A 247947-nucleotide genomic window follows, 5' to 3' on the forward strand; every position below is an offset into this window, starting at 1 on the left:
ATTTTGCGAGTCGATGTGAAAGCAAATGACACGTGTACTGAAAGATGTCCCGCTGTCTTTCATCGTTCGGCAAGAGAGGAAGTTCAGTTATTGCTTGTACCGTTTTATTCAATTAAATTAATTTAGCAAGATTAAGGCAACGATGGTTGCTTTTTATATTTATTCTTACTGGCCGGGCAACATTGATGGAAATTGAAGAGGAAATCAGTAGATTTTCTTAAGAAAACAATAATTTGATTTTTGTGTGTAATTTGGGAGAAAAAAAAATTGCGAAACAGAAATTAGCGATTATGCCTATGTCCTATAATGAGATGAGTGTGACTAAACCACTTTTAACTGTGTGAATATTTACGGCCATTGAACAGACACGCATTACGCACCACACTGGAAACACCACACCATAAGTTATTACCCATAAGTTATTACCTTGACATACGTTTTTTGCCAGAAAAAACATTGTAGGGAGACATTTTGATAACTAAATTCTCCTCTTTAACGTAGTGATAAGGATGAAATTATACTGCTGGGAATTCTACACGTCAAAATGGCAGAAAATTTGTTGCATTTGTCATCCTGTTATGAGAGTATGGAATGAAATTACAATGGGTAGGTCTATATGCAGGTGGGGTTGCTGTTGCTATAAACTTCGCCGAGTATTTCCCCCGCTCTCTCGATTGGTCTGTTTTTAGCTTCAAGCTGTTTAATGTTTAGTTAGAGTGACATTAAAATGGAAAGTCATGCTTATTTTTTCCTGAAACTGTGGCTGTGATCTTATTTATAAAAAATGACCTGATTTTTAGTTAAGGTTCAATGTCTGCATGGAAGACCTTGAGAGAATGTCTTGTGGTTGTGGTTTATAAACCGTCTTATCACGCGCCAACAACTGCTTGTGATTATGGCTCGACAATGCATTGGGAATATTGGAAAAGATTGATTGTGCAATTTGTTATTGACGGTGTTCGTTTATAATAAATGATTATTAATTGATGTGACTACCCACCGCTGTTAAAGTATTGAAGCTTGAGGCACAAATACGTCGATTTTCACGAGGCCGTCGAAATTTAAAGTTGGTTGTCTTGGGTTTATTGAAAACTTTGGGATGGAAATTGATTTACTCCTTCCGGAAACTCAGGAGGTCCCCTATGGAATTATGCTTTCTCTCAAAAAGTGCCTGTATAAACGTTTGGTAATGACTCTTGAAATTAGTGGCAATAAAAACTTAAGCGGTAAGAAGTACATCATATTTGGATATAATGCATTTTAAGGAACATTTCACCTCGTTATACAACGGTTACGGAAAAATATATTAAAGGACTCCACGTTGCCTTGGATCGGTCGAGTTGGTCTTTGAAAAGCGTTCTGTAACCAGTTGTTATAACATCGATATGGTTAGAAAGATGTTGTAAATGTAGAATACAATGATCTACACAAATATGCCTCGAAATTGCGTGGTTTTCGTTTAACCTCGTAGACAAACGCGGTCGGCCATTTATGGGAGTCAAAACTTTGACTCCCATTAATGGCCGACCGTGTTAGTAAGTAAAATGAAAACAGTGTACTTTTGAGTGATACTTGTAATGTGTAGATCATTATACTCTACTTAAAACATCTTTCTAACCATTTGCATTTCATAACAAACTGTTTCAAACGCTTTTCATAGACCAACTCGTCCGATCCAAGGCAACGTGTTCCTTTAATTTGTATCCCAAAATGTGACTAACCAGAAGCTGTAATGTTTCTCGGTATTCCTCTTGACTATTCTCCCTGCCCGGACATACGTGTGTTATATACTTAACACATCCAACATTTCCCAAAACCAAAGAATAAACAATGCCTTTAAATAAGAACATTATTCTTTCGATGCTACCCGTACACAGAGTCTGTGCAGTCACTCTGTGGACATTTCATTGTTCGCGTACACCTAAGGGAAACCCCATTCTTCCATTCTGTAATTTATAATGTCACTGTGTGGACGTGTGTAAGTCCACATAGTGTTTCAAGTCCCTGCCTTATGGACCTTTTTTGTTGGTTATCATGTCCAGACTTCGTGTAGCGTTAAAATATATATAGCTCTATGGTTAAAACACAGATTGGGTGTAGACATCTTCAATTACTTCCGAACCCTGCGGGAAAACACAACAAGTCAACTCGGACGGGGTTCGAACCAACGACCCATCAACCTGACCACCGTACCACGTTGGCAGAGACCAGTTCGAATCGTGCAGTGCATGCTGTGGGCAATGTAATACATGTCATAAATGCATTGGGGATATCCTGGTGTTAATATTTCGTTGTTAAACTACAATGCATCATATATATGCCGAGCCCATGGTTTAAAATAATTGTCTGAAGAAGATGTAGGGCCTATTGAACTAAAAAAAACAGCGCATTGATAAAAATTCTTGCGTTTCATTTAAAGGTATAACTAGGTGTTTTTCTGTGACTATATTTAGCTCCATCTATAAAAGGGGGTTACCACATCACCTGATGGTCTTGTTTGTTACCTACTCATTCTATGCAGATGGCGGCGCTTATGTTTTAAGGTAAAGGCATGTGATTTGATCACACATAATCCCTCGGGCAATAGCTCTTGTTGCTTGGTGCGGTGTAACACACCTAAGGCGTTAACTTTTCCTGTCAGCAGTCTGGCATGAAGGTACAACCTGTAATGGCGCCAGGTAGGCTGGGGGTATAATACCCCCGTCCCTCATACTCCTCGTATGATTGCCCATGCCCCGTCATCCATGCGACTTGCGTTTTGATTTAACCGGAGGCTATACGTGGGGTTTACTATATCAAGTCGGGACATACTTTCAGAACCCTTGTAAAACTAGCGTTCATCCTTATGCTATTAACCCAACCCGCCGGCTTCTTGTGAAAAACAAGCATCTTACACCTAAGTGGTACATGTACAGCACATGCAGATGTATGCATAGGTACATGCACGTTGTACATGCACCCCCGTTCGTTGTCTCAGTTTCTAAAATGTAATTTGACTTCTGTGACCAGTAATTGTGGAAGTGGGTGTCTGAGTGGGAGGAGATTTGAAGGAGTGCACTTGCCAAACTAAATAGTGTGTTTCGTTCAGTGGAAGAACTATTAGCAAGTTTGACTTATGCGAATGACGTTTCTCAAGGGTAGGTGGGGTGGTGGGGGTGGGGGGCGCCCCCTTCTACAGCTGGATTACCGGTCCTTTTGGGGGGAAAGTGTAATATACAAAAAAGAAGTAATTATGTGACTGTTAATACTATTTCACAGTAAGTCTACTCTGTCAACACGTTCTTTTCGTGTATCCGGAGAAAAAAGGACACTGTGTAGGGACTACCCGGTATCATACCAAGGGTGTCATAATAGTTAAAAACAATCCGAATATTAAAATCAATTTTAATTGTGCGGAAATTCTGAGATCCCCCCCCCCAAAAAAAAGAAAAACACACACAAAAAAAACACCCCGCAATTGGTAAAGACACCAAATTCCGTAAGGGGGGGGGGGGGGGGGGCTAGAGGTCCTATATTTCCGAAAAGTTGCTGGAAAATCACTACCCGTTGCTTGTTTTTTCTGCAACTCTCTATCACTGTCTCCAAATCGCAAATACATCCCGCAAGACTCGTGCGTAAATTTTCGCTGTGTATATATAGCGAAGAACATTGTCTCGTGCACACATTAAAGACACTGGGGTGGATTTCACAAAGAGTTAGGACTAGTCTTATCTCGACTAACTTAAGACTAGCTATGCGTTTTTGATATCTTTTAGGACTAGTCAAAAGTTAGGACTAGTCCTAACTCTTTGTGAAATCGACCCCTGGACACCTTTGGTAATATCGTCAAAGACCAGTCTTCTCACTTGGTGTATCTCACCATATGCACAAAATAACAAACCTGTGAAAATTTGAACTCGATTGGTCGTCGAAGTTGCGAGATAACAATGGAAGGAAAAAACACCCGTGTCACACGAAGTTGTGTGCTTTCAGACGCTAGATTTTGAGACCTTACGCGTGAGGTCTCGAAATCAATTCAAATATTTTACTGAGAAATTACTTCTTTCTCAAAAACTACGTTGCTTCAGAGGGAGCCGTTTCTCATAATTTGTTTTACTACCAACAGCGCTGCATTGGTCGTTACCAACTAAGTTTTTATGCTAACAATTAGTTTGAGTAATTGACAATATTGTCCAGTATCTTTAAGTATATTTTAAAGTTGAACAACCTGCATTGTTTTTGTTAAAGTCACTTAAAGCCATTGTACACTTTCGGAACAGAAAGCAAATAAAAATTCACAGATTTACAAATAATTCACAGGGTTAATAGAAGGTAATGGTGGAAGACTTCTCTTGAAATATTATTCCATGAAATGCTTTACTTTTTGAGAAAACATAACAACAATTTTCAATTCTCGCTGTCGAGAATTACGGATTTGTTTTAAACACATGTCATGACACGGCGAAACGTGCGGAAACAAGGGTGTGGATTTTCCCGTTATTTTCTCCCAACTCCGATGACCGATTGAGCCTAAATTTTCACAGGTTTGTTTTTTTATATATAAGTATACACGAAGTGTGGGCCTTTGAACAACACTGTTACCGAAAGTGTTTTGTTTTCCACTTCCCAAAAGGTAAGACTATAGGTTTAAGGATTGAGACATCTCCTGTAACTCGAGGCTTGTGTGGATGTATTTATGTAATCCAGCCTTGAAAGCCAAAGGAAAAGACAATAAATTCAAGATTTACAACGAATCATAAATAATTACCCGGACAAACACCAGAGGTAGGTGGCAAGTTCATAAAATACTTGGCAAAAGAATCACGCAGGCTCCATAGCGACCTTGACCAAACTTTAGAGGGGGGCTTAAGTGCCGCAACTCCCCGCGTCACATCCCACCTTGCCCGTTGAGATTTGAGATGGTGTGATATACAAGCCTCTCGTGGGATGGGAAAAGACAGTTTTCTCGCCTCAAATGAAGGCACTGCTGAATCAACCAAGGTCATGGACCGAGTATGAATCATTTAGGGTATCTGTTATGATAACAACAACATGACCGTCCTTAAAGGCAGTGGACACTATTGGTAATTACTCAAAATAATTATAAGCATAAAACCTAACGGTTGCCTCTGAAGTGGAGTAGTTTTCGAGAAAGAAGTTATTTTCCAAGAACTTGATTTCGAGACCTCAAGTTTAGAATTTGAGGTCTCGAAATCAAGCATCTGAAAGCACACAACTTTGTGTGACAAGGGTTTTTTTTCCTTTCATAGTTTCTCGCAACTCCAACGACCAATCGAGCTCAAATTTTCACAGGTTTGTTATGTTATGCATATGTTGAGATACAGCAAGTGAGAAGACTGGTCTTTGACAAATACCAATAGTGTCCACTGGCTTTAAATGCACTGGACGTTTTGCAATTTGTCCAAAGACCAGTATTCTAACTTGGTGTAAAACATATGCATACAACAAAAAATCTGTAAAAATTGGTCGCCCAAGTTGCGAGAATATAGAAGAAAATAAATACACACTTGTTGCACAAAAGGTGTGTGCTCTCATATACCTGAAAAAGGCTTCAGGCCTGATTAGACGTCTTTTTCAGATTCAAATATAAAGTGAGAAATTACATCTTTCTCAAAAATTGCGTTACTCCAAAATCACAACCAAAGTCATTGACTCAATATGAATCATTGTTTTTAGGTATCTGTTATGGTTTAACAACAACATGACCGCCCTCAAACGCACGCTTGATGTTGGGTGTTTATACCACAGCGCCAATCCAAGAGATTATTCCAAATTCCTTGTTGTTTTTCCTGTTTTTAAAGGAACACGTTGCCTTGGATCGGACGAGTTGGTCTATAAAAAGCGTTTGTAACCGGTTTTTTATAAAATGCATATGGTTGGAAAGATGTTTCAAAAGTAGAATACAATGATCCACACAAGTTTGCCTCGAAATTGCGTGGTTTTCTTTTTACTGTGCGAACTAACACGGTCGGCCATTTATGGGAGTCAAAAATTTGACTCCCATAAATGGCCGACCGTGTTAGTCGACGAGGTAAAAGGAAAACCGTGCAATTTCGAGGCATGTTTGTGTGGATCATTGTATTCTACTTTTACAGCATCTTTCTACCCATATGCATTTTATAAAAAATTGTTACAAACGCTTTTCAAAGACCAACTCGACAGATCCAAGGCAACGTGTTCCTTTAAGGGGGGGGGGGGCTTTAGTATAATTTACGACGAGAAACTTTCAAGTAGTGAAACTACTGTTGGTAGGCACTACAAACTATTCCTCTACAGCGGTTTGGAACTTTTCGTGTGCTCTCGGAACATTCCGGCACGGTTCGCGACGATCCCCCATGCAGCAGGTTTGGGGAGTTGTTACATAAGAGTGGACTAACCACTAGGACCTGCGGTTGTTAATGATTTCATGTCTAAAAGATGCAAGTACTGCTTCAGACCTCTTTATTCAAGTACATTTGTAGCAGCAGGTTTGGGAAGTTGTTACATAAGAGTGGACTAACCACTGGGACCTGGTTGTTTATATTTTCATGTTTAAAAGATGCAAGCACTGCTTCAGACCTCTTTATTCAAGTACATTTGTAGCAGCAGGTTTGGGTAGTTGTTACATAAGAGTGGACTAACCACTGGGACCTGGTTGTTTATATTTTCATGTGCAAAAGATGCAAGTACTGCTTCAGACCTCTATATTAAAGTACATTTGTAGCAGCAGGTTTGGGAAGTTGTTACATAAGAGTGGACTAACCACTGGGACCTGGTTGTTTATATTTTCATGTTTAAAAGATGCAAGCACCGCTTCAGACTTCTTTATTCAAGTACATTTGTAGCAGCAGGTTTGGGGAGTTGTTACATAAGAGTGGACTAACCACTGGGACCTGGTTGTTTATATTTTCATGTTTAAAAGATTCAAGTACTGCTTCAGACCTCTATATTAAAGTACATTTGTAGCAGCAGGTTTGGGAAGTTGTTACATGAGAGTGGACTAACCACTGGGACCAGGGGTCGATTTCACAAAGAGTTAGGACTAGTCCTAACTTAGGACTAGTCCTAGGAGATATACAAATTGCATGGATAGTCCTTAGTTAGGACGAGTAACTGGTCCTAACTCGAGATAAGACTAGTCCTAACTCTTTGTGAAATCCACCACTGGTTGTTTATATTTTCACTTTTAAAAGATGCAAGCACTGCTTCAGACCTCTTTATTCATGTACATTTGTAGCAGCAGGTTTGGGGAGTTGTTACATAAGAGTGGACTAACCACTGGGACCTGGTTGTTTATATTTTCATGTTTAAAAGATGCAAGCACTGGCCACTGCTTCAGACCTCTTTATTCAAGTACATTTGTAGCAGCAGGTTTGGGAGTTGTTACATAAGAGCGGACTAACCACTGGGACCTGATTGTTATTTTCATGTTTAAAAGATGCAAGCACTGCTTCAGACCTCTTTATTCAAGTACATTTGTAGCAGCAGGTTTGGGGAGTTGTTACATAAGAGTGGACTAACCACTAGGACCTGGTTGTTACGCTCGGGTATTCTCCGATGGGCCGAACCGCTGTGGAGTTTAGTATGTAGTGCCTTCCCCTACGTTTAGTTGGTGTACTGTTATAGGTTTAACAACATAAATTAAATCTTATTTTTGATGGTGTTGAAACACCCCCCCCCCCCCCCCCATGGTTATGCCACAAAATAACATCGCCTTTCTGGGAGTTGGCATTGCCTATAAACAATGGGATCACATATCATAATGGGATGCACTTTGGCCGTGTTCGATGGGATGTTCAAATACCAACCAGGCCAGCTGGAGATAAGGGGATTGTGGGGGTTTCCCCCTTAGAATCTTCCAGGCTCTATGGGCTGGTAAGGAATTCCCCCAAATCGAACAAATCCTCACCACAGTTCGCTTTGCCAAACCTTCCTCCATGGACAAACCAAATTATGCAATCTGACACATAAGGGTGACCCCCTTTTGTGCATAGTTGTTTGATGGGTGCACAATCAACTAAGCTCCCCATAGCACTCATGATGCTAAATATTACATTTATTAAAAAATGATATTGATGATGATATTCAAATACAAAAAGAAAATCAAACGTCTCTCAGTCTTTTGAAATTAAATCAGATAAATTATTTCGTAGCAACTTTGACTCATTTCCTTGTTCATGTCAATGAAATCATAGTGTCTGACTTATAAATTCTCGGCCTTTGATAATGTCATGAGACAACAAAACCCTCTCTGTGCTATTGAGGCCCCTGTGGCGTTCACTTGTTTTTGAAAACCCATAAAGCTTGGGGAAACCCCTTCCGGGTTTTGTTTTATTGTGGAATCGGTGAATCAAAAGTTAATGATCATTATCAGTGACAGAGTTTAACCATAAACAATACCTCCTTTAAATCAACTCCTTCGGAAACCTTTCTGTTGAATTGACCCCTTGCACGCGCGTCACACGCGGCGACTGATGCCACGCTCACCCATAGATATAGAATTAAATAACTAGATCGGCCGCGCGTACATACGCGCCATTAACTGTGTAGAAAATAAAATTGTTTGCCATGAACGCGGTAAAAATTTTACGTTCGAAAGGCGACGCGCAAAAATGAACACGAGAGATAGGCCTTTGACGCGCTAAATGTCACGTGCTGACGGCAAAAAGTCACGTGCTGACGGCAACGCACAGAAAATGTACACGGGAGATAGGTAATGGCAGCCCCCATGCCAGAACCCGCGTATGTACGCGCGGCCGATCTAGTTATTCTATTCTATATCTATGCGCTCACCATGTTGGTGGGCAAGTTAGGTTTACGTGTATTAACGCCGCGTCGCCTAGAACGCGCACTTTCATTGCATAACGCACATCATAGAGTTATATATAAAAACGTAATACAGTGAAATTGCCCACCAGTATGGCGCATTCAAGATTTTTTTGATGATGACGTCAGGTGAAATGGGTCAATAGGCCCTACTGGTGAAAAGGATGAGGTCATCAGGACTAGCCTACTTGTGAAATCACGTTTTCGATTTTACGTGCAAACACATTTAAATATAATTTCATACAAAAGTATGAACAATATTGATAGTTCTTTGGACACCTTTGGCAAATGTCAAAGACCAGTATTCTCACTTGATGTATCCCAACATATGCATCAAATAACAAATCTGTGAAAATTTGGACTAAATTGGTCCTCGAAGTTGCAAGAGAATAACAGTAGAAAGAACACCTTTGTTGCACAAATCTGTCGATATTGTAATGATTAATTTTAAGCGTAGTCACTGCTCCAAATTTGAGAACTGACCGTTCGGCCTGCCTTCCTAAACTTAAAGAATTTGTTCCTAATTAAGTATGACACCCACTAACGTCATCAGTGCTTAATGTGTGGTCAACGAATCCTTTATTCCAAGAAACACACTGTAAAGCGAAACAATGTCCACTCCCACTGTGACGTTAAAAAGAAAAAGTGAGTAGGAGTTATGCGGGAGTATATGCCCCTAATGGCTTATCCGTTTAATGCGCCAAGCTTCATTGACATTTTCAGACACCCTAAGTAAAACAAAACAAAGCAAAATAATTGTTTGTATCCCCGATGCAAAAGTTAGTGGGTGCGTTCGTTTAGCCTCCCTGGGTCGACCCCGGTGTGTGGCGTTTTCTTTTTCCGGGGCGAACGTGTGCAGATATAATTACCCACGTTCGTCCTGGAAAAAACCCGCCACACACCGGGGTCGATCCAGGGAAGCTAAACGAACGCACTAAATATATAAATCGTTACACGCTGCTTAAACATAGGATTCGGACTGCCTCTATAGCCACCGGGTAATCTCGGTGCTCTAGTTGGCATGATACCTGCTCTAGATTGGCAAAGGTCGTGGGTTCGAATTCCACCCGAATTATGCATATGTTGAGATACACCAAGCGGTGTCTTTTGACAATTACCAAAGGTGTCCAGTGTCTTTAAATCTAAAAACATATAACGATAGAGATCAGATTAATTTATGCCTTCGCGTGTCTTCTTACAATCGTCCTTTATCTTGAATACCATATACCCAATTGGTAATTCGTCTTATTTACCAGTGTGTCAAATCCAATGTATACATGATTGATCCGATTTCTTTCAGCACGTTGAAAACAAAATAGTGTAGGGTATAATTAAATTGCTTAGAAACTCTCTGGTTAGCAGAAAAGAGCAGGACACCAGTCACAAATTGTACGCGTGACATTGAAGTTTGGCTGGTAACCCTAATCTGGTAAGCATAATTTTGATTTGCTTAGCATCTTTTTGTGCTTAAGCAGCTCTATAAAATTGGGCCCAGTAGTGTAGGCCACGAAACATAAGAGTTTGCAGAAAGAAAAAAAAAAAAAATTGGCATAACGTGACCTCATACTTGCAGAGTTCTGCTGCATTCTGTTTTGCTCAATTGTTTGAAGGTTACTTTTGTTTTAAAAGCCTTTGGACAAATGTTCTGTTTGTATACGCTTCACCCTTGTTTGCAAGTTTCCATTTTGCTTAAAATCAGAACGCAACATTTCTTGAAGCAGAAAACAGGTGTAGACCTTTTAAGCTATAGGACCCTGGAAAAGGAAGTATTCCATCTTTTTCAACCTAATAAATTATTGACAGCCCTAACTTGATCAGATAGTGAGGGAATCTTCACTAAGGTCGTACTATGTATGTCTTTGGTTCTTTTGCAGGTCTCAAATGCCATTCACAAAGTTTCGTGTTTTTGCCACTTTCTGTTTTCGTTTAAATATTGTTCTTAATTTATTTGATTTTAAGAATTAAGTTGTGTAGTTTTGAATATCATTGAATATTGAATAAGATTTCTCCTCTAGGCAAAACAATTCTCAAAAAAATTAACACTTAGGAAAAAACCACACGAGTACTCCTCGATATAACCAAATTATTTGCTTTTCACCTGGGCCCAATTTCATGGCTCTGCTAACCGCCGAATTCTGCGTTTATCACAATCCTCCGCTTGCAAGCGCCGAATTTCTGCGCTAGACTTGTAAGCGAAGAATGCCTATCACGAGTACGCAAGCACACACGCAATTATTGTGTGGCTAACTCGTGAAATACGCATGCCGCAAGCCCAGATATCCCTGCTACCATAAGCGCTGAATATTTGCTTACGGAAAAGCAGAGCCACGAAAGTGGGCCAAGACTTTATAAGCTTCAGAAAATTAATAGATTCACCATAACAATGAAAACACCAAGGTGACCAACTTGACCCTACACTGACATCTATGCTATAGTATACAAATATTGACTGCTTCGAGTGCTATGGTTAAAACTATGACTCCCGAGGTGATCCCCGGAGCGTTCTATTTTCCCTCGGCTTCGCTCCGGGGATCACCTCGGGAGTCATAGATTAAACCATTGCACGAGTAAAAGCACCAAATATTTGTTTTATAACACCCCAAACATTTCTAAATACTGTACAGACTTTACAGACCTGAATGCTACAATCCACGGACGACGCGAATACAGATTGCGAAAACTTTTACTGTGCTCTGCATGTAGTGTCATGTAATCCGAAATGGTTACAGACTATTAATTTATCATCCTCGTACACGCAACGGACGTCTGGGTACTGCACGCCGTGTGCTAGTCTTTCGGACTAGCGCACGGCAAACCGATGCACTATCACACGACCGTCGTCTAGTAAAACTAAGACATATCATGTGACGCGCTCTAAACCAATGAAAAGGCAGAATATTGGTAAGGGGTGTTATAATACAACATAGGTTGTATGCTCTATCGAATACTACGCACATGGAACTCAGCTGTATAGGTGGGACTCGAACCCGCAACCTTTAAAATACCTTTACGAGTCGGGTATACCAATTGCGGTAAAGCCAGCTCGACCTGATCATGACCTGGTACAGCCGTGGGTACTTTACAAACCAAATGAATGTCAACCTTGTCAATGACGTATACATTATTGCTTATAGATTCAAGTTGCACTGCGTATGACCTATTAAATAGGCACACTTGCGGGGGGTCCAGACTTCAAACCACAGTAAAACTGACTGACCTGGGCATAAAGACGAAACGGGACGTAACCCTCATTTCAAACGGATATGACCTTAAGACGCAACTGTCGAAATGCCAAAGTGTAACTGAACCTATCTAGCACGTAATGTGCATGCAGCTGAATTCTTGGCTATAGATCTAGAATGATGTGATAAGCTGTAGAGAGTTGAAGGGGGGTTCTCCCTTAATCCTTCCATGTTGATTGAAAGTTGCAATTATGGTACTGTTATAAAGGCAATGGCACGGTTTAATAGTTTAATACTGGTCTGTTTCTAATTTTAGCACGGGGGTCTTTCCTTGGTGTGTCTTTAGAGGCGGTGGGGGCACTTCATAGCCGGGGTCAAATAGAGGGGGATGGGGGGGGGGGGGGGGGGGGTAACTGGGATGAAGTCCCGACAACAGGTGTGGAGGGTATCTGACTGTTTCATCCTAAGCTGGTATGCCGTGATGTAGCATAACGCTAATGTGCAACCCTCTATGATGCAACCATGGAGGTAGCCTCAATGGTGCAATACACAATGGTCAGGTTAACAGAGTAAGAACTAATTTCACGAAAAGTAGCCAAGAAAAACAACAATTATGATTACTAGAATAAGGTTACCAGCCAAAGTACTATGCCACATGCACAATTTGTGACTGGTATCCTGCCTAAGTCAATTGGTAAATATTGTGTATCGTTTCTTAAGCAAATACTTCCTTCCCCATGATGTATAATAAATAATAAAAAATAAAAAAAATGTGTCGTTCACAAATTATTATTTTTTGAAAAATTTAAGTTTTAACCCCCGGTTTGAACAAGAAGCCAATATATATTTGCTTAGCGGAAAGATGTCAGCTCTTTGAAACTTGGCCCAGATTAGCCCAACCTGAAAATGGTAATAATGTCAACGGGGAAATTAATCTACAGTGCATTTCGTTTCCCTTTGCGGCATAAAAATGACACCCTCACGAAAAGATTGTGAATTAGGTGGAAAAAACCTGAGAAATTGTAAAGTTTATTTCTAGATTCTGTGTGTCTCTTAAGAGCAGTCCGTTGGTCGATAACCTTTATTATAACATGCCTGCACGTTGATAACCGCTGTGTTTCCATCTTATCTTGTTCAATTGTCTGGTAGAGAATTGGGTCCAAAAACAATGCCCGGAGACAGGGACTGTACACATGGGAGCGGCTCTGGGGACGAGCCCGGTAGGAGCGCGCGTGCCTGTGAGGTCTCACAGCTACTTATTTTGCTCATGGTTAATTTACTCGACGAGGAGAAGTGTAATTTCACGCTAGTTTAATATGCAAAGTGCCACATTTAGGGGCATACGTCAATGAATAATGATTAATAATTGAGAAGATTAAAGGGTTTTGTTACCTTTTGTATCCCTACTCACTGTGCATGAGATATGTAATATATAATTTACCTGTAGAAGTTTCAGCTTCATAGCATAGTGAAGTTTTTGAGAAAAATTTCAGAGCAATGTTTCCAGGAGAGTCTCGTATTAAATACGTTGATGCTAAAGTAATAGACGAAAATTACTTTTGTTTTACCCATTCCTCAGAAATTACAGCACCTCAGCAAGTAATATTTTATCACTAGGAACCAGGAACTTACTACCACCCATTATCTTCAAACCGTGTAAGTTTAATGTAAACCTGTGAACATTATTTTGTGTCGTACAAATGAGTACCCAAACCCCTTTAAAGGTCTTCGGCTCTTGGGTAAAATAAACGAACAAGAGTTATTTATTACCTTATTTTGTTTACACCGCCTCAAATAATGGTTCTTTCAGATTGTTTTCGTTAAAGCCATTGGACACTTTTGGTAAACAGTATTGTCCAAGGCCCACACTTCGTGTATCACAACTTATATATAAAATAACAAACCTGTGAATATTTAGGCTCAATCGGTCATCGGAGTCGGGGGAAAATTAATGAGAAAACCCACCCTTGTTTCCGCACGTTTCTCCGTTTAAAAATAAATCCGTAACTCTCGATATCGAGAATTGATAATGTTTTAATGTCTTCTCAAAAAGTAAAGCATTTCATGGAATAATATTTAAAGAGAAGTCTTTTACCATTACTTTCTGTAAACCCTGTAAATTATTTGTAAATCTGTGAACTTAAAAAAAATAATTATGTTCCGAAAGTGTCCAATGGCTTTAATGCAACACATACTGTAGTCACTATGATAAAAGTTAATTCTAATAAGATGGCTTCTTCTACATCACTCCTCATAGTATTCACTCAAGGCGCTTCAACGTTCAGATTTTTCCTGCGAGGTATTGTGGAGCTACGTACGAGACAAATTTCTTTGCATTATTATCACCAGGTGATGGTTTACAAGGTGCCTGCGGCGTAACATGTAGACTTGATTCAAGTCCCATTCTCGTGTGAGAGGTCCCTAAGCTATCACACCCCAACTTACTATGAAACAAACCGTAGCTTACAGTACAGTGCGCGCTCGCCGTCAAAATGTGGTCCCGAGAATGTCGAGGATCATAAAACAGTAGTTTCCTGGGGATGGCACAGGATTGGGACTTGAGTCAAGATATCACTGTTGTACCAAACCGGGGCTGGAAGATTAAAATAGTGTGGTTCCCCAATTGCAAAATAATAAATAGCACTCAGTGTTGTTATCCGATACGAGGTACGATGGAGGCAGCATGATAAAGGTCTAGGCCCCTAGTGTCCACCGTTTCTTTGAAATTGAATTATTATGATAATCAAAATCAGCATAAGAAACAAGTCCAGTGACTCTTTCAAGTAGTTCCATTAGGTGTAGAAATTGTGGGCGTGTCCAGCTGATCAACGCAAGTTCATAGGGTATAATATAAAGTGTATTATTCAAATAGGGGGGTTATCCGAAGAGGACAATGACTCCCGATTTGGCATAGGTTCTTATTAGTTGTTGAGCGTGTACAAAACCAATGGGAGTTGTGGCTAAAAAAGTAGTACAAAGGCGGGGCAATGTAGGAGGTCCTCCATCACAGGTGTTCACGCACGTTATGTGTGTGTGTGATGTGCCTCTCGTGTCACTAGTTTAGCTTGTTGTGAAGTCGCACACGCACGTACGTGTCGTTTATTTCATCTTACAAAAATACATATCAAATACACTGATAAGTTTCTAAAGACAACAACAAGTGAAAAGGGCAAAGTCTTCACCAGCCTCACGATCAAAAACGTGTAATTTGATGAAGAAAGTGCCCTTGAAGTGTCACGACCGTGTCTTCCCCCTTTGCCTACTTTTCTTCCCGGACCCATAGCAGGAAGGGGGCCTCACGATATCGCTAAGAACTATAGGGTTCTTGAGTCCCCTTAACCCCCCTACTCCTTACACCTGACACCTGTTGTTGGGTGATTGACATATCATAGAATTAATGCAATAATCCCCTAGTATTTAATCAAGCGTAACTTTCAGCACACTTCGTGGGCTGACATTTAGCGCGTGAGCCCTGGTTTAGTCCTCGGGAGACTCGGTGTTATTAGACGGCGGAAGATTCTTGGCGCTCTCGGTGTCTCGCTGCGTGGATTAACTCCGGGTTAACATCCCATTTAAACAGATCCTCTTTTTACGGGCAACAAACAAACTCGGGGAATTGTGACAAATAACAGACCTCTTTGGATATTGACATCCTTACTCAATCAACTTTCACCTTTAAGTGCAGTATATCATCATATCAAACACGTAACAGTATTTAATGATGGAAAGAAAACAAACAAATAAATATTTCAACAAGATAACAAACCATGAGCCTATTCCACATTTTTATGTACCTTTATTTGTTTATTTTTTTTTCATGGAAACGAACTCAAGACCAGAGGAAACAAGATGAGAATGAAACACAGGCCTACTCCCTGTACATCACGACAGAAAAAAAGAAGAAAACAATCCGTTGAAGCCACTGGACCCTTTCGGTACAGAAAAAAAAAAGTTCACAGATTTACAAATACGTTGCAGGGTTTACAGAAGGTAATGGTGAAAGACTTCTCTTGAACTATTATTCTATTAAATGCTTTACTTTTCGAGAAAACATTAAAACAATTATCAATTCTCGTTGTCGAGAATTACGGATTTATTTTAAACACATGTCATGACACGGCGAAACGTGCGGAAACAAGGGTGGGTTTTTTTCCCCGTTATTTTTTCCCGACTCCGATGACCGATTGAGCCTTAATTTTCACAGGTTTGTTATTTTGTTATATCAGTTGTGATACACGAAGTGTGGGCGTTTGGATAATCCTGTTTACCGAAAGTGTCCAATGGCGTTAACAAATAGCAACTGTTTCAGCTTGTTGTCAGAATAATCTAGCGTCACTTTGTAATCTTTGTTGCACATTCTAATAGATGATCTTAATAACCCAAAACTCTAAATTTACTTCAATCGTCATTTTACTTATCGGGAGGGGGGGGGGGGTGGTGCTGGGTTGAGGTTGACATAAACAGCTGAAAAGTTTGATTTGTGTATTAATTTATTCATTATTTCTATTTTCATTTTTTTTTTTTTTTTTTTTTTTGGGGGGGGACGTCTTATTGTGTTCTTATTAAAACATTTAACTATTAATTTGTTGTTCTACTAACACAACAATAATATTGTTTTTGTCCCGAACGTCACCTTGACGGAGTGATAGGACATTGCCATCCACACAACTGTACGTCAATAATGACGTAAATAATCACGACCTAGGCATAGTTGCACCAACATCGTCATGCAGATAACGTGAACGTGTAGACGTCAAATCTCGTCTAAATCCCAAAACATAATTCTCGAATCCTTTCCCATAATCCTAATAAGTAATCAGTTATTACCAATAGTGTCCACTGCCTTTAAATTTAAGCAAAATACCAGTGTTATGGTTGTCCGACAAGCAGATACAATGAATTCTGGATCTCCTTAATTAGTGTTAATTTTAAAACCTTAAATAACGAAAAACTAATTTTTAGCAGAAATAATATCAGCAACGACTTCTGAGCACCCCCCCCCCTCCAAAAAAAGGTAACAAATAAACCAAGAAAAAACCCACCTATAATTAAAAACATGTTTGCATAGTATACACATAAACCCCCAGTAAAAACAACACTTAAATTTTTTTCATATGGGTACATTTACAAATGGTTTCAACCAGTGATGTCTGAATCTCATGTGCGGCGACATCTTGGGGCAGGCGGAAAGGGAGGAGCGTCCGGTGACAGACATATACCAACCCGGCACCAGACTTTTTCACAAAAAAAAACTGAAAATAAAAATACTGGCCTTTAAAACGTATGATACGAATTGCGTGCTTTATCCCAGGAAAGGAGTTATTAGAAAAAGGTTATGTTGCTTATTATTGACATGATGTCGCCATATGGTACGCAGTTACATGATGGATCGGTTATTTTGTTAAACACTGTGTTTTTAGTCAAACAGTTAACAAGGGAGAAGTGGGATGTCAGTGCAAACGGGTGACACAGATTTAGATGAAAAAACCTGCGTGAATATAGTTCAAGTGCAAGGGAGTTTGGTAATCCACATGGGTAATGTGAGAATCTTCATCACATAACATGCCCCTTGTCTTTGTTAAAATAATGCCCTGCCCCCTTCGTTCCTCAGTTTATCTGGTCTTTATCTTCAGTATATGAAGATGCCAGATGCACCGTAACGACTGCAGCGTCCATTGGTATGACTGGTGGTAGTAAATTTAGCTTTAATGGTTTCCGCAATATACCTTGATTTGGTACTCGCTTATAAAACACAGATACTTTGTCTGACATGTTATATACTCTGCGTTTAATCAAATCAAATTCAGGAGGTTTTAATAAAAACCAAAAAACTCAGAAAACAACACCAACGAAGGCTGTGCGCTCAACAATATAAAAAAATCCTTTGCTCCCTCTGAAGCAACATAGTTTCTGGAGAAATGGGTAATTTCTCACTAATTTTTTTGTAAAAGACTTCAGGCCAAAAGCTTTATATTTGTCATTTTGAAAGCACACAATTTTGTGCAAGAAGGGTGTTTTTCTTTCATTATTCTCTTGCAACTTTGATGAACAACTTTTCACAGATTTATTTTTGTATGCATTATGTTTTCGCCAAACGCTTTCCTAACTTAGGATTAATCTAAGGACTAAGGATGAGTTAAGTTCCGTAACCATAGATGTTAAGACGCATTGAACCCAAATGCAGCCGATTTCACGAAACGCTTGGATTAATCCTATCTCGAATTAGGAGTAGGACGAGTAGTACTCACAGTACGCAGTGGACAATATTGGTAATTACTCAAAATAATTATTGGCATAAAACCTTTCTTGGTGACGAGTAATTTAGGAGAGGTTGATGGTATAAAACACTGTGAGAAACGGTTCCCTCTGAAGTGCCATAGTTTTAGAGAAAGACGTAATTTTCCACGAATTTGATTTCAAGACCTCAGATTTAGAACTTGAGGTCTCGAAATCAACCATCTAAACGCACACAACATCGTGTGACAAGGGTGTTTTTTCTTTCATTATTATCTCGCAAGTTCGATGACCGATTGAGCTCAAATTTTCACAGGTTTGTTATTTTATGCATATGTTAAGACACACCAAATGTGAAGGCTAGTCTTTGACAATTACCAATAGTGTCCACTGCCTTTAATACGGGTCCAATGCGTCCTTACGACTATGGATACGGAAATTAGCTCGTCTAAATCCTAATATTATCCTAAGTTAGGAAGAGTTTGGTGAAATCTTACGGATGGGGTCCTAAATCTAGATAGTATTAAACCATAGCGTTTCGTGAAATCTGATGTTATAAAATTCCTTTACAAACATGGATGTTGCTGAGAATGCTAAGGTTATGTACTAATGCGGGGTTGTTGATTGTACGTACATGTTCGTTCAACCATGGTTCAACTTATACTCTAGTTTCTTCTCTGACCTCTAGCAGGTGTACAGTTTAATTACTTACAGCAGATTTGGGACAACATAATTATCGGTAAACCGCTTTCTAGACCCCTGGATTTGGATACGAGACGGGCAGGAGTAAATAAATCTAAAAATAATGTTTGCGTTACAAGCTGTGCTGACAACTTATTATCGGCAACAATCTCCTGCTTCCGAGTTATAAAATGAATACTTTTAAAATGAATAAAACAAATTATGAAATAAATAAGAAATGAACCTGTCAAAATCCCCCATCCTGTTCTGATTTACTTGATAATTGTCAGAATGGTCGTGAAGTATAAAATAAGACCTGAGACTTCGCGGAGGCCTGGAAGGCGATTGCCTCCATGCCCCTTTGTCATTGCCTTGGTGCCCTTGAATTGAAATGCCCAAGTCGAAAGTTACAATCTCCTCATGTCATAGGGTGTGCCCTTAAAATTGTAAAATGCATCGGTGCCCTTGCCCTTTCAAAAACGAAGCATGAGGTAGCAGGCCTGACAATAGCAGGCCTGACCATTTACAGAGGCAACAAAGGCGATTTCCTCCAACGCCCTTTGGTCATTGCCTTGGTGCCCTTAAAATGCTACAGTAGAAATGTGTAACTTCCTCGTGGCATAGGGTGTTCTTTACCAATGATAATATGCCTTGGTGCCCTAGCCCTTTAAAAAACGAAGCATGAGATAAGGTGATTGAATTCACCATGGCCCACTTCAAAGAGCTGCTTAATCAGAGAATACTATTTAAAAAATCCCTGCTTAGCAATGATGAGCAGGATACCAGTCACAAATTATGCATTGGACATCTTATTTTAGCTGGTAACCTTACTCAGGTAGGCATAATTTTGTTTTTGCTTAGCTTAGGTTATTTTTGTACTGAAGCAGCTCTATGAAATTGGGCCCAGGCCAGTTCATGGCATGGCGACCTGTCATTCCCCGAGGACGACCCATCATTATGTGGAGATAGTTCATAGGGAACTAGGTTGAGGGACTTTGACAAGCTAAGCCTAATGGATTGCCTGACATTGATGCGGTTTTATTGGTCTGGTGATCTCTGCAGCACTGACCCCAAACTACTTCAGAAAAGAGACCTGGGCCCAATTTCATAGAGCTGCTTAAGTAAAAAATATTGTTAAAAAATTTCTGCTTAGCAAAGATATGCAGGGAACCGGTCACAAACTGTGCACAGAACATGGTATTTTGACTGGTAACCCTTTTCCAGTAAGCAAAATCGTTTGGCGCTTAGTAAATGTCGGGTGCCATGAAAGTCGTAGTAATTATTACCGATTTAATTTTGTAAGACTCAACACACAAACGTCCACAGACTTACGTTAAACTTATACAGTTTAAAGATGATGATGGTATAAAGCTTCCTTAAAGTGTTACTTGCTTAGGTGCTGTAGTTTTTTTTAAATGAGTAAAACAATTTTACGAACATTTATTTTTTCGCATGTATAGGCCTACAACGAATTTACGCGAAACCCCTGAAAAAGTTGCTCTGTGATTTTAACTTTTTCTCTCAAAAACTTGACCTAAATGAAGCTGAATCTTCTACAGGTAAATTACAGTGATTAATAGGGGTTTATGTTATGGCTCCAAACTTGATCTACAAAATGTATCAAAACCCAACAAAAGATCGGACATAATAGGCCTATACTACATACAGTATCAGACCAATCGGGCGTTAAAGACACTGGACACTATTGGTAATTGCCAAAGACCAGTATTCTCACTTGGTTTATCTCAACTATGGTAGAATAACAAACCTGTGAACATTTGGGCTCAATCTGTCGTCGAAGCTTTCAGATGCTTGATTTCGAGACATCAAGTTCTAAATCTGAGGTCTCGAAATCAGATTCGCGGAAAATTACTTTTTCTCGAAAACTACTCCACTTCAGAGGGAGCTGTTTCTCATAATGTTTCATAAAACCAACCTCTCCCCATTACTCATACAAATAAGGTTTTATGATAATAACTATTTTGAGTAATTACCAATAATGTCCACTGCCTTTAATACCCAGTAAGTTTGTTTTATATATTGCTAATTATTTTGAGTAATTGCCAATAGTGTCCAGTGCCTTTAAGTTGCCATACATGTCATGAATGAATAGGAGTTTGATAGAGTGGGGAAGGATTCTAATAAATCACCCTTATCTAGGGAGTATACGGGTGCACCCAATAATATTCTAAATTAGACCGATTTGAGAGCCAGATAAATGGGATACAGTGTACAAATTTGTGCCCAAAATGTGACCTTTGGGTTGTTGACTTCCAACTTGATGTATTTAAGATGCATATAAAGGGCCCTGAAAACAATCGTCGTATTTGCTGAGAGGTGTAGGGAAATTTTTCAAGACGGTTGCTCGGACGTTTGCGAATTCACACCATGGTAGTGTTTTATATGGTGGCCCTGAAGGGACATTGAACATATATATTTACGTGAATATTTACATAAATATTTATGGATTTTGCCCTAAATCGCAAATATTCACGTCAATATTTACGTAAATATTTGCGATTTGTGCCCGAAATCGTGAATATTCACATAAATATTTTCGTAAATATTCACGGTTTGTGCCCCAATTCGCAAATATTCACGTAAATATTCACGTAAATATATGTGTTCAATGTCCCTTCAGGGCCACCATAGTTTTATTTGGAGAAGGGAGAATAACCTGACGGGCACAGACACTCCCAATATCGAATTGAGCAGAGAATAAAAGTTCACGAGCTAATGAATAGTTTTCCATCTTACTGGTAAAAAGCTGCCAGACTTCTAATTAGGCCTATTATAAAATTATTTGTTTAAACCATTTTGATTTGTACGCTGTGGGAGTCAAGTTGGGCTTAGGGTTAAGAATTTCCATAATAACAAACATCATGTAAATAACAACAACAATAGACAAGGCGGCAGACATGGAAACTCAATTCTGTATTCTGAACAACGTCAAGCATGGCATCCCCGTAAAAAAAGTGGTGACACTAAACCATAATCAAGAATTAGCTGTAATATGGCACTATAAACAGAGAAATACATTACAATATATATTTAGTGCATTTGTGGATATCATTATTAGTATATGCTTATGGGGGCGGGGCGGTAAGAGTTCTGAGTGGTCGCTAGTTCCGCCTGTGTTTTGTTTTTGTTTTTTTACCTCTGGTGCAATCGTGATTGTTTTTACAGAGGGGGTCGGTCATCAATAAGGTTTCCGATTAAAGCTTTGTGAGAGGATCCGGGTTTGCGAGAAGGGGGGGGGGGGGGGTCACGAAGAGTCATGGTAAAGCTTGCATTTCCTGGTATCCTCCTTTTACAGTGTAGCCTTTACCATTGACAATTCAGGTAATGAGTTTGGGCTCCAGCCCTGAGCCTGCTTTCTCGTCAGCTCGCTAAAGATCTTTTGTACCATTCTACCATAAAATTTACAAAGTTTATGCAGACTTTACACGTAAATTATATAAATCATGTAGCCTATTTGTTGCATTCGCATAGGTAGATCTACCTGCTTGTTTACTCCCAACTCTACCCTGTAAGGATGGTTTTTTTTCAGCATAGGAAAGCAACCTAATAAAATGGATGACTGGCTTAAGACCCCTGGAAATTACTGTAACAGCGAAACATATCTTAAAGGCGATGCGGCCAGGCATTCAGATCCCGCGAAATGTTATGTATAAATGCAATGTGCTGCTGCAATAAGCGCTCTCGGACATTAAAGGAACACGTTGCCTTGGATCGGACGAGTTGGTCTATAAAAAGCATTTGTAACCGTTTGTTATAAAATGCATATGGTTAGAAAAGTGTTTTAAAAGTAGAATACAATGATACACACAACATTGCCTCGAAATTTCGTGGTTTTCCTTTTACTTTGCGAACTAACACGGTCGGCCATTTATGGGAGTCAAAAAGTTGACTCCCAAAATGGCCGACCGTGTTAGTCGACTAGGTAAAAGGAAAACCGCGCAATTTCAAGGCACGTTGATGTGGACCATTGTATTCTACTTTTACAACATCTTTCCACCCATATGCATTTTATAAAAAACGGTTACAAATGCTTTTCAAAGACCAACTCGACCGATCCAAGGCAACGTGTTCCTTTAACACCATATACTAACTCGAATGTTAAGACCAGGGAAGTTTTGTAATCAGCCTGGTCTGAAAATGCGCGTGCCTACATTTGTCCTACAAAAACTGTGTATCAACAATTGAATATTGAATGCAATCGGCAATGAGTTATTTCTTAAAATAATATCAGAGAAGACGCAACGAGAGCTCCGTATAGAGTTCCACGAGAGCAGTTTGGCTCTTCAAGACAATTGAAGTTCTAAAAAAAAACTCACGCGCTATCACGTATACACAACACACGGTTATTTGGACCACTCTTCCCCAGAATCCCCCCATTGTCTTGGGAACAATAGCTGCAGGCAAGAGGAAGTGAAATGTCACGGAGCGATCCCTTGACGATGTTTCTCGGTTTCGCATAGAGATGGCTCCCATCAGTACCTTCCTGTTGTTAATTTTAAACTGAAAATGTCAAAAGTATCGGTGACTTGGTGAAGAACCATTGTATTACAGACACCATAGTATCACCGTATGACTTATAATATATGCAGACTTTGATTACGTCTTTTACTCATTGACTTCTGAACTAAAATAGCTTCACGTTTATGAGTATCAACTGGTGGAGTAACATAATCAACAATGCTGAAGACTGCCTCGTGTATATACAGGAAGGCGATTTCCTGACCTTTGTTCCAATTTGATGCGACATGATGGGAAGATCATGGTATCGCGTTGAACAATTTTTAAATTGTTCAACTGCCGCGATACCAGGATTGCGAATTTCAACAAGCCGTTAAACTTCAAAATTCAAACAGTAGTAAACATCGAATACATTTCATATTACAACGGGCTTCGTTCACTATAAAAAAGCTTTTATACCAGCCTCTTTTTGAAACATAGCTATTTGTTTTACTAAAAAATGTACACGGCGTACATATTTCGCCACATCAGGGTGGTTGCTTAACCCTTATTAACACACCCGTCTGTGACGTTTGCCAATGACATAAATGTCCAAACACAGTCGCAACACTTGTGTCAATGAAAAAGGCACTGTCTCATAATTGCTTCTCTCCACCCAGGAAGACAAATAGGTACCAGTGAGAGTTGGGGAGTAAGCTGCGATGGACTGGCATTCTGTCCGGGGGTGGGGGGTGGAAATAGTATATTCTCAGTCGTTTAACTGGATATAAACACAGGCCTGGTGAGCCGTATTGGCTTAGGACAGACTCTACTTCTTGTGGCACAAAATGTAAATCAGGGGTGGATTTCACAAAGGTAGTCCTAACTTAGGACTAGTCCTAGGTAATGCTAAGAGATAGGACCAGTCCTAAGTTAGGACCAGTAACTCATCCTAACTTAGGAATGGTCCTATCTCTTAGCATTGCCTAAGACTAGTCCTAAGTTAGGACTACCTTTGTGAAATCCACCCCAGGGGTCGATTTCACAAAGAGTTAGGACTAGTCCTAACTTAGGACTAGTCCTAAGAGATATCAAAAATGTACAGCTAGTCCTAAGTTAGGACTGTAACTCGAGATAAGACTAGTCCTAACTCTTTGTGAAATCCACCACAGGACACTTTAATGCCATCACACTTTGAGGCAAACGGTCTATGCTAGATTCCTGATGGTTACACCAACATGTTCGTGTGGAAGTAATTAGAAGAAAATAATAAGCAGTACTTCCAAAAACCTACCAAACCGATTGTTAAACTATTTTTTTAGCAAGGGGTGGTGCTCACTTTAATAGTGCGCACTGCTTGTATCCTACCACACAAAAGGTTGTTCATACTGCCGTATTATTGACTTTGATGCAATGTGAAGGCAGGTAATTATCATACGACACAATGGGTTTAACCACGTCATACCTGTTCATACCTATTAGATTGGTTCCACTTGTTACCATGATTGTGTTCTACACAAGGACCTGTATGTACCGCGGATACAAGCCGAGGTACCAGATGTTAATCTGAAATCATGCACTTGGCGTACACGCTAAACGATAACGACGTTTCAGAACATGTCCACTTCCTTCAAAGGATATCATTCAAAAAAAATCTACGTGCCTTTTGGTTCTGGATATTTCCCTTTGTAAAACACTACGACAGTTGTGTGTGTCATTTGTCAAACTAATCTATTTTAATATGCAATGAGTTGATGAGATACTCTATCACAGTCAATTCAAATATTGGGTGAAATGGTTGGGTGCAGCGTTACACCCTGCACGTGCACCTCAGACCCCCTTGGTCATTTCCTTAAAATTAGATTTGTGGTCTAGGCTCAACTTTATTCAGACGGCACTTTAATCTTAACAATGACCTTTGTGTTTGTTTAGGCCCACACTGCAGTTGAAACAGTTTGGCTCATTTTTTTATACCTTTTCCCTGTTGATAATGATGATGATAAAAGTTGTTGCTGATCAATTTTGTTTTTACAATGTTCTCAAAAATAATGTAATAATAAATTAGTCGACTGTGATCTTTGTGGGCAACAAAGCATGGTCATGACCGTGTAAAGAAACACCGAGATACTTCAATACACTTTGAGGGAGGAGAAGACTTGATCAAGATCTTAACCCAATGTACTCTCTCTATCTCTAAATAAAGTTTGTGAACAACATTGATCAGATTGAAGTGTTTGTGAAATTAGTAAAACACGATAGGCTTTGAGTGATGAGTACAAAAACGGCGTTCGAAAACGGTCAAAATATACAAAATTTGTGCACTCTTTCTCGACACTATTGGTAATTGTCAAAGACTAGCCTTCACAGTTGGTGTATCTCAACATATGCATAAAATAACAAACCTGTGAAGATTTGAGCTCAATCGGTCATCGAACTTGAAAGATAATAATGAAAGAAAAAAACACCCTTGTCACACGAAATTGTGTGCGTTTAGATGGTTGATTTCGAGACCTCAAGTTCTAAATTTGAGGTCTCGAAATCAAATTCGTGGAAAATTACTTCTTTCTCGAAACTACGTTACTTCAGAGGGAGCCGTTTCTATGTTTTATACTATCAACAGCTCCCCATTACTTATGACCAAGTAAGGTTTTATGATAATAATTATTTTGGGTAGTTACCAATAGTGTTCACTACCTTTAAGATGGAATATTCCATGCTTGGATGAGTAAGTGCAAGATGATAACCATGTAATCAAATCCAGACAATGTGACATAATTGTTCATTTAGAGTAGGTATCTCTCAAGAGTTTGACTGATGAAAGTGCCTCAGGCCAGGGGGCATGACAAACTGACCACATCTCAATCTGCACTTACCGGTCAAAGGCAATAATTTTATAACTATGACAGAAAATTACTTGATTCAATAGTTCCCGAATGAAGTTGCATGGGTTGAGAATACAAATAGCGATTGTGAATGAGCATTGCACTGTTTTAAACTAGGCTTTCTAATGGTTTACACTTCCATGTAATTCATACATTTTGAATGATAATGAGATGTATGCATATTATAAAATATTATTATTTAAACAATTTTTTTCTACGAGATATTGCCACTTCAAGGAGAGGACTACATTTACCTAATTTGGGCTGTCGACCCAAATAAACTGCCACCAGGATGTGTTGCCACATACTCCTGGGGCTGGCACAGGGTTATCCCCTTCACAGTCTGTAAGGATGTAGGCATGGGTATCATCCACTAGGAGCCACCTACTCCTGGGGCTGATTCAGGGTTACCCACTTTATAGTCTGTAAGGATGTAGGTATGGGTATCATCCACTAGGAGCCACCTACTCATGGGGGAGAAACAGGGTTACCCCCTTCACAGTCTGTAAGGATGTAGGCATGGGTATCATCCACTATGAGCCACCTACTCCTGGGGCTGAAACAGGGTTACCCCCTTTACAGTCTGTAAGGATGTAGTCATGGGTATCATCCACTAGGAACCACCTACTCATGGGGCTGAACAGGGTTACCCCCTTCACAGTCCATAAGGATGTAAGCATGGGTATCATCCACTAGGAGCCACCTACTCCTGGGGCAGAAACAGGGTTACCCCCTTCACAGTCCATAAGGATGTAGGCATGGGTATCATCCACTAGGAGCCACCTACTCATGGGGCTGAACAGGGTTACCCCCTTTACAGTCTGTAAGGATGTAGGGATGGGTATCATCCACTAGGAGCCACATACTCCTGGGGCTGACACAGGGTTACCCCCTTCACAGTCCGTAAGGATGTAGGCTTGGGTATCGTCCACTAGGAGCCACCTACTCCTGGGGCTGAACAGGGTTACCCCCTTTACAGTCTGTAAGGATGTAGGTATGGCTATCATCCAATTAAGAAGCCTGGCTGGTAGAGCAGAAAGCACCACCTTCTAAACTTTGTACGAAGCAATTATGGTTACTGCTTTGCTCAAGGGCACACGTGTCATGACTGGGAATCGAACCCACTGCTGCTGAAAACATCAGAGCTTGGCTCCAGTGAACTGGTCTCTGCTTAATGGTGGGATAAACATTCTGTCAGAATGTTGCCAGACTCTCGACAGTTCCTGCTTCATCAACATTTGCAAATTTCTTGCAAAGGAGGAAAGTAACAGGATCACAAGGCAAAGAAAAGCATGCCTTCGTGCATCACCAAGCTAATCCGCCGCCCAGTACTTAAGCAGCGTGCAGCATCAGAGTCCAGCAATCTTCAGAAGACGATCAGAGCATACTGATCGAAACGTCGAGTTAAACCAACGGTTCTTTTCAGAACCACCCCAACTCATTTAGAGATAGTTATTACGTGGTGTTACCGCAAACTCTTCTATATCTATATAAGAAAAGCATGCACAAAAAGGCTCATGAGCTGTATGAATACATGTTGTAATCTATTCCTTACAGTCACATAAACAATGAAATACAAAAAAAAGATGTCATGAGCAACTCCGAGGAATTGTGATAGTTTTGTTTGATTCATAAAGCAACTGCAGCCTACAAGTGAGTCTGCTAGTTGGGTTTAGTCATACAGACTGTGATCTATATATCAAAAATGTTTGTTCAAGGAAACAATGAAACACAAAGAATATTTCATGAAAAACTCTGATTAACTGTTCTTTTATTAAACTGCCAGGCTTATGAAGCAAACCTACAGGTGAGTCTGCTAGGTGAGTCATGTCCAATTCTGGGCTAAAATCACATAAATAAGCTAAAGCAATATAAATGATTACTACTAGCTGCTTGGCCCATTAAAGGCAGTGGACACTATTGGTAATTGTCAAAGACTAGCCTTCACAGTTGGTGTATCTCAACATATGCATAAAATAACAAACCTGTGAAAATTTGAGCTTAGTCGGTCATCGAACTTGCGAGATAATAATGAAAGAAAAAACACCCTTGTCACACGAAGTTGTGTGCGTTTAGATGGTTGATTTCGAGACCTCAAGTTCTAAACCTGAGGTCTTGAAATCAAATTCGTGGAAAACTACTTCTCTCTCGAAAACTATGGCACTTCAGAGGGAGCAGTTTCTCACAATGTTTTATACCATCAACCTCACCCCATTACTCGTCACCAAGAAAGGTGTTATGCTAATAATTATTTTGAGTAATTACCAATAGTGTCCACTGCCTTTAAAGAACTAATATATCTATGAACCTAATATATCTAAGAATCTTCTACACTAGAAGATGTTCTTATGTGTTTTTGGTTGAATTCGGCAGTAAAACTGTGCCATTTCAACTAGTAATCCTAACAACACATCAGACCAAAAGGGGGTGTCCATTCAATAACTCATTCTTAAATTAAAGAGTCACTAACACCTCAATGTTTTTTTTTTATTATATCAAAAGGATTCTATAAATATTATTTACAATTAGTGGACATTCAAGACTACTTCATAGTTCTCATTTCATTTTGAATAAAATGAAGCATCATCAATTAAAAGGTACAACTATTCCTGGGCCAAACGTCATAGAGCTGCTTCAGCAGATTCGCTGGACACCAGTCACAAACTGTACGCGTGACATGGTAGTATGGCAGGTAACCTTGTCCTGGTAAGCATAACTTTGTTGTGCTTAGCTAATTTGTATGCTTAAGCAGCTCTGTTAAATTGTCTTTCAAATCAAGATACTTCTTGAGTACTCCAAGACCTAGACTTAACCCAATCCTTTGCCATCACCAGAAAACTATTGTTTTGAAATGTTCTGGATTCCCCAACCTGCTCCGCAAGCGGCAATTTTGATGGCGAGCGTGCACTGCTATAAGGGTTTGTTTGCTAGTAGTGTAGTTGGCGCGATATGCTTAGGGACCTCTCACACGAGAACAGGACTTGAATCAAGTCTATCTAAGACCTTAAGTAAGACACCTGATTTCCTCAGGAAAATCCCCCAAAATGTAGATGTTCCAACCGTGGACAGAAATTTCCTTCCTCCCAGTTCCAACTGAGGAGAATATTTACCACTATCCATCTAGACAAGAAAACCCAGTGGCATGTGTGGTGCTGTAGGTAGTACCTACCACAGAAGAAGCTATTATTAGACTAATTTGCAGCACCTGGGGTGTCTTCAAGAATCTTATAGGACACTAGACAGGTCACTTGGGAGGTATAAGATGTACATGTACATCGAAGAGAAGAATCAAGTGCGGTTAGACTGATGCAACAGAGAGCACTGAAACGGTTTGTGGCTACCAAAAAACATCTAGGGGCAATAACAACTCCTTAAGACCAATAGATGGCGATAACTTTGTCATCAACACTCAAGTTGCATTTCTGCAGTGGCTACAAGGCCGAGTGTAACCCCTGCTCTTAATTATACACAGCACCAGTACCAGAGGCTGCTATTGATGCAGACATTGTTGATGAGACAAAATGCCTTTAAAGGGACACAATGCCTTCAAGTTTTTGCTGGTTGGAATTGCTATCCTTTTCAAGAGTTGTTCACAGGATTTTGAAGCGTTGCATGGTGAGGTATCAATATATATATTTGGTTTGCAGTAACACCATGTGTGTATCTACTTGCCAGGTAGAGTTTTTTCTTAGAGAACTGTCTTTCTTTATTCTACTACCGCAGAGTAGATTTATCGGATATTGGGGAGACTTCTCAGTTCTGAAAAGAACTGTCTTACTTTTTATCTACTACCTGGGCGGATGGTAAAGACAATTGGCTGGGACTACTACTTAAGCTTATAGGATCGTAATTAACTGCACTACCGCGAAGTCAGTTCTTGAATTGGTCTCAACATTTCGACTAGCTTGCTCTAGTCATCGCCAGGAGACTGAAGATTTGTTCACTCGAACAATCTGGTCGTGTTTTAAGATCTTCCACTTCATATTTATGTTAGCTTAACCAATATTTCAAAGCTCTCGCTACGGTCAGCGTGCCTTTGCCAATTATGCACCTGCCATTTGGAACAAGCTCACCGCCACAATACGCCAAAAAACTTCTTTAAATATCTTAAAGAGAGATTTGAAATCCCAGTTGTTTTGCTAGTTTTTCTCTTCACATGTTCTGAACATAACTTTTGTGCCACACTTGTTGTTTTTTGTATGCGCCTTGACTGGTTTTCCGGAGATGTGCGCATAATAAGTTCATACTATTATTATGCACAACACTTACAGTGCAGAGGTCGTTGGCTCGAACCCCGCTCTAGTAAACTTTTCTTTGTTCAACACTAAATCATTTAAACTTTACCCAGTGAGTTTTTGTGTGTGTGGTTTTTTTATAAAAAAAAAAAAAACCGTTCCAAACATCTCATCTCACGTTCCACTGTCAATTTATTACTTTTGGTTAGCTGCAGAACCAGTAATATAAATGACTGAACTTCAACTTGGCTTCAATAATTTCAGACATACATGGGTTTTAAGGGAAGAATTAGCTGCATCCATTTGCTGGTGGGCTGGGCTCTAAATCCAATTTAGTCCACCAAGGAAGGGCGAGCAGTTCAACACAATTTTTCCTGTTTAGATATGGGGCTATCACTGCTGAGGTGCAATCTGGGGGAAATCTGTACTGGGCAGCACAGTGTATTTTGCTCAGAGTGCTGGGCCAAATTGGTTAGTTCTTGTTGGCAGGCCCGCCAGGCACCGCCCACCACCACCGTAGCTACAACAATGGCAACAAGGTTTATAGTGTAAACATTAAATACAAAGCATAAAATGAAAACCACAATATTGCATCCTTCACTTCTTGTCCCTGTTGCGTTTCTTTCCTTCATCTCGCCTTCGTTTGTTGATTGGATTCCTTGGGTCGAAGATGCTATACGTATCTGCATCTTTAATATTGGCATCCTTGACGAGATTTGCATGCGTCTCAAACTGCAGAGTATGGGCCATCCTGTGGAATGACAGACAGTTATTCGGATTCATTTAAGGTTTGCCTTCCTTTCACTTTCAACTTTAACATGTTTTGAAACAATTAATTGTCCATTGCCATGTTGCGTTACACAAACCAAATCAGACAGTCTCCTTAAAGGCTAGACTTGTGGACAAGTCGTTAAGTGGCTGCTGCCTTGATAGCGACTCCCGAGACACTGGTGATATTCTCGCGAGACTGCTGTGCCGATGCGAGACTACTGCTCTTGTGTTGTGCAGTCTAAGTTTAATTAAGCCCAGTGTGGCGGTTTCAACTTTCCGCCGTGTTCAGTTTTCCGAATGACCAAATACGATAACATTACGTCATGCGATGCCTGCGCACAGCAAGCGAAAGTAGTCCATTTTAGTACCGTACTGAGTCATCCGTGTTACTCTCTGGTAGCTGTCATTGCGGCGTGAAATCTTTTTGATGGGAATACTTAAAGGAACACGTTGCCTTGGATCGGACGAGTTGGTCTATAAAAAGTGTTTGAAACCGTTTTTTATAAAATGCATATGGTTAGAAAGATGTTTTAAAAGTAGAATACAATGATCCACACAAATTTGCCTCGAAATTGCGGGGTTCTCCTTTTACTTTGCGAACTAACACGGTCGGCCATTTATGGGAGTCAAAAATTTGACTCCCATAAATGGCCGACTGTGTTAGTCGATGAGGTAAAAGGAAAACCGTGCAATTTCAAGGCATGTTTGTATGGATCATTGTACTCTACTTTTAAAACATCTTTCCAACCATATGCATTTTATAACAAACGGTTACAAACGCTTTTCAAAGACCAACGCAACGTGTTCCTTTAAGTGCAACTTTTATGAAATATTTTTTACTATATTGCAAGCTTTCAGATGAAAGCTAATTTATTGAGTGTGATTATCTTTCAAAGTGTACCACACCTTTGTAAGTCCTCAGATTAACATTAATCTCACACCGTTTAAAGATAAGGATGGTAGAAAGCTTCCCTTAAAATATTACTTGCTTAGGTGGTGTAGTTTATGAAAAATTAGTAAATTAATTCCATGAAAATAGTAAACGGATTGACTCCCCTGAAAACACTCCTTTTTGATTTCCCACTTTTTTTTCTAAAAAACTTGACAACTAATGAAGCTGAAACTTCTACATGTACATCATATTACACACCTTTATACACAGTGAGTAGGGATTTAAAAAGCCTTCCAACAAAAAGTTTCAAAACCTTAAAGGCAATTATTACTCAAAATAATTAATATCATAAAACCTCACTTGGTAACGAGTAATGGGGAGAGGTTGATAGTATAAAACATTGTGAGAAACGACTCCCTCTGAAGTGACGTAGTTTTCGAGAAAGAAGTATTTTTCCACAAATATGATTTCGAGACCTAAAGTTTAGAATTTGAGGTCTTGAAATCGATGACCAATCAATCTCAAATTTTCACAGGTTTGTTATTCTATGCATATATGTTGAGATACACCAAGTGAGAAGACTGGTCTTTGACAATTACCAATAGTGTACACTGTCTTTAAAGAAAGTGAAACAGCTTTTAAGAGAATGATATCTTACCAACTTGTTCCGATAACATCTGCTGTTTCATCTTCCACTTTATTTTCACCTTCTTGACCATTATTTGATTCTTTGGTGTCGCCTTCCTCTTCAATAGCTTGATGGAGACGGTTTTGAAACTTAGCAAGGATTGCCAGTGTCTGAAAAATAATAATAATAATAATAATAATATATTTATTCACTTTGGTTTTTACCCATATACACCAATGTGTGTTAGCACACAATAATATATTTGATTTATGTTAGCGCCTAATATAAAGTTATCTGTAGGCACTTTACAAAGAATGTATCAAATAAATAACATGATATATTATTTACAATTGACTGATTGTTCTTATTCTAAGATTAACACACAAGTTGGGTAATGAATGCTGTATACTAAAGAGGTGGGGGTTTCAGGGCACTTTTGTATGATTTAATGAAGGTGATAGAATAAATGTGATGGAGGAGATTGTTCCAGAGAGTGGGTGCAGTAACACTGAATGACGGATTCCGTAGTGCCTGTACCTAACCAAACCAATAACAGTATCACTAAGTACCGTGAGAGATTAAAACACAAAGTGTCCAGTGGAAGAAAATGTTAATACCCAGTCACACATAGACGCCACTTTTACTGCGATGGAAAAGTGGCAGAGATCGTGGCCAATCGCGAGCCAAACGTGGGAGGATCTCCTAGGTCAGGACGCTGCGTTCTCTCCCCACGCTTATTTTAAACATGCAGAAAATAAGACTAGCCTCTTTGCTGATAGTGTTTTATTTCACTTTCTTTGTTTTGTATGTTGCTCTCTGGTTCAACGTTGTCCAATTTCCACTTCCTGGTGTTGGCCTTGTTTTTATTTGTGAACTTGTTTTCCTCTTTGCCTTGTTAAATTAATTGTTATCATAGGTTTTATCATTCATTAGAGTTCATGCTGTGTAATGGGGGGGGGGGGGGTATTTGGATTTTTATAAAAATTTTTACTTAGTGTATTAAAACTTATATATTGTTGTATGCATATAATAGCTAGCCTTACATTCATCTTTGGGAGGGCAAGGCCATTTTCATTAAAAAAAAAAAAAGCACTTCAATTGAAAAAATCTTAACGTCTGTGGGAAACATTCAAAGGGGCACCAATGCCAAGACCAGGGCAAAAGAGGCAATGGCCCTTGTGAAATTACAGGCCTGAAGTGCATACATCTACCGATATTATTATGTGAATACTGTCTTTTAAAGAAGCATCCTGTGTTCACATTTTGTTGTTGTTTCCAACTGAACTGTCGCATGACAGAGATCAGACTGCCTTGATACAAGCTGTCCGTTGATATTTGTCAAAACGGCAGATCTCAACTATTCACACATTACAACATGTATTAACGCACATTAAAGGCGCTGGGGTCGATTTCATAAAGAGTTAGGACTAGTCCTAACTTAGGACTAGTCCTAAGAGATATCAAAAACATACAGCTAGTCCTTTAGGACTAGTAACTCGTCTTAACTCAAGATAAGACTAGTCCTAACTCTTTGTGAAATCCACCCCTGGACACTTGGTAATTACTCAAAATAGTTTTTAGCATAAACGCTTCCTTGCTAATAAGCGATAAGCCTTATTGATGTTTGGCGAACACTATAGGAGAGCTCTGTTTGGTTTGGGTGTATCCAGGCAAATTTACAGGCAAACCTAACAGTGTCACATTGAGTGTGTCCACTATATCTCAAAATGGCTTATTTTTAGAGCTGTTGTTGGTATATAACGTTGTGAGAATCGACTCCCGAAAGAGGTAATTTCTCACTCGAATAATAAAATACCTCAGCTGAAGCCTTTTATTATGCATCTGAAAGCACACAAAGTAATGCAACAAGGGTGTTTTTCTTTAAATAAATAATTATAATTTATTCATTTATATTGCGCCCATTCCATAAAATGTACACAAGCTCATAACAAAATCATATTCTCTTGCAACTTCGATGACCAATCGAGTCCAAATTTTCACTGGTTTAATATTTTATGTTGGCAATTACTAAAGGTGTCCAGTGCCTTTAATCCCATGCTGACTGCAAGCACGTTTTGACCCTGATGTGAATGCGGCAAATTACTGCATTGTTCTTGAACTAATCCTCAGAGAGGGGTTTTATAATGCAGGAATACAAAGCTGCAATTATGAAGGATTCTCATGTCACTCATGTTATACACTTTCAACATGTGGTCTTGATGAATATCGGACAGCCAACAACCACCCCTCACATTCTAATGTAATAAGGAAAACCTCTTTATTGGCACTAAATCAAAAACACACATAAAATGTACACTGTACCTATTGAGAAATAAAATGCCTTAAATTCAGGTATGTGCAGTCCTTGGAAAAAAACATTCTGAATATTTTATGAATACAAAGGCTGACCTACATGAACATATGGTGTAGGCTTTAAGAGACATTTCAGGCTAATTAATACAATTTTTCAGATTTTTCCAAAGAGCAAAAAATCTGAAATCAGACTTAAAGGAACACGTTGCCTCGGATCGGTCGAGTTGGTCTTTGAAAAGCGTGTGTAACCGTTTGTTATGAAATGCACATGGGTAAAAAGATGTTGCAAAAGTAGAATACAATGATCCACACAAACATGGCTCGAAATTGCACGGTTTTCCTTTTACCTCGTCGACTAACACGGTCGGCCATTTATGGGAGTCAAAATTTTGACTCCCATAAATGGCCGACCGTGTTGGTTCGCACAGTAAAAGGCAAACCTCGCAATTTCAAGGCAAACTTGTGTGGATCATTGTATTCTACTTTTAAAACATCTATCTAGACCAACTCGTCCGACCCAAGGCAACGTGTTCCTTTAAGTATTAATTTGGAGGTCTCCATATTAGACAGAAATAGTACTGAGAGAACTACTGGGGTGAAAAGTGTAACAAGGAAATGTGTAAAAAAAAGGAGAAAAAAAAAGAAGAAGAAAAAACAAACAAAACCAAAACAGACTCACTAAAATTGAGACAAACATTCCACATGAAGGTTAAATTTACGACATGATCAACAAGTTGCACTTAGGCAGGTTGGCGTCTCTCCATATCTGTAGATTCTTATCTCTTAAAAGTAACAGCAGAATGAATGCTACACACACTTCATCATGCTTGTAGCAACGACACCTCAAAGCTAGGGTTGCTCTTTTACCTATATTACACAAAGTGGGAGCAACCTACACTGTGATTTTTTTGTTACAGAACTCGAGAAAGTATGAGTATACAGTGCTTTCACACATCGGTGTAAGGGGTAAACCAAAATTAATGTTCTTTATCCCGATGCAAATTCAACATCTATTAAATCTAGACTTGATCAAGACAGTCCTTAGTGCTTCCTGTTACACTCGCAACCTTAGAATTGATCAAAACAAGTGAAAACTACTTATATGAAAGAGTCATGAGGTTTTATATGCAAGTTCGCCCCAAACAAGACAAAAGCCACTTCTGGTAAGGGGCTACAAGAAGAAAAATATTAAAGATGAAAATAACTCAGGGTAGATGCAGTATGTGGAATGGCTCTTTGTTCTACATCTCACCAAAGCAAGAGTGTGTGGATGACAAGAAGCAGAAAGCCTGGCTTCACGCTCAAACATTCTGATAGGAGGAACTAGGTCAGACACACTGATAGCACATTTACCATGAAATTATCCACAGAAGAGACAGAGGCTGGCTACAGACCTACGTCCGGGAAAGAGGTTGCAATGTTGATCCAAATCTTCACCAACTAGGGGGTGTGTTCTGGGGGTCGTAACCAATAACTATTTCGGTCATTGGCCAGTGATTAACCACGGATTAACCAATGGCCAATTTAAACGAAACAGTTACTGGTTATGCCGCCAAAACGCACCAAAGATTAACAAAAAGCTTCTGCACTCTATCTAACAAACATAACCAACATTGCACGACTAAAGAATCACATTCATTCATATCTACCTTTAACCAATCCATTATTTTTGTTCCAGAGAGGGATTTATCACCAAGGGGATTGGAGTCAAGGAGGTAGTCATGTTAAACTAAATGAAAGGAAACATAAATGCAGCATTGAATTCTTCTGCTGACTGCTTCAATCTATATCAGTCTATTCTCAGGTCGTCCCTCTGATGAATACCATGTGTAGAACAGGTTGAAACAATCAATTAAACCCCCATAGGTACAAAATGAAGTATTTATCTAGTATGGCATTGTAGAAACACTGCTCAATCATTGTTTGAAACCATCCCAACCATTCCATTTGTACATGCACTGAAAACTGAAGAAGTAATAATAATATTAATCGATTTTAATATTGCACTTTATACACCATGTCTCAAAGCGCTTCAAAACATTATTACCCCTGATCACTGAGCCCTTTCATTCCATAAACCATCTCAGCTCCCTGGGGAGTATACATTCTGTGCTGCCAAATATGTAGCGCACTAAGCTGATCAATCACACGAACCATCTCTGCCCTAGACTTTTACATTTACCCCTAGACTTGACTCAAGTCCCAATCCCGTGCCATCCCCAGGTAACTACTGTTTTGTGATGTTCTGCATTCCAAAACCTGTTCCGCATTCTTGGGATCACATTTTGACGGCGAGTGCGCACTGTACTGTGTATGCTATGTGTTGGTTCATAGTAAGTTGGGGTATATGCTTAGGGACCTCTCACACGAGAATGGGACTTGAATCAAGTCTAATTTACCCCTAGGTGGAGAGAAGCAATTATAGTTAAGTGTCTTGCGAACCCAAACTCTGCTGAACAGAAACACCAGAGCTTGAGTTAGGTGCTCTTGTCCGCTCGGTCACGACACCCCACCAGTACAATGGCAGAGCCGTGCATATAATGAAAATGAGATTAATAACTAGTTCTTACATACAAAATTTTACAATAACGCCTCGAAATAATCCATGGCACCCGCAGCATTTGCTGCCCTGAGCAAATTGCCGTGGTGCCCTGAGCAAACTGCTGTGGTGCCCTGAGCAAATTGCTGTGGTGCCCTTTGCAAAGTTCAAATACATTACATTTTTTTTTTCTCATAGAAGTGGCCCTCACCAGGGGACAATCGATGTGCCCCTTCAAGAACAAAGTTCAAGGCCTGCAATATTATATTACTAGATGGCATTTATATGGCGCCTACAAAAACACAGCTCCTCACAATCAACTCAGAATGAAATACTAAAGGAATGAAGGAAATGCTGGGAAATAGGTGACTTTTGAGTTGGCGCTTGAAAGTCCCAGTAGTTGCCAATTTCCTGAAAGCTTGTTCCACAATTTAGGGGCAACATCAAAGATTGATTTGTCTCCAGCCTTCCTTTTGCAGCGCGCAACAATCAGCCTGTGACATCAGAAGAGAAGCGAAGCCCCCTGCGACCTCTAAACCACTGTATTATATAAAGTGAGACTGTCAGAAATGCAACTGGGAGGTTGCCATTCGAAGGATTTATAAACAAACAGGAGAATTTTGAAAATAGGTATTTTCTTGATGGGAATCAATGAGCTTTACATTATGCCCTGGTCATCAGGCAAACAACATTCCTTCAATCTCTCTTAGCTCCCTAGGGAGTTCACAGTCCCTGTGCTGCCGTGGTGCTCCTTAGGCTATTTCAAACACAATATCGACCTCTACCCTTACAGGTACCTATTTTTACCCCTGGGTGAAGAGAAGCAATGATGGTGAAGTGTCTGGCTTAAGGACACAAGTGTCATGAGTACTCTCTTAATGTAAAAGAGTGAAAAGCACTCTTTGAAGAGCCATATGAGGGACAACTCTTTTTTGAGTGGTCTTCCACTCTTTTAATTTGAAGTTTGCAACTTTTGTGAGGGATTTTTCCACTCTGTCCTGGAGTGAAACCCCTCTAAAAGAGCGAAATAACCAACACTCTTTTTAAAGAGCCATATGAGGGACAACTCCAAATGTAAAGAGTGGTGTTTTTCACTGTGTTATTTGACACAATGTGCAGTGATTTGGTTCAACATACCTTGCACATAAATTGAAAAAATATCCAATTCTTTAATAAGCTTTTTCCTTTCCAGAAACCGACAAAAAATATAATAACTGTTTCCTGAACTATTATCGGCCATTATTATCAAGCAATGTATGATAGTACATCCTTTAAAATTATCGAAGTATGTGGGTTGAATGTTGTGTCAAGCAAGTATCCTTTGCAGTGTCTGGTGTGTATCACAGCCAGTCAATGTCAAGTGTAAGAGGCAACCAGTATCTACACTACCGTAAATGATGGGTTGTGACATCATGTTGGAGTCAGTATGACCAGCCATACAGAGCCCATTCCCTTGAGGTAGGCTTATCACTCATTACTGGACTAAATGCAACAATCTGAAGTTTCCCCTTGCAATTTGCCACTGATTCAAGGGTGCTGGATGATGCTTGAACTCAACCACCCCCCCCTCCTCCTATGGGAGACAAGGGGGTAATCCCTTTTTCAGAGTCGCTGGATAGTAGCCAGGGCTCCCTTTAAAGGGAGTTGAGAGCACTTTTCGAGTTTAACCACAATTTGTGGCCAGCCGTGGGATCATTGACATTCAACTGTGGCTTTGCAGTTGTGTTTTGCCTTCAGTAGAACTGAATCTTCAGTAATGACGACTGTCACATGAATTACCTCAGAGTTAATGCATGGATAGCTTCAGCAAGGTACTTGGGAATAACAAACTAATCTTTCGATATCTCAAACATGAAAGGGGGTATAACTCCAGTAAAGACAAACTAATACTTTTTCTCTATAGTAATTCCTTGAAACAAAAAATTGTTTCAAGCAGAAGATACATGGACAAAATAATCCAGCCCAATGGGAGACTTTTGAAATGTTGGCAGACATAGGTCCCTTTTTTGCAGCTCTGAGAGTTTGCGCACACGCTCAGTATTGCCACATCTGAGCATGCGCACAACTGGCGAGAACTTTGAAAAAGGGCCGTCCAAAAGTCTCCATCTGTGAAGTATAATTTACCACTTTGTGTTGAACAAATTATTTTTACATGAGCAGGATTTGAACCTATGACCTTACATATTAGCATAATCTACCAACTGGGAGATCTAGAACTAATGTTGGCAGCTCCTTACTTTGTCAACATGTTTGTGCAGGGGTGCCAGTCAGAAGCCATTAAACCTGTAACTGCTACATGTATGTAGCCAGGGATCACACCCAAGTGTACTTGGAAAGCGGCAGCAAAGGGATAATTTTAAGGGGATGTAAATTCAAGGAATAATTATCACAAATCAAGGAATAAACCACACAAGTGAAACTGACTGGGTAAATTTTAAAGGAACACGTTGCCTTGGATCGGACGAGTTGGTCTATAAAAAGCATTTGTAACCGTTTGTTATAAAAAGCATATGGTTAGAAAGATGTTTTAAAAGTAGAATACAATGATCCACACAACATTGCCTCGAAATTGCGTGGTTTTCCTTTTCCTTTGCGAACTAACACAGTCGGCCATTTAAGGGAGTCAAAAAGTTGACTCCCATAAATGGCCGACCGTGTTAGTCGACAAATAAAAAGGAAAACCGCGCAATTTCGAGGCATGTTTGTGTGGATCATTGTATTCTACTTTTACAACATCTATCCACCCATGCATTTTATAACAAACGGTTACAAATGCTTTTCAAAGACCAACTCGTCCGATCCAAGGCAACGTGTTCCTTTAACTATTTTGTGGTTGAACAAAGAAAAATTGACTCGAGCGGGATTGGAACCTGCAATCTCTGGATTAAAGTGCCCCGGCGCTCTCCTAACAAAGCCACCTAGCCCTCGTGTCGGCAGTCTTCCTATTTTATTCATTTGGTTCGAGGGTGCCAGTCGGAAGCCATTTAACCTGTAACTGTCGTGTAGCCAGGGATTGCCCAAGTTTACGATACAACCTAGGAAGCGGCAGGAAGTCCCAATTCCCTTAAGGTGATTCCTCTCCTGCCGCTTCCCCCAGTATCGTAAACTTGGTTGTGATCCCTGTCTCCACAGCAGTAAAGGTTGAACGGCTTCTGAAAAATGAATTAATTACAATTTAACCTGTCAGTTTCCATTGAGGTTTATTACTTGATGAGTACTTACATACATGTATGTAACATATTTAGTAACTTGGCTAAAATCTTCTGGAAAACTATTGCAAACGCAACCTTATCTGGTTATCTTGTCTGCTTCGCAAAACCTTTCTGCACTTACTGTTTCGAGAAATTGAGCAAAGGGAACCTTGTGTAAACAATTTTTAAACTAATTTCCTATAAACTATTCTACTAAGATTTCTTTATTGCACATAACTAACGAGATTGTAGTACTAATTAATAGGTTGTTTGTGTTTCAACTTTGCTAGAAAAGAGGGGGCATTAACTGTGGAACAGTCTAGGAGAGGTGACTTGTCTGCAGAACCCAATGAGTTAATACGAATAATGAATAGTTTCCTATTCAGACACTGATCCAGTGTATTACTTCCTCTGATGAACCAGACTACTGCAAACAACGGAAATGGAATGATGACGAATGTAATTCCAGATTACTTTGTGTATGTACTTATGGTTAACCAGGAGAGGAATCGGGGAAATCCATGGGACAACCAAGTAGCGGAAATGAAGTAACGAATGGCAGTCGGTAGTGTGTATTCAAAGTGGATGTCAATGGTAAACTCCTTCAATGACTTCTGACTTGATGATAGGTGTATGGCAGCATATTGCGCCACAGAGCACCTTGTAAACCATTACATGAAAAAGGAGAATGTCTCATAAATCAAACGTAGTCCCACATACCTTGAAGGAAAATACTGTATGTTGAAGCGCCTCGAGCGACACTGAGTGACGGATATACATGTACGCGCTATATAAGAAGCCACTGTTAACATTGCTTATAATATTGAGCCACAGCACCTTGTAAACCATTACATGGTGCTATGTAAATGGAGTAGGGCTTATAATTCAAACATAGTCCCATATACCTTGCAGGAAAATACTGTATGTTGAAGCGCCCTGAGCGACACTGAGTTACAGATATAAGCACTATAATTATAAGAAGCCACTATTATTACATGCCTGCTGCCAGTACACCCCAAAGTGAAGTAAAAGTGTAGAGCTAGACATGTACATTCTTCGAGTAACATGTAGCTCTATGCAATTTAGCTCAGGTGGTATGAACTCATTTTCCTCTTTTTCCAGAAGTTCACATTATTGACTTTTTATAACAGAATCAAATCACTTCAAAGTGAAATCCTTCCTCAAAATAGTTGTTACTATTGTCTTCTCTCCAAGTAAGTTTTTATAGTCATTAATTTGTGGAGTATTTACCGATCTATGACTTTACCTAAAAAAGTGACTGACCTGGGTTCCCCTCCATGTTGAGGTAAAAATGCCCTAAGTCAACATGCTTGTTATCTTAAATCTGCCCACAAAGCAGATGTGACATGGGTACCTCAACGATTTTAGAGGTCCAGCGCAAAAGAGGTTCCAGATGGTTAACGTTAAAATAACATCTCATCAAATTTATTTTGTCCTGCCACTTCAGTCCTGCCACTGAAGCCACATTTCCTTCCTCCGTGCTGAAAACAATCAAACATTAATGCTCAAAATCTTCAGTATGTGCTGAAACAGACATTTTTTCCCAGGGTCTAAATAAAAAAAATTAACCTCAAAGATAAAGAGAAAGGGGTTGGGGTGGGGATCAAGCAGCAGCTGGGATTCAAGCTTGAATACTACATGTATTCCCCTGGGGGTCCGAGGATGTAGTAAAGTTGCCTATGGGGAGACAGAATGGCTGGTACATGAGCTAGCAATCCTTTGCAATCATTCTTGTCATTCATTGGGGTTTATCACTGGGTTTATCACTGGGGGTCTAAGCTGTTAAATCCTATATTTAGAGGCATGCCTACTCATCAAACCTCACTCGGCATTAACCCTGATGCAGCAGTATACACACACTGGTATTTATGCGACGCAAGAGGGCGCTATTTCGATTTACTGAACAAGTTTGCATGACTAGTGCTATTTTTGTTATACATTTTTTTTATGAGCACCAACTCAAAAGGACGGACGGCCACCTCAAGGTGAGAGGCTACACTTAATTTTAGTATTTTAATACTAAAATGCGCTATATAAATGTAATCATTATTATCATTATCGTCATTATCGTCGTCGTCGTCGTCGTCGTCGTCGTCGTCGTCGTCGTCGTCATCATCATCATCATCATCATCATCATCATCATCATCATCATCATCATTATCATTATCATTATCATTATCATTATTATTATTATTATTATTATTATTATTATTATTATTATTATTTTATTATTACACTGAACTGATTTGGGCCATCCACCCAAATCAACATGCACAGAATCTACATAATATTTTAGTACAATTAGCAACTTACTTCAATACATTTGAACAGAGGGAAATCAACTTAACACCAATGAAGCTCCCAACTGGATTGTAGAAGGTGGTTCTCAAGAAAATTACCCATGAGATTTCTAACCATGGCAAAACATAACAACACACCTTGCCTTAAAGCCATTGGACACTTTCGGTAAACAGTATTGTCCAAAGGCCCACACTTCGTGTATCACAACTTATATATAAAATAACAACCTGTGAAAATTTCGGCTCAATCGGTCATCGGAGTCGGGAGAAAATAACGGGAAAACCCCACCCTTATTTCCGCACGTATCGCCGTGTCATGACATGGGTTTAAAATAAATCTGTAATTCTCGATAACGAGAATTGATAATTGTTTTAATGTTTTCTCAAAAATGAAAGCATTTCATGGAATAATATTTCAAGAGAAGTCTTTCACCATTACCTTCTGTAAACCCTGTAAAATTATTTGTAAATCTGTGATTTTTTTTTTTTTTTTTTTCCTGTCCCGAAAGTGTATAATGGCTTTAAAGGCACTGTACAAAGTAAGGGTAAGTCCACACAAGTAGCTAACTTCGCTGCTAACTTCGCTGCTAACTTCGCTAATACCTTTTGGAGGTTGCAGTATAAAGTTAGCAGCGAAGTACGCTGCAGTGGTGAAGTTAACTCAAAAAGTTAGCAGCGAAAATTTCCGCTGCTAACTCAGCTTGAACATCCCCTAATAATCATCTTCACTGGTACTTTAATAGCCGGTTCCCTTGGACAAGTGCCTTAATAGGTAATGCTGTCTGTCAATGGAAGGAACACACCATTAATTATTTCAGTAGCGCGTGTGAGTTTGATGTAATTAGGGTTAATTTCCCTGACAGTCATGTCAGTCAAGCATGGGTTGACTACAAGACATGGTGCAACCCCCTTCTTGCAAGAGGGTGCTACTTGGTGAATACTTCTTATGAGTGATGAAGACTTTTAACTTAACATCCAGGGCCTAAGGCTCCGGGGGAGCTGGACGTATTTTTTTCTGAAGTAATGTCCCACTTTACTGCAAGGGCATGGGATGCTGTGAGAAAGTAAAGACATTTAGGTTCCATTAGAAATATCCCAGCAAAAAACAACAATTCAGAAGTCCGGGGAAACAACCAAAGCTAAAGTAAGTTATCAAAACTGCAGTCCAAAATCAGAGTTGAGCTCAAATTGAGTTGTTTCGACACAATTTGTAGGGAAACAGCCACAAATATATGCCCTTTATAAAAATACATTTGGGTGCATGTTTTTTTCCTGTACTTATATGCATGCCCCCCCCTCTTTTGAATACCATAACCAGCTTCATGCAAGATAAAACATCACATCCTCACACTACAATACTCAAGATAAGACGGATACTAAGATGTTAAATTTGCATCGGGAATAAAGAATATTAATTTTAGTTTATTACCCATACACCGATGTGTGTTAGCACTGTATACTCAGTACTTTCCTGAATCCTGTGAAAAAATATCACAGGCATGTTACTCGGGTGGGATTCGAACCCACGACCCTTGCAATTCTAGAGCAGTGTCTTACCAGCTAGACTACCGAGGTTGCCCGGTAGCTAGAGGCAGTTCGAATCCTATGTTTTGGCAGGGGGTACCGCAACGATATAAGATATGTTAAAATTGCATCGGGAATACAGATACTAAAAATACTAAAAAACTTAAAAGTAAGTTCTTTTCAATGCCACAATAAGAACATAACAATATTGTAAGAATGTGTATTTGGTTTGCGGTAACACCATGTGTGTATCTACTTGCCAGGTAGAGTTTGTTCTTAGAAAACTGTCTAGCTTTATTCTACTATCGCACAGTAGATGTTCGGGAGTTCGGGAGACTTCTCAGTTCAGAAAATAACTGTCCTGCTTTTTAACTGTATTACCCGGGTGGATGGTATAGAAAATAGGCTGGGACTACTACTTTAGCTTATAGGATCGTTATTAACTGTACTACCGCGGAGTTAGTTCTTAAATTAGTCTCAACGTTTCGACTAGCTTGCTCTGGTCATCGTCAGGAGAAAGCAGGACAGTTCTTTTCAGAACTGAGAAGTCCCCCGAACATCTACTCCGCGGTAGTAGAATAAAGCAAGATAGTTCTCTAAGAACAAACTCTACCTGGCAAGTAGATACACACATGATGTTACCGCAAACCAAATATACATTGATACTTCACCATGCAATGCCTGAAATCCTATATAATACTGTAAGACTTGCTGATTTCAATTACCGACAGATGAACGGTGAGTTCATCTGCCCAAAACAAGCTGCATTTAAGAGTTTTGGTACCTTTTGTAGATCAAGTTTTAGGCCATGACATGAATCCCTACTCACTGTAAATGAAGATGTATGTAATATTATTTACCTGTAGAAGTTTCATCTTCAACAGTCAAAAAGTTTTAAGAACACAAGTGGAAATAACAGAGCATTGTTTTCAGAGTCGCAAAGTATATCTTTTGAACATGCTAAATTAATTTTCGTAACAATTTCACAACAGTTTTGTGAGTGAAATGTTTTACTCCTTTCTCAAAAACTACAGCAAGTAATATTGGAAATCACAGAGCAATGTTTCGCATATATCTGTTGCATGCTATATTGTTTTTCGTAACAATTTCAAAACAATTTTTGTGTGTGAAATGTTTTACTCATTTCTCAAAACTTACAGCAAGTAATATTTGAGGGGAAGCTTTCTACTATCAATATCTTCAAACTGTGTAAGTGTAATCTAAATCAGTGTCGAAGTTTGTGTTTTGTGTCAAACAAAAAATACCAATACTTTTTTATATGACTGATTTACAACTGGTTCAAAATTCATGGAGTCACATGGCTACTTATTTTAAAAGGCCAAGTCTACTAGACTACTGATCCCAATCCAAGCATCACTAACTATTTGCTTCATTGATATTGTCATCAATATATAGGTTATTATTGTCATGATCATTTTCAGCAAAGTCATTATACCACCAGCTACCCACGTTTCCTATATCCATGGTGGACAGTTCAAAAGTGATTTTTGATTGTATATCAATAGCAGACATCTTTTACAAAGGCTTTCAACAACAATTTCATAGCCTGGGATTGCCTTTACCGGACATCTTAATTCACTTTGTGACCACAGACTGAAACCTTTCAGGTTACCCCAGGATAAACTCTAAAGGGCTAAACATTAATGAATGTTATTTAAGGAGGCAACAGTTAGAACAAAAAGCAAACAAAATAAGCAATTTTCACCCCACTGCTTCTGTTACGAAAAATGTATCACCTTTTTTGCTGATACACAGATAAATTTTCCCATACGAAAAAAAGAAAAAAAGTCAAGATAACACCATAAAGAATGCTCCAGAGTTTGAATTTTAAAACCAAGATAAACACCAAGAAGAAAACAAAAATTAAAAAGACCTTGTTCCAATTCTTCGTCTTCGACCAAACTTCAAAAACGTGGGTCTAGAATGCTCAACATTTTTGAAAAATCCAGGGATTAAGCCCTTACTTATACGGACACATTTTCTGATTTTTGTAAAAGTATAAAAAATAATTCATGCTCAGCTGTTTGCAATATTGACAATTGATATAAACACTTCTCACTCAGCATCTATTCCTGTGAGATCAATGGCCCATGAGAAAGAAGCACAAACATAGGAAAGACCTTATTTGTTCCCGTGTGCATTTTTCCACATCTCCGCTGACGCGAGTCTGTTATCTTGTTAATTATGTTGCTATGCTCAAAGGACTCTGACTTTAAATGCACTTCCTGCTTTTGCCTTAACAATCTGCATGCAAAGAGCTGTAGAGACTTGGGTTCTATTTTAACCAGTAGACTTACTGGAGCCTGTATCGAACTGAATATCTCTATCAATACCACAAGATCTTTTTGCACGAATGACAGTTTTAAAATGATGTTTCCTTTATTATTTTGTTTGTTGAAGAGCTTTCCTGACTGCAACAAATGGTCTTGATTCTTTACAAATACGATCTGGGCAAAATTCCATAAAGCCTGTATACACAAAAAATTGCTGAGCACAACCAACTTTTGCTAAGCAAAAGTAGGTTACCAGCCACAAGACCATACAGTTACCATTGCTGAACTGGTACCCTGATCATTTCTTACTGAGCCAAGAAATTTAGCTCAGAAAAAGTTATCTACTAACCAGCTTTATGAAATTGGGCACAGATCACGAATAGGACGCCCTATTTTCTATACGCCCTATTTCCTATACTTCATGGAGGCAACTAAGGCGATTGCCTCAATGACCCCAGGTCATTGCCTTGGTGCCCTTAAAATGCCCCAGTAGAAATCAAAAATTTCCTCATAGTGTGCCCTTTACCAAGGAGAAAATGCCTTGGTGCCCTTGCCCTTTTAAAAAACAGAGCATACAGCACTGGGAAGCCTAATTTTTCCATCATTTTTAGAGCACCAAAATCTGAAGAAAAAAATACGTTCTTGCTGATGAAAGACAGATATCCTTATAATTTGCCGATTGTTTTATACTACAGACAACATCACCAAAAACTGATTCTAATCATATATGATAGGTTGGAAGAGCAATTAAAGTGATACAATGCAGCCAGCTTGGGCTAACACTGAGCAGACAAAAATCTTTAACCTTCTTCAACTTCCAACATGTACATGTATGTTTTGTATCCAGTCGAATCAAGTCTCTTTCAGGTCTGGACTCTGCCCCTGGTCTTGGCCTTGGTGCCCCATCGAAAGTTTCCAATTGACTTTATAATTTCCCAATGAAAGTGCCCTTTGAAAAAAGAAAATTACCTTGCCCTCTCTAAGATGAAATGCCAGGCCTGCTCTTTGAATAAATATTATTGTTGAAGAGACAAGCAATTTGAAAGGAGTGAATAATTTGAATCCTGAAGCTAAACAATATGAAAACCTACAAAAACACCTTTCCAGCTTTAACAAACTCTGCAGTACTGCTCTATTTTTCCTACAAACAAAGTGTGCTTCTTTGCGCATAAGTGATGAAAGAGGGTAAAGTATTCAAGTAGGCCTACCCCTGCAGATTCTTGATGTATTACAAACATTAACACCCGCTGCTAAAATATAGGATTTAAACTGCCTCTAGGTACCGAGCAATCTTGGTAGTCTAGTTGGTAAGACACTGCTCTAGAATGGTTGTGGGTTCGAATCCCACCCGAATAGTATGCCTTTTTTTCACAGAGCTCAGGCAAGTACACAGTATAGAGTGCTAACACACATCATCGTACATGGGTAAAACAAAAAATAAGGTGTTATAAACAAAAAAGACTGGCTGTTTTAAGTATCTTAGGAGGCTGTTCAATCCAAGTTTATCGGAGGGTCCGATAAAAAAATGGATTATCTAACTACGCCGCAAACACGTACATGTACAAATGTAGACAAACTCTTATAGAATGCATATGGTTGGAAAGATGTTTTAAAAGTGGAATACAATGATCCACACAAGTTTGCCTCGAAATTGTGTGGTTTTCCTTTTACAGTGCGAACTAACACGGTCGGCCATTTATGGGAGTAAAAAATTTGACTCCCGTATAAATGGCCGACCGTGTAAGTCGACAAGGTAAAAGGAAAACGGTGCAATTTAGAGGCATGTTTGTGTGGATCATTGTATTCTACTTTTACAACATCTTTCTACCCATATCCATTTTATAACAAACGGTTTTAAACGCTTTTCAAAGACCAACGCCACCGATCCAAGGCAACGTGTTCTTGTAACTAACTAACAAACAATATCAAAAACAGCACATACTCTTTTTGCAAATTTTTATTTTTTATCTAAAACAGAAATCAGTTCGTGCTCGAAGCTGTTTTCCATCATAATTTGTTGGTGGATTTTTTTTTTTTTACAAATTAAACAACAACCTGGTTTACCTCTTTCATATCTTGACTGGAAACATATTTAGCATGAGAGTGATTCATCGATGTGATAAACAACATTGACAAGGTTCAATAACAAGAAACATGGCACAGAAATTACTTTCAAGTAAGAATAAAATGTTACATAAAACAGAGATATAGTAAAAAAAGGGGACGCTTGCACATGAATGATAAGAAAGTGGCACAGGATGTTCAAAATTTCTGTAAGAATATCCTAAAACTAAGTAAGTTATCAAAACTGCTGTTCAAATCAGAGTTTTGCAGAGAAGTTCACAAATTGAGTTGTTTCGACACAACTTGCAGGGAACTGACCACAAATAATACATCAAATATAGGCTTGGGTGACAAGTGGAAGTTAAAAGTTGACCAGTCGCGCCTCAAATAGTCACGACTCTCGACACTAGTCCCGACTAATTTTTAATTTCCCAAGATGCAGAGGCATATTGTTTGCCGCAGGCACAATACAGTAGAATTCAAGCTGAAAGGATTAAAGGATTGTGTCAATGATGTCCCATTGTAATTCGAAAGTAACTTATGTTGTCATGAATAGTCGTGAGCGACACAAATGGTTCACCTAGCAGGTAGTCGCAACTATTTTTGTAGTAGTCGTGGCGGCACGATTAACTGAGTATTTGACAAAAGTTAGTCGCGACTCGACTAAGCAATCAATAGTCGCGGCTTCCACACTAGTCGCCCAGGCTTAATCAAATGTGCCCTTGGCATGAACCTGCTCCTCCAAAACTTAATATTTTCTTGGCACAGGGGATTTACTTGCTTTACATGGAAACTGTATACAATTTCCCCATTGTACCAAGGAGTAAATCTGATCAATGCTATCCCAGCCAAATTCAACATGAAAAAAAAACATAATATCAATTTCAACTTCCTACTTTTCGTTCTGCTAACAAAAATAATAACAACATTATGACAGGCTTTGTGATAACTTGAGGTTTGACGCTAACTATGTATATTTGTACAATGTAAGTTGCTCATTTTGAAAAAAAGTACAAATTTTAAGTTTTAAATTTGAAAGTAGGTGGATGTGGGGTCTACTATATTAAGTTTGTTTAATGTCATGTTTGAAAAAGATTTTAATATTTCTTCCTTGTTTTCGCTTTCAAAGGCAAAACTCAAAACTAAGCTTACAATGAACAATTCTTCTTTATCGTGATATTGAGAACCATTAATAGTAAATAAAGCAGGTTCAAAATATTCGCCTACATGTAAACAAAAAACCAATGTTGGTCAATAATAAAATAGTGACAAAATAAATTATATATATCCTGAACCAGTGTTGTAGCTAAACCAATATTTTGTGGTGGGCTCTAAATCCAATTTAGTCCACCAAGAGCGAGCAGATCAACAAAATTATTCCTGTTTAGATATGGGGCCATCATTGCTGACGTGCAATCAGGGGGCAATCTGTGCTGAGCAGCACAGTGTATTTTGCTCAGAGTGCTGGGCGAACATTATAAGTTATCACACAAGCGCGAGCGGAGTACGGAAAAATATAGCGCTTCTGCGTCCCATATCCAACAAGGCCGAAGGCCGAGTTGGATATGGGACGCAGACGCGCTATATTTTCCGTATTTCCACGAGCGCGCGTGTGATAACGTATTTATCTTCAAGCAAACTTGGCGCGTGACATAGAACACACAAGACGCATGGTAGTGATATTAGCCGTGCAATATAGGTTTTTATCACCACTCCATTCTGCAAATCTGATTGGAGGTTTAGCGCGTACTTGAAGATAATGTTACTTCTAGGCAGGCCTGTCCCGCACCGCCCACAGTGGCTACAACACTGTCCCTAACCCATGTAACTCATGCACTAGAAAATGGACAGTCACTAGAAATTGGACAAAATTGCAAGTGGGTGTTTCAAGATCTGGATGTTTGTTAGCCGATCACCCATAAACAGGATTGAGTATTAATAGGTCATGACGATGCATAAAGCATGCATCATTAGGATCAGATGGCTTTGCATGGCATGTACAATGTAAGGTGTTAAAAGATGACAGTGTCAACAGTTCAGCGGCCAAAACCTAATAAATCCCACCGATGTCAATACTTACAAGTATTTATAGCAACAACGTATTACAACTCAGAAACTAGTTACCAAGGATCAAACACAGAAAAAAACAAGGAGCAAACGAATGACTGTGCACAAACATGTAACTACGTGTAGGAGAACAAGCTTTGTTTTAAAGCCATTGGACCCTTTCGGTAAACAGTTTTGTCCAAGTCCCACACTTCGTGTATCACAACTTCTATATCAAATAACAAACCTGTGAAAATGTGGTCTCAATCGGTCATCGGAGTGGGGAAAAAATAACGGGAAAACCCACCCTTGTATCCGCGCGTTTCGCCGTGTCATGGCATGTGTTTAAAATAAATCCGTAATTCTCGTTAACGAGAATTTATATTGTTTTACTGTTTTCTCAAAAAGTAAAGCGTTTCATGGAATAATATTTCAAGAGAAGTATTTCACCACTACCTTCTGTAAACCTTGTAAGTTATTTGTAAATATGTGAATTTTTTTTTTTTTTTTCTGTACCGAAAGCGTCCAATGGCTTTAAGTTAAAACCTAAAAGGAAGATTAAATTCATTTCCATCCTCTAGTTTTCAACATACATCAGGGAGTCAGGTTGGCGTCTTGGTGCTTGCCTTCCACCTCTGGGACCTCGGTTCGAATCCTAGCCGGAGTACCATGTGGATTGGATTTTTCAGCATTTAGGGACTTACCATCCTTACTCGCAGCTAAGAGTTGAATTTGCAAAGAACGCGGCTACAACGTGTTTGAGAAGCAGGCATGCCAGCCACATCAACCGAGTATGACCACGAAGCACAACCAGAGATCGAAAGCGTTTTATTTTTTTCCGAGGGAGGAAAACCGGATGGTCTGGAAAACCCTTTTGGCACAGCAGAGAACCAACACACAAGTCAACTCACATATGGCCCTGGCCGGGTATCGAGCCAGGGGCTCCTTGGTCAGAGGCGAGCGCTTTACGCAAAAGCCAACCATGCCCCCTCACGAATCCAGAAGAATCAAAGTAGTCACACCCTGAGTATCGAGCTCTACCACAAATAACGAGCTATTCTTTCATACTCAGGGTATTTTTTTTTTTTTTTTACACGTACACATTTATGAAATATGGTTGGAAATAAAAGCCTCCTTGGAAGGGCTGTTTTTCCGTACTTCACCTGCAGTTGATTTTACGAAACACTGGGATTAATCCTCGAGTTAGGACGAGTAACCCGTCCTAACTTAGGATGGGTTCAATGCGTCCTATGTATTTGGATACGGAACTTACTCGTTCTAAGTCCTAAGATTAAGCCTAAGTTAGGAAGAGTTTGGTGAAATCGATGACTGCACTTGTGTGATACTAATATAGACCGTATCGAATAACCCGTTTGTTGCATTGAAATTAGCTATCTTGTAGGGCAAATTGATGCGCGTCTAAACAAGTTCATCAATTAAGTGCCCAGCGTTCCCGGTTTGATTTCTACGGCACAAGCATGCACACACATCCATAAAAAAGACGCCATGTTGTAAGTTGTTTGAATGGTGTCCTCATATTCAATAGTCAGTTACTATTACACCATGCAATTCAGTTTACTTTCCATATGCAAACACAAGAAGTAGAGTTGATATAAGTTCTAGGGTTCACATCCTTTTCTAGCCATGACTGAAACACTAACCTGTTGCTCTCTGTTGTCACCGAGCACTTGGTTTTTCTTCATCTGTCTGAACTTTTTCTTCTGCTGACGAAACTCTGACAGCATGTCGTTGGTTTGCTCAGTACCTACAACAAAATAAGCACTACTTTATAAATAGTTCAATATTGCCTTCCCATGTACATGTGAATAAGAAAACATTCAGGGAAAATTATTCACTTTTAAACATACTTGCAATATCACTATTACATAAAAACCAATGAATAATTGGCTGGAAAAAAAAATATCATTTACTGTACTTGTTTGAATACTAATATTTTAAAATGATATTTGGGGTTGAACAAAGAATTGACTAGAGTGGGATTCGAACCAACGACCTCCGGATTAACATGCCGGAGGTCAATGGTTCGAATCCCACTTTAGTCAATTCTTTGTTCAACCCCAAAAATCATTTCAAAAATTTACCCAGTCAGTTTCCCTTGTGGTTGATATTAATATACTTATATTTTAGTGAGGGCAAAGAAATTATAAATTGGTGCAATGTTTGTTCGATAGGGGTTGTGTTTATCTGTTTCATTGAATCAATTTCTCAGATGCATATTCAATGTGATGAGTATATTTTTCTTGTAAACTTTGATGACACTGGCAAAAAGAGAATTGTAAACAAAAAGTATTAGCAATATTTCTTTCAAAGAGTAATGAGTGATGAGTTATGAGTAATATATATCATAATAATAGTTTCAATAATATGATACATTTATATGGCGCATAATGCAGAAGACTCTATGCGCAACACAAAACATAAAACAATGACAAAGAAAAAATATACTTTTATAAAATATATACTAAAAGCAGTTGTTACAAAAGAAGGATTCAAACAAATGAGTCTTTAAAAGTCCCTTGAAAATCTGACGAGAGACAGCTTGATGAGTATGAAGGGGAAAGTCGTTCCATATTGAAGGTGCAATGAAGTGGAAGGCTCTTTGAGTATTGAGTAACGAGTAACAAGTAACGAGTAACTCTACTGACCTTTTGATTTCTCCTCCTCTTCCTGGTCACTTCCTGTTGGTTTCTTAATCTCCTCATTACTCGGATCATCATTATTCCTCTTCTTCGACGCCCTTAATTCTTTCTTCAGTTGATCTGATTCTTTGCGTAACTCATCTCTGCACTTCAAAAAAAAACAAAAGCTAGATTTCCTTAGTCTTAGCAGTCATTTGCTAGATTAAAACCCCGTCCATACTTCCTACGAATGCAAATGCAATACAAATTTTGTCACTACAAAATAATTCGCAACGATTATTCGTATCAGTTGACTTGTGCTCAACTCATGTGAAACATTCGCTGCGAAAAAAAAGGCACGTGACATCAACTTCGCATTCGCAGAGAGTGTGAAACGGGCTTTAATCTAGATAATCTCAACATAGACTTAATCTATGGATTTGCAACTAGGCCTCATACCTTCCAAACTCACTAAATTTTTTGAATTCTTTATACCTCTTGGTTTTTCTCAACCCTGACAGGCAAAATAACTTCTCAATTAAACTGATTAAAGACTGTTCTAAAAGATAAATGATTTGATAAAACATGCACACATTGATGCATTCAAATAACAGACCTAATCTATGGATTTGCAACTAGGCCTCATACATACATACCTTCCACACTCAAACTAAATTTTGAGTTTGGATTTTTTAATTCTTTATACAACTTGGAGTTTCTAAAACCCAAAAGCAAAATAACTTCTCAATTGAACTGATTAAGGACTATTCTAAAAGATAAATGATTTGATAAAACATGCACACATTGATGCATTCAAATAATGCATCACATGTACTGATAAAATAACCAAAGCAAAATGTATACGATAATCTGTATTTTTAAGTAATAGTGGTGATAATACGAGTCTGATAATAATAATATTAATAAAATACCTTATAATATAATGCAGAACATGCCTAAAAAGGTGCCCAAAGCACTTCACACAAACAATAAAAGTAAATAGTTAAAAATGCACAATGCGAAAATAAAACTATACTAAAGAAATAAAAAACAAAAGCCAAAAATAGTTAATGGCCCGATGACTAGGGTCGAAAACCCTAGCAGCAGAGTCTTTCCTCGAAGGCTAGAAATAAATTGTTACTTAAAAAGTAAAGTAATAGGTAAAACACAAGCAATGACAAATAAAAATAATAATAACCCATTTTTATATAGTGCTTTTCACACCCGGAGGTCGTCCCAAAGCGCTTCACATTATTACCCCTGGTCACTGGGCCTTAATTCACTCCTTAAACCATCTCAGCTCCCTGGTGGGGAGTATACAGCCTTGTGCAACATTAATATGCGCTACTCGGCTAAATCAATCACAAGAACCAACTCTTCCCTCACAGGTACCCATTTACCCCTGGGTGGAGAGAAGCAATTATAGTTAAGTGTCTTGCTCAGATACACAAGTGTCACAACCGGGATTCGAACCCACACTCTGCTGAACAGAAGCACCAGAGCTTGAGTTTGGTGCTCTTATCCGCTCGGCCACGACATCCTGACAAAAGGATACTATGATCAGTGTATATCATAAATCACAGATTTGTTATTTTATGCATATGTTGGGATACACCACAACTAACAAACGTGTCCAGTACCTTTAACTCTTTTACTGATGGTTAAAGGTCAAGCATGATGATTGACAGAAGCCCCAAGAGCTAATCGATTAGAACTAACCATCAGCCCTTGACATGGCCTCGTCTTGACCACCCATGGGTGGATTACAGGAATTAAAAGACTAAATCAAAGACATGATGTGGCTAGTCTTTATGACTGGGATGGAAAACCCACAATGTAGTTAAAGCCCGGTTTGAACTTCCTGCTACTGCAAATGCGAATTTTGACGACTAACTCGCAACAATGTATATTTGGTTTGTGGTTACACCATGTGTATGTCTACTCTACTTGCCAGGTAGAGTTTGTTCTTTAGAGAACTGTCTACTATCGCGGAGTAGCTTTTTCAGATTTTTCGGGAGACTTCTCAGTTCTGAAAAACACTGTCCTGCTTTTTAACTACTACCTGGGCGGAAGGTAGAAAATAGGCTGGGACTACTACTTTAGCTTACAGGGTCTTTTTAACTGTACTACGGCAGAGTGAGTTCTGAATTGGTTTTAATTCAGAACAGTTGAACTGTGTTCAACTCCCGCGAAACATTCGCTGCAAGAACAGGCATGTGACGTCAAAATTCGTTTGAGCCAGGGGTATGAACCGGGCTTAACTCATCAGACACAAGAGATTAGGACCTCAACGACTCAGCCGCACAAGTCTCATCAGCTCAATTCGAAGTTCAAATTGTCTCTGTGGAGTGCTAAATTAAAGTCATACATTTTCATACTCTGGAAACTGAAACAGGAACAATAGGTTATGCACTGTTCAACTGAACAACAATAACAAGTTCAAATATATAGCATTATTACAATAACTGTATCAATGCGATAACATGTATGATAATGGCACTTTTGGAATAGATGTAAAATAGAACGTACATATGAAAGAATTAAACAGCAGAAGTGCAAGAGTGTGTATCATGTGATTTTTTGAAAACTTGAACAAAAAAAATTGTGTAGACCATGTGAACCTTGTTTACAATAAGTGAGACCCTGTACATTCGTTCAGAGTGTTCTGGCAGGCAAGATACTACACTGGTCCTATGGGAAAGTTGACATTTTGTGTCATAATTTCCATACAAAACCAAAAGTTATGAAGTAAAAGCTGGTCAAGTTTTGAGATGTGCCCCCTTTCATCATATCAAAAGTTGATAAGAATTAGACAGTGCAATCTCCATAAAATATAAAATTTGATGTTTTCTTCCATTAGGCTGTGTACAAATTGTGCCTGCAGGAAGTCCAGGCTCTGGGGCTCTTTTGTAAACATGTGATGTCACAGGTCACATCGTCTATAGGTGATGAGTTTCTGGTTCAATATAACAGACATGCAACTTTCTAATTGCAAACAAAAACAGGAAATGGCCGATCACACTTAACTTTTGTACAGTGTTTTCAGTTTTCTATGGCACTGTTTAAAAAAGAAAAGAAAAAGGAAATCAGCTGATCAGCTGAAAAGTTGCATGCCTGACATAGACATTGACCGCCGCTAGAAATTGACAGTTTTAATCCCAAAATTCTGACCTTCTTGTTTCTTTACTACTGGCGTCTTTTTCTTGTGGACTCTGGAATGGCTTTTCTAATGATTTCTTCATTAGTTTCTTGCGTATTGATTCCTTCATCTCAGCGTCAAATCTGATCTCCTCGGACTTCTCCTCAAGAATATCATCCTCTTCATCTGATGACGACGATGACGATGCAGTTTTACCTTTCCTAAGTAATAGTCAAAAAGTCCAGTGAATAATATGCTTGTGATTTTTTTCACAGAACTTGGGAAAGTACCGAGTTTACAGTGCTAACACACATCAGTGTAAATGGGTAAAACAAAATTAATTTTCTTTATCCCCCGATGCAAATTTCCATCTATTAAATCATTGTGGTACCAGCTGCTAAAATATAGGATTCAAACTGCCTATAGCTTGGCAGTCTCCATTGTCTAGTTGGTAAGACACTGCTCTAGAATGGCTAAGGGCGTGGGTTTGAAACACACCCGAGTAATATGCCTGTGATATTTTCAAAAGCATTTATTAAGCAAGAAGATACAATGTAGTTACCTAAGCATTCTTGATTAAAGGAACACGTTGCCTTGGATCGGACGAATTGGTCTTTGAAAAGCGTTTGTAACTGTTTTTTATAAAATGCATATGGGTAGAAAGATGTTGTAAAAGTAGAATACAATGATCCACACAAACATGCCTCTAAATTTCCTTTTACCATGTCGACTAACACGGTCGGCCATTTATGGGAGTCACATTTTTGACTACCTTGTTAGTTCGCGCAGTAAAAGGAAAACCACACAATTTCGAGGCAAACTTGTGTGGATAATTGTATTCTACTTTTAAAACATCTTTCCAACCATATGCATTTTATAAAAAACGGTTACAAACGCTCAGTTATAGACCAACTCGTCCGATCCAAGGCAACGTGTTCCTTTAAATAAACTTACTCTACATCAACAGCAGCAATAGAGCTAAGGTTTGGGTCAATGCCCCCTGAAACACCAGTCCAGTGTTGTCAAAATAACACCCAGTAAAATGTGGCTCTTTAATACCTCTGGATTCGTTTTTAAATTTTTCAAAAACATAACCATAGAACTGTTCGCAAATATCCATTGCGCAAGCGCTTGACTGTTGAACGAGTTCCAGCTAGCGATCATCGCTAGCTAGGTCAGCATGCACCTCATTCCACGCCTGATGCGTGCTTACCAAGTATTTGGGATAAGGTTTATGAAGACTACATGATTGTTCTTGAATAGAGCTTAGGTTTGGGTCAATGCCCCCTGAAATACTATTCCAGTGTTGGAAAATAATGACATACAGGGGGAGTGGAATGTGGCTCTTTAATACCTCTGGATTTGTTTTTTACATTTTTCAAAAACATAAGCATAGACCTTTACTTCGCAAATCCCAATTGCACAATCGCTTGCTGTTTAATGTGGTCCAGCAAGCATTCATCGCTAGCTAAACCAGCATGCACCTCATTCCACGCCTAACGCGCGCTTACAAAGTAAGCATAAAGACTACATAAGCATTCTTGATTAAATAAACTTACTCTACATCAACAGCAGCAATAGAGCTGAGGTTCGGGTCGTTGCCGAGGTCATGAGCACTCTTGCTCTTATGTTTCATCTTGAGACTTGCTTCATTGACTTCCTCTTCATCTTCTTCAGCTTCCTCACCAAACGATAACAAACTGAAATTCCTACAAGACAAGATGACATAAAAAACTCTTACAAATAGGGTCCAATTTACATGGCTTTGCTCACTGTAGAAATCTGCAATTACTGCCTGGAGAAATACGGCTCTACAGGGCAGTGTTGTAGTCCTTGTTTGTTTGGTTTATTTCCATTTGTACAACTTGAAAATACATTAAATAACAACAATAATAAATAATAGTAATGAATAATGTAATAAATGTACAAATGGAGGTAACATCTAGAGGAGGTATTATCACCCCCCCCCCTTATAGTAGAGTACCCAGACTGCTATAGGGCAAAACAAAATTAATTGCATGTGAAAATGCATGATAAAAATGAAAAAAGGTATAAAAAAATATACTTTCCCGAGGTCAACTAATGATAAGAATAATGTGATACAGACAAAAAAAAGAATATTAATGCCCTGCTGATTTTGAACACGAATGACATGTATTAGGTTAGTACAAAGAAAACCTTTATACCTCTCCAAATAGAACTGGGCAAGGAAAAGCTTCCTAGATTTACCGGGAAGTTCATTTCTCAGGCCAACAAGAAGGGGGAGTGAACAATTTTTGGAAGAAGTTAACGATAATTGGAAGAAACCACAGCATGGTTCTTGTTCTCGAGTACTGAAGTAAATTTTGATTGTACTGTCTTACCTATAGAAATATGGCTCTATATAAGGCATATTACTTGTTCCTAATTCTTGTACTGCCGTCGACTTCACCAAACTCTTCCTAACTTACAGTGCAGGATTAATCTTAGGACTTAGGACGAGTTAAGTTCTGTATCCCTAGACACTAGGACGCATTGAACCAATCCTAAGCGAGGACAAGTTACTCGTCCCAGCTTGAGATAGAATTAATCCTAGTGTTTTGTGAAATCGGCTGCAGGAGCACTACTCCAGAAAAATAGTCTGTTATCGATAATCGACTGAAAATATACTCCGACCCCAATTTTAAAGACCTGCTTGAACGAAAATGTCAAGTCGTGAACTTTGCTGAATTTCATTTGAAATGTTTTGAATGAATAAGGAAATCAAGTCAAATGATTATACCAAATAGATTTTAAACGGTAACAAAACAATCACTTTGAATACCCTTTCGATTTATCCAGCGCTTTTCTGAGAGATTTGCGAAAAGCTCCGTTACCTAATCATTCTCAAAACGTCATAGTTGTGAGCTCCAATTTGTAAAGCCCCTTTGTTGCAGCGTGGAGGTATAACAAAGCAAACTCCCACGAATGACGTCAGCAGCATTGTCCTTTGACGCGCGCTGTCAATGACAGAAGTGTTTTGTTTTGTTCAAAACCCTTAGGTTGGGGCATGATTTTTCATTTGATAATTACGAAAGTGTACACATATCAAAATTACATTAAAATGGTGAACAATTGCATTATAAACAAGTTTAAATACCATTTCCGTTAAAAACACTCCGCTCAGGTAGTTTTTTAAGTACTTCTGTTCATTTTCCTTTCTGTTTTCCTAATGTGCATTAAAAAAGCTTCAGAAAAGAAAAAAAATTTATGATTGAGTTGGATCATGTTTTAAAGACTTACCAAAATAACAAGCACACATTGTCATGTAAAACAAGTAAAGAACAAATAATAAAATAACTGTTTTTACACCTCATTTTGCCGTATTTGTCTATAAAGGACTCATAGGCTACTCATACTTGTACTCGGAGGTTTAAACTTCAGACCTTCCCCTTATGGAGTGTTAGCCAAATCATGTTTGCACTCCTCCACCTATGAAGGTACCTTTATTACCCGAAAATTACCAATTTCCTAAAAGGAATGAATTTATGACTCGGTGTGTCTAAATCATGATGGTGGTACACAATAAATTCATTGAACGATCTGTATGTAATGAACATGTTTATCCTCATGGGATAAGCCTAAATAACAAAATTAAGGAAAATTAACAAACAAATTTAAAGACACTGGACACTATTGGTTCTTGTCAAAGACCAGTCTCCTCACTTGGTGTATCTCAACATGCATAAAATAACAAACCTGTGAAAACTTGAGCTCAATTGGTTGTCAAAGTTGCGAGGTAATAATAAAAGAAAAAACACAGTTGTCACACAAAGTTGTGTGCTCTAAAAACGGTTGATTTTGAGACCTCAAGGCTTAATCTGAGGTCTCAAAATCAAATTTGTGAAAAATTACTTCTTTCTCGAAAACTATGTCACTTCAGAGGGAGCCGTTTCTCACAATGTTTTATACCATCAACCTCTCCCCATTACTCGTCACCAAGTACGGTTTTATTCTAATAATCATTATGAGTAATTACCAATAATGTCCACTGCCTTTAATTCAGAGTCCAAAATAAATAAATATATTTTTTTTAAATGTTAAAAATGGTTTAACAGTTTTTTGTTTTTTTAAACAATTAAATGACCAAATCAGTTAAACATGCTTGTTGAACAATGAGTTGCCATTCTTGACCCTTGAATGAACTTTTGAACTCTTATTCCATATATTCAATGAAACAGTCCCATTTACACTCACAAGTATTATTTATAATAGTTGTTGTTTTAACTCTTGAAGGAATTAAACTTACTTTGTGGCTTTGGATTTACTCTTCTTCTTGACTTCCTTGTCCTTCTCTTTCTTGAGTTCTCGAGGAACGATGTCATCAAATGGATTTGCCAAGACCTTTATTTTTAGAATCACACACACCGATGTTAGTGTTGAAACTATTAGGGCAAACGATTTCTTCAACAATATGCACAAGAGGTAAGATGTAATTTGCGCTTCCCATGAAATACGCTTATGGTAAACTAGTCTTATCGACTAGCCTTAAGTTTTTAATATCTCCTAGGACTAGTTCTAAATTAGGACTAGTCCTAACTGTTTGTGAGATCGACCACAGGGCCTAATTTCATAGAGCTGTTTTTAAGCACAAAAAATAGTCATGAAAGCACAAAAAAATTATGCTCACCAGAAGGAGGTTACCAGCCAAGCTACCTTGTGCAATTTGTGACAGGTATCCTGCTTATTTCTGCTAATCAGACAATATTATGCAGCTCTATGAAAATGGGCCCAGCTAAATATGCTGTTTGAGATTGTATGACTCGCTGTTTGCTCGTATGACATACCTCAGTTGACTTGATTTTGGGAGGATAGACTGGTCTGTCATCTGTGCCGATTTCAACCTCTGAAAGCTTGATCATGTTAAAGATGGTATCACCCACCACCTAAAAAAACGAAATAAACAAATCAATGTTTATAAATGCTGGCGGCAGCAGACATAACGGTAAATTTTTGCGGCTCTGAGCCTTTCGGCTTTATCTAAGATTCATCTGATATAGACACCTTGCATGGGCCTTGCATCACTGAGGTCAAACAATGGAAACGTGCACGCGTGTATAGACGATGTGACCTATGTTTACATTCAAACCGCCCTCTATTGACAAAACGGTTGTTCCAAAGAGTAGGTGTGGCAATTACAATGACAATTGATTAAATATTGGCCGCATTTGAAGCTTATCAGCCTGAGATTTGTGTTTATTGTCCGATACACCAGCTTATGAGGGAACCATAAAAGGGTTTGGTACTTTTTTTGTAGGATCCAAAACACAATGTCCACAGATTTACATTAAACTCACACAGTTTGATAATAATGATGATAGAAAGCTTCCCTGAAAATACTACTTGCTTAGGTGCTCTATTTTTGAGAAATGAGTAAAACAAGTTTAGAGGGGAAAAAAATGCCTCTAAAAGATGTAAAATTATTTTAGCATGTAAAACATGTTTTTATGACATTGTTTTACTCATTTCGCAAAAACTACAGCACCTCAGTTAGTAATATTTTAAGTAAAGCTTCCTACTATCATTATCTTCAAACGGTGTAAGTTTTGTAAATCTGTGGACATTGTGTTTTGTGTTACAAAAAGTACCAAAATCCCTTGACATAAAAACTGTGAACAATTAGCTTGCAATTGGAATTCAACAAAGCTTTCAAAATAATTTGGAAACATGAAAGTAATGAAAAAAAGGTTACCTTGCCAAAGATGGTGTGCTTATTATTCAAATGCTCACATCGTTCAAAGGTGAAGAAGAACTGGCTACTGTTGTCGTTGGGTCCAGCGTTTGCCATGGCAACCAAACCTCGACGCACAAACTTGAGACGTGAATGGAACTCATCCTGGGGATCATTAAAAAGTTATATTATTATTCATATTTTAAAAGCCATTTAACAATACTAAACAAAATACAAGACAATATACCCCAAGATGGGCAAGGGACAACAAAAGCAAATTCATACTACGATTCGTAGATCTGTTGCCCCACATCTGGGATGTATAACACAACAATATAAATATATAGATAAACATTATAGGACACAAAAGAAATTAAAAAGCAGGTAATATTCAAAACCAGAACTATCAAAGAATATCCTTTTAGATTTTAAGTCCAAAACAAAAACAAATTTATCTAAATTTTACAACTCAAATTCTAGGTTAAAGGGAAGATGTACCTTTGGTTACAACTCTTAAAATTTATGGCAATTTAAACTTACTCAAACAAAAGTACAGCAGATTTCGATAGTATCAAGCAGTTTGAGAATAATTTCATTTTGAAGTTACAAGAGTATGAACAAATATATATTACATCCACCCGAGAAACATTACTGTCAGATACCTTTCTCAGATTGTGTGTTTGGATTACGGTTTATTCTACCTGAGTGGACATAACCGCTCCAGACTTTGGGCAATATCTCAAAAATGTGACCTTTTGAAATAATTTTTTTTACAGAAGTAATGTAGTTTTTGAGAAAGAAGTCATTTCTCTCTAAAATATTTGAATTGAATTTGAGACTTCAGCTAAGGTCGGCCGCGACACCCCTAGTAGTAGCCTAGTAGGCCTAGGGCATACATACCTTAAATGGGTGACCATAGCTGGACTCTCCACCTTCCCCCGTTCCTGTAGGGTCACCTCCCTGAGCCATGAACCCTTTGATGATCCGATGAAAGATGGTTCCATCGTAGTAACCCTCCAAACACAACTGGATAAAGTTACGACAGGCTTTGGGAGCCTCTTTTGACCAGAGTTCAATATCAATGTCGCCGCATGTTGTCTTTAATAACACCTGTGTGGGAAAATAGAATTAGCTCAGCCCTGTATGCTTCGTTATAAAAGGGCAAGGGCACCAAGGCATTTTCTCCTTGGTAAAGATCACCCTATGAGGAAACAGTAAATGTCAACTCTAGCATTTCAAGGGCACAAAGGCAATGACAAGGGGGCATGGAGGCAATCGTTGCCTGCATGAAGTATCGGGCCTGTCGGGCCTGTCTACTCTAGCATTTCAAGGGCACAAAGGCAATGACAAGGGGGCATGGAGGCAATTGCATTTGTTGCCTGCATGAAGGATCGGGCTGTTTGCTGTTGCAAAAATCTATAACCGACCAAAAGGACCTATGGTATAAATGCAAAACATAGTTTATGGACTGATGTTTCGACCCTAGCAGAGTCTTTCTTGAAGGCTAGAGGGTAACACAGCAAACATAAACAGGTAACTCAGAGTAATCATAAGTGTCACTGCACTGCTTATTTTACACTTGACTTAGTTACTTGTTCATGTTTTTTGTGTTGTCATCTAGCCTTCGAGAAAGATTCCGCTAGGGTCGAAACATCAGGTCATTAACTCCTGTGTGCAACGGGAAACAAAAGGTCAAAGGAAGAATCTCAAAATGTCTGAAAAATAAAATTAATTTCATGTACAGCAATCAAAATAAAGTACATTAAATGTGATGCGATTCAAGCAAAATGAGTCATTTGTCGACCCTTGTCATTTTTTGTTTTTTTTACTCATCTGAAAAGAGATGATCTACTTAAACCTCAATGTTAACAAAACTTTTGAATTTACACACAATTTGTGTTTGAAAATTTAACCTATGTTGGCTTTGATTTGTTTTCTCACAACATAATATTAATAAAAATAATACTTTAATAGAAGTAAAGTATTGTAAAGAAAACTCAGTATAGCGCCGATATATGACGCTCATCCGCCAGCTGGGCTGAGGCTTCCAACATGCATTTGGTCGCCCCGACGGCCAATGACGTCGTGATTTACTGATCTTGATCAGGATCACTCCAAATTGGGCACGATCATTAAATGGAACAATTTTTACCTAATTTTATAGATACTGTTTTATTTGTAACCAATAAAACAAGAAGTGGTGGCAGGATTGGATAACTTTCCGTATGGCGCCACCACTTTTTCACTCATTTTTACAAAAAGGGATATGTCAATCAGGTAAATTAGATACTATATTATTTTATTTCGAATGAAAAAGTGGTGGCGCCATACGGAAACTTTTCCGCAGGATTGATCACTAAAACTTTTCCGTTCAACGGAAACAGTTATTGGTTACGATCGTAAAAGCGCACCAAAAATAAGAAGATAACTTAATATTATAATATAAGTGAATAACGCGTGCTGACTCTCTCTGCATGAGTGAGTGGCACAATTTTTTTTTTTTTTTTTTTTTTAATGTTTATTTTATTTATTGTATGGCCTACATTATTGTTCATTGTTTATGTTTAATATAAATGATTTTTGGGGGTTAACGGATTAACGTGCCGGAGGTCGTTGGTTCGAATCCCACTCTAGTCAATTCTTTGTTCAACCCCAAAAATCATTAAAACAAAATGTAAATAATTGTTAGGAAGTTAGTACAATCCGATTTTGCAAAATTTTGTGATCTTTGACACATTCGTTTCTTCGTGAAAACGTTGATAAAATATACCTTTCCACTAGATGGTGGTTCATGAATGTAAGTCGAGCTCATCTTGCAAATTGTCGTGTTTTTAGGAACAATTTCAGAGTAAAGCTGTGGCGAAGAAAAGTTTGATGGGCGCTTCCATGTTGGAAATTGGTGTATTGTACCCCGACTTCGATCCCTGAGATTTCTGGTTAAAAACGACACGGCGAGTTACCACATTCAACACGAAATGCACAGGGCGCCGTCTGTTGGTTTGTATCTATAGAGAGAAAGATACAACTCAATGGTCTGATGATGATGTTGGGCGCGATCGGTCAATCTGCGCGATCGGTTGATCGCGCTGCGCTATCGACCGATCGCGCTGCGCTATTGAAATATCTATTGGTCGCGCAGCAATCGGTCGATCGCGCAACAATCGGTCGATCGCGCAACAATCGGTCGATCGCGCAATATTCGGCAACGAACATGCATGGAGGAAGAACATGCAGGAATGGTTATGAGTGATCGGCCGATTATGGCGTGTCAAACGTTGCATTATTCGATAATGTACACTATATGTGCGATGTTTCTCATAATATATGCGATAATTGTCACATATGTGCGATATTCATTTGATGTATGCAATAAATGTAATATATATGCAATAAATGTAATATATATGCAATAAATGTAATATATGTGCAATAAATGTAATATATATGCAATAAATTGTAATATATGTGCGATAAATTGTAATATATGTGCGATAAATTGTAATATATGTGCGATAAATTGTAATATATGTGCGATAAATTGTAATATATGTGCGATAAATTGTAATATATGTGCAATAATTTGCAATATATGTGCGATAATTTGCAATATATATGCGATAATTTTTAATATATGTTTGATAATTTTGTAGTATATTATATGCGATCATTTGTATGCGATGTTTTGTGACGATATACATATGCGATAATTTAATATACATGTGCGATGTTCGTTCTTATATATGTGCGAAAACGGAATTGTGGGATATAGTATGACTTCCTGTCCACTTGATCCCCGTATCCGTAATGTTTTAGATCGGGCCAGACTATACTCTGGACGGTATAGTATGGTTCCTATGGTTCAATGAGATTGGCGTAGGGTTTATAGTGATGGTCAGGGTACGAGACTCGAGCAGCGTATTTCCGAAATAGCCAGCCAGCCGCGTATTCGGATAATAGAACACATACAGTACAGGGAGGTGACAAAATGTTGCATTTTGCTCAAATCTGAAGGTGAAGATCTGTTTTACTCGAACGAATTCTGCAATATTAGCATAATTTAGATATGTTAATTGATAATATGTCAATTTCATAGCTTCACATGATTAAAAAAATAATTTATAAAAAGTGAAAAACATTAACAAAACGTCAAAAAATGACCCGCAAACAAAAAGGCAAAAATTTGTATTTTGTATTTTTTGCATTTTTTAGTATGTCAAAAAATCATCACTGTGAAATACAAAACCATAACTTGAAAAGAATTTATACCCTTCGTTAAAACAAAACATTTAATTTGTAATCCAGAACTTTCAAGACTAATATAGTGGGCGTATCAAATTTTGGAGCTGGGTAAATTTGGTTCACTATCTAGTGGTTAATTAACCACAGTTATTCTGACGCCATTGTCAATGTACATTCCGCCCAATTACATAGACGGTGGACTTAAACACAATTTGAAAAGAATTTGAAGCCGTCGTTAAGACAAAAAGTTGCTTTCTTGTTCCAGAATCTTGAAGGAAGATAGACTAAACGTATCAAATTTTGAGCTGGCTAAATTGGTCAACTATTATTGATTCTGCAATAAAAAGAAAATGTTTGTCTTATCAATTACTAAATAAATTTTTTTATTGTTCGTAAGCATATACTCTTATGTTTGACAGAAAAACACTTCTATTTCCAGGTGACTTTAAATTGTAGAACAGTTAAAGTTAGTAAATTACCGAGCTATATCTGAAACACTCATGATTGATTATTTTTAATTGTTGTCAATAAAATTTAAAAGTTCTTGTGCTATAAAAATTCAACTGTGTCTTGTTTGCAAAATCATTTTTCAAATTTTTGGAATATTAAGCACCACATTTATGGTGTTGTATTTCACAGTGATGTTTTTTGACATATTAAAAAATGCAAAAAACACAAAATACAAATTTTTGCCTTTTTGTTTGTGGGTCATTTTTTGACGTTTTGTTAATGTTTTTCACTTTTTATAAATTATTTTTTTAATCATGTGAAGCTATGAAATTGACATATTATCAATTAATATATCAAAATTATGCTAATATTGCAGAATTCGTTCGAGTAAAACAGATCTTCACCTTCAGATTTGAGCAAAATGCAACATTTTGTCACCTCCCTGTACTGTATGTGTTCTATTATCCGAATACGCGGCTGGCTGGCTATTTCGGAAATACGCTGCTCGAGTCTCGTACCTTGACCATCACTATAAACCCTACGCCAATCTCATTGAACCATAGGAACCATACTATACCGTCCAGAGTATAGTCTGGCCCGATCTAAAACATTACGGATACGGGGATCAAGTGGACAGGAAGCCATACTATATCTCACAATTCCGTTTTCGCACATATATAAGAACGAACATCGCACATGTATATTAAATTATCGCATATGTATACCGTCACAAAACATCGCATACAAATGATCGCATATAATATACTACAAAATTATCAAACATATATTAAAAATTATCGCATATATATTGCAATTTATCGCACATATATTACAATTTATCGCACATATATTACAATTTATCGCACATATATTACAATTTATCGCACATATATTACAATTTATCGCACATATATTACAATTTATCGCACATATATTACAATTTATCGCACATATATTACAATTTATCGCACATATATTACAATTTATCGCACATATATTACAATTTATTGCATATATATTACATTTATTGCATATATATTACATTTATTGCATATATATTACATTTATTGCATACATCAAATGAATATCGCACATATGTGACAATTATCGCATATATATGAGAAACATCGCACATATATTGTACATTATCGAATAATGCAACGTTTGACACGCCATAGCCGATTGTGCAGGAATGGTTTTGCGCGATCGGCCGATTGTGCAGGAATTGTTTGGCGCGATCGGCTGATGTTCAGGGGCCGAATTCACAAAGATGTAACATTGTTTGTAACTGCAAATCAATCGTAGTATGACGTCACTATATAAATCACTATGGTGATACTAAAAATTTGTCCTGCTATGAATTTTATTGCTTTGAGAAATCGCCCCAAGGAATAGTTTACCTGCACGATCGGTCGAACGTGCAAACCCATTCCTGTACGATCGGTAGATCGCGCAAAACTTTTCCTGCACGATCGGTTGATCGCGCAAAACTTTCCCTGCACTATCGGTCGATCGCGCAAACCCATTCCTGCACGATCGGTAGATCGCGCAAAGCCTTTCCTGCGCGATCCGCTGATAACGGGAAAAAATACTCGTAGCGCAATCGGTCATTCGCGCAAAGATGTCATTGCGCGATCGACCGATTGTTGCGCGATCGACCGATTGCTGCGCGACCAATTGATCATAATTTGATCGTTCAATAGCGCAGCGCGATCGGTTGATCGCGCAGATTGACCGATCGCGCCCAACAATGACACCAAACTTCGAACCAATCGGACCGGTGTGGCAAACAATAGATAAATCATCGGTATATACCATGTGACCTTTGTTTACAATAAGTGTGACCTTTTACATTCTTTGGATTTCCTGGCAGGCAAGATACTGCACTGGTCATATATGGGAAAGCTGACATTTTGTGTCATAATTTCCACATAAATCCAAGAGTTATTGAAAGTTAAAGCTGGACAAGTTTTGAGATGTGCCCCCCCCCTTTCATCATAATCAAAAGTTGATAAGAATAAGGAAGTCCAGGCTCTGTGGCTCTTTTGTAAACATGTGATGTCACAGGTCACATCGTCTATAGACCTTATGCATTGACGTCATCCAGCGGCCATCTTAGTGGAAAAACGGTGACGAAACAATCGAAACGCACAGATTTGTACTCGCGGCGCACAGAATTGGCCAATGATTGGCCCTTTTGACCTCTAGGTGAGGGCGCCCTACTGAAATGACGTCATGTGCATAAGGTCTATACACATTGTAGGTTGTTGGCACAAACGATTCCTCATAAAATATCAGATAAAAGCCATAAAACAAATAAATGTTGGTTTTGTATTGGACTAGCTAATTTTTTTATTCTTTGCTGTCATCACAGGAAGAAACATCCATAAACATGACAAAATGGGCATCGTCCCAGGCCCCTAATTAGCTCTTGAAGACACAAACTTACATAAAGGGGTGCTACATGTATGTGGAGGAGAAATTATTCTAAATTTATTACAGACACTTAGCCAGGAAGCATTTTCAATTACTATTCGGTCAGTCTATAGCTGTATATTTTCTTTCAATATCAAAAATAGTTAAAGTGTATAAAGCACAGCCAAATCACAGCCATTGAATTTCTGTAGACTGACAGCGACTCATTACGATTACCAGCTTCCAAGAAGCAGTTTTGAAGAATTTTAAAAAGGACGCATAACTCTCAAATTAAATTGTTCAGCATATAATTTAATTTTGTCTATGTCTGCAAAATTACAATTTTTACTCTTTTTCTTCTGCATCTCTGGGCAAGATAGATGTCTATTAGGCAGTGGAGACTATTGGTAATTACTCAAAATAATAATTAACATAAAACCTTACTTGGTAACGAGTAATGGGGAGAGGTTAAAGGAACACGTTGCCTTGGATCGGACGAGTTGGTCAAAACAAAAGCGTTTGTAACCGTTTTCTATAAAATGCATATGGTTGGAAAGATGTTTTAAAAGTAGAATACAATGATCCACACAAGTTTGCCTCGAAATTGCGTGGTTTTCCTTCTACTGTGCGAACTAACATGGTCGGCCATTTATGGGAGTCAAAATTTTGACCCCCATAAATGGCCGACGTGTTAGTCGACAAGGTAAAAGGAAAACCACGCAATTTCGAGGCATGTTTGTGTGGATCATTGTATTCTACTTTTACAACATCTTTCTACCCATATGCATTTTATAAAAAACGGTTACAAACGCTTTTCAAAGACCAACTCAACCGATCCAAGGCAACGTGTTCCTTTAATAGTATAAAACATTGTGAGAAACAGCTCCCTCTGAAGTGAAGTAGTTTTCGAGATAGAAGAAATTTTCCACGAATTTGATTTCGAGACCTCAGATTTAGAATTTGAGGTCCCAAATCAAGCATCTGTGTGACAAGGGTGTTTTTTCTTTCATTAGTATCTCGCAACTTCGCAAGTTGCGAGATAATAATGAAAGAAAAATAACCCTTGTCACATGTAGTTGTGTGCGTTTAGATGGTTGATTTCGAGACCTCAAGTTCTAAATCTGAGGTCTCGAAATCAAATTCGTGGAAAATGACTTCTTTCTCGAAGACTATGGCACTTCAGAGGGAGCCGTTTCTCACAATGTTTTATACCATCAACCTCTCCCCATTACTCGTCACCAAGAAAGGTTTTATGCCAATTAATTATTTGAGTAAGTACCAATAGTGTCCACTGCCTTTAAGACTAAGGTATTTAAAATACCTCATTTAAGTAAAACATCTTGTTTGAGATTTCACAAAATGTCAACACAGCGGGAACATGAAGTTTGTAAGGAGGCAACATACAGTCCAGAGTTGTTCGACCATATTGGTCGGAATAACATCATTCAATACATGATAATCCTTTATCCTTTGAAAACCTTGTTCAACATGAGTTATAAGACGAAGTCTTCTCTCCGCCTCTTCTGCTTCTTCAGACGAGAGACTTGATGTGCTGTTATTCGCACCAGCTGGAACATGAGCAAGCGTGGCTCCTACATCTGCAAGATCACTTTCAATATGGAAGTCTTTAACCACCATTACTTGATCACCACAGTCTAGCAGTTGAATGATCTGCGACTTGAGGGTAATGTCTCTGTTTGTTATAGGGGCTGGGAATAAAGGACTGACAAAGGACACTCCACCGGCTGGTGTCATCCCAATTAGACCTTTGTATGTTGTTTGTGTCGTTAATGACCGACATTGTGGATCACAAGGGTCCGTGGCCACACTCTCTGTCTTTATCTCCACACAGTCCAATATGACTCTAGCTGTACTATTAACAGCACTGAAACACTCTGGTGCACTTTCTAGAATCTTAGATCGTGACTGCCATATCGGTAAGGAGCTTAAAAAAGTACACAGGTAATTAGCCCAGATGTGAATGATACGACTGATGGAGAAAACACTCAAACCAGCACGGATAGCTAAATCCGTGTTGTGTGAACCCTGCTTCACTTTCACCAAAAACAGGAAAAATTGGTCAATGAGAGGAGTTCTTTCTTCACGAAATTCCTCACAACTGATTGTCTCGCACTCTTTATTGAATCGTAGCTGAAGTAACCGCGTCGAAATGTCTGCCGTCGGCTGGAGGGCTTCAAAGGTGTTGCATAACGACTCATAGCTATCAAATCCTGTGTAGAACAAGATAAGATCCGGGTTCGAAGAGAATCTCTCCAGACAAAACCGCTGGTACTGCAGACCCATTATTTTGGCCTCGAGTTCATCGGCATATTTCTCTGCTGCTTCTAAGCGTTCCTCGATTGTTAGAAAAGCATAATCTTTCCTTGCATAGTCATGGTCCTGATAAAGCTCTTCCAGCGGGATGTTTTTTTCGTCTGCGTCTGAGGGTACATACATATAGGAAGGTGTGGTCTCCATCTCAACACCAGCATTTACTCTGTAAACAAAATAAACACAAACAAATCTTTTAAAAAAAATACTCTCATGCACTGGACACTGATTTTGAGTAAGTATTACAATTTACAAATAAGGAAATGTGGTTTCAATGCTTTTGGCGGTCACTCTATTTTGTCAATCGCTTTCTTCAGAAGTCATACAACCGTTAGTTGCTGTGTATCCGGGGATTACACCCAAGTTTACGATACAACCGTGGAAGCGGTAGCGAGGGGATCACCTTAATATGATTATGAAGGCACTTTTTTTATTGTTTGAATTAAACGAAAACAACTTACTCTGACATTTTGAGAAGTGGAGGTTCCTCGCCCTTGGACCAATCAAAGACTTGTGGAATGGCACCATGTCTTACGAACCGTTTACGTCTTGTGATTGACCAATGCAAATCATTTTCTGCAAAATGTTTACTGCATACAACAGTATTTTTGTCATGAATCTGATGAGCAAAGAAAAAAATAATTGATTACATATCCCGTCATATAACCATGGAGGTAGAAGTAGATTTCTATTTCTACCTTCATGATATATAACAGACATGCAACTTTCTCCCGCAAAAAAAAATTGGTTTCCCTTTAGTGAAATCACATGTAAAGGCACTGGACACCTTTGGTAATTGTCAAAGACCAGTCTTCTCACTTACCGATCTCAACATATGCACAAAATATCAAACCTGTGAGAATTTGAACTCAATTGGTCATCAAAGTTGCTAGATAATATAGCTCTCCTTTGCTTGTTGCCAAGTAAGTTTTTATGCTAACACTTACAATGTATTTTGAGAACTACCAATGGTGTCCAGTGTCTTTAAGACTTCTTTCCCTTGCTCTAAAGTGGGTGTCCTTCAAGAACTCTCTATTTAAAAAAAAAAAAGAGAGAAAACACTTAACTTTTGTACAATTTTTGTTCGGCTGATCAGCTGAAAAGTTGCATACCTGATATAAAAATCAGCTGAAATAAGATCATGGAATTTAATAAAAACACTGTGAAACAATGAAGTTATCAAAACAGTTGGTAACTATATTTTGTTTCCGTACCAGAAACCTCACAAGATGTTTTAAAAACATGGTGAATGTATGTAATGTTTATGTCATTGTAACTATTTTTTTTCAGTTAAGGTTTTCTTAGTGTGGGCGTGGCGATATAAAATAATAATTACCAGTCACTACAGTTGCATGGCTATACAAATACAATAAAGGAAGGTGCTTTGCAGGCCACAATAATATAGAAAATTATTCATAAATAAAACCTGGTAATGTTATAAATACAACACAATAGGCCTACAATCTGACAACATGCTTCGATCGACTCTGATCATGCTCCGACTGAGCTGAGTCAGTGTGTGTGTACCTCAGTGGGAACGAAAACTTTAGACTCTAAAAGAGATTGGGTGGGTGTACATGCACAGCGATAACGCCATTATTATTTGTCCTTTGAACTTGATACTTGATGGATTAATCGGATAACTTTCCGTATGGGGCCACCACTTTTTCACTCATTTTTAGAAAAAGGGATATCTCATTCTACCTCCATATGATTGAGGTAATCTAGTTTTTTAGATACTATATTATTTCATATCGAATGAAAAAGTGGTGGCGCCATACGGAAACTTTTCCAGAAGGAGTATACAACAACTGCATTAAATTTCAAACTGATTAACTCAGCTGTTGTTGTTAAAACAATACATTATAAGAATTAGAAAACAAGTTTCAAGGACTATTTTTTTTCTTGGAATTGGAATATCACTTGCAAAACCAAAACCTTACCTTGAACGACGGAGGAAGGAAATTGAACTGTTTTCCCGCCTTCCCGTGTATTGCTGCTATCCAATCATTTCGAAGTTTCTCTTCCTTAGGAAATGTGTGAAAAGAAACCTTATGGTTTTTATGAATTGTCATTTTACGACCATCTGACGAACAGTGGGGAACACAGCAATGCCTGGACGCCATATTGACCCATTTTTTGTTTACCTACCAGTACCAAACACATGAGGGCGCTATTTAGAAAACGCAGCCGAGACGACGTGTGCGTGGGGGGGGGGGGGATGGTTTGAAAGTTTCAATCAGTGATGAGAGTGCCTACGAGCGGGTTGCACCAGTGAAAGGGTTTTACCTTGGTGTGCTCAAAACAAAGTGTTGTAAACAAAAACTTTGCAAGAATGTGTTAAGCAAAGGTTTTTACAGAAAAACTAGGCATAGTAGAGCCTTTTTGTTTTACTCTATTTGGTAATAACACAACAGGCCTTCACGAAGGCACAAAAGTGTAGCCTAACCAATTACTTTTGTTTGTTAAATATTTAGTATACGCCTATTTTTAAGTGCTAGTTTGAATCGAACCACCAAAAAGTCACAATTGCAATTGTTATGCAGCAGCGTCTGGGCGGACACGATTGCATATGCAAAACCGCCCGGCGGACATTATTGCATATGCAATAATGTCCTCCGGTCAGTATTGCATAGAGGACATAATTGCACGCGACACCGGCCTATCATTATGGTGTGCCGCACACACGAGGTTCAGAGGCCACTAGTTCCAAGCATTGCTGGCGCTGCTGGTTGCCTCCAAGATGCCTGCAAAAGTTAAATCGTGGGGCAAGGCACAACTTTTCATTACAGCAATCAATGGCTTTTGTGTTGGGGGATCACAGTTGAATTTATGTAGGTGCCACATGGGGATGTTGTCCCTTTTTTTTCTACCCCAAATTATGGCGAGTTTTGAAGGAATTTCGTCTACGGGATATAGCGCCCACTTCTTTCGGAATTGTGGGGTTCGATCCACAGCTCAAGCAAGGTAAGCAAAGCCTTTTGTCAAGGACTTTGTGGCTTGGACAGCTGTAGATCTGCGATCCCAAGCGAATGGAAGGGGAGACCAAGCGCGCGAGTCGTCGCCTCTCCCCCGTGGTCTCCCCTCCAGTCGCTTGATGCGTGTTCTCCCCTTACAGTTGATTGTGATTGCAGCTCTATGGGGAGTCTGTTCAAACCACAGAGGCATTGAACAAAACAGGAAGGCACTAAAAACTAACCTCTACAGTGGTTCGGAACTTTTCGTGTGCTTTCGGAACATTCCGGCACGGTTCGCGACGATCCCCCACGCAGCAGGTTTGGGGAGTTTTTACATAATAGTGGACTAACTACTGGGACCATGGAGGAATAATTTAGATTATCTAAATTATTCCTCCATGCTGGGACCTGGTTGTTTATATTTTCGTGTTTAAAAGATGCAAGCACTGCTTCAGACCTCTTTATTCAAGTATATTTGTAGCCGCAGGTTTGGGGAGTTGTTGCATAAGAGTGTACTAACCACTAGGACCTGGTTGTTAATATTTTCATGTCTAAAAGATGCAAGCATATGCAAAATGACGCCATAAGGTCATTCTCGCTCGGGTTCTCCGATGGGCCGAACCGCTGTGGAGTTTAGTGTTTAGTGCCTCCCTTGAAAAAAGGCTAGGTCAGACTATGGACCATGGAGGAAACCTCCATGGTCAGACAGTGGGTGCGTTCGTTTCGCTTCCCTGGGTCGACCCCGGTGTGTGTGTTTTTTTCCAGGACGAACGTGTGCAGATAATTACCCACATTCGTCCTGGAAAAAAAAACCGGGGTCGACCCAGGGAAGCTAAACGAACGCACCCATTGTCCACACCTGTGCGAACATTTAAAAAGTTTTGTAACAAAACCGCCACTTCTAAAATTCAACATAGAAATTTGATAAGGAATAAACCAATCATTGAACGTTTTTAGAATTTCTTATAAAATAGCTTCATTTTATTGTGTACTTGTTTTTGAAATAATTATTGATTTAGAATTCACATTGTTGTTTTTACATCTTCTACAGTGGATAATGCTATTTGGAAAATAAATATGTCTTTTTTAATCTGAAATGGTTCAGTTCATATTTTTGTTCATTATTTGCTACCAATGTTTTTGTTAGTTTGCTGAAATGTATGTGATCAATAAACCCAATTATTATTGACCTCAATGTTAATTATTAATACAAAAGTAATATTTCAAATGAGTTAGCAGTAAATCTCTTCCTGTTTATTAAACAAACAATAATTTTTAGCTGAAATACATACATAAATATTACTTCATTAGACTCTTTATAAATACTGGTATAAATATTTATTTGTTTAAATGATAGAGATAACAATTTTTACATAAAATTTACTTCAAGTATGATCACAAAATTAATACTTTCATCCACAAATGAAAAGTTATGTAGAATCATGACCGAAAAATACTGACAGGGTGAAGGTTTACATTATTTCATCCTCACAGATGTGCCTTTGTGTTAAACAAATAATCCAGACGGATGATTGTTTTCCCTTCTAAAGAGTTTTTTAAAGGCACTGGACACCTTTGGTAATTATTGTCAGAAAAAAAGGTTTTCTCACTTGGTGTATCTCAACATTATGCACAAAATAACCAACCTGTGAAAGTTTGAACTCAATTGATCGTCGAAGGTGCGAGATAATAATGGAAGAAAAAAACACCCTTGTCACACGAAGTTGTGTGCTTTCAGATGCTTGATTTCGAGACCTCAAACTCTAATTCTGAGGTCTTGAAAACAAATTCATCGAAAATTACTTCTTTATCAAACACTCCGTTTGTAAGTTGCATGCCTGAAGAATGTTTAACTTAGTTGAATGTTCACTTTGATTACAACTTGAGCAGAGTAAATACTGAATACAAAACATATGAATTAATAATTTTCCCCCTCTAAAGATGTTGTAGAACCACGTTTCCAAAGAATTTTTGGGGCAATTAAAGGAACTTGCATAATCTTTAGAGCATGAAGTTACAACCATTATACACTCAACAGACCTTTGATGTAATTGGCCTCTGAACTAAATTGTATTGTGTCCCCGATCAAGGAGTCCAAAGCATTTGTATTTTAAGAAAGGGACAATGTTGGTTATTGTTCTTCTAACATTAAACAAAACAAAACTTAGATCTAGTGTTCAAAAGCCAACCCCAATCACAGAGATGATCCAGCAACTTCTCAAATATTCTCTGACCGATACCATCTTGACCGATACCATCTATGATCTTGACCAACAACATCCACTTTCATATAAATTATACGAACACAATCACCAGCTACCTTGACAAAACAAGTAAGGTTTTCCCAGCATGTTAAAACCAATGATCATTATGGAAAATATTTCTGCCCCAAAAAATGCAATCATCAAATAATTTCTGTATTCCACATAACACAGGGTTAATGTCTATAGGAAACAATAGAAATACATGTTAAAAATACTCTATATTGACAATTTGTACATTTCTTTTAGACAAAATCCAAGTCTTTGAATAACTTATACACCCCATGTCCACAAACTAGTACATAAAAGTCCATTTCTGAGGAAATGCTGATTGAATAATCTGCTTATTAACATAATCAATTGTCTCCTGTGTAGCGCTCTTGGAATAGCGTTTCATCTCAAAGTATTTTTTTTCACAATTTGTCACAAAAAAAAACCAGTCAGAATTGTGTTAATGACACAAGTTCTTCAGGTACATTTTGTGTTACTTTTTTAAAGTAATACAAACAGCTCATCTACAAATGTATTAGGAAACCTGTCACTTTAAAAAGGCAAAAAGCACATTTAAGTAATGCATGCATACAACATTGCTATGAAACAAACTTATTTTCACAATATTTGAATACCATACTATTAGGATTGGTTGCTATGGTAAACAGTTTGAGTGACAATAAACGCATTTGATACTGTAGATGGTTCTTGGATGGGTTGTACATGGGGGGGGGGGCATGGCCCTAAGCCGAACCAGACAAGCACCCGATGCTACCAGTACCAGAATCTTTCAAGACATTTTGAGTTTCATCGCGATCCTGTGATGTTAGTAGCAGACACGGGCCCGATACTTCACAGAGGCAACAAAGGCGATTGCCTCCATGCCTCCTGGTCATTGCCTTGGTGCCCTTGAAATGCTCCAGTATCAAGCCTGAAACTTTGCAGACAGGCCTGATTCTTCACAGAGGCAACAAAGGCGATTGCCTCCATGCCCACTGGTCATTGCCTTGGTGCCCTTAAATGCTCTCCAGTAGAAAGTTACAATTTCCTCATAAGGTGCCCTTTGCCAAGGTGAAATGGCCTTGGTGCCCTTGCCCTTTAAAAACAGCGAAGCATACCAGCCTTGGAGCAGATGTACGTTAGAAGTATACAATTGCTGAACACCCTAGAGTGTACAATCCATGCAATCACTGATACCCCCTTCCTGCCGAATGTAAGACGCTAAATGAGAGAGAGTTAGTCCATCTCTACCAAAGAACGTCCACCACATTGCGGCTAATCGGGGCATACAGCCTAGCTGTACATATTCATCAGTTTTTAATCAACCATTCAGAGGGTATGATTGAACACACCGCACTCTGAGGTTGATAAAAGAGTTTTTTGCCTTGCTTCTTTCAAGCCGCCACTGAGATACGTGGAAATGGCATTTCTTGGGCCAAGGTATGGTAGAGTTCCAAGAAACAGTAATCATCGTCATCTAGCTCCTTTGGAAACTGGAAATAGAAGAAAAACATTGAAAAAAATTGTTTTAAATGAGCAATAATGAAGAACAAACAAAGGTCTGACAGACAAAATGTAGAAGATGAAACTAATTTTCCCCAATGTTTTTTAATTGTTTCATGCCTGCCATTGCATGACGGCCACTACCTAAATTGGCCTTGATTTTGGTCGTTAACAATAATGAATTTGTTTAATACTTTCTATAGAAAGTATTACCCTGTTCTCTGGAAAAAATTGACCTTACACCTTAAAAAATAAAGGTTCAAGGCTTATTCATGGCTAAAAATAATTTCAAGCGGCCTGAAACTTTATTGGGTGTTTAGCCTATTTTTACAAAATACACTGTACATGAGAACAGAGTGTTAATCACGCAATAGACTGTTTTAATCATGCACTAATAATTATTCATACAAGTCGCTGTATGTACATGTACATAAAGTATTTCGTATAATACATGTCGGTTAGAACAATTTTGTGCACTCGGACTTAATACATTGGGAGACATATGCCTTTTGGCGACAGCTAAATTTTTATAACTTTTATGCTCTCATAGTAGACATCCCACTGTAGTTTAACGCATGCTTCTGTTTTAAAATACATGTATTTTTTTAATTTATTATATTTGTACATGCGTACACTTGTGAATTTTTTTGCCAATAACTGTTATTATTATTATTATCCATTGTACAAATTCTTGCCACTTGACATACAATGCATTTATGTAGGCCTACAAGTACTGTATACTACCAGCCACTCCGAGGGAGTTCAATAGTTCACAATGCCTATCAGTGCCAGGTACTGCTGCACTGGTTCCAGGAATGAACACAATGTCATTTTGTCCCCAAGGTCAACAAACTGGCAAGGATGATTGGAATTACAGCATGGTTGCACTAACTGTACATTGTACGTGTACATGTACTGATCAGTGTATGGAGTTCACATTGGGGTTACCAGTTCAATCATCAATGGAAATGCCATATGGAGAGTATTTGCTTTGGTTTGATTTCTTGTGATATGAAGTATGAACAGACATATTCGTTACTGAAAATCCGCACTTGTGGAGTTTTTATCAAGAAAGTTTGTCAAGATCAATTCCCATTTTTTTTTTTTTTCAAGTCTGGATTTTCATCATTTAAAGACACAGGACACTATCAGTAATTGTCAAAACCAGTCTTCTCACTCGAAGTATCTCAACATGCATTGCATAAAAAAAATTAAAAAAAACTCTGAAAATTTGAGATCAATTTGTTGTCGAAGATGCAAGATAATGATGAAAGAAAAACACCCTTTTCACACAAAATTGTGTGCTTTCAGATGCTTGATTTCGAGCCCTCAAAATCTAAATCTGAGGTTTTGAAATCAAATTCGTGGAAAATTACTTCTTCCTCGAAAACATTCCTCTATAGAAAACAACAAAAACATGTTCCTAATGTATTGTACTTACATCGACAAGAAGGCAAACAAAGTCCTCAGTGTTGACTCTGGTATGTGCAGGAGGGGTAGGGTTGTTGTCTACAGCTTGGGTGGGGGGAGTGTCCCTGAGTAGCCTAGCCAAACTCTCATGACAATCAACCTGTCAAGAATTCAAACAGTGGTAATATTAATCATCTGATTTTAAAGGGGTTTGATATCTTTTGTGGATCAAGTTTTTAACCCTGAGTCATGGCATGAATCCCTACTCACTGTGATTGAATTTACCTGTAGAAGTACAGCTTCATTATTAGTCAAGTTTTTCAGAAAAAAATCACAGACAAATACGTTTTCAGGAGAGTGGTAATCTGTCGTAAAAATGCTAAAACAACCTTTGGATTTTTTTTTTTTTCATTTCTTAAAAACAACAGCACCTCAGCAAGAAGTATTTTAAGGGAAGCTTTATACCATCATAATCTATTAACTGTGTAAGTTTAACGGAAATCTGTGGACATTTTGTGTTTTGTGCTGTACAAAAACACCCTCTAACATTCACGCCTTCCCTGAAAAATACTCGTCTCATGCTTGAAAATAAAGTAGTATGAAGTTCCAAGAAAACAATCAATAGGCTACACAAGACACCCAAACAGATGTTTCTGTTAACCAGCTTCAGGCATCATGTCTCAGGTTTTCCAAGAAAATGAGTCCCGCTACCCATTTGTAATTTGAATCCAAACTTAGTGATGTGCATTGGTAGCTTGGTAACAGTGAGGCAAACATTTCCGCTTATCCCATGACTATTGTACATTCCTAGAAGTGCTCAAACACAACCATTCATCCTCATGGCCAATGAACCTGTACACACTTAAATTATAAAGCATGGGACATAACTAGGGCCATCTGTATGCCTCAAACAAGTTAGCACGAAGTCTCAGGCTAAGGATTTTTTGGTTAAAATAAACTCTTTATAATCTTTTGGCAAGCTTCTGATCATTGTCTGAGCAAAGAGTAAGGTCTGAAATAGTACATTTTTATGAAAATTAACTGAAATTTAGAAAGTGTATACAAGACTTGAGGACAAGTTGTTGATTGTTTTATTTGCAAGATTGGTAGCAAAAGAGCTTGTAGTATACAGCTGTTTTGTACAAGTTTCTGATTGGTCAACTTTGTAAAATCTATGAACATTTTAAAACAACATGTCCACAGTTAGTCTAAATCAATACATACATTACATGTGGAATCAGAATCTGTTTTTTATTGCACACTAAATGTGCATGTAAAATAAGCTGGGATCAATTTATGTCAACCTCATATATTAGTTACTGCGCAGATCAACTATGGAGGGTACAACAATGGAGTGCTTCTCCAGCTCCATGAATGGTAAAAACACATTTGAATTTCTATTATTCAGAACTCTCCATCCATGCAGGGATGCAAAATGTCTTCTGAGAAATCAAGGGTCCAATTAGGATCTTTTCTTATCAGATCAGGATGTCCACACAGAGGCCTGGGGATTTCCCTAGTACTTCCCTGAGGTACTTTTATCCCAAGGTTTAAGGATTCGGGTACTTTTTTTTAAATGTCCACAGATTTGCATTAAAAGATTCGGGTATTTTTTCAAAATGTCCACAGATTTACATTAAAGGATTTGGGTACTTTTTCAAAATGTCCACAGATTTACATTAAAGGATTCGGGTACTTTTTTTAAATGTCCACAGATTTACATTAAAGGATTCGGGTACTTTTTCAAAATGTCCACAGATCTACATTAAAGGATTCTGGTATTTTTTTTTAAATGTCCACAGATTTACATTAAAGGATTCGGGTACTTTTTCAAAATGTCCACACATTTACATTAAACTTACAGGGTTTGAAGATAATGATAGTGGAAAGTTTCCCTTCAAATATTACTGACTAAGGATGTGTACTAGTCACAAAATAATTTTGGTCTTTAAGGAGACCAAAATTATTTTAGCATGTCATTCCCTTAACCAGTTATGATATTATACCAAAACCATAGCATTGGTTAAAACGTTTTTACATGCTATAACTGAGACGAAAATTATTACTTTTACTGATTTCTCAAAACTACAGCACCTCAGTAAGTAAAATTTCAAGGGAAGCTTTCTACTGTCATAATCTTCAAACTGTGTAAGTTTAATGTAACTCTGTGGACATTGTGTTTTTTGTTGGGAAAAAGTACATCTACCCTTTCACACTATGGACAACCACTGTGATTGTGAAACAAAATAAACAGGATCTGACCAGAGACATTGGGGACTGGTGTTTCTCAAATGCTCCAAACAATTATTATTTGATGAATGAAATGAAATTAAAATCATAACGAACTTCAGAGAAATATGAATGAACTCCATGAATCTGTCTATTTTTTCAAAGTTTGAAATATCTACAACTATCCAATACACAACACCTTGTTATTTGATTAGAGGTTTGTTACCCAACAATGTGTTTGTATCAGCAAAGAAAAGGCCAAGTAAAAAGAAATACCAGTGCATCGTCTGGATTTTTCAAAAAAAAAGGATGATGAGACTGTTTTTCATTTTTTATTTTTCATAAATTCTTTCAATGCCAAGCATTTTAATTCAAACTGACCACCAATTCTTCAGTTTAAAGTCACCACATACTTTATGAAGTTACAATTAGTAAGTTTAATAGGAAATACACAGAAAATTTGTCTTTTTGAAAGAAACAAAAATATGTCAAAAACAACAACATTAAAAAAAGGATGCGACCTCAAAAATGGAAGAGGGAGGGGTACATCAACTAGCATTTTTTTTTACTTGGCCTAAAGGCAGATTGATGTCAAGGCATGGTGTATTCACCAACCATTCGATGATGTCCAGGGCAGCTAATTAATTTTATGCAAAGTGTCTACTGTAAACGGCCACACCCAACCGGCTATCATAATGCCAAAGCCTACCTTGATTAGCCTGATGCTGTTTTCTCTACAGAAAGCTTCCATCAATGTAAAGTGAATATGAAGAGCAACATCCTCATCGGCATTGTCATCTGCATGTAGACATACCATCACTCTCTGTGGATCACTGTCAGTATAAACAACAGATTTTTTAATTTATATTAAATTTGCAGCGGGATTTAAGATTAGTTTGACTTCTTGTTATTTCTCTTTTTTTTTTTTTTTTTTTTTTGGGGGGGGGGGTTAAAATAATTAAAATTAAATAAAATAAAAACAATTCAATTGATTGTTTACCTTCTAATCTCTAATTTAGTAATTAAAGTGAAAGGATTTCCCTTGTATACATAAGATTTCCCTTGCTACATAACATGTACAAAGTTGCTTCTCAAAAAACATGATTTGCTACTCAATATTATTAGCATTCAGTGTTCACAAAATTAGGTCAGCAAAATTGCTCGATGAAATAATTCCTTGCATTATTACACTTGCCAAAAAAAAAAAAAAAATCAATTTTGGATTGCAAAAGATTAACTGATTCTGTAGGGCCACTTTTCATACTAAGGAAATAAAAGACAAATGCCCTTTAAACCTTTTGAAGCAAAACAAATTATGCTTCCACCAAATTTATAACCTTTCTGACAAAATTGCAAATATGAAAATAAAAAAAATTGTAAACAAAAACAACAACAAACACTTTGTAGGTAGGTTATTGAAAAAAAAATATATATAAAAACTTACATGATTCCAAGTTTTCTGACAGACTGGTACACTCCATAGGTGATGCGTCCTTCTAACTTGGCGCTGATTAGAACTCTCTCCAATGCCATTCCAGCATCCATCTTAATCATGTTGCTATAGAAACAAAGACACAACAACATTGGTTCATTCACTAACCATGGACGAAGGAACAGTGCAGGCACTAACTAAGTGTACAGGCATGGAGGTAGGTACAAGCATAGAGCAAGGTACAGGCATGTCAATTTATAATATCAAAATGAAAACAGCATGAGCAAAAACAATTCCCTTTATCTGTACATTGTAGATTGATATTGCAAGATTACAATCACACAACCAGTCTAAATCAGAATGGGTTGAATGAAAATACCTTTACATGTTTCCAAGTTTTATAGGATGGTATAGAATGGTCGATAAATATTGTTCACTTGTGAATCAATTTCCTCGAGGGTGCATTTTAATATTGAAGGGCAGACAGAGTACTCCACCCAACCAGTTCCTGCATGGTCAGCACCTTAAACAAATAACAATGACTTTGATTTGAACACACCCTGGGGATGAGTCATCGCACAGGTGTGTAATAGACGTACATCTACACTGTACATGACATAAACTGTACATTGTACAGTAGGGGGGTGCATGTATAAATACTGACGTGTACTGTATGGACACTTGTTTGTTATGGACACTTGTTTGTATGGACACTTGTTTATCATTTCACAGTACAGATTTTAGGCAAAAAAAAAACACCCCAAAAAACAAAACATGCTGAACGTCCTCCCTTTTTGAAAAAAGGAATGAGGAAACTTTTTTCTCCTCAACCTAGCCGCCTGACACTTTTTTTTAAACCCGCCGAGGCCTGGTCCTTGAAAATTTACCTCGACTCCGTCTCGGTAAAATTATCAAGTCCAGGCCTCGGTGGGGTTTAAACCACTAGTTAAAAACCTCTTCACCACACATTGATTCCCTTAATCAAAAATAGAAACAACAAGGGACTTATATTAGAAATTCGAGATGTGCTCCCTTTCTTCGAATCAAAAGTTGATAACAAATTGAATAGCCCAATGCCCGTAAAATAAAGGTTGTAATTATTATAAATTACGTTTCCATGATGTTTCAAACTACCACCATGCCTGCAGGAAGTCCAGGCCTCACGATGTTATTAATTACAATTACGGTCTATAGTAAAATGTAGACCCAGTAATTGGGGCGCTGTACTCCTTTTTTCGAATTTTGACATTATCGGTCGTACCGATAATGTCAAAATTAAAACAAAGGAGTGCAGCGCCCAGTTACTGGGACTAAGTAAAATGATACACTATTAATCAGTGAGCAGGCAGGACAATCCCCAGGTATTGCTGCTTAGTCACCGATGGTCACGACATTCATTGTGACTCATCAAAATGTCATGCAATAAAAAATGATTCTATCATGTCTATGAAATATCGGATTGTCAAACAACAACAAGCACAATGCAGCAGCGGATCATTATAGACTAATAATGTTAATAGAGAATATGAATTTGTTTATGACAGACACTACTGTCACAATAGTTTCACATCGTAAACTCTACAAATTATGGGTTAATTACAAACCACGCACGTTCTGTAAACGTTTCCCCCAATCCAACCACACTACCGCCGGCCGAGGAAAAACAGAACTGACTGGACTACAACATGGGTAGCTCCATGGTACAGCTAGCTACAGGTAGTGGTGGCTGTAGACTTGTTGTGACATGTCTAAAGTTGTTCAGTTCACTATAGCTAATGCAAGGTATTTTCTATGCATCTCTATTGTCTTTTTTACATGATACAAAGTTAGTACTGAGGGAATGTCGTGGCATTGCTCAATGATGATGCAATCTTTTTATCGCTGAAGTCTACTAAGCGAACTGAGCTGACTCACCCGCCCGTCTTCGTTCAATTAAAAAAACACAAATAATTGTAAAACCTAAATAATTCACGCAAAACTGCAGCGTCAAAAAAGTACTTACTTTATGCAATGTCTTGTAGTAGCCTTGATATTCCAGTCACTTTCTTCATCAAACTTCATGGTAGGTCAACACGTACGTAATCCACTTTCTGTTGCCCAAAATGTCAGAACGAACCTCTAGTGTTGCTGATCCTCATGCATCTGATATGAACATGTGACAATCATGCAATAGCTAGCTAGCTGCTATGCTGACGACACGTTCAGTTATTTTTCTTATCACGCAGCCGCAGCAGTGTAGACTTGATTCAAGTCCCGTTCTGGTGTGAGAGGTCCCAAAGCATATCGCGCCAACTAGTAAATAATACGTATGATTGTGGTTGGCGAGCGATGCACGGGGTTGGGGACTTGAGATAAAGACAAGTCCACAGCATGCAGCTGCAGTGAGATCGACTAGACACACACACACACAGGGTCTGTGTAAACAGGACATGCGTACGACGTGGAATGTGCAACGTGTTCTTTGAAAACACAGGGAAAACCCCCTTTGCCAGGAGGGTAGAGGCCTAGTGGGCGGTGTACAAGCGTCAATAAAGGGTAATGTTGTTCATCAGGTTGCGACGGTCAGGTTGCCATGATTGCAGCCGCAGTTTTGGGTTGTTCACACGATATAGTGACTTCATTATGCTACAATTCTAGTTAAAAAACAAAAACAAAACGATTAGGCTATTTACACAAGTTTTTGGGTATTCTAAATCTAGGGCCTCGGAAAATTTTCCATTCTAGATGCTCTGATCATGGAGGAAGTCCTCCATGTGATGATCTGTGGTGCAATAGAGCGTTGTGAAATCCGCCCACCCCCCATCTAGGGCATTGATGAATGAAGGAAACAAAACAAAAACCCTTCCAAATTTTGGGCCCCTAGAATCATTCGCCCTTGAGACTGGAAAAAATCACTGCACAACAGACATAATCATATCCACCACGGAAAATAAGACTTTAAAAGGAACAGACTTCAAAAGCAACTATGACTTAGACTTGATTTCAAGTCTGCGATTGCGGTTATAATCCGCGGCGATCACAGCCTTGGAACCATAGAGCTATATATATATGCTTGGAACCAAGTCTAACTACATACGGCGCGCAGTCTGAAAAAGTGACGGCAGAATAGACCTTTTCGCAAATACCGGGGCGCGCGCGTAAAGCTTGGAATTAGGTGCATTGTGGTCTTGCTGGTATCCAAATTTGATCCATGTATATCCCACAATGCACCTCATTCAACAGTCTGCGCTTGCGCGTTGGTATTTGCGATAAGGTCTATTAGAACGCCCTGTTATTAAGAGCGCCCTCATGCGGTCAAAAATACGGTAGATCAGAAAAAAAGGGGAAAAAACCTGTCGGTTTGGGCAAACAAAACATTTTTTTTACCTTAAAAATCAGCAAACATGTGTCACCCGTTGGGGTTTTTGCAGTTAATTGGACAGAAAAAAAAAAAACACCTGATGTATTGGAAAAATCTACAGATCAAGTGATCCTTTCAAATCCGCATTATTTATTTTGATGATCAATGTTTGAATTTGGGAAAATTATAAATCAATAAAATAGACGCTTAATGGTAGTTTGTTTTATTTGTCATAACAATACACACAAACAATGAAACGCAGGTTAGTTTTGTGTGCTAAAACTCTTGTAATACACGTTAAAACATATTAATATAACGATAATAATGGGCACTTAATAAAGCGCCGGTATCCGCCGCAAGCGGCGCTCGTGGCGCTGCTCTACAAAGAAACAACAAGCAATGAAAGTAGCAAACAACAAAATAAGACAATAAACTTAACAAAAAGCTTCTCAATGAAAATGAGTTTTTAAACTGTTCTTGAATGTGTTGAGTGATTTGGAGAGTTTCACAGTGTCCGGGAGGGAGTTCCAAAACATTGGTGCTGCGCTCTGAAAACTTCTCTCCCCCTATACATGTTTAGTAGTTTTTTTCCTGGAGGAGTTTGTGTTTTGTAGACCGTATCCACTATTAATGTTGTTATTTATTTATTTATTTACTTATTTATTATGGCAATGAAACCAGGATGTCTCAGGTGAACTTAACAACTGTTTGTAGCCCGTTAGCGTGGTGAATCCTGTAAACATAGGTGCACCACACTAAAATTCCCATTATGAGTAAACAATCTTGAATACTACATAATAATTCAAACTCTAAATTCAAAATCAGATAATTATGTTTTTCAGATCAAAATTCAGATTTTTGTCATAATGTTTTGTGTAGGTCTCAGCCGTTTGGAATTTTTAATGAATACTACATAATTCAAATGCTAAATTAAAAATCATACATAATTTTCAGAACAAAATTCAATTTTTTTTTCATGTTTTGTGTAGGTCTCAGCCGTTTGGAATTTTTAAAGAAAAACCGGCACTTCTCAAAAGTTGAAGCACAGAGCCCCAAGTAGTTACAATTTATTAATTGCATGACCCCGAAACGTTGTTGATTGAGTCCCATTTTTTTTTCATAAATATACCGCCCTCTGGTGACAAGTGATAATGCCACTTTACTGTGACGCACATAGTTCACAAAACTCAATTATCCAAATGTCATTTCCCCCCCCCCCCTGTACTCTCAATATGGTAACTAATAATGGCAAAAACTAGTTTTTCCCAACATTTTATGCACAATAATAACAAATCGGTGAACATTTTTGACCTATATGGTCACCGAAGTTGCAAGAATAGAAAAAAAAAAAAAAAAAAAAACACTAGTTGCCTCATTGCCTGTGTAGGTCTACTTTCAGATGCCCACAAATAATTAAAGGAACACGTTGCCTTGGATCGGACGAGTTGGTCTATAAAAAGCGTGTGTAACCGTTTGTTATAAAATGCACATGGGTTAGGGTTAGAGGTTTTAAAAGTAAAGAGGTTTTAAAAGTAGAATACAATGATCCACACGAACTTGCCTCGAAATTGCGTGGTTTTCCTTTTAATCTGCGAACTAACACGGTCGGCCATTTAAAATTTGACTCCCATAAAAATGGCCAATCGTGTACTGTAAGTCAAGGAAAACTGCGCATTTTCGAGGCATGTTTGCCTGGATCATTGTATTCTACTTTTACAACATCTTTCTACCCGTATGCATTTTATAAACAACGGTTACAAACGCTTTTCAAAGACCAACTCGACCGATCCAAGGCAACGTGTTCCTTGAAGGGCTATCTGCCCGATGAAATCTTTTAATAATGATTTGAGAAAGAAATTACCTCTTTCTAAAAATTATGTTGGAGCCGTTTCTCACAATCTGTTATACTACAATCAACAGCTCGCCATTGCTCCATGTATAAGTAACTTTTATGCAAACATTTATTTCGAGTTACCAAATTAAAGGCACCTGGAAATAGGATTTTTTTTTTTAAACATAAGAGTATTATGTTTATTAACAATAAAACAATTTTTTGAGTAATTGTTTGTCACGATTTATATGTTAAAAAAATTCATTAAGTGACTGGGGGGTTGACTCCGCCTACCCCTTTTGTGACGTAGGAAAAGGAAGACTTTGCCTCGATCAAACATAGACCCCCCTCGATGCGTAGATAAACACACGTGCAAAAGTACATGTAATTCTAAGACGTGAGTTTGTACGCTGCGAAAAAGTTTTTTTCTGACATTTTCCGGCTATGCCGACCAGGTGTATTGCTGCTAGATGCAGCAAAACAATTAAAGATGGGGTCAGTCTTCATCTGTTTCCTGCAGATCCCAAGTAAAGGCGGTTGTGGGCTGCGAAAGTCAGATTAACTAGAGCAAAGTGGTCCGGTCCGACGTCTTTTTCAGCGCTGCAGCGAACACTTAGAGCCGTCGTGCTTCGAATCCTGGATACACAACTCATTTGACATGACGAGAAGAGCCATTCTTAAACACGACGCCGTCCCAACAATTTTTCTAGCTAGTGGGAAGTCGAAGAAGGTATCTGAAAGACGTGACGAACTCAGAGGAGCATTTGCTAAACGTGAAAAAATTCGGGTAAGTTTGAACTTTGAGGGTATGTTTTTAGCTTTTGCCAAGTGACACGATTTTTTGTTGGTACCGCATGCGATTCACCGTGCGTGCAGGTCCTATGTGACCGTCCGCCCATTATACAGCAGCCATAGTGCGTGCGTGCAGTCTGCTCCGTGGCCGTATTTCTATAATAATACGTAGGCAGACCCACATCTTACAACCCATTTGGTCACTAAAAAGTCGCATAGTTAAATAAAAATAGCAGCAATAGCTTTTGTAAAAACCACTAGGCGTTCAACATGTTCAAGTTTCAATGTACGTATGTGTGTAAAATCGTGTCTAAATTTGTTTTGATGTGCCATGTTCCCAGACGTAATGTACGGGGGCCCGACTACAAATTTTCTCTCCAAATATCGCGCCTTGAAATACGTCACGAACAGCGCCCTCTCGGGTCGGGGCCTACTCGTAAATTTGTAAATACAATCAAAACTAAGATTTTTAAACCTTAGTTAATTTTTTATTCACATTCCTCTCATAAAAACACATATTTTAGTGACAAAAGCTTTATTTAACAAAAATACCACTTCCAGGTGACTTTTTAATGGTGTCGATCAGTGCATGCCTCTAATGCGGAACTAAATAAATATCCTGATTTACTTGAACAGCATCACATGAAACCAGCATCATATCTTCAGATCTTGACATCGGATACTTTGCATTTCTGATCAAAACTGTAAATAAATGACAAACACGTCCTGTTTTGCAAAATCTACCAAAAGCATTGTGGGATCGTGTCACTAAAACGAAGTTGTGTGCTCTATAGAAGGCCCTGTAAGCCTTTTTTCGCTAACTCTAACTGGTTGCAGTGTGACGTAAAATTAAATCCCTGCATATAGAAGTTCACCAAGGTAAGCTCATTGTTCATTTTATGTTCCAAGCTTTTCTACAAAAATACAACAAAAAACTACATGAAAAAGACAGGAAGTGAAACAGAATACAAATTAACGGGTTTTTACGTGTTACGACATTGGTTTAATAAAGTGTCTACTAAAGATCCCAGTCGTGACACATGTGTCCTTAATAAAGCCATTGGACACTTTCGGTACAGAGAAAAAAAAAAGTTTACAGATTTACAAATAACTTATAGGGTTTACAGAAGATAGTGGTGAAAGACTTCCCTTAAAATATTATTCCATGAAATGCTTTACTTTTTGAGAAAACAGTAAAACAATATCAATTCTCGTTAGCGAGAATTACGGATTTATTTTAAACCCATGTCATGACACGGCGAAACGCGCGGATACACGGGTGGGTTTTCCCGTTATTTTCTCCAGACTCCGATGACCGATTGAGCCAAATTTTCACAGGTTTGTTATTTGATATAAAAGTTGTGATACACGAAGTGTGGGCCTTGGACAATAGTGTTTACCGAAAGGGTCCAATGGCTTTAAGCAAGACACACATTGCTTCGTCCTTCGGATGGGACGTCAAGCTGTTGGTGCTGTTTGTTGAGTATTGCACAGTAAAAAAAGCCTAGATTGCACTTATTGAAAATTGGCACAGCATTGCGCGATAGCACCTTGTAAAACACTATACATGGTGCTGTTATAATTCAAACGAACGTTGTCCCATATACCTTGCAGGAAATACTGTGTGTTAAAGTGCATTGAGAGTGACTGAGTGACATTATGCGCGCTGTAATTATAAGAAGCCACTATTATATTATCTAACAACTATTGTACAACCATTACATAATAATGTACATCTCTGTCGAGTTGTCTGTTCATATAAATAAACATAGGCCAGTGGTGGTTCCAGAAGGTATGCCATCATGAGGTAGAACGATTCCCAGATTTGAAAAATACTGTTGCCTCGCTGGATATAGCAATAGTATTATTATGTGACCCACTCTGTGAAGTTGAGTCAGATGTCGCCCAATGCATTATATGAGTAATGAATCAAAAAAAAAAAAAATAATAATCATACTTCAGTTTGATTTGTATCCTTTTGCGCGAAATGATAGTTTTAAACATCACTTTACTTGTAATTTGTCTTTAACAAAAACTGATATACTGGCTAATTTCAAATGGGAGTAACTCAGCAACGCGGTACACCCCAAAGCTAGGACATAATATTGTAACGGGCACGTCCGCAACGTTAATGTCGAGCAGTGATGTTTCAGGCTGCTGAGTTCCACAGCGTCAGAGGGCGGGCTGCCGGTCGTCAAACTTCTCTTGGTCTTCGGGGAATATTGAGACTTATTGGGACCAGGGGAGTGGTGGACAATAGTTGCTATTATTTTATCACTTAGTAAAAGGGACGGGAGAATTGATCATAGAAGGGGGGAAGGGGTGGGATGACGACTGGTTCCTACTGAAGATGAAGGCTGCAAAGGCTGACTAAAGGCTGACTAAAGGCTGACTAAAGGCTAAAGTGTTATTGGCCCTAGAACTCTTAAGAGACTGTTCACTCCGAAGCGTAAGGGTTTACTTTCAATTCAACTGAAATATCTGCTCATTTTTTCTCTCTTCTCTTTAATTATTCTTCCATTTCTACAGGGTTTTATACATTGAAGGATCTTTATTCAGTCAAACACAATTAATTAACTAGTAGTATATCTAGGGGATGACGATGAAGAACTACATGTAAAATGTCTTGCTAGCGGCGGTCACATAATATGCGGCGACCGTCCTATTTCTTCACCGGGTCCAAGTCACAAACTAACAACAAACGGCAGCCGTAACACGCTCGCCTTATATAGATTTCTCTCTCTCTCTCTAGTCGACCGGGGTCGGAATCATGCTAAGTTTTGCCCATCCGTGTCGATCTCTCATTAAGTTGGGAAGATCGGCTGGAAGCACCCCGATGTCCCTGGCAACTACATCTGTATAACTGAGCCTTTGTCTTTCCCTGTTTCTCCTTCCATGTTTGGGTGACCAGGTGATAAGCTGAGACACAAGTTATTTTGTGCTTCTGTGTGAATGCCCTGCTAGTCTCAGACGATGATTTTGTATTTTGATGGATAGTTTAGGTTCTTCTGTATTTGTCATGTGTTGACTCCAGTGCACGTTAAAGTATTTCCGCAAAAGTTTTGTATAGCACCCATCCAGTTTCTCTTCAAGTTCCCGGGTGACTGTCCATGTGTCCGAGCCATACAATATAGATTTAGGTATGTCGCAATTAGTAAGTACGCATGAGCTCGCGACCTAAAGTAATTGGTTACTGTAATGCAAATTAGCGCTTGCGACCAAAAGTAAGTGGTTGCAACCAGATATGCTAATTAGCGCTTGCGACCTGCGACCAGAAGTAATTGGTAACTGTAAATGCAAACCTTAAGGATTAAAGTAATAAACATTCATTGGCATTACAGGTAAATATTGTCAAAGACTGTATCGTGAATACTGCTAAAAATGTGCAAGTTTCCAGCACAATAATAATTCGATAAACTCTCAGACACCATTTTATTTGACAGCTCTACTTTTAGCAAAGATCCCTGGGGAAAAGGCACTTTTCGCCACACTATTATACCAAATAACTGCTGCTTGTGTGTTCTTTCCAGCCATGCATAAACTCAATTTTTTAAATGGCCAACAACTGACTCATTTTCACAGAGCGGGTCACATAATTATAAGTTCTATGATAGAACGGTCATCCAGCAGAACAAAAAACTGATATTATACCAATACTCAAGACATTACTCGTGCCATTGATTGATTTCAGGCATTTGGAACCGAGACCATGCTTCATTCATCGTACGGAGCTGCACTTATTTGGACGGCGTTGGTTTATCAACAAGTTGTGCTATCAATTAATGCGCAGAATAACGGTAACCAAATCTCTTTTTAAAGGCTCTGACTGGACACATTTGGTAACTAACACAGACCAGTTTTTTAATTGGTGTATCATAACAAATACATCAAATAACAAACCTGTGAACAATGACTCAATATTGGTGATCGAAATTGAAAGAAAACAATGAACGAAAAACACACACACACACACACACACACACCCTTGTTGCACTAAGAAAAGGCTTCAGCTGAAGCCTTATATATTGTGGCGAAAACTGCCTTGCGTTTTAGAATTAATTATAGAGTTGTTGAGACAACTTAAATGCTATCTCTTTATTTATAATGTCTTGCTAATTCACCATTATTGTAAGTTTAACTTCAGCTAAATTAAGTGTTCACACATTTGGTTGTGCGTATGGGACTGTGCGTTCGCGCGCGCTTTACGCGCACGCTTACAAACTGCTAGCGCGCACGCTACCAAAGGTGTTAACATTAATTTGTTTTCTTAACGCTTATAATTAACCAATCGGTTCTCTGGCTTAGTGCAGCGCGTACGTCTGCTAGGCCATAAAAGGGGGCGAAAACCAGAGCTCGGGGCTCAGTCGCTTCCAGACTAGAGATCGCCACTCAAGACCTCAAGACCTCAAGAACTCAAGACCATTCAAGACCTCAAGAGTTCAAGACCATTCAAAAACACACACACGCAAACGATGCTACTCACTTTATTGGCGAATCTCATTAGATAATTACTACAACACGAGCAGCCACGCTACCACGTACTGCTGCGTGCGAATGAACCAGCGGACTGATTGATTGCAGAATACCTTAAGTTAATACCGTTTAAATCAAGAGAGGGCGCTATGTACATTTTGTGATTGAACATGATTGAATAAAATACACACTGTGAAGTTCCTTGCGGTTAATGTCAACCCTCTGTTTGAAACAGTTGATTTATTTCAATGTGCCCCATCCGTAGAGTTTAAGGACAATCCCCCAATATTATGTTTTATCCTTCCCCTGTGGCTTCTTCAGATTCCAGAGTGGCGGCTTGGTTAAATTCATAAGAACCATACCCCACCCCGGAATCGTTACAATATATTATTAATTGAGTGAGAAACCTCTTTCTCAAAAACTGCTTTACTTCAGAGGGAGCCGTTTCTCACTATGTTTTACACTATCAACAGCTCGTTACCAAGTAAGGTTTTTATGCTAACAATTATTTTGAGTAATTACCAAAAGTGTCCAGTGTCCTTAATGAGTACAGACATTGTTTACCATGTGACCATGCGCGGTAGCTCAGTGTATGTAAAATTAAACGTTTTTGGTTAGTCTCCTTTTGGAATCAGCTATTTTGGTGACTAATTATTATAATTTTTGTTATAAAACTAGACGGCGCTAATTATGCGTTTTGTGTCGTTGTTTCAGGACCTGGATATTTGGGATGCTTTATAGACGTCAACTATATTCTACCTTGGTCTGGAGGTCGGTCACTGAGGGGGTATTCGACAACCTCTGGTAGCTTGTCTGTTGAGCTGTGTTTCGTTTACTGCAGCAGCAGAGGTTATAAATATGCAGGTGTTGAAAGTGCGACAGAATGTTACTGTGGAAACAACGAAGACTATGGAAGGAATGGGAGAGTAGTAGACTCAGAGTGCAGTTATACTTGTGCAGGCACCAGGTACCAATTCTGCGGCGGTTTTTGGCGAATTTCAATCTATCAAAGTAAGTTACACTTAGGCCTACATCATGCTTATAAAAATTATATTATCGATAATGTAGGAAGAAAACCAAATTAATGTAAGAACAAAAAAAAAATCCCTGATAGTTATCTCTTTAAGAAATCGATCTTAAAAAACATATTGTTATAACAAAACAAAGTCCGACTGTGTTCAACCTTTGACAAAAAATCAACCACCGGGAAGTTTCACTAGCGAGCTTTCGCAAGGCAACGGGAGGAGCGAGGAGACGGTAAAAAATTATAAGCGTATTCGTTTTCCCAGGGAAGAGGAGGCCACAAGCATCAAGTGGCGTGTTTTACCTATTTTCTCACGTGGTGCAATTCCGACCAAGCATGTATGCACTCAGTGGTGGTGTGAACAAAGACAGGAGACGGAATATGGAGCTGGCATGGAGGAGACACAGTACATGTACATGTACTTGTATGCAAAATACAATTAGAGGTTACTCTTGACACGCTTGGTGAGTTGCGCCCATGTGAGAAAGTAGGTAAAGCACGCCCATTTATTTTATGCTAAGTGGCCTCATCTTTCCTTGGGGAAAAATACGTTATAAGGGATTACTGATTATAATGGGTGCGTTCGATTAGCTTCCCCGGGTCGACCCCGGTGTGCTCATCCGGGTGGCGTACGTTATTTTATCCAGGACGAACGTGGGCGGATAATTACCCCACGTTCGTCCTGGAAAAGTCGCCTATTTTGTTTCCAGGACGAACGTGTTTAGATATTTACCCACGTTCCACCTGAAAACAAAAAAATACGCATCATCACGTGACCCTTCTCGTGGTGACGTCAGTGCACCTTGGGCCAGCCCCAAACTAAGTGCCCCGCTAGTGGATCGGGTCACGTATCCGTTAAAAACATAATAGAATACGTGAACTTGGTGCCTTTCGCTGTCCTTTTAATACCGGTCTGCCGCCACTAGACTGAAAACATATTTTCGTTAATTACTCGTTCACTTTTAAGCAAAAACAGACCCATTAAGTTCTATCCTCGGGCGCGGCCAAAGTGACACGGCCTATGCAGTATTACTTATGGGCTCGGAATTTCAAATTTCAAACCATGCTATAGACTTGTGCACAAACAATACCGCAGTTTTACAGTGTAAAAAATACGAACTAATTAAAATACCAATAAAATAATTTTGTTTTGTTTTGTTATGCTCAAACTGCCTCTTCAACAAGGGGCGGGGCATCGCACATGCCTCCCATACATGTTTGTTACCAACTCACATGTTTGAATTTCAGTTTCTGAAGGAGTTTGCAATAACTCGATTGGCCCACCACTTCACGGGAGCCACAACGTCACAAATCCAATCCACGTCTCTTATCAGTTAAACTCCAAGTTTTTCGGTACTCGTGTAAGATTCGAGTGCGACTCTGGATACGTCATTCAGGGAGCCGAGACTATCGAATGCATAGAAAGGGGAAACATAGCTGAATGGAGCCACACTGTGCCAACATGTACAGGTAAAAAAAGCCTTAACGGTACTATAGTCACCTTTGGTTGTTGTCAAAGTCCAGTATTCGCACTTGGTGTATATCCCAACATTATATGCATGAAATATCAAATCTGTGAAAATGTTCACTCAATTGGTCATCGAAGTTGCAAGACCTTAATGACAGAAAAACACCATTGGTGCACAACAGCGTTTGCTGTCAGATGCATATATAACAAAGGCTACTAAAAGACACTGGACACTATTGGTCAAAGACCAGTCTTATCACTTGGTGTATCTCAACATATGCATAAAGTAATAAACCTGTGAAAATTTGAGCTTAATTGGTAGTTGAAGTTGCGAGAATATTGAAAAAACACAAAAAAAAACACATGTCACACGAAGTTGTGTGCTTTCAGATGCTTGATTTCGAGACCTCAAATTCTAAACTTGAGGTCTCGAAATCAAATTCGTGGAAAATAGGTTCTTTCTCGAAAACTACGTTACTTCATCGGGAGCCGTCTCTCACGATGTTTTATACTATCAACAGCTCCCCATCACTAGTTACCAAGTAAGGTTTATGCTCATAATTATTTTGAGTAATTACCAATAGTGTCCACTGCCTTTAAATATTAGTTGCTGCCTTTATAAGCTGAAGTCGTTTTATTATTTGAGTGAGGAATTACCTCTTTCTCATTTTACTTAAGTTGGAGCCGTTTCTCACATGTTTTTTTTGTACTATCAACATCTCTATTGCTCGTTAACCATGCTAGTTGCTATCAATATGTCCACTGCTTGAATCGGACATGAAACATTGTTATTTCACAAGAGGAAACTGTCAACGCAGAACTCTGTAAAGTAATGTCTGATTTGTTTTTCTACTAAAAATGGAAGGGAAAACAAAGCGGAAATCCGTTTATCTGCTGAGAAAATGCAATTCATCGCACTTTCACTTTGATCGCCCCCTTTGTTAAGTTGCGCATTTTTGGGATGAGTCGGATAACCTACGTGTTATCATGCAGTAGACGCGCGCATTTTAGGCGACGCGCGGACAAATTAGACGCGCACCACTAACTTTACATTTTGGCCGTTTTCGAAACCACGGTCTGAGCGTAAAGCTCCGTCAGTTATTTACAAAACGATGGGCTTTACGGACTACAAACAGGCATTCATAGAGCCGGTACCTTTTTGTTACGTCATTCGTCCAGTCACACGAAAGCATTTTATTTAATTTCTCAAATTTTTGGTTATTGGCTCTAAACACAACTTGCGCAACATAAATAACATTTTTATATTTGAAACCACTCAGATCCACCATCAACATCATGCAGTCAAGAACATTGGTGTATATTTTGATTGCAATAATATGTCTATGTCTAACCAAATAGACCAGCTTTGCAAGTCTGTTCGATTTCAGTTAAACAAATGTGTCGCAGATGAGGAAGTATGCATCTGAAGTGGCATGTCATCATGTGATTCGCAGCCATGTTCTTTCCCGGTTAGACTATTGTAACGGGTTGCTTACAGAAGTCCCACAGGTGCATATTAAGAGACTTCAAAGTTTGCAGAAGTGAGCTGCTCGTGTTATCTTTAGGTTAGATCGCTGTCATGATGCCATGATCCTTCTAAGATTCATTGGTTACCAATTAAACAGAGGATTGTATTTAATATTCTTTTATTTGTTTACAAATTCTTTCATAATCAGGCACCAGTGTATTTTAATGAATGTATTCAGTTGTATCAACCTTTGCGTACAAATCTTCGCTCCAATGCAGATCCATTTCGCCTTACTTTTCCCATGACTCGTAGTAAGGCGTCACAGATCATACATTCACTGTTACATCACATAAGGAGTGGAATGAACTTCCCAATGTTAAATCTGTTCCATCAGTGGATGTGTAGGTTCTCAAAACATACCTCTTTCCTATTGATATTGTTGTTTGATGTTTTGTTTGTTTAATGTTTAAACGCTGTGATATAGTTTTACTATGAATAGCGTACCTAAATGCATAACATTATGATCAGCATGTGAAGCACTTATTTGAGCATTATGTTATTAATCAAACTGTATGGAAATGAGTTTGAACACTGGGGAAACACCTACAGTGATTTGTATTCTGTTCGGGAAAATACTATTTCAGAACATGTACACGCAAGTGTAAACATTCATTCGGTTGTGCCACTAGCGACTAATAATAGGCCTATTTTCATAAACAGCGCCAAGTCTACCGTCAACGACGATTCGGGGCCCAATGAACGCCATTGGAATAGCTGTTGGAGTAACCGCATCCTTGATGATTCTCCTTGTTATTGCGATTGTCGTCTTTAGAAAGAGGTAAGCGCCTCATCACTGTCTTCAGGGGTCGATTTCACAAAGATAGTCCTAACTTAAGACTAGCTAGGACTCTTTAAGAGTTATTAAAAGTTTGAAGCATAGTCCTATGTTAGAACGAGAAATTCGTCTTAACTCGAGATAAGACTATGTCTTAAGTCTTTACTCTTTGTGATATCCACCCTTAGTACACGAATGCCCCTTTAAAAGGGGTTGGTACCTTTTGTTAAGTTTTTGGCCATGACATGAATCCCTACTCACTGTGAATGAAGATGTATGTTATGTAATTTTCCTGTAGAAGTTTCAGCTTCCTTAGTCGTCACGTTTTTGAGAAAAAACAAACAAACCTCAAAGCAAGTTTTTTTCAGGAGAGTCTTGTATAATCCATTGTACGGGCTTAACGAACATTATTTTCATGAAAATGTTTTTACTAACTTCTCAAAAACTGCAGCACATCAGCTAGTAATATTTAAAGGGAAGCTTTTAATCATTTTGAACCGTCTTTAGTTCAATGTAAAATCTGTGAACTTTTTGTTTTGTGCGGTACATACAACTGGTCTCCCAGTTACAAAGATCGTCAGGAGCAATTAAAGAGTTCATTTACGATTAATTATTGTGGCAGATAACAATTATTGATATTGACCAATAAGAACTCACTCCGTGTGGCAGTGAAGTTGAATTTTTTTTTTATGTACTTTTTGCAGGACAAAAAAACCCAGATGTCCACAGATTTACACTAAACTTACACAGTTTGAAGATAATGATGGTAGAAAGCTTCTCTGAAAATATTACTTGCTGAGGTGCTGTAGTTTTTGAGGAATGAGTAAAGGTTTTATGCTAATAAATATTTTAAGTAATTACCAATAGTGTCCACTGCCTTTAAAGGCACTGGACAAGTTTGGTAGTTGTCAAAGACCAGTCTTCTCACTTGGTGTATCTCAACATAATATGCATAAAATAACAAGTTGTGAGAGAATAATTGAAGAAAAAACATCCTTGTCGCACAAGTTGTGTGCTTTCAGATGCCTTGATTTTGAGAATACAGCTAGCTGAGGTCTCGAATTCCATTCAAATATTTTACTGAGAAATTACTTCTTTCTAAAAAATACGGTACTTCAGAGGAGCCGTTTCTCACAATGTTTTATACTGTCAACAGCTCTCAATTGATCGTTACCCGACGTAGGTTTTTATGCTCACAATTATTTTGAGTAATTAATAATTGTTAATTAACTGTTTTGTCCCAAAACAAAATTACACAGGCAAAAAAGAAGAGAAGAGAGCACAGATGGTATAACCACTGGTACGGTCAACACGCAAACTGACGTCACTCCAGAGTCAGCGTATGAGATTCCCAACCGTCCGGGTGCAGTTAACCCAAATCCGCCTCATTATTATGACGTCATTACAGTCTTCTGACGTCACTACCAGCATGATGTCAGCATATGAGATTCCCAATCCGCCACCAACCAATAAAAACCACAAATTCACCTGAGAGGAGCCACGTAGTGACATTGTTCACGAGTATGCAGATTTCAAATTGTCATCACAGATTTAGAATTAGAGAAATGAACCTGACTGATGACGTTATGATTGAATGCTTTTGACAGCAAGCAATACATGGGCTAGCCTTTTTGTTTAAAGGGTCTATGTACTTTTTCCTAACAAAAACACAATGTCCGCAGATTTACATTAGTAAAAAGCTTCCCTTGAAATTTTACTTACTGAGGTGCTGTAGTTTTTTTTTTGAGAAATGAGTAACACAATTAATTTTCGTCTCATTTTTAGCATGTAAAAACGTATTAACCAGTTATGCTTTCGTTTTGGTATAATATGATAACTGGTTAATGGGATTTTACATGCTAAAATAATTTTCGTCTTCCTAAGACGAAAATTATTTTGTGACTTGTTTCACTCATTTTTCAAAAACTACACAACCTCAGATAGTTATAATTTGAAGGAAAGCTTTCAACTACCATTATCTTAAAACCCTGTAAGTTTAATGTCCTTTAAGGCCTTGGATAGCTTCGCGTAGAGGCACCATCTTAGGCGACTGGAATGGGGAGACAACGCGCGCAAGTAGAGTGGCGAATTGCTAGCCCACCGGGACGTGATCTTCCCCTTTTCAGTCGTATAGCATATTATATATCGGCTCAGCACTGTATACTCAAGCTCTGTGAAAAAATCACAGGCATATTACTCGGGAGGGATTCGAACCCACGACCTTTGCAATTCTAGAGCAGTGTCTTATTACCGACTAGACCATCGAGATTGCCCAGTAGCTGGAGGCAGTTCGAATCCTACTCAGCACCGGGTACCGCAACGATTTAATAGCAGTTGTAAAAAGTAGCTACATAGTTTAAAAGGCAGTGGACACTATTGGTAATTACTCAAAATAGTTTTTAGCTAAAAACTTACTTGGTAATGAGTAATGGGGAGAGGTTGATAGAATAAAACATCAGAAAGCACACAAGTTGGTGTGACAAGGGTCTTTTTCTTTATAATTATTATCTCGCAACTTCGATGACCGATTCAGCTGAAATTTTCACAGGTTTGTTATTTTATGGAGATACCGCAAGTGAGAAGACTGGTCTGTGACAATTACCAATAGTGTCCAGTGTCTTTAATCAACAGTTAGAAAATATCATAATATGCATGTATAATAATGCGCCTTTCTTAGTACAGTATAATTCGCTATGCCATGCAGTTAGAGAGAGAGCGAGCATTAGGGAAAAGACACAACACACTTTGAACTCTGGGGGAATAGGTATACCCAATATACACTGCAAAAAATGGGGTGTTAAAAATTGACAGCATTGGTGTTGTCATATAGACATAAAATCAACCTTATTATTATTGTGTCAAAATAACAGCAATGTTATTGGTTCGGCAGTCATTGGTGTTATTTTGACACCCTGTGATGAAAATTTTGATTCTCTTTCTGTGGGGTGTCGTGGCCGAGCGGATAAGAGCACCGAATTCAAGCTCTGATGCTTCTGTTCAGCAGAGTGTGGGTTCGAATCCCGGTCGTGACACTTGTGTCCCTGAGCAAGACACTTAACTATAATTGCTTCTCTCCACCCAGGGGTAAATGGGTACCTGTGAGGGCAGAGATGGTTCTTGTGATTGATTTAGCCGAGTACCGCATATTAATGTTGCACAGGCTGCATACTCCCCACCAGGGAGCTGAGATGGTATAAGGAGTGAATTAAGGCCCAGTGACCAGGGGTAATAATGTGAAGCGCTTTGGGACGCCCCCGGGTGTGAAAAGCACTATATAAAAACGGGTTATTATTTTTTTTATTATTATTATAATCATTATCGTTATCGCTATCGCTATCGCTATCGCTATCGCTATCGCTATCGCTATCGCTATCGCTATCGCTATCGCTATCACTATCGCTATCGCTATCGCTATCGCTATCGCTATCGCTATCGCTATCGCTATCGCTATCGCTATCGTTTTCGTTATCGTTATCGTTATCGTTATCGTTATCGTTATCGTTATCGTTTTCGTTATCGTTTTCGTTATCGTTATCGTTATCGTTATCGCTATCGCTATCGCTATCGCTATCGTTATCGTTATCGTTATTGTTTTGTTATTGTTATTGTTATTATTATTACTATACCATGTGTCTCAACAAACAAAACTATACGCTTTTGAAATGGCTGCCGAATAACAAATAATATAATTCTGGGGGAAAAGGTTTGTATGTATGGATAGCTTATGGATTAAACTTTCATATGACACCAAAAAGTCCGAAAATAATTCATGCTTGGGTGCACGAGCACTGCTCACTGATGATTAGATAGCCGACATCTTGGAGTGAATTTTGTAAGCTCCATAAGGACTGACCTCTAACAAATTGGAAGGCTAGGTACAGCGAAACCTAATTTTCATACACTTTACAAAAATGAGCAGTGCTCACCCAAGCATGAATTATTTACAGACTGTTTGGTGTCATATTATGAAAGTTGATTTCATAAGCTATCCATACAAACAAACCCTTTCCCCCAGAATCATATATTTTTTATTCGGCAGCCATTTCAAAAGTGTATAATATCTTTTGAGACACACTGTATGTGAGAACACCCATGTTGTCAGTTTTAACACCCCGGTTTTTGCAATGTACAGTTATTTTGTTCACATAACTTCATTTTGATACAATCTGAACCGTTTTAAGTCATGTGCTTTGACCCTTCGCTGCCACGCTGGTAACAGGCCTCGTTAGGTTTAAACCACTAGTTGAAAAACTCTTTGCCACACATTGATTCCCTTATTTGTACATTACTCAGTCCTTATGGAGCTTACAAAATTCACTCCAAGATGTCGGCTATCTATGTTAACTGTATTTTCTAATGGGTGTTTTAATATTGTATGGATTTTAATATGTTTTCTTTTTATTGTTCAGCGCCCAGGAGCATGTTTACATGGATAGGCGCTATATAAATTTCCATTATTATTATTATTATTATTATTATTATTATTATTATTATTATTATTATTATTATTATTATTATTATTATTATTATTATTATTATTATTATTATTATTGTTATTATTATTATTATTATTATTATTATTATTATTATTATTATTATTATTATTATTATTATTATTATTATTATTATTATTATTATTATTATTATTATTATTATTATTATTATTATTATTATTATTATTATTATTATTACTCAGTCGTGCATAACTGCCTGGGTATTTACCATGACGCCATAATAAAGGGCCTATAACTCAACCAAGTTCACATCGACTTCCTCCTACAAAATCATACAACCGTTAAATTTACAGTTACATTGCTGTAGTATGTCCCAATAATCAATTACTGGTTTGATCAGTTTAATCTCGTTTTGGTTACTTTTTTTTATTAATTCGAACTGGAATAACATTGTTAGATCGTGGTGAACTTACACATCAAGGTTAAAATAATAAACAACAGGCTGCTGACTGAAGAAATTCGTGAATTCTTCCTAATTATGGCAATGTCGTGCGTTGTAGTAGCTGTGGTTGCGATCAAAATCAGCTTCTTCGTTTCATTGAGTCTCTGTCAGGATCCAACAGGTAGGATTTGATTGATAAACTAAACTGTGTGAGCTTAAAGGCAGTGGACACTATTGGTAATTACTCAAAATAATTGTTGGCAAAAATAAAAACCCATTACGCCTCTCTTAATACTTATGCATGACGTCATAATTCTTACCCAAAATGGAGCTATGGGCGCACGTCCGACACTTGCAGTGGCTGCGCCTATAGCCTCGTTTTGGGTTAGATTGTGACGTACCTCATTAACAGAGGCGAATGGGGAGCTGTTGATAGTATAACACATGGTGAGGAACGGCTCGAAGTTTTCGAAAAATAAGTTTCCCCCATGATTTCAACCTCAGAACTAGATTTTGAGGTCCCGAAATCAAGCATCTGAAAGCACACGACTTTACAATGACAATGGTGTTTTAATTCCATCATTATCTCGCAACTTCGACGACCGATTGAGCTCAAATGTTCACAGGTTTGTTATTTTATGCATATGTTGAGATACACCAAGTGAGAAGACTGGTCTTTGATAGTTATCAAACGTGTCTAGTGTCCAGTAACAACAATAGAGTCTAAATGTGAGTTGATCACGTGACATTAGCTATAGCCTCTGATTTCAAAGGTAGGCAGGACTTAAACATACATTTTTTTCCAGATATTTACCATGGGTGTTATTTTGACGGCGTGGACAGGGCTCTACAAGATCTCATTACGTGCTCAGATGACATGGGGGTCTGCCAAGAATCATGCGGCGACGAACAAACTTACTGCGAGGGTGAAACGGGCATGACTGTAGACTTCTGTCGAACACTTTGCCGCAACAGAAATCTCCAATACTACGGCTTGCAGGCTGGTTCACAGTGCTTCTGTGGTGGCGCCCTAGCAGACCCCTTTCAGTATACCGAGTATACGGCAGACCAGGTGAACTGCTCGTATCCCTGCTCTGGAGATGCCAGCCAAACATGCGGAGGAGACTTCAGAATGCAGGTTTACGAGTTTAATGGTAAGGGATTAAAACACTACACCCAACACCCCTGGAAACATAACAAAGAAAAACACCTCAACACATCCCCAAAGAAAGCAGACATACAGAGTCCGGATTTAACGGTCTAATGTTAAGGGTTCCCATCTCTTTACTATGGCAATGACTCTTGGTTTTTTTTTACCTTCAAGCCTCGGTTTGACTACTAAGCGTTGGTTGATATCGAATTAAGAATACCCTAAATACTATAAGTAAACGATTCCCATTTTGAGATATGGTCCTCTGGAGACGAGCAGTTGGGTTCACCATCACGGCCCGTTCTTTTCAGAACCACTCTCGCTAAGCAGAGCTAATATAGATTTTCTCGGTCAAATTCGGCAAATAAGCAGTCAATTTCACTTTTATGCGTTCGAATTAAAGATGTTTTGCCTCTCCAGTCGTTACTGCGATTCAAATTCAGAATTCGGCCACTCAATTTCGTTTTGAGTCGAGTCAAATTCCTTTAGCACTCTGTTCAATTTAGCGTAGAGTCATTCGAATGACGCAACATTACATTTGACTAATCCCCAAATGAAATCGAATAGCACATTTTGAGTAGCATTCGATTTTGCGCGAAATAGAATAGCTTGGTGGTTAAATTGGCTGCTCATTTTCCGAAATTGACCAAGAAAACCTATATATAGGCCCAGGGCTACATGTTGTTAATTGAATGTATCTCCAATTGTTCATAGATATTCTTATAAGAGATGTTAAATTTCTTTAGATATTCTACTTTTTACAACGGTTGATATTTCTTTTGCACATTCGCTCAGAACCTGTTCCGGGTGCGGATTGCTTCCATCCGGGGTTTGTCCCTAACTCCTACGTATCTGTCAACCTATCGCCAACAGTTGGAGAAAAAGTGAGTTATATGTGCGAACCTGGTCACATGCTCCTTGGGGAGCCACAGCTGACATGTCAGACAATGAGGGCGTGGTCACCGGATAGTTTACCCACCTGTAATTACACGGGAATATTTCCAGGTAATAACATAACTCGTGCTTGCTGTTTAACTCGTGCTTGTTGTTTATAATAGTCTTCGAGACTAATTTATTATTTGCTCATAATTTTGGTTCACCCCATGATTTGACCAACATCCCCGGTAGCTGATTTATTACCTTTGTTCAAAGTGTCACATTCTAATACAAACGATTTTTGATTATGTCTTATCACCCCCACCCCCTCCTCAATACGAAAGGGGACAAAATAGATTTACCTAACAAAACACTTTGGAGAAGGTGTTTGTAAGAGCTGTTTTCACTGCACGTTTAAATCAAAAATTCAAATTGCGTCATTTTCTGAGCATTTTCACCACCAGAATCACCGACTGACCCGCCAGGGACGACTCATTTAACAACCAGTGACACAGCAACGAAGAACACTGTTAAACCAACTAACACCCCACTACTTACAGCACCGACCAGTAACAGTAAGCTATACGCTTTGTTAGTTCTACCTATGATCAGAACCACCACTGTCTTCTTTAAAGCAGAGATAAATAAACTAGAATAACCACAGTAACTTTGTTTTACCATACTCTACCTTAAAGGGAAGGTACACGTTTGGTAGTTACTCAAAACAAATATTAACTTAAAAACTGACTTGGTAATGAGCATTGGAGAGCTGTTAAAAGTATAAAACATTGTGGGAAACGACTCCCTCTGAAATAACGTAGTTTTTGAGAAAGAGGTAATTTCTCACAAATAATAAAAGACTTCTAGCTAGAAGTTTTTTCTTCCTATCTGAAAGCACACAAATTCGTCCACCAAGGGTGTTTTTTTTTCTTTCATCATTTTCTCGCAACTTCGATGACTGATTGAGCCCAAATTTTCACAGGCTTGTTGGTTTATGCTTATGATGGGAATGGGATACACTAAGTGAGAAGACTGGTCTTTGAGAATTCCCAAACGTGTACCTTGCCTTTAAAGGCACTGGACACTAGTGGTAACTACTAAAAAAAATGGTTAGCATAACAACTTGCTCCCTATACGTGCAATGGAGAGCTGTTGATAGTATAAAACATTGTGAGAAACGGCTCCCTCTGAAGTAACGTAGTTTTTGAGATAGAGGTACTCTCACCAAAATATTCGAATTGAATAAGAGGCCTGCTCAGCTGAAGTCTCGAATTCAAAGCATCTCAAATCACACAACTTGTGCCACAAGGGTGTTTTTTCTTCCATTATTCTCTCGCAATTTCGCCGACCAAATTGAGTCAAATTTTTCACCGGTTTGTTTATGCATGTTGAGATACTGCAGTGAGAATATTGCATGGTCTTTGACCAAAGGTGTTCGGTGCCTTTAGGAAGTCAGTGGTAAGTAAGCACTGTCGGTACTTTTCTGTATACTTTCCTCAAAACCAAATCCACATGCAGGCTCCGGTCTGAGGTGGGATCCGAAAAAGGGCATGAAAAGAAACTGCTGAGCTAACTGCTCACGTTATACCTTCTTTCGTTAAAGGAACACGTTGCCTTGGATCGGACGATTTGGTCTATAAAAAGCGTTTGTAACCGTTCTTTATGAAATGCATATGGTTGGAAAGATGTTTTAAAAGTAGAATACAATGATCCATACAAAGTTGCATTGAAATTGTGCGTGGTTTTCCTTTTACTGAGCGAACTAACACGGTCGGCCATTTATGGGAGTCAAAAATTTGACTCCCATAAATGGTCGACCGTGTTTGTCGACGAGGTAAAAGGAAAACCACGCAATTTAGAGTGATACTTGTGTGGATCATTATGCTCTACTTTTCAAATAGCTTTCTAATCATATGTATTTTATAACAAACAGTTACAAACGCTTTAACAAAGACCAACTCGACCGATCCAAGGCAACGTGTTCCTTTAACAATTAAATAATTATGCCTTAAGTTTGTTTATTCCTGTTTACAGATTCGTTGCTGTACGTTGGTATTTTGATCGGAGTTGCAGTTTCGGTTATTACAGCTGTATTGACGTAAGTACACAGTATACATAGTGAGACTATTAGAACGTGTTGATATACAAACTAGGTGGGATCGCTGATGTGTTAATACACGGAATGCTGGCGAGTGGTGGTAGGCCTCTGAATGGCTCGACGGTCGATCAACATAAAAGTGTTGGGATCGCTGATGTGTTAGTACACGGAATGCTGGTGAGTGGTGGTAGGCCTCTGAATGGCTCGACGGTCGATCAACATAAAAGTGTTGGTGTATTTTATGGCGTACATTCACATTAGTTTGCTCATTTTTGTCACAGTACAAAACGTTTGACAGAAAACATTAATTTTTTTATTACCGTTTCTAAAAATAAACCTATACACTTTTTGAAATGTGTATAGTTTAAATAAAATATATAATTCTGGGGGAAAAGGTTTAGGTTTAGCAATATTGATCAAGAATTTCTCATATCACCCTAAATTTTGTAAGCTCACACATTGGAAGGCTAATTCATACCCTACACAAAAGTGAGCAGTGCTCAGCCAGGCATGAAGTTTTTTTCGGACTTTTTTGATGTCATATGAAAGTTGAGACATTGAGCTATCCATACATATAAACATTTTCCCCAGAATCGTATCTTTCATTATTTGGCAGCCATTTCAAAAGTGTATAAAAAAAAAAAATTTTTTTTTTTTGACACCCGGTATAGCTTTTTAAAATAATATCTATCATCGCATAAAAAAGAGCGGGAATAATGTATTCTTGAAAAATGATGTACTATTAGAACGTGGATACAAATAAATGTCCACTGTTGTGTTGTGTTGTGTGTCAGGAAATAGTGCTTTCACTTTGGTGTTAATAATTTTCACTTTTAGATTATTCATTGCGAAAAGAATTGTTCACAACGGACGAAACACAGTCACCCAGCCACCAGATCCAAACCGGAACTCTTCAATCGATGTGAATCCAGTCTTCTTCACTGGAAATAGTGAAAATAAAGGGCTTTCAGCTGATGGGTATTACAGTACTATTGCAGACCCCTCGTATGAAGTTAATCTTAGAGGATTGTAAAGTAAGGTTTCAAACTGTGAAAAAAAAGTCAGACACACGCTCTATAGTCCAGGATATCGTTGTAAGACTTTGATTTTAAAATTGAATCTTTATTGTCTAAACAATCTAAATCAATACATAGGGCCTACAACTTTAAATACACTATTGGACACTATTGGTAATGTCAAAGACCAGCCTTCTCACTTTGTGTATCTCAACATATGCGCAAAATAACAAACCTGTGAATATTTGAACTCAATTGGTCGCCGAAGTTGCGAGATAATAATGGAAGGAAAAACACCCTTGTCACACAAAGTTGTGTGCTTTCAGATGCTTGATTTCGGGACCTCAAATTCTAAATCTCGAAATCAAATTCGTGGAAAATTACTTCTTCTCGAAAATTACGTTGCTTCAGAGGGAGCCGTTTCTCACAATGTTTTATACCTGTATCAACAGCTCTCCGTTGCTCGTTACCCAAGTAAGTTTTTACAAGTTTTACATGCTAACAAGTTTTACATGCTAACAAGTTTTGTTGAGTGATTACCAAAAGTGTCCATGCCTTTAATTGACAATTTCAATTGAATAAGGAAGCAATAACAAGACAATGCACACACAATTAATACATACACAGACAACACATCGTGAGAGAAGAACACGGGATTGAAATTGAGATGGGGAGGGTAGGGAACCTTAGACGGCAAGGAACAGTGGAACTACCAAGAGACTCACAGGTCGATCAGCAAGGACAGGCAGGAGAAAAAGATGAGGGTAAAACAGGGGAAAGCAAATTGCGACACTTTATACATTCCGTCCCACCAGTCAGCCATTCGAACTTGTGGGGGTCAGCCTGGTGGCGAGTTTTACTTGAGTCGTAAATACGGACCAGGGACCAATTTCATAGAGTTGCTTTTGTTAGCTTTCAAAACTCCCCTTCATTGTCTAGAATACTTTATGTTTGATTTTAATTTAGACAATAGAGTGTCAGGGTTATCATGTTTCTTTATTTACGTGTTAATATCCCTTATACTGTATATTTGATGTAATTTTTATAAATCTTTTTATCTTCTCCATTTTTGGAGGCTTTGAGGAAATAAATAAAATAAATTAATAAATAGGCCCAACCAATCACCGTTTTGTCAGTTTTATTGACATACAATTTACAACAATAACTATTTGAGGACCAAGACTCCCTTGAGCACAAATACTTGTGCTTATAGCTGACAATAAAAGGCTCCAGGTCTGAAGTCTTTCATAATTTGAGTGAGAAATTACCGTCCTCAAAAACTTCGTTACTCCAGAGAGGGAGCCGCTTCTCATATGTTTTATACATGTATTATCAACAGCCTGAATCGCTCGCAAGTAAGTTTTTAGGCCAACAACTATTTTGAGGTAATTACCAATGGTTTCCAGTGCTTTTAATGTATCAATGTTCCCGTTGCATATTGTGAACTCTCTCTCTTTTTTTCGACGAGGAAGATATCATCCTAGCATCCTATTCTGTGAATGGTCATTACAAGAGGTTTTCATACACGACGTCCTGGTTAAGATAAGTCTTCACTGCTTCATATAGAAACGTGTAGTGCGCCTGTACAAAAAACAACAAAAAAACAATGACAATGAAAAGATGACAGTAAGTAAGATTGATATTGGATATTTGACATTCACTCTGTTTTTGTACAGCGAATATTAGTATTGCTTTCTATATTAACGGATATTAGACATTCCCGAAGGTTTGTACAGTGAGGCACCCCTGGGGCCTTATTCATGAAGCCTTCTTAGGCCTTTAGTAAGCACTTACGTGCTACTAGTTCGTTCTTAGCGAGTTGCGTCATATCCACGAAGTACTCGTAACTTCAATCGAGTGCGTAAGTCCTTACTAGTTTAGTAAGTAACGCGGTAGTAAACCGGTAAGAATGCTTCATGAATAACACATAAGGGTTTACTAAAGTCTTACTAAAGTCTTAAGAACCACTTAAGTGACCAATTTACGAGGGCTTCGTGAATACGGCCCCTTGATGTCTAGTTGTTATTCTTATACTTACCAGTGACAATACTAATCTAGGGCAAGTTGCTCTGGTCGTCTTCACTGTCTGGAAAACATCCACCACCTTTTCATCCTCCAGTTTCTCCATAATGTTTAAAAGAGCACAGAATGTACCACTTGCGCCCTCACCGTCACTGAAAACATACCGCAAAACAATCATAACCGGTAAATTTAGCAGTAATACAATTTCTTTTACATGCGGGGGGGGGGGGGGCGCACACAATAATACTCAATAATGTTCAAGTAAACTATGTTTTTTTTTTTAAGGCAGTGGACACTATTGGTAATTACTCAAAGTAATTATTGGCATAAAACCTTACTTGGAAACGAGTGATGGGGAGAGACTGATAGTATAAAACATTGTGAGAAACAGCTCCCTCTGAAGTGACCTAGTTTTGGAGAAAGAAGTAATTTTCCACGAATTTGATTTCGAGACCTCAAGTTTAGAACTTGAGGTCTCGAAATCAAGCATCTGAAATCGCACAACTTCGTGTGACAAGGGTGTTCTTTTCCTTCATAGTTATCCCGCAACTCCGACGACCAATCGAGCTCAAATTTTCACAGGTTGGTTATTTTATGCATATGTTGAGATACAGCAAGTGAGAAGACTGCTCTTTGACAATTACCAATAGTGTACACTGTCTTTAAAGAATTGGGTGTGACATAATTATTTACCACAATAAAATTGAGGCCACACACATCGGGTCGGTTCATACGGGACCCTTTAGCATTTGTGTAGTATGGTGCCCAATATAGGAGCTCACAGTTTCGTTTGTTTACACAAACGTTATAGTGTTATAGTAATGTGTCCACCATATCTCAAAATGGCTCATTAGACACAGGTAATGAAAGTAAGAGGACATATTTTTTATATAATTTTATATATTTTTGTTCCTTTATTCCAAAGATCAAAAGAAATATACAACTATACATTGACGCTGAAACCTTGGACCTTCCTTAATAAGTGCTTTTAAAGAGTTATTTTGTTAAAGGGAGAGAATCCTTGAACAAAATCTTTGTACCACAACTTTCCGAACTGATCATTTATATTTGTGAGGCCCACATTGCGGATCAAAGTTTGTTCAATTGTAGTAAAAGGTCCTGCAGATCCCTGCCATGACAAGCCAGACTTGTTTTTTTTTTTTTTTGGACTAGTTCTCTTACATGCACTGCACAGCTACTCGATGTTTTCCATGTTCTTGCTTCCATTTCTTCACTGCTTTTACTAGCTTCAAGACAGATTTACAAGACGATGGTAAACCTTTATTGGGCCAGTCCAGGAGCTGTAGTTGGCATATCAAACGCGGCTTCTGTTGAAAGTTAATGTATGGAAATTGGCATTTTGACTTCATAGCAGGTTTTAATGTTAGTAGAATGGACGAGAAAAGTGTTGATTCGTGACAAGATTGACGAGCCGAAGGCGTGTGCATTGTATAGTCACGATTCTACACTTTATGAGTCTGTTTCCCCCAAACTTTGTACTTTGTCAAACGACGTTTGGTCACATTTTCTATTTCGAAAAAAGTATAAGCATATTTTAGTTTGTATCGTGCTTGCACTATTATATCTTCGTGGCATTATATTATCGTGACATTGTGTTACTCATTTCTTAAAAACTCAGCTAGTCAAATTTAAAGGTAAGCTTTCAACTATAACATTATCTTCAAACGGTGTAACAAAAAGTACCAAAATCCTTCAAATGAAGGGGTGAATTTAAAAAGGATTGTATTACCTGCTTGCCACACGTTACCAATGTCATGTATTGCACAATTATGTTGTCATCAATCCGTTCGGTATAGTGCAGTTTAATCATGAAACTACCACTTTTTATGGGTGATTGTTCCTCGGGCCAGTATTGTCCACATGACTGAAACAATAAAAATACATTCCAAATAAAACAAAACAACAATACAACCTCCACCCCTAAAAAATATGTTAATAGATATACATAAACATAAAAAAAAGACAAATAAAAATTTATAATAATCAGCATCATCGTTAGAATAATAAAATTAATACAGCATAAAAATACAAAAATAAAACCAGTACGTACGGGGTGTTCTTTCTTCTTTAGTTTTAAAATCGCGTGCTATCAACCTCTTCGGAGGATTACATATACTAGTCTTAAGATCCTTTCGATGACTTGTATTAATGTACAACTTATAAGAAGTGTGTCTTATCTATAATATGGGATAGAATACTCATTTATTGCAACCCCATAGATGTGCAACTTAGCAGTTGAACACATTACTGTACAGATCAACCGTAAAGACACTGGACACCTTTGGTAACATTGTCAAAGACCAGTCTTCTTCGTGTATCGATCAACATAATATGCAAATAATCTCGAATTCAATTCAAACATTTCAGTGAGAAATAACTTCTTTCTCAAAAACTACGTTACTTCAGAGGGAGCCGTTTCTCACAATGTTGTATACTATCAACAGCTCTCCATTGCTCGTTAAAGTTGGTATTCTAACAATTATTTTGAGTAATTACCAATAGTGTCCAGTGCCTTTAACGATGAAGGGATCATCCACCTCCGTCAGGAGTTCTTTAGAATAGAAAACTACTTTTACAAAAAAAATAACTAATATAAGCCTCCATCAGAGAAATACTTACGTGGTTCGTGTCATGTTTAGGGTTCAGCATAACAATGCAACTCACACTGTAGTCATTGACCATCCTCCACATATCATTGACAGTATGAGGCAAAGGCATTTGGGTAACTATATACACCCCCTTACAGCTAGGACTCTGTAAAAATTAAGAATACAGCTATGATGTACAACATGCCAAGACGGTAAGTATAGGGCCGAAGATAACTATGACAAGACTTATTGTCAATTTGTAAATGTTTCCCTAAACACCACAACTGAAGTAAGTTGGAAAAACACTATTGTGTAGAACCATGCCACGGCTAATTAGGCTTTATCGAATGCTGAACAATTATTTAATCTGGAAAGCGTCAATTAAACAAGGGTGATCTTTATTGTGTACCAATGGCTACAGAATGTTTAAGTCATGCATGCCGAGAGCATTTCCCAAATTTCCTAGTAGGTTATAGTCTTCCCCTAGCCAGCAAAAACAGTTAGAGGAAAATAATTGCCCCCTTCTCAAAAGTGTCACCAAACGTAAATATTCTCAAGTGAAATTAAGAGAAATAATGTCCTAAATATTCAGAAGCTTATGATTATTTGCAAATAATTGTGTTCTCTTACGTTTAGGAAACTGGCATTGATGTAATCTGTGCTGCCTTCCCTTCCACCACTCATCAAATGAGGCCTAAATCGATCAACTGTAAAATCACAATTCTTATTAATATTTTAATACTGGGGTTACATATCTATATATGAAAAATACATCAAAGGATATCAACCCAAAGCAAACAGCAAAACAGCAAAAAGAAAGAAAAACAGCAACGGCCATATCAACAATTAATACTTCATAATGTGAAAACAAGAGAAAAATTCGATATGTTAAAACAACAAATCGTGTACACCAAAGTATAAGTGTTATTAAAAAGGTTGAATGTGAATTTGGTTGTGCGTGTCTGTGAGTGGCGTCAACAGGGGGGGGGGGGTATTGAGGCAGGCTGCAACCCCCAACCACTGCTCAGACCGTTTGCAACCATCTTCCCCGAGTTAGATTGAAAGAAAATGGAACAACATTATTGATTCGATATATACACTATTAATCAATCAAGTTAAGGTCTAGTTGCCCCCCCCCCTCCCCAAGAAAAGAAAGTAAACAATAAATTTATGAATTAAACTTTCCCTAACAATCAATAAATGGAACCACTTACCAGGTATTTGATCTGGGTACCTATTCTTATGAGCATTTTCTTGCGTCTGACCCGCCTGGCAATCACCACGGTTGACCGGTTTAGTCACTAAATTGAGTTTCTGCCAAAGTAAAAGGTTTTTACACCACCCAAATTAATGTTAAAAAAACTAACGGCGAAAAGTAAATTTGAAAGGTACAAAGAAAACTAGTGCCTGAATTACTAGGGTGAACTTCCACCATACTTTGAAACTAAAATAATGTTTAGGCCTAACCTGACCTTCTTCAAAATTCATGTTATAAGTGTTTAACTCAAATGTTTTGTTAACTATCATTTTTTTAAGACACTGCACACCTTTGGTAATTGTCAAAGACCAGTCTTCTTACTTGGTGTGGTGTATCTCAACATATGCACAGAATAAATAACAAACCTGTGAAAATTTGAACTCAATAGGTCGTCGAAGTTGCGAGATCAAGAAAAACACCATCGTCACAGGAAGTGGTGCGCTTTCATATGCTTGATAGTGAGGTCTCGAAATCAAATTCAAATGTTTTAAAGGAAAATTCCCTTTTTATCGAAAACTGCATTACTTCAGAGGGAGCCGTTTCTTAGATTGTTTTACACAATCAACATCTCTCCATTGCTTGCTACCAAGTAAGTCTTTATGGGAACAATTATTTTTAGTAATTACCAATAGTGTCCAGTGCCTTTAAAGATGCGTTAATTTAATCAATATACAAAATAATAGAAACATAACAGCACAGCTCACACCCAAAAGTAATATTTGGTTTTCAATTGTTTCAACACAGTTTATGGAATATTAAAGTATGTAACTATTACTATAATATAACCCTGGCAATCCCTGCACACTGACAAGTTTACCAACTGCATTGTGGGTGACTATTATAGTATGCCTATTAACAATTTCCTATTAGTCAGCCATGTTTGCCAACTTATGTGTAACTGCAGAACTCGATGAGTAGTGCTTTGACGCCACATTATTTACCGTGTTTAATTCTTAAAAGTGATCTAATACTTTGTTTAGTACAACTCTACAATACTGCCCAGCCCCGACGGGGAATGCGGGAACTTGTATTATTATTTCAATATAACAATAACATCGAAAACTTATATAGTGAACGTATCTACCAACAAGGTACTCAAGGCGCCGGGTACACACAAACTTTCAGAAAGATAGGTTATTGCAGAGATGAATTCTGAGATCCAATTAGTTAGCACCTTACAAGGGTTTACAAGGTGCCGGTGACTACAGCAGCCACCGGTCATTTTAAGCCTCTGGCGGTATACAGGTCTACAGACTAAAGACCGAACAGTGGGTCATCGGAGGGTTTTAAATAAACAACCAGAAAATAAACACAAAGTCCTCACCTCTAACTGTTGCTGTAATCCAGACTTTCCTGTTGACGTTGTAACCTTCTTCAGGGAAGCTAGGTTAGCTAAGAAGCTATCTTGCCGTATTGCTGTATCTCCACTTAGGATTGTCTCATGAAGAACATCAAAGAGAAACTCATACTGGACCTAAACATAAAACATACCCATGGTCCAATTTCATAGAGATGCTTAAGCATAAAAAGAAGCTCAGCACAACAAAGTGATGCTTACTAGAATAAGGTTACCAGCCACAATACCATTTCTCATGTACAATTTTGACTGGTGTCCTGCTTATTTCTGCTAAGCAAACAATTATTGATGTCTGTTTTAAGCAGCCTACGAAATTTGGTCCTGCATCCACCCAATCAACCATGAAACAATTTTCTGATACCACTCTCAAGCAACATCCACAATCTAATACGCATCAAAATGACTGTCGGTAAACTTTAAAGTAAAGACAGAGAAGTCAGAGTGAAAAAAGAGCCCCACTCAAAATAAATGCGTAGTGAAATACTTATTGACAAGGTAATTAGTTTGCATGATACAGATTAGTACACGATAGACTTATCTCGATATAAACACCCTTCGAGTGCATGGTGCCCACTTGTGGAATGCCATTGAAAAAGAAATCAAAAGCCAACCGCCAGTGAACCGTTTTAAAGGCAGTGGACACTATTGGCAATTAGTCAAAATAAACATAACCATAAAACCTTTCTTGATTGCAAGTTATGGGGAGAGGTTGATGGTATAAAACATTATGAGAAACAGCTCCCTCTGAAGTGACGTAGTTTTCGAGAAAGAAGTAATTTTCCACGGATCTGATTTCGAGACCTCAAGTTTAGAATTTGAGGTCTCAAAATCAAGCATTAGAGAGCACACAACTTCGTGTGACAAGGGTGTTTTTTCCTTTCATTATTATCTCGCAAATTCGACGACCGATTGAGCTCAAATTTTCACAGGTTTGTTATTTTATGCTTATGTTGAGAAACACCAACTGTCTTTGACAATTATATACAGTGTCCACTGTCTTTAAGGCCCCCTTCAAAAGAGTCATCATCTTTCTTTCAGTATGTAACATCGCTTTCTTTCAATATCTACTGCTTTGCTAGACTTGGTATATCACCAAAAGTTGTTCTTTTTTAGATATACATATACAAAATTGTACATCATTATTTTCATTTTAGATAAGGATTGTTGTTGTTTGTTGGTTGTTTTGTTCCTATTCGTACGTCCTCTGTATGTCCTGTCTCTGTCTGTCCACAGGCTGATTACAACAAGTCTCGGCTAATCAATTCGGCCTCCATAATGCTCCGTTTCTTTGAAGTATAGCCTCTCTAGTAGTACATTCTTCAATGCTGTGTTTTTGACAGTATGGAATGACATGTGAATTGAATTGAATGATACGACTCTATAGAATCACCGCAGTTTGAATCATGTGCAGCCTCTGTTCTCGCATTGCACAAACGAAGTTCCAGACGTCCACTCTGGCCTCTATCTTAGCCTTCTCAAACATTGAGTGCAAGACAATGAACACCCCAGTCCGGCCAATTCCTGCACTGTAAAAAAAATGAGGAATAAACCAATGACTTCAGACTCAGATAAAATTCTTCCTTTTTAGTGCAACCTTATGGTTGATTATAAACACCGGGCGAACCCCTTCTCTTTGCGATAAGTGTGTTATTGTACTGGGGTATTTTACGTGTGTTGTCGTTGTTAAAACAACACACGGGACATACAGCTTTACGTCCCACTCGACGGATGAAGCAAATGTGTTTTGCTTAAGGACACAAGTATCACGACCGGGACTCGAACCCACACTCTGCTGATCAGATACACCAGGGTCCAATTTCATAGCACTGCTTAACGGTAAGCGAACTTTCGTGCTTACTGTAGCAGACACAATTTGCTGAGGTGTAAGCGTATTTTACAAGTTAGCAAGAAAATTAGGCGGCCATCTTGCACGTTCGCCATGGATTTGCATTGTGACGTCATTAATTTTCTTGCAGTAAGCACCGAAATGTTAGCATGCCTTTTCATGCGCTTACGATTTAGCATCGCTATTAAATGGAAATCGCACAGTAAGCACAACCTCGGCCGTTAAGCAGCTCTTTGAAATTGGGCCAATCAGAGCTTTGCCACGACACCCCTTCAGGTGGAGGTTGGTCATTGCAAAGTGATCATGAATTCAGTCATTTTTCTAAAAGGGTAGCGACGAGTTCTTAAACTGGTTTAAAATCGCGATGGCCTTTATCGCACGCCCACGACCCTGCAAGGTTTTGAACGGCAGTTTAAGAACTCGTCGCTACCTTCTTTATTCCCATTCATCAATGCCTTTTTGGTTAAAAAACGTAATAAAGTATGAATGAAACTCTGTATACAGCTTATACATTTTCCGACATCCTTGAACTCTGTACGTGTGCTGCATCTTTATAACTGACAGTTTTCGGACATGCATTCGTGCGCGTAGTGTGCATCTAAACGTACCCGAAAACAACAGGCTATAAACGACCATTTTGGTCATTTCCAACCGTTAAAACACCCCCACGTGACGCGCTCTCCACCAATAGGAATAGTGAAACTCTTTTACACACCTGCAGTGTACAATCATTGGTCCAGCCTTCTTGGGGTTGCACTCTTTGATGAGTTGGATGAAATTAACAAATACACTAGGGTCATCAGGCAAACCCATATCTGGCCATGTACAGAAGTGATATTGACGGACATTTCTTGAACATCGTTCCTGAAATAGAAATCAGCGAGTCACAAAGCATCAATATTTGGTTGAAAACTGAACCATTCACTGTAGCAACTCATTGACTGGCCCATTGAGAAGTCAATACTTCTAAACACAAGGACGCATCGGCATATTAAATTTAATAACAGCTTGAAGTGTAAAGATGTAACTAAAACAATAAGTATTTCAATAAGCCTAATAAATTAACCAAATAGTGGGACTTTGGGAATAATTCATTGATCAAGAAACTACATCAGTAAGTCACAAACCTAGAGAATTCATCCTCACGTCACAATCTTGCCTGGAAATATAGAAAATTAACATTGTAACACAGCCTTACCTGTAACTTAGAAGCAACGAGAAAGTCACGAATGACGTAATGATCGTGTTTCTCTTCCATGTTTCCGTTGACTATGATGTTGCCATAAACTGCCGTCTGATCTGGCCAGTACTTCTCACATTTAATCTGATAAAAAAGAAATATTGTACATAGTTTATTCCTAGTTATTTATTTATTATTCACTTTAACAATATATATTAGTTTGTTTTATATACGTGTTTTTCCCCCCTTTTCCCCTTTCTATGTACTGGGTAACTTCTCATATTGAATTATTAAAAACAATAGAGTTTGGAATAATAATCCTAGTGAATTGAATTGAACACTGAACAATAAAAAGCACTCCAGTCAAATACGCCATGAAGTGCCATCGAGGTTTGTGAGACAAACTTAAAGGCACTGAACACTTTTGGTAGTTACTCAAAAAAATCGTTAGGAAAAAAACTTACTTGGTAACGAGTAACGGAGAGCTGTTGATAGTGTGAGAAACGGCCCCCCTTAGAAGTGTCGTATTTCTTAAGAAAGAGTTAGTTTCTCACTCAAATATTTGTTTTATATCAGATTTTATATTGTGATCTTTGGAAATAAACAAACAAAAATCTTATAAAACCGAACAACTTCAAGCCTGAAGCCTTTGTTAGGTAGCTGAAAGCACACCAATTTGTGCAACAAGGGTGTTTCTTTTCTCTCCTTATTTTCTTGTAACTTCGATGACCAGTTGAGTCAAACTTTTTACAGGTATGCTATTTTGTGCATGTTTGAATACAACAAATGTGAATACTGGGCCCAATTTCATAAAGCTGCTTAAGCACAAAATTTTGCTTAAGCAAAAAATTAATTGCTTATGCTTAGTAAAATCAAATTACCGGCCAAGACTCCACTCAATTGTTATGCTAAGTAAACAACAGCTAAATACTAGTCAGAAGCAATGTATATGGCATGAAATTTTGGCCAGTAACATGTGTAAAATAAGCGAGCTATTTTCGTGCTTAAGCAAATTTTTTGCTTAAGCAGCTCTTTGAAATTGGCCCCTGGTCTTTGACAATTATCATAGGTGTCCAGTGCCTTTTACGACGGGTGTTCTCATAATCATCATGTGTATGATAAAATATTTGTAACCAGATAAAAACAGTGAGGGACATCACACAGCCGACATTCTTATCAAGAAACGTCTCAACATCAAAACAAGTTGTAGAATGAACCCCTTAAAGGCAGCGGACACTGTTGGTATTTACTCAAAATAGTTATTAGCATAAAACCTTACTTGGTAACGAGTAATGGGGAGAGGTTGATAGTATAAAGCATTGTGAGAAACGTCTCCCTCTAAAGTGACGTAGTTTTCGAGAAAGAAGTAACTTCCCAAGAATTTGATTTCGAGACCTCACATTTAGAATTTGAGGTCTCGAAATAACGCATCTGAAAGCACACACCTTCGTGTGACAAGGTTTTTTTTCATTCATCACCATCTCGCATCTTCGACGACCAATTGAGCTCAAATTTTCACAGGCTTGTTATTTCATGCATATGTTGAGATACACCAAGTAAGAAGACTGGTCTTTGACAATTACCAATAGTGTCCAAGGTCTTTAAGCTTGAAATGTTTTTTTAATTGCAGGATTACCAAAAAGCATTCAGTCATCCTTCCTGACATTCCCGACAGTGAATAGAAACACTTTTGGGCTGAACAAAGAAATTATTGACTATAAAGAGTGATTTGAATCTGCAACATCTGTGATGGGTTCAAGTGCTACTGGAGCTATCTAGTCCTTATTATTGGCGGTCTCCATATTTTGTCAAAAACTTTCGGGGTGAAATACTTGAGATTAATTTACCTTGTGCCCCTCCTCTAGGTTAGTGAGCATGACTATAGTGGCTGTATTCTGCTGCCACACCATCCGCCACATGTCATCAATAGAGGCATTGGTTGGACCTAAGAATAATCAAGTTAAATTACTATTCTTGAAATAACCATTGATAGTTTGCGATGGTATAGTATACAATTATTGACTGCTTCGAGTGCCACGGTTAAAACTACGACTCCCGAGGTGATCCCCGGAGTGCCTCTATTTTCCCGAGGCACAGCCGAGGGAAAATGGAACGGTCCGGGGATCACCGAGGTAAGTCCCCCGTTTGCTAACCTCGGTTTCCAAAGTGAGTTTCTTTTCTAACGCAAGAAAAAATATACCAACTTTGCGAACATTAACGAAAACTGAATCGAGATGAACGGTCCTTAGGTTTGAACCGCGCCCTTTTAAGATAAAAACCGCAAAGAACGGAGTTTCCTTACCTTGACACGCAATGTATGCATTCGGCTTATTGAAACCCTGCATAGAAAACAAATTATTGAGAAATAAAAACTCAAGAGAAAGGCACACAAGCATGGGAGTCATGTGGTGGGGGTGACATCATGGAGTATTTAAATTGGGTAATTGTGTCTTATCGAAAGACTTTGACCAATTTGAAATGTTTTTTTTTATTAAACCAATTTACATATTATGTTTGTCCCTTTGGGAAATAATATACAGAATAAGACTATGTATACAAACCAACTAAAGAAAAGTATGTGAAATTTCTCTCTGCAAGTGCATTATATTTGTCATTGCAAGTAGGCCTATGTGTTATTTGACATTTTCGAAAAGACACATTCAGCACATTGTTTGTCTCTTCCTTTTATTCCCCAACAATCTCTACCATTTTAAATTGTTCACTTTGCATGTAACAAGTGCAGTTGCTAATTAAAAACTATTCAAGCCAACAATATAGTAACAAAATTCATACACGATGAATCGTGCAAATTTTACAAAAATAAAAAGTATAAATACCTGATAAAGGCAGTGGACACTATTGGTAATTGTTAAAAATCCAGTCTTCTCACTTGGTGTATCTCAACATGTACATAAAATAACGACCTGTGAAAATTTCAGCTTGATTGGTCGTCGGAGTTGCGAGATAACTACGAAAGAAAAAACACCCTTGTCACACGAAGTTGTGTACTTTCAGATGCTTGATTTCGAGACCTCAAGTTCTAAACTTGAGGTCTCGAAATCAAATTCGTGGAAAATTACTTCTTTCTCGAAAACTACATCACTTCAGAAGGAGCCGTTTCTCACGATGTTTTATACTACGAACCTCTCCCTATTACTAGTTACCAATTAAGGTTTTATGCTAATAATTATTTTGAGTTATTACCAATAGTGTCCACTGCCTTTAAATTTACAGCTAGCGTATAAAGAACTCACGTCCATATAACTTGCGTTGATATAATCTGAAAATGGCTCATCCGGAAGCTGCTCCAGTACAACGCGTGAGTAGTCATCTGTGTTATAAATAATTGAACCAAAACATCTTCGTAGCATTTACATTTTGCTAGATTAAATCAAGATAGTGTACAGGCGGTATCGTTGAAGCAAGGAGCGCCTTCTATGCATCTCGATCTTGCAAACAAATTTGAAGAAATAAAACCACCGTTACATATTTTGAAATTACCGGGGAAATTGGTTTCGTAGTTTTTACCTCCTCCCTTTGTTTACTTTTTTTTAATATAACTATATTCAGAGTTTTTGGAATAATAATTGTGTCTTTACTTGAAGAGAACGTTTTAATCCTATTATAAACTAACCTGTGAAAATTTAATTTCAAAAGGTGGTAGCGTTTTGAAATATCGCCGATAATCCGGAGCGGCTTAGTCTACACAGGAAGAATTTATTCGAAACTCAAATAATAATACAATCTAAGAAACAGTCCCAATAATAACATTTCTCAAATTCAAAATTCAGAAATAATTCTGATATCTTTTCCCATAACCATATCACTCCGAAGTGAAATGATTCTCATTTTGCTTTATATTGAAAGGTGCTGCACTTCATTAACTTTAGGAGTGGTTACTATAAACGTATTCTATAATGTTGAACATTTTGGTTATTGATTCTTTTTATCTCTTTTAATCTAAAAAGAGTGAAAAAGCACTCTTTCAAGAGCCATATGAAGGACAAATCTTTTTCGAGTGGTCTTCCACTCTTTTAGATTGAAGTTTGCATCTTTTTGAGTGATTTTTCACTCTGTCCTTGAGTGAAACCCCTCTAAAAGAGTGAAATAACCAACACTCTTTTTAAAGAGCCATAATATGAGGGACAGCTCGAAATGTTATAAAGAGTGGTGTTTTTCACTCTTTTAAATTTAGAGAGACCGTAGCAAACTTACAGGGAAGGACGTTGACATATCGATTCTTCTCTTTGTTTTGTTCATGTTTGGCCACGGTGATTAAATGAAGAGGACCAACTGGCAAACTCTGATAGAAAAGTTCAAGAAAAATAGAGTTATTGAGGCAAAGCTATCACTAAGTATACGTTTTAAAGCTCATTTAAGCTTTTCATTGTGTACGAAAGAAGGAGCTAAATTGCCAGCGGTTGACAAAATCTTAACTAGGATCATAATGTAAATATCTTTAATACAACCTTTTATTTTGCGATTCAAATCCACGAATAATTGCGCAAATGTATTAAGGCGTACAAGTTTAGCAATGTTTGTGGAATTCGGAAAAGTCTCGACTTTACTTAGGCCTGAAGTGAGAATTACGCAAACGAAAGTTAACGTCAATATGAAAGTCTCGATATCACCTAAATCCACGTAAAAGGTTTTCCTTGTTTGCAAAAATCAAGAACCCAGTGGATAACTAAAATAATTATCAGGTGAGGTTTGTGTCTTGCGAGTCTAAGGTGTCTAAGAAGTAGGGGATGTGACCGTGGATATAGGAGATCCCATGGGAGACTTTTGGGCAATCTATGTGGCAGCATACTTACCATAATAATTGCTCCTTGGAAAGTCTGCTGCCACCTATAGCGTTCAAAAGTCTCTCATTAATTATGTCATTGTCAATTACCTCAAAATCACGTAGGAATCCATTGCCGCCATTGTGTGATTCCGATTTCTTCCCGCTGACATAATCCTCAAACTCAGTAAGAGCAATTCCTTGTGGTTGTAGTTGTTCTTGCTGAATGGCTGGCTGTGGTTTTGTTTCAGTTGGTCTTCTTTCTGGACTGTGTTCAACTGCACTGAATGAAGTTTCTACCTCCTCGTCTAAAATATTATGTTCACGTCTTTTACGGTTTATTATTTACATTATTTTCATTATTAAAGCATTAAAGCTGTGTTCATTTTTGTTTTTACCCATATACACTGATGTGTGTTAGCACTGTATACTCAGTACTTACCCGAAGTTTGTGAAAAAAAAATCACAGGCATATTACTTGGGTGGGATTCGAACCCACGATCTTTGCAATTCTATAGCAGTGTCATACCAACTAGACCACCGAGATTGCTAGAGGCAGTTCGAATCCTATGTTTGGCAGCGAAGACTGCAAACGATTTAATATATAAATAATTATGTTAAATTTGCATCGGGGATACAGAATATTCATTGTAGCTGTAATTGGCAATTTTTAACAGTAAGTGGCATGACAATCAACAAGGGTTTTATATCAGCCGTTGTGACTCGTCATCCGTGTTCTTGTAATTTATACGAAAGTGACAGCAATTTCGGGACTACAGTCTTAAACACACACACAATATTGTTTAGGGTCGAATCGACATGCCAGTCCCTTCGTAAGAACTGTGAAGACATGTATTGGAAAATGGAAATTTAACAGCCAATGGTTTCTTATGTGCGTCAAGAGTAAGTATCCAAAACCACAATAATTGTTTAGCAGAGGAGATCAATGACAATGTTGTGAAATGTGGGTTACAAGTTCGTTTATGGCTACTGATGTTTGTAATATTAACTCTTACCAATGTCTCTACTTGTATGACTGATTTCATCTGGCTTGCTATGATGTGTACCTGTATCCTTTTTCCTGTTCAGAGAGAATATTATGGCTTACTGAGTCGATAAAGAACTAAATAATTTTTATTGATCAAGTAAATACTATTTCAGTAGGTTTGGGGCTCTCCCCAAATCAAGGGGGGGGGGTGGGGGTGGGGAGGGAGGGGAGAGGGAGGAGAAGGGTACAAAGGAACGCCAGATAAAGGGTATGGCTGGGTGGAAAACGAAGAGTTATTATAATCTCCTTGAAAACATCACTTTTGTAGTGCACTTTCGGTCAATCTCACGGAGGGGCCGTAGAATTCAAATAACAAAAACGGTCAAAAGGTGCAAGCTTTATTGAGGTTGAGCAATATTACTTTGATGGTGATTAAGACTGATTTTGCCAATACAAATTAATATGTATTTCCTTTTAACCAGCTCTACTTACTTGGCGTATCTCATCATATGCGTAAAATAACAAACCTGTGAACATTTTTAACTCAATTGGACGTCGAAGTTGCGAGAGAAAAATGGAAGAAAAAACACCTTTGTCGCACAAGTTGTGTGCTTTCAGGTGCTTTGAATTCGAGACCTCAGCTCAATTCAATTTTAGTGAGAAATGACTTCAAAAACTATATGTTACTTCAGCGAGCTGTTTCTCACAAAGTTTTAAACTATCAACAGCTCTCGATTGCTTGCTACCAAGCACGTTTTATGCAAACAATTATTTTGAGTAGTTACCAATAGTGTTCAGTGTCTTTAAGCACCTTACTTTGAAGTGAAATGTCACTCAAAACGCTGTATAACTTCCCCTAATGATGTACAGTCTAGTAAACATGATCAAATACCTACCTCCTGTAAATGATAGCAGTAACTACGCAGCCAATGAGGAAAAGAACCGACGTTGGTATTACAACGGGAACCAGCGGAAAACTACCCTCTGGAACTGCAATGGGTTTCTGGGTAGAGTATCCTTGCACCCACATACCTCCTGGCACTGTCAAAGTTGGTTTGAATCAACCTTTTTTAGTAACTTTATAAAAAATAACTATTTCATTACAATATAGGGTTTCTCGCTCAATTTTGGCAAATGGGCAGCCAATTTAACCACCAAACCATTCTATTTCGCGCTAAATTTGGGTACTTTTTCAAAATGTCCATAGATTTACATTAAACTTACAGGGTTTGAAGATAATGGAAGTGGTAAGCTTCCCTTGAAATATTACTTACTGAGGTGCTGTAGTTTTTGAGAAATGAGTAAAACAATGTCATGAAAATATGTTGGTAAGGATTAAAATAGTTTTCGTCTTATGAGACGAATATATTATATTCATGACATTGTTTTACTCATTTCCCAAAAACTACAGCACCTCAGCACGTAATATTTTCAGGGAAGCTTTTTACTATCATTGTCTTCAAACTTCGAAGTTTAGTGTAAATCTGTGGACATTGTGTTTTTTTGTCCTACACAAGTTACATAGACCCTTCAAAGGTCATTCGATTTCGTTTTGAGCCTGGGCAAAAGTAATGTTGCGTCATTCGACTTATCAAAATAAACATCCAACTTAACATTCAACAAAACAACATTTGAATTCGCAGGGCTTTGCTAGTTCAACCAGTTTTGCTAAATTGAATAATAATGCTTAATTGAACACATTGCTATAGGAATTCGAAATTGAATGCACGAATTCTGAATTTGAAACACAGGAAAAACTCGTTTGGCAAATGTAAATTGGCTGTACAAATAAAACATTTTAGTTAATAGCCAGTTTTTAACTGAAAATTGAGTTGTTCTTGTTGGATCTCTGCACCTAAAATATTTTACAAGAGTCTTGATATAAAAAAACCCTCAGGAAAAGCATATCTTGATTTGCCGAATTATTATTTGTACATTTTAATTACCTTTGATTCTCAGTGGTTCTCCCCACACAACGGAAAACTCCTGTTCATAAAGACATTAAAGAAGTATTGAGGTACTTTGTGAATAATCAATCATACCATGCTGAGCATTATTGGCTCAAAATAGTACAATCAGAAATTTCAGGCTCCCAGCCGTCGATTTCCCAACTCTTCCATACTTATGTATACTCCGCTTTGTCCTTTAGAACTGCAGTTATTATTGACAAAATTTAACTTGAATGTAACTTGCCTTTCGACTGACTTACCTTATCTGATGTCCTGCTGACTGATCCAAGGTATATAGCATACGTAGTATTACTCTTCAAAGCTGGGTTATGGAATCCACCATAAGACTTCCCATCACCCACAGTGAAGGTTTCTGGAAGACTGTTTTTACGCAGTTCTGCTGCTATGTATTCGTTTGTCATTGTTGCATTGGATGATCGAAGGCGCCTGGAATTTGTCTCAGTGGTCACAATGGGCTGCACTCGCCGAACACCAATTTGAACTCCCCTGAGGTCAATAAAAATAATGGGATTCCTTTATTCATGGGATTCCTTTATACATGGAACAGTTTATTGCTCCATGCTTTATATAACAACAAGAAAAGCTTAAAGGCACTGGACACCTTTGGTTTATTGTCAAAGACCAGTATTCTTTGTTGGTGTATTACAACATAATGCATAAAGTAATGCTAACAAATCTGTGAAACTTTGGACTCAATTGGTCGTCGAAGTTGCAATAGAATAATGGAAGAAAAAACACCCTAATTGCAAAAAATGTAGTGTGCTTTCAGATGCGCGTTAACAGTTAATTACTCATTAATTAAACATACTGTGATTAAAATAACAACATATTTGCACGGTTTAGAAAACAAAAAATTCAAAATGGTTTAACTTCAAACGCGGTTTTCTCCAAACATGAAAGTTTGGCGGCAGTAGCTAAATTTGCCCTTCAGTGACGATTTGTTGAAACCACTACTAAGAGTAGGCCTACTAAAGCTATACAGATGTTATTCTTTGGGCGTGTAACTGAGAATACTCACGTTATGTAGGGTGATGATATCGGTAGATGTAATGCGATGGTAACTGATGAGGAGGTTATTGTTAAAGAGGAAGCACTGGTTGGTTTGGCAGGAGCACCCAAATCTGTACAAAATAACAAACAATGGCCAGGCTTGAGCTCCAACACTAAATTATTTTTTATTTATTTTTTTAAATCAATGTAGGGTTCGTTTATCAATCGAGTCGACTTGGTATATTTACACCAAAAATTATACATATGTTTAACAATACGCTTCTGGTCTATATAATAAAACATGATAAATAACAGGCACAAAAAGGGCTCCAGGCCTGAAGTCTTTTAATTTTTGAGTGAGAATAAACAAAACGACCCCTTTCTCTTTCTTCCTTACTTCTCACAATGTTTTATATTATCAACAGCTCTCTATTGCTCCTTACCAGGTAAGCTTAAATAATTATTTTGAGCAATTACCAATACTGGCCAGTGCATTTAATGTATAAACAGCTACTATTGACCAAATTCACATGCGCCATTTTGGTGGTCAATGTCACTGTGCGTTATTTAGTAAAGTGCGCATTTTAAGGCGAAGCAGGCGTTACACGTAAACAACCACCAAAAAGGTGGGCGAGGCACAGTCGCCGCGTGCGCACGTGCAAGGGACAATACCTGTTTCTACTGAGGTGAATACATCCATTTTGGCTTCCTTTCCTGGCCCTGCATCATTCACCCCTGCTAATAGAATCTCGTATTTTGTACATGGTTCTAAGCCGGTGATGTCTTGCTGCATTGTAGGATGTGATATGTTAACTGAAGTGTAAGAATTCTGAGGCTTGAAGCTGACGTTATAAGGCTTTTCTGTCGCTCTGAAAAGAATCTGACGAGTTGGATAAGAGAACTCGATCAGCAATCTTTAGTTCATAATAGGGAAAGACGATTAGTTTGAAAATGCTATTAACATTTATTTTTATTAAGACAAAAAAATGTTGAATTTATTTGCGGAAGTGTCAGAACCTTATTGACATCTTCTTCAAATCAAATCAAATCAATCAACATTTGTTTCCATACAAAAACAATATACAAATACAAACAATAGGACTTTACAAAACTGAAAACTGTATGGAGGCATGGCCCATTAAAGCAAAGCTTGTAGGCTGGGATGCCTTTACAAAACAATGGATACTAATAATAATATCAATATAACACAACAGAAAAATCACGTTAAACAGTTTTTTGTGATCGGGGTTGGTTTTGGATCAGGTGTTCGGTACGTTTTAAAATATCAACTTTACTAAAAAAAAAAATTAATTATTAAACTACACGTTCCTGTTTATGAAAACAAACAAAAACCGAAGGAACAACACAACGAAGTAGCCCGAAACACTATGCCTCGGTTTTTCTTCGTTCAGAAACAGTATGTCTTACCTTGATACCTCTATAGGTTTTACACAAATAGGTTTGGCTTGCAAATATTGAAAGGACGTTAAAAATATCTGTTTGAGGTATGCAAATAAAGAAGTTGCTGTGATTACCCCGGTGTTCCTGGCCGTAGCACCTTGTAAACCCTTTCAAGGTGCTACATAGTTGGGTCTCAGAATTCATAACTTCAATAACCTATCTTTGTGTTAACATGTATATAAGCGCCTTGAGTACCTTGTTGATAGGTAGAGCGCTATATGTACGACTTGGATGTGTTATTATATATTCATAAATACCCAATACAGTTTATCCATTCTGATTGGTCGAAAGGGCATCACGAGGGGTTGTTTGGACGGATGATATAACACCAGTAAAAAGTGTTGAAACATGGGCGTGACACGCGAGCTTGCACCTGTGTTTATAGGACAGTTTCATCATTCCTATTGGTCGAGAGCAACGGCTGGAACAGTTGTGCCACATCACGCGATACGCGCGACGCGCACAGCAATCTCCTTATAAGGAGTTGTTTACCCGAGGGCCTTACCATTTCATAGCTGGAGGGGTGTTGTGTTGAAAGAAATCATTGAACAAAAAGTGTTTTGACAAAAACTGATGATGTTTTTTTACCGAAAAGGTATTTATGAATGGGAATCAAAGTGTGTTGAATCGGTTTTCAACTAGTGGCCTGGTTCTTGGTTCTTGATAGTTTACCTCGACTTCGTCTCGGTAAAGTTATCAGGAACCAGGCCTCGTTGGGATTAAACCACTAGTTGAAAACCTCTTCACCACATATTGATTCCCTTATTATTACCCTGTATCCAGTTATTTGACCATTCCTTTTCCCACAAGGTATCTCACTCCATGCAAACGCTAAACTGTGTCTGCCAATTGAAGTCAAGTTGAAACCAGGCGGTGAAACCGATGCCTCTGACGTAGTAAAACAAAAAAGATGTAAATAAATAGATGGATTGCACATCACGTCATTGGCCGCCATCTTTGATGAGTTGTGCACGCGTGATTCCTATAGACCTTTATTATGGTGCTTCCATTTTGAATCCCTCCCATTGATATCAATGTTACCAAACTGAGGCTGGAAGAAAAAAAAAGTAGTCTGGTTCCTAATTGCAAAATGATTATAAGCATCAATTATTGTTATTCGATACGAGGAACATGACCACGATGAGGACAGCATGATAAAGGTCTATTGGCTGACCTTTGCATTGTTTTACATATAATCAGTTTTGCACTGTTCTATATAAATATTAATTAACAATCGCCGTGTCAATGGTGAAAACAATTTTGCATACCAGATCTGCAAAGAGTTTCTCAATACATGTACTTATATGTTGTTCCTTTTGGTGTGTTTTTTTTGTAACAAGAAGCGTACCTATGATTGTGGCTGTGCAGAAATACGTTCTACGCTTGACTTTATCAAACTGATGCCAAATCTCAGATTCTGTATCTCTTCGGGTATGGCATCCTTCCAAAAACTTTGATATAGTTAGCTGCTTTCCGTGAGCGTCATACTACTATCATTGGAGTTGCCCGTCATGTATTTAATACCACAACACAGCCCAAATCAGTAAGTGCATTTTTATTTTATTTTAATATATAGCATGAGAGACATTCAGACCAACATTGCTGTAATGTGGGCCAGCTAAAATAAAATTCGAACTGCCTTTTGGTATCGGACAATTCCGGTTGCTAGACATCTGCTCTTGCAAGGTTCGTGGGTTCAAGTCCGACCCGATGCCTGTGATTTTGTTTAAACTGAACTCTGGAAAGTGCAAATCACACTTTCTTTATCCTGTGCAAATTTAACATCACTTGATACCTTTATAGAGTGTTGTAAAAGACTGACTCCCATCTTCAGGTTCAGAATATCCCGCTTCGTTCCGCGCAAGAACACGAACATTATAGACGGAGTAGGCGTGTAGATACGGTGCTAAATCCAGTGCCGATAACTCGGTGGCTGTTGTATTGAGTGCAGTTTCGTAAACACCGTTCACCATCTGGCAGTGATCTCGCATGACGAGTTGAAACTGGACTTCATAATCAACAACAGGACATTTGTTTTGAGGGGGTTCCCAGAGCACTCTCCGGCGAACAGCTGGTCCTCCAGAGATGGACAAGTTTCTAACTTTAACTGGAACTGAAGAAAATATTTCATAATAGATTTGTGTTACACGAGGGAGAAATATAAACACAAATATTAATTATATTTTTCCTTATGTGACCTCCACATTTTGACTATCAGTAACATTTCGTTCAATAGTAATAGTGCGTAAAAATCTATTTTTTTAAAATAATTATTGTAATGACTCTGTAATTTGACCTTCGGGTCACGGAGTTTGTCAAAATTCAAATTAAATATCAGATTGATGTTTGGCGTGTTGTGTATTGGTCATTACCATGGCAATCACTGCAGTTTGGCCGGAGTCCAATCATGCCATATGGACAGGAATCTGTGAGAAGAATACACAAATCTAAGTTGAATCACAAAAATGACTAACGTGTTGAAGGATAGGAGGCTATGCATGGAAGAGACTAATTTGAGTAACGTAGGGCAACAACATTCGAGAAAGGCTCAGATAAAGGCCAATAATAATGTTCAGTCGTTGGAGCCACGTGCAGGCGATTTTCAGCCGTCTGCTACGGCCTGAATTTCATCTAACCCGGTGGTTTTTTTTCTTAAAGGAACACGTTGCCTTGGATCGGTCGAGTTGGTCTTTGAAAAGCGTTTGTAACCGCTTTTTATAAAATGCATATGGGTAGAAAGATGTTGTAAAAGTGGAATACAATGATCCACACAAACATGCCTCGAAATTGCGTGGTTTTCCTTTTACCTCGTCGACTAACACGTCGGCCATTTATGGGGGGTCAAAATTTTGACTCCCATAAATGGCCGACCGTGTTAGTTCGCACAGTAGAAGGAAAACCACGCAATTTCGAGGCAAACTTGTGTGGATCATTGTATTCTACTTTTAAAACATCTTTCCAACCATATGCATTATATACAAAACGGTTACAAACGCTTTTGTTTTGACCAACTCGTCCGATCCAAGGCAACGTGTTCCTTTAAGTTTAACACAGCCGAAGCGGTCGCGATGGGAGACTTAATTTTTGCGGCATTGGAATTCGAACAAGAGCAAACATTGTTGCAGCAGCCGACACAGGCTAAAAACGGGAACCACCATTGACAAACTATCTTGAAGGAATGCTTTATTAAACCATAAACAAGTAGGTCCGACATAAAAGCTAAAAGAAAATAATCAGCTATGGCAGACATGTTTACTTCTTACACAGATTACCTTTTCTGTACATAAATATACAGATACCCGCGTCACGAACTACCTCGCAGTCGCAGTGGTAGCTCGAATTAACCAATCCTTGCATCATTTGAATCACTGATTGGACGGAAACAATTTCCACTTATCTCATTAAAAGGTGATTGGCACATTATGCCACATCGGCACCGTTTGACGTCGGACGTTTGCCGCAAACTGCACTATCCAAGGAATGATGACAGATCTATGCGTAACACCACTAATCTTATTAAGTATAGGTTTGGTTTCACTGCGTAAGGTAGTGAAAATAAAAGCACGTGTTTTCAGTGTGAACCAACTTTGTTCAAATCACACACCATTCACACCGTTTTCATAGTTTTGGAAAGGTCACAATGTCAAATGGTCACTGTGTGCAAACTGCGTGACCTTAGTGTGTATTTTGTGTGGACCAACTATGTTCAAATCATACACCATTCACACAGTTTCATAGTTTGTGAGTGGTCACAATGTGAAATGGTCACACAGTAAACACAGTGTGATCTCAGTGTGTTTACTGTGTGGACTAACCATGTTCAAATCACACACCATTCACTCAGTTTTCATAGTCTGGGAATGCTCACAATGTGAAATGGTCACACAGTGTGAACACAGTGTGACCATTTCACATTGTGACCTTTCCCGAGACTATGAAAAATATGTAAATGTGTGATTTGAACGGAGTTGGTCCACACAGAAAACACACTAAGATCACGCAGTGTTCACACTCTGACCATTTCACATTGTGACCACTGCCAGACTATGAAAACTGTGTGAACGATGTGTGATTTCAACATAGTTGGTTCACACAGAAAACACACTAAGATCACACAATGTTCACATGGTGATCATTTCACATTGTGACTACTGCCAGACAATGAAAACTGTGTGAACGGTGTGTGATTTGAACATGGTTGGTCCACACAGAAAACACACTAAGATCACACAATGTTCACATGGTGATCATTTCACATTGTGACCTTTCCGAGACTATGAAAACTGTGTGAACGGTGTGTGATTTGAACATGGTTGGTCCACACAGAAAACACACTAAGATCACACAATGTTCACATGGTGCTCATTTCACATTGTGACTACTGCCAGACTATGAAAACTGTGTGAATGATATGTGATTTGAAGGTAGCTGGTCCACACAGAATACACACTGAGATCACACTGTGTTCACACTGTGATCATTTCACATTGTGACCTTTGCGTGACTATGAAAACTGTGTGAACGGTGTGTGATTTGAACATGGTTGGTCCACACAGAAAACACACTAAGATCACACAATGTTCACATGGTGATCATTTCACATTGTGACTACTGCCAGACTATGAAAACTGTGTGAATGATGTGTGATTTGAAGGTAGCTGGTCCACACAGAATACACACTGAGATCACACTGTGTTCACACTGTGATGATTTCACATTGTGACCTTTGCGTGACTAAGAAAACTGTGTGAACGGTGTGTGATTTGAAGGTAGTTGGTCCACACAGAATACACACTGAGATCACACTGTGTTCACACGGTGATCATTTCACATTGTGGCTACTGCCAGACTATGAAAACTGTGTGAACGGTGTGTGATTTGAACATGGTTGGTCCACACAGAATACACACTGAGATCACACTGTGTTCACACTGTGACCATTTCACATTGTGACCTTTCCGTGACTATGAAAACTGTGTGAACGGTGTGTGATTTGAACATGGTTGGTTCACACAGAAAACACACTAAGATCACACAATGTTCACATGGTGATCATTTCACATTTTGACCTGTCCGAGACTATGTAAACTGTGTGAACGGTGTGTGATTTGAACATGGTTGGTCCACACAGAAAACACACTGAGATCACACTGTTTTCACACAGTGACCTTTTCACATTGTGACCTTTCCAAGACTATGAAAACTGTGTGAACGGTGTGTGATTTGAACATGGTTGGTCCACACAGAAAACACACTGAGATCACACTGTTTTCACACAGTGACCTTTTCACATTGGGACCTTTCCAAGACTATGAAAACTGTGTGAAAGGTGTGTGATTTGAACATGGTTGGTCCACACAGAAAACACACTGAGATCACACTGTTTTCACACAGTGACCTTTTCACATTGTGACCTTTCCAAGACTATGAAAACTGTGTAAACGGTGTGTGATTTGAACATGGTTGTCCACACAGAAAACACTCTGAGATCACACTGTTTTCACACAGTGACCTTTTCATATTGTGACCTTTCCGAGACTATGCAAACTGTGTGAACGGTGTGTGATTTGAACATGGTTGGTCCACACAGAAAACACACTAAGATCACACAGTGTTCACATGGTGATCATTTCACATTGTGACCTTTCCGAGACTATGAAAACTGTGTGAACGGTGTGTGATTTGAACATGGTTGGTCCACACAGAAAACACACTGAGATCACACTGTTTTCACACAGTGACCTTTTCACATTGTGACCTTTCCAAGACTATGAAAACTGTGTGAACGGTGTGTGATTTGAACATGGTTGGTCCACACAGAAAACACACTAAGATCACACAATGTTCACATGGTGATCATTCCACATTGTGACCTTTCCGAGACTATGAAAACTGTGTGAACAGTGTGTGATTTAAACATGGTCGGTCCACACAGAAAACACACTGAGATCACACTGTTTTCACACAGTGACCTTTTCACATTGGGACCTTTCCAAGACTATGAAAACTGTGTGAAAGGTGTGTGATTTGAACATGGTTGGTCCACACAGAAAACACACTGAGATCACACTGTTTTCACACAGTGACCTTTTCACATTGTGACCTTTCCAAGACTATGAAAACTGTGTAAACGGTGTGTGATTTGAACATGGTTGGTCCACACAGAAAACACTCTGAGATCACACTGTTTTCACACAGTGACCTTTTCATATTGTGACCTTTCCGAGACTATGAAAACTGTGTGAACGGTGTGTGATTTGAACATGGTTGGTCCACACAGAAAACACACTAAGATCACACAATGTTCACATGGTGATCATTCCACATTGTGACCTTTCCGAGACTATGAAAACTGTGTGAACGGTGTGTGATTTGAACATGGTTGGTCCACACAGAAAACACTCTGAGATCACACTATTTTCACACAGTGACCTTTTCATATTGTGACCTTTCCGAGACTATGAAAACTGTGTGAACGGTGTGTGATTTGAACATGGTTGGTCCACACAGAAAACACACTAAGATCACACAATGTTTACATGGTGATCATTCCACATTGTGACCTTTCCGAGACTATGAAAACTGTGTGAACGGTGTGTGATTTAAACATGGTTGGTCCACACAGAAAACACACTGAGATCACACTGTTTTCACACAGTGACCTTTTCACATTGTGACCTTTCCGAGACTAAGAAAATTGTGTGAACGGTGTGTGATTTGAACATGGTTGGTCCACACAGAAAACACATGGAGATCCCACTGTGTTTACACGGTGACCCTTTCACATTGTGACCTTTCCGAGACTATGAAAACTGTGTGAACGGTGTGTGATTTGAACATGGTTGGTCCACACAGAAAACACATTGAGATCACTGTGTGACCATTTCACATTGTGACCACTCACATACTTAGAAAACTGTGTGAATGGTGTGTGGTTTGTTGAACATCATTGGTTCAAACAGAAAACACACTAAGATCATGCAGTGTTCACACTATGACCATTTGTCATTGTGACCTTTCCAAAACTATGAAAACTGTGTGAATGGTGTATGATTTGATTTATGGACTATATAAAACTTACGTGTTAAGGAGTACAGCAGCTTTGGATAATGCATTTTGAGAAACATTTGACTTCGAAATACTACGGTTATGTAAACAGAAATATCACTTAGAAAATCCCCAGAAAATTTATGATAACAAGCGTTACCACGGTAATGCTTCTCATATTGTGTCTTCCTTCGGGGATATTTTTCCTGCGTGTGTAGGCTACAGGAGTTTCGGCGATATCTCAAAAGTGAGGTTTTCACCGTATGTTCATTCAAAAACGTTTACAACTATATTTGTATAGGATTTACAACAATCGAGCATTATTAAAAAAAGGGTATAATATAATTGCCTTTAATGGTCAAACAGCGGTATACTTACTTTGGCAGTTAATACCTCTGTAGCCTTGTTGACATCCGACACCGTCCGGGCATGTACCGGTAACTTTGTCACAAATCTCCCCATCTTCACAATGACACTCCTTGATGCATGTAGCTCCAAAAAGCCCCTCGGGACATTCTTAGTAAAAAAACATTTACTTTAAATTTATTTTGAACTTCTGTAACAATATAAACATACAAACTGTTCAACAAGCAAAACGGTCATAATACAACAGAAAGGGTAAACATACAACCCTATAGAAGCAAAACAATAAATTAACAAACAAAATGACAAAGAATGTCAAACTCTACGTCTCCGAGAAAGAAACACAAAATCCGCCCCAAAGTTACTGGTTTAACTAGTTTTACTGGATAGTGTCAAATTACCATATAAAACCAACTGGTTTGGACTGTGTTCAACTATGTTAACTATGTTTATTGTATAAACCAACTGTGGGTGGATTTCACAAAGAGTTAAGACTAGTCTTATCTCGAGTAGGGACGAGTTACTCGTTCTAACTTAGGACTAGCCTTAAGTTTTTAATATCTACAAGGTCAAGGTCTCTTTGAGAAATCGATTCCAAGTTTTGCTCAAATTCCGTAAAAAAAATGTTTGAACTGTGTTTAACTAGTTTTCAAATGGTTCCAGTTCAACCCAGTTAAACTATAGGTTCAACTGGTCTGACCTGGGCGAACAGGTTAACATCTACTTAGTTTATAAATGTGTACATGCACAAATGGCTGATGAATTCAGCCTCTGGTCGCGAACATATTTTTTATTGTGAATAAACCATTAAAACTATAACTATCCTCACAAACGAATCAAACAACAAACCCACCTTGACAGTTTTCTCCAGTGTACCCTGATGCACACTTGACATCATCAGGACATCTACCATGACCTTTATCACACACTGCACCATCCTCACAATGACACTTAAGCTTACAATTAGCCCCAAAGTAGCCATCTTGACATTCTATTGCAGAGAAATGAGAAATCAAAATTACATTAAGGCTTAATTAGGTGTTCGGGCCAACAGCCCGGAACACCTCTTATTTTTGTTCGGGTTTTTTTTTTTATTGATACTTCTTCTTCTTCTTCTTCTTCTTCTTCTGTACGTCCCTTGTCCCCCTACAAACACATCTTTCCAAACATGGTATGAACTTGAAACTTCACACATAGTTAGATATTTATTAGGAGAAGAAACCGTGTGAGTTACGTCATGATGACGTCATCAATTCTTGAGTTATGAATATTCAAAGTTTATTAATTCAAAAAATCATAACTTTTGATCTACATGAGGGATTTTTACAATCGAAACATCATCGGAATCGTCATTGAAAACTCCGTAAACGCCCCACAGACATGACCCCATTTTGATGTTGTCTTCCGGCTCAAAAGAGAGGTTGAAAATTTCAAAATTCACGTCTAAAGAACAACGTAAATCCCCTTTGGTATGTGCATAAACATTGCACCTAGGCATACACACAACGTGTAGTGTATTAGCGGTGCAGCAGAGCACGCTCCAGTGATCATCCATTCTGCTTATTAGCGGCGATTGTCCGCTAAAAAAATCACACTTCCCAAGCACATATAAATTTGAAACTTCACACATAGTTAGATATGTATAAGGAGAAGAAACCGTTTGAGTTATGTCACGATGACGTCATCAATTTTTGAGTTATGAATTTTCAAAGTTTATTATTTCAAAAAATCATAACTTTTGATCTACAAGATGGGTTGTTACAATCGACACATCATCGGAAAGTTCGTTAAAAACTCCGTAAATGCCTCGCAGACGTGATCCCATTTTGAGCTCGTCTTCTGGTTCAAAATCGAGTTTGAAAGTTCACAATTTCTTGTATAAAGAACTACGAAATTTCCCAATTGGTTGTGCGTAACACTTGTGGCGTACACGTGTAGTGTATTAGGCATAATTTATTTGGTGGCATGCTGCCAAGTTTGTTGTACTCTGTGCCATAGCGTGATATGCATATAGAGCTATATAGCTATTCAGAACGCTGCGAAAACGGTTTCATTTCAATCTTCAGCGTCAAATTGTTCAAATGTTACCCTTCTGATGGATTAGTGGTCAATGTGGAATTGAAGACGAAGTTTCGCTGAGATGGCCACCTACTTCAGTGATTCATGGGACTTTATTTATGTGAGAAAACAACAGTACAAAATGACGAACATTGGTCATGTTTTGGTTAAACACCGAGAAGAATAGAGACGTTACATCGATCGACCACTCCCCCCGGGTGAAGGGCGTTTTGGGCCCAGGGAATTCACGTCAGTATTACGATATCTATTACTTCTTGAACTTAGCATAATCATCAATTGTTTTGATTATTTGTTAAAACAACTATCCAAGTTATTTTGAGTTAAATATTTTGAAGAAAAACAATATCTGAAATAACATAAGCCCTTTCAAACTTTCTCTAGTAGGAAAGGACGTTACGTAAACTAATCTATTTCCACCTCCATGCACAGACATGGATGTTACAATACAAAACATTCAAAGAAAACAGAATGGTTAAAGCATAAGGCACAAGCAATTAGGAGTGGTCTTGCTAAAATAAACTGCCGGATTAAACAAAACTTTAGTACAAACAAATCAATAAAACAATCCAGATTTTCATCTTCTTCTTCTCTTCGTCCCTTGTCCTCGAACAAAAGCACACTTCCCAAACTCGTATGAACTTGAAACTTCGCACACAGTTAGATATGCATTAGGAGTGGAATAATGTGTTAGTTAGGTCATGATGACGTCATCCATTCTTGAGTAATAAAAATTCAAATTATTATTTCAAAAAATCATTATTTTTGATCCACGTTTTTTTTTTTTACTTCTTTTTTAAAATATTATCAATAGAGCGCGAAAAAGCTTCATGAAGAATAGTCTTCGTTCAAGGCGGTTAAAACATACATGCCCCTTACAGTCTTTTCTTCAGTCGTCAGTTAATATTTCCTAAGTTCATATTTCCTAAACTACATAAGCTATTTTGACAATCTGTACATCATATGAAAGGGCTTTACGTACTTGACAGAAATGGATATGTTGGTGAACTTTCGTTGACCTTTTGACCTGTTTAAACGGGAAGTGACTGTGAAATGATTTGAAAGGACGTGGTTTATTGTCTTTTAGGTCGAAATAAACATCCTTTGATGCTTTACCATCACACCATACAAGTTTGGCAAAGGTCTGGTTTAAAACAAATATTACCGATGACGTCACCAAACATACACTTTTACTAGATGACGTAATCATGTGGTTTTGACAGTTTTTGTAATTTGAATCATTTATTACAAATCTTGGGAACAAAGCAAGGTGTAATATTTGTTTTTTAATCCAGGCTTTTACTCCCGGAAACCGAACACCTTGAGTTTGTTCACAAACTCTCAATCTCTAGTATATGTTAAATTTGCATCGGGGATAAAGAATACTAGTTTTGGTTTTTACCAATACACCGATGTGTGTTAGCACTGTATACTCAATACTTTCCCGAGTCTTGTGAAAACAAACATAATATGCTTGTGATATTGAAAGTACTGAGTATACATTGGTAACACACGTCGGTGCATGGGTAAAAACCAAAATTAATATACATTAAGGCTGAAATATTTGGTTTTAGCCATATACACAGATGTGTGTTAGCACTGTATACTCACTATACTTTCCCGAGCTCTGTCACAAAAAAATCTCAGGCATATTCCTCAGGTGGGATTCGAACCCACAACCTTTGGAATTCCAGAGAAGTGGCTTACCAACTAGACCGCCGAGATTGCCCAGACAGAGAGGCAAATCGCGGAAGCCCGGTTAGCTAGAGGCACGTTATAGAGGGTGCGTTCGTTTACCTTCCCCGGGTCGACCCCGGTGTGTGGCGTTTTTTTTTCCAGGACGAACGTGTGCAGATAATTACCCACGTTCGTCCTGGAAAAAAAACCCCGCCACACACCGGGGTCGACCCAGGGAAGCTAAACGAACGCACCCATTCCTTTCTATTGTTGCTAAACAAACTCATAAACTGCGCTGGTTGGCATGGGCAGCCGAATGTCAGCAAAACATTCAAGCGCGTTTACCAGATAATTGCTCTGAAAAAACCCAACTTGTTTGTTCTTCAAATTTTAAACTTAATACCTTCCATGATTTGTTGCTTTGGTTCCAACAAATTCAACACTATTTTTGAATAGTTGTGTAGCATTGTTACAAACCATTGCCATATGCTTTGTTCTGCTTTAAAGGCACCTGGAAATAGGATTTTTCTTCTTTTAAACATAAGAGTATATGTTTATTAACAATAAAACAATTTTTTGAGTAATTGTTTGTCACGATTTATATGTTAAAAAAATTAATTAAGTGCTTGGGGGTTGACTCCGCCTACCCCTTTTGTGACGTAGGAAAAGGAAGACTTTGCCTCGATGCGTAGATAAACACATGTGCAAAAGTACACGTAATTCTAAGACGTGAGTTTGTACGCTGCGAAAAAGGTTTTTTTCTGTCATTTTTCCGGCAATGCCGACCAGTTGTAATACTGCTGGATGCAGCAAAACAACTAAAGATGGGGTCACTCTTCATCTATGTCCTGCAGATCCCAAGTATAGGCGGTTGTGGGCTGCGAAAGTCAGACTAACTAGAGCAAAGTGGTCCGGTCCGACGTCTTTTTCAGCGCTATGCAGCGAACACTTCGAGCCGTCGTGCTTCGAATCCGGGATACACGACTCATTTGACATGACGAGAAGAGCCATTCTTAAACACGACGCCGTCCCAACAATTTTTCCAGCTAGTGGGAAATCGAAGAAGGTATCTGAAAGGCGTGACGAACCCAGAGGGGAGCATTTGCTTAACGTGAAAAAATTCGGGTAAGTTTGAACTTTGAGGGTATGTTTTTAGCTTTTGCCAAGTGACACGATTTTTTTTTGGTACCGCATGCGATTCACCGTGCGTGCAGGTCCTATGTGACCGTCCGCACATTATACAGCAGCCATAGTGCTTGCGTGCAGTCTGCTCCGTGGCCGTATTTCTATAATAATACGTAGGCAGACCCACATTTTACAACCCATTTGGTCACTAAAAAGTCGCATAGTTAAATAAAAATAGCAGCAATAGCTTTTGTAAAAACCACTAGGCGTTCAACATGTTCAAGTTTCAATGTACGTATGTGTGTAAAATCGTGTCTAAATTTGTTTTGATGTGCCATGATCCCAGACGTAATGTACGGGGGCCTCTGACTACAAATTTTCTCTTCAAATATCGCGCCTTGAAATACGTCACGAACAGCGCCCTCTCGGGTCGGGCCTACTCGTAAATTTGTAAATACAATCAACACTAATATTTTTAAACCTTAGTTAACTTTTTATTCACATTCCTCTCGCAAAAACACATATTTTAGTGACAAAAGCTTTATTTAAAAAAAATATCACTTCCAGGTGACTTTAATGGCTTTCAAGAGTTTTCCAACCTCGGTTAGCAAATACTCGGACTGTGACGTCTTGATAAAAGGTCTAAAGACCTTTATCACGCTGTCACCATCTTGGTCATGTTCCCTGTTTCCAATAACAGTAATGAATGCTAACATTCATTGCACAAACATGGCACCAGACTATTATTTCGTCCAGCCTCAGTTTGGTTACAATGAGTTGGAATGGAGTAAAATCAAGATGACCACACCGTGATAGAATTAAAAAGTCTATTAGGAGCCCTCCGTATCCTACCTTCTGTGCACGTATGGCCTTTGAAGCCAGCTGCGCATGTACATCCAAAGGGATCCGGAGGGCACATCATTACTCCCTTACATCCAACATTGGTGATGGAGCACGTTATACCGCAATCTTGACCAAAACAATTCTTTCCATGTACTGAAATGAAACAAATGTATTTTTTAAACTTGCGTGAGCAATGCAATTTCTTCTTTTGAAGATCAATAAAGTTTTCTTATGTATAGTGTCTAATAAAACCTCGATGAGAGCCACGCCTTTAATTAGTTCATAATTGTATACCTATGCAATTTGCACAGTTTGGCAAACGTGGGACTTGAACCTGTTCTGATATGACACAGCTTATGGTTACGGAACATTACAGAATTGGTAAGAAAAAACTCATTTAAGATGACAGATTTACATCAAACTTACACGGTCAAATGATGATGATAATAGAAAACATCCCTTGAAATATTTCTGTATGAAATGTCATATTTGATGAGAAATAAATACTATAATTTTCGTTTGGAGTCTATCGCTCAGTGAGCGTTTTATTCATTTTGTTTTGAAATGTGTAATCGGTTTTTCACCATTTTCTCATGACCCAGATGGCCGATCAGTTTGTGTATATGGTGGATTACATAAAGTGCTTACACTGCCAGCAACTATTTTGGTTAGCACAAACCAATTATGTAATGTTCCTTTAAACGATTCCTATTATAATATGAAACGTATACAATGCAGAGGATTCGTCGTGAACTTACATGTCTGACATTTTGTACCACTGAATCCTGGTGCACAGATACATTCTCCTGTCTTGTCATCACATACTCCACCATTGTGACACATCGGACATCTTATGTCACATGATGATCCCCATCTTTCTGGTGAACAAGCTGTTTTTACCAAGAAAACAATACAAAGATAATGACAATCTGTTTTCTCAGTCTATATCGGCTTCAATTCGTTTGGTTAGCTTGCCGTGATGGGTAAAGCCCGGTTCATACTTCATGCGAACGCGAATGCGAATTTGACGTGAATTTGACGTCACACCCTCCTTTCGCAGCGATTATTCGCAAGGGAGTAGAACAGGGCAACTGCTGCGAATTGTTCGTTGCGAATTTGTGACGTCAAGATTCGCTTCGCGTTCGCATTCGCAGGAAGTATGAACCGGGCTTAATGCTACTCTCACACTGGGGAGAACATGCTAGCGAATGTGCTTCCTAAATTTCAGCGAATGTTGTGAAGACGGTTATTCGCTATCGATTTTCGTAAGCATTGGTAAGCCATTGGTACTGTCGGTTAAGCGTGCGTATTATGCGTAAGATATTGGTAAGGGGGGGGAGGTTAAGGGACGACCGAGAACATTCATTCTACCAAATCGCAACTTTTGGGCGAATTCATCGCAAATTTCAAAGATTCATATTCGCAAGAATATTCGCCACACTGTGAGAGTATAAGGGGTTTTTTTCCGAGAGAAGGAACGTTCGTTGCGTGCCAGTTTGTTAAGCCATCCCGTGACATAAAACCCATGGCAATTAGTGCAAAATAAGCCCGTTTTGTTGACATGTTCGACACTGTTTCAAAAGTTCAAAAGTTGCAGTCAATAATCATCTTAATATATAGACGAGGGTCAAATATAACCTGGAGGAATGTAAACCTCCTTTGATCAATACAATACTTTAAGAAGTTTATATAAAACCTCTTCAAAATTGTACCGGAATCATGAATGATGTTTGAAACGTTGTGATGAGTCTCGGTTCACAAAATCAATATAAGAAAGGTAACCATCCAATAACCCATAAGTGTGTTTGATTTTAATGTTGTCTGGTACAATGACGTGCTTGATCACAAGTGGCCACTTAAATTTGAGCTTTTCCGTAGTTACATAAGAGACGGTGAACACCCGGACACAGTTCTGAATGGATGTATGTCACAATGGTACCAGGGCTGCTCATCTGGAGGTTGCTATATGCAAAGGCTTGACCCGAACCGTTCGACAGTGCAACTGTCTCTATAGTCTGAGTAATTCAAATACAAGCGGAGTGTGACTAAGCGAGTCATTGTACCATACATTATTCAACTCAAATGGTGTTTGAAGCTTTTGCATGGTGTAGAGAATAAGATTAACTATAAATATAAATATGAATAGTAGACTTGCGGGTACAAACATGAGTAAAATCTCTTTTGAGGGATCAGTTTGGTATCGACGTTTCGAACAGTATACTGCGTTCGTCTTCAGGAGGAATGAGATTTTCAACTCATTAATGAAAGAGTCACCCACAATGAATGGAAATTATACCTCTAACAATGAGTTTCATGAGTGCGTGGTTCTGTAGATTGTATCTGCCCTGTACGTAGCATTCATATATACCAGTGTTACTGGCTTGTACATTAGGAATACTGATGCGTGATTGGCCATTCCACGCAGTGACGTCAACACCATTCTGTCTCCATCGAAGCTCATTGGTTGATCCGTAATGCTGTTCCATTGTCAATGTTACGTCCTCTCCAGCACTCGTAGTCAAAGTGGATGAGGCTGGGGATACATCACCTATACAGTCAATAAAAAGCTTGTTTTTAATTTAGTGTACAAGTCTCGTCTTGATTAACTGTATGTTTAACATTGTAACCTTTTGTCAGTATTCTGTACTACATGTATAAGTTTCTTAATTATTTTACTGTGTACACTTTGCTATGTAAGTTTTTGTCTGGTCCAGACTTTTAGTTTGTTACTTTTCCAGCGCCTTGAGGCGGAGTCGTTCTGCTTTTGTGTTGTGCTTTTTAAAGTGTTCTTTGTTATTATATTATTGTTATAAGCACAGTTGATAGACAGTTATAACTGTGTCATTATTGTCAATGTTACATTCCCTTAAAAAATTGAAAAGAAAAAAAAGTTAATACGACTATCATATATACTTTGCAAATAATAGCATAATACAATTATGAACCAGAATATCTCAGGACTTAAGTTTTTTTGAATCAGACCATTCATTCCTAGCGATCTAAAAGCACTGATAGCAACTGTTTTAATAAACACAGAAACAAATAGATAAACACTTGTTTTTGTTTGTTTTTATTCTCATCAGTGATTGAAAATAAACACTTTATTGGTGATGCTTTTGCAATGGACAACTCGACTTACCATCCTTGCGCATCACAGTTGTTGTTATCCTCACAATATCTTGTTGTCTGGTGAAGATACAGTTATAAACCCCGAATCGTTCTGCACCAATATGTGCAGGCATTTTAAAGAGTAGCGCAGAGGCAGAAATATGTTTGTTAACTTCGCCTCTGGCGGGTAGATTGACACTGCTGCCTGTGTCCAGTACACGGTTGAAGGAGACTGCTGCAAGTGTGTCATTGCCACTCTTGTAACCTCCAATGAAGGTGTTTTCTCCATCAGTGGCAACTGGTCTAAGATTGAAGCAGGTGAAATCCGGTACAGCCGCTAGAAATTTGGAAGGGAAATATTTGTATTTAAATTACTGAATTTTCAGTCAATTTGTGTACATCACTAAAGTGTCCTTTGTACCCTTGAAAGAGGAAGTAAACCACATAATCGGTTCCCCCCCCAAAAAAAAAAAAAATAAAAAAAAAATATATATATATATATATATATATTTCGAGGAAAGGTAAGCTATTCTAAAGGTGCAAGTTATCGATTAGCGCTCTGTCATAAAATTTGCCAATAGTCAACATGGAGCACCATTTTGCAGCCTTACTTTTTTTATAGCATAAAGCAACATAATTAAACTCGAAGAAAAGCTTCAAGGCACTCGAAACCTTCGGTGATAATTATTGTCAAAGACCGGTCTTCTTACTCGGTGTATCTCAACATATGCATACAATAACAAACCTGTGAAAATTTGAGCTCAATTATTGGTTGTAGAAGGTGCGAGATAAAATTGAAGAAAAAACACCACTGTCGCACGAGTTGTGTGCTTTCAGATATGCTTGAATAGTTTCGTGAGAAATGAATTCATTCTCAAAAAGACGTTTTACTTCAGAGGGAGCCGTTTCTCACAATGTTTCATACTATCAACAGCTCTCCATTGATCGCTAACAAGTAAATTTTTTTGAGCAATTACCAATAGTGTCCAGTGCAATTAGCTATCTTGTTATGGAAATTTATAAATACGATTAGATATCAACGATTCGGTTTCTTACCTGAAGATGTACGCAATGTATTGAAAATGATCACAAGCAGCACCCAATAGCTGGCAGCAAGAAAACAACCAGTACTAGTATCAATAAAGCTATGAGCTCGTTTCTTCTTCATGTTCATGGATGAATAAAAGTTATTAAATAAGCATTATTCAAAAATAACAAAGCTGCTACTTAAATGCACCGTAATCTTTTCCGTCAAGAACTAAACAAGAAATCTGTTAAGAATTATTCCCTAGCACGTTGTTTTCACACGGATTAGTTCATTTCCTACTACCGATGACGTTCCTGGAAATAAGCCAATGCTTAAAGGGACTGATGAACACTAATGGTATTACTCAAAATAATTCTTAGCATAAAAACTTAACTTTTGATAACTAGCAATTGAGAGCTGTTGATAATACAAAACATTGTGGGAAACGGCTCCCTCTGAAGAAATGTCGTTTTCAAAAAGAGGTTAATACTCACTCAAATATTAAAAGACTATATACAAGAATTCAGGCCCAATGAAGCCCTTTGTAGGCATCTGAAAAACACACGCAGATTTGTGCAACAAGGGTGTTTTCTTTTTCTTTCTTTCATTATTTTCTTGCCCATTCGATAACCAATCGAGCCCGAATTCACATGTTTGTTATTTTATGCATATTAGATACACCAAGTGAGAATGTTTTTGACAGTTACAAAAAGGCCCCTTTAATGATGTTAATAAAATGCACAGGTATACCATATAGATAAAAACGAAGCCGTGAAATGAGCTCGGTGACTTAATTGAATCATTAATTCTGAGAAAAACAGCTGAACAAATTAAAATGATTCTTGGCACCTTGCAACGCCTGCCTGCTTTGTCAAAGTGCCTTTAGTACAATTTGCTTAATCAACACTGACAGCGCTAACTTATCTATTAACCTTCAATTACTGTAGCATAAAGCAACGTACTTTGCAGATGAAAAAACAATGTAGTTAAGAAAAGCTTAACATAGACCAAAAGTCTGTGTTTATGTACAAATCATAGTTACTGTGCAGTGAACATAAATATTTTACTTTCCTGTTTCCTAGTTTAAGATTCACGTGATTTTCTGCATTGCCGTATATCCGTATTATGGGTTGTTGGTAATCTGTAATGCCGTGCGTCGTTTCACACAACTTATCTCGGCGATTCATACACAGGGATGTTTCTGCTACAGTAAGCACGAAAATGTGCTTGCCGTTTAGCAGCTGAATTTATGATTAATTTATGAAATTGGGCCCACATCTAAAGGCAAGTCATCATTACAGACACAATTAACCTTAATTACCTCAGTTAGCCACGCCCACTTGACAATTTAGATGATAAAGCATTATTGCTATGACGACACTTACTGAGATAGTCCAGCATAGTGCAATTGAGTATAAACAATATGCCAGCAGATGCAAAATCATTGTTTGTTTTACAACAGACTACTGAATATCTTAAATACTTTTTAGTCACGAACCAAACAAAGCTATTTGTCAATCAAACAATGATGTCATTACACAGGAAACATGTATGATGTGTGAATCATTAGCTCTTTTGCTGTTTGTTGTTTTAAGCGAATTCTGCTAATCAGGAATGTAAACAATAGACCGAGACCGGTAAGTCAATATTTTGTAAAATGGATATTATATGTGTGTGTTAATGATTAACTCTGTGTTTTTGTAACTGTGAATGCATTTGTTTTAGGGGGTAATTTATAAAGCATGTGACACTTTGAACAAATATTTCTTGTTAAACAATGATGTGGGACTAGAATGCTCGTAGCAGAAACAGGAATTTTCGAAGAAATCTTGTTGATAAACAACGGGATGTGCTTTGGGTGCCTTAGCAAACGTGTGCAACGACGAGAATCCAAATTTGGTTTAGTTCCTTTAAAGGCAAGTTTGAAGTTCCTTGCAGACATGTACATCTTTAGCTAACGTCTGATAGTTTGGCACCGACGTTTCGGTGCGAATTAAAACAATTTATAATAATATTAATATAGTAATAATGTTTGTGTAGTGCAGCAAGATCCACTTAAAATATGCTCAAGGCAACACGCAGTTAAACATGTATAATATGCCTTTGAACCAAAACCCCCTTTTGAAATCAGCTGTGCATTTTGTTTCCCATTTGTATGCTGGGGGAACACGACCATGAAACATAGAGTTCAAGAAGGGATCAACCAACAGGATCTGCATTCTACGATTGCCTTAAAAGGGATTTCCCCTAAAACTTGCCTAAACCAGTAAAAAATATCGGCACACAGCTATTGATGGTTAACGCCATTTGTGTCAAGTTACCATTGACCCCGCAATATTGTACAACGTTATGATATTAAAGTAATGATCAGTATTAATGTTCACCTACTTCCTGTAAGGCAGACTGTATGTTTGAATGCAGATCCCAAATTAAAGCCTCAAAATAATTACATCAGTTTGTAAATCCGACTACTGTCCTCAAGTACTTTCTAGTTTTCAGTCAAGTACTTCCCCGTTCTGTAAATCAAACCACTGCCACAGTATTGCGTGTACGTTTGTTTTAGGCACAACGTTCAGCTTCCTTGAATGCAAGCCCGTCGTTTTGGTTATGCTTTGGTGTGTCTTACAAATACATGATCGTTGAATGGTGAACACGGTATTGTACAATCCAATACATGTATTGTCCCATTACACGGATGTACAAGTCATGTCAAACACGTAGGCCAAGTGTTGGGTTTTAGATTCGACAACAAATATCAATTTTGTTGCTTCTTGCTTGCAACTTGTGTAAACTACCTATTCATATAATAGACTTGCACTTTGTTCCCTTTGAATACCTGGTCACCAATCAAACCATCCAGATAGTAACTTTATAATCTTAGCTCTTTAACCCCTGTATCAACGATTGCGATAAACTCTGTTATATTTACAATTTCAATCGTTGCTGTTTTATGTTGTACCACAACTAAAAGCACAACTCGTTCGTGTCGTATGTTTTGGGGAAATCCTGCAACAGGAAAATGATTTGGTTCTGCGGTCCTCATTTCAACTGATTTGTTGATTTCAAGGGGACTCTCTACTTCATGAAAAAAAGGAACTATACTATTTGTGTGCAGCTGCTTCCAACTACTGCATTGCCTATAAATCGGCATTACTGTGATCCTGGTAATTTCGTATCCTCTGTCAAACAACAGTGTATGGGTGCACACAACAGGTGAGTTTTTAAAACTGAATTTACAAGACTTATTCCAAGGTTGCTATACATTATAATTATTGACCACATGTGTAAAAACATAAGGTGACAGCTCTTCACAATGTGATTTGTTGAACATATCTAAATTGAGAGATCTCAAAAAGGGCACAACAGATTATTTTGGAAGACCAGTTTTATGATGCCTGTGATCGATATGATGTAACTATGGTGATACTGCTCATCAAAATTAATAAAGTTGCTCACATCAATTCGATCCATATTATCATTTACCAGGACATTCTCAAAGTACGCCAGAATACAAACTACATAATTCTGAAGCATTAATACACAATAAGAATTGCTCTAGAATGCAAGGGTCGTGGGTTCGAATCCCACCCGAGTAACATGCCTGTAATATTTGTTCACATGACTCGGGAGAGTACTGAGCATACAGCGCTAACACACGGCGGTGTATGGGTAAAAACCAAAATTAACATCCTTTCCCCGATGCAAATTTAACATCTCTTATACGAATTGAGATAATGTTGAATGTTATAGACAACCATGGTTCTGTATTAGATTCGAAATGAGACTGAATGAAAAATATCGGAATAGAGAAACAATGGGGACAGTGAAAGTGACATCAGATATAAAAGCAACATACTCCAACAGAAGTGAACGTATTAACACTCAAACTACAAAATAACCGCGTCGCAAAAAGGGGGCTTTACATGTTTTGTGCTCACAGGGAAAAGAGCCCGATGGTGTTATCGGTTTTCTGAGAATGGTGTGCACCGGAGAAAAAACAGTGGCGTAAGTAAACATTTTTATGTGGGTGGGGTGGGAGGTAGAGCTCATAGGCACATGGCTTTGGTCTGAACGACCATAATTGGTACCTTTTTAAAGTTTAATATTGTTTGTTAGGTGAAGAAAGCGGTGTGGCTGCGTGGTCCTTTAAAGGCAGTGGACACTATTGGTAATTACTCAAAATAATTATTGGCATAAAACCTTTCTTGGTGACGAGTAATGGGGAGAGGTTGATGGTATAAAACATTGCTCCCTCTGAAGTGCCATAGTTTTCGAGAAAGAAGTAATTTTCCTCGAATTTGATTTCGAGACCTCAACTTTGGAACTTGAGGTCTCGAAATCAACCATCTAAACGCACACAACTTCGTGTGACAAGGATTATTTTTCTTTCATTATTATCCCGCAACTTAAATGACCAATTGAGCTCAAATTTTCACAGGTTTGTTATTTTATGCATATGTTGAGATACACCAACTGTGAAGGCTAGTCCTTGACAATTACCAACAGTGTCCACTACCTTTATCGGGGGAGGGGATCGTCCAAGTCCCACCGCTGTACACAGTCTATTCATAGCAGTAATTAGATCTTTGCACGTCACACATTGTGGTAACAATAACCAATAGGTAACTATTAAAGCATTCAGATTCTACACAATGCTCATTGGGGTAGAATTTTACCGAGATCGAACTTTACAATCATTACCGCATGGGTTCCGTAACGTGCAAATTACACAATAGAAATTCACAAACCTTAAAATAACTTTGCATTGTCCATTTTTTGTGTTACCTTTGAACAGACTGCCACAGTCCCGTCTCAACAGAAAATGGCAGGACACGGTCAGTTCTTTACCGGACTTTTCCGTAGAAGACGATCCAACACCGTAGCCGGCGAGGCAAGATCCAAGACGACCGCTGCTGAGCAACTGGTCAAGGTACGGCCACAACAAGGAGGAGGGAGTGACAGCAACGGGAGACGGCTGAGCCTCTCGGATCCCACAAGAAGGCGCAACATACCGCCATCCCATACTGGAATGAGTCGTGGGTTGTTAGACAAACTCAAGTAAGTCAACTTACTTTTTGAAGGCACGAATGCTACCATTTTGATACTCCAATTTATAATACATAAGTGCGAGGTCATTATAATGTAATCTCTCTAGAAGCCAAGGGATCCCCAAACGTTATAGCAATGTAATCTTAGACCTCAAGGAACATGTTTAAAGTTAAAGGAAGAAGAATGCCATGTATTATTGATGTAGCTTGGGATTTTTCTTTTTTAATTACCTGTAAACCAAGGGTTCAACAAACGTTCCTAGCACTATAATCCGTAGGTTTGAAGATACAGGTTTAAAGATGACGAAGAAATGCCAGCTTTTGATATGGGAGGAAAACCCCAACGAAAACCCACGTACCCAGTTCAGTCTCCTGAGTTCAGAAAAATCAAGCGACATTCCAGGCTTCGGTCTTGTGTTCGAATCAGGGTCACAGAGGTGACGTTTATATAGGGAATAGATAACCGAGCCAGCCTTAAAGACAGTGGACACTATTGGTAATTGTCAAAGACCAGTCTTCTCACTTGGTGTATCTCAACGTATACATAAAATAACAAACCTGTGAAAATTTGAGCTCAATTGGTCGTCGAAGTTGCGAGATAATAAAGAAAGAAAAGACAACCTTGTCACACGAAGTTGTGTGCTTTCAGATGCAAGTTGATTTCGAGACCTCATCTAAATTTGAGGTCTCGAAATCAAACTCGTGGAAAATTTCTTCTTTCTCGAAAACTACGTTACTTCAGGGAGAGCCGTTTCTCACAGTGTTTTATACCATCAACCTCTCCCCATTACTCGTAATCAACAAAGGTTTGATGATAATAATTATTTTGAGTAATTACCAATAGTGTCCACTGCCTTTAATGGGGTAGACCATTACTATTAAGGTAATCTCTATATCCCAATCAATTGTGATTTTCTTTTTCGGGAAGTAGATTCCAAACATGACACAAATAAGACAGAGGTGCTCTCTCAAGTAGTCTGAGGGCGAGTCTCTTTTATATGGTTTATTTATTTAAAAAAAAAGCCATCGCAGCATACCGCTGAATTGCGACATAATTTACAATCATTAAAAATATTACAATAATTATTAAAAAGCTTTACAATAGAAAATACATAGTGAAAATTTGATAAAAAAATCACAAAAACAAGGGCCTGCCAGAAATGTACAAACAGTTTGACTACATTTACATACATTTAAGACCAGGACATTTAGCAATACATGTGTATATTAAAATGATTTTAGGAGTTCAGGAGCTTGGTGCAAATCTTACGCTGATTTAGAAAGTAAAGTTAAATGAGAGTTGTCGAAGTGAGGAAGGATCAAGTTGGGAGTGAGGCCTTGACTTAGAAATGACGTCACAACTAACATGATTGCTAAGAACATTGTTTACATGTTTACCGATAATGGTCAACATGGGATCTTCTGGCCCGTAGTATGGGGAACCTTCGGGGTAATGGTCAGTAATCAAACACAGGGTAAGCATCAAAATGACAGAGTAGGTACATCGCCTGTTGTGTCCACTGTCTTTAAAGACAGTGGACACTATTGGTAATTGTCAAAGACTGGTCTTCACAGTTGGTGTATCTCAACATATGCCTAAAATAACAAACCTGTGAAAATTTGAGTTCAATCGGTCGTCGAAGTTGCGAGATAATAATGAAAGAAAAAACACCCTTGTTACACGAAGTTGTGTGCTTTCTGATGCTTGATTTCGAGACCTCAGATTCTAAACTTGAGGTGTCGAAATCAAATTCGTGGACAATTACTTCTTTCTCGAAAACTACATTACTTCAGAGGGAGCTGTTTCCCATGTTTTATACTATCAACCTCTCCCCATTACTCATAATCAAGAAAGGTTTAATGATGATAATTATTTTGAGTAATTACCAATAGTGTCCACTGCCTCTAAGTTACCATGATGAGTATCATCATAGTCTGAGTATCCATGATGGTCCTGATGGCTGTGGGAAGAACTTGTGGTGTACATGTATGAAGAAGAAGAAGAACACAATGGCACAGAGCTATTTCACATGCACGAGACTGAATGGTACATGCCCAGTGAGGTAAAAACATACTTTCGCATATATTTACGAGTCATAATAATAATAACAATAATATGAATAATTTTCTGGGTGATGTGATGAACTTCTCACCCACTACTGTGATCTCAGGAGAATGTGTTTACCTGCCGAGGGGGAGATCAATACTGTATATTATTCCAACAAAAATTAAATTGTCAAACAGAAGTCTTGGTGAATCTCAGCATATGACAAGCATTAAATATTAAGTGGCTAGATGGATGGAAGTTGGTAATGTGTTCGAGACGTCCTTCTGACTTCGACTCAATTTATGTCCAAACCCCCAAGTAAATGTATTTTGTTTATATCTGTTTTCTACAAATAAATTCAGTTCGATCAAATCAACAGCATAAACTGAAACAGCTATGCCATTTGTACTGCATGATGTTTCATCAACGATTCAATAACGGCATTAATGAGCATGTTATTGTTGTATGTGCTATAGGCGTTTATAAGAATTATTATTATTATTAGGCCAAAGATCAGCTCGTGGATGGACCAGCCAAAAAAACATAATTTACATTTTTTTTTTTTTTTTTTTTACGTATTTCTCTCTCTCTCTCTGTTTTTCTCTCATTTGTCGCTGTTTGTTTGTTTAATATTTTTTTAAGGGCGAGGGGGGGGGGGGGGGGGGGGGGCTGGCGGTGTCCTGTTAGGCACTAAGGCTCCCTGTTGGCCTCCATTATTAAGTCCATTGGTTTTTTGTTTTCAAGAAACTAGATTTACAAAGATCAAACTGTTAATTTGATGTGAACATTTTCTCGATTTTCTTTTTTAAGTACATTTTTTAAATAACGGTTTGTGTACATTTTTTTTAAAGGGGGAGGGGAGGTATGGAATATAGTCACTCTAATTTAGTTCTGTGAGATCTAGGCAACCAATGGCCTCCTAAAGTAGTAAGGCCTACTCAAGATCGAAAAGATAGAAAAAAAAAAAAAAAAAAAAAAGTTTTTTTTTTTTTTTTTTTTTTTTGAAAAATATGAAAAAATATGGAACGCTTCACGATTTTGCGTGTCATCCTTGCGCCCTGTACCCCCCGATCTTCGCGGTGAAATTGGAACAATAATTGGAACGACGCGACCAATCAGAACCCTGGATTGCGAAATTGGAACGAAATTGGAACATGCAAAAATAGCCCCGATCGGCTGTAAAATGGGCGCTCTATACAACTGCGTGACGTCATCCTTCCTTTCCGATCGTATTATTTTTCTTCAGAAATTCGACTGAATTATCGCCCATAAATCACACATTATAGCCGTAAAGTGAATTTCAACACCCTGAATATTGGTAAGTTTGTGAAATTGTTACATTCAGTAATTTTCGTTGATTTTGGTTGCGTAATTGTGTCTAAAATATGTTATTTTCACGTTCGTAAGCGAGGACGTGTACAAACGAATAGGAAATTTGGGCTGTCATTGGTATAGTTTAACCAGTTTCGTGAAAATATTTGAACACATTTTTTTTGTCAATAAATATCAGTAATTTGTGTAAATTGTATTTTTTTATAACAGTTTATTGTTATTTAGAGCTATTTTGGCACCCTCCTTGCTAAGCCCACTTCAACAATAAATTTATACAGTTGAACAGTGTAAAAATGTGTTGTTAGTGTAAAAATTAATTATTTAATTTTTTTTAAACAAACCAATAAAACAAGTAATTATTTAAACATTTTTTTCTAAAACAATACTGGTACAGTCATGACCAACTATCCTCGTTTTGCCCCCTTCCAACTAGTTGCGATAACAATGAACGTATCGCAATGTTAATGTATAAAATAAACTAAATATTGGCCTAATAATTAACAATACAATGGAGGCATTTATTTGTGGGAGGGCTAGCCTATGTATTATGGTATCTATATGAGAAGGGAGGGGACCAACAAAAAAAAGGTGGCGAGGTACGGTGGAAAAGTAGAAGTGATCTTTCCCCTCCCCGCCCCAATTTTAATTTGTCTGTAAGCCTTCTGCCTTAAAAGTGTCAAGACATAATATTAATAAAAATTAGTGGCAATTCTATTCGCATACGTGGTGCATGGCGCTTCAACATTATTACGTACCCTTGGTCAGTTTACGATTTGCCATTCTTTTCAATGGAAAGACCAAAACAGCTATGTTACATTACTTTTCGTTTGCCCCACACATAAACACAAATTAAACTGAAATTTCTATTTAATTGTCTTTCTTAAATTCTGAATATAGTGTGAAGCAATGTGAACCCGATCCTCAATAGCAGCAGGCTACGCACCATGACCCCACCATGAAGCACGCATGAAGAAGGAGGACGGATTACGTGTGCAGCACCATCAAAGTCTTCAAAATATCAGTTAAGTTTTATGCTAAATTACAGTGGTCAGTTGCTAAGATCAAACTTGTTCTTTATTGATTTTACCACTGTACATGTAGGCAAACTAAATCATGAATTTTTAAAGGTTATAGTTTTGTATAGACGTTATTTCCTAATGCAAGATATAGTTTTTGTCTTTTTCTTTTTAACTATTTTTTGTATAAAGGGGGGGGGGGCTCCTGAGGGACCTAGACAACACCGAATGGTATGTTATATTGTTTTAAACATTTTGGTTTACCCACAATCAATCACTAGGTAAAAAGTAAAAAAGAAATAGTGATCGGTTCAATATGTTTTTCTTTAAGATCTAATGACAACGTGTTGTCATTAATTAATCATTATAGCCTTTGACACAACTTTGCCAGGGTGTAAACATCATTGGCAACTTTTTTTTACTTTAATTTTTGGTTGGTGTGGTAATTAGTTGACAACCACCTAATTTGATGATGACAGTAGACTGGGGCAAAGTTTAATTTGATTTCTTCTCCTGGCACTGAAACAACTTTGTCTTACACTATCCTATTTCTTAACCCGAGCTCGTCCAAATGTACAACCGACTTCTAGTCATTTGAAAATAGTTATCAGAATAGGGCAACAGGATTTGTTTTTCTCTGTAATTTTTCGACTCTGTAATTTAGCCTTGTTGAGATACATAATAAATACTTGAATGCTGCTTTGTAGAAAAGAATGTTTTTGTATAAAGTGTGATTATTTCTAAAGTTTTACATCAAAATGTACTGGTCCCAATTTTATAGCGCAGTTTAACGGTATGAGCAAAGTTTGTGCAAAGGGTGTAAGCGTATTTCACAGGTAGTCCAAGCGAGAAAATTTGGCAGCGATTGTGCGCGTTCACCATGGATTTGCATTGTGACGTAATTGAATTTGGTGCAATAAGTTTTGGAAGATAAACATGCCTTTTTGTTTGCTTACGGTTAGCATCACTTTGAAATGGAATTTGCACAGTTATATAAGCACAGAATCGGCCGTTATGAAGCGCTATGAAATTGGGCCCATGCCAATGTCTCTGAGCTTTAATTTGGTAGATATTTATCAACCATCATGCTTCCAAAGCAGCATATTATAATGAATTTATTTTTATAATGACTTGCTTTAAATAAATTCAAATGTTTCTGAATGACACCTTGAGTTTATGAAATTGTAATGTTTTTAAATTTTTGCTTTTAATCCTTTGATGAGAAAGATAAGACTATTTTTACCTTCATTTACTCTACTCACCTGTTGGGAAAGTTTCCCCTCTGCTTTTTTAACAAGGGCTTGGGACCTTCAAATCCAAGGCATGATTGAAAATAATGTATATTTTAAATTCAGTTTCGAAATGTGTCTGTAAATGTATTCAGACCAAATTTTTTATGAATTTGAGATCTTTTGATCATCTTTTTATAAACACTGAATTTTCAATCATTTTTCCTTGGATTTGGCAGCATTAAAAACTTTTGTTTGTAACACCAGTTACAATGATCCGGCTTGTGGACCCCCAACCAGTTCTGACGTCCTTCGTCCAGCTGTGCCCTGCAACCATCCACATTCGGTCTTTATTTCTTTTTTTCTTGTTTCATGGCCTTCCGCTTGGCCACCATCCTCGCCAGCCATTCCTCAAAGGACTCCTTGGCACTGTTGGCACAGTACCAGCAGCCGTAGTACTGGGTGTGGCTCTCAGATTCACGAGGTTTTTTGCACTGGCCGCAAGTTGTAATTTTTGTGCGTTTAGCATACCTGTTTCTCTTGCGTTGAACACCAGCCTCATCCTCTTGAGCCACACGCCGCCGATAATGCTTTGTGCTGCGTGGTACTGGCTTGGACTCTGACCTTGGATGCTCCTCAGAGGCTGGCTGGACAAGGGGGTGGTCTTCTCGGGTCTGGCCCCCGCCGGCGCCAGGAAATATGACGGTGAACATGGGTGGTGCAGGCTGGTCCGAAGGTGCCGTGTCGGATGTCACTGGTCGGGGCACTGGTCTGGGGGTTGGAACTTGTTTCCGTGGGGCCCGCACGGGTGTTCCCTTTCCAGCAGTGTTTGCCGGATCCTTGAACTGGTGTTGTTGCTCTACACCAGGCACAGTCAATGTGATGGGTCTCTCAAGTGGAGCAGGGAGGGGCTCTGGAGATGTCATCGGGGGCCGTGGAACGCTGATTCCCATCTCCAGTACTCGCCGCTCCCTTGCCTTTGATTTCTCATTGTGCCTGTAATCACAAAAACAGCAGAATAAGAAATTAAGAAATAAGATATAGTTTTAAAAAGCAGACGCTGCATTACAGTATTAATGTAAGTGTAGTCTGAGAATAAAGCTGATACTATAGAATACATACCACTGTATAAGAGTTCGTTGGTTAATCTCCATCAGCTGGATCTGGGTGTGCCTGGTGAGAGTGGCGTTGTCCAGCACCTTGTTTCGGATGTTTCTGTAGGCCAATAATATGAGTGCCCATCGCTGTGTTGTGTGTCCCCTCTCTCGGACCTTCCCCGGAAAGAGGGAACACAGCTTGTCGATGAGGCACTCCATATACCTATTGCTGTCTGGCCAGGTAGCTGGTCCTGTATTTTGGTCCAAGAAACATCTGCAAATAAAAATTTAAGAAAATCAGATATATGTTAGCGTTTAAACCATTTTATTATTTGTCTTTAATGTAAGTTCGTCGTGAGCTGGAGGTAGAAATTGATATTCCTCTATAAACAGTCTAGATTGCAGGCAAGGAGTTCCAAAGAGATGCAGTAGTCCTGTAATTTTTCACGTATTCTGGTTTCTCGCTCATAGATTCTGATCGGAGGAACTAGGTGGGTCAAAGCAACAGCTTTAATAATAATAAATTCCTGACTCTTTTAAGAAAGAAGTATTTAAAATCTCATTCAACTCTTCAGCCAACAAATCAAACAAACAAACAAACAAACAAAACCTGCAATTTTGTTTTAAATTGATACTCCAAGATAGATACCTTGTCTGTCTGACATTCTGGCCATCCCTGGTGCCTGACTGGAAGACGAGCCCTGGTCTCCGCTGGATGGCTGCTGGCTGGATGAGCCCCGGCCTCTGCTGGATGGCTGCTGGCTGGATGAGCCCCGGCCTCCGCTGGATGGCTGTTGGCTGGATGAGCCCCGGCCTCTGCTGGATGGCTGCTGGCTGGATGAGCCCCGGCCTCCGCTGGATGGCTGTTGGCTGGATGAGCCCCGGTCTCCGCTGGATGGCTGCTGGCTGGATGAGCCCCGGTCTCCGCTGGATGGCTGCTGGCCACTGGATGAGCCCCGGCCTCCGCTGGATGGCTGCTGGCTGGATGAGCCCCGGCCTCCGCTGGATGGCTGCTGGCTGGATGAGCCCCGGCCTCCGCTGGATGGCTGCTGGCCACTGGATAGCTGCTGGCTGCCTTGTCTTACAGCGGATGGCTGGTTCTTCTCTGTATTATTAATTATATTGATGTGGCGTTACACCCACAATAAAGTATGGAACAGAAAAATTACTAAAAAGTAGTAGTACATGTACACTTGTAAATAATCAGTCAGGTGAAATGGGAAAAAGTAACATGCAACAATATATTCTAAACATTTTCAATGAGTGCAATTGAAATTGTTTGTAATTTTTTTTCTACAAGATGGTGCTTAAGTGTTAAGGGGTATTGGGCACAGACAAGTTGTTGGTTTGAAGAGACCCATTGACGTTGGTCCATGAAAAGCATTTGGAAATGTTTGTTATGAATGCATATGGTTGGAAAGAGGTTTTTTGAAGTAGAAAACAATGATCCACACAAATATGCCTCAAAATTGTACAGTTTTGCTTTTATTTTGTGAGCTAACATGGTCGGCAATTATGTGGAGTAAAACCCCCACCAAAAATGCTTCAAAAACAATGTCCACAAGTTTTGCAAATCCATCACATACCGAGGGCTCAGTTCGAATGGAGGGCAATTTTGAATGACAATAAAAACAAAGTTTTTTTTTTTCTTGATTTCTTTTTTGTGTGCAGAATTGGTAGGAAAAAAACTTGTCAAAGAGGGCAGAGTTAATACAACAATGCACCCCTCTATTGTGCAGTATGGATGGGGGTTGTAACAATGGAGTCTCACTGGCACCTCCTCTGAATGGGCACCTTCTTTAACAAGTAACACCACTTTTCCTTACCCCAAAATTAACCATTTTCATAGCCTCTCACATTCCAGAAGTATCATAAAACAAATGTATACTAATTTACTGTAAAAGTGAGAATAACCCTTACAAGAAATTCTTAGTATGAAAGGAGAAATAATAAGTTTAAAATGGGATAAAAGTTAAGGCAAAACTTTACCTGTGTGCAGTCAGGGCAGGCAGTAGTTTGAGCTAGCAACACATAGTTTTTGGCCTTATCATACTGCTGTTGCATTATAAAAAGATACATTTAGTTTGACCCAATATATTAACTGTTTCATGATTAATATTACAGTGGAAATGGCTATGCATAACAGTTGATTGTATTTGTGTCAACTTTACCCACCTAGATTCATGGCCCATCATTACTTGATTTTCACTTTGATCTACTAAAGCTACTCCAGAGGCAAGGGCTGCTGCCATGGTCAGATATTTTGTGATTGATATAGCATTCATTAATATAAAATAAAATTAAAATCTGACTTACCCCATCTAATTAAATGGGCAGCTTTTGTGTATGGCAGTGACTCGGTTCGGGCCACACTCCCTGTGTCGGGTTTCTCACACAAGTGAAGTAAAAAACTGGTAGGCTAGGCTCCATAATTTACTCAGGATGGTTTTCATGGAAAAATAAAATATAAAAACATAACATTTAGTCATGGCGATAATGAAGTAAGAACTTAATTTTGCACTTACTTTATCAATTTTATAACTTTAAAACATTATTTTGCAGGCGTTTGGTTATAATGAATGCTTTTTAGTACCCAGGACGTATTAGGTGTGTTAACAAAGAAGGACCACCAGATTTTTTCAATTTTTTACACTTTTTTTTACACTTTTTTACTCTTTCCTAAACAAAATTTAGGAATAAATGTCTATTTATCACTGCTTTACTGTGATTGGCTCAAAGTAAGAGAGGGAAGAAATTTAAATAATTAATGATTAATTCATGAGGTATGCATACATGTCAAAAAAGGGACTAGAAAACTCAATCGGCCATTTCTAAAAACAGTAATATCTTGCCCAAAAATTCACTAAAATGGAAAGAATTGATGTTTTTTCCACTTTTAGCAGCCCAATTATTAATATTTGCGCAAAAAATCCCCAGAGTCTGCGTTTTCGGCTCACAGAGAAGAACGCAATGCAACTTTTGCGCAGGGCCCTGTACCCCCCGATCTTCGCGGTGAAATTGGAACAATAATTGGAACGACGCGACCAATCAGAACCCTGGATTGCGAAATTGGAACGAAATTGGAACATGCAAAAATAGCCCCGATCGGCTGTAAAATGGGCGCTCTATACAACTGCGTGACGTCATCCTTCCTTTCCGATCGTATTATTTTTCTTCAGAAATTCGACTGAATTATCGCCCATAAATCACACATTATAGCCGTAAAGTGAATTTCAACACCCTGAATATTGGTAAGTTTGTGAAATTGTTACATTCAGTAATTTTCGTTGATTTTGGTTGCGTAATTGTGTCTAAAATATGTTATTTTCACGTTCGTAAGCGAGGACGTGTACAAACGAATAGGAAATTTGGGCTGTCATTGGTATAGTTTAACCAGTTTCGTGAAAATATTTGAACACATTTTTTTTGTCAATAAATATCAGTAATTTGTGTAAATTGTATTTTTTTATAACAGTTTATTGTTATTTAGAGCTATTTTGGCACCCTCCTTGCTAAGCCCACTTCAACAATAAATTTATACAGTTGAACAGTGTAAAAATGTGTTGTTAGTGTAAAAATTAATTATTTAATTTTTTTTAAACAAACCAATAAAACAAGTAATTATTTAAACATTTTTTTCTAAAACAATACTGGTACAGTCATGACCAACTATCCTCGTTTTGCCCCCTTCCAACTAGTTGCGATAACAATGAACGTATCGCAATGTTAATGTATAAAATAAACTAAATATTGGCCTAATAATTAACAATACAATGGAGGCATTTATTTGTGGGAGGGCTAGCCTATGTATTATGGTATCTATATGAGAAGGGAGGGGACCAACAAAAAAAAGGTGGCGAGGTACGGTGGAAAAGTAGAAGTGATCTTTCCCCTCCCCGCCCCAATTTTAATTTGTCTGTAAGCCTTCTGCCTTAAAAGTGTCAAGACATAATATTAATAAAAATTAGTGGCAATTCTATTCGCATACGTGGTGCATGGCGCTTCAACATTATTACGTACCCTTGGTCAGTTTACGATTTGCCATTCTTTTCAATGGAAAGACCAAAACAGCTATGTTACATTACTTTTCGTTTGCCCCACACATAAACACAAATTAAACTGAAATTTCTATTTAATTGTCTTTCTTAAATTCTGAATATAGTGTGAAGCAATGTGAACCCGATCCTCAATAGCAGCAGGCTACGCACCATGACCCCACCATGAAGCACGCATGAAGAAGGAGGACGGATTACGTGTGCAGCACCATCAAAGTCTTCAAAATATCAGTTAAGTTTTATGCTAAATTACAGTGGTCAGTTGCTAAGATCAAACTTGTTCTTTATTGATTTTACCACTGTACATGTAGGCAAACTAAATCATGAATTTTTAAAGGTTATAGTTTTGTATAGACGTTATTTCCTAATGCAAGATATAGTTTTTGTCTTTTTCTTTTTAACTATTTTTTGTATAAAGGGGGGGGGGGCTCCTGAGGGACCTAGACAACACCGAATGGTATGTTATATTGTTTTAAACATTTTGGTTTACCCACAATCAATCACTAGGTAAAAAGTAAAAAAGAAATAGTGATCGGTTCAATATGTTTTTCTTTAAGATCTAATGACAACGTGTTGTCATTAATTAATCATTATAGCCTTTGACACAACTTTGCCAGGGTGTAAACATCATTGGCAACTTTTTTTTACTTTAATTTTTGGTTGGTGTGGTAATTAGTTGACAACCACCTAATTTGATGATGACAGTAGACTGGGGCAAAGTTTAATTTGATTTCTTCTCCTGGCACTGAAACAACTTTGTCTTACACTATCCTATTTCTTAACCCGAGCTCGTCCAAATGTACAACCGACTTCTAGTCATTTGAAAATAGTTATCAGAATAGGGCAACAGGATTTGTTTTTCTCTGTAATTTTTCGACTCTGTAATTTAGCCTTGTTGAGATACATAATAAATACTTGAATGCTGCTTTGTAGAAAAGAATGTTTTTGTATAAAGTGTGATTATTTCTAAAGTTTTACATCAAAATGTACTGGTCCCAATTTTATAGCGCAGTTTAACGGTATGAGCAAAGTTTGTGCAAAGGGTGTAAGCGTATTTCACAGGTAGTCCAAGCGAGAAAATTTGGCAGCGATTGTGCGCGTTCACCATGGATTTGCATTGTGACGTAATTGAATTTGGTGCAATAAGTTTTGGAAGATAAACATGCCTTTTTGTTTGCTTACGGTTAGCATCACTTTGAAATGGAATTTGCACAGTTATATAAGCACAGAATCGGCCGTTATGAAGCGCTATGAAATTGGGCCCATGCCAATGTCTCTGAGCTTTAATTTGGTAGATATTTATCAACCATCATGCTTCCAAAGCAGCATATTATAATGAATTTATTTTTATAATGACTTGCTTTAAATAAATTCAAATGTTTCTGAATGACACCTTGAGTTTATGAAATTGTAATGTTTTTAAATTTTTGCTTTTAATCCTTTGATGAGAAAGATAAGACTATTTTTACCTTCATTTACTCTACTCACCTGTTGGGAAAGTTTCCCCTCTGCTTTTTTAACAAGGGCTTGGGACCTTCAAATCCAAGGCATGATTGAAAATAATGTATATTTTAAATTCAGTTTCGAAATGTGTCTGTAAATGTATTCAGACCAAATTTTTTATGAATTTGAGATCTTTTGATCATCTTTTTATAAACACTGAATTTTCAATCATTTTTCCTTGGATTTGGCAGCATTAAAAACTTTTGTTTGTAACACCAGTTACAATGATCCGGCTTGTGGACCCCCAACCAGTTCTGACGTCCTTCGTCCAGCTGTGCCCTGCAACCATCCACATTCGGTCTTTATTTCTTTTTTTCTTGTTTCATGGCCTTCCGCTTGGCCACCATCCTCGCCAGCCATTCCTCAAAGGACTCCTTGGCACTGTTGGCACAGTACCAGCAGCCGTAGTACTGGGTGTGGCTCTCAGATTCACGAGGTTTTTTGCACTGGCCGCAAGTTGTAATTTTTGTGCGTTTAGCATACCTGTTTCTCTTGCGTTGAACACCAGCCTCATCCTCTTGAGCCACACGCCGCCGATAATGCTTTGTGCTGCGTGGTACTGGCTTGGACTCTGACCTTGGATGCTCCTCAGAGGCTGGCTGGACAAGGGGGTGGTCTTCTCGGGTCTGGCCCCCGCCGGCGCCAGGAAATATGACGGTGAACATGGGTGGTGCAGGCTGGTCCGAAGGTGCCGTGTCGGATGTCACTGGTCGGGGCACTGGTCTGGGGGTTGGAACTTGTTTCCGTGGGGCCCGCACGGGTGTTCCCTTTCCAGCAGTGTTTGCCGGATCCTTGAACTGGTGTTGTTGCTCTACACCAGGCACAGTCAATGTGATGGGTCTCTCAAGTGGAGCAGGGAGGGGCTCTGGAGATGTCATCGGGGGCCGTGGAACGCTGATTCCCATCTCCAGTACTCGCCGCTCCCTTGCCTTTGATTTCTCATTGTGCCTGTAATCACAAAAACAGCAGAATAAGAAATTAAGAAATAAGATATAGTTTTAAAAAGCAGACGCTGCATTACAGTATTAATGTAAGTGTAGTCTGAGAATAAAGCTGATACTATAGAATACATACCACTGTATAAGAGTTCGTTGGTTAATCTCCATCAGCTGGATCTGGGTGTGCCTGGTGAGAGTGGCGTTGTCCAGCACCTTGTTTCGGATGTTTCTGTAGGCCAATAATATGAGTGCCCATCGCTGTGTTGTGTGTCCCCTCTCTCGGACCTTCCCCGGAAAGAGGGAACACAGCTTGTCGATGAGGCACTCCATATACCTATTGCTGTCTGGCCAGGTAGCTGGTCCTGTATTTTGGTCCAAGAAACATCTGCAAATAAAAATTTAAGAAAATCAGATATATGTTAGCGTTTAAACCATTTTATTATTTGTCTTTAATGTAAGTTCGTCGTGAGCTGGAGGTAGAAATTGATATTCCTCTATAAACAGTCTAGATTGCAGGCAAGGAGTTCCAAAGAGATGCAGTAGTCCTGTAATTTTTCACGTATTCTGGTTTCTCGCTCATAGATTCTGATCGGAGGAACTAGGTGGGTCAAAGCAACAGCTTTAATAATAATAAATTCCTGACTCTTTTAAGAAAGAAGTATTTAAAATCTCATTCAACTCTTCAGCCAACAAATCAAACAAACAAACAAACAAACAAAACCTGCAATTTTGTTTTAAATTGATACTCCAAGATAGATACCTTGTCTGTCTGACATTCTGGCCATCCCTGGTGCCTGACTGGAAGACGAGCCCTGGTCTCCGCTGGATGGCTGCTGGCTGGATGAGCCCCGGCCTCTGCTGGATGGCTGCTGGCTGGATGAGCCCCGGCCTCCGCTGGATGGCTGTTGGCTGGATGAGCCCCGGCCTCTGCTGGATGGCTGCTGGCTGGATGAGCCCCGGCCTCCGCTGGATGGCTGTTGGCTGGATGAGCCCCGGTCTCCGCTGGATGGCTGCTGGCTGGATGAGCCCCGGTCTCCGCTGGATGGCTGCTGGCCACTGGATGAGCCCCGGCCTCCGCTGGATGGCTGCTGGCTGGATGAGCCCCGGCCTCCGCTGGATGGCTGCTGGCTGGATGAGCCCCGGCCTCCGCTGGATGGCTGCTGGCCACTGGATAGCTGCTGGCTGCCTTGTCTTACAGCGGATGGCTGGTTCTTCTCTGTATTATTAATTATATTGATGTGGCGTTACACCCACAATAAAGTATGGAACAGAAAAATTACTAAAAAGTAGTAGTACATGTACACTTGTAAATAATCAGTCAGGTGAAATGGGAAAAAGTAACATGCAACAATATATTCTAAACATTTTCAATGAGTGCAATTGAAATTGTTTGTAATTTTTTTTCTACAAGATGGTGCTTAAGTGTTAAGGGGTATTGGGCACAGACAAGTTGTTGGTTTGAAGAGACCCATTGACGTTGGTCCATGAAAAGCATTTGGAAATGTTTGTTATGAATGCATATGGTTGGAAAGAGGTTTTTTGAAGTAGAAAACAATGATCCACACAAATATGCCTCAAAATTGTACAGTTTTGCTTTTATTTTGTGAGCTAACATGGTCGGCAATTATGTGGAGTAAAACCCCCACCAAAAATGCTTCAAAAACAATGTCCACAAGTTTTGCAAATCCATCACATACCGAGGGCTCAGTTCGAATGGAGGGCAATTTTGAATGACAATAAAAACAAAGTTTTTTTTTTTCTTGATTTCTTTTTTGTGTGCAGAATTGGTAGGAAAAAAACTTGTCAAAGAGGGCAGAGTTAATACAACAATGCACCCCTCTATTGTGCAGTATGGATGGGGGTTGTAACAATGGAGTCTCACTGGCACCTCCTCTGAATGGGCACCTTCTTTAACAAGTAACACCACTTTTCCTTACCCCAAAATTAACCATTTTCATAGCCTCTCACATTCCAGAAGTATCATAAAACAAATGTATACTAATTTACTGTAAAAGTGAGAATAACCCTTACAAGAAATTCTTAGTATGAAAGGAGAAATAATAAGTTTAAAATGGGATAAAAGTTAAGGCAAAACTTTACCTGTGTGCAGTCAGGGCAGGCAGTAGTTTGAGCTAGCAACACATAGTTTTTGGCCTTATCATACTGCTGTTGCATTATAAAAAGATACATTTAGTTTGACCCAATATATTAACTGTTTCATGATTAATATTACAGTGGAAATGGCTATGCATAACAGTTGATTGTATTTGTGTCAACTTTACCCACCTAGATTCATGGCCCATCATTACTTGATTTTCACTTTGATCTACTAAAGCTACTCCAGAGGCAAGGGCTGCTGCCATGGTCAGATATTTTGTGATTGATATAGCATTCATTAATATAAAATAAAATTAAAATCTGACTTACCCCATCTAATTAAATGGGCAGCTTTTGTGTATGGCAGTGACTCGGTTCGGGCCACACTCCCTGTGTCGGGTTTCTCACACAAGTGAAGTAAAAAACTGGTAGGCTAGGCTCCATAATTTACTCAGGATGGTTTTCATGGAAAAATAAAATATAAAAACATAACATTTAGTCATGGCGATAATGAAGTAAGAACTTAATTTTGCACTTACTTTATCAATTTTATAACTTTAAAACATTATTTTGCAGGCGTTTGGTTATAATGAATGCTTTTTAGTACCCAGGACGTATTAGGTGTGTTAACAAAGAAGGACCACCAGATTTTTTCAATTTTTTACACTTTTTTTTACACTTTTTTACTCTTTCCTAAACAAAATTTAGGAATAAATGTCTATTTATCACTGCTTTACTGTGATTGGCTCAAAGTAAGAGAGGGAAGAAATTTAAATAATTAATGATTAATTCATGAGGTATGCATACATGTCAAAAAAGGGACTAGAAAACTCAATCGGCCATTTCTAAAAACAGTAATATCTTGCCCAAAAATTCACTAAAATGGAAAGAATTGATGTTTTTTCCACTTTTAGCAGCCCAATTATTAATATTTGCGCAAAAAATCCCCAGAGTCTGCGTTTTCGGCTCACAGAGAAGAACGCAATGCAACTTTTGCGCAGGGGCCATGCTAATCTTCTCTGTATCGTTCCAATTTTAGTATATGTGCAGCCGAAGCTAGCACGACTAACTACTTAACACCTCCTAGTTATATAGAGCAGTTAGCTTAGAGTCACCAAATCATTGCTCCGTCTGTACAAAATACACACAACCTTTAAAATAGCCCTAAAAGCTATCCATTAAAACCTTTTTAGTTCAAACTACTCACAGAGATGTACTCTTAACAAATGTTTTTTTAATAATTAATTTATGAGCTTCCTAGGTTGGTAAAATAGTACATTTATGTTACACTATTTGTTGCATTACGTCTAAATCTAACAAACATTCACATTTTGCTTATTACACTGCATGCAGTAGCACAGTCAATGCACACACACACACACACACACACAGCCGGTTGAATGAGGAAACACAAAGGTTATGGCACTAAAGGAAGCTTAACATTATCAATAGCCACCACGCATGCGTTGTGGTTATTCACACATTGTGTGTGTACAGCAGTTTGTGTGCATAATTAAGTACATGCCAACAAACAGCAGTCTGCTGACAGCACGTAGATCTTGCAGAAGCTTGCAGCAGAGTGACTCAGTTGCAGATGAAGGCATCCAGACCACAAAGTCTCTCAATCATGTTAAAGAAAGCATGCATTGAACTCACCTTATGTTGTTGTTAAACTCCTGTCTTACATTTAGGCCAGAGAAGACATTCCTCTTGATTGTAATTCTCTTCTTGAATGCCTTGCCAGGCACTTGTGTATCATTATTGACTGTCAGCCTCTTCTTGATTGCCAGGCACTTGTCTCATCTTGCCTGTCAAGGTGCTTAACATCAGGCATGTTAGCTTTCTGTTGAACTCTGTAGGGTCTCCCATCCAAACCACAACCTCTCTTTGTGCAGATTCACAAGCACAGAGGTATTCTTCTTATCAGTCTCTGCTGAATGGATAGCTGGTGCTTTAACATCAGGCAGGGCTGCTATAATGTTGTCATCACTTCATTTCAGTGTTTAACTGCTTTCTGTTGAACTCTGGGTCTCCCATCCAAACCAAAACCTCGTGTGCAGACTCAAGCACAGAGGTATTCCTCTTAACTCTTCATTTTACACCATGTCTACTTGTTGTCATGTACAAAGAATAAGACAGCAATCATTATTGAAAGTCTGAATTCACAATTCAGACTTATTCTTTACTTACTCTTACCTTAAGAGATGTGAGCTTGTCTGTATCTCTGAAGACTCTGTGTTTGTATCAAATAAGGTGATAAAGACAAAGACGAAGGCTGTTCCAAGAAAGGAAGATTTCTTACATGTTTTTACATGTAAACACTTCTCTTGCTCTGAGTTTTCCAAAAGTTTTCTGAAAGAGATCAGATCAACATGTATAGGAACATTCAAGCATTTGTGATAAGTTAAACTTGCTCTAGCAATTAATGACTGGTTTTAGACAAATTAAAACAAGGATTCAGAAGTGATTTCAATCAATGCTTTCTCCAGAAGACGATCAAAACATATTGATCGAAACGTCGAGTTGAAACCAATGGTTCTTTTCAGAACCACCCCAACTCATTAGAGATAGTCATTACATGGTGTTAACGCAAACCTTTCTAAATCAATTCTGAAATATTCGCTTTAAAACTGACGAAAATACATGTAATGAGTTCAAAACAATGTATGAAGCTATATTGGCTAACATTGTAATATTAACCATAGTTATTATAGAACACTTAAAAAATCACGAAAGTATGGAACAGTCTGCAACAATCTGTAACAGTACAACTCAAGTTGAACCAATCTCCAAATAATCAGAACAGGATTGTCAGCAACATTTCAACTCACCTCTGATTTCCTTTCAGGCCTTAATCTTTTGTGACCAGCTTGAATTCCTGAACTTTCTTCCTTCCCGCCTGATAGATGAACCTTAAAACTCATGGCTTGTTAAACTTTGAAATAAAGTGATCAAAAAGTTATTCCCTACCAAGAGTTTATGTTTTGCCTTGATCAGGGCAAACGTGTTTTAAATCAAAATAAAAACGATTTTCAAAACAAGGTTTTCAACTTACCTGATTCCCTTTGATCCGATACACCAAGCTGCTCCCGCTCTCTAAACATCTTGCTGAAAGAAAAACACAAGGAAAAACAAAGCTGTCAGGTTATTTTGGTTATTTTGGTTTTTATAATATTATCAAAACAATAACTTGTTGGCTTTTCTTACACTCCTCTCACTGGATGAAGAAAATGATGGATGGAATGTGATTTAACCCAAAATCATTATTGAACAGTTCGTATAATTATCTTGTGTTACCTTTTTAAAACTTCTCGGATTATCTCAGCTTGCATTAACTTATAGGTTCATTTTGTCTAAAAACCATCACCAGACATGTGCGACAAAGAAACACCAAACAGGGCAAATTTTCTATTAAAAAAGTTTTTAAAACTAAATGCCTAAAATAATTGTTGAGAATAAATATTGCATAGGCATGATCTTTGTTGTGTACTTAGCAAAACAATAGCCATAGTATTTTGGTGAAACTTAAAGATTTGTCAGGGCGAGATTCCAAAAGATTCGTGAAACTGAACAAAACAGTGAGGGCGCCATCTCAATTGCACGGTGTCCACGATCCGCGGTTTGTCTCCAACGAGGTGTTCACCGCTAAACGTAAATAGCGCCCTCAATGTCCACCACCACAAAATCCTGGCATTGTTAAACCATGTTTATCGGTCCTAAATTAGATTGTTTCGTTGTGAAGGCCTATAGGTTTGAACGAATACAACTCGACTTCCAGAACATTTAGATTGTTAGTTCGATTAGTTTTTAACACCTGTATACCGTCATTAAAGGCACTGGACACAATTGGTAATAATTGTCAAAGACCAGTATTTTCACTTGGTGTATCAACCCAACATTATGCACAAAATAATAAATCTGTGAAGAGTTAGGCTTAATTGGTAACCGATTTTGCAAGAGAATAATGACAGAAAAATACCCTTGTTGCTAGACTTCGTGTGCTTTAAGATGTTCAATAAAAAGGCTTCAGCTGAAGTCTTTTATTGTTATTTTATTTTGAGTGATAAATTACCGCTTTCTCAAAAACTACATACAAGTAGAACGTTACTTCAGAGAGAGCCGTTTCTCATAAAATAATTTGTCAACTAGCTCTACATTGCTCGTGACCATGTAAGTTTTTATGATAAAAATTATATTTTAGAAATAGTGTCCAGTGCCTTGAAATATCCTATTTGCAGTAACGATCATTAAAAATCGAAACGAAAAAAAAAAAAACGAATAAAAAATCATTCTCTGTTTCCAGAATTCGGCTGTCTTTTTCCCCCGACTTACCTCGCATTTACTCCTCCGGGAAAAGTTACAACGAGCTTCCTCGCAAGGAACTAGCCTTCTTCAATCGAGACATTCTTGCCTCATACTCTGGCCCAGATGGAGGGCTCACCAACAATGGTAGTAACCACGTTGGCAATGGCCATGCAGTGACGTCATCATCCACAGATCCCCATGGAAACGGCGTGCAGAAGAATGACAACTGCAATCGTAAGTATTTGGTATTAACACTAACTATTTTAGTGAACAATTATTTTAAACCCATATAAAACCAATTTCATAGGGCTGCTTAAGCACACAATTTTGCTTACAAATAATAATGTGTTCTTAGCAAAAATGAGCTGCACACACACGGGTCAAAAATAATTGAGCATGTCACATGGATTTTGGCTGGTGACCTGATTTATGTAAGCATGACTTTGTTCGCTTAGCTACTTTTTCTCCTTTAGCAGCTCTGTGGTCCCTTGCACTATTACACAAAACTCTCCAAAGATCAATTCATGGCTTTCACTATGTCCATAAAAATTACCAATTGTTTTGAATACGGTTCATCGACAGAACTAACACGCCGAAGGAGGTTATACAGAAATTGTGCTTTACTATTCAGTGACGACCATACAATCCATGTAATACAATTTGGTTGTCTGAGGACAAAGAAACATGTTACTATTATGAACACATTCACGAGTGAGCCATAGCGTGCACGAGTTTTCCTTCATTATAACAGTCGTTCGACTGATGAGTGGAATATTGTATCACTTATGTCATGGGATTTTAAATAGCCTATAATAATTATAAACTTGTGTTTCCTTCTTTTACCTAATGACGGGGGGGGGGGGGGGGGCGGCGGTTGAAGAGTTCTGATGAGCTTGGGCTTGGGGACTAGAAATCTGGAGATAAACAACCAGACCGGCTAAATGCCGCCATTTTGGCTACACTCCAGTCGTCAAAGACACTAGACACTATTGGTAGTTGTCAAAAACCAGTCTTCTCACTTGGTGTATCTCAACATAATTTGCACAAAATAACAAACTTGAGAAAGTTTCAGCTCAATTGGTCGTCGAAGTTGCGAGATAATAATGAAAGAAGAAACACCCTTGTTGCCACAAAAAGTTGTGTGCTTTCGTCAGATGCTTGATTTCGAGACCTAAAATTCTATATAATTATCTGAGGTGTCGGAATCCAACTCGTGGAAAAATAATTATGTATCGAAAGCTTCGTTACTTCAGAGGGAGCCGTTTCTCACAAAGTTTTGTACTATCAACAGCTCCGGCCCAACACTCGTTACCAAGTACAAGGTTTTGCTAATAACACCAGTAATACCGGACTCTCAGACCAAGTTGGAGTCTTGGTTACTTTTCCCATGCTTTTCCCCACACATACTTCTTAGAGCGAATTCCCCGGTGTGGGAAGGACATTCCACAGCGGCCAGTGCTGTTGCAAACAAGAAGTCCGTCTCTTGTAAAATACTTATATGAAATGAACAAGGATCTAAATCATGATCCAAAACTCCACCAATAGGGAGAACACATTCATGATTCAATACTCCACAAGCTCACTCAGTGAAGGATAGGCGTAGGCTAACTATCCGAATAATTAGACGAAACTTGTATAAAAGTAATCCTATAACCTTGCTCTATGCTATAACTAACTTCATGCACACCGCGGAAGGAAGATCGTCAGCGGTTTTTTGAAAGCCTGTTGAATATATCAGGATTGAACCATGATTAAACCAACTGAGTTGTCAATAATGATAAGATTTCCCCCCCCCCCCCCCCATACCCTCATCTTTCGAGAGGGGAAATAAAATTAATTGTTAATCACAAAGCAAATGGAAGTAAAACAGTGATGAAGAAGTAAGAAAGTAAGAAAGAAACCTACCAGAGATGACCATCGGGGCAGCAGCAGGTTCCAGTCCGCCTTGCTTGGGGGCATTCAGGGCTGTACATGGTCAGGACATGGAGGAAGCTCTTCCTTCGATCCTCTATGGGTCAGGGTATGGAGGCTTGAACATCATTACTGACGCCTGTAGGTCTACCATGTCTATAGTGTTGGTTAGTGCACGTGGTTATCAAAGGGGGCGGTAACTGTCAGAGTGTAAGGTTACTGACCAAGTTGTCAACACGGGGATACAATGGATTACCCAATTTGATTTGTTTGTACAGGACTTAATTCTGTACTGGTTTTGGTTACACAACAGCTGCTGTGTTTCGCTGAAGCTGCGGCCATTGTTTATCGCTGTTTAATTCGTCACTTGACTGTCTGAGTGGTGCCGGATGCATGTACTGGTGTGCTGATTGTTTTTGTTCATGTCAATTTGTAATTACGATGCACGACATGGCTCAGTGATTTTATGGTTAACACCGTTTACGGTGACGGTCTTAACTCACCAGGAAGGTGACAGCCTATCTTGAACAGCGGGATGCACACTGCAGCAGGACTTACTTCGGTTAAACATCAAAGCAATTTTATTGCAACAAAAAAAGGGATACAAATTCTTGAAATAATTCAACGAAAGTAGACACTAATATTAAAAAAAACCTTTAAGAAATTATCGAAGGGGGGGGGGCGGATCCTGTCCCCAGCAACTAAACTTGATTCACTCAGTTTGGTGTGTAGGCCTAATAATGCACGTTAAATCCCCACTTTCAAACCAAAACCCTCTCTCATAAGTATTAAAACCCGTGTGCCGCTTGGTCCGGGCTCATGAACTTCTGCATCATATTTTTATTACAAACAGATAAGGATTTCACTGCCACAACACTGTGGTCTCGCTCGACAGCCAATCACGGGCAATTTTTTGTATGCTTGTCGCTGACGTCGCGACACACACGTGTTGCTCTCCACAGACTAGAATTCTGATGCACGTGGTTGGTGTATTGTGTGTGTAGGGTTTTACGGTGTATGTGCTGTACACGCACAGAATGTATCGTAATGGTCGTGTGGTTCTTTGTCGATGGATGGCACATGTACATTTCTACCTCCATGGTACAACCATTTCTTCCTCCATGGGTACAAGTTATATACAACCATGGAGGTAGATACAACTACCACGAGCCGGGGATCGGGAGCCGCCATGTGACTGTGAGTGTCAGTGTTGTTGTCATCAACTTAAAACTGTATGATCACTCTCTCGTGTATATTTGTACTGTAATTGGCGGCTCGTTAGCTGTTGTTGGTTGGGTCTCTGAAAAATAATAATAGGCTTCAAGATTTTAGTCGGGCCATTTTCTTTACATCGTACATGTGTATGATCATGTGGTTGTTTTCATGTATCTCCACAATCACAGGTCTAGGCCTATAAGAAATCCCAACTAAATCATCTTGAATTTGTGTAAAGGTTTATTTGACAACCAACCTGACAGACCGGCCGCCTATTTTGTTATTAATTGTGTTGAAGAAGGCTTCAAATTTTGGGTGAATACAGCAGCGGCTGAAGAAACTGCATGCCTTTCGTACTTGTTTTGACATCACACGTTTTCAATTTCCCCTTAAAGGCAGTGGACACTACTGGTAATTACTCAAAATAATTATTAGCATAAAACCTTTCTTGGTGACAAGTAATGGGGAGAGGTTGGTGGTATAAAACACTGATAAACAGCTCCCTCTGAAGTGCCATAGTTGTTGAGAGAGAAGTAATTTTCCACGAATTTGATTTCGAGACCTCAAGGTTAGTTTAGAACTTGAGGTCTCGAAATCAACCATCTAAACGCACACAACTTCGTGTGCCAAGGGTGTTTTCTTCTTTCATTATTATCTCGCAACTTTGATGACCGATTGAGCTCAAATTTTCACAGGTTTGTTATTTTATGCATATGTTGAGATACACCAACTGTGAAGGCTAGTCTTTGACAACTCCCAATAGTGTCCACTGTCTTAAAGCCTTTTTGTCAGAGAGAAAAGCACTGTACATCATAGGAACATGTATAGGTACATGTACATAATATACATGTACATGTACTACATGGAGGTAGAATTCTACCTCCATGCATATAATTCTACACATGCATCTAATATGTACATGTACTGTCAGTGTAATGATAAGCTCATTGTTGTGTACACAGTAAATAAACACGGTACGTCGGCCGTTTTATTACGTGCTGCAAATAGATGAACATGCACTAGTCGTACATGAAACAGCCGTCGAGTTACAGCCCCATACCGCGCGCGCAAGCACTCGAAATCTTGCGCAATACACTGTGCGTAGTATATAATCTATAGAATGACTAAGTTTGAACAATCGGGGATGTAGCTCAGTGGTAGAGCGCACGCTTCGCATGTGTGAGGCCCCGGGTTCAATCCCCGGCATCTCCATGCGGTTTTCTTTTACTACTAATTTTCTTGACTTGAAGTATAAACAGCATGTGTTTGGAAGGAAAACATAAGTTTAAGCAATAGTTTTTCTCAAATTTGTCACAACTACGAAGGGGGGGGGGGGGGGTAAGTGAGTGAGGGACAAGGAAATAAATTTTCTATCAGAAACGTTAACGTCGTGTGTTATTTTCTTTTTACATTATGCGTGTGAGGTGTGATTAGAGAGGTAAACTTGAGGTGAAAAAAACTGCCCCTTCTCTCCAGAGCTGTCTGATGCCTGATATACATATAGAATGCGATTTTAAGTAGTTGCTTTTATTAATAAGGCAAAAACAATCACGTCAGTTATTTATTTGTTTATTTATTTCCTTTAGTTACCCAGGGTAAGCCAAGTCAGTAAAACAATTACTGGTTTCCATTCCTGCAATCAAGTTAACATATTTTAATAAGTAAACATAAAATCACAATTACGAAAATTTATGTAAGAATGTTACGGAAAATTAAAAGCAATATAAACAAAAAATAAAGAGTAAAAATTTACAAGAGTAAGTTTCCTAAACTGTCACAGTAAGAGGAGGTTAAAAACACAAAAGAGACCGGTCCCTATACAGACATCCAGGAATTTAAATAGAATAAAACTGAATAATATATATCGATCGTTAAAGGAACGTTACAGAATTGGTAAGAAAACAAAACCGTGAAGATCACAGATTTACATCAAACTTACACGGTCTAATAATGATGATAGTAGAAAACATTAAATATTTCTGCTTGAAATGTCATATTCAATGAAAAATAAATAATTTAACTTTGTGTTTGGAGTTGTCAGTGAGCATTTTATCAATTTGTTTGCATCAACGTCATGCAAATTAATGTGTAATCGGTTTTTCACTTTTTTTCTCGTGACCCAGATGGCCGATCGATATCAAACTTCTACAGGTTTGTCAGTTTATGTAATGGTGGATTGCATAAAGTGCTTACACTGTCAGCAACTGTTTTGTGAAAAAAAAACCTTTCTGTAATGTTCCTTTAACCTTGAATTAATATTAAAAAAATATTCAAGATTGCACGTTGTATACAAACATGAATTAATAAAGTCGTGACTGACATGCGACCAGCACGACTAATGCTTTATCAACAAGGGTTTCTCAAATACAATAGTCTTTATAAATCAATCAATGTTAATGCATTGATTGATTCGTTAGTTGTACAGTAAATGTTTACCTCACGCAAAAGACCTATTCGATATTACATACTGAAACTTGAACGGACAATGTCATAATATTCTACCTCATCCTGCTTATACTATCTTCTAGTTTCTAATTTCCAATTGCTAATCAATTGCCGCAGACATTGCCACATCTTCAACCAGAGTGTAGACTATCTGTGTTTGAGCCTGCCACTGTTGCTGAAATTCAAAGGGTTATTATGAAATCTCCTTCAAAATCCTGTGAGCTGGATCCAGTATCAACATCCATGATAAAGCAAAACATTGATATATTTGTACCCTACATCACTAAGCTTGTAAACGAATCTCTCAGTTCCGGTTGTTTCCCCGATAGCCTCAAAGTTTCCTACATCAGGCCGCTCATCAAGAAACCAAACCTGGACAAGGAGATATTCAAAAACTACAGACCTGTTGCAAACTTTAAATATCTTGGAAAAGTCATCGAACGAGTAGTGTCATCACGTATTTCTGATCACATTCATACTTTCAACCTGTCCGACGTGTTCCAGTCAGCATACAAGCCTTTCCATGGGACCGAGGCTGCACTAGTCCGTGTGAGCAACGATATTCTTTCTTCTATGGACAATGGTAACCTTACGGCACTAGTCCTGCTAGACTTGAGTGCTGCTTTTGACACTGTTGATCATAACATCCTTCTCTCTCGGCTCCAGAATCACCTTGGCATAGAGGACACAGCCCTAGCATGGTGCAAATCGTATCTCCACAATAGAACTCAGCATGTATGTATTGGCACTGCGATATCCGACCCTGTTGTTTTGAACTACTCTGTGCCACAGGGGTCGGTACTCGGCCCGCAGTGGTTTACGCTGTACACTTTACCGATTCGTGACATCATCCTGAAATTTAATCTGAATTACCATGTGTACGCAGACGACACTCAACTATACATCACGTTTAAATCTTCTCAAGAAAACGCCAATGCATCTATTGCAAGACTTGAGAAATGCATCCAAGAGATTCGACGTTGGACACAACAAAACTTCCTGAAGTTAAATGATGATAAGACAGAGTTCCTTTTATTTGGGTCACGTCAACAGTTAACTAAGGTTTCAGTGCCATACATCTCCATCGGTGATGCTCGGATAGCTCCCTCGCTGAAAGCTCGGAACTTGGGGGTTATTTTTGATTCATCGATGACACTTCAGCCACACATCAACAATATTGTTCGTTTATCATCATATCACATCAGGAATATAGGTAAGATTCGCAAGTACTTGGACAAAAGTGCCACTGAAAAGGTCATTCACGCATTTGTTACTTCTCGTCTTGACAACGGCAATGCTCTTCTATACAGTCTTCCAAACAACCAGATTTCCCGCTTTCAACGGCTCCAAAATACTGCTGCCCGCATTGTGACACTGTCTAGAAAATCCTGTTCTATCACCCCCATTCTGAAACAACTACACTGGCTCCCTATCTCTCAACGAATCATCTTCAAGCTGATGCTCATTGTCCACAAAGCTCTAAATGGCAAGGCTCCCCACTATATTTCTGAACTGCTTCAAGTTTACACTCCATCAAGGAATCTTCGATCAAGTTCCATGCTTCTCCTCATTGAACCCAAGTCTCGACACTCATGGGGTGACAGGTCTTTTTCTTCAGCCGCGCCACGCATCTGGAACTCTCTACCACTTAATCTCCGATCTTGTGTTTGTACCGCAAAATTCAAGTCTTTTCTCAAAACTTATCTTATGTCACAGGTTTTCAACGACTAATTTTGTTGTGTCTGTTTTTCTTTGTGTTGTGTTTTGTTTTTGTTTTGTTTTTGGTTTTACTGCGCCTTGAACACCCAGCAGGGTGGATATGTGCGCATTACAAGTCTTATTATTATTATTATTATTATTATTATTATTACTTTTAAAGGGATAATTTTGATGTCAAAATTGTTCAGTGGTAGTGACCTATTTTTTATATAATATATATTAATAGTATATTATACAATTTTGAAGTATATTATACAATTTTGAAGCAGAGAATCAGTACGTAACTGTTTCGTGTTTTGTGTCTTAAACGATATTCCTTGTCTTGCATGTTGGATTTAACATTAACATTAAACAAACCAATGAAGTCGTTGGTTCAAATCCCACTCCAGTAAATTTGGCGCTGTTCAACACGTATTACGAGGTCGTCGGTTCATAGCCAGCTGTGAGTTTTGTTCAACCCCAAACAATTTTATTTCAAAAAATTACCTACCACCAGTTTCCCTTGTGGTTTATAACTTTATACTTTTCTAAAGATTATAGTTGGTTAGGCTTTTTGATGTCATGGTGGACACTATATGAATATACACTGTTTTGGTTTGGAATTGGATGTCTGCACACAAAATGTGCTCAAACATAGCCTGTTTTTCAAATAACTGTTTCCACCGTACCTAAAAATGGCTTATTGCATGCAATTTTGGCCTCGGTAACAAATTCGAATGCCAGTAATCCATGATAAGCAAACTATACAGAAAGTCGTATTTTTGTTGTACTTTAATAGGAGTGGACCACCAACACAATGGCCTTGCGGCTAGATGGAAAACCAGAAACAACAAAGCGTATGGAATGTCATTGTCTCTTTATGAATATGTGGATAAAGACAGTGGAAAGTGCACAGGTAATTCACGTCGTTCAACTGTCTATTGTTTTAATTCATCCGTTTAAAAACATTTATAATTTATTGTGTCGAAGCCTTCATTAACAGTACTCGAATACTGGTAATTATTTTAAAGTGTAACCATTACAGCGAGGGGGGGGGGTCAACAATAGTTTTTGTTGGGGGAGGATTGGTAAACTTGCAGGGCTACAATGCTAGACTTCATTAAATTTTGATTTCGGTTTGTCTCTGTTGAACCATGGAGACCATGGTCGAACCATAGAGCTACAGGACCCACTGTTCGGTTTGGCTCTCACGCAGACAAAACAAATCTGCGGTTTCAGTCTTTTGAGCCAAGTGTATAGAGCAATAAACTTATTGATCTATGGTTTAATAGTTTGACACTCTTCCTCATCCACAGGTGAGCCTATTGCAGACGTCTTTGCAATCCGTACAACCTCGAATAGTTGCATCATGGCTCTGGCTGACGGGGTTGGGTGGGGACAAGGAGCCCGGACGGCAGCAAGATGTGCCGTCAAGGGTTCCATGGAATACATGTGGGTAACACTTCGGGCAAAGAAGACGTCGTTCACCACAATAGATGTCTTTAAGGTGAGAAAAAGAGCGAGGCACCGATGGGTGAAGATGTTAATATTCGTACTGACAGTCAGTCGTCGTCGTCGCTGTCACTGAGTGACCGGTGACGAATGGGACAGTGGCACCTCAGCAGACTGCTTTTAATCAGCCCGTATCTTTCTTCTACTCACAGTCCTGGTTGCTCTAGATTTCCTATAGAATAATATAATAATGCTAAATTGTGAGCATATAAAGCAATTCTATTTGAGATGGTGTATGATGACCAGGTATTCAGCCATGGCGGTCTTTCCCTTCCTCCATGATTTAGCTTACACTTATTCGGTCAATAATGGTTGTTCTGGTTCCCATTATCCCAGTTGCTGTTTTAATGATTTTAAACGCTAAGTCACCGTCAGTGTTCGTCACGTTCAGCATCATGCCACCCTGATTCCCATTACACGTCGCTGTTTTTTTAAACGCTAAGTCACCGCCATTGTTCCTCCCGTTCAGCACCACCATGCCACCCTCTCCCATCCTGCTAATATTGTCTGTTCAAGCACAGTCATTCTTAGAGCGACATGGTGGGCTTTCCGCACTGTTGTCCTAAGGTCCCTTTTTTCAAACTGTTCCCGTATAAAAACATATGTTTTTCGTAAAACAATAAAACTGTCCACAATTTAGCTCTCGTATGCCCACAGCTGAAACATTTTTCTGACCAATTCATCATAATTTATTTCAGTGCATGAGGGAATCGTTGGACCGAGCCCAAGAATGCATTTTATCTCAAAATGGTTGCCTGACAACGCTATGTCTTGCCGTAGTTGCTGATATTATATCAGAGGACACCAAATCCCAAAAGGCCGTATGTGTAATCAGTGTTGGAGACAGCCTGGCTTTCATCCGCAGTCAAAAACACGGGGTCAAGGAAGTTACAATCGGTGAGTAAAAAGTTGTTGAGAATTTGTTTTTGTATTTAACAATTAGCCAAGACTCACCAGGTGTCATAGATCGCGGGTCTTAATCCATACTACAAACGACCTTGGTTTGGGGTCTATAGTAGACCATACACTGTGCATGCTGGTCCATTTTTACTACGACTTGACTCCCAAAATGGAAAACGGGTCGCGTGTGACGTTGCTGCAAGAGGGTCATAAAATAAAATTATAAGAATTCATCTTAACCCGGGAGTTTTTAATTTTAGCAAAAACCGCACGCTGTTTTGTAATCATATTGTTTGTTGTATTATTTAATTGTGGATGTGCTCCTTCTCAGAAGTAGCCTAATAAAGAGACTGGACACTATTGGTAATTGTCAAAGACTAGCCTTCATAGTTGGTGTATCTCAACAAATGCATAAAATAACAAACCTGTGAAAATTTGAGCTCAATCGGTCATCGAACTTGCGAGAAAATAATGAAAGAAAAAAATACACCCTTGTCACACGAAGTTGTGTGCGTTTAGATGGTTGATTTCGAGACCTCAAATTCTAAATCTGAGGTCTCGAAATCAAATTCGTGGAAAATTTCTTCTTGCTCGAAAACTATGGCACTTCAGAGGGAGCCGCTTCTCACAATGTTTTATACCATCAACCTCTCCCCATTACTCGTTACCAAGTAAGGTTTTATGCTGATAATTATTTTGAGTAATTACCAATAGTGTCCACTGCCTTTAAGCCATGTTATCATGTTGGTTGTCACAAGTTTCAAACACTTTTTGGCTGGTGCGTCAAAGTTTTAAACTTTTTTAAAAGTCGAAAGATTCAAAAATCTTTTGGTTGTGACGTGTTTTGTAATTATTTCTAAACAGCGTCAAGGGAGTACAACACCCACCGGAATATTAGGTTCTGTGACGGTGCCCTCGGGCCTTGCGTTGGCGAGGAACCAGACCTGACCAACCTCACCTTTTCCTACACAACCGCCGAAGAGGGCGACATTGTATTCCTCACATCAGATGGGGTATCTGATAACTTTGACCCTGTCATAGCGCGGAAGGCAGTGGCAAACACCGACTTCAAATCGAGGAAGAGCAGAGCCGAGTCGATCTTTGGTGAGGACCTTTGGGAGGCTGGATCCTGGTCGATGCCTGCTATCTCACCCATGGAGAGGCAAGCTGGGATGACGCAATCGATGGAGGTAATCATCCGTGACTCGATCATCCCAAGCGAGGACCCATTTTCCGCCTCCAATCTCTGCTCTAAACTACTAGACCACGTAGTGAAGTTAACCGAGCAAAAACGCAATGCCCACGAAGCGACAAATCGTATCGTGGGTGCGTGTGAAAGTGAGAAACTGGACTCGAGCACCGTGACGACCGGGAAGGAAGCCCTCTATCGACTCTCCAGAAACCTCCCCGGCAAGTTGGACCACGCCACGGTAGTGGCATACGTGGTGGGACACCCAAGTTCACCCGAGTCTGAAGGACAACCACAGGCTTCGAGAAGGAGCATAGAAATGATGGTTGAGGGAGACTTTATGCAGCATATCCCTTCGAATCAATTCGATCTACATGGGGGAAATCCACAGAGTGGGGGCTTATTTTCCCTCATGGATTGAAACAAGTTCTCAGTTGACCCAAAAAGCCGTGTTAAATGGTTTCATTATAACTTAGCATTCTAAACTTTGACAGTGATTATTGTAATAATGGGTGTATACCTGTTGAAACTGAGGAGTTGAACAAAAAAGGTTCAGGTGTGTTAAACATGGCCTCAGTTCGCTTAAAAAAAAATACAACAACAAAAGTGTGGTCGTTTTGCGAAACATAATAGCTGTTCCCAGTAAAGCTGTATCTTTAAAGTAACGTCGCGTGACGTGTTTGATGGTAAAGTGACGTCACAAATAGTCACGTTTGTGAACGAAACCTGCTGCTCCTTGTAAAGCTGTATCTTTAACGTACGTCGCGTGACGTTACATTAAATACATGACATGTTGGGCGAAACACAATATTTATGTTGAAACACTTCACATTCACACTATGTCCCAATTCATGGCCGCTGCGTGTGGTCTAAATGCATCAGCAGTTCAGAATCACCAGACTGCCGGTGTCGCAATTATGTCCTATATGCAGTACTATCCTGAGGACATTATTGCATATGCAATAATGTCCGCCGGACGGTTTTGCATATGCAATCGTGTCCGCCCGGATGCTGCTGCATGATGCAATTGTGTCCGCCCGGACACATTTGCATATGCAGTTGTGTCCGTCCCAGTGCAAAACCGTCCTTGCAGTAAACTAAACGCCCTTGGTCGACGGAACACGTTCGCCTTTTTTTACAAGCTACAAAGTGCATATCATGAATGAAATGGGAAACGTTCGGCCGTTGGGTATTCGCTGCAATCATAAAATACGTGAATATTCATGCTGCATATACGTGGGTTCCGTCCATGCACGCTCGCTTACGCACGCACATACATGTACAGTCATGTACATGTTTACCGGACGGTTCTTATAGCCCCGGACACGATTGCATATGCAAAAGTGTCCGGAGCGGACAGTATTGCATGGCGGACACAATTGCATCTGACACCGGCCGTGTTAAACCACGCAGACATTTTGCGCTTGCAGCCATGAAACTAGAGCCACTTAAACATAATTGCTTATAATCACCAAGATGGGTAGTGTGAATTAGTATTTTTTGTGTGACACTATGTCCTACCAGTATTCTCAGCTTAAAGTCAATCTATACGTTTTTTTAAATATCGGGTCCAACCCCGCACTGGTTCAATTGATTAGCTTCCCCGGGTCGACCATGGTGTACTCTTCCAGGTGAGCCCCCTGACATGGGCCGACTGAAAGTCAACTTGTCCAGCATTCACACCAATTGGGACAGCCAACCGAAACTACTTTCATTGTAGCTTTTGCAGATTCACAACAAGATCGTATAAGATAATTATTCTGAAAGTAAAAACTGCAACGCTTAATTATTTTACAATCCCATGTCTATACAACAGATAACGCGCGTTTGATTAACAAACATCTCACTTATCATAGTTGCTGTTTGAGGTTAAAACGGGTGTCAAACTTCCTGAAAATGTCCCGAAATACAAACAAATTAGTGGCAATAGGAAGGTTTTTTGTCGTGATGTCATGCACCTTAGTCAGAGTACTGCCTGCCCCACAAGCAGGGTCTACTTGGTCTGCCCCGGGTGAGTCACAACAATGACGTCGAAGATATTCAAACGCACTGGGCTCAGACCCGGGTCAACCCGGGGCAGCTAATCGAGTGCACAATTAATATAAGATATGACAAGTCATTGGCTGAGTGTAGGTTCAACTATAGACGATGTGACTTCTGACGTCACACAAAAATCTCAATATGATTCGTGCGCATACCGCCGGGCAAAACCTTTGTGTTTTGGCAGCCAGCTAGAAAGTGTACGCAATCTTACTATGACTACGCAACTCAGTGCCCGGCGAAACTTGACGTATATAGTGTTTTGTCAACAGAGGGCGGTTTGAATGTAACCATAGGATACATCGTCTATAAGTATTAATTTTAATGACTTTCGTTAACTTTGCTGAAAGCTTCTAGAGGCACTGGACACCATGCATGAAATAAAAAAATAAAAAAAATTGAACATTTTGACTCATTTGGTTGTCGAAGATGCGAGAGAATAATGGAAGAAAAACACCATTGTCGCACAAGTTGTGTGCTTTGCTTGAAATCGAGCTGAGGTCTCGAATTCAATTCAAAATTATTTTAGTTAGAAATTACTTCTTTTTCGAAAACTATACACGTTGCTTCAGGGGGAGCCGTTTCTCACAATGTTTTATACTATCAACAGCTCTCCATTGCTCATTACCAAGTAATTTTGTTTTGCTAACAATTATTTTGAGTAATTACTAATAGTGTACAGTGCCTTTAAGCCTATAAAACACCTTTAAGTATAGGTTTTCTCGGTCAAATTCGGCAAATGAGCAGTCAATTTAATTTTCATGCGTTCGAATTAAAGCTGTTTTGCTTTTCCAGTTGTTACTGCGTTTCAAATTCAGAATTCGGCCATTCAATTTCGTTTTGGGTCGAGTCAAATTCCTTAAGCACCCTGTTCAATTAGCGTAACGTCATTCTTTTTCGTGACACACACGCCTCAAGAATCGTCTGCGAAATTGAATGCTGCTTTGATGAATTGTTAAATTGAATGATTATTTTGTTCGTTCGAATGACGCAATATTACATTTGACTTATCCCAAAACGAAATCGAATGACCCTTTTGAGTAGCATTCGATTTTGCGCGAAATAGAACAGCTTGGTGGTTAAAGGAACACGTTGCCTTGGATCGGACGAGTTGGTCAAAACAAAAGCGTTTGTAACCGTTTTTTTTATATAATGCATATGGTTGGAAAGATGTTTTAAAAGTAGAATACAATGATCCACACAAGTTTGTCTCGAAATTGCGTGGTTTTCCTTCTACTGTGGGAACTAACACGGTCGGCCATTTATGGGAGTCAAAATTTTGACCCCATAAATGGCCGACGTGTTAGTCGACAAGGTAAAGGGAAAACCACGCAATTTCGAGGCATGTTTGTGTGCATCATTGTAGTCTACTTTTACAACATCTTTCCAGCCAAATGCATTTTATAAAAAACGGTTACAAACGCTTCCAAAGACCAACTCGACCGATCCAAGGCAATGTGTTCCTTTAACTTGGCTGCTCTTTTTCCGAAATTGACCGAGAAAACCTATATTACAAAGGGGCATTCGTTATCTGGAATAAGTTGTAATGTTTATCTCGCTTATATTATTGCAACACACAGGAAGAAATTATATGTTGTAAGATCGTCACCGAGTGAAATGATTTCGGCTACGACTGCGGCTGCAGATGCAACGTTGAAAGATATGCTTATGCGTTTGCAGTGATCTAGCCATAGCCGTAGCGAAGCCATGGGTAAATCTGAAGTGAAGATTGAATGTTGGGATTGGGATGTTATTAATAAGTAAATTATATCTTTTATAAACCTTTACAAAATCTCGTATTATAAGAGGAGGATGTTTGGTATTGATTTCAGGAAGTCTTAAATTTAATAGACCTACAATGTAATAGACCTACAATGTAACACTGTCTAGTCACGATCTGAATGTTATTATTTTTTTTTAAGTTAAGGTTTTATTTTTCCATAGGATTATAGAATGGCTCGTTAAAGGCACTGGCATGTTTGGTAAATTGAAAAATACCAGTATTCTCTCTTGGTGTATCACAACACATGAAAATTTGGGCTCAATTGGTCATCGAAATTGCAAAATAATAATGAAAGGAAAAACATACCCGTTGCATTACTTTATGTGCTTCAGATGCAGTCTTTGATAATTTTAGTGAATAATTACTTCCTCCTCGAAAACTATACTTCAGAGGGAGTCGTTTCTCAAAATGTTTTACTTATCAACATCTCACAATTGCTAGTTTCCAAATAAGTTTTTATGCTAACAACAGTTTGGGCAATTACCAGTAGTGTCCAGTGGCTTTAACATAACGATTCAACAGGGCCTATGCTGTTTTTATCGAAGCGTGATTGTGCTATATGTAATTTGAAACCTTGCATCAACATCAAGGAAACTATTAAACTACATTAACAGTTCCGTACGTTCTTATATTGCAGTTTTTTGTTTGTTTAAATAAAATAATATTATGTTACTCCTTCCCTATAATGTTATTTTTTAAATACTTTTTGAGAAATGGTGGACACTATATAGAGTGCACTGTAGAATATAGGTATACGGACAATTCTACCGTAACAACCCAAATGGCGGACACCACCAATAATTACATGCCAAGATATGGATGCACTGGTTAAGTTGGAAACCTCATTGCAATAGACCTTTATCATGCTGCCTCATTTTTGGTCTTAGAGCAATAACGAATGCTAATAATCATTTTGCAAATAGTAACCAGACTATTAAGTTATTCCAGCCTCGGTTTGGCAACATTGATATTAATGGGGGTATTCAAGATGGCTGCACCAAGGTCTATTGCCCAAGTTTTTTTTTATTTTATGCAAGTTTGCCCAAAACAAGGCTAAAAGCCACTCTAGGTAAAGGGCTACAAGGAAGAAAACGTAGAAATGCAGAAACTCGGTGGAGCTGAAGGTAGGAATTCAGCTCTAGCAGGAACTTCGCTGTGGGTAACATTAACACTAGCCCCAGTGGCCATGACCTTGTCAGTCTAGTTCGATACCATCACTCATGGAGGTAGAATCAATCATCCGTATCAGGGGCTTAGTTCTTCCATGGAGGAATTTATTCCTCCATGGTTCTTCCTCCATGGTCTGTGGGAGGCATATATGGAAGGTTTTTAACAGGGCAAGGGTAATCGTTGGGAAAACGTACATCTCGGAGTGGGGAAAGAAAAACGTTTTAACAAGAAAGTTGACTGACTATAATAATTATGTTCATAGAGTGTATTATCATCAATGCTGCTCCTGTCAATGCTCCTCACGACATGCCGGTGTGGCAGGTGGATCTGTTCTCCCAGATATTTTGTTGCCCTCAATACAGTGAATTAGTCCGGACCCGTGCATGTTCCTTGCTCTTTTATGGGCTTCCTATCAAATCCGAGTACACCCACACACGGGTAATATATTCGTATTATGCGCACCACCTTTCACGCAAATCGGGTAATTTTTGTATTGCATCACCTGAAACCATCTGAAACTAGACAACACTGACAAAAAGGCTTAAAGACAGTGGACACTATTGGTAATTGTCAAAGACCAGTCTTCTCACTTGCTGTATCTCAACATATTCATAAAATAACAAACCTGTGCAAAATTTGAGCTCAATCGGTCGTCGAATTTGTAAGATAATAATTAAAGGAAAAACATCCTTGTCACATGAAGTTGTGTGCTTTCTGATGCTTGATTTCGAGACCTCAAATTCTAAACTTGAGGTCTCGAAATCAAATTCGTGGAAAATTACTTCTTTCTCGAAAACTACGTCACTTCAGAGGGAGCTGTTTCTCACAATGTTTTATACCATCCATCTCTTCCCATAACTTGTAATCAAGAAAGGTTTTATGATTATAAATATTTTGAGTTATTACCAATTATAGTGTCCACTGCCTTTCAACCTATATGAGTAAATTGACGAAAGTGTCACGGACGAATGAACAGTGGGTTTATGCACTCCGCGGGTATACACACACACTGAATATTTATTGTAACTACATGTACATCCGGGTTGGACCCAAGGAGAAAGGGAAATGCAAACTGTAGTGTAGTAACTCCATTCATCCTGTGACTTGGTACACTACGTATAGACGACATTTGTTTCCTTTGGCAGTTTCATTTTCTTATCGCGGGAATTTACTTCGTGTTGTTCACTCCTTCGTGGGAGTCTCTCCATCCATTATACGAATTTCATTTGGTCAGAAAGAACGAGAATGTGAATTATCATCATCAAGTTCTTGACACTATTCGGACAGTATTTGGAAAGTCTCATAATGGAGGTTTTGGCTGCATGCAAGAACCGGGTCGTCTCTTACTTCCTCATAACGGTGATTGTTTATTCAAGTAGCTATTCGGGTGAGTTCGGTGCGTGGCTAGCCCTGGTAGGACGTCAGTGCAGTCCAACCTGGGTTATTATAGGTTTAGGCCTTACTCTATGGTTTAGGCCTGTTGCATAGAGTGTATAGTATTCCTTTGCAAAAAGAGCAATTAATAATAAGTTAGTTTTAATAATACTTTGGATGTTGCTGTTTGGTATACATTTTATCTTGTAAACTGTTTACTGGCCATTCTTTGATATTTAACGCTTACTTTGTTAAAGGCAGTGGACACTATTGGTAACTACTCAAAATAATTATTATCGTAACACCTTACTTGGTGGGGAGTAATGGGGAGAGGTTGATGGTATAAAACATTGTGAAAAACGGCTCCCTCTGAAGTGACATAGATTTCGAGAGAGAAGTAATTTTCCTGAAATTTGATTTCTATACCTCAAGTTTAGAATTTGAGGTCTCGAAATCAACCATTTAAACGCACACAACTTCGTGCGACGAGGGTGTTTTTTTCTTCTTCATTATTATCTCGCAACTTCGACGACCAATTGAGCTCAAATTTGTATGCATATGTTGAGATACACCAAGTGAGAAGACTGGTCTTTAACAATTACCAATAGTGTCCACAGCTTTTAATTAGCCTCAGCTTTATCTTGGAAATTTGTTTCAAGTTGTTTTTGTATTTTGTAACCTTTAATGATTTTTGTTATAACGAATCCAACCGTATGTGGTTGCGTAAAAAGCAAGAGAAACAATATTAATGGCTTATTTGAGTCACTGAAGATGTAATTAGCGGCAGACACCAGGAAATACACTCCATTAAAACAAGTAACTTGCTACCCCGTGGTTAAAGATAAGCAGTAGTGTCTATAGTTAGTATGAATTTATTCTTCGCACAGAGCATTGGCATTTGTTGTGTGTTAACTATAGATGATTGAAATGTTGAATGATGTTCAGAAGTAACCACTATTTTTGATGGGAACAAGGTTTTGTTGTTCACAAAAAACCTTTTCACACACTGGGAGAAATTACTAAAACGATTGTTTTTTACACATTGACGTTTCTCCCCCCAAAAAGCTTTCCTTTCCCCCAAAAAGCTTTCCTTTTTAATAAAGGCACTGGACATGTTTGGTTTTGTCAGAGACCGTTATTCTCACTTCGTGTGTCCCAACATATGCATTAAATAACGAACCTGAAGTTTGGGATCAATTGATCATCGAAAGTGCAAGAAAACAATGAAAGAAAAACACACTTCTTTGCACACATTGTGTGCTTTCAGATGCCTTAATAAAAGGCTTCAGGGCTGTTGAATATTTTATTTGAGTGAGAAATTATCTCTTTTTCAAAAACTACGTCATTTCAGAGGGAGCCGTTTCTCACAATGTTTTATACTATCAACAGCTCTCCATTTCTCATTACCAAGTATGCTGTTATGCACAGAAATATTCTGAGATTATTACCGATAGCGTTCCATATTCGAGTTTTCTTTAATTTATACGGTTTCGTTTCTTTTTTTTACTTTACATCACGTTTTGTGTCCAAGATTCGTCGTCACTGGTCTTTAGATGTATTCTATATACATAATATGAAAATTCAATCAAATTAAAACTCCTAACTTGTTTCATACTACATGAAAACAGTACAAAGCCATAACAATGATTTATAAAGAAAGTAGCCAATAAACAAAGTTCCTTTACAAAGCAGAAAATATAAGTACGGAGGCATCATACAGAAAAAGTTAATATTTCAATGGACTTCACGTTTTATTGTACTTTTTTTTTCTTTTTTTTCTTTTACTGTCTCTTCACCTTTCGGGCTTTGAAGGCAGTGGATCTCTTGCATGGTAAATAAAAAACAAAAAATAAAAACAGCAGCAAAACCTTGGCGGTAATGGGGAGTAATGGGGAGAGGTTGGTATAAAACATTGTGAGAAACGGAATTCACTCTGAAGTAACGTAGTTTTCGAGACAGAAGTAATATTCCACAAATTTGATATCGAGACCTCATATTAGAATTTGAGGTTTCGAAATCAAGCATCTGAAAGCACCCATTTTCGTGTGACAAGGGTGTTTTTTCTGTCATTTATCTCGCAATCGACGACCAATTGAGCTCAAATTTTCACAGGTTTGTTATTTTATGCATATGTTGAGATACACCAAGTGAGAAGAATTTCAAAGTGTTATATTATTTTGAGGTTAACTTCTTGTCGAGAACCACCCATTTCTACCTCACGATAATTCTTCCTCGAGTTTCGATGAAACCACAACTTTGAATGTTGACTTATAATGAGAAACTTTGTTGTCTGCCCCCGCGGCTTCGATAGGTCACACACATCAAAAACAAATTCCCTCTCAGGAGGGAAGTAAATGGGGAATCCCCAAATACAGGGTCACGTATAGCTTTACAGAATCGATCGGTTGCAGTGCACAAAGAGTGCGCTTCGGGCCTTTTGTTCGTTTTACCTGCATGGTTCTCGATACCTCCATGGCAGCTTTCGATACCTCCATGGCAGCATACATTACTGTATAAAGCATCGTCATTGGGGCGTGTGTGTTGGTTACAGGTTTTCCAGGTCAATTTCAACAAAAATCCGTTCGTTTTAACTCCTGGCTTCAATTTCATTAGGCCGCAAGACTTATTCAATTTCGTTAAAGCCTGCAGCAAGAGCTTGTCAAAATATTCAATTTCATTAATGGGAAATTATTTTCAAAATATTTGCTTATACTCATTCGTTGCTGCATATATAAAGGCAGATACTTTCAGGGAAAACTCATTTATACACTGGTTTGACTTTTAAGCCAAACGGTTTTGAGTGAAAAAAACTGCCCGCGGTCGGTATACAGAGCAAAACAACATTGAGATTAATTTGTTTTTAAATTTTATAACGACCGCTTATAATTTTAAGCTTTTTGTTTCATTAAAAAACGTGTTAACCTCTAGTTTGACCTGCTCCGGACATTAGCAGAAACAAAGACAACAACATAAATACCAGTGCAACAAAATCTAAAGGCCAAAGCAAAAGATTTAGTTTTCATTTAGTTATCGGATATAGGCGTAAAGTTGAAGGGTAACAAAGCAAAAGGAACAATTGTTTCAACTAAGAAAATACAAAATAAGGATGTAAATAAATTATAATGTTAAGTACATGGGTACACATCTAAAGGACAACATGCTGTGCTAGTAAAGGAGCTGTTACTCCCAGATAACTCATACAGCCATACCTCATCTTTAATTTGAATGCAAATAAGTTGACATTCGTTGCACATAAATGAAAAAGAAAACTCAAACTAGCAGCTAAATCACGTTCGCTTCGGTGTGTCTTAATTTGAATGCATCAATTGCAAATAGGTAAATTCAACTTAAAGGCAGTGGACACTATTGGTAAGTACTCAAAAAATTATCATCATCAAACCTTAACTGGTCACGAGTAATGGAGAGAGGTTGATGGTCTAAAACATTGTGAGAAACGGCTCCCTCTGAAGTGACATAGTTTTCGAGAAAGAAGTAATTTTCCACGAGTTTGATTTCGAGACCTCAAGTTTAGAACTTGAGGTTTCGAAATCAATCATCTGAACGCACACAACTTAGTGTGACAAGGGTGTTTTTTTCTTTTAGTATTATCTCGCAACTTGGACGACCGATTGAGCTCAAATTTTCACAGGTTAGTTATTTTATGCATATGTTGAGATACACCAAGTGTGAAGACTAGTCTTTGACAATTACCAATAGTGTCCACAGTCTTTAAGATTGGTCAAAGTGTGGTCTTGAATACCTATAAATGAAATAGAATGACTGAAGCGAATCTGAACGATAAAAATGCAATCATGTGTGCACGAAAGCGAAATTGAATGCATTAAGAGCTAACAAGAAACCCTAGTTTGAGAGGATTAGGGGAAAATGCTTGAATTTGAATGCATGGTAATGAAATTGGATGATTTTTTAGCTGAAATTGGCTGGGAAAACCTATTTTAGTTTATTATTTTTGTGATGCGAGTAAAAAACCACCCTGGCTCGTTACATGGAATTTGAGGCATTGCATGGTGAGGGTGTCAATATACATTCTTGTTTTGCGGAAACGTGTGTCTACTACTTGCCAGGTAGATTGTGTTCTTTCTGATCTTCGGACCACTTCATCATTCGTGGTCAAGTGCAAGGATATCCGCCGTGTTGAACGTGCCCTTGGCCTTTATACGGTCAGTTCATGGTCAGAACATGGAACAAATCTAACATCGCTCACAGATGTAAAAGCAATCGTGGTGATTTTTGAAGCCGCACAATTACCTGAACCTTTCGACTTTGATTTTAGACTTTGGTGCACCAGTAATTCAGGTGGAGATTGGGGGGGGGGGGGGGGGAGGGGGAGGGGGGGAGTGGGGGGAGGGGGGGGGTACGTGGAGTTGGGGGAGGGGGGGTTCTACTCGTATTTGTTCCACAGCTTCAGCTTTCAGATTCAAGTGAACAGTTTATTAGAGACAATGAGGAACCAGCATGCAAAGGGTAACCATACTTTTGAGAACAGGGCCCAATTTCATAGAGCTGCTTAAGCAAAAAAAAATTGCTTAAGCAACAAAATCTTTGTTGTAAAATCAGATTGCCGGCTAAGACTCCACTCAATTGTTGTGCTAAGTAAACAACAGCTAAATATTAGTCACATTCAATGTACATGGCATGAAATTTTTGCCAGTAACATGTGTAAAATAAGCAAGCTATTTTCGTGCTTAAGCAAATGTCTTGCTTGTGCAGCTCTATGAAATTGGGCCCTGTTTGCTGTTTCTGTTTGTGGCGTTCAATCTATTTGCCAGTTTAGATTTGAATATTGTCTGCGTACAATGACATGCTTTTTCCACACGGATGAAGGAAACTACTTCCTCCATGCTTTTTAACTTTTAAATTCCTCAGACTAGAGACAGTTGGTATAATATGAAATGGTTCTTATAGTTCGGGCAAGCCTTTGCATATAGCAACCTCCAGATGTGCAAACCCCACCATAATTGTGTGAAACACCTTCATTCAGAGTTGTGTTTGGGTGTTCATCGTATACGGAAAAGCTAGCCATCCAAGAGTCATATGATATCGCAACTGCTCGATTATAGTTTCAGGAAGCATGCCATTGTACCAGACAATGTTTAAATTTAATAATACGCAAAAGTCTTGATGGCATCTGAGCCAGAAACGCCATTGCTGACCTGGATTGCTGGTTAAAGATGCTATGTCAGATTTTTGGCCGATTTGACCCAACAATTTTGATTTAAAATTCAAGGTATTTTGATGGGGGTCGAGAAAGTTACAAGCTTTCATTTGAGCCATTGCTCGAAAAAGTCCGCCAATTATTATAGTAGCAGTGAAATAAAGTGCTCAAAATTAGTTTTTGTCGGGATCCCGACAATATATCACGTGACCAATTCTTATGTGTTTTATAAGAAACGTTTTAAATTTTTGTCATGGTGCCTGAACATTAAAAGTAAAAGTTAAACTTTTTTCGTTAGAGCGGGTGATACTCTTTGAAATACCATTCACTCTAAAAAATCTATTTTTTAATGTTTTGGGCAAAAAATCTGACATAGCATCTTTAATGCATGAATGTTGAGATGACTTGAGTAATCCTGACCCTGAAATGGGGACCGGCTCAGCTGATGCGTCGCCGGGGTGCGAATTTCTTTTCCCCAATTGCAATATCTGTTCCCCTTTCCGTCATAATTTGCTCTTTCCGTCAAAATTACGTCACAACGAAATTATTAAAATCTGTTACCAAATCATTGCAATGTCGTTTGGAAAAGAAAAAGATTGCCGCCGGAGGTGTTCATTCGGGATTGATATTCCTTCATTTATTTATCGACTCTGAAGGGCTCGGGCCATGGTTAGGGCCTATAAAAGAATAAAACCAATACTTAATATTTCTTAATAAAAGTCATTGTTATTACTATTATTAGTGTTTTGTTTTAAATATTTTTTGATTTTATAAACATGGTCACCACTAGGGGCCTACATAGTGACATCACAATTATTCGGAAGATGAATGAAGATAAAGGGACGGGTATTTCCCTTCCTTTTCAAGTGAGACCGTGGTATTTATTTCCTTGTGGGTCCTAGCATAGAGTCTCTATGGCTGAAGGTAGTTGTTCAGTTTGTACAGCATGCAGCTATGAAACCTATTAAACCATTTCGGAATCATAGTCAGAATACACAATGGGTGACCTTCAACATTTCGTACATAGGGCCTTTTTGGCATACACTAACTGTCACAATTGGAAATTTTACATTACAGTATTTCAACATGCATTCCAATTAACGTTATTTATAGACTACCATAGCTAATCTGGCTTTACAGTCAACGTTGATATAACAATCTTACGTTGCAACCCCCATGATGACGTTCTTGATATACTTTCAAATATTTACTCTTTAAATATTATTAGCAAGGTCGGGGAGCGAGGGCACATCTTTTTTGATAACAGTATCAAAAAAAAAAATCCGTGACGACCTCTAATAGTTATAACTATTGTGTTGTCCAAAGAGTTAAACCAAAAAGTACAATAAAACAAAAGTTTTCTTTCATTGAGTTGTGACAAACATTGGCCCGAAACACTGGAGGAAAGCCAGCAGGAAGTCTCAGCCCAGTACAGGATATTTTGTAAACATAAAATAAGAAATAACCTTGAATATCGCCAATAAACGATTGACGCAGAGCCCGCCTCCGGAAATCCTTGTGGCGGCGGGAGCACGTGGGTTTCACTTTATACGCTGAATCCCAACGCAGAGTTTAGTTTTGGCAAAAACACACAACCCGTGCGCATTTATTCGTAGTTTCGAACTGTCACACTCCTGTGCCTAAATCCTATTGCTCAAATTACAACAGAGAATTACCACTGTCCTTCCTGTATGATGGGAATAATAATTATGCGTAGGGCCCTACTGTACACAGCTAGATACATGTATAGGTACATGTTGGCCTACGTGGGGTACAGCGAAGTGAAATTTTGATTTAACCCCATATGGTTTTATATTACCCATCGGCAAAGAGAGCTATAGTGTCTATTCGAGTCGCCATGGCGGTTCACTCAACTCTCTCATGCAGATTGGGCTGTCTGTGGTGTGGACTCTGGAATTACCGTGGTAAAACTTGTATTATACATGCATAACTTTACGTTTGGACTGTGGGGTACAGTGAAGTGAATTGGTAATTTGCTGATTTCTTGATTTCACACCCCATCGGCAAAGGAGCATAGCTGTCTCCCCTCTATGGTCTCGGTTGGACAACATGGCAGTTTGTTCACTCAACGTTCTCATGCAGTTTGGCTGTCTGTGGTTTGGACTCTGGAATTACCATGGTAATAGTTGCAGTAATCTTATGTAAAGCCACTGGTTGTATATATGTTTACTGTTACATTGTTTGGTTGGTGTTCAAATCAATGCTTTTATATGGCACACTTCCTGGTTTGTATTGTAAAGTTGTTGTGGTGGACGCTGTAAAACAAATTATTATGAATCGACTCTCTTTCGGTCACACGGGTGCGGATAGGTGATTTTGAAAGTGCTGCTATGCTTCGTTTTTGAGGGCACCGTCAAGGCATTTTCTCCTCAGGAATTTTAAATTTGTACTGTGGAGCATTTCAAGGGCACTAAGGCAATCATCAGGGGCATGGAGGCAATCGCCTTCGTTGCCTCCGTATCATGCCTGTATTCTGTAATTTATGGCTCGGGCGCATCTAATTTTTTCACAGAACTAAAATGCTCTAGCATGGGCTCAGCTGACGCACGTGCTCATGTGATGATTTCACTGACCACATTATCACTCTTCCGCCTCTTATATTCAGTCCTGCCTACGAAAGATTCGACCTCTATATCGAGCTTAAATCTTAAAAATTAGCTTAATATCAGCCACCTCCCCCCCCCAAAAAAAAAGGTTTGTCCCTCCGTCAATCATTTTTAAGTGGCTGTATACGTATAAACGGAAAATGCGTGTAGTTCGGGCGTATACACCAAATGTTTGCTCGCGTGTACAAAATAATGTTATGCTAATTTCCATGACAATGTGTTGGCCCACATTAAAGTTGGTTAGGTCATTTATTTTTATAATTTTGTTTTAATGCAAGTTCGCCCAAAACAAGGCTAAAAGCCACTCTAGGTAAAGGGCTACAAGGAAGAAAACGTAGAATGCAGAAACTCAGAGGAGCTGGAGGTAGGAACTGATATTGGAGGAATAACCATTTCAATCATTTTAAAAAAGTTTTTAAGGGGGCAAAAACACCGTTTGACGGGACGGTTTGATAATAAGTATTTTAATCTTTATTTGTTGTTACTATTTTGTTTATTTCATAGGTGTGTTTGCCGTAGCCGATTTCACCTGCGTAACTAAGCCACGAGTCCCACTTGATGCGGAGGATACCTTCATCGCTGGATTCTTTGTCAACTTGGCCGGAAGTATTTCTATCAGGCGTACTCAATACACTTACACAACTGGAACTACCAACCGAAATGATCGAAGACTACCAACCGGCAGCATTCAGGACCCAACTGCTCTGCACGGTGATGTTTTAGTCTCTGTTCTACAGATGCCGGCATCTGGCGGGATCTCTAGGATTGGTGTATATGGTTGCCAAGCGACAGTGACTGGACAGTCGACTTATAATATTGGCACTGTTATTATGAGCAGTACAGGTATTGAATCTACTGTACACGTTTGGTTATAGCTGTCAAAGAACAGTATTCTCACTTGGTGCATTTATGCCAATACTATATAGATGCATAAAATAACAAATCTGTGAAAATTGTGGCTCAATTGGTCATCTAAATTGCAAGAGAATAATATAACGAAAGAAAGTACCCTTGTTTCACAAAATTAATATTACTTGTGTGCTTTCAGATGCATAATAAAGGGCTTCAGCTGAAGTCTTTCATTATTTGAGCGAGAAATTACCCCTTTCTCAAAAACTTCATTAGTTCAGAGGGAGCCGCTTCCCACATTGTTTTATACTATCAACAGCTCTCCGTCGCTCGTTACAAATGAAGTTTTTATGCCAAAAATTATTTGTTTAAATCTATTGAAAATTATTTTTTAATAATAAAAAAAAGGGAAAAGAGAATTCAAACAAAAATAACGTTGTGTAACTAAATATTGCACATTGTTTTACGAAACCGTCTCAGTATTATACAACAATGTCAGTTTCTTTAAGTGTTCATCCATTGTTGGGGGATTAACCAATGTATCTACATTCTTGTCTCTGTTTCTCATCAGCTGACTTTCTACCAACTGCTATAAGCCAGACGGTAAACTCAGGGGATTCGGTACGACTAACAGTAACTGTTGAGGGTCAACGGAACCGTACTCGTTGGAGACAGGATAGTAGCAATCCTCCTTTCCCTCTCTTTCAAGGAAGCTTAATTTATGATATTGAGGGAGCAAGTAACACAGATGCTGGAACATACGAGGTTCATGAAGCTGGTTTTCGCAGTGAAGGCAGGCAGGCACTCATGAGGTTACTTGTCAGAGGTAAATACATCAAATTAATCAATCTTAATTACACAAGTTAATTGGTGGCCGGTAATTAAAGGCAATGTTTACATTTGTATTTTTATAACCGTTGGATTGTTTCAATCCTATACATAATGGTCGTGTGTTTGAGATAGTTGCCGAAACTCCGGAGCGAATGTCCACGTTGGAAGAACAATCCCTGCATTAATACCCAATCTGATTAAATTGGGGGAAAGGCGACATCTATTCCCATAACATGGTATTTCGACGTGAAATGTTTCTATAGAAATCATTATATTGGTTTTCTCGGTCAATTTCGGAAAAAAGAGCAGCCAATTTAATCACCAAGCTATTCTATTTCGCGCAAAATCGAATGCTACTCAAAAGGGTCATTCGATTTCGTTTTGGGATGAGTCAAGTGTAATGTTGCGTCATTCGAATTAACAAAATAATCATTCAATTTAACAATTCATCAAAGCAGCATTCAAATTCGGAGACGCTTCTTGAGGCGTGTGTGTCACGAAAAGAATGACGATACGCTAAATTGAACAGAGTGCTAAAGAAATTTGACTCGACCCAAAACGAAATTGAATGGCCGAATTCTGAATTTGAAACGCAGTAACAACTGGAAAAGCAAAACAGCTTTAATTCGAACGCATGAAAATTAAAATGACTGCTCATTTGCCGAATTTGACCGAGAAAACCTATACTTACTAGCCAAAGCGCTGTTTTTACTTCTTACCACGTACGTTTGTACTGACATTAATTTTTAGAGTCATAACCAAACGTATGTGTATAATAATATGGTAGACCTACACTAAAATGAGTACACCAACCCCCCCCCCCCCGCACAAAAAAATAAACTGTTAAAAGTTATTTCTATGTATAATAATAGGGAGGTTTAGCTGCACCATACGCGAGAAAACACGTGAACGTGACGTCAGAAAACTGTGTTGTTTCTAGGTAACGTCACCTTTGTGGCTTATTACTTGTTCACGTATATGACGTCACGTAAGTACCTGACGTGAAAAATTGTAACTTCACGTATTCTAAACGTGTGATTTTGACAACACAATTTTCTCTGACGTTCACGTTCACGTATTTGCTGGCGTATGTGTAAAATGCAGCTAAATATCCTCAATGCCGTTTAACTTCCCCCATCAGGTGATTCCTGTCTATAATTGTGTATTTTTTTATTTATTTTTTTATTTAAAGATCTTTATGCAGGATACAACAATCAGCACAAGAGCTGTATTACATTATGGTCCTGTGTTCTAAAAAAAAAAGGGAAAAAGGAAAACGTTACTTAAAAAAAATACAAAAAATTAGAGTAAACAGATTTTACAAAAAAATCCCCAGAAGAACAACATGAGGATTAAAATATACTTAAAAATTGATTTGTAAATTATAGTATAACGGTTGTAATATTTCTGCTTGGGCCCCTGATACTTAGGTATTGGGCTGGTATGTTTAGCTCAGTCTGATAGAACACCGGGTGGCAGGTTCTGCCCCCTCTCGGCGAATTATGTACTAAATGTCCTCTTATTGTGCCCTAGCTCGTTTGACTCAACTTTCTTCAGGGAATAAATCTCCTATGCACTGTTGTACCAAATCTGTTTCAGCCTTTCAAAGTTGTACTAATTATATGCTAGGGAGACAAATGCCACGTCTCAGTTGCAGTCGCCCACACATATAATTTATCTACATGTATAACCTCTGTTATAAGACAAGCAACCATCAACATACCCAGCTTATCAAAATGTTCCCATTGCATCCCCGTAAGTAACTTACCCAAGCCCGCCTGGAAACTGACTATCCGCTTGCCAAATCTTGCAGTGGAAACTGGCCCTCCGATCTGCATCACCACAAGAAGCAGATTGTGTATTTTTTATTTAACGAACGTTGCCAACGCTTACGCACGCTTTATCGAACGTAACCAATGGCTTACCAAAATGCTTTAGAAAATCGACGGCAAATGACCGTCCCGCAACATTCACTAAGCGCTTTCTATTGACCGATCTTAGGTGGGGAACGGAAAAACTTGTAAACGTTCCGAACTTGTTACCAACGCTTACGAAGACATGGCGAATGATGCGAAGTTTGAGCGATTGTCAAATATTTCATTTCGTTAGCACATTCGCTAGCATACCGCCGTAGCAGCATGAATTGACCGAGGATCTTTGAATTCGTAAGGAGGTGGAGAATGACTTGTGAGCGTTCCGACTTTGTGACAAACGCTTATAATACGAAGACATGGAAATAATTATTGACAGTCGCTCAAACTTTGATTATTTTTTTCGAAGTTTGAGTGACTGTCAATAATTATTTCCATTCCGTAAGCACATTCGCTAGCATATTATTATTCTCCACCACAGTGTGTGAGAGGGTTGAGCAGCACTATGAAATTGAACTTCGCACAGTCGGATATTCTGCCCAAATAGACTGTGCAAGTCTCGCGCGGATTTGATCTTCCGGGACCATTGTGGTCCCAACCTTATGGAGTTTTACGTTGGGGAGATTTTGTTTCGTCCATTACTTTAGTTTAATGTAGTTTACGACAATAAAAATGATATATGTTGTTAAAAATGTAATACTAATTAACACCATATAAAAAAGTAAAAATAAAGTCAACATAATAACGAAGAAAAATCGATATTTAAACTTGACCTCAGGTCAGGTTACTTGGTAAAAATTAAGAATTTGTGCCCATCTCCGATCACGAAACTTACGCAGACGCTTGTTTTGGTCGCGCGGGTGAAAAGCCTCTTCATTGGTCCTTTAGGCGTCGGCTTCGGTCGGCTTCCTCTTTAAACTGCGTCACGCGTTTGTCTAACGCCCTTGCGACCATCGTGCGTCCGCGTATAAACCAGCTTTGAGTAGTTTCACATTCGGGCGTAGATTTACAAAAGGGCTTTCAAAAAATTTAAGATCAAACAAACATCCTTGTCCCAGAGTTTTACTTTTGTCAATAAATAGACTTTAACCGATAATTGTGTATTTGTTTAAAAAGCTAAAACTAATTTCAACAAGCTCTATAGGGTATTTTTGTTGTTCAGATTCGGCATTAAGAAACAATTAAAGCAAGATTTGATTCATAACAAAATAAAGTTCTTCAGTTGTCGTGTTTTCTCGCTCCGGTGCGCGCGAGACTTGCACAGTCTTACACGGCGAACATTGTTTGATGAAAATGAGTCCCTCTGTTGAATCAGCTTCCTTCACCGGAGGACAAAATGCATCGTACTCTAAAATCGCAAATCAAAACCTGCTCTCCCCTGGTGCCTTTTTATCAGTTACCCCAGAATTGATATAGGCATATTACTTGATAAAAATAGTGTGATACTTGGTGCATGAAAACACCATATAAAAAAACTGAAGTAAAAGTTTGGGAGACGGGGATGTCCAAGAGAAACGTCTGGACTTGACGCTGGTAGATTCTGTCCTGCATTACACGGGAAACTGAGGATGGTTGTTTGGTTTGTTTCCAAATATCACAATAGAGGGCGCTATCACACTGCTCAGGGAACTGTCGCTGAAGTTTTGTACACAGTGTTGACGACGACATGACAGTACAAAGATCAGTGCGAGCTGTCCACATTATTTTGTAAGGTCTTGCTCTACTGGAGTTTAACAGTAAAAACACGTATCTATACTATTAAAAGCGTAACCTGCGCCATCTTGGATTAAAATTAGAAGGTCCAGTGGTATGGCATCCTTGTGGAATCCAACACGGTTGTTTGTATGGAATTCAATACGTTTGTGTGGTTTCAGACGTCGGGTTGCAAGTCTGCAAAACCCGGATCCAAACTCGCACTTACAAGTCATGTGATTGGAGGAAGTTTGGGCGGCGACCGTGCGTCAACCACTGGTCGATGTTGTTACCAGACTTCCTAGAAATCTTTCTGACAGGCGACTCATTGGACAGTGTTTCGCAGATGGTGCTCCGGATTGGTTCATTCATTGCCCCTTGAACGCCCACCCGCCATTCGATCCGCCCTTTTTGGTCAGGTTACTTTCGTGTTGTACTAAGCATGGTTCTCCGGATTGGTTCATTAATTGCCGCGCAGGGTCGAAAGGGTCGAAGAGGCTGGGTGCCAGGACAAATCCGAAACCAATCTCACGAATTTGACCGAATTTGCATTGAATGGATTAAGTACCGTAGATTGATGTTTCGCAGGTGACCATGTGTCAACCATTGGTCGACATTGTTATCAGACTTCCTAGAAATCCTTCTGCGGGTGACTCATTTGTTGAAAAGATTAAATGGAGAATATTTATAAAAAAGCATTCACTTCCAAACGGCATGAGAATTATCATGATGAACAAGGATGGGATCAAACGGAAGCTTAATAATTTGGAAACATTGGGTAGGGCCGGCTATAGGTTGGAAGGTGTCTAAGGGAACTTTACAATTAATAACATTTTGGGGGTGGGGGGGGGGGCCTTACACAAAGAGCCATTCTGGTCAGTGTATTGTGAGTGGTGTGTTGTCTGGTTTTGAGACAGGCCACCTGTTGCTTGGTGAAGAAGGTCGCCGTGGGACCACTTTAGGTTGACAGTGGGTGGCGACCTTGGACCTTTTGCCAGTAAACTCAAATGGGTACATGGATACCGTTTTAGAATACGGTCTGTTCATGGAGGTATAATGTTGCAGTTTCAGAGTTTAACCATGGCGGTAGAATTGTGAAACCATTCCTTACTCTATGGTGAAACTTATACACACACGTCAAAGGCTGTTTTGAAGCTGTAAAAAAAAGAACTTTGCTTTGCATTTGGTCAAAGTTGTTAAGCAAAACGACATTAAGTTTCCTTTTGAATAAGTCCATTCACAAAATTTGTTAGAGCAGTGTGTCGGTCAGGTCTCAGAATGTACATTTTGCCAAATCCATTATGAAGATTAATTTAGCCATCGGCCCGTCGGGTTGGTTACTGATGGAGATAATATTAACAAAAGAGACCTCGTGCGGCTGAATGGGTTACATTTTTAGGAGTTTGTCTATTGACCCAAACTGGACGTAACAAACCCTAAACATGACTTGACATGCTTTCTGAAAGTGAAATAAGTTAGAGAAAATTAAGGAGTGGGGACGAGTTTATCGTTTTTATTTAGTTTGTACGATATAGGGTTCCAGAGATATGGGATGTATGGAGGTTTGTTCCTAGACCAGCGTGAACATGAACGCGGTCAGAAATTGTGTCGTTTGTCGTTCAAATTTCGCGAGATGCAATAAGCCCAAAGTGACAATAAAACAAAACCAGACCTGCCAAGTCTCACGCATTAGGCGTGAGACTCACGCATTTGGGCTCTGTCTCACGCTCACACGCACATCAACCATTATTGGGGCGAGATCGGGAAAAAAAATTAACGACATTTTTTGTACAAAATTTGTACAAACAGAGCGCAAAATTGCAGATTGCGCACGCGTTTGCTCATCCAGTAGGTTCAGCTCAAATTCGGCAGAGCGCAAAACGCTTATTGCGCACAAGTTTGTTCCGATTCCTTTAGCAAATTCGTTGAAATGCGCTCCACTAGCGAAGACACAACAGGCAGAAGAAGTGAGCGATTGATTTTGGACATTATTTTTAGTCTATTTTTTTCAAGTTTGGAAGGATATAATCTGACACAATCGAACCTCCACATTAACCATCAACATCTCCTGTGTACCTCAAGTGAGTTTTAATTATTCTGAGGAGGCTTTTGATGCATTTTGAAACACTTTTTGTCCACAATTAAATTTCACATTGTTTTATTTATTTATAAAAAAAAAAAAAAGTTGGGCGGCGATTTAAAAAGGCCTTCTTAAACTGGCAACTTTTTTTCCGGGGGGATGGGGGTTGAGCTTTGAAAAATCTCACACATAGCTAGCCTCTGGAGTTGGCATCTCTGCCTGCAAAACACTTTTAGTGCTCCCGTTATACATGCAGCCTATTGACCAGAAAGTTTACAAGACCAATTTAGATGAGAATAAACTAAAAAGAGGCCTACGCTCTTACCACCCCCACCCCCCCGAAAAAAAAACCAGTAGATAAATTAGATTTGTGGCACACAGCATGTTCCAAAAACTCGCTTTACTTATAGTGCTGTAGCAACGCTATGTATCGTGGGACGTAAAAAATGTCATTTTTGACGATGTTTTTTAAAAAGGAAATGCAAGCATTATGAATGTATATTGAGTGTGTGGAGAAAGTTTTGGTAGTGTAGTACAAAAGAAACTTTAGTTATTGCTGGCTAACGGTCAGTTTCACCTATCAACGCTGATTTGAAAAACGTGTAACGTTAGGGAGGCCCAACATATTAGACCCCTATAAGGATCACAGGGGAGCCTTATAGTTTCTAGATGCATAAGGTACGTCGTCTAACCCAAAACGAGGTGGGCGCAGCCACTGCAAGTAGTGGTGGACGTGCGAAATAGCTTCATTTTGGGTTAGAATTATGACGCCATGCATAAATATTGAGAGAGGCGTATAACACCCTCACCCACATTTCGAAATATTTGTGTAAAGGATTTTTATATCCTAGCGGGGTGCCGCGCAAAGCGCGGCATCCCGCTAGTTATTATTATGTTCTAACAACACACAGGATGCCAGAAAGATAGATGGGGTGCCTCATGCAGTGTAATCTGTCCAGTTTGCTTCAATGGCGGAGTTTGTGACAATGTGGGTGGTCTGTGTATTTGCCCGCCTGGATTCAGCGGTGATATTTGTGAAATTGGTGAGTTTTTCTGGAATTCCATGGTATCTGTATCCTCCCCTTACCAGTTTTCACGCTATTATGCCTTTTTTTTGAATTGGGAAAAAAATAATGATGCCTTATATCAACCGATGTGCTAATTACCTTCTTTTGTTAATATGAAGTATGCAAAACATATATTAAAACTTGATGGACATTGAAATGTTCACACTGACACTACACACCGATCTTCGATGAGGTCCTGTTTTCGAGGTGCCCCTAAAATCGTGGCAAATCTTTTACCTCTCTGTGCGCGATGTAAACAGTCCCTAGATACAAATTATGTGGTTTTATTTGCCAAGCAAAGAGTCTCCTCTCCCTTGACCAAAACTTAGAAACACGTAAGGCTCCACTGGTCATTTGCACTTGTAAATGCAAAACGTTTGGTACTTTAGGCATTTCTACAAGGTACAAATATATGTCATAATGTTGAGGCCATATAAATATTTGCTCACCGAAAAAGTTTCATCAACCGCTATTTCAATTCACAATTCATGATGATCAAAATCATGTGACTGAATGTTTTGCTGAGCATTCTTGAAAAAAATACCGAGGCTTAAAGAAGCCATGTGCCTTATATCATTTTCTAATATTTTTGGAGATTTTTATTTTGTAACCCTCGTATCAATACTATTATTAATGTTAAAATTTAAACATCAGCTTGTTGATTCAATTATCACTGTGTATTTATATGCTTTATTATAAATATTAAGAAAAAAAATAGAAAAAAAAATAAATATAAATCAGATTTTGAAGCCAGTAATTATTCACACTTTTTATATTTTTTTATTTTTTTTATTTTTTGCAAGTTACCATGGTAATTTTAAAAATTTAATAAAAAAATATTTTGAATAAAATGAAGGCAACTGCTGGCTATACATTCATACACAGAGTCTCAAAGAACACTTGTAGTCACTGCAGATGTTTCTTCCATATGGCTTCACCGGGAAACCATACTTTCTCGTTTGCCATGAAAACAGGAAAAACTCAAAACAAATGGGGCCAGTTGAAGTCATCCAAGATCGGTGTGTGGTGTGAACATTTCAATGTCCATCAAGTTTTAATACATGTTTGCATACTCAATATAAACAAATGAAGATAATTAGGGCATCGGTTGATATATGGCATCATTATTTTTTTCCCAATTCAAAGAAAACGGCATAATAGCGTGAAAACTGGTAAGCAGAGGATACAGAACATATTGATTATTATTATTATTATTTATTCGACCAATACAAGGTACAACAAACAAGTTACAATAGCACAAGACAGAACATTAACGGAAAAAAAAAATTATGAAAAAGCAAGAAATAACTTTATAAGGAAAATAAATACAGAATAAAATAAAAGAATAAATAAGGTTAAATTAAATTAACTTAAATAAATTATTTGAAAAAGAAAACAAACGCAAAACAAAAACACAATAAGAGGGTGGCTGAGGGCGGAGCATGCAGGAGGAAAACAGAACCAAATGGGAACGACAACCATAAGGGATAAAAAACAAGGACAAATCATGCGGGTCAGGGGTAACAAAAGTAAACCAAATTACTGTTGCTCGGAAGCATGCTGCCCCACGAATGACCAACAAACACAATGAACTCAGAAACAACAATAGGGAAGGGAAACCAAACAGGGGATCGTTCACGACATGCATGCAAACAAATTGAACATCTATTACGCTGTGTGGTTTAAACAATGATCCTTAAGGAGGCGGAGAAATGTCATAAGAGGACAAATTACAGCAGCTTCGCGAATGACAGGTGGTATCGTGTCCCACAATCTGGGAAATCGATGGGAGGGTGAATGGAACAATGAGTCGGTACGAGCTGAAAGGTGGCGGAATGTGAGTGAGTCAAGATGACGAGGATTAATGAAAACCCCGGTAAGAATGGATTTGCAGTGAGCATTGCCATGTAAAACCTTGAACACAAAGGCACTGACATGTAATTACGCCTGTTAGAGGATGCCAGTGAAGATGCTGCAATCTGTCCTCATAAGACATTACTCTGCGCTTTTGTTTAAGAGCAAGCCGGGTAGCAGTTCTTTGGACCCTTTCAAGCTGATTTTGTTGTGATAATGTAAACGGATGCCATGCTGGGTGACCATACTCTAAAATTGGGAGAACAAGAGATTTGTACAGTGAGAAAATTGCGTTAGTGGAGGACCCTCTAGCAACTGTTCTGATGAAACCTAACATGCGGTTGGCTCTGGCAACTACTGCAAGGAGGTATGAGTAGCCCATGAAAGTTTGGAATCAAGTGTAAGCCCTAGGTACTGAAACGACTTGGTAGATTCTATTGGAAGAGTACCTAGGTTGTACAATATTGGGTCAAGGTTCTTGCATCTTGTGATATGCATGACCTTGGTTTTACTAATGTTGAATGTCATTTCATTGACATTGGACCAGTTAGCAAGCTTATCTAAGTCAGATTGGAGCACAAGTTCGTCATTGGCATTTTCTATTGTGTGGTACAGAAGAATGTCATCGGCAAATAACACACAACTGGATGAAGTTGAATGACATGCTAGACTAGCTTCTCTAGCAGACGACAACATCAAACAATCAACACTACACTGCAACAACAGTTTGTTATACATCTTCTACTGTCGTCAGTGCACCCTCCATCCAAGCATTTAGGATTGCAGCCCTTCCGGAGATCCTGGTAAAGGCCGGGCCCTCAAGTGTACGACAGATTCCTCTAGTTTCTCCCTCCCTCCAATGTACAGTGTATAAAAAATTATGTTCATTTTGTCTTGTCCTACACTTTTATTGCACCACTGGTCACATCGTCATGCACAGCACATCTATAATCCTGGTTTAGCTTTCACCAGCTGTAAAAGGGATTACTTCATCAAGTATCAACTCAAGTATTAACAACATTTCGCTTTTTTTTTTTGAGGTGGGAGGTTTGCTGAGGTGAGGGATTACTTAAAGAATTAGATAGCTCTGCTGCTGGAATTTGTTGGGAAAATATCTCACATTTCTTTGGGGAAAATCTAACGATTTTTTAAAGTTGAGCTTTTTGGAAATAATCTCACTCAACGTGGTCAAGCCGTGAGTGTGTTGGCTGTTGCTGCTGCAAGTTCGTTTATCAAGGACAAGATTGTGGGTTGGAGTCCCCAAGTATTATTAGCTTGGCCGATCTTTAATCTTAAACATTGTGCATTACTAGCCCTGGCTGCAGTCTAACCATGTCAAAACTGCTGTGCTGATAGATAGTGATGGTGTAAAGGTGTTTGCGATAACGTAACCCTCCTGCCGATAGCGGCAGGAGGGTTACGTTATCGCAACTAGCGTAAGGGTTGAAGAATAAACCCGGGCATTAACCGCTAGTTATTCTCAGAACCACAAACTATACTATGTACCTACAATCTCAAGAATTAATTGTCCATTAACAATAACATGTGTGTCATGCTTTTTCACAATTAAATAAAAAAAATCGTATAGATTTGCAGTATTTCTGTATAGTGCCACTGAAATTCTTACTATGCTTTTTGTACATGAAGAAACTACTGTCCATCAGTTTGTGCAATTTATCCTTAAATACTTTTTATTTGTGATTACAGTGCTCGGACCTAACCGCTTTGGTAAAGATGGCAGTCTCCGTTGTGATTCTGGTTTATTGCCTAATACTACGTCATGTGAAGGGCTGCTGTTTTGCTTACCAGATCCATTTGGATGCATCTGCGGTGCTGGCTACAAAGGAATTGATTGTAATACAGGTACGGTAGGTGGCTTGTAATGTGCAAGTATTTTTGAATATTGCAAGTTGTTATCATTGAGGGGGTTGTCGTTGTATCTGTCCATCAGGAAATTTTGTTTCTGAACCATGACTTGAGTAACTGAAGTGATGTTTTAGACTTGTAAGTTGGATTGGGGGGTTGCCCTTGGAGAGTGATAATGTCAAAGGTCAAGGTCATGATGGGGAGTTTGCTGTTTGCTTAACGGTTTCTGGACCATAACTCCAGTTAGAATACCCCCATAAATATGTGGCCAATCCACTTCGTATCCTTAACCCCAGCACCATTGCAATTCTATTTCTCCGCTCTCTGAAACTTTCCAATTCTTTTTGTCCTTTGTAGTGGACTTATTATCTTTGTACTTTGTTCTCATGCTAGAATGTGATGACGGGACATTTGGAGCAAACTGTGCACAAATGTGTCACTGCAGTGGTCAAGCTACTTGTGATAAAACAACAGGCCGTTGTCCAGGCAACTGCGCTTCAGGCTACAAGGGCATCAACTGCCAAGGTAAATTAAGATTATTGCCCTGCCGTTCTTTAATTCTCGGACATATTAATGAAATACCAATGGGACTTAAATTTCATTATTATGTGAATTTTGAGTTTAAATTTGATGAATAAAATTGATAGTAAAGGTGGCCTACAAGGTTTGTCTTATTAAAAAAAAAAATAAAATGAAGTTGCAGTTTGTTAAATAAGCGAGTGTGGAACTCTAGGCCTATAAGACCTGTATGAACCCAACTTCTGTTTAGCTGAAAATTTTGCTTGCAAAATTTCTTTGTAAGAGCAAGAAATGACAGAGTTATCAGTTGTAGTAAGGGTAAACTGCCTGATATTTTAACTGGTTTTTGCAAATAAGCAATATTTGTCTTTGCTAAGCAATTGTTTTGTGCTTGCAGGCTTTATGATGAATGTCCCTATAGAAGACGAGCATTTTTCAGCTAATATAGTTGCAATACATGTAGGTCTTCTTTTAATAGTCGACGTTAAACTTTATTGTTAATGGTTAGGTTAAAGTCACCTGGAAATATAATTTTTATTTTTTCAAACATAAGAGTATAAGTTTAGTAACAATAAAACATTTTTTTTAGTAATTGTTTGTACGGATTTATATGTTTACAAAATAGATAAGGTTGTTTGAGGGGTTGACTCCGCCTACCCCTTTTGTGACATCAATCGAGGCATACTTTGCCTTGATGCGTAGAGTAAACACACGTGCAAAGTACATGTAAGTCCAAGTCGTGAGTTTGTACGCATCAAAAAAGTTTTTTTCTTGCACTTTTCCAGCAATTCCGACCAAGTGTATTGCTGCTGGACGCAGCAAAAGTAGGGCCTGCATGGTTGGTCAGACTCACAAGAGCAATAGTGCCTAGTGGTCCGGTCTGACGTCTTTTTCAGCGCTGTGCAGCATTTTCTCTTCAAATTTCGCGCCTCGATTGACGTCATGAACAGCGCCCTCTCGGGTTGGGACCTACTCTTAAACTTGTAAATAAGATAAGAACTAATTTTTGTAAACCTTAGTTAACTGTTTATTCACATTCCACTCATCAAAACATTAGTGACAAAAGCTTTAATTTGACAAAATACCACTTCCAGGTGACTTTAATATCGTTGTGGCTCTTTGTTCTGAGATAACATTTTATGCATGGACTTAAAACGCATCAGTTGATCAATTTTTTATATTTTGTTTTCATGCGAGTAAATGATGTGGATTAATTTTATGTATTTATTTGCAATTGTTGCAGATGATTGTGGAGCCGGCCTTGGTGGTTTGAATTGCGCAACATCTTGCAACGGTAAATAGTTTCTAGTTGGTCAATGTTTGACCTTCTTTCCACCTCCTTTGATTGAGACCAGGGTTTTCAGTCCATTACTTAGTTTTCTAAATGAAAGAAAACAATTTGAAATTACCTGGATCTGAAAGAGTACTGTGTTTTGCGTGGTTAATTAAAAAGAAAAAAAAGAAAATAAGTCATACAAGTGAAGCTGAAACTATTGTTACCTGAAAGATATGCAAATATTCCTAATTTCATTTATATGTATGATAGCTCCAGCAGTCGTGACTATGGTTCGTGATGTAGCACCATCGACCTCCCCGACTCAAGCTCAGATTCATCTGGCCTGGAAGTTTGTCAGCAATCTCTGTGCAGTGGAGCGTTACCAAATCGCACATGAATTGACCAATCAAGACCATTGTCGGGAAGTTACTTCGCAACGAGTTGAAGTTACATCAGGTATATGTCATGCAAGCCAAAACATCTTTTATTAACAGTCGTCTTTGATTTGCTTCATATGCCGTGTCAGACTGTAATTTAAAACCAATTACTAAATTCTAGCGTGTGTACATTCTGAGAAAAATAGGTTTATCCCTAATTGGCCATGTACTCTTTAGCGGCTATTGCTGTGGCTTTGGCTAGACTGCTGCATCATCATGCATTGAAGTATACAATGTCTTTGCAACCCCATCAGCAACAGGTATAGCCATAGCCGTAGCCACCAACATGGATGCATGTATTAGTCTACTGTAGATTCAGCCACAGGCGTATTCATGGATGCCCCAAGAGCTTACTGAAAAGGATTTATAAAGGATGTTTTGTCAGAAGTTATGTACATTATGTACACATGTAAATTCTATTTTGCAATTGGGCATCTATTTGGAAAAACTTGAAGATCGGAAGAGTGTGTTGATGTGACTGGTACTCTGTTTCACTGATTGTTAAGTTTCTGTTGTGCCAGATTGGTTGTCTGTGCTGTATACCATTGTATACTCCAAAATGAAGGTGACATGGTTTTAATGGCTATAAGAATAAGTAGGACATGAATTTATTCATTTATTATGCGCAAGTTTCATAAAAAATATGTACAGATGCGCATTACAACAATAAACAGATATTAACAATAATTTAAACAGATTTGAAAAAGGTAATTACACTGAAAATTACGAGAACAAAAGTTAAAATTAAACAACAAAAATAAAACCATAGTCGGCAAAAGGCCACGTTAAAGTCTAGTAAAAAGCCTGGCGGAATAAATGGGTTTTGAGCAATGTTTTGAAGGTATCAGTATTGTTGGCGATCCTGATTGCATGTGGGAGAGCATTCCAAAGTTAAGGAGCAACACACTCAAAAGCGCGATCTCCCAGAGTAAAAAAAAGGACCCAAATCATTGCTTTTTTCTTCTGATTCTTTTTCTTTATTCTTTTTTTTTTGAGTGGAGAGCTAAGACTCTGTTTTCAAATTTAAAAAAAAATTATTTAAAAAAAATTATTTTACAGATTTATACGCAGACAGTTTGATAATATCACGTGGCCTACATCCATTCTCTAATTACACTGTGTACATCAAGGCTTGGAATGAGATTGAAGCCGGACCAGAAACCTCTATCTCAGTCACTACAGGAGAGAGTGGTGAGTCTTGCTTTGGTTACTATAACATTTTAGATTATATGAAAGGAAATTCAATCAGTAAGACAACTTGTACTACTTTTTTTGTGCCCTAAACTGAAATCTTCAAGGTAATAATTGGGTAAATAAATTAACGTTTGAACACAAGCTTTTTGCTTTGAGAGAGTAATATTATGTGCTTCATGCTTGTGGTCAAACAATGTGGGCACCAGCGGTACATGTATATGGGGCCGAAAGGGATAAATGATTTGGCAATGAGAGTAACTTCATTTTCCTTTCATGCCCGTAGCCAAGGCCGAGTGGTGGTTTGTGACTCCAATGACCTATAGGTCTTCAGAGTCGCAAGAAATATATCGAACCTAAATCATGATATAAACTGTGGCTAACTACATGTACATGGAGTCTTGAAGGTAGTGGTGGACACTATTGGTAATTACTCAAAATAATTATTAGCGTAAAACGACACTTGGTAATGAGTAAAGGAAAGCTGTTGATGGTATAAAACATTGTGAGATACGGCTCCCTCTGAAGTAACGTAGTTTTTGAGAAAGAAGTAATTGTCCACAAATTTGATTTCGGGGTCTCGAAATCAAGCATCTGAAAGCACACAACTTCATGTGACAAGGGTGTTTTCTCTTTCATTATTATCTCGCAACTTCGACGACCAATTGAGCTCAAATTTTCACAGGATTGTTATTTTATGCGTATTATATGTTGAGATACACCAAGTGAGAAGACTGGTCTTTGACAATTACCAATAGTGTCCAGTGCTTTTTTAAACAAAAGACGAATGTAGTCCCGTGGTTCACAGACAATACAAATCTTACACATCTCATACTGTGATGTTTGCATTTGATGGAAGCATCCATGTTTATCGTTTTGTCTTGCAGTTCCTACTGGAGAGCCTGAGAATGTAATGTTGTCTACTGATCAAACCAATGGTCTATCCTTTACTTGGGATCCTATACCTTGTGGGTTTCGACATGGGTCCATCAAATACCATTACAAACTACAACAGAAGGACGTGAACAGTAGTCGGGAGGGACAGGTAGTGCCCGAAGCTGTGACAGTGGCTAGTGGGCTGCTCCCATGTACAGACTACATGTTTGAAGTTGCTGGTGTAACAAGCGCTGGGCGGGGACCTTACAGCACTTCAGTAGAAGCCAGGACTACAGTACAAGGTAAGGGTACTGCTTTAAAAAAGAAATTGAATTAATTTTGTTTAATGCAAGTTTGCCCCAAACAAGGCTAAATTGTCACTTCAAATGGTCCCATTCAGTAGTGTGGACTTAGAGTTGTACAATTTTGCAGTCTCCCTTGGCACAGCCCGACTTCATGCCGTGCTCAACGAAAACACCAAGGTGCGTAGCGTGAGGGCGCTCGACCCGCGGTAATTTATATGTAGTCTAACCATACTCTCAAAAGAAACCTCTCTTGTAGTAGAATACTGGATTTATCAAACAGAAAATGTAATTAGATCATTGTCACAACATTCAACTTCGTTTTTAGTTATTGAAAACACAGCCGATTATGGTCCATCGGTATGAGTCTTCCCATGTCTTTACTGTGTAGCTTTGTTTTTCTATACCTTTCTCAGGTCAAGTGATCACAAGTAAACATTGGTAGCGCAATCATTCTTTAAGTGAAAGAATGTATGATACTAGATGTCAGCTGATGATTCAAGGCCATACGAATGTTTAGACCATGTACACTAATATTTTATTGCATTTCATCTTCTCATTTGCATACAGCTCCTAATCCAGTAGAAGGCTTAAATCTAAGCTCAACAGCCAATGAAATCCAAGTATCATGGCCAGCCTCTACTGGGTCTGCCGTCAATCCCTGCACTGCAAGCTTTTACAATGTGACCTATGAACTTCTGAACTCTGATCAATGCGACCCTAAGGGTAGTCCTGTCACAGTGATTGCTAGCCAAGTAGATACCACTACAGCAACCATCAGTGGACTTGAACCATATTCTTCCTACAGAGTGAATGTGAAAGCAACTAACACAGCTGGTGTCAGCTCAGTTGTTGGTGATACAGTGATAACTGCTGAGATAGGTAAGTAAATGGGCAGCATGAAAAATGTATCGATCATTCTTGAAAACTATCACATTATAGAGTATACTACATGTATGCAATACTAGCCCAGGCCTGTATGCTTCGTTTTTTGAAAGGACAAGGGCACCAAGGCATTTTCTTCTTGGTAAAGGGCACCCTATGATGAAATTGCAAATTTGTACTGGAGCATTTCGAAGGGCACCAAGGCAATGACCAGGAGGCATGGAGGCAATCGCCTTGGTTGCCTCCATGAAGTATCAGGCCTGTTAACGCCTAATGCTTCAAGTAATGATATTGTGTGTAGACTTTGTTTGACTTTTCAAAAAACATTCTCTCAAGTTGTTTTGAAGGTGGTCACATGACCATGTAACCAAATATTCAGCAGCTGATAAAGTCAAAGCTGGAGCTGCTTAAAACCAATTGACTATTAAGCGCCTTGAGTACCTTGTTTGGAAGATACATGCGCTATGTAAGACTTCGATATTATTATTGTTATTATTTAAGCGTGTTCGGCGTTTATGGCCATTCATGTGTTGGCTTCAAGCTTAAAGTCAGCTGAAAACAAAACACAACCAATATGCCATTCTCAATTAGAATTGCGCATTAGGCACAACCCTTGAGTGTCACGTTCAACTTTTACCTTCAGGGAAAACAGCCCGAGAACAGGAATTTAACACATTTCACAAAAAGTTCAATAACAGTTCGCTTTATTTTAATGTTTTTTTGAAAAAGGATTTATGAATTGAAGGGGAACAGAAGATTATTGACTCCGTTTACAATCTTACAAGATTGTGGCCATGCGATACCACATGCCGTTTGCCTCCACTCTTTTTTTACCTCAGCTTTTCTTTTTTTCTTCTTCCAGCGCCAAGTGGCCCTCCAAGAGACATCACATCAACTGTTGTCACCAACACAACCCTCTCGTCCTCCTGGGATCAACCAGAATGTGGCAGACGTCGTGGTGTTATAACTCACTACAGCTACACTCTAACCAGCACTGATGATGGGGCGGTGATAAGAAGTAACAACATCTTCAGTGCATCACTGGATTTGACCGGTCTTATACCATTCACAAATTACACGCTATCAGTGGCTGCAGGGAATTCATTTGGTTTAGGACCTGTTGCTGTGATAACTGAACGAACTAATGAAGGAAGTGAGTATTCGTTGTTTTTCTTATATCATAGTTTTCAAATATCTTACCAGTTGATTGTATGGGAGACGATCCTCCTCGCAAACTATGGTCTTTCAATTCTAGCCTCCTTATTGAGCCCATATCCAATCATTCATGGGGAGACTGATCCTTCTCACATGCTGACCCGCGACTATGGAACAAAATGAATTGCCTGCACTAGTAAAATTAAAATCAACTGTTTCTTTAACCCAATAAAAAAAAAAAAAGAAACTTAAAACGCATCTTTTCAAACAGGTATTTAAGTACATGGTTTGTTTTTGTTTTAAAACTTCAATGTTTTCTTAGGTATATGGCATTTGTTTTGTATTTCTATACCACATGTTGTTCTCAGGTTAGGTTTTTGTTTAAATTTTGGTTATATGTACATTATTAAGACGACCTGTGATCTCATTTTGATACAGGATGGGGATCAGTTAAAGGGAAACTTTATCCTTTTCTTAAATGTGACATCCCGTTGCAAATCAGTGGTATTCTTATCTGAGCGGTTAAGAGGACCGAACTCAAGCTCTGGTGCTTTTGTTCAGCAGAGTGTGGGTTCGAATCCCGGTCGTGACACTTGTGTCCCTGAGCAAGACATTTTAAACTATAATTGCTTCTCTCCACCCAGGGGTAAATAAGTACCTGTGAGGGTGGAGATGGTTCTTGTGATTGATTTAGTCAAGTATGTAGCACATATTTGTTGTACTGGCTGTATACTCCTTAGGGAGCTCAGATGGTTAAGGAATGAAATAAGGCCAAGTGACCAGGGTGGAAGCGCTTTGAGACGCCCTGTGGGTGTGAAAATCGCTGTATAAAAACTGTTATTATTTACTATTATTATTATACATGTATATTTCAAGCTTAAAATCCTAATAAATCAACCACTAATTGTACCCAATTGTTCCACACAGTACCACCGGCTCTAAGCAGCATTTATTTCCCATCGACATTCAGTGATTATATTACTGTTGGGTGGTACCACCCTAGTCCACCTCATGGTATCATCTTGAGCTATGAGATCCGCTACTGGAAGACAGAGTCTGAGACCTCATCATCGGCTGAGACAGTGAGAATCACAGATGATCTACAAGACGATCCTCAAACTAAAGAGATTACAAACCTGGAGAGTTATATTGGGTATTCCTTCCAGGTAATAAAAGTGATACATACATACATGTATATGAATTCTAGCGCAAGTTGATTGGGGTATAAAGTGTCAGGGTCGAGCGGTGGAAGTGTCGTGGCAGAGTGGTTAAGAGCACCGAATTCAAACTCTGGTGTTTCTCATCAGCAGAGTGTGGGTTCAGATCCCCAGCCGTGACACTTGTGTCCTTAAACAAGACACTTAACCATCTTTCTGAAAGTTTGTATATACTCAGCGCCTTGAGTACCTTGTTTGGTAGATATGTTCGCTATATAAGACTTTGATATTATTATTAATATTATTATTTTATAAAACATATTTCGTTACTTTTTATCCGAAGCTTGCAATCAGCATTAGGTGTGATGTAATCAAGTTAACATGTTAGTGTGCATAGCGTCGATACGATTGAAAGTATAAATATCCGCATACACAAGCTTGTATACGCCTGTAACCGTAGACCTCCTATTGTCCCTTTTTTGTTTATACTTGTACTTTTTTGCATCAGCTCCCATTGGTTTTGTACACGTTTTCCAACTGTGGACCTTTCCCGAAGGTTTTTGGGGGGTTACTCTTACAAGCTTGTATTTGCCTGCAACCGTGGATCTCCTATAGTCCCTCTTTTGTTCACACTTTTTTGCATCAGCTCCCATTGGTTTTGTACACGTTTTCCAACTGTGGACCTTTCCCGAACCGTGGACTCCATTGTCCTCTTTTGTTCTAGGTCTCCGGTTTGAATGTGTATACCTACTATTGTACACACGGTTTACCTGCTATAATTACTCTATCAAGATGGTCATGATGGGAACACTTCTCTTGAAACGACACAGCTTATGAGAAACATGTGAAAGTATTAGATTTAATCAAAAGAATTCAAAAGCTTGAGTTCAACATTAATGGGTTTTCCAACAAATTTCACAAGTCTTGATGACGGATTTAGCTTAAACTTTTACAAATGTGTTGTTTTGCATTTGTTGGGTCACACAAAGTGCAGACACTGGTCTTTGAAAATTACCAAAATTTTGTCATTGTGCTTTAATATTTAATTGGTGTCTGTCTTTTCCCAACTGTTTGTTGTTGGATGTTACAAATGTTTGTGTACGGCAAGTGAGAGAAAAGCTTTTGATATGAAATAAAAGCCTCAGACATAGAGTGGGTTTGTTTCTGGTCTATCTTTGACTAGTTTGGGTCATGTTCCTTAATGTTAACTTTGTTTTTGTTTCAGGTACGCGCTGAGACGCGTATTGGATTTGGTGCATGGAGTAATATTGAAAAAGCTGAAACTGTGCCAGGAAGTAAGTCTGGCAAACTGTTATGAAATACATACCCAATTGTTTGATTCATTACCGATGGAAAGACCAATTAGTTTGGTTAAAGCCCTTTGGATTTGTTGTGACTAAAACCTGTAATTTCTGTGTTTGTTTAGGGGTTTTGTTAAAAGTAATAGCATCTAGATCCTTATACAATTTGTTTGTATGAAAAAAAAATTTTTTTTTCATTGTGACGCAGGTGTCACACTTGTGACATTTTATATAATTGGATGATCCCCTGTTGACCTGTACAAACTCATCTCTCCCTAGAGAAACCTCAACAAGTCACAATAACTGTGCCATCCTGTAGCTTACGGCACATGAAATATTTGTTTTAAAAACATGACCATACGTTGACCTTTCCTTCCTGTCCAATCAGGAAGTCAAATTGAATCATATTTTAGTAAACAAGTTTCCCTTTCTCAAAAAGTGTTTTACTCCAGAGACATGTTTCTCACAATGTTTTATATTATCACCAGCTCTCCTTTGCTTTGTATTAAAGTAAGTCTTGATGCAAATATAACTTGAGTAATTACCAAAAGTGTCCAGGGGCCGATTTCAGAAGGCAATAAAATTCATCGCAAGACAAGTTTTCAGTATTACAATAGTGATTTGTATTGTGACATCACACTTTACTTAGCAACTTTGATTGATTTGCAGTTATGATCAATCTTAGATCTTTGTGGAATCTGCCCCAGAGCCTTTAATTAAAGTCTGTTGATTCTTTGATTGTAGCGCCAAGCAAGCCACAATTGCTGATGGTTTCAAGTGTTACACAGACGAGCATCAGCTTGAGTTGGAGTCACCCAATGCAGCCCAATGGAAATATGCTTGTATATAAGGTATGTCATATGTGTTTCAATGATACCTGTAAGCAATATTTTTTATGCTTAGCATGTTTGATTGGTAGGCTTACCTAATGTGTGAAATTGGGACCGTGCTCTGTGCTTTTTGAAGCTTTCTCCATTAATTGTTTCATTTTTTTTTATTACAGATTGAGCATCGTGTGGTATCCAAACCTTATGACAGCAGTTTCACCTTTGATCAAGCTGGTCTATTTGAAACCCAAGATGTATCTGATACGTCAGATCTGAGTGGTACAGTAATGAACCTAGAGCCATCTACGGAGTATGAGCTGCAGGTATATGGTATTAATGAGGCTAATATCACAGGAGATAAAGCATCTATCCTGCATTTCACGGCATTTGCAACAGGTATGACATTTTAACAGAAATTTGCATTGAAGATAAAAAATACTAATTTTGGTTTTACCCATACACCGATGTCTGTTAGCACTGTATACTCGGTACTTTCCCCCAAGTTCTGCCAAAACAAATATCACAGGCATATTACTCAGGTGGGATTCAAACCTACGACCCTTGCAATTCTAGAGCAGTGTCATACCAACTAGACTACTGAGATTTTTCCCGGTAGCTAGAGGCAGTTGTAATCTAACACACATAGGTATGACATTGCTACAGGGACATGACTTTCAGCCAATGTGTAAAACACCATACTTGGTGGATTACTAGTATTCCTAAATACCTTGGACAGTTCCATCCATTCTGATTGGTGAAGAGGAGATCACTTGGCTTTGTTTAAACGTTTGATATAACAAGGTCAGAAAGGTTCAAACACGGCCCGAAGAAAAAAGGATGTTTTAGTCGAAAGTTGAACTTCCTGGCGTCGGAAATTAACTATAATAGAATTTTTCCTTTTTCATATTACATTAATGTATTTGGGTATTTGTCGGTTCATATTTAAGGTTGGTGCACACTAAGTGTTGCAATGGCAAATTGAACCTTGGAGTTAGTTCGTGGTGACGAAAATTTTCACTTTCTGTGCAAAGTGGCAATGCCTAATCATCGCAATTAAAAAAGTATATTTCTTTAGTTCCCCAAAACTATAGTCTACGCAGCAAACTAATGTAACTCAAAAATCATAATTAAATTTAATCTAATTGTTCACTGACTCTGGGGCACTTGATTGTTAAGCAGTCCCTCACCCATAAAGATTCATCCAAAAAGTTCTTATCACTAACTTTTTTGAAAGAAAAAAAACCTGAATCACTGAAAGAATATCTTACTTTCTGCTTTTTGCTATAGATCTGCCTCCTCCTGAAACACCAAGTATTATTGCAGATGAATCTACAAAAACCTCCATTGCCATCCGACTGGTCGCTACAGCAACCTCCAAGTATATCACGTAAGCAATCTTCTGCATTGTTCAACAAAGCTTATTTGTGTGTGTTTCCCCTTACGATACGAGAGAAGAGCCATGGGTAAATTGCTGCAATTTTGTATCGAGAGACTCCATTTCTGATGATACGTTCTTGTTATTGACATTGTCGCTGTACTTTCCATTGCCATAACTTATCTGCTACATAATTCAGCCTATCTTCATAAGCGTGTCTTTCAACAATTTGGTTGATTTCATTCAGAAATGTTTTCTTTGCAAAACTATGTTTAAAGGATTTGGGTACTCTTTGTAACACAAAACTCAACAACCACAGATTTACATTAAACTTACACCGTTTGAAGATAATGATAGTAGAAAACGGACCTTATTAGTTGCTGAGGTGCTGCAGTTTTTGAGAAATGAGTAAATCAATATTAATTTTTGGTTTTTACCCATACACACCAATGTGTGTATAGCACTGTATACTCAGTACTTTCCAGAGTCCTGTGAAAAAAATTCACAGGCATTTTACACGGGTGGGATTCGAACCCATGACCTTTGCAATTCTAACGCAGTGTCATACCAACTAGACCACCGAGATTGCCCAGTAGCTAGAGGCAGTTCGAATCCTATGTTTTTAGCAGCAGGTACTGCAAACGATTTAATAGATGTTAAATTTTCATCGGGGATAAAGAATATTTTTTATTTTTTTTTACCCATACACCGATGTGTGTAGCACTGTTTACTCAGTACTGTCCCGAGTTCTGTGAAAAAAATTCACAGGCATTTTACTCGGGTGGGATTCGAACCAACGACCTTTGCAATTCTAGAGCAGTGTCATACCAACTAGACCAACTTTTTTCACAGGACTCGGGGAAAGTACTGAGAAAGTACTGAGTATACAGTGCTACACACATCGGTGTATATGGGTAAAAACCAAAAATTAATATTCTTTATCCCGATACAAATTTAACATCTATCAAATTGTTTGCAGTACCCGCTGCTAAAAAACATAGGATTCAAACTGCCTCTAGCTACCGGGCAATCTCGGTGGTCTAGTTGGTAAGACACTGCTCTAGAATTGCAAAGGTCGTGGGTTCGAATCCCACCCGAGTAAAATGCGTGTGAATTTTTTTCACAGGACTCGGGGAAAGTACTGAGTATACAGTGCTACACACATCGGTGTACATTAAATGGGTAAAAACCAAAAACTGATATTCTTCATCCCCGATGCAAATTTAACATCTATTAAAGAGTAAATCAATGTAATGAAAATACGTTTTTACCATTTTGCTTATTACCAAGTAAGGTTTTATGCTAAAAATAATTTTGAGTAATTACCAGTAGTGTCCAGTGCCTTTAAGCAGCTTTATGAAATTGGGACTTTATGTGTGAACAAATCACATCACAATTGTCTTTCAATTTCTTCCAATTTCAAGTGCTTACCAAATTGGAGTACAGATGACGAGTGCTGTGTCAAGGAGATCTGCTCCTGCTTTTGGACACTACAGGGACAATCCATCTGCCTACATTGCAGCTGAGTTGAATGATGGTCTGCCAGAAACATTTGTTGTTGGTGACAACAAGGAATATGGCAGTTACTGGAACCCACCCCTGCAAGAGGGCTCTGTGTACAATATCTACGTCGGTGCTGTCAGCAGAATTAATGAAACGGTAAGAGCCTGAAATAGTGGGGGAATCAGTGCGAGGACCCGGTCTTCATCACTGCGTGGTAATGACCGGGTTGATGGCTGGCTCTGTAAACGGACAAAGCTTGAGATCCAAATTTGACTCCTTTGTTTCGCAGCATATGGAAGAAGAAGAAGAATGAAAACAATGTTTAGATGCAAATTTATGGTACCTTAAACTGGCTTCTTTTAGAAAATGTTAAAAACATGATGAAATTAATCACAATTAGAAATGTTTTGTGGTTAGTTTGAGTAGTACAATCCAACAGTAAATCTGACCTGTTTATCGATAAGTGCGCTTTACAGGAATTTTTTAAGAAATATCAAACCAACAATTTTACAGATATTTTGTTTGGAAAGTAATTGCTTGATACTTCCTACATGATTTTGTTTACCCGAAGTGTGGTTTTAAATGAAGAGATCATTCAAGTTGATATCATTCAAGTTGTCTATTTTCCCTCCGTATTGGTGTCGTGGCAGAGCGGTTGAGAGCACCAAACTCAAGCTCTGATGCTTCTGTTCAGCAGAGTGTGGGTTCGAATCCCGGTCGTGACACTTGTGTCCCTGAGCAAGACACTTAACTATGATTGCTTTTCTCCACCAAGGGGTAAATAAATGGGTACCTGTGAGGGCAGAGATGGTTATTGTGATTGATTTAGCCGAGTAGCGCAATGTTGCACATCAGGCTGTATACTCCCCACCAGGGAGCTGAGATGGTTTAAGGAGTGATTTAAGGCCCAGTGACCATGGGTAATAATGTGAAGCGCTTTGGGAGGCCCTCCGAGTGTGAAAAGCGCTATATAAAAACGGGTTATTATTATTATTTTTATTTTATGGATACTTTATTTTATGGTTACATGGTAGAAAAACGAAAACATATTTCTTTTTCTTTTCAGGAAGCAAATGTGGTGTGGAATGGCGATCCATTTCTTGTTGAAGGTAGGCTCAATTTAGATTATTTTTTTCACAGTTTTTTTTTAAGACAGGAGAGCCATATTTTGAGATTCTGCTTTGAATGTATTTGTCCTAAATAAACAAGCAAAGATTAGGCATGAGATCTTTTCTTCCATGGTAAAAAACTCCCTAGTATCTCACCCAATGTCTTAAAACCAGGTGAGCAACTGGGTGTACTGGCCCAGCTTCTAGCTGTTCCCTTTTGGGACATTGTTGTCGAGTCAACAACCATGGCTCTCCTCCAGAGTCAATGATTCTTTAACAAACGCCCATTATACTCCCCTGGAAGTACATGTATGATCAGGGAGATGGCTCAGTGAGCTATTAATCCTAACTGCTTTAACAACTTTACACTAGCAGCTCCAGACCGGATAGGAAACAGGTCCGTAAGAACATACCAGGGCCCAATTTCATGGCTCTGCTTACCGCCGACTGCGCATACGATCACGATTCCCCGCTTACGTGCAAGCGCCGAATTTCTGCGCTAGCCTTGTAAGCGCAGAATGCCTAGTAACGTGGAGTACGCACGCGCAGAACCAAAAATTCGCCGCTAACCATTGAAATACGCTTGCCGTAAGCACAGAATTCCCTGCTCCTTAAGCGCCGATTCTGTGCTTACGGTAAGCTGAGCCATGAAATTGGGCTTTGGTGGAATGGATATAAAAGCGGGCAGTGGATACCAGGTGGGCTTATCTCGGGGGCCAATTTTTACCGTGCCTTATGTTGACTGGAATAACTATTTTCTTTTAGCAAATTTCAAAACCAAAATCTAAACAAGCGGTCTGAAACTAGGAAAATAGCGGTAAACGTTCTGCTTTCAAAATTGAAATTGATACTTAACCATGACCTTACTGTGATGTTTGTATTCCTTGTTTCCTAGTTGATGGTGTCTATGGGGCTTCAAATGGTGCAGTAATAGCAATCGGCATTGTAGTGCCACTCCTTCTCGTCATTGTTCTTATTTTGCTTGTTGGGGTTTTCTGGTAAGCAAACTTGGTTTTAATTCACAAATTATTATTATAGACCTTATGCACATGACGTCATTTCAGTAGGGCGCCCTCACCTTGAGGTCAAAAGGAGGTTTTTCATCGGCCAATACTGTGCGTCTCGATTATTTCGTCACCATTTTTCCTCTAAGATGGGGGCTGGATGACGTCAATGTATAAGGTGTATTGGTTTATTGAAAACATTCAAACTTTGCAGCCAAAGGCTGAATTTTTAATACAGAGTTTTATACAAATAGATTTGTTAAAATTACAGAAAAAGATTAAGAAATACAATTCAGGTCTTTTCTGACTGCACTTTGCTCTTTTCTTTTCAATTATGTTTCCACTCTGACAGCTTTTGTTTAACACTAACATTTGTTTAATGTTAATCAGCATCAAAGCAGCGCAATCGCCAATAACAGGATGGGATAAAAATATTGAATATATTATAAAACAGTAAAATGTAACAATTAATTCATGCCTGATAGACCTGTGCACTCTATAATAGGCTACTTATATTATTAATAATTATAACAGATGTATGAAAAACAAACAAAACATAAAAACCCGCACAAGGCAAGAGGGTAAAACCCTAAAATAAAATCAGAGAGAAATCATGCAATTTTTAATACCCCCAAAAAGGACAATGTGCTAGAGGGGCAAGATGGGTGAGGGGTGAGCTGGACCACCTGCCTGACTTGGACTTTGAAGGCAGAGATGGGCTGGTGGAATAAATAATCACCAATTAATTTCTTTTGAAAGTATGACAAGACTCATCATCCAGATGTTCAAAAAGTCAAAAGGATTAAAAAATAGTTGTCGGACTTTGATGTTCTTTTGTCATATTGAAGTGTTTCTCTGGCAAGCAAACTGATGGATATTGTTTTATGGTTTTACTGTGGTTAGGAGGCGACGTAAGCAGCACTCAGAGAAAGAAAACGGATTCAAAATGTCTTCCACACCTTATGTCAGCCCAAGTGTTGAAGGTAAAATCAAATACAAGTGAAAAGAGACATTTCTTTTTTCGAACCAGGCATTGGGTCTTGTGTCCGGGATGCTCTTCAATTTGTTTTCAAAAAAAGGCACATACATGTACCTTTGACTGATTAATTATCTAAGCCATGATTTAAAAAGATGATTATTATAAGTCAAAATTTTAAATTAAAAAAATTATATGATTTTTAAAGATGATATAAGTCGAAGTTTTAATTAAAAAAATTATATGATTTTTAGTATTGCTTATAAGCTCAGCACAGAGGAAAAATCATTGCTCTTTCTGAAATTGGTGACGCATTATAGTGTGATAGAGGAACAGTCGACTTTGTCTTTGCACTTTTAAACATATCTTGCATAGGTAATCAAATGATCATATAATGTCATCATCAATTTCAAGACTTTGTCTAGAAGATGGTCAGAGCACACTGACCGAAACGTCGAACAGTACAACCCGGCTCTTCTCAGAGCCACCACTACTCACAAAGAGAGTATTACATGGTGTCACCACAAACCTAACACTCTTAAAAAAAATCACTGTAAATATCAAGACGTTTCTAAAACTAAGACAATTGTTTTCTTTTTAGGGACATCCAATAATGAGGTAGAAGCCTCCGTCAGTGTTAACATGAAAACAGTTGAAATGGAGGAGGAGCCTAAAAAGCCTGTCTACATACCCTCCAAATCGGTTAAAATGGAGGCGCCGCCAAAGAAGCCTGTCTACATACCCTCCAAACCGGTTAAAATGGAGGAGCCGCCAAAGAAGCCAGTCTACATACCCTCCAAATCGGTTAAAATGGAGGAGCCGCCAAAGAAGCAGCCTGTGTCCATACCCTCCAAACCGGTTCCAATGAGTGGCCTTGCTGATTACATCAAGAAAAATAAATCCAGCCGGTCTGGATTTCAACATGACTATGAGGTACAGTGTCATTCTTATTCTTTTCTTCTCTTGTAGTGCGGCCTTCTTCTTCTTCTTCCGTAAATGTACAGACCACCATCTGGTGTATTATGTACTGTGATTGAAGGTAGTCACACTGCCAGATACACCCTTCTCTTTGCGATGTGTGTACTAGGGTCTTTTACGTGAGATGGTTGGTTTTTTTTTTTATTTTTTATTTTTATGCAAGTCGCCCAAAACAAGGCTAAAAGCCACTCTAGGTTAAGGGCTACAAGGAAGAAAACATAGACATGCAGAAACTCAGTGTAGCTGAAGGTAGGAATTGACCTTCCTCTAAAAAGATGGAAGATCATAGGATGGAGGGAAACATGCACCATAACAACACACAGGACCTAAAGCTTAACGTCCCATCCAATGGATGAAGCAATGGTTAAGTGTAAAGACACAGTGTCACGACCGGGACTCGAACCCACACGCTGCTGATTAGATATACAAGAGCTTGAGTTCGGTGCTCTTATACTGCTCAGCCACTACACCCCCAGGGGTGGATTTCACAAATAGTTTGGACTAGTCTTATTTCGACTTAGGACCACTTACTCGTCCTAACTTAGGACTATCCATGCATTTGTATATCTCCTAGGACTAGTCCTATGTTAGGACTAGTCCTAACTCTTTGTGAAATCCACCCCTGGTCACCTTCCACTGTAGTAATAAATGATGGTTGTTTAACAAACTAATACACTTTTAGTTATTCTGGTTAAGTCATATTTACAACATGAGGCTTTGAATTTTTTATTTCTCTTTTTGAAGTCTAAAAATAACACTTATTACAAAATATCAGTCATTGTTTAGCCTTGTTTACTCTTTGTATGGTTTCAAAGAACTTTTGTATATATATATACATGTATCTACAAATTAAAATCACCCCATGTTTATTTGTTTTTTTCCTCTTCTGATCTTCTTTCTTTGTATGGTGATTTTTAAATGGAATAACAAATCTCATTCATAAATACCTCGGACAGTTTCGCTGTTCCTTTGTGTGAAGAGCGCGTCATGTGGGGGTGTTTAAACGGTTGATAATGACCAGCTGGTGCTGTTTATATCCGGTTGTTTTCGGATACGTCTAGATGCATACCACGCGCACGAAAGCATACATCCGAAAACTGTCTCAGTCTTAAAAATGCAACACACAATGCAAGGATGTCGGAAAACAGATAAGTTTTACAGAGTTTCTTACTCTGTTACCCCTTTAAACCAGAAGGGCATTTATGAATGGGAACAAAAGATTAGTGACTCGTTCTTAAACTGCCGTTTAAAACCTTGCCGGGTTGGCCGTGCGATAAAGGCAAGGTTTTAAACGGCAGCTTAAAAACTATTTGCTACCCTTTTATAATTCCCTTAGTTAAAAACAGAATTGTAATGATTTTTTTGTATTTTTAATCCTGCAGTCCCTTCCAGGAGAACCTCTTTACCCATGGACTGTAGCTGAGAAAGAAGACAATAAGGCGAAAAATCGCTACGTTAATATCATTGCCTGTAAGTTCAACATAAAGTTCCAACTTCAACTGACTTAATACGTAAAGGGTCTGTATAAGTTTGGTAATTACTCTGAAAATTAATGTAAACAAAAACTAAAGTGGGAAGATATGTAAGAAGTATAGCAGTTTTGGATAGTATAATGCATTTTGAGAAAACATTTCTTCAAAGTTATGGAAACTTATTTAACTTTTTTATACCCAACAATGTGAATATACTGTGGTGACACTTCTAAGATTGTGTATTCCTTTTGGGATTAATCTTCTTACCTGGACATATTCACTCCAGATTTTCGGCGATATCTCAAAAACGCAGCCAACTTTTGAAATTAAATATTCATGGGTTATTTTCTTTTGTATACTACATGTATATCTACATTTATATAGGATTGACACATTTGAATGGTTCTAAAAGCCAATCGTATACAGACCCTTTAATAGGAACGAGATATATTAGCCAACCATTTTGTGACACAATTCAGCAGCGAGAAATTGATTTGATAGGACTAGACCTAAGCCTTGTTTCTTAAAGCCATTGGACCCTTTCGGTAAACAGTATTGTCCAAGGCCCACACTTCGTGTATCACAACTTCTATGTAAAAAAACAAACCTGTGAAAATTTATGCTCATTCGGACGTCGGAGTCGGGAGAAAATAACGGGAAAACCCACCCTTGTGTCCGCACGTTTCGCCGTGTCATGACATGTGTTTAAAATAAATCCGTAATTCTCGCTATCGAGAATTGATATTGTTTTACTGTTTTCTCAAAAAGTAAAGCATTTCATGAAATAATATTTCAAGAGAAGTCTTTCACCATTACCTTCTGTAAGCCCTGTAAGTTACTTGTAAATCTGTGAACTTTTTTTGCTTCTGTACTGAAAGGGTCCAATGGCTTTAAACATCTTTCTGTTAGATGCCATCTATTCTCTCTTGGCCTGCTCTACATGTATCTGCATTGTTTGTGTTCAGAAGGCTTCTCATTTGTTGTTCGTATAGAAGGTATTAGGGACTTTTAGTTTTCGACGACGGATGGTTCTGCGACGGTAAAGATGATATTTGGCGTCATCTGCGCATGTGCGGCTTTGAGGACGGTCGTCCCTCAATTTCTACGACAGTAGTTGGGATGAATCTTCGTTGTGCTGAAAACGACAACGTTTAGCTGAACAACCGTCGCAGAACCATCCGTCGTCGTAAACGAAAAGTCCCTACTCTCTGATGACAACACCAACAAGCCACATAGCATACACTCCCTGCTGCTCTTGGTACCTGAATTCTGGCTAGAAAGTCTTTGTTCTGTGGCTTGGCTTAAAAGTTTGTAATAAAAAAAAAAAACTTTTCCCTTTCTTCAGATGACCACTCTCGTGTAGTGTTGGATTGCATTGATGGAGACCCATCATCAGACTACATCAATGCGTGTTACATTCATGTAAGTCGCAGATTGTTTTAAAAGATTCGTTGTATTTTCTTTTGCTAGAGTGATGTTAACAAATATTAAAAAAATACTTTGGACAGTTTCCAGACTCTGATTGGTCAAAACCCGATCTCGTGGGGATGTATAGGGGTAATAATGTTGAAGCGTCATAGAGGCGTCACTGCATGACAGACCTGAGTGCTATATAAGAAGCCTCAACGAATGATGAGAATAAATGGCCCCTAAACCAGCATACATTGTGTACATTGAAAAATCACAAAATTTTACAATTTTAGCCATTTATTTTGTTAAAAAGGTATATTTGTTAACTGTTATTCCCTAATTATAATCAGATGGCTATTTGTGAACACTTTATTTTCTTGTATAAATTTTCATGTACTTGGCTTGTATGTCCCCTTCATTTCATCTGATGAAGTTGTTGCTACAAAAGCTCATACAGTTTGTTTGTGTGACTAGAAGTGTTAAGGTGCTATCACTATCTTGTAATATTTGATAAATAATATTTTGAATTGGTTTGTTTCCTTGTAGGGATATCAGCAAGACTCAAAGTACATTGCTTGCCAAGGTGAGGGAATTGGTTTCCATTTAGACAGGATCCTAGTTTAGATTTTTCTCTTCTTGGGGTTCCAGGGATCTTCTCATTTCTCAGCTAATCATGTTTATCGTCGGATAGAACCACAATGGACTTTCTTGTCGCGCAAATAAAATACAAAATCTAATGTTGTAATCTAAAATAAAATAAAAACACTTTTTAACAAATCTTAAGATGTAGCAAACTAAGAATCCTTTATTTTTAATTGAGGTTTTTTTAAATCTGGAATTTTAAAGTCCGAAAATTTGTTATTAAGTAAGGCCTGAAAGTCTGCTAAGGCCTACCCCATGTGTTCATGTAGGTCATCAGCCCTTGTACTTAATCAGTTAATATTCCTACTTTTTTCCAAGTACCAAATTTCAGGCCTGCCTGGATACAAATTGGGAAAACTGGGGCTGTGCCTTGTCAGTAAACAAAGACAAGACTAAGGGGGTGGGAATTATAAACTTATTACATGTTACAAGTCTCCTGACGATGACTAGTGCAAGCTAACGTTGAGACCAATTCAGAACTGACTCGGCGGCAGTACAGTTAATTACGATCCTATAAGCTAAAGTAGTAGTCCAGTCTATTTTCTATACCATCCGCCCTGGTAATAGTTAATTATCAGGACAGTTCTTTTCAGAACTGAGAAGTCTCCTGAACCTCCGATTATCTACTTCACGGCAGTAGAATAAAGCAAGACAGTTCTCTAAGAACAAATTCTACCTGGCAAGTAGATACACACATAGTGTTACCGCAAACCAAATATTCATAGATATCTCACCATGCAATGCCTCAAATCCTTTTTCTTACAAGTTATTACATGTATTCTAAACAATATCATTACACTATGTATTGATTGATGTTGACATGAAATAAATGCATCTAAAATGAAAAAAAAAAATGAATTCTTGAAACCCTCTTGAATCCATGTAAACCTTTAAAACAAATTATTCTAAATTTTAAATATTTCAGGTCCAAATAAAGCATCTTTGATTGACATATGGCGGATGGTCTGGCAGGAGCAAGTGGGCAAGATTGTCATGCTCACCAACCTTGTGGAGAACGGGAAGGTAATTTTAGATAAATATATTTAAGGATGTATACATTTGGTAAAATTAATGGCAATAAAACTGTTGGTTTGAAGCCTGCCACAGCTAGGTGATAGTATAAAGCAGTTTGAGAAACGTTTCACAAAAATATCAGATATTATGGTCCAACATTTTAATTAGGTCAGTAATGATTCTCAGATTCTCAGATGTTAGGGATTATTCTTCCCGCATGGAAATATTTGCTCTGGAATTTTGACGATATCTCAAAAAACGTGACCACCTTTTTAAATGAAATTTTCACGGGTTAGTTTTATTGTATACATCTACATTTATGTAGGATTAAAACAATTGAACAGTTCCACACACAAAAGCTTGATAGTGATCTATACTTTGGGTCGTTAATAGACTGTATTGAATAACCCCTTTTTTGCTATGAAAGTCGCCATCTTGTAGGGCAAACCGTATGCGCGTCCAAACGCATACATCAATGAAGCCTGCAGCACTCAACATTCCCAGTTTGATTTCTACGGCACCCACGCACATGCACAGACGCCATGTTGTAGGTCCGATAATTGAACGGTGACGTCATATTCAATACGGTCTATAGCTATGTACATGATGTAGTGATTAGCCTTTTAGTAGCCTTAATGTCATAGTTATTTTCCTGTCATTTTCCATTTTTCCTTCAGAAAAAGTGTGAGAAGTATTGGCCTGATGGGACAGAGACCTATGCTGATATAGTTGTTGCCAATGTCAGTGAGACGTCTCATACTAATTATATCATCAGGAAATTTCACGTGTCAAAGGTAAATCTTAATTCTTAAGAAGGGTCTTTGGATTCGGAACGTCAGTTTCTAGGAGGAATATATTTGTGGACTGATGGAGAAAAACTGGGGCTGTTGCCTTGTAAACAATGAAAAGTTAAAGGAGGAGAATTATAAACTTAAAGGCAGTGGACACTATTGGTAATTACTCAAAATAATTGTTAGCATAAAAACTTACTTGGTAATGAGAAATGCGGAGCTGTTGATAGTATAAAACATTGTGAGAAACAGCTCCCTCTGAAGTAACGTAGTTTTCGAGAAAGAAGTTATTTTCCACGAATTTGATTTCGAGACCTCAGATTTAGAATTTGAGGTCTCGAAATCAAGCATCTGAAAGCACACAACTTTGTGTGACAAGGGTGTTTTTTCTTTCATTCTTATCTCGCAACTTCGACCACCGATTGAGCTAACACTTTCACAGGTTTGTTATTTTATGCATATGTTTGACAATTACCAATAGTGTCAAGTGTCTTTAGTTCTAGCTTGAATTATAAACACATCAAGACACATTCCACTGAACATCAGCTTCAGACAGCGAACACATCACAGAAGCACCAGTGTTCCTGGCAGTAACTGTTAACATGTGAAATGATGTTGTTTTGATTTTATGTTTTTTACAGAGCAGCGACCCTGAGGGTATGCATCGTGAGGTCATGCAGTATCATTACATCACATGGCCTGATATGAAACCACCTGAGTCTTCACCACTGCTTCAGTTTATTGGACGAGTGCACGCCTCAAAAACGACACAACAAGGTCCCATAGTTGTACACTGCAGGTATGACTTCCGATTGTATACTTCCAAAAGGAAAGTAGTCTCACTTCACTAAAACAAATTCTATGAGAAAACTTGTGATTGAATTCTTCAACCCTAACACCCTTGAGTGACTTAATGATACATTTTCTGGCTTCTGACTGGCAGTCTCAAACAATTTTATTGTTGTAGTAGTTAAAACATAGTATTGTCTGTTTTTTAATGATACCTGTAAATGGTGGCCTTCCGCTGATACATGTGTAGATACCAATTATAAATAAATAAAATAAGATAAAATGTTGTACTCCTCCAATTAGTCATTGTGGGTTGGGTTTGAATATCTAACACCATGACCTGCATGTTTTTAACCTATCAGGCATGCATTTTTTCAGCTAAACCGATTTCCTCCTTTGCTTTTTAAAACAGTGCCATAGAAAACTGAACAACACTATACAAAAGTGAAGTGTGATCGGTAGTGCTGGGCGAATAGTGAAATTTTGTTATTCGGATACCGCTGGCCAACTATCCGAAATTAACCGGATATTCGAATAGTTTTTTTTCGCCGCTAGAGGGCGCTATTTAAAAAAAAAAAAAAAAAAAAAAAAAATTTCGTTCGTTTGTGAATGAGATCTTATGGGCGGATTGATATTAGTTTCAGACAGTGTCGCTCGGTTCATTCATAAAAATGACCGGATCTAATTTAAAGATGGCGATTTGCTTTTTCTTTTGATCGTGATTGACTCTACGTGAAGGAAAACTTTTGTAATCTTTGAACAAATTACGTCAGAAATGTCATTGTTTTAACTCTTCATGGAGGTAAGCATAGTTAAATACTTAATATATGCTGTTTTATGTTGTCTTAATAGAAGTTTCATAAGAATTCAGACAAAACATTCATATCAGTTGTCGCCCGACGTCCGCGGATATTCGGATATTAAAGAATATCCGGTTACTCGGTTGTAATTACAGAATTATCCGGTTTGTGAGTAGGTATTCACGCCCTATGCGGATATCCGGTTAAGAAAAAAAAGGCATTCGCGGTTACGGATAGGAAAACCTATTCGCCATTAACCGGATATTCGAATAATTCGCCCAGGCCTAGTGATCGGCCATTTCCTCTATTTGTTTTGCAATCGGAAAGTTGCATGTTTCTGGCCGAGCGGTTAAGAGCACCAAATTCAAACTGTGGTGTTTCTGATCAGCGGAGTGTGGGTTCGAATCCCCAGCTGTGACACTTGTGTCCGTAAGCAAGACACTTAACCGTTGCTTTGTCATTCGGATGGGACGTTCAGCCATTGGATCCATGTGTTACCATGTGTTATGTAACGCATTTAAAAGAACCAAGTGCACTTATCGAAAAGAGAAGGGGTTCGCCCCTGTTTTCCTGGTCCGATCGGCAGCAGATTGGCCCACAGTACCTTGTAAAGCATTACATGGTGCTATCAGAATTAAGTATCATAATTCAAACGTAGTCCGACATCTTGCAGGAAAAACTGTATGTTACAGCGCCGGGAGAGTCACTGAGTGACGGACATGTGCGCTATAAAAGGAAGCCACAATTATTATTATAACTAAAGAGAGAGTTGCCATTTCACATGATTCAAGGCAAGCTTTTGCAGAGTTAAGCTAAGTATAAATGTGCATGGTACAAGGGTTTGCTCATCAACTGGAGGCCGCTACACCAAATCTGGTGCATTGAAAACAATTATATCATTGCTTTTTTCAATAGGTTAATTATATTGACTTTCATTCTAGTTTTTCTCTTCAGCCTGTCTTGAAATGTTCTGTTATTTATTTGTTCCCTAGTGCTGGTGTTGGACGTACAGGAACATACATCACCGTTGATAGCATGTTGGAACAGGGTCAAGCTGAGGGACAGGTGGACGTCTTGACCTTTGTCCGTGCCATGAGAGAACAGAGATTCAGGATGGTCCAAACCCTGGTGTGTTAAGTAAACTTTCAACTTTCATTGCATCTTTCTGCTTCTTTTCTTTGTTAAAAGCATATACTCCTATACAATCTCTCCGATCTTCTAATACTTGCATGTTACAGGTTCCCAAGAGAAGTAAATAATGTGGTGATTATGTACGTCATTTTCCCATGCTGGACCCACACTCTGGAATGGTTTACCTCTTCAAATTCGCAACATTTCTAGTCTTGATACTTTCAAGATTAAGTTGAAAACCACTTTGTTCAGTGTCGCTTATGTGTTGTTCTTTGTCTTATTTTCCTTGCTGTGTGTGGAGCACGTCATTTTGTGGATTTTGGCGCATTATAAATACTCTTTATTAATATTATTTTTACTAAAACATAATGAAGTTTAATCTGAAACATGCTGGTATAATGTTCTGTCTGATTACTTTGGGGGATGGAAATCTTGACGCACACAATATTTATGTCTTTTTATGATCGCGTGTCAAGATTTCCATCCCCCGACAATCGCGCGACCATCGCATGACCATCGCGCGACCGACGTTTACTCCGAGTCGGCCTTAAGGCATTGTGTCAATCTGAAAAAGAAGTAAACTACAACAGAATAAACCTTTCCTAAGTTTAATTTGAAAAAAGGCTGGTAAAATCTGTTGTCTGATTACTAGTGAATGCCCAGTATTAGACTTCCATTGACTGCCATTCATCAGAGTAGTTTTATACCATTAGCTGTCGATTTTTAAATGGAGTTTCATGTAAGAAGTAATTGTTATTTTTAGGTATGTTTTTACTTCACTGATTGTGTATAAAGTTTGTATTTGGTGATAGCTATAGTTTTTTATAATGTCAGAAGTTACTCAAATCCAACTTCCAAATTTCTGATAGACAAACTGAAAAAGAATACCATATATCGGCTTATACTTTTATATATCTTCTTTTCCAATTTAAATCTTGACTATTTTTATACATATCAGGATCAGTACAAGTTTATCTTCGATGCCCTTTTGGAATCTTGTCTGAGTGAGAACACGGCTATCCCAATTGCTAAACTACATCAGGATTACAGTCGCCTCAAGAAAAAAGACCCCCAAACAGGATCGTCTGGTCTCAAGGACCAGTTCCTTGTGAGTAACAAACTCAGATTCTTATTGAAGCCCATGTCGGCGCATATCATCCACAGCCAGTCTTTGAAGTTCTATAAGAGTGTTGTCTCCCATTTTTGTAATGTTTTAAAATTTGAATGTATTGAAAGCCAGTTGGAAACACCCAATTTAGACATGCGCTCCTGAGTCGTCCCGAACGAAAACCTGACTTAAAGTACACGGAAAGCCTGACGTCTGAAACAGATAGGAGCGACTGGACGCGCTAGAAGTCGAAGGATCGACTGTTGCAGTCGTTCGGAATGACTCTGTAGTGCCTTGGTTTCAGACGTCGATCTTGTCATGAGCCGAGCCAACGTAAATGTTATGTTATGTTTGCCTGTCTGAAACCAATATTTTGTTTTCGGGTCGACCTAGCGCTCGCTCTTAATCCATTTGGTTCGGTGCGACTCTGGCGGGCCTGTCTGGAACCGGTGTTAGTGTACTTTTTTACCTTGGAGCACCTCTTTCATTGTTAAAATTGATGTTTATGATGATGAAGTTATAATGTCGTAAGAATAGTGTTATACCGCCGGCTGTGCGAGTTTTTATGGGATTTTGTCATGTAAGAAGTAATTGTAGTTTTTAGGTATATTTTGATACTGATTGTGTATAAAGTTTTGTTTATTTATTGTGTTGTATTTGAGGATAACCGAAGTTTGTTATGATGTGAGACCAATATTTCAAATTCCTGTGATTGCTTTTAATCATTGGCTAATAATAAACCATTCCAATTATAATTCTAATTTGTTCACTAGATGTTGGGGATCTTCACAGTAACGCCAAATGGAGACAGATGTCTTGGAGGGAAGATGCCGGACAACATTGATAAGAACAGGTTTCAGGAGAACCTCCCAGGTACGACACAACCTACCTACATCAAAACCTATCAATAAATACATGAACCCCAATGAAAACACTTTGTAATGGCTCTTATCAAAACCACTATACTGGTTTTGGTGCCGGTGTCCCAAGGAAATCTGTCCGCGAAGGTATTTTCCTCCATATGGGAGATTAAAATGGGCTGGAGGAGGACGGTTCAAAGGAAGTTTGTACATGGTTTGCCTTGGGGGGACCGAATCTCTTGCGGACAGAATCTCCTGCCACACCGGTGAAGGTTCTATGAATGGTTAAAGTCAATATTAGGGAATTTTGATTTGAGTTCAGTCTTGTTTTTTCTTCCACAGTTGACAAATGCCGTCCATATCTGATGACCTCTGGGGAAGAGGGCAGCACTAACTACATCAATGCGACTTTCCTTGATGTAAGTACAAGTAGTACACCTTGGGGGGACCTTAAGGTTGTAAAAATACTGAAGTGATATCTTTGACATGGGGGGTTGATTCTGGTGCAAAACAAATTCAGAGCTCCATGCTTCAAGTATTACCTGGCAGAAGCTACTTATCTTACAGGATTAATATTATATGACAGCATACAATTTCTTGATTGATCCATAATATTGAAAATAATTCCCTGATTTTCTTACATGGCTATGATTTTGATATTGTGTACAGAAAACTGTTGTCAAATCTGATATTTTAGACAAACAAACTCTGTCCAAGGTCCCATTGGCAGTTTCTTGCTCATCTGTCGTTTAAAGGCATGGCGCTATTGGTAATTACTCAAAATAATTATTAGCATAAAATTTTGCTTTGTAACGAGCAACAGAGAGCTGTTGATAGTATACAACATTGTGAGAAATGGCTCCCTCTGAAGTAAAGTAGTTTTTCGAGAAAAAAGTAATTTTCCACATATTTGATTTCAACCCTCAGAATTAGTTTTTGAGGTCCCAAAATCAAGCATCTGGAAGCACACAACTTCGTGTGACAAGGTTGTTTTTTCTTCCATTATTATCTCGCAACTTCGACGACCAATTAAGTTCAAATTTTCACAGGTTTGTTTTTTATGCGTATGTTGAGATACAGCAAGTGAGAAGACTGGTCTTTGACAATTACCAATAGTGTCCAGTGTCTTTAAGTACATGTACCTAAACAACAATTCCTTGGCCCAAGATGTAAATTTGTAATTTGTTTTTCATAGGGATACAAGAATAAGAATGCGTATCTTGCCACACAAGCTCCTCTTCCCAACACTGTAGGTGACATCTGGAGGATGGTGTATGATTATAAATCATCGTGTATTGTTATGCTGAACTCCATGGACAATGATCCGGTAAGATGCTTCAAGTTTTTTCTACATTTGTTGTACCATTTTTATTCACACAATCAAGGTATAGAAAATGGCTTTGGTCGTGTGTTTATTTGTATATATTTTTCCAGTCTCAAGTTGACATCTTTTTCAATTGCTGTGTAGCGCTAAGACCACTTGGCTACTGTGTTTGTTTTTATTTTTAATTTTTTAATGCAATTTTTAAAAACTTTGTTTACAAGCAATTTCTACCTTTTGGTGAGCAAAAACGTAAACATGAATGTACAAAAATTGTTTTTTAAAAATCTCACGTTTTAAGCATGTGTACTCTTTCTAGCCTTTGTACTTATTTGTTTGTTTTTATTTATTTTTTATGTTTTAAGAAGTTTTAAAGGTTTTTTTTAACGTATTTTAACCTTTTCTTGTGTACCCTTGTATGTGTATTTTGATGCGTATTTGTAATATTTTGATTGCTGTGTTTATATTTGTATATTTCAATGTATAGCTGTGCTCTTTAGGACCTGCTGGAGACGGGAACTGTATTTCTTTTAGGCAACCCTTCGGTCTCCAGCTGTTCTGTTTTCCTCCCTATGTATTTTAATTGCTCATTGCTGTAACTTTTAAAGTTTTTACCTAACTATGTGCATTATTTCAATTTTTAACTACCCGAGAAATTAAATAATGATGAAAAATAAAAATATTTATTTTTATTTTTGGTGTTTTATAAAATCTACCAACTGCTAGGTATAACAGCACCCCCCAGTATTAGTAGTTGAGTCCTTTGCCCAAAGACACTCCCATTATCTGGGACTTTAAGAATAAGGGAAGATATAAGTTTGGTAATTACTCTTAAAAGTGAAGGCAGTAACAACTTTTGGTCCATCGAAAGTGTAAAGCATTTTGAGAAAAATTCTACTTTAAGTAGTGTGGTTAAAAAAATGTTATACAAGACTTTTTAGTTTTTCTACCATACAAAATTACTCTGAGAAGTGCTTCTCCTAGTAATATTTGTCAGATTGTGTATTACTTGTAGGGATTAATCTTCCTGCGTGGATTTTTTTGCAAATAACATTTGATATTATCTCAAAAACGTGACCACCTCTTGAAATGAAATGTTCACAGGTTAGTATTATTAGGCCTATAATATACTAGTACATCCTCATTTATAAAGGATTAAAGGCAGTGGACACTATTGGTGAGAGGTTGGTAGTATAAAACATTGTGAGTAACGGCTCCCTGTGAAGTGGAGTAGTTTTCAAGAAAGAATTAATTTTCCACGAATTTGATTTATAGACCTCAAGTCTAAAATTTGAGGTCTCGAAATCAAGCATCTGAAAGCACACGACTTCGTGTGACAAGGGTGTTTTTTTTTCTTTCTTAGTTATCTCGCAACTCCGACGACCAGTCAAGCTCAAATTTTCACAGGTTTGTTATGTTATGCATATGTTGAGATAATGTACAGCAAGTGAGAAGACTGGTCGCTAACATTTACCAATAGTGTCCACTGGCTTTATAACGCTCACTTTCCAAAAGCTAAAGTTATAACTTTTCCATTAATCATGTTAATACATCATCATCATCATTATTTACTGCTCTCACCAGAGTGTCGCCCAGTATTGGCCAGACGAGGGAAGTGTGAGTTTTGAACCTCTGACTGTTACATCAGAAGGTATTCATTCCAAGAATGATTCAGTCATTGTGAGACACTTCAGTATCTACAACTCAAGCAGAAAGGTTTGTGGATAGTTCTTAAGGATGTATATATGCTCGTAGGTTTTCTATGCATTTTGGACATTTATTATTGGCGTTTTAAACGCAATTATTTTTAATTACGTCACATTCATTTCCTGCCTTTTTTGTTTAATTGTTCGTGTTGTGGTTTTTTAATGGTAATTTTTTTAATGTGATTTTGTTCCCGTTAAATTTGTGTAAAGCGTCTTAGAGCTTGTATTTTGTAATGAATTTTGGGCGCTACTCAAATAATGTTTTATTGTTATTACTGTTGTTCTTCATAACTTAAAGGCAGTGGACACTATTGGTAATTAATCAAAATTATAATTAGCATAAAACCTTTCTTGGTGACGAGTAATGGGGAGAGGTTGATGGTATAAAACATTGTGAGAAACGGCTCCCTCTGAAAGGACGTAGTTTTTGAGAAAGCAGTAACTTTATTGTTATTACTGTTGTTCTTCATTACTTAAAGGCAGTGGACACTATTGGTAATTAATCAAAATTATAATTAGCATAAAACCTTTCTTGGTGACGAGTAATGGGGAGAGGTTGATGGTATAAAACATTGTGAGAAACGGCTCCCTCTGAAGTGATGTAGTTTTCGAGAAAGCAGTAACTTTTCACGAATTTGATTTAGAGACCTCAAGTTTAGAGCTTGAGGTCTCTAAATCAAGCATCTTAGATACACTAAGTGAAAAGGCTGGTCTTTGAAAATTACCAATAGTGTCCACTGCCTTTAAATAGTTTGAATCAGTATTTCATGATTTTTTGAGCTTCTGGAGTAGTCGATTTTCTTTTGAATGTATTGTTGCAGCATAGCAACCCTGACTAGACAAAGAAAGACACGGTTGAAATACGTTTATACCAGATTTAAGATTTGATTTGTCAGCAATTTGTCTTTAGCTAATTCCTTTGCACATAACTTAAAGACACTGGACACTAATGGTAATTGTCAAAGACCAGTCTTCTCACTTGCTGTATCTCAACATATGCATAAAATAACAAACCTGTGCAAATTTGAGCTCAATCGGTTGCCGAAGTTGCGAGATAATAATGAAAGAAAAAACACCTTTGTCACACGAAGTTGTGTGCGTTCAGATGCTTGATTTCGAGACCTCAAATTATAAATCTGAGGTCTTGAAATCAAATTCGTTGAAAAATACTTCTTTCTCGAAAACTATGGCACTTCAGAGGGTGCCGTTTCTCACAATGTTTCATACTACCAACCTCTCCCCATTACTCAGTACCAAGTAAGGTTTTATGCTAATAAATATTTTGAGTAATTACCAATAGTGTCCGCTGCATTTAAATACAAAGTGAAACTTCAACAATGAATCCGTTTTTACTCACAGAATGACCAGTCAAGGAAGGTTTGTCACATCCAGTTCCTGCAGTGGCCAACGGGGAAGGATGTCCCCAACTCCCCATCAAGTCTCCTCAAGGTGTTAGAAACTGTCAACTTGTGGACAAAAGATAATCCTGGTGGACCTGTAACAGTACAATGCATGTAAGTAAAGCGAGACCCAAGCTTTGTTCAGCAGCAGAGTGTGGGTTAGAGCCCCGGTCATGACACTTGTGCTCTTGAGCAAGGCACTAAATATAAACTGTGTATTTGACATTACTTTTGTGGCATGTCATTGGCCAAGCGGTCTACTTCAAGCGACCCAAGCTTTGGTCAGCAGCAGAGTGTGGGTTTGAATCCCGGTCAATGCACTGTGCTCTTGAGCAAGGCACCCAGTATAAACTGTGTATTTGACATTACTTTTGTGGCATGTCATTGGCCAAGCGGTCTACTTCAAGAGACCCAAGCTTTGTTCAGCAGCAGAGTATGGGTTCGAATCCTGGTCATGACACTTGTGCTCTTGAGCAAGGCACTTAACCATAATTTTTGGTATTTTTGTATAACCAGAGATGGATTAGGCTGCAGCGGGACGTTATGTGCATTGATGACGATCTTGGAGAGTATCCGTGAAACACAAGTCCTGGATGTTTTCCAGGCTGTTAAGAAGCTACGAGCTACCCGTGCTGGAATGGTGCAGTCGTTGGTAAGTCATTGGGTAGTCGATGTGACTACTTGTTGAAATTTGACTTGGGGTGGATCAAGGCGTTTTTACAGAATGGGGGTATCCTCCTTTCACGTTCTTGTACAAAACCAATTGGTATGTCGCTAAAAAGTCCAAACAGTAGGAGAACAAAGAGAAGTCAATATACAGGGGTTAACAAATATGGGTGTTTAAACATTCTTATCTAAGGGAGATATGCTGAATTGAACAACAGGCACCTCGAGATTTACCCCTGTGATACCCCCCCCCCCCCCAAAAAAAAAAATAAAAAAAAATAAAAAATAAAATAAAATAAAAAATAAAAAACCTTTTATGTACCGCCACAGTCGTCCCATCATTCTAAGGTCATCAAACCACAACCATAGCAACTGGTTCACGCCATGTGGTATACACAAACAGCAAAATACGCGAATCAGCATCCTTCTTTTGGAAACAATATTAACTGCACTTTATGAGTTACACTAGTATGATGTCAACCTATACTGCAGTTCACCGTGCTATTTTGCTAACAGTAACATTTAACTTGGCAAAGTTTGCGCTCTGTGTTGAGTGTTCAATAAAAATAATGCATTTTTATAGAAGTGGATTGAACCAATGTCAAGGAAGAAATTTATGTCTGACTGCCATGCTGAATTGTGTCTGAAATATGATTTTATTTGTCATTGATTGTTGATTAATCATCAGTTTTGTTTGGTTTTGACAGGCTCAGTACCAGTTTTGCTATCGGGTGGCTCAGGAATATCTGGACTCCAACACTATCTATGAGAATCTAAAGTAAAGAAAGATCTCTAACTTCATAAAAAATATACTTTGCAGTTGAAAATATTGTTGATGTATGAAATGTCAGCTCAGGACTGTCAGGTCATTAGTGCAATTTGTTTTGAATTCATGAAATTGATTTTGTTCACTTTGGAGCTTATGTCAAAAACATTCATTTTGTAAAGTGAATCATTTATTTGTTTGCTGGTAAGACACTGCTCTAGAATTACAAGGGTCGTGGGTTTGAATCCCTCCTGAGTAATATGCCTGTAATATTTTTTTCACAGGACTCGGGGAAAGTGCTGAGTATATATACTGCGCTAACACACATCGGTGTATGGGTAAAAACAAATATTAATATTTATTTGTTTATTTAAAAAAAATAAACAAATATTGACATATCTATCATTGTGTCATCTTTTCTTTGTTACCCAAGTGAAATTTCATTGAATGGCCTTATTGCATTTAGCTGATGTAATTTTGTAAACATTGAAATGTGAACTGTTGTAAGCTGTTATGAGTATTTAAGGGAAAGTAATTTATCCCTACAGTAAAAAGAGCATGGCAAGCTTTAATGTGACATACCTGGGCAGACTGCAGTCGCACTACTTGCTTTAAAGGCAATGGACACTATTGGTAATTACTCAAAGTAATTATTGGCATAAAACCTTTCTTGGTGACGAGTAATGGGGAGAGGTTGATGGTATAAAACATTGTGAGAAACGGCTCCCTCTGAAGTGCCATAGTTTTCGAGAAAGAAGTAATTTTCCATGAATTTGATTTCGAGACCTCAAGTTTAGAACTTGAGGTCTCGAAATCAACCATCTAACCGCACACAAATTTGTGTGACAAGGGTGTTTTTTCCATTCATTATTATCTCGCAACTTCGATGACCGATTGAGCTCAAATTTTCACAGGTTAGTTATTTTATGCATATGTTGAGATACATCAACTGTGAAGGCTAGTCTTTGATAATTACCAATAGTGTCTGCTGTCTTTAAGCTAAATGGGCGACTACTAAGTAACTCATAAAACAAAACTAATTGTTTACCCATATGCTGCAATCGCAATGCCTGGGCCCAATTAGTATTAATACAATTTATATTAAGCAAAGATTAAGCAGAATACTAGTCACTATATGGTGTATTATGACATGGTACTCTGGCTCTAGTCCTTTTTTTGATAAGGACAAATTTTTTTCTATGCAGCTTTCTAAGTAGCTTTATAAAATTGGGCCTGGTGATTGTGAAATCCAAATGAAACTTTGCCTAAATTTTTGAAAGGTATAGAAAAAACAGTTTTGTACAACAAGCAATGTTGCCTTATGTTAGCCACCAGTCTGTATTAATAACAGGAAACTACATGTAACAAAATGTGTATATATATTTGTATGTGTTTATATCCACTGTGCCAAAGGGAATTTCCATGCCATTTGAGGCACCTTTTATAGCCAACTTTAGAGGCAAGGAATAATAGGGTAAACTTCTATATTTGTCTATCAATGTGTTTTTATCACCAAATTTTGGTGGCCTACCTGCTTATTGCCCCACGTGAGAATGTCTTGTGTTTTTACACCAACTACTAAACATGTTACTAAAAGGCGCTGGACACTATTGGTAATTACTCAAAATAACTTTTTTTTTTTTAAATTACTTGATAACAAGCAATGGAGAGCTGTTGATAGTATAAAACATTTTTGAGAAACGGCTCCCTCTGAAGTAACGTAGTTTTCGAGATAAGAAGTAATTTTCCACTAAAATATTTGCCACAGAAGAGACCTCAGAATTAGATTTTGAGGTTCCGAAATCAAGCATCTGAAAGCACACAACTTGAGTGACAAGGGTGTTTTTTCTTCCATTATTATCTGGCATATTCGACGACCAATTGAGTTCAAATTTCCACCGTTTCTTTTATTTTGTGAGTGACAAGGGTGTTCTTCCACAATTATCTCGCAATTTCAACGACCAATTGAGTTCAAATTTCCACCGTGTTTTATTTTGTGCATATGTTGAGATACACCAAGTGAGAATACTGGTCTTTGACAATAACCAATAGTGTCCAGTGTATTTAAAGTGTTTGGATTATTGGTTTAAAGGCAATGGACACTATTGGTAATTACTCAAAATAGTTATTAGCTATAAAACCTTACTTGGTGACGAGTTATGGGGAGAGGTTGATAGTATAGAACTTTGTGAGAAACGGCTCCCTCTGAAGTGACATAGTTTTCGAGAAAGTAATTTTTCACGAATTTGATTTCGAGACCTCAGATCTAAAATTTGAGGTCTCGAAATCAATCATCTGAAAGCACACAACTTCGTGTGACAAGGGTGTTTTTTCTGTCATTATTATCTCGGAACTTCGACGACCAAGTGAGCTCAAATTTTCACAGGTTTGTTAATTTATGCATATGTTGAGATACACCTACATGTAGTTAGAAGACTGGTCGTTGACAATATTACCAATAGTGTCCAATGTCTTTAAAGCCATTGGACCCTTTCGGTACAGAAAAAAAAATAAAAGCTCACAAATTTACAAATAATTTACAGGGTTTACAGAAGGTAATGGTGAAAGACTTCTCTTGAAATATTAGTCCATGAAATGCTTTACTTTTTGAGAAAACAGTAAAACAATATAAATTCTCGTTAGCGAGAACTACAGATTTATTGTAAATACATGTCATGACACGGCGAAACGCGCGGAAACAAGAGTGGGTTTTCCCGTTATTTTCTCCCGACTCCGATGACCGATTGAGCCTAAATTTTCACAGGTTTGTTGTTTTATATATAAGTTGTGATACACGAAGTGTGGGACTTGGAAAATACTGTTTACCAAAAGTGTATAATGGCTTTAAGGGAAGTGTCGTGTACATCAACACTTTGTATTATTTTAAAATTTCCAATGGCACTTCTAAGCAACCCAACGAGAAAATTGGCTGATTGCCTACTGTGAGAAAAACCACATTTCTGTATGGTTTTTTTTATACATAGTTAAAGTACTCATAAGTAAAACATATAATAAAAAACGCACTTAAAGACGGTGGACACTATCGGTAATTGTCAACGACCAGTCTTCTCACTACATGTAGGTGTATCTCAATGTATATGCTTAAAATAACAAACCTGTGAAAATTTGAGCTCAATTGGTCGTCGAAGTTGCGAGATATGAATGAAATCAAAAACACCCTTGTCACATGAAGTTGTGTGCTTTCAGATGCTTGATTTCGAGACCTCAAATTCTAAACTTGAGGTCTCGAAATCAAATTCGTGGAAAATTACTTCTTTCTCGAAATCTACGTCACTTCAGAGGGAGCCGTTTCTCACGATGTTTTATACTATCAACCTCTCCCCATTACTTGTTACCAAGTGAGGTTTTATGCTGATAATTATTTTGAGTAATTACCAATAGTGTCCACTGCCTTTAATGTTGATGCAAATGTTTTGTATATTTGATGAAGTTTTGTTAATATGTATATTTTTTACTTACCCAGGCATGAAGATGAATTGATCATCTAGATGAATGATACATTTTTAAATGTTTTTAAAAGATAATTTTAAGCTTGTAAATGATATGAATGCACTGGGTCATGGGCTTTGTGCTACCAATGCTATCATTCTTTTGAAGAGAGATTGCAAATAATCATACAAAAGAATACTAACTATTTTTACCACTACTAAATTAAAACTGGAACGTGTTCTGTTCACTGGTTAAGCAGTTAAAGATCGCAGTTTGTTTATTAGGGAAAGCAATGAAAAATTGAGGAAAAACTAACAAGAAGCCTAGGTCTTCAAAGATCAGTACTATTTTTGTGACGCGATTTTTTCGATGTAAACATTTCATGACACTCTTTCGTTGTCATACAATTTCGTTATTGTCAAACTCCTTAAAATTTTTTGTTTTCCCCATTATTATTATCCAGTGGACTTCACTACTATTGTTGGAAGTGACGCACTAGTCGGCTTGTTTGATCTTTTTGACTTTTTTTCATAATGCATTTTTAAATACATAACCAAAAAGTAGTTTTAGAATATATTTTTACTCAAAGAGGTAGCTTTATATTTGTTAAATATATATATTTGGTTAAAAATACTGAGAAAACCCCCAGAGTTTATTAAAATATGGGTTCATGTGTAATCCAATAATCTGAGAACAATTTGAGCATTTATGTGATTTTATTATTCTGGTGTAGATACTGGCAGAGCATTTATTCAAGATGCTAATTTTGTGTCAACGATGTACATTTACCATTTTATAGCCACTATGGCGGACAATGTTGATACTAAAGAGACATTTTGGGCGCGCATTTAGTTATTTGTTATCCACAAGGTGCAGCAGTCTCAAAACGCTTGACCCAACTGGGCCCAATTTCATGGCTCTGCTTACCGCCGAATTCTGCGATTACGATCACGGTTCCCACTTACGTGCAAGCGCCGAATTTCTGTGTCTACCAAAGCGTAGAGTGCCTTGTTACATGGAGTAGGCAAGCACATAATTCCCTGCTTAGGTAAGCGCCGATTCTGTGCTTTCGGTAAGCAGAGCCATGCAATTTGACCCTGGTCATTCGTCCGTCTTCGATTGGCATACTTAATAATCTGTGCCGACATGTTTTATGGTTTACACACTCACACTCAACACTACTTAATCATGATATGACTCAACTTAAACAAATTTCTTTTGAAATTGGCGGGAAAACCGTTGTTATTCCTTTCGGGTTGACATGGGAGCATGTGTGAGAAGTTGACACTTATTCCCCCTCATTTGTAATGTCTGTCTCTATTCATGGTTGTTCTTTCTTTCTTGTAACCAAAAAGTTATCTTAATAGTTTTTTTTCACAAATCAACACTGAACACAAAAAAAAATAAATAAATAAATAAATAAATAAACAATAGGAGAGAAGAGAGATAGAAAAAAATAAGCTAAATAAATGTTGAATTAATTTAACAATAAAGAATACTTTTGATACAAAGCAAAATATTGTAGGAGAGTGTTTGATTTGATTCCTCAAAGACCACTTACTATAAAAACATTCAGTCTTTCTGATTAATTTCCAGTCTCTCCATAATTTGTCTTGAAAGATTGAGAGATTGGGTCAATTCTAAATCGGTATAAATGTATTGCTCGCCTATGAAAATCAATTACATTTTAAACAAATCTTGGTTAAAAGCTCACGACACTACTGACAATTATTCAAAATAATTGTAAACAAAAATAACAACTTACTTGGTAACGAGCAATGAAGTTGTCTTGAATTCAAGCATCTGAAAGCACACAACTTGTGCGACAAGGGTGTTGTTTCCTCCATTATTCTCTCGCAACTTTGACGACCAATGAGCTCGAATTTTCACTATTTTGTTACATGTATGTTATGCATATGCTAAGATACACCTACCAAACGTGTCAAGCGCCTTTAAACAAATTGTAACCAAACATGATAATATATTCAGAAGATCAATATTAGATTTTAATAAAACTCATTCTTACTTATCTTTTTCCAAAAGTAAAAAACTTATGGCTAGTTGACACAATAAGTGCACCATATCCTCAATATTATGGTTAAAAATGGTTCAATCTGGATAAAAACATCATTAACCATGAACCTATGAAGAAATAAAATATGAAACCATCTGCAACTGACATCCTTTCGGAATTAAGCTTTCCGCTTATTCCAAATTTTGAAAGGACCTCGAACTTTGTCCATTAATCTGTTGTTAAGAGATTTAACCAGGAATGAAGACTGATTGGGAAAATTATTATCCAGCAATGCTTCAATATTCAAGGCACTGGACACCTTTGGTCAAAGACCAGGGCCCTACTTCATGGCTCTGCTTACCGCCGAATTCTGCCCTGACGATCACGATTCCCCGCTATTGCAAAGTCCGAGTTTCTGCGCTAGCCTTGTAAGCGTAGAATGTCTAGTAACGCGGAGTACACACGCACATAAGCCAAAATTCGTCGATAACCTGTGAAATACGCTTGAGGTTATAGTTCATTGTTCCCTGCTTCCGTAAGCGCCGATTCTGTGCACGGTACAAGCAACGGGCTGAATTTTTACCCAGTCTTCTCACTAGGTGTATTTCAAGAAATGCATAAAGTAATAAACCTGTGAAAATTTGGACTCAATATTGGTCGTCGAAGTTGCAAGAGATTGTGTTGACAGATGCTTGAATTAGAGATCTCATCTGAGGTCTCGAATATAAAAAACTACGCTACTTCATTCAGAGGGAACCTTTTCTCACGATACTTTGTACTGTCAACAGCCCTTCATTGTTTGTTTTATACAAAGCTAGTTTGTTTGCTTACAATTATTATTTGAGTAACTACCAAAGTGTCCATCAGTGCCTTTAAGCGATGGGTTTAAGTGTTATTCCAAGAAGTAGGGCCCTAGGTATTGCGTTTGCTTTAAAATGGAAATCACACAGTGAGCGCAAAATCTGCCGTTAAAGGCAGTGGACACTATTGGTAATTGTGAAAGAATAGCCTTCACAGTTGGTGTATCTCAACATATGCATACAATAACAAAAACTGTGAAAATTTGAGCTCAATCGGTCATTGGAGTTGCGAGATAATGAAAGAAAAATAGTTGATTTCGAGACCTCAAGTTCTAAATCTTAGGTCTCGAAATCAAATTCGTGGAAAATTACTTCCT

At 38.4% G+C, this 247947-nt stretch overlaps 9 protein-coding genes, 2 long non-coding RNA genes and 2 other non-coding genes across 15 annotated transcripts; 5 read left to right on the forward strand and 8 right to left on the reverse strand.

Moving 5' to 3' along the window:
• Window positions 1-27938: 27938 nt before the first annotated feature.
• LOC139946117 (spliceosome-associated protein CWC27 homolog) lies at window positions 27939-65433 on the reverse strand. Its single transcript, XM_071943732.1, has 11 exons — window positions 65298-65433; window positions 63428-63637; window positions 62549-62692; window positions 61644-61742; window positions 61106-61200; window positions 58398-58547; window positions 56871-57059; window positions 53727-53863; window positions 52722-52825; window positions 32799-32938; window positions 27939-31228 (listed from the first exon to the last, which is right to left on the reverse strand). The coding sequence occupies exons 1-11, from the start codon at window positions 65337-65339 to the stop codon at window positions 31075-31077; spliced, it is 1464 nt and encodes a 487-aa protein (XP_071799833.1). The 5' UTR covers window positions 65340-65433; the 3' UTR covers window positions 27939-31074.
• A 4968-nt stretch (window positions 65434-70401) lies between these two features.
• On the reverse strand, window positions 70402-74097 carry LOC139946024 (uncharacterized). 2 transcript variants are annotated; one of them, XM_071943607.1, is made up of 4 exons: window positions 73906-74037; window positions 72910-72994; window positions 72424-72581; window positions 70402-72128 (listed from the first exon to the last, which is right to left on the reverse strand). In XM_071943607.1, the coding sequence occupies exons 3-4, from the start codon at window positions 72429-72431 to the stop codon at window positions 70994-70996; spliced, it is 1143 nt and encodes a 380-aa protein (XP_071799708.1). In that variant the 5' UTR covers window positions 72432-72581; window positions 72910-72994; window positions 73906-74037; the 3' UTR covers window positions 70402-70993. The 2 variants fall into 2 exon arrangements, with proteins under 2 accessions (XP_071799708.1, XP_071799707.1); XM_071943606.1 differs by lacking the exon at window positions 72910-72994 and having other exon boundaries at window positions 73906-74097.
• Window positions 74098-75900: 1803 nt separating this feature from the next.
• LOC139946513 (growth arrest and DNA damage-inducible protein GADD45 beta-like) lies at window positions 75901-85901 on the reverse strand. The gene is made up of 5 exons (XM_071944197.1): window positions 85748-85901; window positions 83758-83871; window positions 83023-83146; window positions 80116-80244; window positions 75901-78664 (listed from the first exon to the last, which is right to left on the reverse strand). Exons 1-5 carry the CDS (start codon window positions 85804-85806, stop codon window positions 78566-78568), a joined length of 525 nt encoding a protein of 174 aa, XP_071800298.1. The 5' UTR covers window positions 85807-85901; the 3' UTR covers window positions 75901-78565.
• Window positions 85902-90477: 4576 nt separating this feature from the next.
• Window positions 90478-100392, forward strand: LOC139946266 (uncharacterized). The gene is made up of 6 exons (XM_071943886.1): window positions 90478-90587; window positions 93400-93505; window positions 94896-95192; window positions 96454-96675; window positions 98862-98979; window positions 100236-100392. Exons 2-6 carry the CDS (start codon window positions 93418-93420, stop codon window positions 100390-100392), a joined length of 882 nt encoding a protein of 293 aa, XP_071799987.1. The 5' UTR covers window positions 90478-90587; window positions 93400-93417.
• Window positions 100393-103968: 3576 nt separating this feature from the next.
• On the forward strand, window positions 103969-109883 carry LOC139946267 (uncharacterized). The gene is made up of 6 exons (XM_071943887.1): window positions 103969-104053; window positions 104679-105026; window positions 105818-106027; window positions 107933-107996; window positions 108834-109025; window positions 109640-109883. The coding sequence occupies exons 1-6, from the start codon at window positions 103969-103971 to the stop codon at window positions 109881-109883; spliced, it is 1143 nt and encodes a 380-aa protein (XP_071799988.1).
• Window positions 109884-110426: 543 nt separating this feature from the next.
• Window positions 110427-131393, reverse strand: LOC139946030 (receptor-type tyrosine-protein phosphatase epsilon-like). Its single transcript, XM_071943613.1, has 24 exons — window positions 131272-131393; window positions 130249-130364; window positions 128688-128895; window positions 128044-128146; window positions 127265-127511; window positions 127002-127041; window positions 125952-126096; window positions 125084-125148; window positions 124179-124375; window positions 123500-123587; window positions 122539-122615; window positions 121587-121623; window positions 121132-121229; window positions 119303-119428; window positions 118820-118968; window positions 117649-117784; window positions 116226-116375; window positions 114858-114957; window positions 114274-114350; window positions 113675-113809; window positions 112785-112919; window positions 112217-112362; window positions 111051-111186; window positions 110427-110593 (listed from the first exon to the last, which is right to left on the reverse strand). Exons 3-24 carry the CDS (start codon window positions 128806-128808, stop codon window positions 110519-110521), a joined length of 2583 nt encoding a protein of 860 aa, XP_071799714.1. The 5' UTR covers window positions 128809-128895; window positions 130249-130364; window positions 131272-131393; the 3' UTR covers window positions 110427-110518.
• Window positions 131394-136881: 5488 nt separating this feature from the next.
• Window positions 136882-145897, reverse strand: LOC139946029 (angiopoietin-1 receptor-like). The gene is made up of 6 exons (XM_071943612.1): window positions 145747-145897; window positions 144904-145155; window positions 143366-143497; window positions 142617-142760; window positions 137740-137877; window positions 136882-137039 (listed from the first exon to the last, which is right to left on the reverse strand). Exons 1-6 carry the CDS (start codon window positions 145847-145849, stop codon window positions 136882-136884), a joined length of 927 nt encoding a protein of 308 aa, XP_071799713.1. The 5' UTR covers window positions 145850-145897.
• Window positions 145898-148284: 2387 nt separating this feature from the next.
• Window positions 148285-185480, forward strand: LOC139946102 (PP2C-like domain-containing protein CG9801). Its single transcript, XM_071943705.1, has 8 exons — window positions 148285-148379; window positions 149810-149955; window positions 151538-151800; window positions 171408-171643; window positions 179478-179594; window positions 179995-180185; window positions 180889-181087; window positions 181955-185480. The coding sequence occupies exons 3-8, from the start codon at window positions 151565-151567 to the stop codon at window positions 182698-182700; spliced, it is 1725 nt and encodes a 574-aa protein (XP_071799806.1). The 5' UTR covers window positions 148285-148379; window positions 149810-149955; window positions 151538-151564; the 3' UTR covers window positions 182701-185480.
• LOC139946120 (uncharacterized) lies at window positions 159472-161486 on the reverse strand. Its single transcript, XR_011787208.1, has 3 exons — window positions 160828-161486; window positions 160501-160566; window positions 159472-159616 (listed from the first exon to the last, which is right to left on the reverse strand). It is a non-coding gene; the product is annotated as an uncharacterized lncRNA (long non-coding RNA).
• Window positions 166079-168093, reverse strand: LOC139946371 (uncharacterized). Its single transcript, XR_011787232.1, has 3 exons — window positions 167435-168093; window positions 167108-167173; window positions 166079-166223 (listed from the first exon to the last, which is right to left on the reverse strand). It is a non-coding gene; the product is annotated as an uncharacterized lncRNA (long non-coding RNA).
• On the reverse strand, window positions 168098-168167 carry LOC139946622 (U6 spliceosomal RNA). The gene has a single exon (XR_011787281.1). It is a non-coding gene; the product is annotated as a U6 spliceosomal RNA (small nuclear RNA).
• On the forward strand, window positions 175676-175747 carry Trnaa-cgc (transfer RNA alanine (anticodon CGC)). Its single transcript has one exon. It is a non-coding gene; the product is annotated as a tRNA-Ala (tRNA).
• A 68-nt stretch (window positions 185481-185548) lies between the features above and the next one.
• LOC139945880 (receptor-type tyrosine-protein phosphatase mu-like) lies at window positions 185549-242939 on the forward strand. Of its 2 annotated transcripts, none has more exons than XM_071943382.1 (37): window positions 185549-188659; window positions 196954-197292; window positions 197870-198124; window positions 204684-204815; window positions 208401-208556; window positions 208953-209084; window positions 210322-210372; window positions 210625-210810; window positions 211851-211982; window positions 212870-213160; window positions 213731-214042; window positions 214908-215198; window positions 216128-216366; window positions 217583-217652; window positions 218403-218509; window positions 218662-218881; window positions 219773-219872; window positions 221285-221519; window positions 222430-222472; window positions 223368-223470; window positions 224380-224459; window positions 225054-225385; window positions 226813-226900; window positions 228248-228324; window positions 228859-228895; window positions 229880-229977; window positions 230646-230762; window positions 231401-231558; window positions 233341-233476; window positions 234438-234587; window positions 235361-235460; window positions 235790-235866; window positions 236643-236774; window positions 238353-238484; window positions 239834-239988; window positions 240391-240526; window positions 241248-242939. In XM_071943382.1, exons 1-37 carry the CDS (start codon window positions 188578-188580, stop codon window positions 241320-241322), a joined length of 5556 nt encoding a protein of 1851 aa, XP_071799483.1. In that variant the 5' UTR covers window positions 185549-188577; the 3' UTR covers window positions 241323-242939. The 2 variants fall into 2 exon arrangements, with proteins under 2 accessions (XP_071799483.1, XP_071799484.1); XM_071943383.1 differs by lacking the exon at window positions 185549-188659 and adding an exon at window positions 195704-195962.
• The last annotated feature ends 5008 nt before the right edge of the window (window positions 242940-247947 follow it).

Source organism: Asterias amurensis, chromosome 13 (assembly GCF_032118995.1).
Source record: "Asterias amurensis chromosome 13, ASM3211899v1".
In the NCBI taxonomy this organism is placed as follows: domain Eukaryota; kingdom Metazoa; phylum Echinodermata; class Asteroidea; order Forcipulatida; family Asteriidae; genus Asterias; species Asterias amurensis.

Bases quoted from the DNA above. Each gene is read 5' to 3' on its own strand.
- LOC139946117 (XM_071943732.1), bottom strand. From the start codon at position 65,339: ATGAGCTCGACTTACATTCATGAACCACCATCTAGTGGAAAG. The intron at 58,548-61,105 runs GTAAGTTTAATT...CTTGTCTTGTAG, and splicing joins AGTAAATCCAAAGCCACAAA to GAATTTCAGTTTGTTATCGT. The intron at 52,826-53,726 runs GTCAGTAGAGTT...ATTTTGTTGTAG, and splicing joins AGAGGAGGAGAAATCAAAAG to GTACTGAGCAAACCAACGAC.
- LOC139946024 (XM_071943606.1), bottom strand. From the start codon at position 74,088: ATGGCGTCCAGGCATTGCTGTGTTCCCCACTGTTCGTCAGATGGTCGT. The intron at 72,582-73,905 runs GTAAGGTTTTGG...TTTGCTCATCAG, and splicing joins TCCTTCCTCCGTCGTTCAAG to ATTCATGACAAAAATACTGT. The intron at 72,129-72,423 runs GTAAGTTGTTTT...TTTTGTTTACAG, and splicing joins CCACTTCTCAAAATGTCAGA to AGTAAATGCTGGTGTTGAGA.
- LOC139946513 (XM_071944197.1), bottom strand. From the start codon at position 85,806: ATGAAGTTTGATGAAGAAAGTGACTGGAATATCAAGGCTACTACAAGA. The intron at 83,872-85,747 runs GTAAGTACTTTT...TTGTTTCTATAG, and splicing joins ACTACAAGACATTGCATAAA to CAACATGATTAAGATGGATG. The intron at 80,245-83,022 runs GTAGGCTTTGGC...AATTCTTGACAG, and splicing joins ACAGCATCAGGCTAATCAAG to GTTGATTGTCATGAGAGTTT.
- LOC139946266 (XM_071943886.1), top strand. From the start codon at position 93,418: ATGCTTCATTCATCGTACGGAGCTGCACTTATTTGGACGGCGTTGGTT. The intron at 93,506-94,895 runs GTAACCAAATCT...TCGTTGTTTCAG, and splicing joins AATTAATGCGCAGAATAACG to GACCTGGATATTTGGGATGC. The intron at 95,193-96,453 runs GTAAGTTACACT...TTTGAATTTCAG, and splicing joins GCGAATTTCAATCTATCAAA to TTTCTGAAGGAGTTTGCAAT.
- LOC139946267 (XM_071943887.1), top strand. From the start codon at position 103,969: ATGGCAATGTCGTGCGTTGTAGTAGCTGTGGTTGCGATCAAAATCAGC. The intron at 104,054-104,678 runs GTAGGATTTGAT...ATTTTTTTCCAG, and splicing joins TCTCTGTCAGGATCCAACAG to ATATTTACCATGGGTGTTAT. The intron at 109,026-109,639 runs GTAAAGTAAGGT...ATACATACACAG, and splicing joins GAAGTTAATCTTAGAGGATT to ACAACACATCGTGAGAGAAG.
- LOC139946030 (XM_071943613.1), bottom strand. From the start codon at position 128,808: ATGCAGCAAGACATCACCGGCTTAGAACCATGTACAAAATACGAGATT. The intron at 117,785-118,819 runs GTGTGTAAAAGA...TTTTTTTTACAG, and splicing joins CCAATGATTGTACACTGCAG to TGCAGGAATTGGCCGGACTG. The intron at 112,920-113,674 runs GTAAGTATTTCT...TTATTGTTTCAG, and splicing joins CTAAACATGACACGAACCAC to TCATGTGGACAATACTGGCC.
- LOC139946029 (XM_071943612.1), bottom strand. From the start codon at position 145,849: ATGCCTGCACATATTGGTGCAGAACGATTCGGGGTTTATAACTGTATC. The intron at 145,156-145,746 runs GTAAGTCGAGTT...TTGACTGTATAG, and splicing joins AACTGTGATGCGCAAGGATG to GTGATGTATCCCCAGCCTCA. The intron at 143,498-144,903 runs GTATAATTTCCA...TGGTAAAAACAG, and splicing joins CATGAAACTCATTGTTAGAG to CTTGTTCACCAGAAAGATGG.
- LOC139946102 (XM_071943705.1), top strand. From the start codon at position 151,565: ATGGCAGGACACGGTCAGTTCTTTACCGGACTTTTCCGTAGAAGACGA. The intron at 171,644-179,477 runs GTAAGTATTTGG...GTACTTTAATAG, and splicing joins GAAGAATGACAACTGCAATC to GAGTGGACCACCAACACAAT. The intron at 181,088-181,954 runs GTGAGTAAAAAG...ATTTCTAAACAG, and splicing joins GGTCAAGGAAGTTACAATCG to CGTCAAGGGAGTACAACACC.
- LOC139945880 (XM_071943382.1), top strand. From the start codon at position 188,578: ATGGAGGTTTTGGCTGCATGCAAGAACCGGGTCGTCTCTTACTTCCTC. The intron at 215,199-216,127 runs GTGAGTATTCGT...TGTTCCACACAG, and splicing joins TGAACGAACTAATGAAGGAA to TACCACCGGCTCTAAGCAGC. The intron at 233,477-234,437 runs GTGTGTTAAGTA...TATACATATCAG, and splicing joins TCAGGATGGTCCAAACCCTG to GATCAGTACAAGTTTATCTT.